Below are 288,358 nucleotides of genomic sequence, written 5' to 3' on the forward strand. Positions count from 1 at the left end.
CGGTGTTGCGGCCGCAGCCTAGATGTTAGCCCCTCCGTGGGTAGGGGCAGTGTGTCCCGGGGCCCGGTGGGGCGAGCGCTGGTGACGGTGTTGTTGTCGGGGTGCAGGGTGCCGGGCTGCGGTAAACCAAAGTTCGGGTATGGTCGGGTCCCGCAGCCGGCTGCTTGTGTCCCCTGTCCAGCCAGCAATCAGTCAATTTGCCTAAACAGTGGCTTCTAAGCTAGGACGGGGTTTGAGTACCCGGTTTCTGGTGCTCTGGTACACAGTTGACTCCCCGGTTCAGGGCCGGCGAGCTCCAACCCTGGTCCGGTCCCTACGGTTCCGCCGGTTGCTGTACCGATACTCCTGCAGGCGACCACCACCGTCTGCCTGCCTGACGTTTCAAGGGTCCCAGGCTCCTACCCGGGTCCCTGACAGCTCTGCTCCTCTACAACTCCTGTCACTGTCACACTCTACACTCTTCTGTTTGTGTTTTCCTGCCTCAAGACAGTAGTCTCCTTGGTGGGCGTGCCTTTCCGCCTGACTCTGCCCACCTGGTGTGCCCTACTGGCCCTGAGGAAGGCATCAGGTCTCCCTTTCAGGTGACGGGTATGTCCTCACAAGGGGTGAGGGTGTATGTGTGATGTGGTAGATGTTGTTACCTGTGACCCCTGGGGTCCAGGGCGTCACATACCCCCTTGGTTTAATGCAGACCGTCCGAGAGCTGCCCGACCAACTCCGGTTTATTTTTGTTTTCTTTTTCTTTTAACTGTAAAACGGTAAAACGGGAAACATTTACAATTATAATAACATTTGTACACAATATGGTTTCTGCAGGTCTTCGGGAGGCATTTTGCTTTAACGTTGCATAACTTTTATTAAACGGAACGGGTTCATGTCCTCCCGCCTTTCCCACCCAAACAACCTAGCCTTGATGCTGCCCCTAGGAAATGGGCAGCACCCCTTTTCTCCAGTCCGGAAACAGGAACATGGCCAGGTCACCCAGGCGGGAACGTGAACAGTGCGGCGCACCCAGCAGTTGCTCAAGGGCTCCCCGGAGGATGGTCACCGGTCCCGGTGGTGACCGGACCCCAGCCTGCTCTGCTGCGGGTCTTACCTCCAATCTGCCTCTCCGGAGGTTAACGGAACGGGAAGACATGTAAAGGGGGCAGATAGGGCAATATTTACAAGCCCAAAAGTTTTTGGGTGGCCGGCAAGTCCACGGCCTTGTCCATGAGCAGTCACTCACGCAACAGGGTTTTATTAACGGGGTTTCAAACACAAGTCCCAACGGGGACGGGTCCTTTTGTAGCTAATCAGGTGACTACTGTAGGTCCCAACGGGGACTGTCTTTCGTGACAACTGGGGGTCCACTGCCTACTCTTCATCGTGAGTCGGCGCGCGAATCTCACTGCAATCGGGTCCGGCATAATGCCGGGCCGGCGGGTCTGGGGAGGCTGGATCTTGCAGGGGCACGTTCTCTGAGGCGGGCCTCTCATTCGCCCACACCACGGTTGCCATCTCCCATATCTCCTGCTTCTAGCTCACAGCCTGCCGCATTGATTCGACCCGCACCTGGATACAGAACTGCACCAACTTTCTTTCCAGCCACGCTTCCGTCCCTGGCAGCCACTGGCCCTGGGCCGCCTCAGCTTCCGCATCTTGGGCGGGCACTATTCCTGAGGCCCACGTGGGAACTGTAGCTTCTCCTTGTCCGCTGGCGGTCCTCTCCGCGGGTGGATCTCCTTGAGCCGGGACCACGGCCTCCGTTGTCGGTGGAGGCGCCAGCGGGCCGGGCGGAGGGAGGCCGGCAGCCGACACGGGCAGCAGGGGATACTGGATAGGGGCCAGGGGCAGACCGGGTCCCTCAGCCGCAGCGGCCGGTCCCTCAGGGACATAGGGTCATGGGTCACCTACCCGCTCCTCAAGAATAGCCTCCACCTCGTACAACCGCGCGGCTGTAACCAGCACCTCCACCTCGGCCGTCCACCGGGCCATCAGGCGGCGTAACTTGGCTGCGCCGGCACAGCAACATCGCCTGGGCCTCTAGCCACGCCGATGTTCCGGGCGCGGGCTCCAAACCCTCGGGCTGCGCGGACGGGGCGGACATGCTGCTTCTGCACCGACGGGGTCCAGGAACGGAACAGATGCAGGGTCCTGGAGTCCCTGCCTTTTTATCTTCTCGGTTATATCAGGCAGTCTTCTCGCCCGCCTCCCCTTTGGTTTTCTCTTAGCACTTCTCCTTCGGGGGTGGGGCTTCACTTTCGCGCATTCACTGCTCGGAGAAGACGACTCGAGCGGGAAACTTTCACGCCAAGATGGCGGAACTTCAACTTTTTTGGCAGGACACCGCGGACGGGTACTTCTAAGGCGCACTTCCACAAGTAAGTGGACTATCCGAATCCTGTTCGTGACGCCAGAATAGTCGATGTGTACCGCCCTGAGAGGGGTCCGAATCCTGTTCGACCACTGTTCTCACAAGCAGAAATAGTTGCACTGGGCCCAGACATAACTGAAGACTAATTTTCAAACAGTCTTGTTTACTGCTGAGTGTCGAGCAACCCTGGATGGTCCAGATGGATGGAGCGGTGGATGGTTGGTGGATGGCCACCGTGTACCAACAAGGCTGTGACGTCAGCAAGGAGGTGGAGGAGTCATGTTTTGGGCCGGAATCATGGGGAGACATCTGGTAGGCCCCTTTAGGGTTCCTGAAGGTGTGAAAATGACCTCTGCAAAGTATATAGTTTCTGACTGACAACTTTCTTCGATGGTACAAAAAGCAGAAATGTGCCTTCAGGAGCAAAATCATCTTCATGCATGACAATGCACCATCTCATGCTGCAAAGAATACCTCTGTGTCATTGGCTGCTATGGGCATAAGAGGAGATAGACTCATGGTGTGGCCACCACCTTCACCTGACCTCAACCCTATAGAGAACCTTTGGAGTATCATGAAGCAAAAGATCTATGAGGGTGGGATGCAGTTCACATCAAAACAGCAGCACTGGGAGGCTATTCTGACATCATGGAAAGAAATTCAACCAGAAACGCTCCAAAAACTCACAAGTTCAAAGGATGCAAGAATTGTGAAGGTGATATCAAAGAAGGGCTCCTATGTTAACATGTAACTTGGCCTGTTAGGATGTTTTGGATTTAAATAGCTTTTTATTTCGGTGAATGTGACCTCCTAATGCTGCAAATTCCACAAGTGAGCATTTTCAGTTCTTTAAAACATATAAAATGTTTAGAAACTCTGCTATGCCTAATAATTTGGAACAGTGCATTTTGAGGTTTGTTTGTTTTTTTTTAAAAAAATTGAAGAATATACTGTTATCATTGGGAGGTTTTTTCAATAAAATTAGATGTATACTCTAACGCAGGGGTGGGGAACCATTTTTCAGCCGGGGGCCATTTGGAAATTTTTACCAACCTTTGGGGGCTGCACAAAATTATCAATGTGAAAATGACCCTGCTATATTTGGTCAAACAATTAATTAACTTACCTCTACTGTGGCGGCTGGAGTGGCTTATCTTTGGTGTGACTGTGATGTTTGGTGATACCAATCATGATTCTTCTCACAACTTCTTTTTCATTTTTGTCTGGGTCTGGAGCACAGTCAACTCTTTGTGATAAGATTGGTAAATCGTATACATCACATAACAAATGCTCTATATACATCACAGGAGACACTGGAGGTACATATATCACATAGGAGACCCTGGGACTGCTGTATATACATCACAGGAGACACTGGGGGCACATACATCACACAAGGGGCTGGGAACATGTATATGCCCCCAGCCCCTCCTGTGATGTATATGCCCCCCAGCCCCTCCTGTGATGTATATTCCCCCAGTCCCTCCTGTGATGTATGTGCCCCTAGCCTTCCTGTGATGTATGTGCCCCCAGCCTTCCTGTGATGTATGTGCCCCCAGCCCCTCCTGTGATGTATATGCCCCCAGCCCCTCCTGTGATGTATATGCCCCCAGCCTTCCTGTGATGTATGTGCCCCCAGCTCCTCTTGTGATGTATATGCCCCCAGCCCCTCTTGTGATGTATGTGCCCCCAGCCCCTCTTGTGATGTATATGCCCCCAGCCCCTCCTGTGATGTATAAGTCACAGGAAACGCTGAGGACATGCACATCACAGGAGGGACTGGGGACATGCACATCACAAGAGGGGCTGGGGACATGCACATCACAAGAGGGGTTGGAGACATGCACCACACAAGAGGGGCTGGGGCACAGGCACCACACAAGAGGGGATGGGGCGCAGGCACAACACAAGAGGGGCTGGGGTGCAGGCACCACACAAGAGGGGCTGGGGCGCAGGCACCATACAAGGGGGCTAGGGCGCAGGCATCACACGAAGGGGTGGGGCGCAGGCACCACACAAGAGGGGCTGGGGCGCAGGCACCACACAAGAGGGGCTGGGGCGCAGGCATCACTGGGGGGCACAGATATCACTTGCGGAGCCCTGACATCAGTGGGGGGAGGAGGGACACACAAACCTGGGGTGATAAACAGCATTGGGGGCACACAGCACTGAGGGGAGGGAGGCCACAAAGCACTGGACATTACAAATATACACAGGCACACAAATATACACAGACACACAGCAGCAGAGGGCTGCCGCTGAACACACAGCAGCGCCGGACACAGCAGCGCTGGACTCACTGCACCGGAGAGCAGGTACCGGACACGCAGCCTAGGGGGTGGGCACGCAGCTCCGAGGGCTAAGAGGCGGGCACGTAGCTCCGAGGGCCGGGGGGCGGGCGCACAGCTCAGAAGGCCGGGGGGCGTGCATGGAGCTCAGAGGGCCGGGAGACGGGCACGGAGCTCAGAGGGCCGGGGAGCGGGCACGAGCTCAGAGGGCCGGGGGGCGGGCACGCAGCTTAGAGGGCCGGGGAGCGGGTACACAGCTCAGAGGGCTGGAGGGCGGGCATGGAGCTCAGAGGGCCGGGGGGTGGGCAACGCAGAGCACTAAACCCGCCTACAAAGTAAGTCCTCTCTCACTGGCACTGGCCAGCGGGAGAACGCATTGGTAAGCACAGCAGCACATGTGTGGATTTAAAGGGCCGGCGGCCCACAAGATGGCGGTAGCGGCTCGAGCACTGCCGTCCCCGGGAATCTGCCCGGGGGCCGCAAAAAAGGGCATGGCGGGCCGTATACGGCCCGCTGGCCGGAGGTTCCCCACCCCTGCTCTAACGGGTGATGACTTTTATTAGACTGACTGTCATTTGCACCGACCATTTAGGAAAATCAGAGAAAAATATAATTTGCATAATAATTTGGAACATGGTGTAATACAAAGCAATATAAAAATGATATTGCTGTGTGTTGTGCACATGCTCAGTCTTTTCTTAATTTTAGCTTTCTTTTTACTTTCAAGGTTCAAAAATCATGACGTGGATAAAAAAGTATTAATTATCTTGTGATTTGTATTGCTATCAAGAAATTGAGAGATTAGTTCTAGATAATAGTATTGCACATCAGAAGTAACATCTATAGTTAAGATTTATGTATTACTAACTGTAGTGCCCGGCATTGCCTGGGATAGTAAGTATGTGTCTCTCTGTCTCTCTCGCTCTCCTTCTCAGTTTGTTTGCCACCATCTCAGTCTGTCTGTCTCCCTCTTTGTCTGTCTCCTTCTTTGTCTGTCTCACTGTCTATCTGTCTTTCTCTTTGTCTTTGTCTCCATCTGTGTGTGTGTGTGTGTGTGTCTCTCTCTCTCTCTGTGTGTGTCTCTGTCTCTGTGTATCTCTGTGTCTATGTGTCTTTGTGTCTGTCTCTTTGTGTCTACCTCTGTGTCTGTCACTTTGTGTCTGCCTCTGCGCGTGTCTGTCTCTGTGTGTGTCTGTCTCTGTGTGTGTCTGTCTCGTCTGTCTGTCTCTGTGTGTCTCGGTCTCTGTGTGTCTCTGTTTGTGTGTCTCTGTCTCTGTGTATGTGTCTCTGTCTCTGTATATGTTTGTGTGATGCCCTGGCAAAACCTTCAACTAGGTTACACACAGCCGACCTGAAACCCTAGTCACCCCCCCTTAGGGAAAGACAGGCACATCAGTGGGCGGGACCAGGTGATTAGGGAACGCCCACCTAGGGGTCTAGGCAGCCCGTGGCGGGAAAATAGTGAGTCTGAAGTAAAGTCCTGTAGTTCAAGTTGAGAGGAGTGTGGGCTGGAGCTAGGTGTAGCTCCAGCAGAGGAAGTTCAAGTTGAGCGGTGCCAGGGTCGGAGCCCTGGTACCTTGGCTAGGTGGCAGACGGTGGTCTCCGTCAGCAGGAGACGGGAAGACGTCTCGGCAGATCCGAGGAGGACCAGAGAAGGGTTGGAGCCCACCGGTACCGACACCGGAGACCCAAACGGAAACCGTGCACAGAGGAAGTACTCGGACCCTGAAGCCAGGACTGAAACCAGCGGCCTAGCTAATTAACTGATTGAGGGCAGGATTACAGGTGCTGTCCAAACCTAAGTCCCAAAAAGTAGACAACCACCCACAGAGAGGGATAGGGCAACCGCCAGGGCCCATAGATCCCACGGGTTAGCGTCAGACGGGCACGGCTCCTCAGGCACTCAAACAGCCGGGAGCGGACTCCTGAATTCCACACCAGGCAGTCCACATTACACAAAACAGTGCAGAGGAAAGGACAGCGACCATCAGCCCAGGTGAGCGGACCAGAGTACAACCGGCCGCGGCGACCGGCCACCAGCACCTTGGTTTACAAAAAGACTTGTGTGATTCATTCAATACTGAGTAACCAACTATCCCCTGGTCCATCCGGGCGTGCAAGCCCCTGCCATCACCAAACCAGGCACAGAGACACTGGGCCCCGGGGCAACCATCCCTACCCACGGAGGGGTTAACATCCGGCTGCCATTACATCTCCCCCGGGTATCCCACAACAGCAGCGGTGGTGTCCCACCCCACCACACAGCGTGGGCGGCGTCACAGACAATCTACAATCAATCCCGTACAAACACGTCCCCTCTTTTATTTGGAATGTCCGCGTGACCCCCGGGTCCGGGGAACCCCTCAAGCCGTATCGTAGGCCCCGGATCCGAGCAGCGCCGGCTGCTGGCACGGGGGAGGCACATTTGTCTCTGTGTGTCAATTTCTCTGTGTGTCTGTGTGTTACTGTTTTTGTGTGTCTCTATCTCTGTATCAGTATCTGTGTCTCTTTGTCTTTGAATATATCTCTGTGTGTCTGTGTCTCTGTGTGTCTCTGTGTGTTTCTCTGTGCCTCTGTCTGTGTGTGTGTGTGTCTCTCTCTCTGTGTCTCTGTCAGTGTGTCTGTGTCTCTGTGTGTCTGGCTCTGTCTTATGCGGGCGTCACACGGTACGATCTATCGTGCGATCGCACAAGCGATCGTACCCGCCTCCTTCGTTTGTGCGTCACGGGCAATTAGTTGCCCGTGGCACACAAAGTCGTTAAACCGCCGTCACATGTTCTTACCTGTTGAGCGACCTCGCTGTGGGCGGCATACATCCTCTTCCTGAAGGGGGGAAGGACGTTCGGCGTCATAGCGACGTTACGCAGCGACCGCCCAATAGAAGCGGAGTGGCGGAGATGAGCGGGACGTAACATCCCGCCCACCTCCTTCCTTCCGCATAGCCAGAAGGTGCCGCGGGATGCAAGTAAGCTGTGTGCATCGTTCCCGGGGTGTCACATGGAGTGATGTGTGCTGCCCCGGGTACGATTAACAACCGGCCCCATTTCAATTAAAAGATTTTTTGAAATAAAACGACGAGTACACGACTCACGATTTGTGAACGAGTCAGCGTCGCTCGGAGGTGTCACACGAGACGACGTCACAAGCGATGCCGGATGTGCGTCAGGAAAATCGTGACCCCGACGATGCATCGCACAATAGATCGTCTCGTGTGACGCCCCCATTAGTGTCTCTGTGTACCATTTTCTCTGTCTGTCTCTATCTCTATGTGTGTGTCTTTGTGTGTCTACAGTTAGGTCCAGAAATATTTGGACAGTGACACAATTTTCGCGAGTTGGGCTCTGCATGCCACCACATTGGATTTGAAATGAAACCTCTACAACAGAATTCAAGTGCAGATTGTAACGTTTAATTTGAAGGTTTGAACAAAAATATCTGATAGAAATTGTAGGAATTGTACACATTTCTTTACAAATACTCCACATTTTAGGAGGTCAAAAGTAATTGGACAAATAAACCAAACCCAAACAAAATATTTTTATTTTCAATATTTTGTTGCGAATCCTTTGGAGGCAATCACTGCCTTAAGTCTGGAACCCATGGACATCACCAAACGCTGGGTTTCCTCCTTCTTAATGCTTTGCCAGGCCTTTACAGCCGCAGCCTTCAGGTCTTGCTTGTTTGTGGGTCTTTCTGTCTTAAGTCTGGATTTGAGCAAGTGAAATGCATGCTCAATTGGGTTAAGATCTGGTGATTGACTTGGCCATTGCAGAATGTTCCACTTTTTTGCACTCATGAACTCCTGGGTAGCTTTGGCTGTATGCTTGGGGTTATTGTCCATCTGTACTATGAAGCGCCGTCCGATCAACTTTGCGGCATTTGGCTGAATCTGGGCTGAAAGTATATCCCGGTACAATTCAGAATTCATCCGGCTACTCTTGTCTGCTGTTATGTCATCAATAAACACAAGTGACCCAGTGCCATTGAAAGCCATGCATGCCCATGCCATCACGTTGCCTCCACCATGTTTTACAGAGGATGTGGTGTGCCTTGGATCATGTGCCGTTCCCTTTCTTCTCCAAACTTTTTTCTTCCCATCATTCTGGTACAGGTTGATCTTTGTCTCATCTGTCCATAGAATACTTTTCCAGAACTGAGCTGGCTTCATGAGGTGTTTTTCAGCAAATTTAACTCTGGCCTGTCTATTTTTGGAATTGATGAATGGTTTGCATCTAGATGTGAACCCTTTGTATTTACTTTCATGGAGTCTTCTCTTTACTGTTGACTTAGAGACAGATACACCTACTTCACTGAGAGTGTTCTGGACTTCAGTTGATGTTGTGAACGGGTTCTTCTTCACCAAAGAAAGTATGCGGCGATCATCCACCACTGTTGTCATCCGTGGACGCCCAGGCCTTTTTGAGTTCCCAAGCTCACCAGTCAATTCCTTTTTTCTCAGAATGTACCCGACTGTTGATTTTGCTACTCCAAGCATGTCTGCTATCTCTCTGATGGATTTTTTCTTTTTTTTCAGCCTCAGGATGTTCTGCTTAACCTCAATTGAGAGTTCCTTAGACCGCATGTTGTCTGGTCACAGCAACAGCTTCCAAATGCAAAACCACACACCTGTAATCAACCCCAGACCTTTTAACTACTTCATTGATTACAGGTTAACGAGGGAGACGCCTTCAGAGTTAATTGCAGCTCTTAGAGTCCCTTGTCCAATTACTTTTGGTCCCTTTAAAAAGAGGAGGCTATGCATTACAGAGCTATGATTCCTAAACCCTTTCTCCGATTTGGATGTGAAAACTCTCATATTGCAGCTGGGAGTGTGCACTTTCAGCCCATATTATATATATAATTGTATTTCTGAACATGTTTTTGTAAACAGCTAAAATAACAAAACTTGTGTCCAAATATTTCTGGACCTAACTGTATATCTGTGTGTGTCTCTGTATGTGCCTTTGTGTCTCTTTGTGTGTGTCTGTGTGTTTCTGTCTCTGTGTTTCTCTTTCTGTGTATCTCTGTCTCTGTGTGTCTCTGTCTCTGTGTGCGTGTGTTTGTGTCTCTGTGTCTTCCTATCTCTGTTAATTTATCTTTGTGTTTCTGTGTGTATCTGTCTCTGTGTGTCTTTTTCTGTGTCTCTGTATCAGTCTCTGTGTCTCTCTCTCTATCTTTGTGCGTCTGTGTTTGTCTGTGTGTCTCTGTTTGTCTGTGTCTGTCTCTGTGTGTCTGTGTGTGTGTGTGTCTCTGTGTATGTCTCTCTCTCGGTCTCTGTCAGTGTTTCTGTGTGTCTCAGTGTGTCTCTCTGTGTGTTTATGTATCTGTGTATCTGTGTGTGTGTCTGTCTCTGTCTGCCTCTGTCTCTGTGTGTGTCTCTCTCTCTGTGTGTTTATGTGTCTGTGTATCTGTGTGTGTGTCTGTCTCTGTCTGTGTGGCTCTGTCTCTGTTTCGGTGTGTCTGTCTATGTGTGTGTATGTGTTTGTGTGTCTTTGTCTCTGTGCGTCTCTGTGTGTGTCTGTCTGTGTGTGTGTGTCTATCTCTGTGTGATAAGGGGGCATAATTTAGGATGATGCAATTCAAATTATGCATCCATGTCTTAAACCCGTCTGCATTCCAAATCATGTCAGTTGCATGCATGCTATTCATTCACACAGACCAGAGATGAACACGGATCTGGGTAGAAAAGATGACTGGTTTTATCACGGAAGTTCAGATACATTTACAGAAATAGGTTGGCTAGGAGCCAAGAATATGTAACACTTCTCCTATTGGGTAAATGGCAAAAAGAGCTTATTCTGAGATATACTGTACAGACCAAAAGTTTGGACACACCTTCTCATTCAAAGCGTTTTCTTCATTTTCATGACTCTAAAAATTGTAGATTCCCATTGAAGACATCAAAACTATGAATGAAAACATGTGGAATGAAATACTTAAAGTGTGAAACAACTGAAAATATGTCTTATATTCTAGGTTCTTCAAAGTAGCCACCTTTTGCTTTGATTACTGCTTTGCAAACTCTTGGCATTCTCTTGATGAGCTTCAAGAGGTAGTCACCGGAAATGGTTTTCCAACAGTCTTGAAGGAGTTCCCAGAGATGCTTAGCCCTTTTGCCTTCACTCTGCGATCCAGCTCACCCCAAACCATCTCGATTGGGTTCAGGTCTGGTGACTGTGGAGGCCAGGTCATCTGGCGTAGCATCCCATCACTCTCCTTCTTAGTCAAATAGCCCTTACACAGCCTGGAGGTGTGTTTGGGGTCATTGTCCTGTTGAAAAATAAATGATGGTCCAACTAAACGCAAACCGGATGGAATAGCACGCTGATGCAAGATGCTGTAGAGCCATGCTGGTTCAGTATGCCTTCAATTTTGAACAAATCCCCAACAGTGTCACCAGCAAAGCACTCCCACACAGTCACACCTCCTCCTCCATGCCTACGGAATAAGAGACAGGCTCAAGGATTATTATGGTCTCTAAATGTTCTTCTTATCTTCTTCTTATCTCATATGCATGACTCTACATTTTTGTTTTGCTAAAACTTAAAGGTCATATGAGCAACTAGTAAAGTCCAGCCAGAAGTTTTTTTCTTTTTTTTTTGCAATATCACATTGATCCGTAAATGGTATAAATAAACTGTACTTTGATTAAATAAATAGAAGAAATTGATCATGCCCACATGGATGCTGGTCTTTTCTCTCCGAGCGCTCGATCTTGATTAGGTCTGAAGAGGCCTAATTGAGAGGACCTCACTGGTGATCCCATAAGCTGACTTGTGACAAAACAGAACAGCTACAACAGTGGGAACGAGGCATGTAGAGTCTATCCGTTCACCGTTTCTACAAAGACACGGTGGTTGGACCCAAAAATCTCAAATTTGGACTCATCAGACCAAAGCACAGATTTCCACTGGCATAATGTCCATTCCTTGTGTTCTTTAGCCCAAACAAGTCTCTTCTGCTTGTTGCCTGTCCTTAACAGTGGTTTCCTAGCAGCTATTTTACCATGAAGTCCTGCTGCACAAAGTCTCCTCTTAATAGTTGTTCTAGAGATGAGAAGGTGTGTCCAAACTTTTGGTCTGTACTGTATATGTATACTGTACTAGCTGTAGCACCAAGCATTGCCTGGGATAGTAAATGTCTCTCTGTTTCTCTCCCAGTCTCTGTCTGTCTCCCTCTCTGTCTGTCTCTCTCTTTGTCTGCTTCTATCTGTCTCTCTGTCTCTTTCCCTGTCTGTCTCTCTGTCTCTTTCCCTGTCTCTCTCTCTCTATCTCTTTTCCTGCTTGTCTGTCTGTTTCCCTGTTTGTCTGTCTTTCTATCTCTTTCCCTCTCTGTCTTTTCGTCTGTGTCTGTCTCTTTGTCTGTCTCTTTGTCTGTCTGTTCTTCTCCTTCCCTGTCTGTTTCTTTCCCTGTCTTTTTCCCTGTCTGTCTGTCTGTCTCTTTCTCTGTCTGTCTGTCTCTTTCCCTGTCTCTGTCTTTCCCTGTCTTTGTCTCTGCCTGTCTCTGTCTCTGCCTGTCTCTGTCTCTCTCCCTGGCTGCATTGTGACTAGAGATGAGTGAACCGGTCGCGGTTCAGCTCGAGTTCGGTTCGCCGAATAGAGGTCTCGTTCGAGTTTGGTTCGGCGAACCGCTCGAACCGCATAGGAAACAATGGGAGGCAATCACAAACACATAAAAACACCTAGAAAACACCCTCAAAGGTGTCCAAAAGGTGACAAACAACTCACAACACAACACAAACACATGGGAAAGTGACAAGAACAAATTCTCATGTGAAAACAAAACAGCGTTACGAGGAAAAAGAGGACAAGACACAGATATAGGCATGGCATGCCCTTCTAAAATCATCTAAAACACCGCAAAGTGACTCCAAGTGGAGTCTCCCTTTTTTCCCAAAAATTGGGCCACACAGACACCCCATCAGTGGCAGCACTTGTACCCTAGTTGTACACTTTACAGGTAGATTTGCATCAAGCACATTCAAAAATACGACATCCTTAACTGTCCCCAGGATGGCACAGGGGTAGGTAGCAAAGTCTTTGCTGATCCCAGCTCTGTTCATCTTGGATCATTTTTAAAAACACATCAAGCAAGGGTTACTCCAAGCGGAGTCTCCCTTTTTTCCAAAAATTGGGCCACACACACACCCACCCCTTCAGTGGCAGCACTTGTGCCCCAGTTGTACACTTCATAGCTAGATTTGCATCAAGCACATTCAAAAATACGCCATCCTTAACCGTCTCCAGGATGACACCGGGGTAGGTAGCAAAGTCTTTCCTGATCCCAGCTCTGTTCATCTTGGATCATTTTTAAAAACACAGCAAGCAAGGGTTACTCCAAGCGGAGTCTCCCTTTTTTCCAAAAATTGGGCCACACACACACCCACCCCTTCAGTGGCAGCACTTGTGCCCCAGTTGTACACTTCACAGCTAGATTTGCATCAAGCACATTCAAAATCCACAAGCATTTACTCACCCCAGGATGACACAGGGGTAGTAAATTCCTTGTGGATCCATGACTTGTTCATTTTGATGAACGTTAGTCTGTCCACATTGTCACTGGACAGACGCGTGCGCTTATCTGTCAGCACACACCCAGCAGCACTGAAGACACGTTCAGAGACAACGCTGGCAGCTGGACACGACAAAATCTCCAAGGCGTAAGTGGAGAGCTCTGGCCATTTTTCAAGATTTGAAGCCCAAAAATGAGCAAGGCTCCATTTGCAAAGTCATGGCATTGATGTTCATTTGGAGATACTCCTGTATCATACTCAACAGCCGTTGACTATGTGTCAGACTTGTTGTCTCAGGTGGCCTTGCAAAGGATGGTCTAAAAAAATTATGAAAAGATTCAATAAAATTGCTGTTACCAGCACCAGATACGGTGCTACTGGTACGGGTAGACTGTTGAAGATGACGAGACCGTCCCATATTTGTCAAGTAACAACTGGGAGATTCACTCCCTGCACCACGGTTATTTGGTGGAAAAGCCGAGCTAAAATCGAGCAACAGCTTCTGCAGATACTCCTGCATATGTGCGTCCCTTTCTATGGCTGGCATTATGTCACAAAATTTGTTCTTGCACCAGGGATCTAATAGTGTGGCAAGCCAGTAGTCATCATCACTTCTAATTTTGACAATACGAGGGTCATGTTGGAGGTAGTGCAGCAAGAAGGCGCTCATGTGTCTTGCGCAGCCATGCGGACCAAGTCCATGCTGTGTTTGTGGCATAGAGGTGCTAACCGTTCTTTCTTCCTCTGACATCTCCCCCCAACCCAACAGAAATGTGACCAAGGTCTCCCTCATCTGCTGAGTCTTCCATGTCCATGGACAGTTCGTCCTCCATTTCTTCATGTTCTCCTACACCTTCCTCAACATTTCGCCTGCTACTATGCGCCCTTGTTGATCCCTGTCCCCCATGGTCCCATGCCTGCCGCCTTGGTGATGATGAACGTCTGGACCTTGGTGATGTTGTTGTGTATTGCGCATATGAATCCTCCTGTAGTTCCTCCCCTTCCTGTTGTCCCACCCCCTGACTCCGAATAGTGTTTAGCATGTGCTCCAGCATGTAAATGACTGGAATTGTCATGCTGATAATGGCATTGTCAGCGCTCAACATATTCGTCGCCATGTCGAAACTGTGCAGAATGGTGCATAGGTCCTTGATCTGAAACCACTCCATCAGGGTGATCTGCCCCACCTCTGCATCTCGTTGGCCTAGGCTATATGTCATGACGTATTGCACCAGGGCTCGACGGTGCTGCCACAGTCGCTGTAACATGTGGAGAGTCGAATTCCAGCGTTTTTTTTTTTCTGAATGTGAACACAGCTCCGCCCCTTTCGGCCATGTTTTTTCCATCTCCTATATAAGAAAGTCCTTAGTTACCCCTCTCCACCCATAGCAGTTTTTAATTGCAATGAGATGACACACAGTTAGGGTCACAGAGCTAGGGACCCCAATATAGAGATATGCCTTGACGAGGCCTTGGGGCTCAGTTACATTGATCAATGCGATTGCTAAATATCTCCTTTTTCCTAATATTCATGGCAGGTATGCAATTCATTATTCACATGTTCAAATTAGCAAGTAGCATTTTTCATTGTATATTCCAATATTTGTCCATATGCTTGAGGCATTATACTATTATCTAAATTTGATGTGCAGCTTTATCCGTATATAGTATGTAATTTTTGGCTTGCACTCATAATATATATATTAGTGCTCACTTCAGTTATCCTATTCAGAATTCCAGCGTATCGGCACATCGCATTTCAGGCGATGAACCAGCAGGCCGAAAGACTTCTGGAGCGATGCAAGTCGCTCAACAGTGGTGGTTGAACGGCGGAAGTGAGCAGACAGTTTTAGTGCCCTGTTCAGAAGGCCATCTAGGCCGGGATAGTGTGTTAAAAATTGCTGGACAACAAGGTTCAACACGTGAGCCATACAATGCACGTGTGTCACCTTGCCCAGGCAATGGGCCGCACCCAGGTTTGCAGCATTGTCGCACATGGCCTTACCAGGCTGCAGGTTGAGTGGCGGCAACCATTTATTAAACTCAGTCTCCAGAGCTGCCCACAACTCAGCCGCTGTGTGACTCTTATTTCCAAGACATTTCAAGCTAAAGACCGCCTGATACCGTTGCGCTCTGCTGCCAGCATTGTAATGAGGGGTGCGTGATTCCTTCTGCGCAGTCAGAACGCTGGTGGCCTGAGCAGGCAGGCTTGGGGCGGAGGTGGAGGACCCAGACGAGATGGAGGAGGCAGAAGCAGTGGCGGAACTTGGACAGACAGAGGATTGACACACAAGTCATGGGGACGGCAAGACTTGTGCAGCAGACCCTTCACCATCTATCACCATAGTTACCCGGTGCCCAGTCAGCGACATGTAACGTCCCTGTCCATGCTTACTGGTTCAAGTATCGGTGGTGAAATGCACCCGTTCACACACAGAGTTTCTCAAGGAAGCGGTGATGTTGTGTGCAACATGCTGGTGTAGCGCAGGCACACCTTTCTTAGAGAAGTAGTGGCGACTGGGCATCTGGTACTGGGGCACAGCGACAGACATAAGGTCTCGAAAATCCTGTGTGTCCACCAGGTGGAAAAGCAGCATTTCGGTAGCCAAGAGCTTACAGAGGGATAAAGTCAACCTCTTAGCTTTGTCATGGGTTTCAGGAAATGGTCTTTTATTTGTCCACATCTGAGGGACAGAGATCTGGCTGCTGTGTGTAGATGGTGGTGAGTAGGGTGTCCCTGGAAAAATGCAGGTTTGTGAGGAAAGTGCAGGCGTAGACATGATGTTGCCTTCATCAAACGTTGGTGCTATCGATGTCTGAGAGAGCTGTACACACGCACTTGTTTCCCCTTCCAAACCAACTGACGACCTACCAAGCAAACTGCCTCTTGCGGTTACAGTGGTGGAAGTTGTGCATGGAAAACCAGGTGTGACAGCTGTCCCCTCAGTCCTAGAAGATAATGAGCGTGCGGATGCATTGGAAGGGACAGGCGGTGGAAAGCTTGCTCCGCTAGGCCGCATTGCAGCACGGTGAGCTTCCCACTGGGACATATGATATTTATTCATGTGACGATTCATGGAAGAAGTTGTCAAACTGCTGAGGTTTTGCCCTCTACTAACAGAATCACGACAAATTTTACAGATCACATAATTTGGGCGATCTTTTGCTATGTCAAAAAAAGACCAGGCTAGGCAAGGCTTAGAGGGCATGCGACCTGCTGATCCACCCCGACTAGTGCTCAGAGGCACAGTGGTGGCTGAGGATGCAGTTGTAGACATGCTACCAGTACTCCGAGTCTGTCCAGGAAGGCGCAAGGTAACTTCGTCGTCAGTTGCATCCTCCTCCACCGCCTCTGTTGACCTCCTCGAGTGCCTGACTGTGGGTTGACAGTAGGTGGGATCTAGAACTTCCTCATCAATTGTTGTGTTTGCACTCCCCTCACCCTCAGACCGAGCCTCTTCTTGCCCTGACTGAATATTTAAGTTGTCATCCCAATCTGGTATCTGCGTCTCATCGTCATCAGTATGTTCCTCATTGTCTATTACAACAGGTGTTTCAGTTTGTGAATAAGGGTCAACATTATGCTCAGAAACTTGTTCATCACGGCCTGAATCTGAGTTACAAAAGTTCTGGGCATCACTGCAGACCATTTCCTGGTCTGTATTCACTGTAGCTTGGAAGCAGACCTCTGATTCCCAGGCTATAGTGTGACTGAACAGCTCTGCAGACTCAGCCATCTCAGTTCCACCATACTGTGCAGGGCGGATGGAGACTTCAGAGCTGGGAGAAATCAAGTGTGATTGGGATGACAACTCAGAGGACTGGTGTTTCTTGGATGCGGTAGTTGAGGTGGCGGAAATGGCACTTGTTGGACCACTTGAGATCCATTCAGGCATTTTCTTTTTTTGGCCATCATCTGCCTTTGTTCCAGTTGTTCGTGTCCGTAAAAAATGGAGCACATCAGATTGTCCACGGTAAGTAGTAGACATCTTACTTTTGCTGGAAGATAGTCTATCTTCAGCATATATTAATGGAGCTTTGCCACCTTCCCCATGGACAAACCCTTTTTTTTCCTTATCCAACACGCCTCTTCCCCTTTCCACCAGCATCTGTCATTTTGCCACTCATTTTGATTGCGACAAGATTGTGCACTTAAAATGTGGTCGTAAAAATTGAGAGGTGGTGTAGATTGCAGCGGTGGTCTAGCTTTATTAACAGCAGAAAAAACAACAATAACTATCCCTGACAATGCAACTATGGCCCTTAAAATTGCAGTACAGTTTGCTAGTATAATAGCTTAGTAAAAATGAGCTTAAGTGTGCAATGCATTGGTGCTGCAAATAGCTTTGCACCAGTGGGACACTAATGGAAGTCCAACAGCCACTTTTAGGATGCCACTAAGTTTACTCAGTGTTTGCTAGTATAATGGCTTAGTAACAATGAGTTTGAGTGTGCAATGCAGAAGTGCTGCAAATAGCTTTGCACTAGTGCAGGGTTCCCCAACTCCAGTCCTCGAGGGCCGCCAACAGTGCATGTTTTCAGGATTTCCTTAGCATTGCATGGGTTTTGGAATCATCAACTGTGCAGGTGATTAAATTATCACATGTGCAATACTAAGGAAATCCTGAAAACATGCACTGTTGGCGGCCCTCGAGGACTGGAGTTGGGGACCCATGCACTAGTGGGACACTAATAGAAGTCCAAAAGCCACTTTTAGGATGCCACTAAGTTTACTCAGTGTTTTCTAGTATAATGGCTTAGTAACAATGAGTTTGAGTGTGTAATGCAGTGGTGCTGCAAATAGCTTTGCACCAGTGGAACACTAATGGAAGTCCAACAGCCACTTTTAGGATGCCACTAAGTTTACTCAGTGTTTGCTATTATAATGGCTTAGTAAAAATGAGTTTGAGGGTGCAATGCAGAGGTGCTGCAAATAGCTTTGCACCAGTGGGACAATAATGGAAGTCCAACAGCCACTTTTAGGATGCCACTAAGTTTACTCAGTGTTTGCTATTATAATGGCTTAGTAAAAATGAGTTTGAGGGTGCAATGCAGTGGTGCTGCAAATAGCTTTGCACCAGTGGGACACTAATGGAAGTCCAACAGCCACTTTTAGGATGCGACTAAGTTTACTCAGTGTTTGCTAGTATACTGGCTTAGTAACAATGAGTTTGAGTGTGCAATGCAGTGGTGCTGCAAATAGCTTTGCACCAGTGGGACACTAATGGAAGTCCAAAAGCCACTTTTAGGATGCCACTAAGTTTACTCAGTGTTTGCTAGTATACTGGCTTAGTAACAATGAGTTTGAGTGTGTAATGCAGTGGTGCTGCAAATAGCTTTGCACTTGTGGAACACTAATGGAAGTCCAACAGCCACTTTTAGGATGCCACTAAGTTTACTCAGTGTTTGCTAGTATACTGGCTTAGTAAAAATGAGTTTGAGGGTGCAATGCAGTGGTGCTGCAAATAGCTTTGCACCAGTGGGACACTAATGGAAGTCCAACAGCCACTTTTAGGATGCCACTAAGTTTACTCAGTGTTTGCTATTATACTGGCTTAGTAACAATGAGTTTGAGTGTGCAATGCAGTGGTGCTGCAAATAGCTTTGCACCAGTGGGACACTAATGGAAGTCCAAAAGGCACTTTTAGGATGCCACTAAGTTTACTCAGTGTTTGCTAGTATAATGGCTTAGTAACGATGAGCTTGAGTGTGCAAAGGGCAGGAGGGTACAGTGGCAGGGTTGTGGGTCAGTGTACAGGAAAGGAAGCCTCCCTTTCTATCCCTCATAATGGGGAAATGCAGCGAGGAAGTCCCTGACCTTAGCTACACAGTCGCTGTTATCTTCTGTAGCTGTTAAAATCTGTTTCCACAGACCTGACTGTCACCTATGGCTCTGAGCCTGCTGTTATTAGCCCTTAGAAGGGCTGAAAGAAACTTCTATCCCTATTCTGTATAGCGCTGTGTGTAGAGCGTACACAGCAGTATCAGAGACAGGAGCTGTGCCGGCGGTAACTGACACCCAGACGCAGAAGGCAGATAATGGCGTGCTGGAGAAAAATGTCCGTTTTTATAATGCAGGGACATGTGACATGGACATCCTATCACTAGTGATGAGCGAGTACCAAAAAGCTCGGGTGCTCGAGGCTCGGGCCTAGCATCCCAAGATACTCGTGTACTTGGCCCGAGCACCGAGCCCAATGTTATCCTATGGGAGACCCGAGTATTTTTATGAAATGACCTTCCGGCAGCATGTAGAAACCCTAAAAATGTCACAAAAGTCTCAGAAGAGTGCTCAAATGACATGGCAACAGCATGGGGAAGACTCCTTGAAGCATTTATCACTCAAAAGTCACAGCTGTGAACAATTTTGTCCGAGTTTTACTCCATTTTTACGGACTCACCAGAAAACCTTCCAAAATGACACCAAAATGAATTTTCATGGCGGAAATGTTAAGGGCACATACCCAATAGTGAGATAGAGCTGGTGTATGTTACTTTTTGAGATTACATGAAAGATTTTACGTGAAAACATTGTGTGGCACTCCGATGTACCTGAGAAGAGATGTACATGAAGGCCTCTTTAGTCTAATGTGCCCATTTTGAGGAAGTGAGTCTTTGTAGTATTTTCCTTTGGCAGGGCAGTCCAAAATTGTGAGGTTCACCAATGCCCCTGCATACAGACGTGCTTGATGGCCTGTAAACCTGAAGTGCCCATTGTAAAGAAGTGGGTCTATTGTAGTATAGCCCTTTGGCAGGGCAGCCAAAAATTGGGAGGCTCCACATTTTCCCTGGATAGAGACGTGCATGAGGGCCTCAAAACATTGTTCCCATTGCAAAGGAGTGGGTCTTCTGTCGTTGTAATGAAAAAATTTACCACTGGGGGTATACCTGAAACAACGGCCTAACTATTGTAACGGTCATCATGGTGGCGCATGAGGAGAAGGAGGAACAGTCCAGCGATTAGCCAAAGTCCAGAAGTGTGTACCCATGGGTGAGTGGAGGTACATGGCAAATTCCCGTTACAAAATTTAAATTCCGTTCTCATTTGCTGTTGGTGTGGTGAAGCCTTGCCCAATCCAACACTTGTTCATCTTGATCAGAGTCAGCTTGTCAGCATTTTCAGTTGACAGGCGGGTTGGTGCGTTTATCTGTAATGATTCCACCTGCGGCACTAAAAACACTCTCTGACAAAACGCTAGCGGCAGAGCAGGCCAGGACTTCCAAGGCGTAGAGAGCCAATTCATGCCACGTGTCCAGCTTGGATACCAAATAATTGTAAGGCACAGAGGAATGTCGGAGTACAGTTGTTCGATCTGCAAGTTACTCCTTGAGCATCTGGGCAAACTTAGGATTTTTTGTGGCACTACCCCGCACCTCAGGGGCTGTGGTACGTGAGGGGCTGAGAAAACTGTCCCACATCTTAAAGACTGTTCCCCTACCTCTGGCGGATTGGACTTGTGCCCCTCTCGGCTGTACGCCTTGGTTGTCCACTGATTCCTGACCTATGCCGCTAGCGTTTTGTGAGGGGAATGCTTTGCCTACTTCCGTGACTATGGCCTTCCGGAACTGCTGCATTTTGGCTGACCTCTCCGCCTCGGGAATAAGAGACATAAAGTTCTCCTTGTAGCGTGGGTCTAACAGTGTTACCAACCAGTAATGATTGTCGGCCAAGATGTTCTTAACGCGAAGGTCACGAGACAGGCAGCTTACCATAAAGTCAGCCATGTGCGCCAGACTCTTAACAGCCATCGCTTCAGTATCCTGACTACAGTTGAGCGCGGTTCGAGGTTCTCCAGTTCGCGGCTCGAGTGATTTTGGGGGCTGTTCTAGATCGAACTAGAACTCGAGCTTTTTGCTAAAGCTCGATAGTTCTAGATGCGTTCGAGAACGGTTCTAGCCGCAAAAAGACCAGCTAATTACTAGCTGGCTTTCCGCTGTAATAGTGTAAGTCACTCTGTGACTCACACTATTATGAAATTTCAGTGTATGGTGTGCGGGAACAGCGCATTCAGATCACTGCTGTATGGATAATGGCGATCGCCATTTTTTTTTTTTTCCTTGTCTTCCTTCCCTAAGCGCGCGCGTGTAGTGGGGCGGGCCAGCATGTCAGCCAATCCCAGACACACACACAGCTAAGTGGACTTTTAGCCAGAGAAGCAACGGCATGTGTGATAGGATGTCCATGTCACATGTCCCTGCATTATAAAAACGGGCATTTTCCTCCAGCACGCCATTATCTGCCTTCTGTGTCCTTGGTGTCAGTCACCGCTGGCGCAGCTCCTATCTAAGATACTGCTGTGTACGCTCTATACACAGCGCTGTACAGAATAGGGATAGAAGTTTCTATTAGTCCTTTTAAGGGCTAATACCGGCAGGGTCAGAGCCATAAGTGACAGTCAGGGCCGTGAAAACAGAGTTTAACAGCTACACAAGATGACAGCGTCTGTGTAGCTAAGGTCAGGGATTTCCTCGCTGCATTTCCCCATTAGGAGGGATAGAAAGGCAGGCTTCCTTTCCTCTACCCAGAGACCCACAACCTTGCCACTGTACCCTCCTGCCCTTTGCACACTCAAGCTCATTGTAACAAAGCCATTATACTAGCAAACACTGAGTGAACTTAGTGGCATCCTAAACGTGGCTGTTGGACTTCTGTATTGTCCCACTAGTGCAAAGATATTTGCAGCACGTCTGCCTGCATTGCACACTCAAACTCATTGTTACAAAGCCATTATACTAGCAAACATTGAGTGAACTTAGTGGCATCCTAAGCGTGGCTGTTGGACTTCTGTATTGTCCCACTAGTGCAAAGATATTTGCAGCACGTCTGCCTGCATTGCACACTCAAACTCATTGTTACTAAGCCATTATACTAGCAAACACTGAGTGAACTTAGTGGCATCCTAAAAGTGGCTGTTGGACTTCCGTATTGTCCCACTAGTGCAAAGATATTTGCAGCACGTCTGCCTGCATTGCACACTCAAACTCATTGTTACTAAGCCATTATACTAGCAAACACTGAGTGAACTTAGTGGCATCCTAAAAGTGGCTGTTGGACTACTGTATTGTCCCACTAGTGCAAAGACACCCTCCTGCTCTGTTTTTAATAAGCTATAATGATAGCAAAAAATGCTGCCATTTAGTGGCATACAAGAACTGGCTGTTGTATTTCTTTATTGTCCCACTGGTGCCAAGCTATTTCTAGCACCTGTGCAGGACACCCTCCTGCTCTGTTTTTAATAAGCTATAATGATAGCAAAAAATGCTGCCATTTAGTGGCATACAAGAAGTAACTGTTGGACTTCCATTAGTGTCCCACTGGTGCAAATCTATTTGCAGCACCTCTGCATGACACCCTCATGCACATTTTGCTACGCTAATTTTATAGCAAACTCAGGGAATTCCTTGCTGCATTTGATCATTCGGAGGGATAGAAAGTGAACTGCCTTTAGCTTTTCCTTCTGTTCATAGACAGCATCTCCAAGTCCACACCCGAAGAGCAATTTCTCCTCCACGTCTAAGTGTGGAGAGGCAGCTAGTGCGCATGCGTGTGCCGATTTACCCCAGCCACAGCCTAACTACAGTGTTTCGCCTAGTGAGTATGCTCAGCCTGACTGTGCCATTCCTGAGGCTAAGTCTTCATTTTGGGATACAGCGCATGCTCCCACACTTAGTGCGAAAATCCTCTTTGCACAGGTACTTGCATTCCGTGCCGGGTCTAAGTCCTGTTTTGTGCCTAGACACCATGCTAAAGCTGATAGTCTTTTATCAGAGACTGTATTTCATGCTACTGAGCATGCTCAGGCAATTACTGCATCAGAGACTAGGTCCGGTAATGAACTCTTTGGCCCTGCCCCTGATGTGGGGGGCCCATATAGACCACAGGGCATCAGGTGTCCTGACGATGTGGCCAGGCCACTCCCAAATGGCTTGCAGAAGCCAGCCCCTATGACTTGTCACCTCATTATTGATGGTCAGACGATGACTGGTGAGGTGTTTGTGTCGTGGCAGCCATGAGGTCATTATTGAAGTTGCGGTTCCAAATAGGACGCTAGATATGCCACTCATGACGTGTCACTCTGCTTTTGTCTCCAGGAGGTGCATTGTGGTCCACCCTGGTTTGGGGTGGACCCAGGTTATAAAACGGGCTGGAGCCAACAAGGAGGTGTGCAGTCTTCTATTATGCTCCGAAAGAGCATACCTCCATGTGTTGAACACATTGCGGCTTTAGGCCAGAGGTAGGCAGGGATAGGGCGTCGATGCAGGCCGCCACCACAGTTGGTAACGCAGAACGGTTAAGACCAGCTCCTGTACTACAAGTCCTGCTTGTGCAGCCCAGTGGCATTAACAGGCCTGCTGCTGCTGATGCGCCTGCTGTCCACAGGTGTGGCCCCAATGCACACGCTCAGCATACTCAACGGCCCCTGTGATGTTAACAGGGAGTTCCTGGGCTGGGTGGCCGTGTGGACCCTGTGACGCTAACAGGGCTGCCAGTCTCCAGATTCGAGTGGCGTCTAAGTCGGTTCAGGCAACTATTAGTTTCATAGCCACACAGCTCTGTATCCTCCACCTAACCTTCCAGTCGCCAACCTCTCCTTTTCCATCTGGGAGCACGGTGGACACTGACTGCTGATGGGGATATATACCTTTCTCTTTCTTTTCTTATTAATTTTCGTTATATAGCGGTAACATAGTATATACCACCTTATCCAAATCTGCCAGTCCCACCGTAACAGATGGTGTTTCTTCATCAAATGTTACTTTTGCTTAACCACCAAACCCACGGATAAAAACTTTTTTACCCTTTCCAACACACCTGTTCCCCTTTCCACCAGCATCTGTCCTTTTTCAACTCATTTGGTATATAACCAAAAGTGCAACTCTGCAGGGACACCGTACTCAATGCCATCTCAGCACAGCAGCCAGCCCTCGGTCCCTCAGATGTGGACAAGTAAAAGACCATTTCCTCTTATCCATGACAAAGCGTTGAGATTCACTCTGTGCAGCACTGGTGTTTACTGGAAAAGCAGATCTAAGAATCCGTACCACCTTCTGCAGATACTCCTGTATACGTGCATCCCTTTCTATGGCAGGAATTATTTCACCAAATTTTGTCTTGTACCGGGGATCTAACAGTGTGGCAACCCAGTAGTTAGCATTACTTCAAATTCGTACAATCCGAGGGTCATGTTGTAGGTAGTGCAGCAAGAAGGCGCTCATGTGTCTTGTGCATCCAGGAGGACCAAGTCCTTGGTGTGTTGGTGGCAGAGAGGTGAGAATCGTGCCTCCTTCCTTTGCCCTCTCCCCCCAACCACACACAACCGAAATGTGAGCAAGCTTTCACTCATCTGCTGAGTCTTCCATGCCCATCGCCAGTCCGTCCTCCATTTCTTCATGGGCTCCTGCACCTTCCTCAACAATTTTTGCTGATACTAGTGTGGCGCCCCTGAGGCTTCCGTCGCCACAGGTCATTGCACCCCATCAGCGGTGTGATGCCCCAATTTGGGTGAGGAAGGGAGTGAACACCGGTCCCCTGGTAAATCCACACTACACCCATTGCTAGGAACACACTGGGACCAGGGATAGTGGCAGAAAACCTCCCATGCTGCATGCTGGGAGGGGCCGTAAGACCCATCCCTGCTCCTATAGGGTAGATCAGAGCTACTGGGGAGGTGGGAGGAGCCCTCAAAGAGCAGACAAAGAAAGGAAGGTCTAGTTTAGTCAGAAGGAGATCGAGAGAGAGTGGGGAAGGAGGAGGAGGCCTGCCGGAGGCAGGCAAGGAGGAGAAGTGAAAGGAAAAAGAGCTCCAAGTCAGTCAGGAGCTAAGGAAAGAAAGAGACGCTTCCTGGTGAAGATCCTGGGACTCAGAGGGTCCAGGTGACACCAAGCAGAGAACAGAAGGGGTCCCAGGGCCACGGGTAGCTGTAGAGCTGCGGTGGCCTGTTCCACAGGAACATCGGTGGAGGGATCAAGCTGCAACAGGGGACGGTCCCTAGAAACCGGAGGAGTGCAAAATCATCTCCAAACAGTAAAAACCGAGGCCCAGGGAATGTTGTAAACTCCCCGGGCCACAGCCCACAGCAGAACTTCTAGAAAAGGGGTAATCAGCCGACAGGTGACCCCCCAGCCTGGAGGCTGTTGTGGAGGCCGAGCCAGGTTTATCCTACAAAGGCAAGGTTTAAGGAGACAGCTGAAGACAGAGACACTTAAGAGAAGGGTACCGGGTTTCGCTCCAAGAATCATCCAGAAACGGCGGAGGTCCCTGACAGTGGTCCCAGCAGTCCAAGGGTTCCTGCCGGCCTTGACAAGAATTGTGAGTAAAGAACTTGAAACTGCACCCTTGGAGTTGCCTCTGTTATTTCACCTGCATAGACACTCACAAGCACCAACTGTGCCCCGGGGCATTGCTCCACCTGTGGGGAGTAGTACCACCATTGCTGCCATATCATCCCCCGGAGGCCTCATACAGCAGCGGCGGCTTACTAGCCGCATACCACAGGTGGCGTCACGAACACAAACTTTATTCATCAAGTCAGCCATATTAAACTGACACCCCCCAGGGCCACGGAGTCGGGCCCCGCCACCACTGACTACCTCCGGACTAGTCCGGCCCGGCACCGGGTGTCCCACAGCCCTGGGGTGGGCGAGTCAATTTTGGCGTAACGAACAGGATTTCGTGCCCGGTCACACCGGTCACTGTGCGCCTGAAGAATTGTGTTTTACTGTGAGAAACTGCCGCCATTGAAGCCACTGAGCGCGGGAAGAAGGGGGGCGTGCCAGAAGAAAGGGCGCGAAGAGAAGCCCCGCCCCCTTGTCCAAGAAAAGAGCGCGAAGCAGTGCCCACCATGGAAGGCGGAAGAAGAAGAAATGGCGCCTAGAAAAGCTGGCCGACTGGCAGAACAAGTCAAAATGCCAGACCAGCAGAGAGAGAAAATGGCTCCTGCAAGCGGAGGCCAGGAGGAGCTTACCTGGATCAGGCCGGTGACCGCCGCTGGGCTGGAGGCTGAGATCGGAAGGATGGCTGACGGGATGAAGAAGCAGAGCGGACGGGAGACAGCCGCGTGGGGGAAGGAGATGGTGCTGGCCATGAGGAGTCTGCAGAAGTCTGTGCAGCGAGGCCTGCGTGGGGGTGATGCCCACGTCCATCCAGAGTCCACACCAGCGATGCCGATCCTGCTGCAGAGCATCTCAGGCCTAGATCTGGGTGAGTCCAATGCTGCCCCTGCCGGCGCGAGTGCCCCAACCCCCGCTGCCATTCCCGCGGTCCCTGGAGAGACGCCCGGCATGGCGATGCCGATCCAGGACGCAGCCACGCCAGGTGCGGCCCACCAAGATTTCGCCGCCGTAGCGGCGCCCATCCACACCGCAGCAGCGACGCCAAGCCCGGCCCGTCCAGCTCAGGCCCCAGCAGCGATACCCCGCTCGGACAAGCAAGATCCCGCCGCAGCGGCGACGTTAATCCACGCCGCAGATGCGGCCCGCCAAGCCCAGGCCGCAGCCACGCCAGGTGCGGCCCGTCAAGAATCGGTCACAGCAGCGACTCCAATACAGGCCGCCACCATGCCAGGCGCGGCCCGCCAAGACCAGCAGATGCAGACTGTGCTGACCGCTGTCTACCTGCTGCCAGGTGGGGAGCCGGAGAAGAATCCCTGCATGTAAAGAAGTAAGAAGATGCTGAACTGTATATAGCCCCTGTCTGCCCCTTATTCTTTGTGAAGATGTCCCTTTTGTGCTGCCCTAATGTGCTTTTTGAAGATGTCACCCCCCATGTGTATGTGGTACCGGGCCACGGAACTGGAATGTGGGCCCCGGTGAATGTGATGTCTTATGTGTCCTGTGTAACCAGGCCACTGGACTTAGTGGCTGGTTGAGTTTTTTTTTGCACTTTTGTTGTTTGAAAAGAAACGAACTGCCAGGCTACTGGACTTGCTGTAGCCAAGAATGTATATAGTTGCACCTGTTGTGCCCCCTACCAGAATTATGGGGGAAGTGCCCAAACTGTGCAATGAACTGAAAGTGCACATTTAGATGTTTCTTTATAAGAAAGTTTGCAACGTTCAAGAATTTGTGCCTCCCATAAAGGGAAGAAATGTTTTATTGTTTTATGTTATGCATAACAAAAATGTTTCTGCAGTTTTCCCACATGTTTTGTTGTCTTTTCAGCCCGAGGACATGCTGGGATTCGCTGTGGGGGAGTGTGGCGCCCCTGAGGCTTCCGTCGCCACAGGTCATTGCACCCCATCAGCGGTGTGATGCCCCATTCTGGGTGAGGAAGGGAGTGAACACCGGTCCCCTGGTAAATCCACACTACACCCATTGCTAGGAACACACTGGGACCAGGGATAGTGGCAGAAAACCTCCCATGCTGCATGCTGGGAGGGGCCGTAAGACCCATCCCTGCTCCTATAGGGTAGATCAGAGCTACTGGGGAGGTGGGAGGAGCCCTCAAAGAGCAGACAAAGAAAGGAAGGTCTAGTTTAGTCAGAAGGAGATCGAGAGAGAGTGGGGAAGGAGGAGGAGGCCTGCCGGAGGCAGGCAAGGAGGAGAAGTGAAAGGGAAAAGAGCTACAAGTCAGTCAGGAGCTAAGGAAAGAAAGAGACGCTTCCTGGTGAAGATCCTGGGACTCAGAGGGTCCAGGTGACACCAAGCAGAGAACAGAAGGGGTCCCAGGGCCACGGGTAGCTGTAGAGCTGCAGTGGCCTGTTCCACAGGAACATCGGTGGAGGGATCAAGCTGCAACAGGGGACGGTCCCTAGAAACCGGAGGAGTGCAAAATCATCTCCAAACAGTAAAAACCGAGGCCCAGGGAATGTTGTAAACTCCCCGGGCCACAGCCCACAGCAGAACTTCTAGAAAAGGGGTAATCAGCCGACAGGTGACCCCCCAGCCTGGAGGCTGTTGTGGAGGCCGAGCCAGGTTTATCCTACAAAGGCAAGGTTTAAGGAGACAGCTGAAGACAGAGACACTTAAGAGAAGGGTACCGGGTTTCGCTCCAAGAATCATCCAGAAACGGCGGAGGTCCCTGACAGTGGTCCCAGCAGTCCAAGGGTTCCTGCCGGCCTTGACAAGAATTGTGAGTAAAGAACTTGAAACTGCACCCTTGGAGTTGCCTCTGTTATTTCACCTGCATAGACACTCACAAGCACCAACTGTGCCCCGGGGCATTGCTCCACCTGTGGGGAGTAGTACCACCATTGCTGCCATATCATCCCCCGGAGGCCTCATACAGCAGCGGCGGCTTACTAGCCGCATACCACAGGTGGCGTCACGAACACAAACTTTATTCATCAAGTCAGCCATATTAAACTGACACCCCCCAGGGCCACGGAGTCGGGCCCCGCCACCACTGACTACCTCCGGACTAGTCCGGCCCGGCACCGGGTGTCCCACAGCCCTGGGGTGGGCGAGTCAATTTTGGCGTCACGAACAGGATTTCGTGCCCGGTCACACCGGGTACTGTGCGCCTGAAGAATTGTGTTTTACTGTGAGAAACTGCCGCCATTGAAGCCACTGAGCGCGGGAAGAAGGGGGGCGTGCCAGAAGAAAGGGCGCGAAGAGAAGCCCCGCCCCCTTGTCCAAGAAAAGAGCGCGAAGCAGTGCCCACCATGGAAGGCGGAAGAAGAAGAAATGGCGCCTAGAAAAGCTGGCCGGCTGGCAGAACAAGTCAAAATGCCAGACCAGCAGAGAGAGAAAATGGCTCCTGCAAGCGGAGGCCAGGGGGAGCTTACCTGGATCAGGCCGGTGACCGCCGCTGGGCTGGAGGCTGAGATCGGAAGGATGGCTGACGGGATGAAGAAGCAGAGCGGACGGGAGACAGCCGCGTGGGGGAAGGAGATGGTGCTGGCCATGAGGAGTCTGCAGAAGTCTGTGCAGCGAGGCCTGCGTGGGGGTGATGCCCACGTCCATCCAGAGTCCACACCAGCGATGCCGATCCTGCTGCAGAGCATCTCCGGCCTAGATCTGGGTGAGTCCCATGCTGCCCCTGCCGGCGCGAGTGCCCCAACCCCCGCTGCCATTCCCGCGGTCCCTGGAGAGACGCCCGGCATGGCGATGCCGATCCAGGACGCAGCCACACCAGGTGCGGCCCACCAAGATTTCGCCGCCGTAGCGGCGCCCATCCACACCGCAGCAGCGACGCCAAGCCCGGCCCGTCCAGCTCAGGCCCCAGCAGCGATACCCCGCTCAGACAAGCAAGATCCCGCCGCAGCGGCGACGTTAATCCACGCTGCAGATGCGGCCCGCCAAGCCCAGGCCGCAGCCACGCCAGGTGCGGCCCGTCAAGAATCGGTCACAGCAGCGACTCCAATACAGGCCGCCGCCATGCCAGGCGCGGCCCTCCAAGACCAGCAGATGCAGACTGTGCTGACCGCTGTCTACCTGCTGCCAGGTGGGGAGCCGGAGAAGAATCCCTGCATGTAAAGAAGTAAGAAGATGCTGAACTGTATATAGCCCCTGTCTGCCCCTTATTCTTTGTGAAGATGTCCCTTTTGTGCTGCCCTAATGTGCTTTTTGAAGATGTCACCCCCCATGTGTATGTGTTACCGGGCCACGGAACTGGAATGTGGGCCCCGGTGAATGTGATGTCTTATGTGTCCTGTGTAACCAGGCCACTGGACTTAGTGGCTGGTTGAGGTTTTTTTTGCACTTTTGTTGTTTGAAAAGAAACGAACTGCCAGGCTACTGGACTTGCTGTAGCCAAGAATGTATATAGTTGCACCTGTTGTGCCCCCTACCAGAATTATGGGGGAAGTGCCCAAACTGTGCAATGAACTGAAAGTGCACATTTAGATGTTTCTTTATAAGAAAGTTTGCAACGTTCAAGAATTTGTGCCTCCCATAAAGGGAAGAAATGTTTTATTGTTTTATGTTATGCATAACAAAAATGTTTCTGCAGTTTTCCCACATGTTTTGTTGTCTTTTCAGCCCGAGGACATGCTGGGATTCGCTGTGGGGGAGTGTGGCGCCCCTGAGGCTTCCGTCGCCACAGGTCATTGCACCCCATCAGCGGTGTGATGCCCCATTCTGGGTGAGGAAGGGAGTGAACACCGGTCCCCTGGTAAATCCACACTACACCCATTGCTAGGAACACACTGGGACCAGGGATAGTGGCAGAAAACCTCCCATGCTGCATGCTGGGAGGGGCCGTAAGACCCATCCCTGCTCCTATAGGGTAGATCAGAGCTACTGGGGAGGTGGGAGGAGCCCTCAAAGAGCAGACAAAGAAAGGAAGGTCTAGTTTAGTCAGAAGGAGATCGAGAGAGAGTGGGGAAGGAGGAGGAGGCCTGCAGGAGGCAGGCAAGGAGGAGAAGTGAAAGGAAAAAGAGCTCCAAGTCAGTCAGGAGCTAAGGAAAGAAAGAGACGCTTCATGGTGAAGATCCTGGGACTCAGAGGGTCCAGGTGACACCAAGCAGAGAACAGAAGGGGTCCCAGGGCCACGGGTAGCTGTAGAGCTGCGGTGGCCTGTTCCACAGGAACATCGGTGGAGGGATCAAGCTGCAACAGGGGACGGTCCCTAGAAACCGGAGGAGTGCAAAATCATCTCCAAACAGTAAAAACCGAGGCCCAGGGAACCTTGTAAACTCCCCGGGCCACAGCCCACAGCAGAACTTCTAGAAAAGGGGTAATCAGCCGACAGGTGACCCCCCAGCCTGGAGGCTGTTGTGGAGGCCGAGCCAGGTTTATCCTACAAAGGCAAGGTTTAAGGAGACAGCTGAAGACAGAGACACTTAAGAGAAGGGTAACGGGTTTCGCTCCAAGAATCATCCAGAAACGGCGGAGGTCCCTGACAGTGGTCCCAGCAGTCCAAGGGTTCCTGCCGGCCTTGACAAGAATTGTGAGTAAAGAACTTGAAACTGCACCCTTGGAGTTGCCTCTGTTATTTCACCTGCATAGACACTCACAAGCACCAACTGTGCCCCGGGGCATTGCTCCACCTGTGGGGAGTAGTACCACCATTGCTGCCATATCATCCCCCGGAGGCCTCATACAGCAGCGGCGGCTTACTAGCCGCATACCACAGGTGGCGTCACGAACACAAACTTTATTCATCAAATCAGCCATATTAAACTGACACCCACCAGGGCCACGGAGTCGGGCCCCGCCACCACTGACTACCTCCGGACTAGTCCGGCCCGGCACCGGGTGTCCCACAGCCCTGGGGTGGGCGAGTCAATTTTGGCGTCACGAACAGGATTTCGTGCCCGGTCACACCGGGTACTGTGCGCCTGAAGAATTGTGTTTTACTGTGAGAAACTGCCGCCATTGAAGCCACTGAGCGCGGGAAGAAGGGGGGCGTGCCAGAAGAAAGGGCGCGAAGAGAAGCCCCGCCCCCTTGTCCAAGAAAAGAGCGCGAAGCAGTGCCCACCATGGAAGGCGGAAGAAGAAGAAATGGCGCCTAGAAAAGCTGGCCGGCTGGCAGAACAAGTCAAAATGCCAGACCAGCAGAGAGAGAAAATGGCTCCTGCAAGCGGAGGCCAGGAGGAGCTTACCTGGATCAGGCCGGTGACCGCCGCTGGGCTGGAGGCTTAGATCGGAAGGATGGCTGACGGGATGAAGAAGCAGAGCGGACGGGAGACAGCCGCGTGGGGGAAGGAGATGGTGCTGGCCATGAGGAGTCTGCAGAAGTCTGTGCAGCGAGGCCTGCATGGGGGTGATGCCCACGTCCATCCAGAGTCCACACCAGCGATGCCGATCCTGCTGCAGAGCATCTCCGGCCTAGATCTGGGTGAGTCCCATGCTGCCCCTGCCGGCGCGAGTGCCCCAACCCCCGCTGCCATTCCCGCGGTCCCTGGAGAGACGCCCGGCATGGCGACGCCGATCCAGGACGCAGCCACGCCAGGTGCGGCCCACCAAGATTTCGCCGCCGTAGCGGCGCCCATCCACACCGCAGCAGCGACGCCAAGCCCGGCCCGTCCAGCTCAGGCTCCAGCAGCGATACCCCGCTCGGACAAGCAAGATCCCGCCGCAGCGGCGACGTTAATCCACGCCGCAGATGCGGCCCGCCAAGCCCAGGCCGCAGCCACGCCAGGTGCGGCCCGTCAAGAATCGGTCACAGCAGCGACTCCAATACAGGCCGCCGCCATGCCAGGCGCGGCCCGCCAAGACCAGCAGATGCAGACTGTGCTGACCGCTGTCTACCTGCTGCCAGGTGGGGAGCCGGAGAAGAATCCCTGCATGTAAAGAAGTAAGAAGATGCTGAACTGTATATAGCCCCTGTCTGCCCCTTATTCTTTGTGAAGATGTCCCTTTTGTGCTGCCCTAATGTGCTTTTTGAAGATGTCACCCCCCATGTGTATGTGTTACCGGGCCACGGAACTGGAATGTGGGCCCCGGTGAATGTGATGTCTTATGTGTCCTGTGTAACCAGGCCACTGGACTTAGTGGCTGGTTGAGGTTTTTTTTGCACTTTTGTTGTTTGAAAAGAAACGAACTGCCAGGCTACTGGACTTGCTGTAGCCAAGAATGTATATAGTTGCACCTGTTGTGCCCCCTACCAGAATTATGGGGGAAGTGCCCAAACTGTGCAATGAACTGAAAGTGCACATTTAGATGTTTCTTTATAAGAAAGTTTGCAACGTTCAAGAATTTGTGCCTCCCATAAAGGGAAGAAATGTTTTATTGTTTTATGTTATGCATAACAAAAATGTTTCTGCAGTTTTCCCACATGTTTTGTTGTCTTTTCAGCCCGAGGACATGCTGGGATTCGCTGTGGGGGAGTGTGGCGCCCCTGAGGCTTCCGTCGCCACAGGTCATTGCACCCCATCAGCGGTGTGATGCCCCATTCTGGGTGAGGAAGGGAGTGAACACCGGTCCCCTGGTAAATCCACACTACACCCATTGCTAGGAACACACTGGGACCAGGGATAGTGGCAGAAAACCTCCCATGCTGCATGCTGGGAGGGGCCGTAAGACCCATCCCTGCTCCTATAGGGTAGATCAGAGCTACTGGGGAGGTGGGAGGAGCCCTCAAAGAGCAGACAAAGAAAGGAAGGTCTAGTTTAGTCAGAAGGAGATCGAGAGAGAGTGGGGAAGGAGGAGGAGGCCTGCCGGAGGCAGGCAAGGAGGAGAAGTGAAAGGAAAAAGAGCTCCAAGTCAGTCAGGAGCTAAGGAAAGAAAGAGACGCTTCATGGTGAAGATCCTGGGACTCAGAGGGTCCAGGTGACACCAAGCAGAGAACAGAAGGGGTCCCAGGGCCACGGGTAGCTGTAGAGCTGCGGTGGCCTGTTCCACAGGAACATCGGTGGAGGGATCAAGCTGCAACAGGGGACGGTCCCTAGAAACCGGAGGAGTGCAAAATCATCTCCAAACAGTAAAAACCGAGGCCCAGGGAACCTTGTAAACTCCCCGGGCCACAGCCCACAGCAGAACTTCTAGAAAAGGGGTAATCAGCCGACAGGTGACCCCCCAGCCTGGAGGCTGTTGTGGAGGCCGAGCCAGGTTTATCCTACAAAGGCAAGGTTTAAGGAGACAGCTGAAGACAGAGACACTTAAGAGAAGGGTACCGGGTTTCGCTCCAAGAATCATCCAGAAACGGCGGAGGTCCCTGACAGTGGTCCCAGCAGTCCAAGGGTTCCTGCCGGCCTTGACAAGAATTGTGAGTAAAGAACTTGAAACTGCACCCTTGGAGTTGCCTCTGTTATTTCACCTGCATAGACACTCACAAGCACCAACTGTGCCCCGGGGCATTGCTCCACCTGTGGGGAGTAGTACCACCATTGCTGCCATATCATCCCCCGGAGGCCTCATACAGCAGCGGCGGCTTACTAGCCGCATACCACAGGTGGCGTCACGAACACAAACTTTATTCATCAAATCAGCCATATTAAACTGACACCCACCAGGGCCACGGAGTCGGGCCCCGCCACCACTGACTACCTCCGGACTAGTCCGGCCCGGCACCGGGTGTCCCACAGCCCTGGGGTGGGCGAGTCACTATGCGCCCTTGTTAAGCCCTCTCCCCCACCATGACTGCCGCCTAGGTGCCGCTCACCGTCTGGACCTTGTAGATCTTATTATCCATTCTGCATATGACTCCTCCTGTACTTCCTCCCCATCCTCTTGGACCAACACCTGACTCCGAATAATGCTTACAGTGTGCTCCATCTTGTGGATGACCAGAATTGTCACGCTGAGAATGGCATCGCCAGTCCTAAACATCTTTGTCGACATTTGTAAACTGTGTAGAAGGGTGCATAGGTCCTTGATCTGACACCACTCCAGCAGCGTGATCTGCACCACCTCTGGTTCAAGTTAGCCCAGGGTATACGTCATACCGTATTTCAGCAGGGCTCTGCGGTGCTGCCACAGACGCTGCAACATGTGCAGATTCCAATTCCTGCATGTCGGAACATCGCATTTCCGGCGTTTAACTGCCAGACCCTAAGACTTCAGGAGCGATGAAAGTTGTTGAGCTGCTGGGTGCGAAGGATGAAAGTGAGCATATAGCAGCATGCCCGCTGCACAAGGCCATGTAGGCCGGGATGGTATTTTAAAAATTGCTGGAGAATCAGATTCAACACGTGAGCCATACAAGGCACGTGTGTCACATTGCCCTGACGAAGGGCCGCAGACAGGTTTACATCATTGCCGCACACGGCTGTTAACTCACCAACGTAGTCCACTCAATCAATTTGTACTCCGGTCGCCAGGTGACAACCTGTTCCTTTCGTGCATAGTGCTGATGACGGGAAAGGAGTCAATGCCAGCGGCGCAGGTGGACGCAGGTTATGCTCACCCACTGGGCTGCGTTACCTTGACAGATGCAGAACCACAGGCTGAATGTAGGTGGTGAGTATCTCACAGATGAAATACCATCATTCAGCTACAACCAATGGGAAGACACCACACCCTTTTTTAGGCCCCTCCTGTCTGCAGACCACTGCCAGACAAAGCTATGAACCTCTTGTTACTGTTACCCCCAGTTCAGTTTTATGATTTTGTGTGCTTGTTACCTGACTACTTTTCCTGCTTGCTGTTTATGTACCTCGTTGGCCGATCCGCATTTCACCTCTGCTTGTTTTCTGATTAAATCCTGGCCATCCCATTCTGTTCCTCTTCCTCAATTAATGTTTTTGACCCTGCATGACTACTATTTTCTGGAACTGCAGCCTTCCACAGGTATTGATCAACTTGGGCCCTGTGTAATTCCAAATCACTGTATAGGGGTTAAAGGGTTTCAGGGTTCTGGGTGTCAAGGTTGGTGAGTGGCTTGCCTCTAGCCTATCCTTTACAGCCCATCTGAGTGTGTCGATCCAGGCAGGCGTTACACCGTGCCCTCTGCAGAAGGCCATGTAGGCCGGGATAGGGTTTTAAAAATTCCTGGACAACCAGGTTCAACACGTGAGCCATACAAGGCACGTGTGTCACATTGCCCTGAAGAAGGGTTGCAGACTGGTTTGCATCATTGTCGCACCCGACCTTCCCTGGCTGCTGGTTGAGCGGAGACAACCATTGATGAAACTCGGTCTCACTCTCCAGAGCTTACCGTCCACAACTCCTCAGCGGTGTGACTCACATTTCCCAGACATTTCTAAGTAAAGAGTCGACCGCATCATGCTGTTGAGCTGTGCTGCCAGCATAGTAAGGAGGTGTGTGGGATTCCTTGGGCGCAGTTACAAGGAAGGGTGGCCTGACCACACAGGGTTTGGGCCGAGGTGGAGGACCCACACGAGGTTGAGGAGGCAGAAGCAGTGGAGGAACTTGTACATACAGAGGAAGGATTGACGCACAACTCGTGGGGACGGCAAGACTTGTACAGCAAACCCTTCTCCATCTCTCACCATAGTTACCCAGTGCCCAGTCAGCAACATGTAACTCCCCTGTCCATGCTTACTGGTCCAAGTATCTGTGGTGAAATGCACCCTGTCACACACAGAGTTTCTCAAGGAATCGGTGATGTTGTGTGCGACCTGCTGTGGTAGCGCGGGCACGCCTTTCTTGGAGAAGGAGTGACGACTGGCACTGCAATGGGCATAAGGTCTCGAAAATCCTCAGTCTCAAAAGGGTGTAAAGGCAGCCTTTCTGTAGCCAACAAGTTGCAGATGATGAAACTCAACCTCTTAGGCATGTCATGCCCTTCGAAAATCATGTAAAACACAGCGAGGGGACTCCAACCACAGTCTCCCTCATTTCCACTAATTGGGCCACACACACCCCACTTGACTGGCATCAGTTGACCCCCCTTTTCAAAATGAAAAAGATGCTTTGCATGAAGCACTCTCAAAAATACGCGTGCCTTTCGCCTCCCCTGGCTGACCCAGGGGAAGAAAAGTCCTCTGAGAGCCATGACTTGTTCATCTTGGTTCTTTTACAAACACAGCGAGGGGACTCCAACCACAGTCTCCCTCGTTTCCACTAATTGGGCCACACACACCCCACTTGACTGGCATCAGTTGACCCCCCTTTTGAAAAAGAAAAAGATGCTTTGCATGAAGCACTCTCAAAAATACGCGTGCCTTTCGCCTCCCCTGGCTGACCCAGGGGAAGAAAAGTCCTCTGAGAGCCATGTCCACATTTTCAGTGGACAGACACGTGTGCTTATCTGCCAGCAGACCCCTAGCAGCAATGAAGACAGGTTCCGAGAGAACGCTGGCTGCAGGACACGACAAGATCCCCAAGGCGTACGTGGCAAGCTCAGGCAATTTATCCAGATTGGAAGCCTAAAATGAGCAGGGCTCAAGTTGCACAGTAATGGCATCGACGTTTACTTGCATATACTCATATATCTGTGTGTCCTCCTCTTTTTCCTTGTCCAGCTCTTTTGTTTTCGCATGAGTATATGTCCTTTTCACTTTCCCATGTGTTTGTGTTGTGTTGTGAGTTGTTTGTCACCTTTTGGACACCTTTGAGGGTGTTTTCTAGGTGTTTTTATGTGTTTGTGATTGCCTGCCATTGTTTCCTATGCGGTTCGAGTTCGGTTCGTCGAACGTTCGACGAACCGAACTCGAACGAGACCTCCGTTCGGTGAACCGAACTCGAGCCGAACCGGGACCGGTTCGCTCATCTCTAATCCTGACCAACACGATGACTGAATATGCTGTCCTCCTCCTCCTCCTCCTCATCTACCCTGTCCTCTGGCCAGCCACGCTGAACCGAGGATATGACTGGTGTGCATGTCATATCCTTAATTTGGCCGGAGAGTTGCTCCATGTCTTCATCCTCCTCCTCGTCATAGTCCTCCACTGCACGTTGTGATGAGACGAGGCTAGGCTGTGTGTTATCACCCACACCCACTACTGTTTCTTGCTCCAACTCATCGTGCTCCACCTGCAAAGCATCATGTTTGTTTTTGAGCAGAGACCGTTTTAGAAGGCAGAGAAGTGGTATGGTGATGTTAATAATGGCGTCATCGCCGCTCACCATCTTGGTGGAGTCCTCAAAGTTTTGGAGGATGGTACATAGGTCGGACATCCATCTCCACTCCTCAGGTGTTATGTGTGGAGTTTGACCCATTTCCCGACGGTTTAGGTGATGCAGGTACTCAACAACTGCCCTCTTCTGCTCACATATCCTGACCAACATGTGCAGAGTTGAATTCCAACGCGTGGGGACATCACACACCAGTCACACAGTTCCAACTGTACTATAATGCAATTGAGATTTTTGGCAAATAATTGATCAATAATTTGAGCCTCCCCTGACAACGTCAAGGCAAATCTCTATAGGGGGTCCTACTCTATATTCATTTTTTCATTGTGCCATACAGCTACCACGCCCCTTTTCCACAGGCATTGTTATTTAAGCACCATATGCTTGGGCCTGTTCCGCCTTCATTCATGGCTGCTGGGTGGGCACTGTGAGGGCTAGTTCTGACATTGTCCCAGTGTGTGCAGCACACGGCTGCCCGTGCTGGGATGTGGACTGCCTTTTTTCGCAGTTTAGCCTGTTTTGCAGATGGGAGCGGTTCTGACATGTATCAGGTATATGTGTTGCTTTAATATGGTTCTGCTTTTAATTTAATTAGCTAGCTGTGGCACAATGAAAATATTAATATAGAGTAGGACCCCCCTATAGAGATTTGCCTTGACGTTGGCAGGGGTGGCTCAAATTATTGATCAATTATTTGCTAAAAATCTCAATTTACATTTGCAACATCATGTCTGCTCTCTATCTAAAACTTAACCTTTCCAAAACTGAACTTCTTTTTCCTCCGTCTTCCAACCTGACATCTCCCTCTCTGTGTGTGGCACAACGATGAGTCCTAGGCAGTAAGTCCGCTGTCTGGGTGTTATACTTGACACTGATCTCTCCTTCACCTCCTACATACAATCTCTTGCCCGCTCCTGCCGCTTGCACCTCAAGAACATCTCTAGAATACGCCCCTTTCTCACAATGGAAACGACAAAAACCCTCACCGTGGCCCTGATCCACTCTCGTCTTGACTACTGTAACTCTCTATTAATTGGTCTCCCCCTAACTAAACTCTCTCCTCTACAGTCCATCTTTAATACAGCAGCCAGGGTCACCTATCTGGCTAACGGCTACTCGGATGCCTCTGCTCTGTGCCAGTCATTGCACTGGCTGCCCATATATCACAGGATCCAATTCAAACTGCTTGTTCTCACCTTCAAAACTCTCCACAGTGTGGCACCCCCCACCCACATATCCCCCCTCCTCTCTTTCTATCTCCCCACCCGTTCTCTACGCTATGCAAATGACTTTCGAACTAACATCCACACTAATTCGAACCTCCCACTTCCGGATCCAAGACTTTTTCCAAGCTGCACCAATCCTCTGGAACGCTCTACCCCAAGAAGTTAGGATGAATCACAACTTACTCAGCTTCAGATGCACCCTAAAAACGCATCTTTTTAGGGCGGCTTATCACACTCCCTAATCAAATTAAATTCACATAGTCCCTCTACTACTTCTCACAACATAACCCCACGTCAAACTCCACGGCACCCAAATGCATCTCAAAGTTTTGGCCAACTGGTCCAGGAAGCCATTATCTATCCCCCATTTCCTTGAGATGGCTGGATTGTCATTGTAAATAAACACTTGTACCTTGCTCCCCCCCATCTCATTGTAGATTGTAAGCTCTCACGAGCAGGGTTGTCTTTTTTTCCCTCTAAATATTGTATTTTCTATAACTGTTACTTGTTTGTATATGATCCTCCTGAATTGTAAAGCGCTGCGGAATATGTTGGCGCTATAGAAATAAAGATTATTATTATTATTATAGTACAGTTGGAATATTTGTGAATTTGTGAATATTTGTGAATTTACACTAAAAAGAAAAAAATATATATATTTTTTTGCATGCCATTCTCATGCAGTGCTGACTCCCCCCCTCTTTGTTGTGTATCAGTGTGTATGTGGGTAGCATATAGTGTATATCAGTGTGTATTTGGGTAGTGTATAGTGTATAGAAATGGCCATATAATGTATATAATAGTTTGTATTGTACATAAGTATATATATGGCATATGTGACGCCCTGGACCAGCCAGGTAGTCACAGATAAGGCCCCGTACACTACCAGTCCCCTCACTAGGTAACACCAGCCAATCACATAACACCCTAGTCACCTCCCTCAGGGCTGGATAGACACACCAGGGGGCGGAGCCAGGCAGTTGGACACACCCACCGAGGAGTTCAGAGAGCCTGAGGCAGGAAAGCCCAGGCACCTTTGGCTAGGAGGCATAAGGAGGCCTCTGTCTGCAGGAGCCGGGAAGACGGCTTGGTGGAACTGTGGTAGACCGGGACAGGGTAGTGGCCCGCCGGTACCAACCTGGGGAACCGACTCGGAAACCGGAGCACAAGAGGGGGTACTCAGACCCTGAAACGAGGTCTAGAAACTACTGGACTAAGTTAATTAACTGATTGCGGTCTGGACTTTAGGTCCTTTCCCACCCAAAAGTCCCTCATAGAAGACAACAGCCCAACGAGGGGGATAGAAAGCCACCGCCAAGGCTCAGAGATCCCACGGGCCAGCGTCTGCGGGTAAATGAGCTCTTCCGACATCCACAAAGCCGGGGAGCGGACTCCTGACTCTGCAAGCGCAGGCAGTCCAACAACTCAAACAGGTGCAGGAGAAAGGCAGAGACCACCAACCGGGTGGGGGAAGCCGACTGCAACCGGATGCGGGCACTGACCACCAGCATCTTGGTTTACCAGAGACTCGAGTGTTTCATTCCAATAGTGAGTACACCAGTGCCCTCCGGCCGCCCATCTCCCTGCACCACCAAAGCACCCCCAACGGGTCCCGGGGCCACCATCCCTGCCACGAAGGGGTTAACAACTTGCTGCATACCATCTCCCCCAGGTGCCCCGTAACTGCAGCGGTGGTGTCCACCTTCATCACATCCCGTGGGTGGCATCACGAACTTAAAACACGGTTCCGGCTGTACACCTACGTCCCCAAACCGCCTACTCCTTTTTGGTCGGAGTGACCGCAGGACCTCTGGGTCCGGAGACCCTCGAGCCACCCACTGAAGGTCCGGACCCGAGCGGCTCGGTTGCAGCCGAGCACGGGGTGGCACACATACAGTAAATGTAATATTTTGCACAGTATACTATGCATGTAATATTGTGTATGTACAGTATACATTGTGTTTTTCTGTAGGGGTATGTGAGTACTTGTGGAAAAACTGTGTCAGAAGAAAACACCATGCACTTGGATAGTGAGTATAATCATTACATTTTTTTTACTGTGTGCGGCATGATTGAGTTCATATGTACCAGGATGGGGACATATATACAAGGGTGAGTGACAAAGATACAAGCATGGGATGGTAAAAACTTACTGATGGTAAAAACAGACACACAGGCCATATTCTGATGACACACTGATAGGAACAACAAACACACACCATACACTGATGGCACACGGATGATAAAAACCGACACACTCTATATACTGATGGCACACTGATAGTAAACGCAGACCATAAATTGAGGGCACACTGATGGTAAAAACTGACACAGACCACATACTAATGACACACTGATGACACACTGATGGTAAAAACAGACAAACACCATACACTGATGGCATACTGATGATAACAACAGACACGCACCATACACTACTGTAATGGCACACTGATGGTAACAACAGACATAGACAATACACTGATGACACACTGATGGTAAATATGCAAATCAAAAAGGTCCGTGGAGCCTCTGTTAGGAGTCTCAACACAGAAACCAGCCAGATATCCCTCCGGGAAGGGCCCAGCCAAGGGGTGACTCTTTTTAGGCGACCACCATAACCACCATATTAAGTGGCCCTTTTAGTCAATATCCAACTTTTTGACAAGCTTAAAGATATGACAAGGGAAATACCAAGGCCAGGTATCCATCCACAGACAGCTGTTTTGGGGTATTGCCCCTCATCAGTGTGGAGTAGGATTCTGGCAGGGTGGGAGAAATGCCTAGTAGACCAACAAAACAATCACTGATCTCGGGGAGACCAGCCAGAGAAAACACTGCCGGCAGCCAGCGAGGGCGCTCAAGACAGTGAAATCCTAGGTACATTGCCCCCTGGGAACTATGCAAATCAAAAAGTTCTGTGGAGCCTCTGTTAGGAGTCTCAACACAGAAACCAGCCGGATGTCCCTCCGGGAAGGGCCCAGCCAAGGGGTGACTCTTTTTAGGAGACCACCATAACCACCATATTAAGTGGCCCTTTTAGTCAATATCCAACTTTTTGACAAGTTTAAAGATATGACAAGGGAAATACCAAGGCCAGGTATGGTATTTACTGATGGTAAAAACAGATACACCCTAAACTGATGGCACACTGCTAGTAAACACACACACCATAAACTGATGTCACAATGATGGTAAAAAATAGACACACACCATAAACTGATTGCACACTGATGGTAAAAATAGACACATACAATACACTGATGGCACAATGTTGGTAACAAAAGACACAGACCATACACTGATGACACTCTGATGGGAGCAACAGACACAGACCATACACTAATGAAACATTGTAAAGAAAAAGACAGGGGCAAATCCAGCGGTATTCGTCAATAACCAGAAGGTATGTATAAAACCATAAAGTCTTTATTCGGATAATATTAAAAATCCAGCCGTAGTAGCAGTCGCAAGTCGAGAAATTAGTCAAAGACTAGTTTCGGCACTCAAGCCTTCATCCTGTCTGAATAGCATTGCTCTCCAAGATGGCATACTAATGAACCCCACCGCGTTTAGCATAATTAATGCAATTAGTATAGGAAGTATATCACTAGGTTTGCGGGGTTAAAAAAAAAACAAGAAAAAAAAGGAGAACTACCGTGTTTTTCTAAAAATAAGACACTGTCTTATATTTTTTTTGCCCTCCAAAAAAGCGCTAGGGCTTATTTTTGGAGGAGGTCTTATTCTTGGAGAAACAAGGTTGGGGGTAAGTTTACCCCCCAAAAATCAGACCCCCCCACTACCCAAGAGACTCATAATCACCAGACCAGGACGTCTGCGTGGTTCCCTGGTCCTCCTGTAATCTCCGGTCGGTGCTGCACGCCGTCCTACCTTGCTGCTAGCTGACACACACAGCAGATCACACACAGCAGATCACACACACAAACACAACAGATCACAGATATACACAGCAGAACACACACAGCCGATCACAGATACACACAGCAGATCGCAGGCACACACAGCCGATCACAGATACACGCATCCGATCACAGGCACACACAGCCGATCACACATACACACATCCGAGCGCAGGCACACACAGCCCATGACAGATACACACATCCGATCACAGGCACACACAGCCGATCACACATACACACATCCGAGCGCAGGCACACACAGCCGATCACAGATACACACATCCGATCACAGGCACACACAGCCGATCACAGATACACACAGCCGAACTCAGACACACACAGCCGATCGCAGAAAAACACAGCCGATCGCAGACAAACAGCAGATCACACACACACACACACACACACACATACATCATATCCAGCACTTACGGCCTCAGGGAATGAGAGCAAGTCACGTGTCCGGCCGCAGGTCCTGTTCGTCACGCTGCACTGCACTGCCTCTCAGGATTCTCCCGACGAGAAGAGATCGGTGTCGCTGGATGAGGTGAGTGTGTATGCTATCAGATGTGTGTGCGATCCGATGTTTGTGTGTGTGATTTGATGTTTGCGTGTGATCCGATGTTTGTGTGTGCGATCTGATTATGTGTGCGATCTGACTGTGTGTGCGATCCGATGTTTGTGTGTGAGATCTGGTGTGTCAGTGAGATCTGATTTTGTGTGTGTGTGTGTGTGTGTGTGTGTGTGTGTGTGTGTGTGTGTGTGAGCTGATGTGTGCGGGTGTGTGATCACTGCAGGTCCCGCCGCTCAGTGTCGGGTGAGTGTAATTGCCGGGTGCCGCTGTCTATAATGAAGTGTCCTGCAGTATCTGTAACTTTTTTAGCTGCACGGACACTTCATTATAGATCCGCGCCTAGGGCTTATTTTCGGGGGAGGGCTTATATTTAAGCCTTGCTCCGAAAATGCTGAAAATCCCTGCTAGGGCTTATTTTTGGGGGAAGTCTTATTTTTGGAAAAACACAGTATTTTAAAACACAATTTCTCGAATAGTCACTGAATACATAAATATATACAAGGAGAAAAATGAAATGCATAGATAAATGAATACAACTATATATATATATATATATATATATATATATATATAAATGTTTACATATTATTATTAAAGAATCTTTTTTCTAGATGTAATGTATAATCTGCATATATAAAATAAACATGCAATTTTATCTAATAACAGATAATAAGATCATATCTGAAATGTAACCCTTTAGGGTCTGTGTACTTGTGGTATGAACACTGTTCAATTGAATTGACCATCTGAATTTCCTGCACAGATCTTAATCTGCTCTCCTGTTCTGTCTTCACACTTTAAGCTGTTTCTGATATTGGTATGTTAAACTGACCTATCTCTGCTGTGTAATTAGTTATGTGTTGTCTTCTCTTCTGTGAGTTGTTTCCATACATGTTGTAACTCTTTGATCTGCTTCCTTCTCTCTTGCTCACCTGCTGTTCATCTTGTGTAATGAGACTGGTATAAATTTAGGGCACTAGGTCTGTGTACTTCTACTAAGTGCTTCATAAGTGCTCAGAAATATACCAGAAAACAGAAATGTAAATCTATGGAATAACTTCTCCATGGTCATCATTCATCTACGATATTGACAATCCATCTGTCTCATTCACAGGTATGAACACTGTTCAATTGAATTGACCATCTGAATTTCCTGCACAGATCTTAATCTGCTCTCCTGTTCTGTCTTCACACTTAAAGCTGTTTCTGTTATTGGTATGAACACTGTTCAATTGAATTGACCATCTGAATTTCCTGCACAGATCTTAATCTGCTCTCCTGTTCTGTCTTCACACTTAAAGCTGTTTCTGATATTGGTATGAACACTGTGCTTCATAAGTGCTCAGAAATATACCAGAAATGTCCAAGAAGTGACCAGATGGTGAATTCTACTTCTTTAACTGTGTGTCTTTCACTTGCATTTTGTTCCTTCCCCCTTATTCCCACTTGAAAACCTAATTCGCACCATGTTCACTTATGCCCTCACAGTCTTTGCTCCACTCCTCCTCACTCTCCTTCGCTATCCCCAAACCCCAGCACTATCCAAACAAATATTCATCTCCCCTTCCCTCTTACCTCCCCACCTGTCCTCATCTGCTGACCTGCTCCTAAACCTCAGATCGCTTCTAGTATCGCGCAGACCAGGCCGTCCACTCTCCTTCTCCCACCTGCTCTCCCTTTCTCTACTTCTCCTCACTGCTGGCGACATATCTCCCAATCCTGGACCCCCACAGATGGGACACTCCTCTTTATCACCCCCCTATCGCTCCCCATCTAGTAGTAACTACCGCAACCTCTCCAACATAAAATCCATTCCCCTCTCTGCCACTCCGCAGCCACCTCTCTCTGGAGCGCTTTGGAATGCCCGTTCTGTCTGTAATAAACTGCACTTCATTCACGACCTCTTTACCTCTAGCAATCTATCCTTTCTGGCCCTCACCGAAACATGGCTGACACCCACCAACACTGCCTCCCCTGCTGCGCTGTGCTACGGCGGCCTCCACTTCACCCACACTCCTTGCCCTGGCAATAGACAGGGTGGAGGAGTGGGCCTCCTCCTTTCTAACAACTGCAGCTTCACCCCAACGCCACCTCTTCCCTCCCTTGTCCTGCCTTCCTTTGAAGTGCACTCTGTCCGCATCTATTCTCCCTCCAACCTCTAAGTGGCCGTCATATACAGACCCCCGGGCCCAACCACTGCCTTTATCGACCAGTTCTCTGCCTGGCTTCTACACTTTCTCTCTGCTGACATCCCCACTATCATCATGGGTGACTTCAACATTCCCACTGACACCCGCCAGTCAGCGGCCTCCAAACTCCTCTCCCTCGCCTCATCTTTTGGTCTAACTCAGTTGTCCGCCTCTGCCACCCACAAAGATGGCCACACACTAGACCTTATCTTCACCCGTCTCTGCTCTCTATCTAACCTCACTACCTCCCCTCTCCCCTTATCTGACCACCATCTGCTGACCTTTTCAGCCCTGTCCTCCTCACCTGCCCCCCCTGTCCAGCACCTAACACACCCCCGCAGAAACCTTGCACACATCAACATACACACCCTTTCTGACTCTATCCTACCGCTGTCCTCCATATCTTCACTCCACGACACAAACAGTGCCACCATTTTCTACAACGCCACTCTCACATCAGCTATTGATTCAGTCGCTCCTCTTGTGAACGGCAGAGCAAGACGAATCAATAGACAACCCTGGCACAACAGCCTCACTAAAAAACTACGGCAAGTGTCTAGAGCTGCAGAGCGGCGCTGGAAGAAAACGCACTCCCAGGAAGACTTCACCACATTCAAAAATACAATTCACACATTTCGCTTGGCCCTTACCTCTGCTAAACAGAATTACTTCAAAAACCTCATATCCTCTTTAACACACAACCCCAAACAGCTATTTAATACTTTTACCTCCCTCCTTCGCCCACCACTGCCCCCTCCAACCTCCCACATTTCCGCAGAAGAATTTGCCACATATTTCAAAGAAAAGATCGACCAAACCAGACAAGTCTTTTCTGCTGAACCACCACAACCCCTTCATATAACAGACCACTGCTCCTCCCCCATAAACTTCCTCCCCACCATCACCGAAGGAGAGCTTGCACATCTTCTCTCAAAAGCACACCTCACCACATGCGCACTTGACCCCATCCCATCCCACCTCCTCCCCAACCTCACCATTATCCTTATTCCAGCCTTAACCCATCTCTTCAACCTATCTTTAACAACTGGTACCTTCCCTTCTGCCTTTAAGCATGCAACAGTCACACCTATCCTAAAGAAACCTTCCCTCGACCCAACCTCTACTACCAGCTATCAACCCATATCACTACTCCCACTTGCCTCAAAACTCCTGGAACAGCACGTCCATGCTGAACTTTCCTCCCACCTCTCCTCTAACTCTCTCTTTGACAACCTACAGTCCGGCTTCCGTCCACATCATTCCACTGAAACTGCCCTGACTAAAATCACAAATGACTTACTTACCGCCAAAGCTAACAACCACTTCTCTGTACTCCTACTTCTAGACCTATCCTCAGCCTTTGACACTGTTGACCACTCCCTGCTACTACAGATCCTCTCTTCCCTTGGCGTCAGAGACCTTGCCCTCTCTTGGATCTCTTCATACCTCTCCAACCGCACTTTTAGTGTCTCCCATTCCCACACAACCTCTTCATCCCGTTCTCTCTCTGTTGGTGTCCCTCAAGGCTCTGTCCTGGGACCCTTACTTTTTTCTATCTATACATTTGGCCTGGGACAACTCATAAAGTCCCATGGCTTTCAGTACTACCTATATGCCGATGACACTCAGATCTACCTCTCTGGTCCAGATGTCACATCTCTGCTGTCCAGAATCCCAGAGTGCCTATCGACTATATCTTCCTTCTTTTCCTCTCGCTTCCTAAAACTCAATGTGGCCAAAACTGAACTGATCATCTTTCCTCCATCTCCCCTGCACTCTCCACCTGATCTATCCATTACAATTAATAGCATCACGCTCTCCCCAGCACCCAAAGTTCGGTGCCTCGGAGTGACCTTTGACTCTGCCCTGTCCTTCATACCACACATCCAATCCCTCACCACCTCCTGCCGTTTTCAACTCAAAAATATTTCCAGAATCCGCCCTTTCCTCAATCCCCAATCTACAAAAATGCTAGTGCATGCCCTCATAATCTCCCGCATCGACTACTGCAACATCCTCCTCTGTGGTCTCCCTGCTAACACACTCGCCCCTCTCCAGTCCATTCTTAATTCTGCTGCCCGAATGATCCACCTCTCTCCTCAATACCACCCCGCTTCTCCTCTCTGCAAGTCCCTCCATTGGCTCCCAATCTTCTATCGTATCCAATTCAAACTACTAACCCTGACCTACAAAGCTATCCATAATCTGTCTCCTCCATATATCTCTGAACTAATCTCTCGCTACACTCCAAAACGTAACCTCCGGTCCTCCCAAGATCTCCTTCTCTCCTCCTCTCTCATTCGCTCCTCATGCAACCGACTCCAAGACTTCTCCCGAGCATCCCCAAACTCTTGGAACTCACTGCATCAACACGTCAGACTATCTACTACACTTGCAAACTTCAAACGGACCCTGAAAACTCATCTGTTCAGAAATGCCTATAATCTACAATGACCTCACTGCCCCACCACCGTGCGGAGCTGCCGCCCCACCACCGTGCGGAGCTGCCGCCCCACCACCGTGCGGAGCTGCCGCCCCACCACCGTGCGGAGCTGCCTCCCCACCACCGTGCGGAGCTGCCGCCCCACCACCGTGCGGAGCTGCCGCCCCACCACCGTGCGGAGCTGCCGCCCCACCACCGTGCGGAGCTGCCGCCCCACCACCGTGCGGAGCTGCCGCCCCACCACCGTGCGTAGCTGCCGCCCCACCACCATGCGGAGCTGCCGCCCAACCTACACCCCACCTACTGTCTCCTCCCCAAAATCCTTTAGGATGTAAGCCCGCAAGGGCAGGGCCCTCTTCCCTCTGTGATAGTCTGTCTATTGTAACGTGTATATGTATTCTGTATGTAACCCCCTCATGTACAGCACCATGGAATCAATGGTGCTCTATAAATAAACAATAATAATAATAATAGGGAAACTTGTTTCTAATGTAAAAATCCATTTTGATTTTCTATTTAATAAAAGTCTTTTTTTGTGTCTGCTACGAGTTGAAGCAATTACCTTTTCAATACCATAAAAAGTGAATACATCTATATTTCTATTATGTTGTTGGATGAAATGTTTAGAAGCAGCGGAGATTTTCAAGGCATTTAAATTTGCAATGTCGGATAAATGTTTTCTTATACGGACTTTCAGTACACAAGAAGTACAACCTATGTACTGTAAATCACATATACTGCAATGAATGCAGTATATGACATAATCCGAATTGCAATTGTTGAAGCTGTGAATATTATAAGTAGAGATGAGCGAACCGGTCCCGGTTCGGCTCGAGTTCGGTTCGCCGAACGGAGGTCTCGTTCGAGTTCGGTTCGTCGAACGTTCGACGAACCGAACTCGAACCGCATAGGAAACAATGGCGGGCAATCACAAACACATAAAAACACCTAGAAAACACCCTCAAAGGTGTCCAAAAGGTGACAAACAACTCACAACACAACACAAACACATGGGAAAGTGACAAGGACATATACTCATGCGAAAAAAAAAGAGCTGGACAAGGAAAAAGAGGAGGAGACACAGATATAGGCATGGCACGCCCTTCTAAAATCATGTAAAACACCGCAAGGTGACTCCAAGCGGAGTCTCCCTTTTTTCCAAAAATTGGGCCACACACACACCCACCCCTTCAGTGGCATCACTTGTGCCCCAGTTGTACACTTCACAGCTAGATTTGCATCAAGCACATTCAAAAATACGCCATACTTAACCGTCCCCAGGATGACACAGGGGTAAGTAGCAAAGTCTTTGCTGAACCATGACTTGTTCATCTTTTATCATTTTTAAAAAACACAGCAAGGGTTACTCCAAGCGGAGTCTCCCTTTTTTTCCAAAAATTGTGCCCCACACAGCCACCCATTCAGTGGCAGCACTTGTGCCCTAGTTGTACACTTCACAGCTAGATTTGCATCAAGCACATTCCAAAATACGCCATACTTAACCGTCCCCAGGATGACACCGGGGTAGGTAGCAAAGTCTTTGCTGAACCATGACTTGTTCATCTTGGATCATTTTTAAAAAACACAGCAAGCAAGGGTTACTCCAAGCGGAGTCTCCCTTTTTTCCAAAAATTGTGCCCCACACACACCCACCCATTCAGTGGCAGCACTTGTGCCCTAGTTGTACACTTCACAGCTAGATTTGCATCAAGCACATTCAAAAATACGCCATACTTAACCGTCCCCAGGATGACACAGGGGTAGGTAGCAAAGTCTTTCCTGATCCCAGCTCTGTTCATCTTGGATCATTTTTAAAAAAACACAGCAAGCAAGGGTTACTCCAAGCGGAGTCTCCCTTTTTTTCCAAAAATTGTGCCCCACACACACCCACCCATTCAGTGGCAGCACTTGTGCCCCAGTTGTACACTTCACAGCTAGATTTGCATCAAGCACATTCAAAAATATGCCATACTTAACCGTCCCCAGAATGACACCGGGGTAGGTAGCAAAGTCTTTGCTGAACCATGACTTGTTCATCTTGGATCATTTTTAAAAAACACAGCAAGCAAGGGTTACTCCAGCGGAGTCTCCCTTTTTTTCCAAAAATTGTGCCCCACACACCCACCCCTTCAGTGGCAGCACTTGTGCCCTAGTTGCAAACAGGATGTTTTGATTTGCATCAAGCACATTCCAAATCCACAAGCATTTACTCTCCCCAGGATGACACAGGGGTAGTAAATTCCTTGTGGATCCATGACTTGTTCATTTTGATGAACGTTAGTCTGTCCACATTGTCACTGGACAGACGCGTGCTCTTATCTGTCAGCACACACCCAGCAGCACTGAAGACACGTTCAGAGACAACGCTGGCAGCTGGACATGACAAAATCTCCAAGGCGTAAGTGGAGAGCTCTGGCCATTTTTCAAGATTTGAAGCCCAAAATGAGCAAGGCTCCATTTGCAAAGTCATGGCATCGATGTTCATTTGGAGATACTCCTGTATCATCCTCTCCAGCCGTTGACTATGTGTCAGACTTGTTGTCTCTGGTGGCCTTGCAAACGAGGGTCTAAAAAAATTATGAAAAGATTCAATAAAATTGCTGTTACCAGCACCAGATACGGTGCTACTGGTACGGGTAGACTGTTGGAGATGACGAGACCGTCCCATGTTTGTCAAGTTACAACTGGGAGATTCACTCCCTGCACCTGCATGGTTGTTTGGTGGAAAAGCCAAGCTAAGATCGAGTAACAGCTTCTGCTGATACTCCTGCATACGTGCGTCCCTTTCTATGGCTGGAATTATGTCACAAAATTTGGACTTGTACCGGGGATCTAATAGTGTGGCAAGCCAGTAGTCATCATCACTTCTAATTTTGACAATACGAGGGTCATGTTGGAGGTAGTGCAGCAAGAAGGCACTCATGTGTCTTGCGCAGCCATGCGGACCAAGTCCACGCTGTGTTTGTGGCATAGAGGTGCTAACCGTTCTTTCTTCCTCTGACATCTCCCCCAAACCTCTTTCAAGTGAAATTTGACCAAGGTCTCCCTCATCCGCTGAGTCTTCCATGTCCATGGACAGTTCGTCCTCCATTTCTTCATGTTCTCCTGCACCTTCCTCAACATTTCGCCTGCTACCATGCGCCATTGTTGATCCTTGTCCCCCATGGTCCCATGCCTGCCGCGTTGGTGATGATGAACGTCTGGACCTTGGTGATGTTGTTGTGTCTTGCGCATATGAATCCTCCTGTAGTTCCTCCCCTTCCTGTTGTCCCACCACCTGATTCCGAATAGTGTTTAGCGTGTGCTCCAGCATGTAAATGACTGGAATTGTCATGCTGATAATGGCATTGTCAGCGCTAAACATATTCGTCGCCATGTCGAAACTGTGCTGTGCAGAAGGGTGCATAGGTCCTTGATCTGAGACCACTCCATCAGGGTGATCTGCCCCACCTCTGCATCTCGTTGGCCCAGGCTATACGTCATGACGTATTGCACCAGGGCTCGGCGGTGCTGCCACAGTCGCTGTAACATGTGGAGAGTCGAATTCCAGCGTGTCGGCACATCGCATTTCAGGTGATGAACCGTCAGGCTGAAAGACTTCTGGAGCGATGCAAGTCGCTCAGCTGCGGCGGTTGAACGGCGGAAGTGAGCAGACAGTTTTCGTGCCCTGGTCAGAAGGCCATCTATGCTGGGATAGTGTGTTAAAAATTGCTGGACAACAAGGTTCAACACGTGAGCCATACAAGGCACGTGTGTCACCTTGCCCAGGCGAAGGGCCGCACCCAGGTTTGCAGCATTGTCGCACACGGCCTTACCAGGCTGCAGGTTGAGTGGAGACAACCATTTATTAAACTCAGACCGCAGAGCTGACCACAACTCCTCAGCTGTGTGACTCCTATTCCCAAGACATGTCAAGCTAAAGACCGCCTGATGCCATTGCGCTCTGCTGCCAGCATAGTAATGAGGGGTGCGTGATTCCTTCTGCGCAGTGAGAACGCTGGTGGCCTGACCAGGCAGGCTTGGGGCGGAGGTGGAGGACCCAGATGAGGTGGAGGAGGCAGAAGCAGTGGCGGAACTTGGGCACACAAAAAATTGACACACAAGTTGTGGGGACGGCAAGACTTGGGCAGCAGACCCTTCACCATCTATCACCATAGTTACCCAGTGCCCAGTCAGCGACATGTAACGTCCCTGTCTATGCTTACTGGTCCAAGTATCGGTAGTGAAATGCACCCGTTCACACACAGAGTTTCTCAAGGAAGCGGTGATGTTGTGTGCGACATGCTGGTGTAGCGCGGGCACACCTTTCTTAGAGAAGTAGTGGCGACTGGGCATCTGGTACTGGGGCACAGCGACAGACATAAGGTCTCTAAAATCCTGTGTGTCCACCAGCCGGAAAGGCAGCATTTCGGTAGCCAAGAGCTTACAGAGGGATAAAGTCAACCTCTTAGCTTTGTCATGGGTCGCAGGAAATGGTCTTTTATTTGTCCACATCTGAGGGACAGAGATCTGGCTGCTGTGTGTAGACAGTGTTGAGTAGGGTGTCCCTGGAAAAATGCAGGTTTGTGAGGAAAGTGCAGGCGTAGACATGATGTTGCCTTCATCCAACGTTGGTGCTATCGATGTCTGAGAGAGCTGTACACATGCACTTGTTTCCCCTTCCAAACCAACTGACGACCTACCAAGCAAACTGCCTGTTGCGGTTACAGTGGTGGAAATTGTGCGTGGAAAACCAGGTGTGACAGCGGTCCCCACAGTCCTAGAAGATGAAGAGCGCGCGGATGAACTGGAAGGGGCAGGCGGTGGATGGTTCGCTCCGTTAGGCCGCATTGCAGCACGGTGAGCTTCCCACTAGGACATATGATATTTATTCATGTGACGATTCATGGAAGAAGTTGTCAAACTGCTGAGGTTTTGCCCTCTACTAACAGACTCACGACAAATTTTACAGATCACATAATTTGGGCGATCTTTTGCTATGTCAAAAAAGGACCAGGCTAGGCAAGGCTTAGAGGGCATGCGACCTGCTGAGCCCCCCCGACTAGTGCTCAGAGGCAGAGTGGTGGTTGAGGATGCAGTTGTAGACGTGCTACTAGTGCTCCGACTCTGTCCAGGAAGGTGCAAGGTAACTTCGTCGTCGGTTGCATCCTCCTCCACCGCCTCTGTTGACCTCCTCGAGTGCCTGACTGTGGGTTGACAGTAGGTTGGATCTAGAACTTCCTCATCAATTGTTGTGTTTGCACTCCCCTCACCCTCAGACCGAGCCTCTTCTTGCCCTGACCGAATATTTAAGTTGTCATCCCAATCTGGTATCTGCGTCTCATCGTCATCAGTATGTTCCTCATTGTCTATAACAACAGGTGTTACAGTTTGTGAAAAAGGGTCAACATTATGCTCAGAAACTTTGTCCTCACGGCCTGAATCAGAGTCACAAAGGTTCTGGGCGTCACTGCAGACCATTTCCTGGTCTGTACTCACTGTAGCTTGGGAGCAGACCTCTGATTCCCAGGCTATAGTGTGACTGAACAGCTCTGCAGACTCAGCCATCTCAGTTCCACCATACTGTGCAGGGCGGATGGAGACTTCAGAGCTGGGAGAAAGCAAGTTTGATTGGGATGACAACTCAGAGGACTGGTGTTTTTTGGATGCGGTAGTTGAGGTGGCGGAGAGGGCACTTGTTGGACCACTTGAGATCCATTCAAGCATTTTCCTTTTTTGGCCATCATCTACCTTTGTTCCAGTTGTTCGTGTCCGTAAAAAAGGGAGCACATCGGATTGTCCACGGTAAGTAGTAGACATCTTACTTTTGCTGGTAGATGGTCTATCTTCAGCAGATGTTAATGGAGCTTTGCCACCTTCCCCACGGACAAACCCTTTTTATCCTTTTCCAACACGCCTCTTCCCCTTTCCACCAGCATCTGTCATTTTGCCACTCATTTTGATTGCGACAAGATTGTGCACTTAAAATGTGGTAGTAAAAATTGAGAGGTAGTGTAGATTGCAGCGGTGGTCTAGCTTTATTAACAGCAGAATAAACAACAATAATTATCCCTGACAATGCAACTACGGCCCTTAAACTGCCAGCATAAATTGCTAGTATAATAGGTTTGTGATAATGAGCTTGGATGTTCAATGCAGACGTGCTGCAAATATCTTTGCAATAGTGGGACAATACAGAAGTCCAACAGCTACGTTTAGGATGCCACTAAGTTCACTCAGTGTTTGCTAGTATAATGGCTTATTAACAATGATTTTGAGTGTGCAATGCAGGCAGACGTGCTGCAAATATCTTTGCACTAGTGGGACAATACAGAAGTCCAACAGCCACTTTTAGGATGCCACTAAGTTCACTCAGTGTTTGCTAGTATAATGGCTTAGTAACAATGATTTTGAGTGTGCAATGCAGGCAGACATGCTGCAAATATCTTTGCACTAGTGGGACAATACAGAACTCCAACAGCCACGTTTAAGATGCCACTAAGTTCACTCAGTGTTTGCTAGTATAATGGCTTAGTAACAATGAGTTTGAGTGTGCAATGCAGGCAGACGTGCTACAAATATCTTTGCACTAGTGGGACAATACAGAAGTCCAACAGCCACGTTTAGGATGCCACTAAGTTCACTCAGTGTTTGCTAGTATAATGGCTTAGTAACAATGAGTCTGAGTGTGCAAAGGGCAGGAGGGTACAGTGGCAGGGTTGTGGGTCTCTGGGTAGAGGAAAGGAAGCCTGCCTTTCTATCCCTCCTAATGGGGAAATGCAGCGAGGAAATCCCTGACCTTAGCTACACAGACGCTGTTATCTTGTGTAGCTGTTAAACTCTGTTTTCACGGACCTGTCACCTATGGCTCTGACCCTGCCGGTATTAGCCCTTAAAAGGACTGATAGAAACTTCTATCCCTATTCTGTACAGCACTGTGTATGGAGCATACACAGCAGTATCGGAGATAGGAGCTGTGCCAGTGATGACTGACACCAAGGACGCAGAAGGCAGATAATGGCGTGCTGGAGGAAAATGTCCGTTTTTATAATGCAGGGACATGTGACATGGACATCCTATCACACATGCCGTTGCTTCTCTGGCTAAAAGTCCACTTAGCTGTGTGTGTGTCTGGGATTGGCTGACATGCTGGCCCGCCCCACTACACGCGCGCGCTTAGGGAAGGAAGACAAGGAAAAAAAAAAAAAAATGGCGATCGCCATTATCCATACAGCAGTGATCTGAATGCGCTGTTCCCGCACACTATACACTGAAATTTCATAATAGTGTGACTTACACTATTACAGCGGAAAGCCAGCTAGGAATTAGCTGGTCTTTTTGCTGCTAGAACCGTTCTCGAACGTATCTAGAACTATCGAGCTTTAGCAAAAAGCTTGAGTTCTAGTTCGATCTAGAAAAGCCCCAAAAATCACTCGAGCCGCGAACTGGAGAACCTCGAACCACGAACCGCGCTCAACTCTAATTATAAGACTTATTGTTAATGGTAGAATGGAAGGTGCTTTTTTTATTTACCACAAAATTACAACATTTGCTAATGTTTGCTCCACATTTATGAAAACCCAGAAACTGGTGAGGGGCTAGGGTTGGACCCAATGAGTGGCCACTTAGGAGTGGAACAGATCCAGTCCACTAGACTACAACCAGGGAGGCGGGGTCAGACAGTCAATAAATGGAAGTGGAAGGAGACGGACGTGACAGTAGTGACTGGGAGAGTGTAACAGTGAGCTATCAGGCGGAGGCGTGTGGTTGCCAAAGGATTACTCTCAGTACCATAGCACCGACTGGGTACAGAGCCCTAGGTCAGGAAAACGCTTGGTGAAGGGACTATCCAGGACCCCACCGATTGTAAAGTCCGGAGCAGCAGCAGTGACGGGTGAACCAGGGACCGGAACAGAGCACCAACCCTTCAGGGTATACACTGCCTGCCGACAAGACAAGACCCGTTTACACCGGGTGATGTGCGCCTTATGGACTGTTTTATTTGTGAAACCGCTGCCATTTTGTGTAAAAACTGATTGTGCAACAGCAGTGGTGAAAAAGGCGTGAAACGAGACCCTGCTCTCTGGGAGTGACAAGGATGTAAAAAACGAAACGGGAAGCAGGAAGCCCGCAGGCCCTGCTGCAAAATGCCTCCAGGGGGCGTCCCCTTTTGATAAAGGGAGTGACGAAACGTATGTCAGGGGTGGTGGGACGCATGGCCAGACAATTCATTCCTTAATGTAAGTATTTTTCATTTTCTTCTAGTGCTAATCATTGAATAATTGGCGGTATTTCCTGCTGTGTTATTTTATATGGATAGTCATGCATCTGTTCAGCTAGACGATTGATATTTTGTTGCAAAATCGGTGTGACATGCTGAGAGGATTTACATAAGGCTGGTAGGAGGTAGCGCGGCATATATGATGGCGGTGTCGGCTTTTACTGTATAAAAGGTTAGCTTGTGCTGAGGATTCACAAGTGATAGGTGAACCGATCCAGCCGTATATGTGGCCTGCTGCCCTATATCACTGTTTTGGGATGAAAATTAACTATGGTTTTTCTGTTGCCTTAGTATCTGTCACACTGAAGCAGCAAAACAGTAGATGGTGATATATTCAGTGATGGCAGAGATATGCCTCAGGATGCATATGAATTAATGTTCAATGTCAATTGGTACTTTGATATCTGTATACCTGGATGACCAATGAACACATAAAACTTAGTGAATCTGTGTATTTGGGGCATGCATCTCAGGCCGTATATTGATATAGAACCTATAATAAGGATATAACTGTGATTTGTAATATCAGATTTAGGTCAGGCATGGCTGTTGTAGGCTATAATCTATAATAATATATTTTGCACAGGATAGAAATGATGTTTAGATATTTTGGAACCATGTGCCCCCCAGGTGGCTCTCTTGTTTAGTTGATATTTTAATGAATTTATTGAGAATAAAATAAGATTTCATAGCAAATTGTATTGATTCACTTCTTTCTTGGTCGGTATTCCGGTGCCAAGCTGTGGTAGTTAGGTCTAATTGAAGTGTATATAGGTAATTGGCACCAACACCAGCCTCAGTAGTGAGAACTGGGCGGCGGCTCCACTAAATAGCCGCAACCCGCAAGTGGCGTCACGACAAAAACTCTTATTTCATCACCCTGTAAATATTCCCTCTTTTAACCTCTCGAGCCCCCGGGCACTTTCCGTTTTTGCGTTTTTGTTTTTTGCTCCCCTTCTTCCGAGAGGCGTAACTTTTTTAATTTTCCATCAATCTTACCATATGAGGGCTTGTTTTTTGCGGGACGAGTTGTACCTTTAAATGAAACCATAAGTTTTACCATATAGTGTACTGGAAAATGGCAAAATAATTCCAAGTGCGCAAAAATTGCAAAAAAAGTGGGATCATACAATAGTTTTTGGGATATTTTATTCACCGTGTTCACTATATGGTAAAACTGAGGTATCTATGTGATGCCTCAGGTCGGTGCGAGTTTGTAGACACCAAAAATGTATAGGTTTACTTGTATCTAAGGGGTTAAAAAAAATTCACAAGCTTGTCCAAAAAACGTGGCGCACGTTTTGCGCCATTTTCCAAAACCCGTAGCGTTCTCATTTTTCAGGATCTGAGACTCAGTGATGGCTTATTTTTTGCGTCTCGACCTGACGTTCTTAACGGTACCATTTTTGCGCAGATGCTACGTTTTGATCGCCTGTTATTGCATTTTGCGCAAAATTTGCGGCGACCAAAAAAATGTGAGTTTAGCGTTTGGAATTTTTTTGCTGCTACGCCGTTTACTGATCAGATTCATTGATTTTATATTTTGATAGATCGAGCATTTCTGAACGTGGCGATACCAAATATGTGTGTATTTTTTATTTTTTTAACCCTTTAATTTTCAATGGGGTGAAAGGGAGGTGATTTGAACTTTTAGGGGTTTTTTTTATTTTTTTTTAATTTTTTAAAACTTTTTTTTTTACTTTTTTTTATTTTATTTTATTTTTATTTTATTTTATTTAGCCCCTAGGGGGCTATAGCGATCAGCAATCCGATCGCTCTGCACTATCTGCAGATCTCAGCTACAGAGCTGAGAACTGCAGATTTGCTGCTTCACTTTCAATGTCGGCTGTATTCCGGCATTGAGAGGAAGCGAGTCATGTTAGCTACAGGCGTCATCACATGACCCTGTGCTACCATGGCAACCGCCGAAAGTCACGTGATCATGTCACGTGACTTCCGGTGGGGGCGGGGTAAGTCACTGTCATGGCGGCGCCCATATACATATCGCTGCCAAGATTTTGGCAGCGAAATGTAAGGAGTTAATGGCCACGGGTGGAAGCGATTCCACCCACGGCTAGCAGGCACACATGTCAGCTGTTGATAACAGCTGATATGTGCGCGAATCGCAGGGGGCGGGGCTTACTGGCACACGATCCATGACGTACCCAGTATGTCATGGGTTGTTAAGGGGTTAAAAGTGACCCCCAGGGTCATGGAACCGGCAACCGCCACCCAGCAACATCTCCATACAAGTTAAAATAGACAGGGTCCTCTTCCCTCTGTACTAGTCTGTCTATTGTAACTTGTATATGTATTCTGTATGTAACCCCCTTCTCATGTACAGCACCATGGAATCAATGGTGCTCTATAAATAAATATTATTAATAATAATAATCTCCCCAGTAATACATCACCCGGGACCGAGTACCCCATAGCCCTGGGGCGACACACAGGCCATACACTGGTAACACATTGCTGATAAAAACAGACACACACCATAAACTGATGATACACTGATGGTAACAACAGGCACACAAACCATATACTGATGACACACTGATGGTAAAAACAGACACAGATCATAAATTGAGGGCACACTGTTGGTAAAAACTGACACAAACCATACACTGATGACACACTAATGGTAAAAACAGACACAAAATATACACTTGTGACGCCCCGGCCTATCAGGTCGTCACAGGACATTGTGCAATCTGCCCTTCTGCATGGTGTCCATTTCCTCCTTGGTTACGGGTCCCTGGCCTTTGGTGTTGCTAAGAACAAGCTAATCAAAATCCTAGAAACACTCTGCACCACACCCACCAGACACATCAATGGGTAGCCTGAAGGGAATAGGGCCGCCCACTTGGGGGGTTACTTAGGGAGGGTCAGGAGTGTCAGGAGTAGTCAGTTGAGTGGTGACTCTTGAGAGGAGAGGTCACAAGTTAGTCGAAGGAGGATAGGAGCTGGGCTCCTCAGTTACTAGGTGGCAGACGTTGGTCTAGGCCTGGTAGGAGCTGGAACCCCGGTCGCAGGGGATTGTGTCAAGGGGCACAGAACTGCCGAGCAGGGCAGCCAGCGGCCTTGAGCCATCTCCGGGCAGTGGCCAGGGCACGGCGGGGTACGTGGACCCTAGGCCGGTAAGTAGCTTCAAACGTCCGGGTAATTTACCTGATGAGGGCGAAGACTTCATGATTCGTCCTCCATCCCCGCTCCAAAATCTAGGGTACTAGCGCAACGAGGGGGATAGGACTTTCCCAATACATAGTCCATAAAATCCCAAGCGTGAACCCTGAGAGCAAGCTCACTCCGTTAGCCATATGGGTGAGCGGGACCCGACTAGTTCCATACTACAGGGGCCAACCAGTAAAGAAAGTGCCAAGGAAAAGGTCACAGGCTAACAAGCAACACCATCGGGCACGGGATCCCAATGTACTCCCTCCCTGCTACAGCGGTGCTAAGAATTCCGGTTTACAAGTTGTCGGTGTCAGTGTTTTTGGACTGAGTGAGTATGCAGTGACCCTTTCCTCCCCAATGGTGCTCCTATCTCACCACCACCAAGCCCCGGGGCACTTCCCCCCTACCCATGGAGGAATTAAACACCTGGCTGCCATTCCATCGCCACCGGGCGCTCCCAACAGTAGCAGTGGTATTCCACCTTACCACACACCGTGGGTGGCGTCACGAAGTCTAACTACAAAATCCCCTGTAAATAACCCCTTTTATTTTGAGTGTCCACGCGACCCCTCCCGGGTCTGGAGACACCTCGAGCCACCGCGGATCCGAATCCAAGCAGCAGCCCGGCTGCTGGCGATGGGGCGGTACACACTGATGGCACACTGATGGTAAAAACAGACACACACTATAAACTGATGGCATAGTGATGGTAAAAACAGACACGGACCATACACTGATGACACACTGATGGTAAGAACAGATACAGACCATACACTGATGACACACTAAGGCTAAAAACAGATACGCACCATACACTGATGACACAGTGATGATAAAAACCGACACACACCATACACTGATGGCACACTGATGGTAAAAAGAGACACAGACCATAAACTGATGGCACATTGATGACACACTGATGGTATAAAGAGACACACAGACCATACCATGATAACACACTGATGGGAACAACAAACACACCATAAACTTATGGCACACTGATGGTAAAAACAGACACACACACCATAAATTGAGGGCAAACTGATGGTAAAAACCGACACAGACCATACACTAATGACACACTAATGACACACTGATAGTAAAAACAGACAAACACCATACACTGATGACACATTGATGCAGGGCCACATTAAGGTTGGTGGGGGCCCCTGGGCAGAAAATCTGGTGGGGGCCCCATAAACGTTAACATTTTTAGCCATAACAGTAGAGCACGAACTGTAGCATTTAGATATAAATCCAATGAACATTTATCCTATCCTGATCTGCCACATTCAGATTTACAGGACTACAATACAGATACAGTCCAGGATCACTCACAGCCGTCACTTATACACACAGCACAATACAGATACAGTCCAGGATCACTCACAGCCGTCACTTATACACAGTACAATACAGACACAGTCCAGGATCACTCACAGCTGTCACTTATACACAGTACAATACAGACACAGTCCAGGATCACTCAAAGCCGTCATTTATACACACAGTACAATACAGACACAGTCCAGGATCACTCACAACTGTCACTTATACACAGAAAGTAGAGTTACTCACATATTTTTTTATTCATCCCAATGTTAAGGCAGCCAGGGCCGGCTCCAGGTTTTTGTGGTCCCCGGTTGAGTCTCAGTGGGCCCCATCCATATGCAGACACGCACATACAGGCATACATACATATACATATTTGAAGACAAATTCACAAAAATACATTTAAACAGACAAATATATGCACAGTCATATACACTGACATACAGTTAGGTCCAGAAATATTTGGACAGTGACACAAGTTTTGTTATTTTAGCTGTTTACAAAAACATGTTCAGAAATACAATTATATATATAATATGGGCTGAAAGTGCACACTCCCAGCTACAATATGAGAGTTTTCACATCCAAATCGGAGAAAGGGTTTAGGAATCATAGCTCTGTAATGCATAGCCTCCTCTTTTTCAAGGGACCAAAAGTAATTGGACAAGGGACTCTAAGGGCTGCAATTAACTCTGAAGGCGTCTCCCTCGTTAACCTGTAATCAATGAAGTAGTTAAAAGGTCTGGGGTTGATTACAGGTGTGTGGTTTTGCATTTGGAAGCTGTTGCTGTGACCAGACAACATGCGGTCTAAGGAACTCTCAATTGAGGTGAAGTAGAACATCCTGAGGCTGAAAAAAAAGAAAAAATCCATCAGAGAGATAGCAGACATGCTTGGAGTAGCAAAATCAACAGTCGGGTACATTCTGAGAAAAAAGGAATTGACTGGTGAGCTTGGGAACTCAAAAGGCCTGGGCGTCCACGGATGACAACAGTGGTGGATGATCGCAGCATACTTTCTTTGGTGAAGAAGAACCCGTTCACAACATCAACTGAAGTCCAGAACACTCTCAGTGAAGTAGGTGTATCTGTCTCTAAGTCAACAGTAAAGAGAAGACTCCATGAAAGTAAATACAAAGGGTTCACATCTAGATGCAAACCATTCATCAATTCCAAAAATAGACAGGCCAGAGTTAAATTTGCTGAAAAACACCTCATGAAGCCAGCTCAGTTCTGGAAAAGTATTCTATGGACAGATGAGACAAAGATCAACCTGTACCAGAATGATGGGAAGAAAAAAGTTTGGAAAAGAAAGGGAACGGCACATGATCCAAGGCACACCACATCCTCTGTAAAACATGGTGGAGGCAACGTGATGGGATGGGCATGCATGGCTTTCAATGGCACAGGGTCACTTGTGTTTATTGATGACATAACAGCAGACAAGAGTAGCCGGATGAATTCTGAAGTGTAACGGGATATACTTTCAGCCCAGATTCAGCCAAATGCCGCAAAGTTGATCGGACGGCGCTTCATAGTACAGATGGACAATGACCCCAAGCATACAGCCAAAGCTACCCAGGAGTTCATGATTGCAAAAAAGTGGAACCTTCTGCAATGGCCAAGTCAATCACCAGATCTTAACCCAATTGAGCATGCATTTCACTTGCTCAAATCCAGACTTAAGACGGAAAGACCCACAAACAAGCAAGACCTGAAGGCTGCGGCTGTAAAGGCCTGGCAAAGCATTAAGAAGGAGGAAACCCAGCGTTTGGTGATGTCCATGGGTGCCAGACTTAAGGCAGTGATTGCCTCTGTCACGCTCCCCGGGTCCCCTGCCCTGCTCCCCGGCTCACCTGCCACGCTCCTCGGCTTCCCTGCCTCGCTCTCCGGTTCTTCGGTCCGGTCTCCGCGGCTCCCCGCTCTCCAGCCTCCATTGCCTGCGCTTCCCAGGCGTCCTGGTCCCCGCTCCCGGCGCCCGTCGGCTTCTCAGCCCCAGCCCGGCTCTGCTGCTTCCTCCTCACAGCTTCCTGCTCTGGCTTCTGGCACCTGGGCCGCGCACATGCGCATTAGGGCGCGCGCGTGGTCATTGACTCTTTCTTAAAGGGCCAGCGTCCACTGACAGGAAATGAAGCACACAGGTACAGGGTATAAAGGGGTTTAGTGTCCAAGTAGGCGGGGCCTGTTCTTCGTGGTTCCCAAGCTAGGAGTCAGGTCTCCTTGTGTTCCAGTGAGATACTCACCTCTCTCTCTTCTAGAGCCGATCCTGCCTTGCCATCCGGTCCTGCCGAATCCTGCACCCCGAACGCTGCCTATCTGCCATCCTGACAGTCTGTACCATCTCTGATCCCTGTGGTGACCCGTCATCTCGCTCCAACGGTTCCGGACTCTGCCTGACATCATCTCGGCTTCCGAACCTGAGCTCCGTCACCCGGACTACCATCAGTGACTCCGTGGTCCCAGGGACTTCTCCATTATACTCTTGTGCACGGACTGTTCCGCTACCTGTAGTGCTCCAGCTACCGGACCCCTTACCATCACCAAGGAGTTCGGCCCAGTGGATCCACCTCCTGGGTCTGCCCGTCCACCTGGCCCTAACAGTAAGAACAGGCCATGGATCCCGCTGAAGCACTAGCGGCCTTGCAGGAGGAACTCCAACGCCAGCGTGAGACCCAGACCCGCATGCTGACCTTCATGACTTCGGTGGACGCCCGACTGAACACGCTACAAGCGTCAATTACATCTTCAGCATCTCGGGCTTCCACTAGCCAATCCACGGCTCCAGTCCCCGTGGCAGTCTCTTCGGATGCTTCCAGACTTCGTTTGGCCTCACCACCCCGGTACGCCGGAGATCCCAAGACCTGCAGGGGTTTCATAAACCAATGCTCCCTCCATTTCACGCAGCTGCCGCATTTGTTTGCCTCCGACCAAGCCAAGGTCGCGTTCATCATGTCCCATCTAGAGGGTGAGGCACTGGCGTGGATGAACCCCTTGTGGGAAAAGGAGGATCCTGTGACCACAAACATCCAGGAGTTCCTGCAGGCATTTCGTGGTACCTTTGACGAGCCCGGACGCGCCTCCGCGTCTGCCTCCTCTCTTCTCCGGTTACGTCAGGGGACTCTGACGGTGGGTAAATACGCCATCCGTTTTCGCACCTTGGCTTCGGAACTCGGGTGGAACAACGAGGCTCTAACCGCCGCCTTCTGGGAAGGACTCTCGGGTCGCATTAAAGATGAGCTGGCTGGCCGTGACGTACCGTCCACCCTGGATGCCCTGATTACCCTAGCGACTCGAGTGGACATTCGCTTTCAGGAGCGATCCAAAGAAGTGTCCCGTGAGAGACGTCCGGTACGGCATTCCTCTCCTCCGCAGAAGCCCGCCGTACTTCAGTCAACGGCATCTGGTGTCTCCGTCCACGAGCCCATGCAGATCGACCGTGTGCGGCAGTCTGAACAACGCCGAGCAGAGCAGCTTGCCAAGGGTCTCTGCTTCTACTGCGGAGAGGGCACACACCTGCTACGCTCCTGTCCAGAAAGGCCGGGAAACTCCAAAGCCTAGGGTTGGTAGGAGAGGCCACCCTAGGTGCTGGGACTCTCTCAGACCCGGTTATGTGGACTGTACAAGTGACAACGGGAGAGACGCGGTTCACGGCTGAGGCGTACCTCGATTCTGGGGCAGCAGGCAATTTCATCCAGCAAGCCACGGTGGACAAGTACCAGGTGCCTGTTACTCCACTCGACAAACCCCTAGTGATTGCCTCTGTGGATGGGAGACCCCTCTCTGACACCATCTCATGGATCACCAAGCCGGTCGAACTGCGTATCGGTGCCCTGCACACCGAGACCATCGCTCTCTACGTCCTTCCCCACATGTCCCATCAAATCCTGCTGGGACTTCCCTGGTTACGGACACACGAGCCATCAGTCAGCTGGGGCACTGGTGAAATCACCCGATGGGGCTCTTCTTGCCATGAAAACTGTCTGAAGACCATACAACCCATCCGACGACCTCCGGTTCCAGAGTCCCTACCGGGACTGCCCTCGGCCTATTGGTCCTTCGCGGATGTCTTCGATAAAAAGGAATCAGAGGTACTTCCGCCACATCGTCCATATGATTGTGCCATCGACCTGCTCCCGGGAACTACACCTCCTCGAGGACGGATATATCCGCTGTCTCCAGCCGAGACAAGGGCCATATCTACCTACATCACAGAGAGCCTGGCAAGGGGATTCATTCGGAGATCCTCCTCTCCTGCGGGAGCAGGCTTCTTCTTCGTTAAGAAGAAAGAAGGCGACTTACGCCCATTCATAGACTACCGGGGATTGAACCAAATCACCGTGAAGAACAAGTATCCCCTGCCGCTCATCCCCGAATTGTTTGATCGGCTTAGAGGAGCTCATGTGTTCACCAAGTTGGATCTTCGGGGTGCCTACAACCTGGTCCGTATCCGCTCTGGGGACGAATGGAAGACCGCGTTCAATACTCGCGATGGGCACTATGAATACTGCGTGATGCCCTTCGGCCTGTGTAACGCACCAGCAGTCTTTCAAGAATTGGTGAACGACGTTTTCCGGGACCTTCTCTACGTCTGTGTGGTGGTATATCTGGATGATATCCTTGTCTTCTCTCCGGACCTCCAGACCCACAGAGAGAACGTGCAGCTGGTTCTACAAAGACTGAGAGAGAATCGTCTGTACGCCAAGTACGAGAAGTGTGTCTTTGAGCAGTCTTCTCTCCCCTTCCTGGGTTACATCATCTCCGATACCGGACTGCAGATGGATCCAAAGAAGGTCTCCTCCATTCTCAACTGGCCTCCTCCTTCTGGACTGAAGGCAATCCAACGCTTTCTGGGATTCACCAACTACTACCGCCAGTTCATCCCTCACTTCTCTGCTCTGACTGCTCCTCTCTCCGCCTTGACCAAGAAGGGGGCTAATCCAAAGGACTGGTCACCTGCGGCCGACGCCGCGTTTGGCTCTCTGAAGCGGGCGTTTGCCTCCTCTCCTGTACTCCACCGTCTGGAGTTAAACCGCCAGTTCACCTTGGAGGCGGATGCCTCCTCCTCGGGAGCCAGAGCAGTGCTCATGCAGAAGTCCTCCTCCGGGAAGATGGTCACTTGCGGTTTTTTCTCCAAGAGCTTCTCAGCGCCTGAACGCAATTACACCATCGGTGACCGAGAACTATTGGCAGTCAAACTGGCTCTGGAGGAATGGTGCTACCTTCTGGAAGGAGCAGTGTACCCCGTTATTATTTACACGGACCACAAGAACCTGGAATACCTGCGGTCTGCTCAGCGACTGAACCCACGGCAAGCCAGGTGGTCCTTGTTCTTTGCCAGATTCGATTTCCAGCTCCATTTCCGACCCGCGGACAAGAATGTACGCGCTGATGCCTTGTCCAGGTCTTTCATGCCCATGGAGCAGGAGGAGGAGACATCTCAACCCATCATCTGTCCTAGTAAAATCATTCCGGTGGCTCCTGTCACCCTGGCCCAGATACCGCCCGGGAAGACCTATGTCTCTGAGACTGACAGGCAAAAAGTGTTACACTGGGGCCATGCCTCGAAAACAGCCGGTCATGCTGGTCAGAAGAGAACATGGAGTGCGATTGTACGTCATTACTGGTGGCCATCCCTTCGCACGGACGTCGCTTCTTTTGTCTCTGCCTGCTCCTCTTGTGCCAGGAACAAGACGCCCAAACACCTGCCATATGGCCGTCTTCTGCCTCTACCTATACCCTCAGTACCGTGGCAACACATTGCGATGGACTTTATTACGGACTTGCCATTGTCCTCCGGACACACAGTCATATGGGTTGTGGTGGATCGATTCTCTAAAATGGCTCATTTCGTCCCTATGACTGGACTGCCCTCTGCCCAAGAACTCGCGGACGCCTATATACTTCACATCTTCCGCTTGCATGGTTTTCCATCACACATTGTGTCCGACAGAGGAACTCAGTTCACCTCCCGCTTCTGGAGGGCTCTCTGCAAACATCTGGGAGTGACTCTGGACTTTTCTTCTGCTTACCATCCTCAGTCGAACGACCAAGTGGAACGGGTCAATCAGATCTTGACCTCCTTCTTACGTCACTACGTCAACGCCCATCATGACGACTGGTCCACGCTTCTTCCTTGGGCTGAATTCTCCCATAACCACCACGTCAGTGAGTCCTCCTCCAGCTCTCCCTTCCATGTCGTTTACGGACTTCAGCCTTCCGTCCCTTTACCTGTATCCTCTTCCTCGGATGTTCCTGCTGCTGATGCTGTAGTCCGTGACTTTTCTACGATTTGGGACTCTGTCAAGACGTCCCTTGAACGTGCTTCCCTGCGGATGAAGAGACACGCGGACAAGAGACGTCTGGACCCTCCGTGTTTCTCTCCTGGAGATCTCGTCTGGCTTGCCTCCAAGTACGTCCGATTGAAGCTACCATCCTACAAGCTGGGTCCTCGCTACATCGGGCCGTTTAAAGTCCTCAGTAAGATCAATGAGGTCTCCTACAAGCTACAGCTCCCGACCACGATGAGGATACCCAACTCCTTCCACGTCTCCCTGCTCAAGCCGGTTGTCCTTGGTCCCTTCTCCGCTGCTGCCAGTTCGGCTCCTCCTCCTATTGCCGATGACGACATCTATGCGGTAAGGGATATCGTGGCCATGAAGACCGTACGGGGTCGACAGTTCTTCCTGGTGGACTGGGCTGGGTATGGTCCTGAGGATAGGTCCTGGGAGCCTCGGGAGAATGTGGGCACTCCTCTTATCCGTGCCTTCCTGTCCCGGTTGCGGGGAGGGGGGCATGGGGGGGGGGTACTGTCACGCTCCCCGGGTCCCCTGCCCTGCTCCCCGGCTCACCTGCCACGCTCCTCGGCTCCCCTGCCTCGCTCTCCGGTTCTTCGGTCCGGTCTCCGTGGCTCCCCGCTCTCCAGCCTCCATTGCCTGCGCTTCCCAGGCGTCCTGGTCCCCGCTCCCGGCGCCCGTCGGCTTCTCAGCCCCAGCCCGGCTCTGCTGCTTCCTCCTCACAGCTTCCTGCTCTGGCTTCTGGCACCCGGGCCGCGCGCATGCGCATTAGGGCGCGCGCGCGGTCATTGACCCTTTCTTAAAGGGCCAGCGTCCACTGACAGGAAATGAAGCACACAGGTACAGGGTATAAAGGGGTTTAGTGTCCAAGTGGGCGGGGCCTGTTCTTCGTGTTTCCCAAGCTAGGAGTCAGGTCTCCTTGTGTTCCTGTGAGATACTCACCTCTCTCTCTTCTAGAGCCGATCCTGCCTTGCCATCCGGTCCTGCCGAATCCCGCACCCCGAACGCTGCCTATCTGCCATCCTGACAGTCTGTACCATCTCTGATCCCTGTGGTGACCCGTCATCTCGCTCCAACGGTTCCGGACTCCGCCTGACATCATCTCGGCTTCCGAACCTGAGCTCCGTCACCCGGACTACCATCAGTGACTCCGTGGTCCCAGGGACTTCTCCATTATACTCTTGTGCACGGACTGTTCCGCTACCTGTAGTGCTCCAGCTACCGGACCCCTTACCATCACCAAGGAGTTCGGCCCAGTGGATCCACCTCCTGGGTCTGCCCGTCCACCTGGCCCTAACAGCCTCCAAAGGATTCACAACAAAATATTGAAAATAAAAATATTTTGTTTGGGTTTGGTTTATTTGTCCAATTACTTTTGACCTCTTAAAATGTGGAGTGTTTGTAAAGAAATGTGTACAACACCTACAATTTCTATCAGATATTTTTGTTCAAACCTTCAAATTAAACGTTACAATCTGCATTTGAATTCTGTTGTAGAGATTTCATTTCAAATCCAATGTGGTGGCATGCAGAGCCCAACTCGCGAAAATTGTGTCACTGTCCAAATATTTCTGGACCTAACTGTACATGCAGACACAGACGCATTACAGGTATTAATATGGAGAAGTCACAAGCAGCATCACTCACCTCCCCCCTTGTTTCCGTCCAGCTCCTCCAGGACATATGGCTGTGTTGCATGATGGCTATCACTAACAGACATGACTGCACACCGTTCACACTGACACAGCACTGCTGTATATACATGACAGGAGGGGCTGGGGCCTACAATATATACATTACAGGAGGGGCAGGGGGCATAGACGTTACTGGGGGGCATAGATGTTACTGGAGTGGCAAACAGCTCTGGTGGCGTACACATTACTGGGATGGGTGGCTTAGCGCTCTGGGGTGCCGCACAGACTGCTCTGATTCATATATACACACACACAGCCCTGCTTCACACACACACACACACACACACACACAGCTCTGCTTCACACACACACACACACACTCACACTCACAGCTCTGCTTCACACACACATACAGCTCTGCTTCACACACACACACACACACACACACAGCTGCTTCACACACACACACAGCTCTGCTTCACACACACACACAGCTCTGCTTCACACCACACATCTTTCTTCAGCTCTGCTTCACACACACAGCTCTGCTTCACACACAGCTCTGCTTCACACACACACACATCTTTCTTCAGCTCTGCTTCACACACACACACAGACACACACACACACAGCTCTGCTTCACACACGCACAGATCTGCTTCACACACACACACACACCACACATCTTTCTTCAGCTCTGCTTCACACACACACACAGCTCTGCATCACACACACAGCTCTGCTTCACACACACACACACACACACACAGCTCTGCTTCACACACACAGCTCTGCTTCACACACACACATACAGCTCTGTTTCACACACAACTCTGCTGCACACCACACATCTTTCTTCAGCTCTGCTTCACACACACAGCTCTGCTTCACACACACACACACACACAGCTCTGTTTCACTCTCACACACACACACAGCTCTGCTTCACACACACACAGCTCTGTTTCTCACACACACACACACACACACACACACACACACACACCACACATCTTTCTTCAGCTCTGCCCTTACCTGCTCTGATGCCATCCTCCTGCTGCTCCGGTATAGGCCACCGTCCTCCTGCTGCTGTTCCGGTGTCGCGGCCATCCTCCTGCTCCGGTGAGTCTCCTCTCCTGGCCGCGGCGTTGGTCTTCTCCTCCGCGGCGCCGGTCTTCTCCTCCGCGCCCCGGCATCGGTCTTCTCCTCTGCGGCCGCGGCGTCCTGCTGTGACGTCCGCAGCATTGGACGCTGCAGCAGAGCAGGGAGCAGGCACACCTCTGACTCCGGAAGTACAAACGCTGGTACTTTTGGGGTCAATCAGCGTCCTGCGCCCGCAGTTTATTTTTGCGTCTTAAAGACGCAGATACAAATAAATGTAGGTGCGCGCCCCCTCCCCCCCCGAAAACACAGCTGATTTATTAGACTGTCTTTACGGAGGGGGAGAGGGTGTGAAGAAAAAAAAATTGCTGACGGGTGGCAAGTATGGCCCTGGTGGTGGGGGCCCCCTTGGAAGCTCTTTTGGTGGGGGCCCCGGGGCTGAAGCCCCGCCTGTCCCGCCTATAATCCGGCCCTGCATTGATGGGGGAGAGGGTGTGATCATTTGCTGGCTCCACATCTTCTCCTCTCCCTCTCACTGTTGGGGTCCCTCAAGGTTCAGTCCTTGGCCCTCTTCTGTTCTCCCTCTACACTGCCCCAATTGGACAGACCATCAGCAGATTTGGCTTTCAGTACCATCTTTATGCTGATGACACACAGCTATACACCTCATCCCCTGAGCTCACCCCCGCTGTACTACAGAACACAAGTGACTGCCTGACTGCAGTTTGCAACACTATGTCTGCTCTCTATCTGAAACTTAACCTTTCCAAAACTGAACTTCTGCTTTTCCCTCCATCTCCCAACTTTCCTAAACCTGACATCTCCCTCTCTGTGTGTGGCACAACGATAAGTCCTAGGCCGCAAGCCCGCTGCCTGGGGGTTATACTTGACACTGATCTCTCCTTCACCTCCCACATACAATCTCTTGCCCGCACCTGCCGCTTGCACCTCAAGAACATCGCTAGAATCCGCCCCTTTCTCACAATGGAAACGACAAAAACCCTCACCGTGGCCCTGATCCACTCTCGCCTTGACTACTGTAACTCTCTATTAATTGGTCTCCCCCTAACTAGACTCTCCCCTCTACAGTCCATCCTTAATGCAGCAGCCAGGGTCACCCATCTGGCCAACCGCTACTCGGATGCCTCTGCTCTGTGCCAGTCATTGCACTGGCTGCCCATATATCACAGGATCCAATTCAAACTGCTTGTTCTCACCCACAAAGCTCTCCACAGTGCAGCACCCTCCTACATCTCCACCCTCCTCTCTGTCTATCATCCCACCCGTTCTCTACGCTCTGCAAATGACTTTCGACTAACATCCACACTAATTCGAACCTCCCACTCCCGAATCCAAGACTTCTTCCGAGCTGCACCAAACCTCTGGAATGCTCTACCCCAAGAAGTTAGGACAAATCACAACTTACTCAGCTTCAGACGCTCCCTAAAAACGCATCTTTTTAGGGTGGCCTATCACACTCCCTAGCCAAACTAATTTCACCTAATCCCTCTACAACTTCTCAGAACATAACCCCACGTCAAACTCCATGGCACTCAAATGCATCTCAAGGCTCTGGCCAACTGGTCCAGGAAGCCATCATCTATCCCCCTGAGCTGGCTGGATTGTCATTTTAAATAAACACTTGTACCTTGCCCCTCCCCCCATCTCATTGTAGATTGTAAGCTCTCACGAGCAGGGTTGCCATTTTTCCTTTTAAATATTGCATCCTCTATAATTGTTACTTGTTTGTATATGTTTATGTATATGATATGTATATGTTCCTCCTGAATTGTAAAGCACTGCGGAATATGTTGGCGCTATAGAAATAAAGATTATTATTATTATTATGGTAACAACAGACACAGACCATACACTGATGACACCGTGATGCTAACAAATTCAGTGCCACCATATAGATATTAACATCACATGTAAATTCCAGGATATCTACATCAAGAGGGAATGTAGTCTTGACATTGGTGAGAGAATTCATGATTTGAGGGTAATAGACATAGGATAAGGAGAGATGTAGATATACTGAAACTTACACTTAATGTTAATATCTATATGGTGTAATTAATTTTTAGCTTTATTCCAGTATCACATTGTAATCTTGATGTCAGATAGTGATAAACTCTTTTCTGCCTTTTTTTGATTGCATATATAGGGACCTATTGCAATTTTTCTAGAAGTTACCTGGGTATAATTTGGGCTGGCTATTAGAATCTTCAACAATGTAGACCTCTTTAACTGGAAATCTGTGAAACAAATATGATGTGTATTTATATGAGCTAAAAGATTTTTTTTTTTTCCTGAAGCATTCATTGCATATTTCTGCCACCTTGTGGTTATTTCAAAAACGTGTATTGCTAACTTCATTGAACAGCACTCTGGCAGGAATTTCTGTGTGGTAGAATATTACGAGATGTACTGTATATCTTTTGAAAATAATAAAATGTTTGATGATAATAATCAAATACTTAAAAATATGTGAACAAATTAGCAATAACAACAAAGTACTTATGGTTTTTCATGCAAATTAAAACTACTAGCAATTTTTCATTTATTTTTTTTTTTTGCACAGACAAATCTATAGTATTTTTTTCATAATATGATTCTTTGGCAGTTTCCCCTAAAGAATTGCAATTGGGATACTGGCCCAATACAAAGGAATTTCTCTTGTTGTTTCCAAACGAAATGAACTGCTTTATTCCAATCAATATGGACTATTTGAATTATCCATTCATAAATAACATATACAAGAAATTGCATTTGCCACAATGTCTGAAGAATTTGTATTTAATTTAATTTTCATGTTTTCTGCACAAATATGACTAATGGGAATAACTAACTAATTTTACATAAATTGGTGGTTTTCCAGTTTTGTGAAAAATCTTTATGGAAATTTTAAAATCACTCACTGTCCACTTCAAAGCATATTTTCCACCTTAATCCTTTCACGACCGGCCGATTTTTCGCTTTCCGTTTTTTTTTTTCGCCATTCTTTTTCTGAGAGACGTAACTTTTTTATTTTTCAGTCAATATGGTCATGTGAGGGCTCATTTTTTGCGGAACGAGCTGTACTTTTAAATGAAACCATCAGTTTTACCATATTGTGTACTAGAAAATGGCAAAAAAATTCCAAATGCTGAAAAATTGCAAAAAAAGTGCGATAGCACTATGGTTTTTGAGATATTTTATTCACTGTGTTCACTATATGGTAAAACTGATGTGTGGGTGTGATGCCTCAGGTCAGTGCGAGTTCGTAGACACCAAACATGTATAGGTTTACTTTTATATAAGGGGTTAAAAAAAAATCGGAAGTTTGTCCGAAAAAAGTGGCGCACGTTTTACGCCATATTCCGTGACCCGTAGCGTTCTCATTTTTCGGGATCTTAGGCTCAATGACGGCTTATTTTTTGCGTCTCGAGCTGACGTTTTTAACGGTACCATTTTTGCGCAGATGCTACGTTTTGATCGCCTCTTATTGCATTTTGCGCAAAAGTTGTGGCGACAAAAAAACGTCGTTTTGGCGTTTGGAATTTTTTTGCCGCTACGCCGTTTACTGATCAGATTAATTGATTTTATATTTTGATAGATCGGGCGTTTCTGAACGCGGCGATACCAAATGTGTGTATATTTTTTATTTTTTTAACCCTTTAATTTTCAATGGGGCGAATGGGGGGTGATTTGAACTTTTAGGTTTTTTTGTTTTTTTTTAATTTTTTAAAACTTATTTTTTTACTTTTTTTTTTTATTTTACTAGTCCCCCTAGGGGGCTATTGCGATCAGCATTCCGATCGCTCTGCAGTATCTGCTGATCACAGCTGGAAGGCTGTAAACAGCAGATACGCTGTCTTTCTCTTTTGCTGTGCCCCGGGCACAGCGAAAGTGAAACCAATTCATGTGTAGTACAGGAGTCATCACATGACCCTGTACTACCATGACAACTATCGGGAGTCACGTGATCGCGTCACGTGACTTCCGGTTTCGGCGGTAAGTAAAACTTTACCGCGATTGCGCTTATAATGGCGCTGTCATGTATTGACAGCGCCATTATAAGGGGTTAATCGGCACGAGCAGATAACGATTCTGCTCGTGCCTAGCAGGCACACATCTCAGCTGTGAAAATCAGCTGAGATGTGTGCCGATCGCGGCATGCTGCCGCCGGAGGACCGCGGGCAGTAAGATTATGTCATTTAGGACGTAATTTTACGGCCCGCGGTCGTTAAGGGGTTAATATAACAATGTAATACTGTATCATATTGATATTATAGTTGTGAAACCTCATATGATTGCTCTATATTTTCATTCATACATTCTTATATTTTAATGTAAATTGATAATGCATAAATGCAATGCACAATGGGCAATACAAACAAAGAAAAAGAAGAGTCATGTAGATAATAAAATATAGATATATGATTCTTTCTTGTTATTGCAAATGTGTATTATAGATGGTATGAATGTATGATACATTGATTCGTTATTTAGTATCATTTATATAAGAGACTTCTGTTCTTGATTATCAGGGACATTTATAACAAAAATAACAGAGCATTCATATGTGGTTCTGATAAAAGTATTTTGTTCCACACACATATACATATGTTTTTTTCTTTTTTCACTTGTTCACTTTTTCTCATTCAGTTTTGTCTGCTGACACATTTGTTTCCATTTCCGCTTGATTGCCCCAGAGGGAGAGGGGAGTATATAGCGGCACTGGCAACATTCACTAGTTGTTATGATTAAGGGCGTTAAGCCAGAAACGCGTTAACCACGACTATGCCATGTCTGTATTACACTGAATAAATCACCTGGTCACTCAGCTGGATCGCTTTTCTTCCTTTCTCATTCTTTGGCAGTATATATAAATCTATTACAATATATAATTGTTCTTGGAAAATTATTATTCTGATTGACCCCCCTCCTTTTCCATGGACTTGCTCTTTTAGGCTGGACTCACACAAACGTATGAAAAAATGGTCCCATTCTCGTTTGCGAGAGTAGGACGATTTTTTCTCACTTGTCATCCGTGTGCTCTCAGTGTGCTCTCAGTGTGCTGTCAGTGTGCAATCCATTTTTTTCCTCAGCAGCTGCTACTCATTTATGGTCATGTACAGGAGCAATTACAGTGTTCTGTGCTATAAGATAGGATTGTATTTATAAAAACGGATGTCACTAGGATGGTCCGTGTGCCATCTGTGTGACATCCGTTTTTTCCTCGCACCCATTGACTTGTATTGACGAGTCTCGGATGTATTCTGGATCAAATCTCAGCATGCTGCTACTTTTCTCGCATCCAGAATCTGGATGCGAGAAAAGCTGACCAACAGCTCTCCCTCAATGACTAGTATTGGTCAGAGTGCAATGCAAGAATTTCTCGCATTGCTCTCATCCGTTTTTGTCGCTTGTGTGAGCGTACCCTTATTATGTTTGCCTTGTACATATTGTATTTTGATTTTCTATAAAAAAAAATAAAGAGACACAAAACATTTTTGAAGAAAAATTTATGTAGAGTCTATGTTTTGTAGGAGTTTTTACTTACTATTTAGACTCTGTATATCAGGGTAACTATTGGATTGTAAACACGTGTGTAGTCTAAATGCAAACAAATTCTTACTGAATGCCACAGTGTCAGACTGAACTAAAGATAGGAGAGAGAAGGCGCAATAGGGTATTACCCGATTTACTGGGTAAGAGGTATAAAGAAATGGTGCACTCACCTGGTCGGGTTGTGCCAGTCACAACCCCTATAATGGCATAGGCGAGTGCTAAGGTGGTCCAGCAGCAGCCCTGTTGTACAAGCAAGACATCAAATCCGGGACTGGAGAAAAACAGGTTTAACACCGCGCTTGAAGACCACGGACATCAGTGTTGAACACACAATTCTTTTATTTTACTTCATTCCTACGCGTTTCGGAGACCACAACTGCCTCCTTCTTCAGGGAAAAGAATTCTTTTCCCTGAAGAAGGAGGCAGTTGTGGTCTCCGAAACGCGTAGGAATGAAGTAAAATAAAAGAATTGTGTGTTCAACACTGATGTCCGTGGTCTTCAAGCGCAGTGTTAAACCTGTTTTTCTCCAGTCCCGGATTTGATGTCTTACAGTGTCAGACTGAGCAGCCAAGGGACTGCTCTCACTGTAGTGCAAAACTATGGGGCAGTGTCCATCTGCAATTTATATCTCATGCCTTATCGGCCTGAGAAATGATTTGCAGCATGCTGCTTTTGACAGAGATTCTCAGCTCACAGACCCATACAAGTCTATGGGAGTGTGTGAAACATCGCACTGCACTTGCATGTCATCCGACTGCAGCGGAGGAGATGTGGAGAAAGTGCTCCCTCCCCTTTCTCCGCAGCTGTGATACGATCACAAAATCATATCACAATCGCATGACCCTTGGTTGACACCCGCAGCAGAGGGTCATTAGCATATCACTTCCAATGCTCTTGCTTCACAAGCTATGTGCAAGTGGAAAATAGCCCTTAACACTGAATCTGGGTATCAACTGTTAAGATACACGCAAATATTACATTAGCCTCATTCACACATTTATCTGTACATCTATGTGATAATGCATGGGGTAGTTTGTTGGGTGAATGATCAGATGCTGCTTTTTTTCTCTACATAAAGAATAATGTAATGTAGTCAAATACTGCTCATATTGGGTGGTGAGTGGCTCATTCCAGCACAGGGGCTCACTGGGGGATTCCCGTGTGGGTCAGTCCAAGTCTGGAATGCCATCGTTCCTTGTTTTTAGCGCCAACCTGATCCTTTTCTGACTTATGTAACAAGTGTCAGCTTCATAGATTTACATTGGAAAAGCGAAATCAGGTTCATACATAAGCCCCTGTGTGATCCGGTGAATCAAAACTTCAGTCACATGAGTCAAAAGAGGAACAGAGCTGTGCTGAAAACCAAGGAAGACAGTGGTAGATGCTAATTTTAATGGAATTACACGAAATACATACTTAGGGCTCATTCAGATGTTTGTGACAGCTTGATAAAACTATATGAAGTTGTCATGCTTTGGTCTGGAGGCCTACTGCCAGTCCATGCACTATTGCCCAAGATTGGACCCATGTGCACGAATGTCTGAGTCTTTAGATTATGATCCTGCAATGAGCTTTTGGTGAGTGCTTCTTTTTTGCTCTGGGTAAACTTACCAGTGGTGCATTTTTCAAATCTGTAGCAAGCCAATTTCGACACAAAACATCTTTATTTAAAGCAAGCTACGTCAAACAGATAAAAAAAAAAAAAACTGTCAAAAAACATAACAAACAGGCATATTTAAAAAACGCACACAAAAACGCAATGAAGAACACCTGCAAGTAAGCAATCTTACATAGTAGGCGCATAAAAAGTGCAGAAATTCAGCAAAATCGAATATGCAACAAAAGCTCATTGTGGCAAAGTAGCTCAATGAGCACCAAGCCGAATATTATTCATACATTAAATATATCTGTCTTAATAAAACAAGAAATATCATATATACCTTGAATAAATCAAAAATGTTGTTGTATTCTGCTGGAGGCGTAATTATATATTAATTCAGGCGGAATGCTTGATAATTCTGTAAAATCTTCAATATTATTTCCATTGTGATATGCAAAAGTGAAGAAAACAAGATAAACTATAGCCATTGTATATATTTTAAAACAAATGATATTTCCGTTCTTGTCAGTATTTCCACTACAATGCTCCAATTAATCATGGTTCCAAGAATATATTATTTTGGGCCAATTGGAAATGAAACTTTGAATCCATAATTCAGTAAACAATTGTAGAACTCCCTTTCCAAACAATCCTTCCATGGTTGAAGAGAAATGAGAACAATCTGGTACAAGGCATTATATATGCCCATTGAGCTCTACAAAAGTAGAGAAATTCAAATTATATTTTACAATATAATATTATCATTGTCAACATTAAGCTTCTATTTACTACTAAGAAAAGAAAATATTCAGAACAGTGTCATTTGTTTCTGTAGATTTACAAAAGTTTCAACAACTAACATGATTTGTTTCTTTGCAAAATATGCCATCACCAGTTATAAAAGCAAAAAGTGTTTGTGCCCACTTCTTTCTGTTCTGACAAACAAACCTGCAGCTTCATAGACAAGGTCAGCAGTACCTGAGAAGATGTTTATCTGTTAATCATTGTGGGAATGAGCAGTAGAGAATTTAAAAGCTTAAAGTACACCCCTGGTTTCTAACTACATTTACAATATTTTATTATTTAACATTTCATCATAATAGTTGAAACCTACAATGGGTAGACTATAATAAAAGGCTCTTGCTCTCATTTCACTAGTAAAAATATGTTTTGCGCCCTGGTATGAAGGGTTCTTTAAATTACAAAATAATGCAATATAAAGGGAGAAAACGGGATGAGATATACTATTTTGGTTGACACATTATATATTTCCTAAGGTAGGTTTCACAAATTCGTGTTTCGTAGTCCAAGTAACGATAAACCAGCTAGAGGCTGTCACGCTCCCGGTGTCCCGGCACCGCCCCTTACCCAATGATCCGGTCACACCATCACAGCACCGCTCCTTACCCACTGATCCAGTCTCACCGTCACGGCATCACTCCTTACCCACTGATCCGGTCCACGTGCCCACCGGTCACGGCTGCTGCTCCCGCTCGTGCTCTCCTGCGTCCTGTTCCTGGTCTCTTGAGTCTGACTCTGATTCTTAGGCACATGCAGGTGTATAGGGCGGGGCCGCGCCCACTCACCTTGTCTTATAGGCCCAGCACTCCTGAAACAGGATATGGCTGAGACAGGTGCAAAGTATATGACTCCCCTTTCCATGTGGGCGTGGCCTGTTCAACGTGTTCTGTAAGCTAGGTGTTCAGGTCTCCTAGTGCCTTGCCGCTCTCTAATCCTGTGTCTTCCACAGAGCCAGCCCTGCTACCTTAACCTGGTCCTGACTGCAGATTGCCCAGGAAGTCCTTCGGTGACTGTCGGCTGTGACTCCCATCATCTGCCTTCAGCCTGAACCTGTCTCCGATCCCCGACGTCACCTTGTGATCTCGGCCCTTATGTCAAGCAGGATCCAGATCTCGCCTGATGTTCCTATCCAGTACCTGAACCTGGTCTACGTCATCTGCATTGCCTCCAGGAACTCTGTGACTCTAGAGACATCTTGCTACCAGTCCCCTGAAGGACACTGACCTTGTACCACTAGTGCTCTGGCTACCGTGCATCTAGGCCCTCTGGTGGGGTGACTGGACAGTCCTGTACAGGGGTTAGCTCCGGGTTGCCTCACTGGTGGAGTCCGGTTCACGGCCCAGAGGATCCACCACCAGGACCTAACAGATTGAACAAGCCCTGGATTCCGCCAGAGCACAAACGTCTGAACTGGCTGAACTGCGCCAGGAACTGGTGCGACAGCGCGAGACCCTCACCCGCATACTGAATTTCCTGACGTCTTTGGGCAGCCATTTGTATACATTACAGACTGCAGCTGCGTCCTCTTCGACGCAAACAGTGACTACATCCGCATCCGTTTCCTCCTCGGTGTCGAAACTTTGCCTAGCTGCTCCGCCTCGATATGCTGGGGACTCCAAGACCAGTAGAGGTTTCCTGAATCAATGCTCCCTGCATTTTGAATTGCTTCCACACCTCTTTGCCTCTTACAGAGCAAAGGTGGCTTTTGTGATGTCCCACCTGGAAGGGGAAGCATTGGCCTGGATAAATCCTTTGTGGGAGAATGAAGACTACTACCAATATCTCGGAATTTCTTCTGACCTTTTGTAGCACCTTCGATGAACCGGGACATACCACCGCGGTTACCTTTTCATTACTCCGGCTTCGCCAAGGATCCCTAACGGTGGGCCAGTACGCCATTCAATTCCGCACGCTTGCTTCTGAACTAGGATGGAACAATGAGGCATTGACGGCAGCCTTTTGGGAGGACCTCTCTGGCAGCATCAAGAATGAACTAGCCGGTCGCGACGTTCCTCGTACCCTGGATGCTCTGATCTCTCTAGCTATCTGGATTGATCTACGTTTTCAGGAACGATCCATGGAAGTACCTCGGGATAGGCGACTAATCCGTCATACCTCCATTCCGCAGAAGTTGACCGTTTCCCCGCCACCGCCATCCCGCGATTTTACTTCCGAACCCATGCAAGTAGACCGACTGAGACAATCCGAGCAACGCCAAGCAGAATGGCTCGCTAAAGACCTGTGTTTCTACTGTGGAGATGGCACACACCTGCTCCGCTCTTGTCCTGAGAGACCAGGAAGACCCCAAGTCCAAGGGTTGGTGGGAACCGCCACCCTTTGTACCGGAACCCTCTCAGTTCCAGTTACCCAGACTGTCCAGGTGACAACCAAGAAGACCCGGTTCACGGCAGAAGCTTACATTGATTCGGGGGCAGCGGGCAATTTCATTCAACGGGCTACTGTGGATCGATATAGCATACCCGTCATCCCGCTTGCTATACCCCTCAGGTTTGCCTCTGTGGACGGAAGACCTTTACATGAACCTGTCTTGTTTATAACCGAACCTGTGAGACTCCGTGTGGGCGCTCAGCATACCAAGACAATTGCTCTATATGTAATCCCAAGAATGGCCCATGAGCTCTTGCTGGGTCTGCCCTGGTTACAACTCCATAATCCTGTCATCACTTGGCGCTCTGGCGCTATCACTCGATGGGGTCTGTTGTGCCACGATAACTGTCTGCAGCTCGTTCCTCTGTCTCTGGCACCGGATTCTTTCATGCCACAAGAGCGAGAAGAAGAGACGACGCAGTCCAGCGTCGTTCCACAGTCTCTGGCACCGGAGCCTTTCATGCCGTGAGAACGAGAAGAAGAGACGACGCAGCCTAGCGTCGTTCCACGGTCTTTGGCCCTAGAGTCTTTTATGCCCCTGTATCCAGAAGATGAGACAACTCAGTCCGGCACCGGTCCTGATGAAGTTGTTCCGGTGACTACGTCCCCCCTGGCACAGGTTCCTCCTTGGAAGTCCTTCGTCGCAAAGTCCGACAGACTTGAGGTCCTTCAGTGGGGGCATTCTTCGGAAGCGACTGACCACGCCTGTCGGGAGGACACCCTGAGCGCTATTGGTCAGGCCCATTGGTGGCCGTCTCTTCGTCAGGATGTTGCCTCCTTTGTGTCTGCCTGTTCGTCCTGTGTCCAGACTGCGATAACTGAGCCGGTGGTTCTTGGTTCCCTCTCTCCTGCTGCCGGTACTCTCCCTCTCCCCGTTGCTGCTGACAAGGGGTGTCCGGTAAGAGGTGTGGTGGCCAAGAGGAGAGTGCGGGGTCGGCGGTCCTTCCCTGTTGATGGGGTGATTCGCGGCCCGGTGGCCCGGTCCGAGTTACCCGGGGGGTACTTTACGCGCCGGGTGGGGCTGTAAAGGGGGGGTACTGTCACACTCCCGGTGTCCCGGCACCGCCCCTTACGCACTGATCCGGTCACGCCATCACGGCATTGCTCCTTACCCACTGATCCTGTCTCACCGTCACGGCATCACTCCTTACCCACTGATCCGGTCCACGTGCCCACCGGTCACGGCTGCCGCTCCCGCTCGTGCTCTTGCGTCCTGTTCCTGGTCTCTTGAGTCTGATTCTGATTCTTAGGCACATGCATGTGTATAGGGCGGGGCCGCGCCCACTCACCTTGTCTTATAGGCCCAGCACTCCTGAAACAGGATATGGCTGAGACAGGTGCAGAGTATATAAGACTCCCCTTTCCATGTGGGCGTGGCCTGTTCAACGTGTTCTGTAAGCTAGGTGTTCAGGTCTCCTCGTGCCTTGCCTCTCTCTAATCCTGTCTTCCACAGACCCAGCCCTGCTACCTTAACCTGGTCCTGACTGCAGATTGCCCAGGAAGTCCTCCGGTGTCTGTCGGCTGTGACTCCCATCATCTGCCTTCAGCCTGAACCTGTCTCCGATCCCCGACTTCACCTTGTGATCTCGGCCCTTACGTCAAGCAGGATCCAGATCTCGCCTGATGTTCCTATCCAGTACCTGAACCTGGTCTACGTCATCTGCATTGCCTCCAGGAACTCTGTGACTCTAGAGACATCTTGCTACCAGTCCCCTGAAGGACGCTGACCTTGTACCACTAGTGCTCCGGCTACCGTGCGTCTAGGCCCTCTGGTAGGGTGACCGGACAGTCCCTGTACAGGGGTTAGCTCCGGGTTGCCTCACTGGAGGAGTCCGGTACATGGCCCAGAGGATCCACCACCAGGACCTAACAGAAGCCTCATTGAAAGAGTGAAAAATGTATTGAACACGTCCCTAGAGATGGGCAAACTCGTGGAAGTTTGGTTTAGTGGGTTCAGCTGAACTTTAGATAACATTCGGTTTGGGACCTGGACTTGACCTGAGCCCAAATGGAAGTCACTAATTGGGTAGTTCAGCTCTCCTCCCACATGCCCTAAACAGATTATTTCCTGGGCGGGTGGGGATAGTTTTTAATTTTTTTTGTTTGGGGCACAATGCATCTGATCATAATGTTGTTACCCCCAGTGCGAGCCGTTCAAATGCTGCAAGCATCTCATACTAGACTGAGCACCGAGCGTACCTGAGCACAGTGATGCTTCCATCCATAAAGCCCCCGAACTCTGTTTAATTTGTAAAGTCGGTTTTTGGTATAAACACTGAACTTCAGGTTCACTCATCTCTGAGAAATGACACAGGAAAAAACATATCGAACACGGATTACTGAAATTCATTTTAAACTTTATGCAAAATGCTTTGTTGGTCATGACAACCAGTTATGGACAAATGTGCTAGGTACTGCTTTGTGCTCGATCGAGCGTCAGTATGCTCGAAGTGCTTGGTACCCAACTGAGTATTCTGGAACTCGAGCACCATGCTCGATTCCCCATCCCGCGTATATTCCTGTTTTTGTATCAGCATGTAAACATGCAGGGATTGCCTGTCAATCACGGTAATGCCATAGTCATCTTGACTATTGGCATTACTGTGATTGGTAGGCTGCATAGTGTCATGGGGTCTTTATTTTTATTATTATTATTATTATTATTTATTTTTATAGCACCATTTATTCCATGGCACTTTACAGTGAAAGAAGGTATACGTACAACAATCATTAACAGTACATAACAGACTGGTATAGGAGGAGAGAGGACCCTGCCCGTGAGGGCTCACAGTCTATAGGGAATGGGTGATGGTACAATAGGTAAGGACAGAGCTGGTTGCGCAGGGGTGTACTGGACTGAGGGTTATTGTAGGTTGTAGGCTTGTTGGAAGAGGTGGTCTTGAGTTTCCTCTTGAAGCTTTCCACGGTAGGGGAGAGTCTGACATGCTGTGGTAGAGCGTTCCAGAGTATGGGGGAGGCACGGGAGAAATCTTGGACGCGATTGTGGGAAGAGGAGATAAGAGAGGAGTAGAGAAGGAGATCTTGTGAGGATCTGAGGTTGCGTGCGGGTAGGTACCAGGAGACTAGGTCACAGATGTAAGGAGGAGACAGGTTGTGGATGGCTTTGTATGTCATAGTTAATGTTTTGAACTGGAGTCGTTGGGCGATGGGAAGCCAGTGAAGGGATTGGCAGAGTGGTGAGGCTGGGGAATAGCGAGGGTAGAGGTGGATTAAGCGGGCCGCAGAGTTTAGGATAGATTGGAGGGGTGCAAGAGTGTTGGAAGGGAGACCAGAGAGCAGGAGGTTGCAGTAATCGAGGCGGGAGATGATGAGGGCATGCACTAATGTTTTTGCTGAATCTTGGTTAAGGAAAGCACGGATCCGGGAGATATTTTTGAGTTGTAGTCTGGATGAGGTGAAGAGGGCTTGGATGTGTGGCTTGAAGGATAGAGCAGAGTCGAGGGTTACTCCAAGGCAACGAGCTTGTGAGACTGGGGAGAGCGAGCAACCATCAAGTTTGATGGAAAGGCTTCTTGGAGGGGATGAGTGAGGAGGAGGAAAGACAATGAATTCTGTTTTGTCCATGTTAAGCTTTAGGAATCGCACAGAGTAGAAGGATGAAATAGCAGACAGACATTGTGGGATTTTGGTTAGTAGAGAGGTAATGTCAGGTTCAGAGAGGTAGATCTGCGTATCATCAGCGTAGAGATGATACTGAAAGCCGTGGGACTCTATGAGCTGTCCCAGGCCGAAGGTGTAGATGGAGAACAGCAGGGGTCCAAGAACTGACCCTTAAAGGACACCGACAGATAGGGGGCGAGATGAGGAAGTGGTGTGAGAATGGGAGACACTGAAAGTTTGGTCGGTTAGTTATGAGGAGATCCAAGATAGGGCCAAGTCTGTGATGCCCAGAGATGAGAGAATCTGCAGTAGGAGGGAATGGTCTACTGTGTCGAAGGCAGAGGACAGGTCCAGGAGGAGGAGGACAGAGTAGTGTCGCTTGGCTTTGGCGGTTAGTAGATTATTTGTGACTTTGGTTAGGGCAGTTTCAGTAGAGTGTGGAGGTCGGAAGCCAGATTGTAGCCAGTCAAAGAGGGAGAAGGAGGAGAGGTATGAGGACAATTCAAGATGGACATGCTGTTCCAGTAGTTTTGAGGCATAGGGGAGAAGGGATATGTGGCGATAGTTTGACACAGAGGATGGGTCAAGGGAGGGCTTTTTGAGGATGGGTGTAATGGAGGCATGTTTAAAGCATGAGGGGAATACACCACTTGTTAGTGATAGGTTGAAGAGATGGGTTAGGGCTAGGATGAGGACTGCGGTGATGTTGGGGATGAAGTGCGATGGGAGCTGGTCAAGTGCACAGGTGGTTAGATGTGATTTTGAGTGGAAAGATGGTTTTCTGTTATGGTGGAGAAGCTGGATTTGGAGGATGAGGGCTGAGTAGCGATGATGAGGGGCTGTGGTGATTGTGGGCCAAAGCTTGCTCTGATGTTGTCAATCTTCTGCTTGAAGAAAGAGGCAAAGTCTTCAGCTGAGATGAGAGGAGAGGGAGGTGGTGCTGGAGGATGGAGGAGAGAATTGAAAGTGTTGAATAGCTGTTTAGGGTTGTGAGAGAGAGAGGATATGAGGGATGAGAAGTAGGTTTGTTTTGCAGCAGTAAGTGTGGACTTGAAGGTGGTGAGGGACTCTATATGCAATGAAGTGCTCAGTGGAATGAGACTTCTTCCATCTGCGCTCAGCAGTTCTGGAAGCCCGTCTCAGTTGTTTAGTCTGACTTGTGTGCCAGGGTTTCCTGTTGATTGTGCGGGTTTTGGTGTGTGTGAGGGAGGCAGCTGATTCAAGAGCTGCAGAGATTGAAGTGTTGTATAAAGTTGCAGCAGCATCTACGTCATGTAAAAAAGCAATGTCTGTGAGAGGAAGAAGGGACTGTGAAAGTGCGTGTAAATCAAGGTGTTTGATATTTCTGCGAGGGTGTGAAAGTTTGTGGAGGGGGGGTTGCGTACTTGGCAAAGAGAGGGAAGAGAATGTGAGTAGGTTGTGGTCAGACAGGGGGAGAGGTGAGTTCGAGAGGTTAGATAGGGAACAGAGGCAAGTGAAGATGAGGTCCAGCGTGTGGGCATCTTTGTGAGTAGCTGCAGAGGACCATTGAGTGAGGCCGAAGGAGGAAGCGAGTGTTAGAAGTTTGGAGACAGATGAGTGGGAAGTGTCAATGGGGATATTGAAATCACCCATGATGATGGTGGGGATGTCAGTGGAAAGGAAGTGTAGTAGCCAGGTGGTGAAATGGTCAAAAAAGGCAGTGGCTGGCCCTGGAGGGCGGTAAATGACAGCCAGTTGAAGGTTGGAGGGGGCGTATATGCGTACGGAGTGCACCTCAAAAGAGGGAAGAGTAACAGAGGGTGGTAGTGGAATTGGTGTAAAGCAGCATTGGTCGGACAGGAGCAAACCAACTCCTCCACCATGCTTGTTAGTGGGGCGGGATGTGTGAGAGAGTTGGAGACCACCATAAGAAAGTGCCGCAGGAGAGGCAGTGTCAGAGGGGGTGAGCCAGGTTTCTGTGATGGCAAGAATGGAAAGCTTATTAGTGATGAAAAGATCATGAATGTAGGATAGTTTGTTGCAGACAGAGCGAGCGTTCCATAGAGCTCCTGTTAGTGGGACTGGGGGAGCGGGGGCTGGGTGAATGGGTATGAGGTTAGAGAGGTTGCGGAAATTTGTGATGGGTTGTGGATGAGGTTTTGAAGTGACAATAGGGATGTGGTGAGGGGGACCAGGATTTGGAGAGATATCTCCAGCAGTGAGGAGAAGCAGTAAGAGTGTTAGTAGGTGAGAGCAGGAGAGGCCATGAGATGGACGTGTGTGTCTGGAGACACAGGGTGAAATGTGGAGGAAAATGTCTGAGGGGAAGGTGAGATGGGTGGGGAGGATGGTGGGAGAGATGAAAAGTTCATTACTGGGTTTAGGGATCAGAGGGGGCAGTAGAAAGTGAAGTATTATAGAGGAGAAAGTAAAGAAAAACACAAACATTGTTTACAGTGACTATGTTTCCAGTTACCTTCCGGTCACTTCCGGCTCAATTCTGGCTTAATTCAATGCAGCATACTTATATGGTGCATACTTATATGGTGCATACTTATATGGTGCATACTTGTATTGGTGCAGACTTTAAGTTGCCCCAGTATATACAGAGACAAGTGCAATCAGCTGTGAAGGGGTGGGGTGCAACAAAAACCCCTTGATCACTCAGTCAGATTGCCAGATGCAGCTTCACATAGGCAAAATAAACAAAGGTCATAAAAGTAAGGTGGGGAACAGGGGGTGAGAGATCACAGTGAGAAGTTGAAGCATGCCAGGGAGATATTGAAGCAAAGAGGGAACAGGTCAGATATATTGGAAATGTTGGATGGATGAACTTACATACCATGAATTAAAAACACACAGCAGACAGAAGGGGGGAACAGATCAGTTGATGGGAAAGTTGAATGGATGAATTGACATACCTGTGGGAGGATAAACATGGTGCTTAGATGATGGCAGAGAAGTGATGGAAGATTGCCAAGTGCATCATCCTTTATTTGCTGCAGTCTACCAGGTAGTAATGTAAGGACAAAACACACAAAGTCATATAAATGTGCCCTATAGCAATTAAAAAAAAGGAAGCGTGATACAGGGGGACGTGCAATAGAAAGGGTCACAGAAGATAAGAGTCAATAGCCCACAAGATAGAGGGGTGGATACTTTCCCTCAAGACAACACACCCCTGCCTAACAGCAGAAGTACGCACTAGGGATGAGCGAATACCAAAATATCCATTTCGACAAATATCCGATGAATAGGTCGCCGAAATTCGTCTATCGACGAATTCGAATATTCGACGCCCAATGTAAATCTATGGGAAACCCGAATAATTTCACGTTGGACCTAACGGTGAGCTGTGGTGACTGAGGAAAAGGCTGAAATGAAATGGAAAAGGCAGAAACAGTATGGGCACAGCCTGTAGAAGGTGCATGAGTGCATTTCTGCCCACCCCGACCCACAACCCCCTCCCAATCATCCAAGATGGCAGCGTGCACACCACAGCACCGCCCACATTCACCCTCTTCCTGTGCCATGATACATGCAACAGAAAACTCCTCCCGGGGTCCAGGTAAGTCACCCCCATACCCCCTGGGTGTTCCCTGGTTTTCCACGGTGTCTCTGTACCTGGCGCAGCATTAATCCCCCACGAATCCTCCTCCTTCACAATAAACGCTGGGCGCATGCGCAGAGAGCAGCTGGCAGCTTAGCTTCCTGCTTTGAGAACGGCTGTGCTGGAATCATGCCTGGTCTCTCTCTCTCTCTCTTTGTAATAGTGTGTCCCTCCCCAGCCTGCACCATAATCTAATCAAGCCTCCAGCATTATTGTAACAGCATGTCCCTCCCCCGCCTGTGCTCCTGTATGTACTACTTCTGGTGGGAGATTTTTTGTTCTTCTCAGCATGGGACTCATCCAATCCACAACTTGGTAGACAGAATAGAGCCAGGACTTCTAGAATCTTTTCATGTATCAAATGTCAAGGGGGGAGGTGGGCCCTTCTGCCCACCTAAGGGGCTGATCTGAGAAGAAGAGAACAATGAGACACATGTTAGTCAGTTAGTTGGATCTCGGCTGGAGAAGGATTAGGAGCTATAGCTGAGGCTAGATCCTAGTGCCTGTGTATGGACTGTTACAGATTGGAGATCAGTGGCCACGTGGGATTGTGATTTGTTGTTCACCCTGTTGAACTCAAGGAACTCACATAAGGACTATTGCCATATATTCCGTGGCGTCGGAATACCGGGAGGTGCCCACGGATCTGTTGCTTTGTTCTGGACTCCTTGCAGACTTTAAGGATTTATATTCATGTTTGATGCTTTATCTTTGTGGTTCCAATAAAGCCCATTGGATTGGTCCTCAGTCTGGCGTCCCTTACTGCTCTGTCGCATACCCCATCACAAACTGGTTGGCAGCGGAAAGGTCAGAGCAGAAATAATGGAGGACAACAGCCCGTCAACATCTGGAACCAGAACCTCAGAGTACAAGAACTGGATTAGGAGTAGAGTTGAGCGCGGTTAGTGGTTCTCCAGTTCGCGGTTCGAGTGATTTTGGGGGTGTTCTAGATCGAACTAGAACTCAAGCTTTTTGCTAAAAGTTCATTAGCTCGAGTTACGTTCGGGAACGGTTCTTACTAGCTGGCTTTTCGCTGTAATAGTGTAAGTCACTCTGTGACTCACACTATTATGAAATTTCAGTGTATAGTGTGCGGGGACTGCGCGTTCAGATCACTGCTGCTGGGATAATGGCGATCGCCATTTTTTTTTTCTTTTCTTCCTTCCCTAAGCGCGCGTGTAGTGGGGCGGGCCAGCATGTCAGCCAATCCCAGACACACACACAGCTAAGTGGACTTTTTGCCAGAGAAGCAAGGGCATGTGTCATAGGCTGTCCATATCACATGTCCTAGCATTATAAAAATGGACATTTTGTTCCAGCACGGCATTATCTGCCTTCTGCGTCTGGGTGTCAGTCACCGCTGACGCAGCTCCTGCCGCCGATCCTGCTGTGTACGCTCTACACATAGTGCTATACAGAATAGGGATAGAAGTTTCTTTCAGCCCTTTTAAGGGCTAATTACAGCTGGCTCAGAGCCATAGGTGACAGTCAGGTCCGTGGAAACAGTTTTTAACAGCTACAGATAACAGCGTCTGTGTAGCTAAGCTCAGGGACTTCCTTGCTGCATTTCACCATTAGGAGGGATAGAAAGTGAGGTTTCCTTTCCTCTACACTGACCCACAACCCGGCTACTGTACCCTCCTGCCCTTTTTAGCAAAGCCATTTTAATTGCAGAGTGCTGCCAGTTAGTGGCATCCTAAAAGTGGCTGTTGGACTTCATTAGTGTCCCACTGGTGCCAAGCTACTTCCAGCACCTCTGCATTGCACCCTGAAGCTCATTTTTACTAAGCCATTATAATAGCAAACACTGAGCAAACTTACTGGCATCCTAAAAGTGGCTGTTGGACTTCATTAGTGTCCCACTCGTGCCAAGCTATTTCCAGCACCTCTGCATTGCACCCTCAAGCTCATTTTTACTAAGCCATTATAATAGCAAACACTGAGCAAACTTACTGGCATCCTAAAAGTGTCTGTTGGACTTCATTAGTGTCCCACTGGTGCCAAGCTATTTCCAGCACCTCTGCATTGCATCCTCAAGCTCATTTTTACTAAGCCATTATAATAGCAAACACTGAGCAAACTTAGTAGCATCCTAAAAGTGGCTGTTGGACTTCATTAGTGTCCCACTAGTGCCAAGCTATTTCCAGCACCTCTGCATTGCACCTTCAAGCTCATTTTTACTAAGCCATTATAATAGCAAACACTGAGCAAACTTAGTGGCATCCTAAAAGTGGCTGTTGGACTTCATTAGTGTCCCACTGGTGCCAAGCTATTTCCAGCACCTCTGCATTGCACCCTCAAGCTCATTTTTACTAAGCCATTATAATAGCAAACTGTGCTGCCAGTTTAAGGGCCATAGTTGCATTGTCAGGGATAGTCAGTGTTGTTTCTTATGCTGTCAATAAAGCTAGACCACCTCTGCAATCTACACCACCTCTCAATTTTAACTACCACATTTTAAGTGGACAATCTTGTCGCAATCAAAATGAGTGGTAAAATGACAGATGCGGGTGGAAAGGGGAACAGGCGTGTTGGAAAAGGAAAAAAAGTTTGTGTCCGTGGGGAAGGTGGCAAAGCTACATTAACATCTGCTGAAGATAGGCCATCTTCCAGCAAAAGTAAGATGTCTACTACTTTCCGTGGACAATCCGATGTGCTCCCTTTTTTACAGACACGAACAACTGGAACAAAGGTAGATGATGCCCAAAAAAAGAACATGGTTGAATGGATCTCAAGTGCTCCAACAAGTGCCCTCTCCTCCACCTCAACTACCGCATCCAAAAAAAAACAGTCCTCGGAGTTGTCATCCCAATCACACTTGCTTTCTCCCAGCTCTCAAGTCTCCACACGCCCTGCACAGTATGGTGTAACAGAGATGACTGAGTCTGCAGATCTGTTCAGTCACACTATAGCCTGGGAATCAGAGGTCTGCTCCCAAGCTACAGTGAGTACAGACCAGGAAATGGTCTGTAGTGATGCCAAGAACCTTTGTGACTCTGATTCAGGCCGTGATGACCAAGTTTCTGAGCATAATGTTGACCGTTATTCACATACTGTAACACCTGTTGTTATAGACAATGAGGAACATAACGATGACGATGAGATGCAAATACCAGATTGGGATGACAACTTAAATATTCAGTCAGGGTAGGAAGAGGCTCGGTCTGAGGATGAGGGGAGTGCAAACACAATGCTTGATGAGGAAGTTCTAGATCCCACCTACTGTCAACCCACATTCAGACACTCGAGGAGGTCAACAGAGGCGGTGGAGGAGGATGCAACTGACAACGAAGTTACCTTGCGCCTTCCTGGACAGAGGAGGAGTACTGGTAGCACGTCTACAACTGCATCCTCAGCCACCACTCTGCCTCTGAGCACTAGTCGGGGTGGCTCAACAGTTCGCATGTCCTCTAAGCCTTGCCTAGCCTGGTCCTTTTTTGACCTTGCAAAGGATCGCCCAAATCATGTGATCTGTAAAATTTGTCGGGAATCTGTTAGTAGAGGCAAAAACCTCAGCAGTTTGACAACTTCTTCCAAGAATCGTCACATGAATAAATATCATATGTCCCAGTGGGAAGCTCAACGTGCTGCAATGCGGCCTATCGGAGCGGACCATCTACCGCCTGTCCCTTCCAGTGCATCCGCGCGCTATTCATCTTCTAGGACTGTGGGGACAGCTGTCACACCTGGTTTTCCATGCAAAACTTCCCCCACTGTAACCGCAACAAGCAGTTTGCTTGGTAGGTCGTCAGTTGGTTTGGAAGGGGAAACAAGTGCGTGTGTACAGCTCTCTCAGACGTCGATAGCACCAACGTTGGATGAAGGCAACATCATGTCTACACCTGCACTTTCCTCACAAACCTGCATTTTTCCAGGGACACCCTACTCACCACCGCCTACACACAGCAGCCAGATCTCTGTCCCTCAGATGTGGACAAACAAAAGGCCATTTCCTGCGACCCATGACAAAGCTAAGAGGTTGACTTTATCCTTCTGTAAGCTCTTGGCGACCGAAATGCTGCTTTTCCGCCTGGTGGAGACACAGGATTTTCGAGACCTTATGTCTGTCGCTGTGCCCCAGTACCAGATGCCCAGTCGCTACTACTTCTCTAAGAAAGGTGTGCCTGCGTTACACCAGCATGTCACACACAACATCACCGCTTCCTTGAGAAACTCTATGTGTGAACGGGTGCATTTAACCACCGATACTTGGACCAGTAAGCATGGACAGGGACGTTACATGTTGCTGACTGGGCACTGGGTAACTATGGTGATAGATGGTGAAGGGTCTGCTGCACAAGTCTTGCCATCACCACGACTTGGGCGTCAATCCTCTGTCTGTCCAAGTTCCTCCACTGCTTCTGCCTCCTCAACCTCGTCTGGGTCCTCCACCTCCGCCCCAAGCATGCCTGGTCAGGCCACCAGCGTTGTAACTGCACAGAAGGAATCAGTCACCCCTCATTACTATGCTGGCAGCAGAGCGCAACGGCATCAGGCGGTCTTTATCTTGAAATGTCTTGGAAATAAGAGTCACACAGCGTCTGAGTTGTGGGCAGCTCTGGAGACTGAGTTTGGTAAATGGTTGTCTCCACTCAACCTGCAGCCTGGTAAGGCTGTGTGCGACAATGCTGCAAACCTTGGTGCGGACCTTCGCCTGGGCAAGGTGACACACATGCCTTGTATGGCTCACGTGTTGAACCTTGTTGTCCAGCAATTTTTAACACACTATCCTGGCCTAGATGGCCTTCTGAACAGGGCATGAAAACTGTCTGCTCACTTCCGACGTTCAACCGCCGCAGCTGAGCAACTTGCCTCGCTCCAGAAGTCTTTCGGTCTGCAGTTTCATCGCCTGAAATGCGATGTGCCGACACGCTGGAATTCTACTCTCCACATGTTACAGCGACTGTGGCAGCACCGCCGAGCACTGGTGCAATAAGTCATGACGTATAGCCTGGGCCAACGAGATGCAGAGGTGGGGCAGATCACCCTCATGGAGTGGTCTCAGATCAAGGACCTATGCACTCTTCTGCACAGTTTCAACATGGCGACGAATATGTTTATCGCTGACAAAGCTATTATCAGCATGACAATTCCAGTCATTTACATGCTGGAGCACACGCTAAACACTATTCGGAGTCATGGCGTGGGAGAAAAGGAAGGGGAGGAACTACAAGAGGATTCATATGCACAAGGGACAACAACATCACCAAGGTCCAGACGTTTATCATCACCAAGGCGGCAGGCATGGGACCATGGGGGACAGGGTTCAACAAGGGCGCATGGTAGCAGGCGAAATGTTGAGGAAGGTGCAGGAAAACATGAAGAAATGGAGGACGAACTGTGAATGGACATGGAAGACTCAGCGGATGAGGGAGACCTTGGTCAAATTTCAGTTGAAAGAGGTTGGGGGGAGATCTCAGAGGAAGAAAGAACGGTTAGCACCTCTATGCCACAAACACAGCGTGGACTTGGTCCACATGGCTGCGCAAGACACATGAGCGCCTTCTTCCTGCACTACCTCCAACATGACCCTCGTATTGTCAAAATTAGATGTGATGATGACTACTGGCTTGCCACACTATTAGATCCCCGGTACAAGTCGAAATTTTGTGACATAATTCCAGCCATAGAAAGGGACGCACGTATGCAGGAGTATCAGCAAAAGCTGTTATTCGATCTTAGCTTGGCTTTTCCACCAAACAACCGTGGTGCAGGGAGTGAATCTACCAGTTGTAACTTGACAAACATGGGACGATCTCGTCAACTTCAACAGTCTACCCGTACCAGCAGCACCGTATCTGGTGCTGGTAACAGCAATTTTATTGAATCTTTTCATAATTTTTTTAGACCATCCTTTGCAAGGCCACCAGAGACAACAAGTCTGACACATAGTCGACGGCTGGAGAGGATGATACAGGAGTATCTCCAAATGAACATCGATGCCATGACTTTGCAAATGGAGCCTTGCTCATTTTGGGCTTCAAATCTTGAAAAATGGCCAGAGCTCTCCACTTTCGCCTTGGAGATCTTGTCGTGTCCAGCTGCCAGCGTTGTCTCTGAACGTGTCTTCAGTGCTGCTTGGTGTGTGCTGACAGATAAGCGCACACGTCTGTCCAGTGACAATGTGGATAGACTAACGTTCATCAAAATGAACAAGTCATGGATCCACAAGGAATTTACTACCCCTGTGTCATCCTGGGGAGAGTAAATGCTTGTGGATTTGGAATGTGCTTGATGCATATCTACCTGTGAAGTGTACAAATAGGGCCCAAGTGCTGCCACTGATGGGGTGTCTGTGTGGCCCAATTTTTGAAAAAAACTGAGACTCCGCTTGTAGTAACCCTTGCTTGCAGTGTTTCTAAAAAGGAGCCAAGATGAACAGCTCTGGAATCAGCAAAGACTTTGCTACCTACCCCTGTGTCATCCTGGGGATGGTTAAGGATGGCGTATTTTTGAATGTGCTTGATGCAAATCTACCTGTGAAGTGTACAACTGGGGCATAAGTGCTGCCACTGAAGGGGTGTCTGTGTAGCCCAACTTTTGGAAAAAAGGGAGACTCCGCTTGGAGTAACCCTTGCTTGAAGTGTTTTTAAAAAGGAGCCAAGATGAACAAGTCATGGTTCAGCAAAGACTTTGCTACCTACCCTGGTGTCATCATGTGAACTCGACAGGAGGAGAGATTGGGGGAGTGAGAGTGATGGATGTGGCCCCTTTGATTGTGCCTCCCAGGAGCGAGATGATGATTTGGTGTAGGGCAGCGGTAGGGCCCCAAGGGCGAGACTATCCCGCCATGATAGAGCCCATGCCCTCCGAACACTGGCCCACAGTAATGGCCGCCCGAGGGGTGGTAGACGTCAAGAAAGGGAGAGTGCCCGTGAGGGTGCTGAATTGTGGGGAGGAAGAGGTTAGGCTTCCCCGGTACACTACCCTTGCCAAGTTGCTCACTCTAGATCCCCACACCATCCACGAGGCCGTTCCCCCGATCTCACCGCCTACTGCCAGTCCTCACCCATCCCTGGGGGAGTTAGACGAGTGGTGTCGAGAGCTACACGTAGGCACTGACGATACCCCTACACATCATAAAGTGATGGCCACCAATAGTGATGGCTAATAGCACTCCACGTTTTCTTCTGACCGTCATGTCCGGTTACCTTCGAAGAATGCCCCCATTGAAGGACTCACAGTCTGTCATTCTCCATAACGAAAGTCTTACCAGGGAGTATCTGTGCCAGAGTAACGGGGGCCAGCGGGATGACCATACGGGGGCAGATGATGGACTGGGCTGATGGACACCCCCCTATTAAAGAGAGGTACAGGCCTATTCCCCCTGCACACTACCAATGCGCCAAAGACATGTTGAGAAACATGAAGGAGGCGGGGGTTATTAGGGACAGCTGTAGTCCCTTGGCTGCCCCGTTGGTGCTGGTTAAGAAGAAGGACGGCACCATGCGGATGTGTGTGGATTACCGGAAGATTAACCAGATAACGCATAAGGATGCTTACCCTCTGCCCCGTATTGAAGAGTCCCTGGCCACGTTGAGAACCGCTAACTAATTCTCTACCCTTGACCTCACCAGCGGGTACTGGCAGGTGGCCGTGGCACCTGAAGACCGAGAGAAGACTGCCTTCGCCACTCCTATGGGACTCTGTGAATTCAACAGCATGCCGTTCGGGCTGTGCAACGCCCCCGGAACCTTCCAGCGGCTGATGGAATGTTGTCTTGGACACCTAAATTTCGAGACCGTCTTGCTGTACTTAGATGATGTGATTGTGTACTCACAGACGTATGAGGCCCACCTGGAGCACCTGGCCGAGGTGTTCGCGTCCCTTGCCAAGTATGGGATGAAGTTGAAGCCCTCAAAGTGTCATCTGCTGAAGCCCAGAGTGCAGTACCTTGGACATGTGGTGGGTGCGGAAGGTGTCGCCCCCGACCCCGAGAAGATCACTGCCATCCAAGACTGGCCGAGACCGACCACAGTGAGGGAAGTGAGGCAGTTCCTGGGCCTGGTGGGATATTACCGTTGCTTCATTAAGGGGTACACGAAAATGGCTGCCCCCATGCAAGACCTCCTCGTGGGACAGACCAAGGGTGGTAAACCCCTAGGAGCCCAATTGGTGTGGGAAGAAAAGCATGAGGAATCCTTCCGCCAGCTGAGAGCAGCTCTAACCGGAGAGGAAATCCTAGCGTACCCCGACTACAGCCGCCCATTCAACCTCTACACTGATGCCAGCAATGTGGGCTTGGGGGCTGTTTTATCCCAGGTCCAAGACGGAAGGGAGAAGGTGATTGCTTATGCGAGCCGAAAACTCCGACCGACTGAGAGGAATCCTGAGAATTACAGCTCTTTCAAGCTTGAGCTCTTAGCGCTGGTGTGGGCTATCACCGAGCGGTTCCGCCATTACCTGGCAGCAGCCAAGTTCACTGCCTACACGGACAATAACCCGCTAACCCATCTAGTTACAGCCAAGCTGGGCACGTTGGAGCAGCGGTGGGTGGTCAGGTTAGCTAACTACGATTTCACCATCAAGTACCGGGCCGGCCATACCAATGTTAATGCCGATGCACTCTCCCGGATGCCCCACCTGTCAGAAGAGGGGCTGGAGGATGCCGACCTCGAAGAAATCGAGTTGCCTGCGTTTCATCGCCCGCTAACTGAGAAGGTGCATGTCCATCAACAACGGGTGAACCTGGACCCGCTGCCCAGTCAGGAGTGGCAAGAAGCTCAGGACCAGGCACCTGCTGTCCGCTTGGTCAAGACTCTGGTGGAACAGGGTTCTGCTGGGATAGACCCTGCCGCCCCTGCTGAAGCCCAACATCTGTGGCGGGAACGGACCCGGCTGTACCTGCACTAGGGGAAGTTGTATTGTGAGTTGATTAACCCGAAGACCCACGAGAAGGTTCGCCAGCTAGTGATCCCCCAGGCTAACGTGCCCACCGTCCTGCAAGCATACCATGATGGTGCTGGACACTTCGGGTGGAAGAAGCTGGAAATGCTGTTGAGAGAGCGGTTCTATTGGAGTGGAATGCGGGAATCTGTGGAGGCCTGGTGCCGAGAATGCGGCCCCTGCGCATTGAGAAGGAATAACGAGGCCAGCCAGAAGCACCCCTACACCCGATCATTACTCATCAACCGCTGGAGCTGGTTGCCCTCGACCATGTAAAGCTCACCCCCAGCCGAAGTGGGTACACGTACGCTTTGACTATTGTAGACCACTATTCAAGGTTCATGGTGGTTGTCCCAGTTAAGGATCTAACCGGCCGTACCGCCGCTAGAGCATTCCAGGCTTATTTCTGTCGGCCACATGGGTACCCCGAGAGGGTGCTTACCGACCAGGGTCCGGCCTTTGAAGCGGAGGTATTTCAAGAATTCTGCAAGTTGTACAGCTGCAAGAAAATCCGGACCACGCCTTACACATGCCCAAACCAATAGCATGTGTGAAAAGATGAACCACCTGGTCCTGGACCTCCTCAAGACGTTACCGCAGGAAGAGTGGAACCTGTGGCCGGAGAAGCTACCTGACCTGGTCGATATGTATAACAACATCTTTTCCAGCTCTACAAAATGCACACCAGCATACCTAATGAGGGCTCGCCCAGGCCGGCTACCAGTGGATTTAGAAATGGGGTTGGAAGCCCCAGAAGCACTCCCGTCGACAGCGGGATGGGACACTCGGCAGAGGGCACGGTACCGACAGGTCCAGGAATATGTTGAAAAGAACTTGTGCCGGAGTCGGGGACAGCAGGAGCAGTGCTTCAACAAGAAGGCGCCTGCCGGTCCCTTCCAGCCTGGGTATGTAGTGCTGAAGCGAAAAAGAAGGACCCACAAGCTGGATGATCAATGGGAAAAGACCCCGTATGTAGTACAGCCCACCGGATGGGAGAATGGGAAAGCCTATCAGATCAGCCGTGACCAGGGGAAGACTTTGGCCACGGTTTCCCGAGACCATCTAAAGAGATGCCCACCACCATTGAGGGTAGCAGCTGAAGCTCCAGTTACCAGGCCGGCGGAGGAGAAAGAAAAAGATGTAATCCATACCGTGATGGGTGATTTCCCGGCAGACTGGCCTACGCAGAACGGCGCGGTGATTCTTCCAGTGATACTGTTCCCACAACCCGTGGATGAGGAAGTGATGGAAGTGATCGACCATGAGCCAATGCCCAGGGATGTACCTGTACCCAGCTCCCCTACGCCTCTGCCTGCCCCACACAATAGCAGGGAGGAGGAACTAGTTGTTCCCTCTGCCCCACTGCCTGCCACCACTGACACTGGGCCTCGAAGGTCCACACGTCCCAACCTAGGTAGACCCCCACTTAGGTACAGTGAAACTACTCTTTAAAGGGGGCTTTGTGTGTTGAGCATAGAGTTAAGAAAGTTTGAATGATAAGAATGATAAGTGTAAAATGAATCAACCGAAGAGGTCATCTGATTGAAAACTTTGATTAAACCGGCCGTTGCCGGCAACTGGTCCCCATAGGGACCTCCTGCAACCTTGCGTAAGGGACTTCTTACGGACAAGCCCGAGAACTGGCAGGGCAACCACAAACTTGTGGGATGTATATATTTGTTGGCATATTCCGTGACCGCCTCCGGAGAGGCTGATTTGGGAGGATGGGCCTGGAGGAAAGAGATGGCCCAGGCCCGCCACTACCGTAACCGGTGGCGATCCTACAGGGGTTCAGGGGTCCCCATGGACGCGGGTCCCCTGAAAGAGACCGTACCCGCTCGGGCAACTTGATTCTGGACTGGGGTCAAGGGGTGTTGCCCACTTCTTAGGGGCAGCATCAGGGCCAGGTTGTTTGGGTGGGAGAAGAGCGGAAGCCGAACCGTTTTAATAAAGACAACCATTAAGTAACGTTTAAGAATGTGCCTCCCGTTGTGGGAAGATTGAAAAATGCTTGTTTTTACATGTTTTACTCTTTTGCAGTTAACAAAAATAAAACCGGTGATGGACGGGCAGCCCGCGGACGGTCTGCATTTTACTAAGGGGGAATGTGGCGCCCTGGACAAGCCAGGTCGTCACAGGTACTGCAACAACACACCCCACACCCCGGCTAGGCACACCGAAGTCAAACAAAAATCCTTGTTGCCTCCCTCCAGGGGCTGATGTCCACACCAGGGGGTGGAGCCAGGCGGTTGGCCCCACCCGCCGAGAAGTACACAGTCCTGGAGGTGGGAAAAGGAAGTGAGTTCAGTTTCAGAGTGAAGGAGTGAAGTGGTAGAGGAGCAGACTGACCGTGTCCGGGTACGTGGCCCGGGCACATACAGCAAGGTTGGCAGACGGTGGTGACCGTCTGCAGGAGAGGCCGATTGGAGTGAACCGTAAGGACCGGGGACGGGCGGTGGCCCGCCGGTACCGGACCGGGGAACGAAGAGAAGCCAGCACCATTCGTCAGGGCCTACGGACCCCGACCAGGCTTGGAGTCGCCGTAAAACCGGTCAAATCCGTCAGCGAAGGGAACCTCCTGGGTTTCCCACCAGTCAAGACCCGATAGAAGGCAACAGCTCACACCGTGAAGGGAAACAGTCACCGCCAAGGCTATAGTTCCCAGGGCCAGAGCCTGCAGGCAAAAGGGGCTCCCTCAGCATCCATCCAAGCTGGGGAGCGGGTTACCGGTGGGAAGCCATCAGTACCAAGAACATACTAAAGGTGCAGGGAAAGACAGTTACCGCCAACCTACCGGGAGCAGAAACCACCACAGCCGTCAGTGGGACCCGTCCATCCAGCCGTGTGTTTTACCAAGGACTTTGCATTCATCATTGGCTGAGTGAGTACCACTGTGCCGTGCGGCACCGCACTGCCACCCTGCACCTCACCAGGTCCCGTAACCCACCTTCCACACATCCCTCCCTCACCGGGCCCCGGGACAACCAACCCCCCTACCCATGGAGGGGAAAACAACAACTGCGCTGCTCCCTGTCATCGCTCCCGGGATCCCCGTCCAGAGCAGCGGTGGTGTCACAACCTCACCACAACTGTGGGTGGCGTCATGGACAATAAATCCCCAAAACCATTCCCCTTTTCACTCACGGGCAAGGAGCGCCGCTCGAGTCCCCGGATCCGGCCCACCGCTCGAGCCACCGAGCAGCAAGCAGCAGCAGCAGCAGTGCCGGACCCGAGCGTGGTGAGCGCAGCGTCCTCCTCCCCGCCCACGACAACTCTCGCTCCTGTGGCTTCACACACAGCGATGTGTGCTGCGCAGGAACGAGGAACAACATTGTACCTGTCGCTGCAGCGAAATTATGGAAATGACCGACACTACACAGATCACCGATTTACAACGCTTTTGCGATCGTTTATCGGTGCATCTAGGCTTTGCACGTTGCGACATCGTTACCGGCGTCGGATGTGAGTCACTTTCGATTTGACCCCAACGATATCGCAGTAGCGATGTCGCAGTGTGCAAAGTACCCCTTAGGGTTGTGAAAAGCTGGTTAAAAGAGGGGAAATGTACCGTATATCCTTATTTCCCCTTGCATCACAGCTCTCCAACCAGCCAAATGACTATGAGGAATCACAGATGGGCAAGTCTTTAGAACTTTTCACAAATTCTATTCCATTAGGATCAGAGGACTGCTTCAAAGATTCACAGACTCAAGAGAAGAAAAGCATCTGCAATGATGTCCGAAATCTTTGTCAGTTGAATCAGGGGTCAGATCAAATAGGTTCGGAGCAGAATCCAGGTCCTCATCACCAGATGTTAACCCTAGAGGGTGGAGATGAAGATGATACTGATATATCTAATGCACATGTGGCGCCCTGGACAAGCCAGGGGCCACAGGTAACAACACACACCCCCACCCCCACCCCCAGCAGTTCACAGCAGACATCCCCAGTGAGACTTGATTTCTTCCTCGGGTTCAGACAGACACACCAGGTGGGCGGAGTCAGGAAGATGGACACGCCCACCGAGGAGTTTAGCTGGCCTGAGGCAGGAAACAAGTTCAGACAAGTCCAGGCAGAGGAAGAGAGAGGAGGTCTGCAGAGAGGCAGATGACTCGCCCACCCCAGGGCTATGGGACACCCAGTGCCGGGCCGGACTAGTCCGGAGGTAGTCAGTGGTGGCTGGGCCCGGCTCCGTGGCCCTGGTGGGTGTCAGTAGAATATGTGGCTTGAATTAAAGTTTGTGTTCGTGACGCCACCTGTGGTATGCGGCTAATAAGCCGCCGCTGCTGTATGAGGCCTCCGGGGGATGATATGGCAGCAATGGTGGTACTACTCCCCACAGGTGGAGCAGTGCCCCGGGGCACAGTTGGTGCTTATGAGTGTCTATGCAGATGAAATAACAGAGGCAACTCCAAGGGTGCAGTTTCAAGTTCTTTACTCACAGTTCTTGTCAAGGCCGGCAGGAACCCTTGGACTGCTGGGACCACTGTCAGGGACCTCTGCCGTTTCTGGGTGATTCTTGGAGCAAAACCCGGTACCCTTCTCTTAAGTGTCTCTGTCTTCAGCTGTCTCCTTAAACCTTGCCTTTGTAGGATAAACCTGGCTCGGCCTCCACAACAGCCTCCAGGCTGGGGGGTCACCTGTCGGCTGATTACCCCTTTTCCAGAAGTTCTGCTGTGGGCTGTGGCCCGGGGAGTTTACAACATTCCCTGGGCCTCAGTTTTTACTGTTTGGAGATGATTTTGTACTCCTCCGGTTTCTAGGGACCGTCCCCTGCTGCAGCTTGATCCCTCCACCGATGTTCCTGTGGAACAGGCCACCGCAGCTCTACAGCTACCCGTGGCCCTGGGATCCCTTCTGTTCTCTGCTTGGTGTCACCTGGACCCTCTGAGTCCCAGGATCTTCACCAGGAAGCGTCTCTTTCTTTCCTTAGCTCCTGACTGACTTGGAGCTCTTTTTCCTTTCACTTCTCCTCCTTGCCTGCCTCCTGCAGGCCTCCTCCTCCTTCCCCACTCTCTTTCTATCTGCTCTCACTAGACTTTCCTTTCTGTGTCTCCACTCTTGTGGCTCCTCCCACCTCCCCAGTTGCTCTGTTCTACCCTATAGGAGCAGGGATGGGTCTTACGGCCCCTCCCAGCATGCAGCATGGGAGGTTTTCTGCCACTATCCCTGGTCCCAGTGTGTTCCTAGCAATGGGTGTAGTGTGGATTTACCAGGGGACCGGTGTTCACTCCCTTCCTCACCCAGAATGGGGCATCAGACCTCTGATAGGGTGCAATGACCTGTGGCGACGGAAGCCTCAGGGGCGCCACACAGACGCAGACTGGGGCCTAGGTTGGAGCCTAGGTCCCTCGTGTAGCCAGTGAGGCAGACGGTAGTGGCCGTCTGCGGGAGCTGGGAAGACAGTCTGGTGGAACCGTAGGTAGCCGGGGCTGGGCGGTGGCCCACCGGTACTGAATCGGGGAGCCAGCTGGAAACCGGAGCGCAGGAGGAGCGTACACGAAGGGGCAGGAAAGGACTTACACCACCAACCTGGGGTCAGGGGAAAAACACCGCAGCTGCCTGTGGGACCCGTCCATCCAGCCGTTTGTTTGACCAGAGACTCTGTGTGAATTACTGGCTGAGTGAGTACCACCGTGCCGTGCGGCACAGCGCTGCCCCCGCGACCCTGCACCTCACCAGGCCCCGCAACCCACCTGCCATCCATCCCTACCCATCACCGGGCCCCGGGACAACCAACCCCCTACCCACAGAGGGGAGAACCAACATCCAAGCTGCTCCCTGTCATCGCTCCCAGGAACCCCGTCCAGAGCAGCGGTGGTGTCACAACCTCACCACAACTGTGGGTGGCATCACGGACAATATCCAATCCCCAAAATCAATCCCCTTTTCACTCACGGGCGAGGAGCACCGCTCGAGGCCCCGGGATCCGGCCCACCGCTCGAGCCACCACCGAGCAGCAGCAGCAGCCGGACCCGAGCAGTGGATGAGCGCAGCGCACCTCCTCCGCCCGCGACACACACACATACTGTACTGTGCTGTCAGGGCAGGAAGAGGAGGAGGGTGACTGTCAGGGTGAGGAGTGAGACAACAGAGAGCATGACGATGATGTTGGGGATCTCACATGGTGTGAACCCAGTAGAAAGCAACTGAATAGCTCAGCAAAGGAGGTGGAGGAGGAGGAAGATAAGGAGGTTATGTTGCCATTTCCAGCACAAACAAGTAGTAATGCAACCAAAATAAGCACTACATCCGCAGCCACAACTCTTGCTGTGGCCAGCATCAGCCGCGGGTCTATAGTGCACATGAGTTGCAAGGGTTGCCTGGCCTGGGCCTTTTTTGAGATCGCAAAGAATGACTCAACTTACGTTATCTGCCAACAAAAAAAGACTCAGTAGAGGCAGAAATTCCACTGTTACTACTACATGCATGAACCAGTGTGCCGCCCCCGTGCCAGCAGCCGGTGCTGCTCGGATCCGGATCTACGGTGCGGTTTGAGGGGTTCTCCGGACCCGGGGGTCACACGGACACTCCAAATAAAAGGGGACGTATTTATATGGGATTGGTTGGAAAATGTCTGTGACTCCACCCACGGTGTGTGGTGAGATGTAGCACCACCGCTGCCTTTGCGGGGCCCCCGGGAACATTGGGCTGGCAGCTGTATGTTAACCTCTTCGTGGGCAGGGATGCATGTCCCGTGGCTAAGTGTCTCTATGTTGAGGATGGTGAGTGCAGGGGCCGGCGCACCCGGCCAGGCCGGTGGTGTTACTCGCGGTCGAATAAAGCACACAAGTCCTGTGGTAAACCAAGGTGATGGTGGCCGGCTTCTGCAGACGGGTGTATCTGATCCCACACCCGGGTTGGTAGTCAAAGTCTCTCTCCTCCACACTCAGTGTTTTGTAGATTGGACTTCCCAGTTTGAAACACAGGAGTCCTCTCCCGGTCCTTTTGTTGGGAGCCATCTTACCGTCTCCTGCAGACTCTGGCTACCGTCTGCCACCTAGCCAAGGTGTCAGGGCTCCGACCCTGGCACTTGTCAGCTAAGCACCTCCACTCCAAACTTTAACTATCACTTAACTCATCTGATTGTTTTCCCGCCCCGGGCTCTCCAGACCCCTAGGTGGGCGTTCCCTATCCGCCTGGTCCCGCCCACTGGTGTGTCCGTCCTTCCCTGAGGGGGGTGACTAGGGTTTAAGGTCAGCTGATTTAACCCTTCGTGGAATGGGTGTTGTGCGGGTGCTTGCATGTTCAACTACCTGGTTTTCCAGGGCGCTACACCAGCACATGCGCAACCTGTCATGCCCTTGCTCGCAGTCTGTCTCCCCTGGGCAGGGAGATAGATATTCTCCCCGCACCTCCATTCCTCTGGCTCTGCCTCTGCAGCACAGCGTGTCACTCACCTTGTCCGCCGTGCTGAGCGTTCCCCTGCCTCTTTCTCGTCCCAGAACCTTAGTTCCCTCAGCATGTCCTTTTAGCACACATAGGTGGCACGCTGCACTCTGCTGTAATTTAAAGGCACAGTACACCTGTTCCTTGTTGTGCTGTTTCTGATTGCAGGATTGCTTCCTGCTTATAACTCATAATGTGAGGCCATATGGCACATTTTATAAAAATATTTTAGTGTAGGACTGCTTCAAATGAGATTTGCCGTGACGTGGCGAAGCAGCTCAAGAAATTGCAATTTTTTGCCAAAAATCTCAAAAAAATTTTTTATAATAAGTACAGTTTGGAATGTTTAGTGCTATAGTGCACATTTGGTGCTGGCTTTTTGTTTTTTCTTCATTGAATTGGTCGGTGGTTGACCTCCACCTTGCTATGCACCCCAATTTGGGATGTATTCCATCTGTCTGGATTTTGGCGGTTGGTGACTGTTCACATTAAGTCATCAGGCTTTGTCCACAGGCTATTTACTTCATGCAGCATTTGCTTGGACCTGTCCCGCCCACAGCCATGACTCAGTCATGGGTACGGGATTGAAATAGACCAGGTGAGTGCTGCTAAGAGCAGTTCTACTATTCATATGTGAGGCCGTATGGCACATTTTATAAAAATATTTTAGTGTAGGACTGCTTCAAATGAGATTTGCCGTGACGTGGCGAAGCAGCTCAAGAAATTGCAATTTTTTGCCAAAAATCTCAAAAAAATTTTTTATAATAAGTACAGTTTGGAATGTTTAGTGCTATAGTGCACATTTGGTGCTGGCTTTTTGTTTTTTCTTCATTGAATTGGTCGGTGGTTGACCTCCACCTTGCTATGCACCCCAATTTGGGATGTATTCCATCTGTCTGGATTTTGGCGGTTGGTGACTGTTCACATTAAGTCATCAGGCTTTGTCCACAGGCTATTTACTTCATGCAGCATTTGCTTGGACCTATCCCGCCCACAGCCATGACTCAGTCATGGGTACGGGATTGAAATAGACCAGGTGAGTGCTGCTAAGAGCAGTTCTACTATTCATATGTGAGGCCGTATGGCACATTTTATAAAAATATTTTAGTGTAGGACTGCTTCAAATGAGATTTGCCGTGACGTGGCGAAGCAGCTCAAGAAATTGCAATTTTTTGCCAAAAATCTCAAAAAAATTTTTTATAATAAGTACAGTTTGGAATGTTTAGTGCTATAGTGCACATTTGGTGCTGGCTTTTTGTTTTTTCATCATTGAATTGGTCGGTGGTTGACCTCCACCTTGCTATGCACCCCAATTTGGGATGTATTCCATCTGTCTGGATTTTGGCGGTTGGTGACTGTTCACATTAAGTCATCAGGCTTTGTCCACAGGCTATTTACTTCATGCAGCATTTGCTTGGACCTGTCCCGCCCACAGCCATGACTCAGTCATGGGTACGGGATTGAAATAGACCAGGTGAGTGCTGCTAAGAGCAGTTCTACTATTCATATGTGAGGCCGTATGGCACATTTTATAAAAATATTTTAGTGTAGGACTGCTTCAAATGAGATTTGCCGTGACGTGGCGAAGCAGCTCAAGAAATTGCAATTTTTTGCCAAAAATCTCAAAAAAATTTTTTATAATAAGTACAGTTTGGAATGTTTAGTGCTATAGTGCACATTTGGTGCTGGCTTTTTGTTTTTTCTGCTTATAACTCACCTGTACCCTATGGGTGGTGCCTGGGTAACGTGCTCATTCATATAGAATGTTGCTAGGGTTCAGGCCCTTTCTGCTGTGGTTTGCGCTTGCTGACTGTGCTGCGTTCTGCTCTGCAAATGTCGCAGGCGGCGAGGCGCTGCGCTCGCTAATGCTCGGGTCCGGCACTGCTGCTGTTGCTCGGTGGCTCGAGCGGTGGGCCGGATCCGGGGACTCGAGCGGCGCTCCTCGCCCGTGAGTGAAAGGGGGAGTTTGGGTTTGGGGATTTAGTCCGTGACGCCACCCACGGGTTGTGGGGAGGTTGGGGGACCACCGCTGCTGGTGACGGGGATCCCGGGAGCGATGGTAGGGAGCAGCTGGGATGTTGTTTTCCCCCTCCGTGGGTAGGGGTTGGTGGTCCCGGGGCCCGGTGAGGTGACGGGGAGGCAGGGTTGGCAAGGTGCAGGGTCGCCTGGACTGCGCAGTGCGGTGCCGGATGGCACGGTTGTACTCACTCAGCCACAAATGTACGCAAATCTCTGGTAAACCAAACGGCTGGATGGACGGGTCCTCCAGCCAGCTGCTGTAGCTTCTCCCGGATGGTTGGTGGTAGTTGCCTTTCCCTGCACCTGTGTGTATGTTCAGTCCCGATGGATTCCCACCAGTAACCCGCTCCCCTGCGTATAGATGCGCCGGAGGAGCCCCTTTTGCCTGCAAGCTCTGGCCCTTGGAACTCTAGCTGTGGCGGTAGCTGTGTTTCCTTTTTCTGGTTGGACGGTTGCCTTCAAACGGGTCTTGGCTGTTAAGAAACCCCTGGGGTTCCGGTCACTGACGGATTTGACCTCTAATGGTGGCTCCAAGCCTGGTCGAGGTCCGCAGGCCCTGCCTGTGTGTGCTGGCTTCACTTCGCTCCCCGGTTCGGTACCGGCGGGCCACCGCCTGATCCCAGTCCTACGGTTCCGCGTTGATCCGCCTCTCCTGCAGATGGCCACCACCGTCTGCCAACCTTGCTCTAAGGGCCACACACCCGGACACGGTCAGTTTGCTCCTCACTCCTTCACTGCTCAACACTCTCTCCCCTTCCTTTTCCCTCCTCCAGGACCGTGAACTCCTCAGTGGGTGGGGCCAACCACCTGGCTCCACCCCACCTGGTGTGGACATGAGCCCCTGGAGGGAGGCAACAAGGATTTTATGTCTGGCTGATGTGCCTGTCCCAGGGTGGGGGTGCGTGTTGTAGTACCTGTGACGACCTGGCTGGTCCAGGGCGCCACACAAATATACTTCATTCTCTGCACAGAACCTTCAGCAGCTTGTACTTTATACCGGGTCTCACCGTATGGTCCAGATCCCTCCACTGCCGTCTGAACCTTCAGGTCCTTCTGGAACTCTCCTGACCCCTACAATGGCTGGATCCGCTTGTTCAGGAAAAGTGCAGAGCATTCCAGATTCCTGCTACTACAGGTTCCGCTTCTCTTGGCTGTAATAGAGCATTTCGGATTCTACTCTCTTAATGATCTGTCAATCTCATTAAGACCCTCCGGGGCTGTACCAGGATAATCCCTGTATAATGGTTCCCTCGCCGGTTTCTCCTCCGGCAGTGCTCTGTATCTTGACCCTTTGGGCCCCCTCACCATCTGTTCTGTTAACCAATTCTTTAATAAACCATTTTCTGTTTTCTCCAAGTTCTCTTGTGTATTGGGTAATCTGCTACAACCGGACCCCCGGTAGTCTAGCGGGTCCACAGTACATCTCCATGCCTCTGCAGCATAACATAACCAACATGCATTATTCTGGGAATCTTAAGGGTGCTTTACATGCTGCAACATTGCGATTGCTAGCGATGTCAAGCGCGATAGCACCCACCCCTGTCGCTCGTGCGACATTTGGTGCTCGCTGCCGTTGCGAAAATTATCGCTAAGGCAGCGTCACACGAACATACATTTTCAGCGACGTTGCTGTGACCGCTGAACAATCCCTCCTTCAAGGGGGAGGTGCGTTCGGCGTCATAGCAACGTCACTAAGCGGCCGGCCAATGGAGGGGCAGAGATGAGCTGGACGTAACATCCCGCCCACCTACTTCCTTCCACATTGCCGGTGGACGTGTACCGCCTCGCGGGCTCGACTGTGACCGCCAAGCCGCTCGGATCCGTGCTCATACTGCGGGTGGTGGCTCGAGCCTCTCACGGACCCGGGGATCACGTCGCTCTGCAATGGAGTTGGCGCTACACGCGGGGACTTGGGTGAGGAGTTCCACGGCCAGGGGCCACGGTGGTTTGGTTTGGGATGTAAGTTCGTGATGCCACCCATGGGTTGTGGTGATTGTAGACACCACCGCTGCGGTGAAGGTATGGGGACTCCCGGGAGCGGTGTAATAGCGCAGCTAGGTGTTGACCCCTCCGTGGGTAGGGGGTGTTGGTCCCGGGGGCCCGGTTGGCGAGGGCCGGGGTGCAGGGTGAAGTGTTGCGGTGCGGTGTGCGGCCCGAAGGCACTGGAGTACTCACTATGACACAAGACACCGGAGTCTCTGGTAAACCAAATGGAGTGATGAACGAGGCCCGCAGCCGGCTGCAGCTTCTCCCAGAATAGGTTGGTGGTTTCCGCCTTTCTCCTGCACCTCTGTGTGTAAATGTTTGACTCCTATGCCTAGACATCGGTAGTCCGCTCCCCGACTTGTATATGCCGTAGGAGCCCGTTTGCCCGCAGACGCTGGTCTTTTGGGTCTCTATGCCTTGGCGGTGGCTTTACCCTGTATGGTTGGGCTGTTGTCTTCTAACGGGACTTGTGTGGGATAGGTCCTAAAGTCCAGTCCGCAATCAGTTGATTTGACTCAGCCCTGTCGATTCAGGGCTTTGTACTGGGTCTGAGTACCTTTCCTAGTGCTCCGGTTTCCAATCAGTTCCCCGGTTTGGTACCGGCGGGCCACCGCCCGACCCTGGTCCCTACGATTCCACCGGCTGTAATCCCAGCTCCTGCAGGTGGCCACCACTATCTGCCTCCTTGCTAATGGTGACTGGGCTCCGACCCAGCCACCTGGTAGTCTCTTGGCAGGTCTGGACACAGGACTGCCCGTGAACTTGACTGCTATCTACCTCCTCTAGACTAATCTCCTCTTCAACTTGAACCTGACTCCCTGTTTTCCTGAATCCAGGCCTGTGAACTCCTGATGTCACCTAATCAGGAGGGGGTGTGGTGTTGTGTGTGACTACCTGGGACGACCTGACTAGTCCAGGGCATCACAGACGCAGGTAAGGAGATGTTCGTCATTCCTGCAATGTCACACATAGCGATGTGTGCTTCCGCAGGAACGACGAACAACATTGTACCTGCAGCAGCAGCGATATTAAGGAAAGGAACGATGTGTCAACGATCACCGTTTTTGGACGATTTTGTGATCGTTGATCATCGCTCCTTGGTGTCACACGCTGTGATGCCACTACTGGCGCCGGATGTGCGTCACTAACAACGTGACCCCGACGATATATCGGTAGCGATGTCGCAGCATGTAAAGTACCCTTTACTGTGCTAAAATGCAGCCTAGCGAGCCTTGCCAAAGACTTCCTCCTCTGTCACGGTAGCATGTGTTCTCACACAAGTGTCTGGCTACAGAACCTCCACTTGTTTTCCCACAACAGTTGGGATGACAGAGAGTCTATCAGCTGTTACGAAAGTGGATATACCTGGTATTTTTTAACGATCTCAGACACAGAGCACACCACATCTTTTTCAATCCACCATAACATCTCCGCCTACACCTCCCTCACAGTCCAACAGCATGTCTTGTACACCCTACTCCACCCTCAATCGGCACAGTAGCCAGCCACCGGTCCCACAGTTGTGGTCATGTAAAAAATTATTTCCTCCCACACATGCCAAAGCTAATAACATGAACTCAACCATATCTAAACTGTTGGCCACAAAAAATACTGCCATTCCGCCTGGTGCATATGTGATGCCCTGGCCTATCAGGTCGTCACAAGGATGCCGTGCAATCTGCCCTTCTGCATGGTACCCGCTCCTCCTTGGTTATGGGTCCTGTCCCTTTGGTGTTGCTAAGAACAGGTGTACACAAATCCTGAGGAACACACTGCACCACACCCACCAGACACCCATTGGGTGGCCTGAGGGGAATAGGGACACACAGATGGGGGGATGGTAGAAGGAGGGCCAGAAGTGTCAGAGTAGTCAGAGAGTGTCAGTGAGCCGTGACAGGACAAGGTCACGCTGCGATGCTGGGCTCCGGCACCCGTCCCAGGTGCCAGGCGTTGGCCTGGCCTGGAAGGAGCTGCAACCCCGGTCGCAGGGGGTAGTGACAGGGGGCACGGAACTGCCACGGAGGGCAGACCAGCGGCCTTGTGCTACAACTGGGCAGGGCTCTAGGCTGGGAAGGAGCTTTATACAGCCTAGTAACTCACCCGACGAGGACGGAATCTTCACGAACCGTTCTCCACCTGCTCCAAAATCAGGGTACTAGTGCAACGAGGGGGATAGGACTTCCCAAATCCGTCCAGAAAATCCCAAGCGTGAACCCTGAGAGCAAGCTCACCCTGCTAGCCACGCAGGTGAGCGGGACCCGAGTAGTTTCAGGCGATAGGGATCCACACAGAGGAAACATAGTGCCAAGGGACAAGGCTTCTGACCAACCAGCAATGCCAAAAGGGTACGGACCCAGTGTGCTCACCCAAAGGTTGCAAGGCATTCATGACTTTGGTTTACCCGGTGTCAGTGTCAGCATCTCTGGACTGTGTGAGTACATTGTGCCCCTCTACTCCCGACGGGTCACCACCATCCATCACTGAGCCCAAGGACACTATTCCCCTGCCCATGGAGGGGTTAACATCACAAGCTGCCTTCCCATCGCTCCCGAGCACTCTCCCCCAAACGCAGCAGCGGTGGTATCCCGCCTTACCACGACCCGTGGGTGGCGTTACGAACACTATCCAATCTTTTCACCCCCTTTTGTAAATATCTTTTCCCCTTTTTTCATTTCGAGCGGCCGCGCGATCCCACCTCGGGTCCGGAGACCCCTCGAGCCACTGTGCATCCGGATCGGGGTGTGCCGCCCCCGTGCCAGCAGCCGGTGCTGCTCGGATCTGGGGTCTACGGTATGGCTCAAGGGGCTCCCCGGACCCGGGGGTCTCGCGGACACTCTGAATAAAAAGGGGGGACGTATATGTACAGGATTGATTGTAGATTGTCTGTGACGCCACCCATGATGTGTGGTGAGGTGGGACACCACCGCTGCTGTAGTGGGATACCCGGCGGGATGGAATGGCAGCCGGATGTTAACCCCTCCATGGGTAGGGATGGTTGCCCCAGGGCCCAGTGTCTCTGTGCAGGGTTTGGTGACAGCAGGGGCTCGCACGCCCAGATGTACCAGGGGACAGTTGGTTACTCACTATTGAATGAATCACACGAGTCTTTTGGTAAACCAAGGTGCTGGTGGCCGGCCACCGCGGCTGGTTGTACTCTGGTCTGCTCACCAGGGGTGGTGGTCGCTGTCCTTTCCTCTGCACTGTTTTTGTGTATTGTGGATTGTCTGGTGTGGAACTCAGTATTCCGCTTCCGGCTTTCTGTGGGCCTGAGGAGCCCTGCCCGTCTGACGCTGACCCGTGAGATCTATGGGCCCTGGCGGTTGCCATATCCCTCTCTGTGGGTGGTTGTCTACTTTTCGGGACTTAGGTTGGAACAGGACCTGTAATCCTGCCCTCAATCGGTTATTTAGCTAGGCCGCTGGTTTCGGTCCTGGCTTCAGGGTCCGAGTACCCCCTCTGTGCACGGTTTCCGGTCGGGTCTCTGGTGTCGGTACTGGTGGGCTCCAACCCTTCTCCGGTCCTTTTCGGATCTGCCGAGCCGTCTTCCCACCTCCTGCTGATGGAGACTACCGTATGCCACCTAGCCAAGGTACCAGGGCTCCGACCCTGGCACCGTTGAACTTCCTCTGCTGGAGCTACACCTAGCTCCAGCCCACACTCTTCCCAACTTGAACTACAGACTTATTCTGCTTGTTTTCCCACCCCGGGCTGTCTAGACTCCTAGGTGGGCGTTCCCTAACCATCTGGTCCCACCCACTGGTGTGCCTGTCTTGCCCTAAGGGGGGGTGACTAGGATTTCAGGTCGGCTGTGTGTTATCTAGGTGAGGGAAGGTGTTATGCGGGGGCCTATGTGTGACTACCTGGTTTTGCCAAGGCGTCACATTCCCCCTTGGTTTAAAACAAACCGTCCACGGGCTGTCCGACCACCAACATTTATTTAACAGGAACTGTAGAAAAAGGTAAAAACATAATTATAAGTATAATAACATATGTACATCGAAGTATATTCTCATTTTTCCTTACGGGAGGCACTTTTCTTAAACGTTGCACACTTAAAACCGGGACGGGACGGATCGGGTCCTTCTCACCTCACCCACCCAAAACAACCTAGCCCTGATGCCACCTCTAAAACACAGGTTGGCACCCCTTGCCAAAGTCCAGGTTAGGTCCGGGTGTCGCCCGTACGGGCCGGGTAAAAGGTTCCTTACCTGGCAGTCTTTTTCAAGGGCCCCACGTCCAGGGGACCCCTGACCCGGAGGGTAGTCACCGGTTTTGATGGTGACTGGGCCTCGGCCGACTCTACCGCAGGCACTTCCTCCAATCAGCCTCTCCAGAGACTACGGCAGGTGAGAAGGTTGGTCAGGGACTATTTACAAAGCCCAAAAGTTTTTGGGTTGGCTTTCCAGTGCAAAGCCATGGTCCATGAACTGTAAACGGGACTTTAACTGTAAATGGTCCCAACGGGGACTTGCATAACTGGGGTAGCTGGGATTTCGCTACCACTGCTGCATGGGGCCGTATGGCTCACTTGGCCCCCGGGGTCAGCATTCCGGGACCAGCTGCAATGCATCCCGGAGCTTTGAACTTCCATCGGGAACGGCGGAGGTATAGCAGGTGATGCCGCTTGTTACGGTTGCTGCGAGCACTGGAGACTATGTCCAAATTTCTTGCTACTGCACATGTGCGAGCGCTGGAGACTAAGTCCAGATTTCTTGCTACTGCACATGTGCGAGCGCTGGAGACTAAGTCCAGATTTCTTGCTACTGCACATGTGCGAGCGCCGGAGACTAAGTCCAATCTTGGAGCCATTGCACATGTGCGGGTGACATCATCGCTGACACGAGGTCACATGTCTCTGACACCTTCTATGCCGATTGGTCGCTGGTCATGTGCTTGTGACGTCTTGCTCGGTGATAGGCCAGCATGACGTCACTCCTGTCGTTCTGGCAGCGGATTGGCTCTGGTGTCCTCCATCTTGGATGAGGCACAGAGTCTATATAAGACCCTGACACACGCCGCATGGTGCTCAGTCCTCTTGGTTCATGCATATGAGTAGACGCTCTGTGCGCGTTCCTCTAGGCATTCCTCTGTCTATGCTAGGTGAGCGCTACCGGCAGGGTAGCGTTCTTATACCTTACAGCTTCGGCTGCTGTCCGTATCCTTACCTCTTAGGGGAGCGGACATAGGCAGGTGCCTGAGGCACATGGTCTGGCTGGGCCTTGTGATTCTACTCGTAGGTGGACGTTGCCGCTAGGGTAACGTTCCTTATACTGCGTCTGGCAGTTGTTCGTATCCTCGCACACTAGGGGAGCGAACAGAGGTAGGAGCTTTGTGCGGCTTACGCTGCTGTTCGTCTCTTTTGCACCACTAGAAGAGCGGACCTAGGCAGGTGCCATATCTAGTGGTTCGTGTCCTCGCACACTAGTGGAGCGAACGCAGGTAGGAGCTTTGTGCGGCTTACGCTGCTGTTCGTCTCTTTTGCACCACTAGAAGAGCGGACCTAGGTAGGTGCCATTTCGCACACATTGCCTTTGTCTCTGTGATTATTAACAGAGATCATTCCACACACCCTCCAAGTAAGGGAGGAATTGCTTTACTTACTTATTATATCCTTCTGTGAGTTAACAGAGGTATTGCACTCTGCCATAGTCTGCAGCAAAGTCTTTGCACGGTGGACCCTGACTGTCTGATACTCCTTTCGGTTATTATCAGACAGCCCCCCGTAACATTAGGACTGAGCCAAGGGTCTGGCAGTTATGGCAGAATATCAGCAGTTACACCGTTACATACAAGTACTTGAGTCACGGCTCAAGAGTATAGAGGATAAACCTCAGACCATGGTGACATCTGCACATGATCCTCGACTTGCTCTGCCAAACAGATATTCTGGCGATGCCAGATCATGTCGTGGTTTCATTAGTCAGTGTCAGATACACCTAGAGGTCAACTCTTCTCGCTTCTCTACGGAGAGGTCCAGAGTAGGCTTTATCATCTCCTTACTTCAGGACAAAGCCTTAGAATGGGCGACTCCCCTATGGGAGCGCTCTGATGTGGTTACTCTGAGACATCAAGACTTTCTTGATGCTCTTAAGGCGGTATTCATGGGTCCGCAGGTTACCCATGATGCGGCCCTGAGACTGTTAGATCTATCTCAGGGTTCGTTATCCACTAGTTCTTATGCCATTGCTTTTAGAACTCTGGTGGCAGAACTAGATTGGCCAGAGAAGGTGTTGATTCCTATCTTCTGGAGAGGGTTGGCAGGCTATGTCAAGGATGCCCTTGCTACTCGTGAGGTCCCTGCTTCTCTGGAGGACTTGATCACAGTAGCAACGAGGATCGATGTACGCCATAAGGAACGTAGACTCGAGGTCTCTTCCTCACGCCCTAAGCATCGGGCTATTCCAGTTGTTGAGGGTCCACTACCATCTTCCTCAGCATCTGAAACATCTCCCACTCCTATGGAGTTAGGTCATACGTTCTCCAGACTACGCAAGTCTGGTCCTCCTATATGTTACGTATGTCGTCAGGCTGGGCACTATGCCAACAAGTATCCTAGTCGTCAGGGAAACTGCCTGGCCTAGTAACCATTAGAGGGGGGTTACTAGAGACGTCTTCTGCACCCTCTAAGTGTTGTATCCCAGGTCAGCTCTCGTTATCTGAGAATACATGGCCTATTATGGCTTTTGTGGATTCCGGAGCTGACGGGATTTTTGTGTCCTCAGGATTTGTAAAGGGACACAATATTCCCTCTATCATGTTAGAGGCGCCTATTCCTGTCCGTGTTGTTAATGGAACTATGTTGTCTGACTCCATTACATTGAGGACAGTTCCCTTGCGCCTTTCCCTGTCTCAGGGTCACATAGAGGAGATTTCTTTTCTTGTTTTGCCTGAGGGTATAGATGACGTCCTTCTGGGTCTTCCATGGCTTCGGACTCATGCTCCTCACATTGACTGGGAGTCTGACAGCATTATTAGTTGGGGTTCGAAATGTCAGTCCCGATGTCTTCCCTTACCACCTAAGGTCGTTGCAGTTGCATCAACTGATCTCTCTCCCATACCTACACCCTATTTGGATTTCGCTGACGTGTTCTCCAAACAGGGTGCTGAGGTTCTTCCACCCCATAGGCCGTATGACTGTGCCATAGACCTTATCCCAGGTTCGGTTCCACCTAAAGGCAGGGTTTACCCCCTGTCGATACCTGAGTCGGAGGCCATGTCGACCTATATAAGAGAGAGCTTAGAGAAGGGGTTCATTCGTAAGTCTGTCTCTCCCGCGGGAGCTGGGTTTTTCTTTGTTCGGAAGAAAGAGGGTGATTTGCGTCCCTGCATAGATTACAGGGGTCTCAACGCAATCACAATAAAGAACAAATACCCATTACCTTTAATTTCGGAGCTCTTTGACAGACTGAGAGGAGCTCAAGTTTTTACGAAGTTGGATCTGCGGGGTGCGTATAACTTGGTACGAATTCGAGAGGGTGACGAATGGAAGACCGCTTTTAACACCCGAGACGGTCACTATGAATACCTCGTCATGCCTTTTGGGTTATGTAATGCACCCGCAGTATTTCAGGACTTCGTAAATGATGTGTTCAGGGATTTACTGTTATCCTCAGTAGTGGTGTATCTGGACGACATCCTGATTTTTTCTCCTGATCTGGAGACTCATCGTCAGGATGTCGTTCGTGTCCTTTCCCGTTTAAGGGAGCACTCATTGTTTGCTAAACTCGAGAAATGTGTATTCGAGCAGTCCTCATTGCCTTTTTTGGGTTACATTATCTCACAAGAGGGTCTGGCTATGGATCCTGCGAAGCTCTCTGCTGTCCTGCAATGGTCCGAACCTCATTCCTTGAAGGCGGTGCAACGCTTCTTAGGATTTATAAATTATTACAGGCAGTTCATACCCCATTTTTCTACTTTGGTGGCCCCTTTGGTGGCCTTGACTAAGAAAGGTGCTAATCCCAAAGCCTGGTCTACTGAGACATCTCAGGCTTTTGAGGCAGTAAAAAGACACTTTTCAACTGCTCCCGTTCTTCAAAGACCCGATGAGAGTAAGCCCTTCCTCTTAGAGGTTGATGCCTCTTCAGTGGGTGCTGGTGCGGTCTTGTATCAAAAGAACGGTGCAGGTAGAAAAAGGCCGTGTTTCTTCTTTGCTAAAACCTTTTCACCGGCAGAGAGAAACTATACAATTGGGGATAGGGAACTGCTCGCCTTGAGATTAGCCTTGGAGGAGTGGCGTCACTTGCTGGAAGGAGCGAAACATCCTTTCCAGGTCTATACAGACCATAAGAATCTGACGTACTTACAAACTGCTCAGCGTCTGAATCCTCGCCAAGCCCGCTGGTCCTTGTTTTTCTCCCGCTTTCACTTCTCCATCAACTATTTGTCTGGGAGTAAGAATAACAAGGCAGACGCCCTGTCTCGCTCTATGCTTTCTACCCAGGAAGAGATTGACGAACCTCGTCTTATCCTTCCCTCCAGGGTTTTTCATACGCTCTCCCCTGTGACGTTAGACCAAATCCCACCGGGCAAGACATTTGTTCCGCCTGATCGACAGAATGATATACTGTCATGGGCCCACACCTCAAAGGTGGGTGGGCATTTTGGTATTAGGCGGACACGAGAGTTACTGGAGAGGTGGTATTGGTGGCCACACTTAGCCAGCCACGTCAAGAGATATGTCGGTTCCTGCTACGCGTGTGCTCGCAACCGTCCATTACGGCAGAGACCGGCTGGGCTCTTGCATCCTTTACCAGTACCAGATAGACCATGGGAGGTGGTAGGCATGGACTTTGTGGGTGATCTTCCATGTTCACAGGGACATAGATTTGTGTGGGTCATTACGGACCATTTCTCCCGGATGGTTCATCTCGTACCGTTATCGAGAATCCCATCTTCCAGGGTACTAGCCAAACTATTCCTCAAGCATGTCTTTAGGCTTCACGGGATGCCAGATCGTATCATTTGTGATAGAGGCCCGCAATTTACTTCCCGTTTCTGGCGAGATCTTTGTAGCCTTCTGCAAATTGAGTTGAATCTCTCTTCGGCATACCATCCGGAGACTAATGGTTTGGTTGAACGTACCAATCAATCTATGATTATATACCTTCGACACTTTGTTGCTGAGAACCACGATAACTGGTCCTCCCTCCTACCCTGGGCAGAATTTGCCCTTAACAATTCGCTGGCTGAGGCCACTGGGCAGACACCGTTCGTACTCAATAATGGGCAACACCCTAGGGTACCGGTACCGTTTCCCGCTGCTGCACCTCCTCCTCTTGTGGCCGACTGGGCAACTAATGCCAGAGAGGTTTGGGATCGGACTCAAGAGTCGATCCAAGCAGCTAAGGACCGTATGAAGACGGTGTCCGATCGGTTTCGTCGCCCGGCTCCTGTCTTTTCTCCAGGGGACTTTGTGTGGCTCTCTGCAAAACACGTGAGACTTAGAGTGAGCTCTGTCAAATTTGCTCCCCGCTTCCTGGGTCCTTATGAGGTTCTTCGACAGGTAAATCCTGTAGTCTATCAATTGAAGTTACCTGTCCATCTTAGGATTCATGACAAATTCCATGTCTCACTGCTAAAGCCGGCTATTTTACCTCACGCTCGTGAAGTGCACTCTCCTGCCTCTGATTCCTCTCGCTCTAGCTATGAGGTACGAGCCATAGTTGGTTCTAAGATGGTTAGAGGGCGCAGGTTCTTCTTGATAGATTGGGAGGGCTATGGCCCGGAACATCGCTCTTGGGAGCCTGAGGAGGCTGTCCATGCTCCCGACTTAGTTGCCGATTATCTGCGTCGCCGGGAGGGGGGCCCTTGAGGGGGAGGTACTGTTACGGTTGCTGCGAGCACTGGAGACTATGTCCAGATTTCTTGCTACTGCACATGTGCGAGCGCTGGAGACTAAGTCAAGATTTCTTGCTACTGCACATGTGCGAGCGCTGGAGACTAAGTCCAGATTTCTTGCTACTGCACATGTGCGAGCGCTGGAGACTAAGTCCAGATTTCTTGCTACTGCACATGTGCGAGCGCCGGAGACTAAGTCCAATCTTGGAGCCATTGCACATGTGCGGGTGACATCATCGCTGACACGAGGTCACATGTCTCTGACACCTTCTATGCCGATTGGTCGCTGGTCATGTGCTTGTGACGTCTTGCTCGGTGATAGGCCAGCATGACGTCACTCCTGTCGTTCTGGAAGCGGATTGGCTCTGGTGTCCTCCATCTTGGATGAGGCACAGAGTCTATATAAGACCCTGACACACGCCGCATGGTGCTCAGTCCTCTTGGTTCATGCATATGAGTAGACGCTCTGTGCGCGTTCCTCTAGGCATTCCTCTGTCTATGCTAGGTGAGCGCTACCGGCAGGGTAGCGTTCTTATACCTTACAGCTTCGGCTGCTGTCCGTATCCTTACCTCTTAGGGGAGCGGACATAGGCAGGTGCCTGAGGCACATGGTCTGGCTGGGCCTTGTGATTGTACTCGTAGGTGGACGTTGCCGCTAGGGTAACGTTCCTTATACTGCGTCTGGCAGTTGTTCGTATCCTCGCACACTAGGGGAGCGAACAGAGGTAGGAGCTTTGTGCGGCTTACGCTGCTGTTCGTCTCTTTTGCACCACTAGAAGAGCGGACCTAGGCAGGTGCCATATCTAGTGGTTCGTGTCCTCGCACACTAGTGGAGCGAACGCAGGTAGGAGCTTTGTGCGGCTTACGCTGCTGTTCGTCTCTTTTGCACCACTAGAAGAGCGGACCTAGGTAGGTGCCATTTCGCACACATTGCCTTTGTCTCTGTGATTATTAACAGAGATCATTCCACACACCCTCCAAGTAAGGGAGGAATTGCTTTACTTTCTTATTATATCCTTCTGTGAGTTAACAGAGGTATCGCACTCTGCCATAGTCTGCAGCAAAGTCTTTGCACGGTGGACCCTGACTGTCTGATACTCCTTTCGGTTATTATCAGACAGCCCCCCGTAACACCGCTGCTCCAGGGAGCGGTGCCGGAAGTCACTCTCCCATTACATAAGAAACAGGCTCCAGGTCCGGGCAGGTCAACGAGGTTGAAATCGTCTGGGTACCTTTCTCCCGACGCCGTGCGGGTAGCTCGGCTCTCACAGGCCCACACCACGGCCACCATTCTCCGGACCTCCGCTTTCCACTCCAGCACCTGTGGCAGTGACTGCGACCGCACCCGGACACAGAATCTCACCAGCTCCTGCTCCAGCCAGGCAGCGGTTCCCATCGTTAAGCGATCTGATTCGTGTCCCTCTGCGGGGATCACCACTCCGCCTCGGGGCGCCGCCGCTCCAGCGGTCAGGGCAGCTCCAGCATCAGGTTTAGGAGCAGACATCTTCCCGCTTCTCCCCATCGGTCTTTTGCAAGCACTCCTTCATGCAGCTGGTTAGTTTTGTTTTTACGACCTCAGGGATTACCTTCCGGCCGTGTTCCCAGGCGACGGGGCTTCAGCTTCGCGCCCTTTCCCGGGGGAGAAGACGCTGGGCTGTAGTTTTTCACGCCCAAAAATGGCGGCAAAAATGGCGACTTCTGAAAATGTAGCAACGGATCACCCCTGACTGTCCAATTTAAGGCGCACTTCCACCAGGTAGGTGGATGGGTTTGAATCCTGTTGTGACGCCAGGTTTCTCGGATCCGGGGCCTAAGGTACGGCTCGAGGGGCTGCCCGGACCCGGGGGTCTCACGGACACTCCGAATAAAAAAGGAGGGATATATTTGTACGGCATTGATTGTAGATTGTCTGTGACGCCACCCACGGTGTGTGGCGAGGTGAGACACCCTGGGGGAAGGGGTGTCTGTCCTTCTGCACTGGTGTGGAATCAGGTTGCCAAGGAGGAGAATGGCCTGCACTTTGCTGGATTTCTGCAGGCTCTGTGACACCCTGGTTTTGCCAGGGCGTCACACACCCCCTTGGTAAAACACAGCCCGTCCTCGGGCTGTCTGGGTACCGACATTTATTGTAACGGGAAAAAGAAAGTGCACACATTACAACTATACATCTTCCCACATCGGGAGGTACGTTTACTAAAACTTTAAACTGTTCTGCCACCCCACACCTGCAGTGCAGATGGCCTCCTCCTGAACTTGAGGACGTTCAACAGGGGTGACAGTCCATAAAACAGTCAACTTTTTTTTTTTTAACTTGCAGGTAGCCGTCTATGTTCCGCTACCATCGCTGCTGCCGCCGCCGCTCCCAGTACGGGACACGGGTCCCGTGCTCCGCCTCCTGCGTACGAGCCAGGCCTACTCGGATGCCCTCGGCACTGGCTACAACCGGCTTTGCTAACTGCCGAGGGCTCCATCTCTCACTGGCCTGCTCCTTTCTGCAGGTGCACTCCAGCTGATCCACAGCCGGGACGGGGTACCTGGGTGCGGCTGGCACCGCATCTGGGGCACACTTCCAATTGGATGTCGCCTCTGCTGTGGCCGGGCGGACTGCTAGAGCCGACGTCATCACCGTTGCGGCCGGGCGGACTGCCAGGGCCGACGTCATCACCGTTGCGGCCGGGTGGACTGCCGGAGACGGGTGAGATGTCATCGGGGTTGCGGCTACTGCTTCCAGGAACCAGACGGGTGCAGAGTGCTGGCGTCCCTGCTATTTATCCCCGTTGTCACATGGGGCACGATCTTCACCCGCCCCCCCTTGGTTCTCTCCGGCACCTCCTTCTTCAGGGGGCGGGGCTTCACTTTCGCACCTTCCCTTCTCGGGGAAGACGGCTCGAGCGGGAACTTTTCGCGCCCAAGATGGCGGAATTTCAAAATTTTCGGCCGGACACCGCCAGCGGTGACTGCAAGGCGCACTTCTACTGGTAAGTAGATGGGTAGGATCCTGTTTTTGACAACAAGTTGTCACGGGCGGAGAGGGGTTTTTGGGGAACGCTGCTCGCCTGGGGGAATCTCTGGCGCTCGGGTCCGGTGCTTCTGCTCCTCGGTGGCTCGAGCACGGGGCCGGACCCGGGGCTCGAGCAGCGCCTCCTCGCCCACGAGTGAAAAGGGGGAGATTTGGTGGTGGGATATCGGTTGTGACACCACCCACAGGGTTGTGGTGATGGTGGGCACCACCGCTGCTGGTGACGGGGGTTCCCGGGAGCGATGGCAGAGAGCAGCTGAGGTGTTGGCCCCTCCGTGGGTAGGGGCTGGTGTCCTGGGGCCCGGTAGGAGGGAGCGTGCTGCAGGGCGCAGTGCTGCGGTGCGGTGCCTGATGGCACTGGTGTACTCACAATTGAACCACACAGAGTCACTGGTAAACTAGAAACTGCCGGAGTCAGCAGCCTTCGGTATGGAGGGTGTTTAAGTCCCACACACGGTGCAGCAGACCCCTGTTCTTTCCCTGCAGTCAGGTGCCTCTTTCTCCACTCTTTCTCTTTCTTTCCTCCTCGGCCGGGAACGGGGAGTCCACTCCCCTGAAGTGATCCGGGATCTCTTTCGATACCGGCGGGCCACTACCCTGCCCCGGTCACCTCAAGTCCCTTCCTCACTAACAACAGGGTAATGCAAAAAGTGATTTTTATTATAATTATGCTAGCAGAAAGAGAATGCCACTACCGAAAAAGCAAAGACAAGGTCAAGCCAACGTTTCGGCCTTCACAAGGCCTTTGTCAAGGACTTGCCTGTAAAAAAATAATAAAGATTATATACACACCAATGAGTGAACAAAATATACATATTTACAAGGAGTATATATACACACATACGTGTATCAAGGGATGACGGGTATAGACGGATTAGACGTCAAATGGGTGAACAACTGGTAGGGCGTTTTGCTTTCAAAGAACAACTTGCTGGATGGATAGAGGGATACAACAATAGTAAGCACCATGGGAAAGATAGCAAGCAAAACGTACAGTAACAACAAGCACGTGCTGGTACATTAATCGATCAAATGATAGTGCCGGCGGGCAATGAAATCATAAAATGAACCCAATACGTTCAGAGCCATCAGAGATGGGTAACATAGTAGACAATGCAGGACATACTGTATTAGTGATACAGATATAAGCATAGCACTTATTACCGGACGGGCAGAACCAGGAGGAGACAGCAGATTAAACAGTGCAACTGCTATCTTAATGGCCAGGCGCCTAAGATTTAAACTAAATATAGCATGTATAGAAAACGCTAGCAATGGTATACAGATAAACAGTACACAGTACATAAGCGCAGTAGACAATATGGGGTTAAAAACATACCCAGAATCAAGGAGGCATGAAGGGTGAATGGGTAGATGGAGGAAGTGCCTATGGAGAGACAGGATACATTAATACAAATTGCTATGTATGTGGAAACCAGGCAAATAGAGGTGCGGAGTATAGATAGTGTGATTACCTTACAGGGCACAGGGGCAGGGGGACAGGGTCCCAGAGGTGCAGGCAGCAGGCATGTGGCAATGGGGTCTGTGGAATAGCGGCTATTTGTAGCCCGGGCAGTGCTTCCTGGTGTGACTCATTGGGGGCAGTTGCGCAGGCGCCCGTGACGTCAGTGATGACGTGGGCTTGCTATTGCGCATGCGTCCGACGTCAGTGGGGAGCAGGTGAGGTGCTGTGAGAGGGTGTTGTGCATTCCTAAGTGCGCATGCGCGCAGGACGTCACAGAGGGGGCAGACTCCAGGGACGGGATCCCTGTCAGCATGGGTCACAAGACTCAGCGCACGTGTGTGCATCGCGTCACAGAGGGGGCGGGGTAAGGGGAGTATCAGTCTGTGAACGAGGGTATGGGTGCTTGTTAGAGTGTAACGTCATATAGGGGGCCGGATGTAATTAAGAGGTACGAGTCCCTGTATGTAGTTATTGACGCTGGTGTGTACCAGCGCATTACATTCATGGAACCGGGATATGTGCGGTGGGGAAACATATTATGAGTGACTGTGTGTAAAATGTATGTGTGGTATGCAGATGAGGAGTCAGTATTTAGGATGTAAAGGGGGGGATTGTACGTGACTGTAGAGAGGGGCTAGGAAAAATAGATGGGACGAGTATACAGCTATATACTACTGATATATAGCTGCTTGTATATAGCTGGTATAGACTGGTAAATACTGCTGGTATATAGCTGGAATAGACAAATAGTTGGTATATGGCTGATATGTACTGCTAGTATATAGCTGGTATGGGCAAAAAGTCCTATGGTAGAAGTGTATACATGAAGGAGAGGAGGGAGATAATCAAGGCAGGGTGGAGGATGGATGGAATTGAATGTAATGGTTTACTTGGGTGTAAAGAAGATATGTAGTATATGTATGTCAATGTTGTGTGTTGGGAGAGCACATGTACCCCAGTGTGTGACGTGGGTGGGGGGGGGGAATTGTTGGAAAGGGAGGGAATAGTGATGGGGTAAGGATGCTACCTGGTGAAGAGGAGGTGCCAGTCGTGGAGAAAGTGCATGGGTGGGATCCGATCAGTGAAGCAGGTGATCAGTATCTCTAAAAGAAAAATGAGATAGGTTAGGAAAAATTGTTATATAGGCAACAAATTTATGCATAAAACACAATACATGGCAATGGTCTACGTAGGTACACAGGCAAGGTTAATAATTCGTTTCATATTCTCTATTCATGCCCCATGGTTCGAGGGTTTGTAAAGTATGTATCCAGTATGCCTCACGGTCCCGGAGGATTTGTACCCTATTGCCACCCCTTCTGGGTAGTGGGATATGTTCTAATATTTGAAACCTTAATTGGGAGACTGAGTGACCTCTGGCCGCAAAGTGAGCCTGAATGGGGAGTACAGTCTGGCCGCACCGTGTAGTCGATTTGTGTTTACTAATACGGTCTCGGATATGTTGGGTCGTTTCCCCAACATATCCGAGACCGCAGGGGCATTTGATTAGGTAAACAACAAAGTTCGTGTCACATGTGTAGAAACCTCGAATGGGATATTGTTTGCCAGTTCTGGGGTGTGTAATGAACTCTCCTCTGGTGACGTTCGAGCACTGTACACAATGCAGACACGGGAATGTTCCCTTACGTGGCGTGGCCAAAAAACTCTGTCTGTCCCGGTTTAGGGATGAACCAATGTCTGCTCGGACCAAAGTGTCTTTGATATTGCGAGGGCGTTTGTGACAAATCAAAGGTGGAGATTGAAATTCCTCAACGTCAGGGTATGCACTGCCGAGAATTGGCCAATGTTTTTTAATAACCTGGCTAAACGAAGGGGAGAACGGGTGATACGTATTCACGAACGGTATGCGTTGTTTTTTGTTGGGTTCTGGACTGCGTCTGGGGGAAGTATTGGTTGCAATATGGTGCGGATAGTCTCTGGCTTGAAATTTCCTACTCATTTCTTGATGTCTGAGTGTGCGCGTTGTGGGATTGGAAACGATCCTTTCAACTCTGCAATGCTGGGAGATAGGCAGAGATTTCTTGGTATGTTTCGGGTGACAGCTACTGTAGAGAAGAAGACTGTTTTTGTCTGTGGGTTTTGAGTATATGTCGGTAGCTAGTTTACTGTTGGGGTCCCGGATGACCAGGGTGTCGAGGAAGTTGATGGAGTCGTGATCGTAGTGAAGGGTAAAAGAGATGTTGGGAGAGATGGTATTGATGTCATTGAAGAAGCTAGTAAGTGATTCTTCACTACCGGTCCAGATGAAGAATATGTCATCTATATAGCGTTTCCAAAGGGGGATTTTGATGGGAAAAAAGGGGTGTGGGTAAATGAAATCTTCCTCAAATTTGGCCATATATATGTTTGCATATGGAGGTGCTACGTTCGAACCCATTGCGGTCCCTTTCCGCTGCATGTAGAACGTGTCTTCGAACAGGAAGAAGTTATTTTCCAAGACCACCCTAAGGGTGTCCAGGCAAAATTGTTTTTTCAGATGGTCAAAGTCGGTGTGGGTATTAAGAAACCACTCAACCGCCCGGAGACCTCCTTGATGGTCAATGCTAGTGTACAAGCTGGTCACGTCCATGGTGACCAGGAGATCATTGTTGGTGATTTGGTTGATACTGGATATGGTTTCCAGAAAGTGAGTGGTGTCCTTGAGGTAAGAGGGGGTTTTTGGGATGAGGGTTGTGAGTATCTTTTCCAGGGTACGGGCAAGTGGGGACAAAATGGAATCGGTGGAAGCGACGATTGGTCGGCCGGGGGGGGAGGTGATATTTTTGTGTATTTTGGGGAGGGTGTAAAATACGGGTGTGATGGGATGGTTGTTGATGAGAAAACTAGAGAGTTTGCTATCTATTGTGGCGTTGCTGGTGTAGAAGTCGACCAAATTTTTAATGGTAGAGTGGATGGTCGCAGTGGGGTCCCGTGGAATAGGGGTATAGGTTGTGGAGTCACTGAGTTGGCTCCTAATTTCAGACACGTAGTAAGATTTATCCAGGACAACGGTGGCACCACCTTTATCGGCAGGTTTTATAACCAGATGGGGATTGTTTTTAAGTGCGAGGAGGGCCTTAGATTCCTCATTTGTCATATTATGACGGAGGTGTAGCTGTCCATGTCCTATATTGATTTTAATCTTGTCAATGTCACGTGTGACTAGTGATACGTATGTCTCTACTGGATGGTAGCGCCTAGGTGGCTGAAAGGTGCTTGGATTGGAAAGGCCTAATTCACGTAATGACAGAGAGGTTGCCGGACAAGAGTCCAATGTGGGGACTACAGGGTTAGAGCCTGGAGGATTCTGAGGGGTGGCAAAATGGGCCTTTAGCCGGAGATTCCTAAAGAATCTATTTAATTCTTGCTCCAGGGTGAAGGTGTTGAGTGGGGGCGTGGGACAAAAGCTAAGGCCTTTTTGTAGGACCCGGGTTTCTGTGGGTGTAAGAGTGAGCGAGAAGATGTGTTACGAACCGGCGCCGCCATAGCCGCAAGCAGCCTGCTGCGGTTCCTGTTGCGCCCAGGCGCCGGCTGCCGTTCTTGGCCATGCCTCGGGTCGTCCAGTTGGCTGTTCCTTCCACCACGTCTAAGTGTGGAGATGCGGCTAGTGCGCATGCGTGCGCCGATTTACCCCAGCCAGAGTTTAAGCCCGGTGTTTTGCCTAGTGAGCATGCTCAGCCTGATTGTGTTATGTCTGAGACTAAGCCCTCAGTTCAGGCTACTGAGCATGCTCCCACAATTAACCCTAACAGCCTCTTTGCACAGGTACTTGGACTTCGTGCTGTGTCTAAGTTCTGGGATGTGCCTACTGAGCATGCTCAAACTGATAGTCTGCTTTCTGAGCCTGTTGCTCAGGCTACTGGGCATGCTCAGGCACTTGATGCACCAGAGGCTAGGTCCGGTAAGGACCTCACTGAGCATGTCCGTGAGGTGGCAGGCCCTGATAGGGCAGAGGGTGTCAGGTGTCCTGATGACGTGGCAACTCCGGACTGGCTCGCAGAGGCCCGCCCCTATGATCTGGCACCTCAGTATTGGTCGTCAGACGATGACTGGTGAAGTGTTTGGGGCGTGGCTGCCATGAGGTCATCAATGACGTGGCGGTTCCGGATAGGTTGCATGTGACGTCACTGATGAGATGGCACTCTGCTATTGGACCTTGGTGGTTCCACCCTGGGTTTGGGGCGGACCCAGGTTATAAAAGGGGCTGGAGACAACATGGAGGTGCGCAGTCTTCACTTTTGCTCAGTCAGAGCACACCTCCATGTTAGAGCCTCATTGCGGCATAAGCCTATGTTGGGAAGCGGTAGGTAGGGTTAGGCGAACGGTGCCTGTCACGCCAAGATTCGTGGCTCGGCACATCAGGGTCAGGCGCCGTGCTTCCCTCCTGCCGTTCCAGTCTTGCTATAGCAGCCCAGTGGCGTTAACTGGGCTGCGGCTGCTGTGCTTTCTTTCCGATTGTGCTCCCTACGCACACGGACAACGCACCTGCTGCGCCACCTGTCCGATTGTGTCCCCTACGCACACGGACAACGCACCTGCTGCGCCACCTGTCCGATTGTGCCCCCTACGCACACGGACAACACACCTGCTGCGCCACCTGTCCGGTTGTGCCCCCTACGCGCACGGACAGCGTACCCCAGGACCCCTGTGGAGTTAACAGGGTGTTCCTTATCCTCCTCGGCTTCCCGGTCAACGCTACTGGTGTACCCATCTGGCCTGACGTGTCCTACACACGTGGCCAGTCGAGAGGTGGCCAGAAACGCTAATCGGAAGACCGCTTGGCCTGACGTGTCCTACACACGTGGCCGACAGGGCGCTTTCGTGGCGGTCTTCCGGTCAACGCTACCTGGTTACCACCCGGCCTGACGTGTTTCCTGCACACGTGGTTGGTGTAGCGCTAGGTGCACCAAAACGCTAATCGGGTTGTCGTCCGGTCTGACGTGTCCCAACACACGTGACCGGTTCCCAGAATTCCTGGGTTATCTCAGAGCCATCCAGCTCTATAGTCTCCGCCTAACCCTCAGGTGCCAGCAGCTCCTTTGTCATCTGGAGCACGGTGGGCCCCGACTGGCGATTAGGATATATACCCCTGGTCCTAATCTGCCGGTCCCCCCGTAACAAGATGTTATACACGATATTCTCCCTACCTGGGACCGTGTGTTGATCCTGTGCGGGGGAGCCCTGTTTCTTGCCCCTCCTGGTTTGCCTCTTGTCTGGGGATCGGTACCTAAAAAAGAAGAAGAATTGGGACCGGAATAACTCTGGTCGCTGTCCGAGCTGTAGGTGCTTGTGTAGTTCCCTCGATGGGAGGGCCTTCGTTCTGATGGAAATGAGGAGGTGCGCCATTTGTAGACTCGATTTCTCAAGTAGTCGTCTTGATCACGAATGAATTTTGAACATTTTCGGGTTTGCAGGGTCTGTTGGAATTCCGTAATGGACTCTTGGTTCTTAGTTTTCAAAGAGGAGAAGTCAGCAGCAGGGAGGGTCTGGGACAGTTGTTCCTCGATGGTCTTTATGCTAGCATCAACAGTGGCAATCTCTTTCTGCAGGTAATCAAGTGTCAATATGATAATATCGAGAGAACACTTATTGAGGATACCCTCGAATTGATCGCAGTACGAGGGATTATCAGCAAAGAGAGTTGGCCTTAGAGGAACTCTAAGTCCTCTGGGGATGCGTTGAGCCCGGTGATACTCCACGAGGGTCACTGCGTGGAGTTCAAGCGACGTGTGTCGCTTCAACTCTTTGAGATAATCCCTGGTGCGGAGCTCCTCCGTGGGTACAGTGAGAAAACGATTAGTCGCGGATATCCCAGCCAGGACAGTCGCCGCTTGATCGTTACTGTACGAAAGTGTTGGGAGAGACATTAAGGGTGCTGTGCAGGAGCACCAGCATAAAAAAATAGTAAGCTAAGTTCAGAGTAGTGGTGAACCAGTTGTTCACCCATTTGACGTCTAATCCGTCTATACCCGTCATCCCTTGATACACGTATGTGTGTATATATACTCCTTGTAAATATGTATATTTTGTTCACTCATTGGTGTGTATATAATCTTTTTTATTTTTTTACAGGCAAGTCCTTGACAAAGGCCTTGTGAAGGCCGAAACGTTGGCTAGACCTTGTCTTTGCTTTTTCGGTAGTGGCATTCTCTTTCTGCTTGCATAATTATAATAAAAATCACTTTTTGCCTTACCCTGTTGCAATTGATTGTGTGCTTGGGATTAGTTTAACTACTGTAACGTTTTTCCCTTTAAGCACCTCCCCCATACCCGCAGTTGAGCCCAGCTCTACTCTGAACTTAGCTTACTATTTTTTTATGCTGGTGCTCCTGCACAGCACCCTTAATGTCTCTCCCAACACTTTCGTACAGTAACGATCAAGCGGAGATTGTCCTGGCTGGGATATCCGCGACTAATCGTTTTCTCACTGTACCCACGGAGGAGCTCCGCACCAGGGATTATCTCAAAGAGTTGAAGCGACACACGTCGCTTGAACTCCACGCAGTGACCCTCGCGGAGTATCACCGGGCTCAACGCATCCCCAGAGGACTTAGAGTTCCTCTAAGGCCAACTCTCTTTGCTGATAATCCCTCGTACTGCGATCAATTCGAGGGTATCCTCAATAAGTGTTCTCTCGATATTATCATATTGACACTTGATTACCTGCAGAAAGAGATTGCCACTGTTGATGCTAGCATAAAGACCATCGAGGAACAACTGTCCCAGACCCTCCCTGCTGCTGACTTCTCCTCTTTGAAAACTAAGAACCAAGAGTCCATTACGGAATTCCAACAGACCCTGCAAACCCGAAAACGTTCAAAATTCATTCATGATCAAGACGACTACTTGAGAAATCGAGTCTACAAATGGCGCACCTCCTCATTTCCATCAGAACGAAGGCCCTCCCATCGAGGGAACTACACAAGCACCTACAGCTCGGACAGCGACCAGAGTTATTCCGGTCCCAATTCTTCTTCTTTTTTAGGTACCGGTCCCCAGACAAGAGGCAAACCAGGAGGGGCAAGAAACAGGGCTCCCCCGCACAGGATCAACACACAGTCCCAGGTAGGGAGAATATCGTGTATAACATCTCCTCGCTCACTCTTACACCCACAGAAACCCGGGTCCTACAAAAAGGCCTTAGCTTTTGTCCCACGCCCCCACTCAACACCTTCACCCTGGAGCAAGAATTAAATAGATTCTTTAGGAATCTCCGGCTAAAGGCCCATTTTGCCACCCCTCAGAATCCTCCAGGCTCTAACCCTGTAGTCCCCACATTGGACTCTTGTCCGGCAACCTCTCTGTCATTACGTGAATTAGGCCTTTCCAATCCAAGCACCTTTCAGCCACCTAGGCGCTACCATCCAGTAGAGACATACGTATCACTAGTCACACGTGACATTGACAAGATTAAAATCAATATAGGACATGGACAGCTACACCTCCGTCATAATATGACAAATGAGGAATCTAAGGCCCTCCTCGCACTTAAAAACAATCCCCATCTGGTTATAAAACCTGCCGATAAAGGTGGTGCCATCGTTGTCCTGGATAAATCTTACTACGTGTCTGAAATTAGGAGCCAACTCAGTGACTCCACAACCTATACCCCAATTCCACGGGACCCCACTGCGACCATCCGCTCTACCATTAAAAATTTGGTCGACTTCTACACCAGCAACGCCACAATAGATAGCAAACTCTCTAGTTTTCTCATCAACAACCATCCCATCACACCCGTATTTTACACCCTCCCCAAAATACACAAAAATATCACCTCCCCCCCCGGCCGACCAATCGTCGCTTCCACCGATTCCATTTTGTCCCCACTTGCCCGTACCCTGGAAAAGATACTCACACCCCTCATCCCAAAAACCCCCTCTTACCTCAAGGACACCACTCACTTTCTGGAAACCATATCCAGTATCAACCAAATCACCAACAATGATCTCCTGGTCACCATGGACGTGACCAGCTTGTACACTAGCATTGACCATCAAGGAGGTCTCCGGGCGGTTGAGTGGTTTCTCAATACCCACACCGACTTTGACCATCTGAAAAAACAATTTTGCCTGGACACCCTTAGGGTGGTCTTGGAAAATAACTTCTTCCTGTTCGAAGACACGTTCTACATGCAGCGGAAAGGGACCGCAATGGGTTCGAACATAGCACCTCCATATGCAAACATATATATGGCCAAATTTGAGGAAGATTTCATTTACCCACACCCCTTTTTTCCCATCAATATCCCCCTTTGGAAACGCTATATAGATGACATATTCTTCATCTGGACCGGTAGTGAAGAATCACTTACTAGCTTCTTCAATGACATCAATACCATCTCTCCCAACATCTCTTTTACCCTTCACTACGATCACGACTCCATCAACTTCCTCGACACCCTGGTCATCCGGGACCCCAACAGTAAACTAGCTACCGACATATACTCAAAACCCACAGACAAAAACAGTCTTCTTCTCTACAGTAGCTGTCACCCGAAACATACCAAGAAATCTCTGCCTATCTCCCAGCATTGCAGAGTTGAAAGGATCGTTTCCAATCCCACAACGCGCACACTCAGACATCAAGAAATGAGTAGGAAATTTCAAGCCAGAGACTATCCGCACCATATTGCAACCAATACTTCCCCCAGACGCAGTCCAGAACCCAACAAAAAACAACGCATACCGTTCGTGAATACGTATCACCCGTTCTCCCCTTCGTTTAGCCAGGTTATTAAAAAACATTGGCCAATTCTCGGCAGTGCATACCCTGACGTTGAGGAATTTCAATCTCCACCTTTGATTTGTCACAAACGCCCTCGCAATATCAAAGACACTTTGGTCCGAGCAGACATTGGTTCATCCCTAAACCGGGACAGACAGAGTTTTTTGGCCACGCCACGTAAGGGAACATTCCCGTGTCTCCATTGTGTACAGTGCTCGAACGTCACCAGAGGAGAGTTCGTTACACACCCCAGAACTGGCAAACAATATCCCATTCGGATTTCTACACATGTGACACGAACTTTGTTGTTTACCTAATCAAATGCCCCTGCGGTCTCGGATATGTTGGGGAAACGACCCAACATATCCGAGACCGTATTAGTAAACACAAATCGACTATACGGTGCGGCCAGACTGTACTCCCCATTCCGGCTCACTTTGCGGCCAGAGGTCACTCAGTCTCCCAATTAAGGTTTCAAATATTAGAACATATCCCACTACCCAGAAGGGGTGGCAATAGGGTACAAATCCTCCGGGACCGTGAGGCATACTGGATACATACTTTACAAACCCTCGAACCATGGGGCATGAATAGAGAATATGAAACGAATTATTAACCTTGCCTGTGTACCTACGTAGACCATTGCCATGTATTGTGTTTTATGCATTTATTTGTTGCCTATATAACAATTTTTCCTAACCTATCTCATTTTTCTTTTAGAGATACTGATCACCTGCTTCACTGATCGGATTCCACCCATGCACTTTCTCCACGACTGGCACCTCCTCTTCACCAGGTAGCATCCTTACCCCATCACTATTCCCTCCCTTTCCAACAATTCCCCCCCCCCACCCACGTCACACACTGGGGTACACGTGCTCTCCCAACACACAACATTGACATACATATACTACATATCTTCTTTACACCCAAGTAAACCATTACATTCATTTCCATCCATCCTCCACCCTGCCTTGATTATCTCCCTCCTCTCCTTCATGTATACACTTCTACCATAGGACTTTTTGCCCATACCAGCTATATACTAGCAGTACATATCAGCCATATACCAGCTATTTGTCTATTCCAGCTATATACCAGCAGTATTTACCAGTCTATACCAGCTATATACAAGCAGCTATATATCAGTAGTATATAGCTGTATACTCGTCCCACCCATTTTTCCTAGCCCCTCTCTACAGTCACATACAATCCCCCCCTTTACATCCTAAATACTGACTCCTCATCTGCATACCACACATAAATTTTACACACAGTCACTCATAATATGTTTCCCCACCGCACATATCCCGGTTCCATGAATGTAATGCGCTGGTACACACCGGCGTCAATAACTACATACAGGGACTCGTACCTCTTAATTACATCCGGCCCCCTATATGACGTTACGCTCTAACAAGCTGTTACGGTTGCTGCGAGCACTGGAGACTATGTCCAGATTTCTTGCTACTGCACATGTGCGAGCGCTGGAGACTAAGTCCAGATTTCTTGCTACTGCACATGTGCGAGCGCTGGAGACTAAGTCCAGATTTCTTGCTACTGCACATGTGCGAGCGCTGGAGACTAAGTCCAGATTTCTTGCTACTGCACATGTGCGAGCGCCGGATACTAAGTCCTATCTTGGAGCCATTGCACATGTGCGGGTGACATCATCGCTGACACGAGGTCACATGTCTCTGACACCTTCTATGCCGATTGGTCGCTGGTCATGTGCTTGTGACGCCTTGCTCGGTGATAGGCCAGCATGACGTCACTCCTGTCGTTCTGGCAGCGGATTGGCTCTGGTGTCCTCCATCTTGGATGAGGCACAGAGTCTATATAAGACCCTGACACACGCCGCATGGTGCTCAGTCCTCTTGGTTCATGCATGAGAGTAGACGCTCTGTGCACGTTCCTCTAGGCATCTCTCTGTCTATGCTAGGTGAGCGCTACCGGCAGGGTAGCGTTCTTATACCTTACAGCTTCGGCTGCTGTCCGTATCCTTACCTCTTAGGGGAGCGGACATAGGCAGGTGCCTGAGGCACATGGTCTGGCTGGGCCTTGTGATTCGACTCGTAGGTGGACGTTGCCGCTAGGGTAACGTTCCTTATACTGCGTCTGGCAGTTGTTCGTATCCTCGCACACTAGGGGAGCGAACAGAGGTAGGAGCTTTGTGCGGCTTACGCTGCTGTTCGTCTCTTTTGCACCACTAGAAGAGCGGACCTAGGCAGGTGCCATATCTAGTGGTTCGTTTCCTCGCACACTAGTGGAGCGAACGCAGGTAGGAGCTTTGTGCGGCTTACGCTGCTGTTCGTCTCTTTTGCACCACTAGAAGAGCGGACCTAGGTAGGTGCCATTTCGCACACATTGCCTTTGTCTCTGTGATTATTAACAGAGATCATTCCACACACCCTCCAAGTAAGGGAGGAATTGCTTTACTTACTTATTATATCCTTCTGTGAGTTAACAGAGGTATTGCACTCTGCCATAGTCTGCAGCAGAGTCTCTGCACGGTGGACCCTGACTGTCTGATATCTCTTTGGTTTTTATAATCAGACAGCCCCCGTAACATTAGGACTGAGCCAAGGGTCTGGCAGTTATGGCAGAATATCAGCAGTTACATCGTTACATACAAGTACTTGAGTCACGGCTCAAGAGTATAGAGGATAAACCTCAGACCATGGTGACATCTGCACATGATCCTCGACTTGCTCTGCCAAACAGATATTCTGGCGATGCCAGATCATGTCGTGGTTTCATTAGTCAGTGTCAGATACACCTAGAGGTCAACTCTTCTCGCTTCTCTACGGAGAGGTCCAGAGTAGGCTTTATCATCTCCTTACTTCAGGACAAAGCCTTAGAATGGGCGACTCCCTTATGGGAGCGCTCTGATGTGGTTACTCTGAGACATCAAGACTTTCTTGATGCTCTTAAGGCGGTATTCATGGGTCCGCAGGTTACCCATGATGCGGCCCTGAGACTGTTAGATCTATCTCAGGGTTCGTTATCCACTAGTTCTTATGCCATTGCTTTTAGAACTCTGGTGGCAGAACTAGATTGGCCAGGGAAGGTGTTGATTCCTATCTTCTGGAGAGGGTTGGCAGGCTATGTCAAGGATGCTCTTGCTACTCGTGAGGTCCCTGCTTCTCTGGAGGACTTGATCACAGTAGAAACGAGGATCGATGTACGCCATAAGAAACGTAGACTCGAGGTCTCTTCCTCACGCCCTAAGCATCGGGTTATTCCAGTTGTTGAGGGTCCACTACCATCTTCCTCAGCATCTGAAACATCTCCCACTCCTATGGAGTTAGGTCATACGTTCTCCAGACTACGCAAGTCTGGTCCTCCTATATGTTACGTATGTCGTCAGGCTGGGCACTATGCCAACAAGTGTCCTAGTCGTCAGGGAAACTCCCTGGTCTAGTAACCATTAGAGGGGGGTTACTAGAGACGTCTTCTGCACCCTCTAAGTGTTGTATCCCAGGTCAGCTCTCGTTATCTGAGAATACATGGCCTATTATGGCTTTTGTGGATTCCGGAGCTGACGGGACTTTTGTGTCCTCAGGATTTGTAAAGGGACACAATATTCCCTCTATCATGTTAGAGGCGCCTATTCCTGTCCGTGTTGTTAATGGAACTATGTTGTCTGACTCCATTACATTGAGGACAGTTCCCTTGCGCCTTTCCCTGTCTCAGGGTCACATAGAGGAGATTTCTTTTCTTGTTTTGCCTGAGGGTATAGACGACATCCTTCTGGGTCTTCCATGGCTTCGGACTCATGCTCCTCACATTGACTGGGAGTCTGACAGCATTATTAGTTGGGGTTCGAAATGTCAGTCCCGATGTCTTCCCTTACCACCTAAGGTCGTTGCGGTTGCATCAACTGATCTCTCTCCCATACCTACACCCTATTTGGATTTCGCTGACGTGTTCTCCAAACAGGGTGCTGAGGTTCTTCCACCCCATAGGCCGTATGACTGTGCCATAGACCTTATCCCAGGTTCGGTTCCACCTAAAGGCAGGGTTTACCCCCTGTCGATACCTGAGTCGGAGGCCATGTCGACCTATATAAGAGAGAGTTTAGAGAAGGGGTTCATTCGTAAGTCTGTCTCTCCCGCGGGAGCTGGGTTTTTCTTTGTTCGGAAGAAAGAGGGTGATTTGCGTCCCTGCATAGATTACAGGGGTCTCAACGCAATCACAATAAAGAACAAATACCCATTACCTTTAATTTCGGAGCTCTTTGACAGACTGAGAGGAGCTCAAGTTTTTACAAAGTTGGATCTGCGGGGTGCGTATAACTTGGTACGAATTCGAAAGGGTGACGAATGGAAGACCGCTTTTAACACCCGAGACGGTCACTATGAATACCTCGTCATGCCTTTTGGGTTATGTAATGCACCCGCAGTATTTCAGGACTTCGTAAATGATGTGTTCAGGGATTTACTGTTATCCTCAGTAGTGGTGTATCTGGACGACATCCTGATTTTTTCTCCTGATCTGGAGACTCATCGTCAGGATGTCGTTCGTGTCCTTTCCCGTTTAAGGGAGCACTCATTGTTTGCTAAACTCGAGAAATGTGTATTCGAGCAGTCCTCATTGCCTTTTTTGGGTTACATTATCTCACAAGAGGGCCTGGCTATGGATCCTGCGAAGCTCTCTGCTGTCCTGCAATGGTCCGAACCTCATTCCTTGAAGGCGGTGCAACGCTTCTTAGGATTCATAAATTATTACAGGCAGTTCATACCCCATTTTTCTACTTTGGTGGCCCCTTTGGTGGCCTTGACTAAGAAAGGTGCTAATCCCAAAGCCTGGTCTACTAAGACATCTCAGGCTTTTGAGGCAGTAAAAAGACACTTTTCAACTGCTCCCGTTCTTCAAAGACCCGATGAGAGTAAGCCCTTCCTCTTAGAGGTTGATGCCTCTTCAGTGGGTGCTGGTGCGGTCTTGTATCAAAAGAACGGTGCAGGTAGAAAAAGGCCGTGTTTCTTCTTTGCTAAAACCTTTTCACCGGCAGAGAGAAACTATACCATTGGGGATAGGGAACTGCTCGCCTTGAGATTAGCCTTGGAGGAGTGGCGTCACTTGCTGGAAGGAGCGAAACATCCTTTCCAGGTCTATACAGACCATAAGAATCTGACGTACTTACAAACCGCTCAGCGTCTGAATCCTCGCCAAGCCCGCTGGTCCTTGTTTTTCTCCCGCTTTCACTTCTCCATCAACTATCTGTCTGGGAGTAAGAATAACAAGGCAGACGCCCTGTCTCGCTCTATGCTTTCTACCCAGGAAGAGATTGACGAACCTCGTCTTATCCTTCCCTCCAGGGTTTTTCATACGCTCTCCCCTGTGACGTTAGACCAAATCCCACCGGGCAAGACCTTTGTTCCGCCTGATCGACAGAATGATATACTGTCATGGGCCCACACCTCAAAGGTGGGTGGGCATTTTGGTATTAGGCGGACACGAGAGTTACTGGAGAGGTGGTATTGGTGGCCACACTTAGCCAGCCACGTCAAGAGATATGTCGGTTCCTGCTACTCGTGTGCTCGCAACCGTCCATTACGGCAGAGACCGGCTGGGCTCTTGCATCCTTTACCAGTGCCAGATAGACCATGGGAGGTGGTAGGCATGGACTTTGTGGGTGATCTTCCATGTTCACAGGGACATAGATTTGTGTGGGTCATTACGGACCATTTCTCCCGGATGGTTCATCTCGTACCGTTATCGAGAATCCCATCTTCCAGGGTACTAGCCAAACTATTCCTCAAGCATGTCTTTAGGCTTCACGGGATGCCAGATCGTATCATTTGTGATAGAGGCCCGCAATTTACTTCCCGTTTCTGGCGAGATCTTTGTAGCCTTCTGCAAATTGAGTTGAATCTCTCTTCGGCATACCATCCGGAGACCAATGGTTTGGTTGAACGTACCAATCAATCTATGATTATATACCTTCGACACTTTGTTGCTGAGAATCACGATAACTGGTCCTCCCTTCTACCCTGGGCAGAATTTGCCCTTAACAATTCGCTGGCTGAGGCCACTGGGCAGACACCGTTCGTACTCAATAATGGGCAACACCCTAGGGTACCGGTACCGTTTCCCGCTGCTGCACCTCCTCCTCTTGTGGCCGACTGGGCAACTAATGCCAGAGAGGTTTGGGATCGGACTCAAGAGTCGATCCAAGCAGCTAAGGACCGTATGAAGACGGTGTCCGATCGGTTTCGTCGCCCGGCTCCTGTCTTTTCTCCAGGGGACTTTGTGTGGCTCTCTGCAAAACACGTGAGACTTAGAGTGAGCTCTGTCAAATTTGCTCCTCGCTTCCTGGGTCCTTATGAGGTTCTTCGACAGGTAAATCCTGTAGTCTACCAATTGAAGTTACCCGTCCATCTTAGGATTCATGACAAATTCCATGTCTCACTGCTAAAGCCGGCTATTTTACCTCACGCTCGTGAAGTGCACTCTCCTGCCTCTGATTCCTCTCGCTCTAGCTATGAGGTACGAGCCATAGTTGGTTCTAAGATGGTTAGAGGGCGCAGGTTCTTCTTGATAGATTGGGAGGGCTATGGCCCGGAACATCGCTCTTGGGAGCCTGAGGAGGCTGTCCATGCTCCCGACTTAGTTGCCGATTACCTGCGTCGCCGGGAGGGGGGCCCTTGAGGGGGAGGTACTGTTACGGTTGCTGCGAGCACTGGAGACTATGTCCAGATTTCTTGCTACTGCACATGTGCGAGCGCTGGAGACTAAGTCCAGATTTCTTGCTACTGCACATGTGCGAGCGCTGGAGACTAAGTCCAGATTTCTTGCTACTGCACATGTGCGAGCGCTGGAGACTAAGTCCAGATTTCTTGCTACTGCACATGTGCGAGCGCCGGATACTAAGTCCTATCTTGGAGCCATTGCACATGTGCGGGTGACATCATCGCTGACACGAGGTCACATGTCTCTGACACCTTCTATGCCGATTGGTCGCTGGTCATGTGCTTGTGACGCCTTGCTCGGTGATAGGCCAGCATGACGTCACTCCTGTCGTTCTGGCAGCGGATTGGCTCTGGTGTCCTCCATCTTGGATGAGGCACAGAGTCTATATAAGACCCTGACACACGCCGCATGGTGCTCAGTCCTCTTGGTTCATGCATGAGAGTAGACGCTCTGTGCACGTTCCTCTAGGCATCTCTCTGTCTATGCTAGGTGAGCGCTACCGGCAGGGTAGCGTTCTTATACCTTACAGCTTCGGCTGCTGTCCGTATCCTTACCTCTTAGGGGAGCGGACATAGGCAGGTGCCTGAGGCACATGGTCTGGCTGGGCCTTGTGATTCGACTCGTAGGTGGACGTTGCCGCTAGGGTAACGTTCCTTATACTGCGTCTGGCAGTTGTTCGTATCCTCGCACACTAGGGGAGCGAACAGAGGTGGGAGCTTTGTGCGGCTTACGCTGCTGTTCGTCTCTTTTGCACCACTAGAAGAGCGGACCTAGGCAGGTGCCATATCTAGTGGTTCGTTTCCTCGCACACTAGTGGAGCGAACGCAGGTAGGAGCTTTGTGCGGCTTACGCTGCTGTTCGTCTCTTTTGCACCACTAGAAGAGCGGACCTAGGTAGGTGCCATTTCGCACACATTGCCTTTGTCTCTGTGATTATTAACAGAGATCATTCCACACACCCTCCAAGTAAGGGAGGAATTGCTTTACTTACTTATTATATCCTTCTGTGAGTTAACAGAGGTATTGCACTCTGCCATAGTCTGCAGCAGAGTCTCTGCACGGTGGACCCTGACTGTCTGATATCTCTTTGGTTTTTATAATCAGACAGCCCCCGTAACACAAGCACCCATACCCCCGTTCACAGACTGATACTCCCCTTACCCCGCCCCCTCTGTGACGCGACGCACACACGCGCGCTGAGTCTTGTGACCCATGCTGACAGGGATCCCGTCCCTGGAGTCTGCCCCCTCTGTGACGTCCTGCGCGCATGCGCACTTAGGAATGCACAACACCCTCTCACAGCACCTCACCTGCTCCCCACTGACGTCGGACGCATGCGCAATAGCAAGCCCACGTCATCACTGACGTCACGGGCGCCTGCGCAACTGCCCCCAATGAGTCACACCAGGAAGCACTGCCCGGGCTACAAATAGCCACTATTCCACAGACCCCATTGCCACATGCCTGCTGCCTGCACCTCTGGGACCCTGTCCCCCTGCCCCTGTGCCCTGTAAGGTAATCACACTATCTATACTCCGCACCTCTATTTGCCTGGTTTCCACATGCATAGCAATTTGTATTAATGTATCCTGTCTCTCCATAGGCACTTCCTCCATCTACCCATTCACCCTTCATGCCTCCTTGATTCTGGGTATGTTTTTAACCCCATATTGTCTACTGCGCTTATGTACTGTGTACTGTTTATCTGTATACCATTGCTAGCGTTTTCTATACATGCTATATTTAGTTTAAATCTTAGGCGCCTGACCATTAAGATAGCAGTTGCACTGTTTAATCTGCTGCCTCCTCCTGGTTCTGCCCGTCCGGTAATAAGTGCTATGCTTATATCTGTATCACTAATACAGTATGTCCTGCATTGTCTACTATGTTACCCATCTCTGATGGCTCTGAACGTATTGGGTTCATTTTGTGATTTCATTGCCCGCCGGCACTATCATTTCATCGATTAATGTACCAGCACGTGCTTGTTGTTACTGTACGTTTTGCTTGCTATCTTTCCCATGGTGCTTATTATTGTTGTATCCCTCTCTCCATCCAGCAAGTTGTTCTTTGAAAGCAAAACGCCCTACCAGTTGTTCACCCATTTGACGTCTAATCCGTCTATACCCGTCATCCCTTGATACACGTATGTGTGTATATATACTCCTTGTAAATATGTATATTTTGTTCACTCATTGGTGTGTATATAATCTTTATTATTTTTTTACAGGCAAGTCCTTGACAAAGGCCTTGTGAAGGCCGAAACGTTGGCTTGACCTTGTCTTTGCTTTTTCGGTACTGGCATTCTCTTTCTGCTTGCATAATTATAATAAAAATCACTTTTTGCATTACCCTGTTGCAATTCATTGTGTGCTTGGGATTAGTTTAACTACTGTAACTTTTTTCCCTTTAAGCACCTCCCCCATACCCGCAGTTGAGCCCAGCTCTACTCTGAACTTACCTTCCTCACTAACAGCCTGTCCCGGCCCTTTTGGAGCATGCTTCTGTAGCAGCTCGGGAGCTACAACTCCGGACTCCTCTCCTCCCCCTCTCCCCACACACTCTGCTCCAGCCCCTCCCTTGCTGCTCTGTTTTGCTCTTACCCTGGGGGGGGGTGTCTGTCCTGCTGCACTGGTGTGGGATCAGGTTACCAAGTAGGAGAATGGCCTGCACTTTGCTGGATTTCTGCAGGCTCTGTGACACCCTTGTTTTTCCAGGGCGTCACATTAGCACTCCGGGGGTGACATTTCACTGGTCAGGTAAACCAGGAACTTTCAACAGTGAGTAAAATCTTGAGATTGCATTCCTGCTTTGCACAGTTATTTGTCTGTGCCTCCGGCCCCGCACCCTGCTATTACAGACCACTACTCCCAACAGCCCTGGGGTCCAGCTCTAAATGTGGAGAGCTATTCCAACTCTGCTGCATCACCAGCTACCCCCAGTGAACTAAATAGCAATGGTGGCATCTATCTTGCCGCATACCACAGGTGGCGTCACGACAAATCCCCTGTAAATAATCCCCACCACCATTTATTAAAATGACACCACCGGGGTCACGGAACCACGTCCTGTCACCGTGACATTCTCCGAAAAGCACAAAGCTGGCCCGGTAACGAGTAACCCCGAGGCCCCAGTGCGGGTGTGTCAGTATCATTGCTGAAAACTTTGCTGAACTTCTACCTGAGTCACTTGTAGATAAGTAGTCCATGCATTTTCACCTAGGTGTCCTCCTTGTGTCTTCTGTAATGTTTAATAAGGTTGATGAAGAGCTCATCCCATTCGTTCCCAATCTAGCGACCAGCTCTAGGGACATCCTAGAGTCAGGTATCCGGCTCAGCGCATAGGTTCAGAACCTATCTAGAGTGGTGAGGGACCCCAGGGGACAGCAGTAGGTTTGGTCAGAGACCATCTTCCCCTTCCCTAGACACAGGGTTTCCCTTCCCTTTCACCAGTCACTTGGTACTTCCCCACTTCTAGAGTGACATTATCACCGACCACACAAAAAAACTAAAAGTATTTTCCTTCAAAAAAAGAAAAAAGAATTAGGGCTTTTAATTATATTTTTTCCCCCTATGGATCACGTTGCTGCTCAGTTGCTGTAAGGTCTGTCCCTGGAAATTGAAGACCTTAATTTAGCTGTGCATCAGCAGCAGCAGTGGTCACAGACTCCTAATGTTGGGGATTCTGCGGGTAGGCAGGTTGAGTTGGAGCTCAAAATTGCTCTCCCAGGTTTGCAAGAGGTAGAGATATATATTTTGTCTTTAAGGAAGCTTGTAAACTGTACTTTAGGCTTCAGCCTTACTCCTCTGGAGATGAGGAATAGTGGGTGGAGAATATGATCTCACTGTTGCAAAGGGTTCCATATTCCTGGGCTTTGTCTTTGCCACATAGCTCCGGTTATATCCAGTCGGAGGATGATTTTTTTGAGGCCTTGGGTTTCATCTAAGATGATTCTGACCGAGTCTCCTTGATTAAGTCCAGGCTGCATGGTCTTCAGCAAGGAGATCAGTCTTATTGTTCAGAATTTCGTAGATGGACCTTTCAGGGAAATGGAAAGATGCCTTCATGATTTATGAAAATCCTGAGTCCTTGGAGGCTGCCATGTCTTTGGCTATACGTGTGGACAGATGCCTCCAAGGTAGACTAGTTAGACCATTCTCCCTGTAGATCCTCTCTTGGGGCAGTACCCCATTGCTTAAGGGGCAATCTGGGGGTGAACCATCACTCATGGGTTTGGAGGAATCCATGCAGCTAGAAGGAGCTACTACTTGGCATGTTTTCACTAAAATCTGCAAAAAGAAGGGAGATTGTTTTTTGTGGTAAAGAGAGTCATTTTATCACAGTCTCTCCCTCAATTCCAAAGCAAAAAGGAACATCTGGAGTTTGGCTTACCCTTGGTGGTGTGGTGATGGAGAATCAGGGTGTGTATTTGTTGCGCCCAGGGAAGGGGGTACTCGGTTCCGGGCGGTTGCAAATGGGAATGTCACTCTGGTGGCTGTTGCCCGGTCCCGTGCCCTGGGGCTTCTTTTGTAAAAGGGGGGTATTAACAGGGGAGATAAGAGTTAATGTTCATGTGACGCCACCTGCGGGTTGCGGTTAAAGATGGAGAACCGCTGCTGCTGAATGTGGGTACTCCCAGAGCTGGTGGTGATTGCAGCAATGGTGTTAGGCCCTCTGTAGGTAAGCCTGTGCCTGGGAGATGTAACGGGGTAATAACGGAGACCACACCAGGTTGTCTTTAACAGTCTCTACTCACTCGGACCCAGCAGTTGCTGGTTCAGGTCCCATGGAGTATTAGTGCCAATGTAGTGACCCAGGTTGCTCTGTCCCCGGCACTCTCTGTTGGTTGGGTCCCCGTAGCGTGGAGCGTTTGGGGCCCGACTGTCCCTTTTGGGGTACAGTCTCCTTCTCTGTACGGCGGGTAGGGCGGACCCTGTGGGGACGTACCCCTATTTTTCTGCTGATGCCCCTGGATTATTTGGTTCGGTGAAGTCCGTGAAGGTGTCCTCACCGGGCAGGTATTTATCAAGCCGTGTAGAACTGGCACCTGATCTAGGGCCCTGTGCCCTGTGCGTGCTCTGGTTCCAGTGGTTTCTCCTGTACCCGACATGGCGACCTCTCTCCCATGCCCCCGGGGTCACTGTTGTATGGACCCAGCTCAGGCACGTCTGCACACCTCTCTGTGTGCCACACTTCTCTAGACTCTAAACTGACTGCTGACCCCTCCCACCAGGCTGTCTAATCCTGGGACTCGTTCCTTTCCATGGTGACTAGTGCCCTTACATGGTTAACCTTTTATGCCCAGTGTGGAGTGGAGAACTAGGATTTTGGTTGTGCTTTGGTGGTATCGGCACTGGTACTCCAGGTCCCAGGGGGTAGGTCCTGCATCCCCAAGAGGATGCAGTTCCCTGTAGTGCCCTGAGTGACTCAGGGGCACTACATTCCCCCTTGGTTAAACACAGCACATCCTCGGGCTGTAAGTGAAATTGAGTTTTTATTGTAACCGGAATAGAAAAAGTAGTTAATTAATGCATAACGTTCTTCACACACAGGGGAGGCTCATTTCTTAAATGTTGCAGTGAGTATCCCCCCATCAACCCACCACCCAAAAGGTTCTGGTCCTCAGAACCCTCTGAGGAGGCCGGTGGTGACCAGGTCTGGGCCTTCTCTATCCTAGACCTTTCCTCCAACCTTCCTCTCCTTGGTGGCGGTATCAATGTCCTGATGGCAAAAAGGATTACTCTGGGAGGCACACTTGGTGCAACTATTTACAATGTGAGAGTTCGGGTCATTCCCAGTCCCATGACGAGAGGTCCATGTTTAAATTAACTTTTCAAAATTATTGGGTTTCCGCATTAGGCAAACAGGTAAATCAGGTTACTGTTCCATAGATTATAAACATTTTTCAGATTTTTGCAGATTTTTAAAGAAAATAACAACCACAACATTTCAACATTTCAACATTTTAACTGCTGGGGTAGCCTGGTTCCGCTACCACAGCATGGAGGACCTTGGAAATGGTGGGGGAGTGGGAGGAGCTGGCAGGGACAGATCACGGATCTTCTGCACGTCAAGAGCATACCAGCCCCTCTCTCCATGATGCCTGGTGTACGCGACCACGTCACCCAGGTGCAGGTCACGGTCTGGATGTCACTGTTTCAGGTGGTCCAGTACATCCCTGCGGGACACGAATATGCCAGCATGCATTCCGGGCTCCTTTAGCAACCCCCAATCTTTTTGTAAATGGAAAAGAGTTCCAGCTCACCCCTCTTCACTCCATGGAGAGCCGGCGGCGCGCAGGAAAACGCCCGGACTTAGGCAGGAACATGCGGTGCAAAAACAAAAGCAAATCCAGCGCCTTGGCAAGGAGACTCGAGTGATAAAACTCCAAACTTTATTGTATCAAAATTAAAAAAATACAGACCACTATGTGGGGAGACAAGAAAAAGTAATCCACAGACAGAGGAAAAATTCCTACATGTTTCGACCAGTAGAGGTCTTAGTCATGGAATGAAGGAAGGTCTCCAGTGGAGGTGATTTAAAACCACATGCACACCATGTCATCAGAGCAGGTGCTCTAATTAAGAAATATGTGTTACCAGTCCATTCAAAGTGAATGTGTGCAAACATATGTAACAAGACATAATAGAGACAAAAAATAAAATAAAAAAAACTACACAATGTGGCAGTCTATGAGAAAAATTAAAATAATTTTTTTTTTTTTCTCTCCTCATGTATCGTGTGACTACATCCCCTCCTTATCACAATTTTTTGCATACATGGGTTTTTGCTTTTGTATTTTCTGGATCATCCTCCTCTGTATCCATTTTTATTTTAATTTTTCTCATAGACTGCCACATTGTGTAGTTTTTTTTATTTTATTTTTTGTCTCTATTATGTCTTGTTACATATGTTTGCACACATTCACTTTGAATGGACTGGTAACACATATTTCTTAATTAGAGCACCTGCTCTGATGACATGGTGTGCATGTGGTTTTAAATCACCTCCACTGGAGACCTTCCTTCATTCCATGACTATGACCTCTACTGGTCGAAACATGTAGGAATTTTTCCTCTGTCTGTGGATTACTTTTTCTTGTCCCCCCACATAGTGGTCTGTATTTTTTTAATTTTGATACAATAAAGTTTGGAGTTTTATCACTCGAGTCTCCTTGCCAAGGCGCTGGATTTGCTTTTGTTTTTGCACCAATCTTTTTGTGGGTCAAACTTATCAACGGTGCCCTGGTACCGGACCCGCGGGCACTCCAGGTACCTCTGCACAGGCTTTGTTTCTCCTGAAAATCTCTGGCGACCACTTACCTTTTATTGGCAGCCCGAGCCTGTCGCTCCTGGTTCAGCTGCTGGATGGTGGCTTGGCAGGTCTCCTCATTCACGACAGCCCTCTATACCGCAGCAGCCATACCGGACTCCTTCTCGAACCTCACACTCCCCGAACCCGAATAACCCACATCCGGATCACCGTTAGCAAATTTCAGGTCAGGCTGGTCACCGGCGCCTTCTCTTGTGGTCGTCGGGTCTTCTAGGGTTGCGTCCTGCAGCCTAGCCGTGTACGGTCTGGTCGTGGACGGTGGCGTTGCAGCCTGGTCTGGTCTGGCCATGGACGGAGGTGTTGCGGCCCAGTCTGGTCTGGCCATGGTGGGAGGATCCGGTGTTACCGGCCGGTCAGCGGGCATGGGTGTTACTGGTTCCGCGACCATGGGGACGAGCAGGGCAGAGGAGGTTCCCACGCTTACCGGCTCCTGGTGCCGCTCCTCGTGCAGAGCCCATTCTGCTTAGATCTGCACCGCCACCACCATCCCCATCATTTTCCGGCGCCAGTCCTCGATCTGCTGAATCATCTGTAGCCGCATCCGGAGACACAGCCGATCCAGCTCCACTTCAAGTCAGGGTATGGTTCCGCAGGCCGGAGGGACAGACATCTTGTCTTTTGCAGGTTTGCCGCTTTAGTGCTGCAGAGCTGGTGTCGCTTCCGCATGCCAGGGTGCATTCTGCCAGCGCCCCTTCCGGCTTCCTGTGATTAGTTTCACTTTTGCATGTTGCCACTCCCAGGGAGCAGAGTCGGCTTTTCGCGCTGTTTTGGGCACAGTGATGGACCAGCCAATTTTTCAGAATTAAAGATGGCGACAGTCTTTGCACAAACAGTCTATTAAATACAGTTCTTAAGGCACATGTCACCCGTGTTAACGGTCCTTGTCGGTATCCTGTTTGTGACGCGAGAAAAGAAGCTGTCGCGCCCAGGGAAGGGGGTACTCTGTCCCAGGAGGTTGCAAATGGGAATATCACTCTGGAGGCCGTTGCCCACCCCGCGTCCTGTGGTTTCTTTTGTAAAAGGGGGGTATTTACAGGGGAGGTAACAGTTAATGTTCATGTGACGCCACCTGTGGGTTGCGGTTAAAGATGGAGAACCGCTGCTGCTGAATGTGGGTACTCCCAGAGCTGGTGGTGATTGCAACAATAGTGTTAGGCCCTCCGCAGGTAGGGCTGTGCCTGGGAGATGTAACGGGGTAATAATGGAGACCACACCAGGTTGTCTTTAACAGTCTCTCCTCACTCGGACCCAGCAGTTGCTGGTTAAGGTCCCATGGAGTATCAGTGTCAATGTAGTGACCCAGGTTGCTCTGTCCCCGGAACTCTCTGTTGGTTGGGTCCCCGTAGCGTGGAGCATATGGGGGGCCCGACTTTCCCTTTTAAGGTACAGTATCCTTCTCTGTACAGCGGGCAGTGAGGACCCTGTGGGGAGGTAAGTGTCCAAACCCCGATCCTAGTTTACTGCTAATGCCCCCGGATTATTTGGTTCAGTGAAGTCCGTGAAGGTGTCATCACCGGGCAGGTATTTATCAAGCCGTGTAGAACTGGCGCCTGATCTAGGGCCCTGTGCCCCGTGTGTGCTCTGGTCCTAGCAGTATTTCCTGTACCCAACCTGACGACCTCTCTCCCATGCCCCCGGGGCCACTGTTGTATGGACCCAGCTCAGGCACGTCCGCACACCTCTCTGTGTGCCACACTTCTCTAGACTGACTGCTAACCCCTCCCACCAGGCTGGCTAATCCCATGACTCATTCCTTTTCATGGTGACTAGTGCCCTGAGTGGCTCAGGGACGCTACATATTTGTCTTCCACATGTGATTCTCGCTTTGCCCTGAGAAGAGATATGGTGCTAGAGAGCAGGACTGAAAAAAATTCTGTTTGTGGACAGTGGAGCATGAGTCAGTGTAGCGCCCCTGAGACTGGTCACTACAGGGTATATCAATATATCCTTCCCGAGCAGGAGAGAGGTTGGCTCGGTAAGTTTACACACCTCACACCACCATACAGTAGGGAGAAGCAGTCACTAGGAAAGGCTTAACAATGTTTCTAAACACTGTCAGGAAGTGACTCAGCCAGTTCCTACCAGACCCAGGTCACCATAACAACTTGCAAAGGTGGGGGCATTGGCAGTTAGAAGTAGAGAACATTGCAGTTTCACTTTTAGCCGGAGAGAACAGCTTGGACACGAGTCAGAGCAGACGCACAGTGTGTAGCACCCTGAGGGTTGCTGTCAGGCCCTCAGGGAGGCAGAACAGAGCTGTCTGGATGTAACACCATAGAGACAGCACAACCAAGTTGGGGCCAGTAACACCTAGAGAGACGAGACCCGGCACTTGTAATCGTGGACTAAAAGAGAGCAGTCACCAGAGCATGGGGCTGAGCACAAGAGAGGTACAGAGCCCTAGTTCGGGTAGCCGAGGTGTGGCAGCAGAGAGGGAGCCTGGGAGACGGGAAAGAGGTAAATTCCTGGTAAATGTTCCTCCATCCTAGTAAATGTACCCCCATCCTGGTAAATGTTCCCCCATCCTGGTAAATGTTCCCCCATCCAGGTAAATGTTCCCCTTCCTAGCATGTTCTCCCATCCTGGTAAAGGTCCCCCTTCCTGGCATTTTCCACTATCCTGGTAAATGTCCCCCTTCCTGGCATGTTCTCCATCCTGGTAAATGTTCCACCATCCTGGTAAATGTCCCCCTTCCTAGCATGTTGCCCCATCCTGGTAAATGTCCCCCTTCCTTTCATGTTCCCCATCTTGGTAAATATTCCCCATCCTGACATGTACCCCATCCCGACATGTTATCCATCCTGGTAAATGTTCCCCATCCTGGTAAATGTCCCCCTTCCTTTCATGTTCCCCATCCTGGTAAATATTCCCCATCCTGACATGTTTACCCATCCTGGTAAATGTTCCCCATCCTGACATGTTCCCCCATCCTGGTAAATATACCCCATCCTGACATGTTCCCCATCCTGGTAAATGTACCCTATCCCGACATGTTTCCCCATCCCAATATGTTCCCCATCCTGGTAAATGTTCCCGTTCCTGGTAAATGTACCCCATCCTGTCATGCATGTTTTCCCCATCCTGGCATGTATGTTTTCCCCATCCTGGCATGCATGTTTCCCCATCCTGGCATGCATGTTTCCCCATCCTGGCATGCATGTTTCCCCCATCCTGGCATGCATGTTTTCCCCATCCTGGCATGAATGTTTCCCCCATCCTGGCATGCATGTTTTCCCCATCCTGGCGTGCATGTTTTCCCATGCTGGCACTGCCCCCCCATCCTGGCATGCATGTTTTCCCCTGCTGGCACTGCAACCCCCATCCTGGCATATATGTTTCCCCATGCTGGCACTGCCCCCCCCCATCCTGGCATGCATATTTCCCAATGCTAGCACTGCCCCCCCCATCCTGGCATGCATGTTTCACCATGCTGGCACCGCCCCCCCCCCCATCCTGGCATGCATGTTTCCCCATGCTGGCACTGCACCCTCATCCTGGCATACATGTTTCCCCATGCTAGCACTGCCCCCGCATCCTGGCATGCATGTTTTCGCATGCTGGCGCTGCCCCCCCCCCCCCACCTTGGCCCAGCAGCACACAAGTTAAAAAAAGAACAAAACACACACAACTCACCTTTCAGCACCTGCTCCACCACTGCGCGCCGCTGGGTTCTCAGTTCCCGCGCGGCCAGAAGACGTCATTACGCAGGCGCGGCTTACTGACACTCCTCCGTCTCCTAGGCAATAGACCTGCGGCCCAGGAGAGAAGGAGTGTCAGAGCGAGGAGGAATATTCCTCCGCTCCAACACAACTTTGAACTGCTGTCGCGACCGCACCAGCAGTTCAAAGCTGCAGGATCAGGCGACAGCGCGCGTGCCAGCAGAATGGGCTCTGCGTGCCCAGTCTGGCACATGTCTCATAGGTTCGCCATCACTGCCCTAGACCAACCCTACAGTGACCCTGCCCAAACTGAAGCACCTATCACCAGAGGTAATATAAATCAAATGTACTTATCTGAAAAGTCATTTTTCAATCCCATAATGTCCCGATGCGTTTCTCCCCAGTTACCAAAACACCAGAGTTCATCAGGGGACAAAGAGCACCGATACTCAGGAATCCCAAATCCAGAGACTCCAAGAAAGACAGCTGTGTGCCAGAATCTGGGGATGAGGATGATACCTGAATGTGCAAGGTCCACAGCCATCTTTATACCATGGTGAAGATTGAAATTGAGGCTTGGTGCATAATGAAAGTCTATGCGCGCCGAATCCGGTGGCATGCATCAAACGCCGGAAGCATGTACAGAATTCGGTTTTTACTTCTGAGCATGCCCAGAAGTGTTATAAATTCACTGCTTGTCAGAAAATCAATCACTCACTCTCTCTCTCTGTCTCACTCACTCAATCACTCACTGACTCATTCACTCTCTCTTTCCTACTCACCGATCACGGGCACGGCGCTGCACGGCTGTCACACTGCTGGCGGCTTCTCCTGAGTTGAAAATGCCGGCCGCCCATTATTCAATCTCGTATTCACTGCTTTCCCCGCCACCGGCGCCTATGATTGGTTGCAGGCAGACACGCCCCCACGCTGAGTGACAGCTGTCTCACTGCAACCAATCACAGCCGCCGGTGGGTGGGTCTATATCGTGCAGTAAAATAAATAAATAAATAATTAAAAAAAAACGACGTGTGGTTCCCCCTAATTTTGATATCAGCCAAGATAAAGCCACATGGCTGGAGGCTGTTATTCTCAGGATGGGATGCTCCATGTTATGGGGAGCCCCCCAGTCTAACAATATCAGCCAGCAGTTGCCCGGAATTGCCGCATCCATTAGATGCGACAGTCCTGGGACTCTACCCGTCTCATACCGAATTGCCCTGGTGCGGTGGCAATCGGGGTAATAAAGGGGTTAATCATGGCAGGCGTCTATGAGACACCCCCAATGATTAACCTGTAAGTGAAAGTAAATAAACACATACACCCAAAAAAATACTTTATTTGGAATAAAAGACAAAAAAACACCCTCTTTCACCATTTTATTAAAATCCTCAAATACCCCTCCAGGTCTGACGTAATTCACAGAGGTCCCATGACGATTTCAGCTCTGCTACATGAAGCTGACAGGAGCGGCAGTAGAACACCACCGCTCTCTATCAGCTCCACGCAGCAACTGATGGGAGTCACGCAGTCAGCAGGGACGTCACTGAGGTAGTGTACAGTGATGATGGGGGCTGTAGTGCCTGCGTGTGCAGAGATAATGCATGCGGTAGTGCCTGCATGTGCAGTGATAATGCGTGGGGTAGTGCCTGCGTATGCGGTGATGATGGGGGCGATAGTGCTGGTGTTTATGCGGGGATGAGGGGGGCAATAGTGCCGGTGTTTGTGCGGGGATGAGGGGGACGATAGTGCCGGTGTTTGTGCGGGGATGAGGGGGACGATAGTGCCGGTGTTTGTGCGGGGATGAGGGGGGCGATAGTGCCGGTGTTTGTGCGGGAATGATGGGGGCGATAGTGCCGGTGTATGTGCGGGGATGATGGGGGCGATAGTGCCGGTGTTTGTGCAGGGATGAGGGGGGGCGATAGTGCCGGTGTTTGTGCGGGGATGAGGGGTGCGATAGTGCCGCTGTTTGTGCGGGGATGAAAGGGATGAGGGGGGCGATAGTGCCGGTGTTTGTGCCGGGAAGATGGGGGCGATAGTGCCGGTGTTTGTGCGGGGATGATGGGGGCGATAGTGACGGTGTTTGTGTGGGGATGATGGGGTCTCTCGCAGCATAAAATAACAAAAAAAAAAAAAAACGGATCAGTTTTTTACCGGATCCGTCGCATCAGTATTTACACAATCGCAGACGGATCCGTGGCATCAGGCACAGACCGGATTGTGCCTGATTGCAAAAAACTGATGTGTGAAAGCAGCCTAAGCGTTATGATAATTACCAGGCCATGTGCTAATGTACCGCCGTGTAGAAAAGCACGAACGTGCCCCAGATCTCAGAAGGTAAAAAGGTAAAAGCATGATCTGGCATGCCGAGATCACGCATGCGCAGTACAACCAGAGTAATACACTGTATGAGACAGGTCACTGAGACCCGTGCATGCGTGCTGACATTGTTGCTGGCGGGGGCCGCTGCCACTTCCCTAGGGCCCGCTCGGATCCGGGTTCGCTGCTGTGGCTCGAGTGGTGACCGGATCCGGGCTCGCACGGCTGTCCGTCCTTACAATCGTCGGAAAAGGGGGTTATGTACAGGGGGAATTGTCTGTGACGCCACCCGTGGGTTGCGATGAGGGATGGTGGCACCGCCGCTGCCTAGTGATGGGGTGCCCGGGGCTGGTGGAACGGGGCAGCTAGATGGGATCCCCTCCACTGGTAGGGGAGGTGTAGTCCCGGGTCCCTGTGTCTGTACACGGGAGTGATGGCTGCTGGAGGTGGCACGCCAGATTGGACCAGGGGTCAATGGTGTACTCACAGTTCGGTAATTTCACACCAGTCCAGTGGTAAACAAAGTTGCCAGTGACCGGCTGCCATTGGGGGGTGTATTCGGGTCCCACACCCTGGTTAGTGAACAGGTGTCCCTTCCTCCTGCATGCTTTGTTTGTCTCTCCTTTTGGACGACTTCGCATGGAACAGAGAAGTCCACTCCCGGTTTTGTATGTATTTGGGAGCTGTGGCCCACGAAATCTGACCCTTGGGATCTCTGTGGGTTCTGACAGACACCCTATCCCCCACGTTGGGCTTCCGTTTCGCTCTCTGGGCTTCTACAGAATAAGGCCTGAAACCTTGTGCCCGGCTGGTCAATTGACAAGGGGGCTTGCAACTTTCCTCGCCCTAGGGTCCAGGTACCCCGACTGTGCACGGCCTCCGGACTGGATTCCCGCTGTCAGCACCAGCGGGCTACAACCCTGACCCGGTCCACTTTAGATCTCCCGCGACCGGATCTCTGTCGCCTGTGGCCCTGTTCACTCTCTGCCACCTAGCCGGATAGTCCAAGGGCCCCTACCCCTGACTACACTGCACAGTCTCCGCTTCACTTCCACTTCAACTCCACTCCGACTGTCAGCTTCAACTGTCAGTACTCAACCGTTGTCTGTCCCAGACTTCACTGTTGTGTTCCCGCCCCTGACACCTCAGGACCCCTAGGTGGGCATTCTCATCTGCCTGATCCCATCCACTGGTGTGTCCCTATTATCACGAGGGGGTAGCTAGGCTTTAAAAGGAACCGGTCACCAGAATTTTCGTAATTAAACTAAAAGAATCCCCTTCTGTAGCTCCTGGGTTGCATTCTAGAAAGGTTCATTCTAGAAAGGTTCATCTTCCTTTCAGACCTAAAGAAACACTTTATAAAATCTTACCTTTTGGTATGCTAATGATGTTTTCTGGCCACGGGGGCGGGCTCTTTTTCGTCCGTTATTCCCCCTCCTGCCGCTGTTCGCTGTCCCCCATGGTTCATTTACATACACGAGGGCGATGTCCTCATGTAACACAGTGCTCCTGAGTTCTCACGCATGCCCAGTGGCACTATCACGGAACTGAGCATTGTGCAAATTGCGAACGCTGGTGAGGTTATTGCGCAGGCGCGAGATTATGGGCGGCACTGTGAATGTCATCACCAGTGTTATCCAAGTACCCGCCCATAACATCGTGCTCCTGAGTTCTCGCGCATGTGTGATGCCCTGGACTAGCCAGGTAGTCACAGACAGGCCCATGCACAAACACCAGTCCCCTAAAAAGGTAACAGCAGCCAACCTAAAAACCCTGAGTCACCCCTCTCAGGCTTTGATGTTCACACCTGGGGCGGAGCCAGGCAGTTGGCCACGCCCACCGAGGAGTTCGTAGGGCCTGAGGCGGGAAAAAGCAGAGAGTTGAGTGCAGTTCGGTGGAGTTGAGTGAAAGGAGAGGAGTTAGAGGAGAAACGTGTGCCAGGGATCTGGGTCGTAGCCCGGATACCCTGTGGCCAGGAAGCAGACGGTGGTTGCTGCCTGCAGGAGTCGGGAAGACGGCTGGTGGAACCGTAAGGGACCGGGACAGGGTAGTGGCCCGCCGGTACCGAACCAGGGAACCAACTGGAAACCGGAGCACCAGGAGGGGTACTCAGACCCAGAACAAGGTCCAGAAGCCACTGGACCATGTCGAATTTCCTGATTGAGCTCTGGACCTTAGGTCATTTCCCGTCCCAAGACCCAAAAGACGGCAACAGCCCAACAAGGGGGATAGAAAGCCACAGGCAGAGAGATCCCACAAGCCAGCGTCTGCGGGCAAACGGACTCCTCCGGCAAATACACGTCGGGGAGTGGACTCCCGTCACTGAAGCGCGGCAGTCAAAATCTACAAAAGAGGTGCAGGAGAAAGGCGGGGACCACCAAACCGGGTGGAGGACCAGACGCAGCCGGCTGCAGGCACCGACCACCATCCTTTTGGTTTACCAGAGACTCCGGTGTATCTGTCATAGTGAGTACAACAGTGCCATCCGGCCGCGCGCCGCCCTGCACCGCACAGCCGCCACAACACACACTTCTCCAAACGAGTCCCGGGGCCACCATCCCTGCCCACGAAGGGGTTAACATCTTCCTGCACGACCATCTCCCCCGGGTGCCCCGTAACGGCAGCGGTGGTGTCTGCACCTTCACCACGTTCCGTGGGTAGCGTCACGAACTCAAAACACGGCTCCGGCCGTACACCTACCTAACCACCACCCCCATCGAGACCGCCAGCAACCCCTTGCAGAGCAACGTGACCCCTGGGTCCGGAGGCGCTCGAGCCACCCACCAAACGAGCCCGGACCTGAGCGGCTCGGCTGCGGCCGAGCGCGGGGCGGTACACATGCCCAGTGGCACTATTGCGGGACTGAGCATTGTGCAAATTGCGAGCGTTGGTGAGGTTATTGCGCAGGAGCGAGATTATGGGTGGCGCTGTGAATGTCATCATGCGGCCGAGCGCGGGGCGGTACACATCGACTCTTCTGGCGTCACGAACAGGATTGAACCCATCCACTTACCGGTGGAAGTGCGCCTTGAAGTAGAAGTCAGCGGTGATCCGTTGCGAAATTTGGAGAATCCGCCATCTTGCCGCCATCTTTTGGCGCAAAGATTCCTGCCAGAGTCGTCTTTCCCGCGAAAAGAGCGCGAGAGTGAATCCCCGCCCCCTGGGAACAGAGCAGTGCAGAAAAGCGCACGGCTGGAAAGTGAAGCTGTGCAGAAAGAGCGCCGAGTGCTGCGAAAAGACCAAGGGGGAGAAGCTGGAAGAGCTGATGTAACCACGGCTGATAAGTGCAGGGACGCCAGGACTCTGCAGAAACCCATTCCCGGACACCAACGTGGCAGGATGTGTCGCAAGATCCAGGCCCAAGCTCACTTCATGCTAGCGAAGTGAGCGTCGGAGATGAAGGGCAAGGCTGCAGCTGTCCGGGCACGCGAAGTGGAGATGATCTCGAAGGAGCGGGTAAGCAGTGACCCACGCCCCTATGTTCCCCAGGAACCGGCCGTCGCGGCTGAGGGACCCGGCCTGCTCCCGTCCACCACACCGTCTCCCTCGTCGCCCGTGTCCGCCCCGACCTACCCGCTGCCTCAGTCCGTGGCAGCGGAGCCCGTACCACCTACGGGGGACGACCCAGCCACTGGGCCCTCCGGCCTTACCGTCACCATCACTCCAGCACCGCCGACGGCATCCCATCCAGCCCCGAGCATGGCCGCAACAGAGATGATGACGGCTCCAGTAGTCCGCCCGGCCGCAACGGAGGCGATCCTCGCCCAGAAGTCGATCCGCAGCAGCGACGCTAGTCGCTCCCAAGTACCCAGTCCTGGCTGTGGAGCAGCCGGAGTGCCCCTGCAGAGAGGAGGAGCAGGCCACTGAGCAGTGGGGCCCACAGCAGAATGTGAGTCCGGTTGTAGCCGGCGCCGGGAGTATCCGAGTGAGCCTGGCTCCTGGGCAGGAAGGGGAGCACGGAGTCTGTGCCCTATGCTGGGAGAGGCAGCAACGGCAGCTGCGCCACGAGATTGCTGTTGAAAGGAGAAGAATGTGAAAGGCAGTGGATCCCGGCTGCCATGTTTAAAGTCCCCGTTGGGACCCTGTTGAACCCTGTTTGTCCTGTTTTACCATAGACAAGGCCAAGAACTTGCAGGCCACCCAATAACTTTTGGGTTTGTAAATAAGTCCCGGACCACCCTTTCAGTCCCACAGCCTCCGGAGAGGCAGACTGGAGGAAGGGCCTGCGGGAATGTGATGGCCGAGGCCCTGTCACCAATGCCACCGGTGGACGTGGGGCCTTTGCAGAAACTGCCGGGTAAGCAACTTTTTACCCAGCCCGTATGGGCAATACCTGGACCCAATCCTGTTCCTGGACTGGAGAAAAGGGGTGCTGCCTGTTTCTTAGGGGCAGCATCAAGGGGCAGGTTTGTTTGAGTGGGCAACTGGAAGGACCCGGTCCCGTTTCCTGCTAATAAAAATGTCTTTTTATATATGTGCAACGTTTAAGAATGTGCCTCCCGTAAGAGATGATTTAACCAGCTTACTTGAATGTAAAAAGTTTATTATACATGTACATGTTTTTATCTTTTACAGTTGAAAAACAAGCAAAAATAAACAGGTGGTGGTCGGGCAGCCCGCTGACGGTCTGCATTAAACCATGGGGGAATGTGACGCCCTGGACTAGCCAGGTAGTCACAGACAGGCCCATGCACAAACACCAGTCCCCTAAAAGGTAACAGCAGCCAACCTAAAAACCCTGAGTCACCCCTCTCAGGCTTTGACGTTCACACCCGGGGGCGGAGCCAAGGGGTTGGCCACGCCCACCGAGGAGTTCGGAGGGCCTGAGGCGGGAAAAAGCAGACAGTTGAGTGGAGTTCGGTGGAGTTGAGTGAAAGGAGAGGAGTTAGAGGAGGAACGTCTGCCAGGGATCTGAGTCATAGCCCGGATACCCTGTGGCCAGGAGGCAGATGGTGGGTGCCGCCTGCAGAAGCCAGGAAGACGGCTGGTGGAACCGTAAGGGACCAGGACAGGGTAGTGCCCCACCGGTACCGAACCGGGGAACCGGCTGGCAACCGGAGCACCAGGAGGGGTACTCAGACCCAGAGCGAGGTCCAGAAGCCACTGGACCACGTCGAATTTACTGATTGAGATCTGAACCTTAGGTCCTTTCCCGTCCCAAGACCCGAAAGACGGCAACAGCCCACCAAGGGAGATAGAAAGCCAACGCACAGGCAGAGAGATCCCACGGGCCAGCGCCTGCAGGCAAACGGACTCCTCCGGCACATACACGTCGGGGAGCAGACTCCTGTCGCTGAAGCGCGGCAGTCAAAATCTACAAAAGAGGTGCAGGAGAAAGGTGGGGACCAACAAACCAGGTGGGGGACCAGACGCAGCCGGCTGCGGGCACCGACCACCATCCTTTTGGTTTACCAGAGACTCCGGTGTATCTGTCATAGTGAGTACAACAGTGCCATCCGGCCATGCGCCGCCCTGCACCGCACAGCCGCCACAACACACACTTCCCCAAACGGGTCCCGGGGCCACCATCCCTGCCCATGGAGGGGTTAACATCTTGCTGCACGACCATCTCCCCTGGGTGCCCCGTAACTGCAGCGATGGTGTCTATACCTTCACCACGTCCCATGGGTGGCGTCACGAACTCAAAACATGGCTCCGACCGTGCACCTACCTAACCACCACCCCCATCGAGATCGCCAGCAACCCCTTGCAGAGCGACGTGACCCCTGGGTCCGGAGGCACTCGAACCACCCACCAAACGAGCCCGGACCTGAGCGGCTCGGCTGCGGCCGAGCGCGGGGCGGTACACATGCCCAGTGGCACTATTGCGGGACTGAGCATTGTGCAAATTGCGAGCGTTGGTGAGGTTATTTCGCAGGCGCTAGATTATGGGCGGTGCTGTGAATGTCATCACCAGCGTCATCCAAGTAACCACCCATAATCTCATGCCCGCGGTAATAGTTAACGTGGATGATATGGCCAGCGCTAGCTCATAATGGTGGAGGCAGAGGGTAAAGTGTGATGCCCTGGACCCCAGAGGTCACAGGTAATAACACCAGCCACTAGAGATGAGCGAACCGGTCGCGGTTCGGCTCGAGTTCGGTTCGCCGAATGGGGGTCTCGTTTAAGTTCGGTTCGGCGAACGTTCGACGAACCGAACTCGAACCGCATAGGAAACAATGGCAGGCAATCACAAACACATAAAAACACCTAGAAAACACCATCAAAGGTGTCCAAAAGGTGACAAACAACTCACAACACAACACAAACACATGGGAAAGTGACAAGGACATATACTCATGCGAAAGCAAAAGAGCTGGACAAGAAAAAAGAGGAGGAGACACAGATATAGGCATGGCACGCCCTTCTAAAATCATGTAAAACACCGCAAGGTGACTCCAAGCGGAGTCTCCCTTTTTCCAAAAATTGGGCCACACAGACACTCACCCCTTCAGTGGCAGCAGTTGTGCCCTAGTTGCAAACAGGATGTTTTGATTTGCATAAAGCACATTCCAAATCCACAAGCATTTACTCTCCCCAGGATGACACAGGGGTAGTAAATTCCTTGTGGATCCATGACTTGTTCATTTTGATGAACGTTAGTCTGTCCACATTGTCACTGGACAGACGTGTGCGCTTATCTGTCAGCACACACCCAGCAGCACTGAAGACACGTTCAGAGACAACGCTGGCAGCTGGACACGACAAAATCTCCAAGGTGTAAGTGGAGAGCTCTGGCCATTTTTCAAGATTTGAAGCCCAAAATGAGCAAGACTCCATTTGCAAAGTCATGGCATCGATGTTCATTTGGAGATACTCCTGTATCATCCTCTCCAGCCGTTGACTATGTGCCAGACTTGTTGTCTCTGGTGGCCTTGCAAAGGAGGGTCTAAAAAAATTATGAAAAGATTCAATAAAATTGCTGTTACCAGCACCAGATACGGTGCTCCTGGTACGGGTAGACTGTTGAAGATGACGAGACCGTCCCATGTTTGTCAAGTTACAACTGGGAGATTCACTCCCTGCACCTGCACGGTTGTTTGGTGGAAAAGCCGAGCTAAGATCGAGTAACAGCTTCTGCTGATACTCCTGCATACGTGCGTCCCTTTCTATGGCCGGAATTATGTCACAAAATTTGGACTTGTACCGGGGATCTAATAGTGTGGCAAGGCAGTAGTCATCATCACTTCTAATTTTCACAATACGAGGGTCATGTTGGAGGTAGTGCAGCAAGAAGGCACTCATGTGTCTTGCGCAGCCATGCGGACCAAGTCCATGCTGTGTTTGTGGCATAGAGGTGCTAACCGTTCTTTCTTCCTCTGACATCTCCCCCCAACCTCTTTCAACTGAAATTTGACCAAGGTCTCCCTCATCCGCTGAGTCTTCCATGTCCATGGACAGTTCGTCCTCCATTTCTTCATGTTCTCCTGCACCTTCCTCAACATTTCGCCTGCTACCATGCGCCCTTGTTGATCCCTGTCCTCCATGGTCCTATGCCTGCCACGTTGGTGATGATGAACGTCTGGACCTTGGTGATGTTGTTGTGTCTTGCGCATATGAATCCTCCTGTAGTTCCTCCCCTTCCTGTTGTCCCACCCCCTGACTCCGAATAGTGTTTAGCGTGTGCTCCAGCATGTAAATGACTGGAATTGTCATGCTGATAATGGCATTGTCAGCACTAAACATATTCGTCGCCATGTCGAAACTGTGCAGAAGGGTGCATAGGTCCTTGATCTGAGACCACTCCATCAGGGTGATCTGCCCCACCTCTGCATCTCGTTGGCCCCGGCTATACATCATGACGTATTGCACCAGGGCTCGGCGGTACTGCCACAGTCGCTGTAACATGTGGAGAGACGAATTCCAGCGTGTCGCCACATCGCATTTCAGGCGATGAACCGGCAGGCCGAAAGACTTCTGGAGCGATGCAAGTCGCTCAGCTGCGGCGGTTGAACGGCGGAAGTGAGCAGACAGTTTTCGTGCCCTGGTCAGAAGGCCATCTAGGCCGGGATAGTGTGTTAAAAATTGCTGGACAACAAGGTTCAACACGTGAGCCATACAAGGCATGTGTGTCACCTTGCCCAGGCGAAGGGCCGCACCCAGGTTTGCAGCATTGTCGCACACGGCCTTACCAGGCTGTAGGTTGAGTGGAGACAACCATTTATTAAACTCAGTCTCCAGAGCTGCCCACAACTCAGCCGCTGTGTGACTCCTATTTCCAAGACATGTCAAGCTAAAGACCGCCTGATGCCGTTGCGCTCTGCTGCCAGCATAGTAATGAGGGGTGCGTGATTCCTTCTGCGCAGTGAGAACGCTGGTGGCCTGACCAGGCAGGCTTGGGGCGGAGGTGGAGGACCCAGATGAGGTGGAGGAGGCAGAAGCAGTGGCGGAACTTGGACAGACAGAGGATTGACACACAAGTCGTGGGGACGGCAAGACTTGTGCAGCAGACCCTTCACCATCTATCACCATAGTTACCCAGTGCCCAGTCAGCGACATGTAACGTCCCTGTCCATGCTTACTGGTCCAAGTATCGGTGGTGAAATGCACCCGTTCAAACACAGAGTTTCTCAAGGAAGCGGTGATGTTGTGTGCGACATGCTGGTGTAGCGCGGGCACACCTTTCTTAGAGAAGTAGTGGCGACTGGACATCTGGTACTGGGGCACAGCGACAGACATAAGGTCTCTAAAATCCTGTGTGTCCACCAGGCGGAAAGGCAGCATTTCAGTAGCCAAGAGCTTACAGAGGGATAAAGTCAACCTCTTAGCTTTGTCATGGGTCGCAGGAAATGGCCTTTTATTTGTCCACATCTGAGGGACAGAGATCTGGCTGCTGTGTGTAGACGGTGTTGAGTAGGGTGTCCCTGGAAAAATGCAGGTTTGTGAGGAAAGTGCAGGCATAGACATGATGTTGCCTTCATCCAACGTTGGTGCTATTGATGTCTGAGAGAGCTGTACACACGCACTTGTTTCCCCTTCCAAACCAACTGATGACCTACCAAGCAAACTTCCTGTTGCGGTTACAGTGGTGGAAGTTGTGCGTGGAAAACCAGGTGTGACAGCTGTCCCCACAGTCCTAGAAGATGAAGAGCGCGCGGATGCACTGGAAGGGGCAGGCGGTGGATGGTTCGCTCCGCTAGGCCGCATTGCAGCACGGTGAGCTTCCCACTGGGACATATGATATTTATTCATGTGACGATTCATGGAAGAAGTTGTCAAACTGCTGAGGTTTTGCCCTCTACTAACAGAATCACGACAAATTTTACAGATCACATAATTTGGGCGATCTTTTGCTATGTCAAAAAAGGACCAGGCTAGGCAAGGCTTAGAGGGCATGCAACCTGCTGATCCACCCCGACTAGTGCTCAGAGGCACAGTGGTGGCTGAGGATGCAGTTGTAGACGCGCTACCAGTACTCCGACTCTGTCCAGGAAGGCGCAAGGTAACTTCGTTGTCAGTTGCATCCTCCTCCACCGTCTCTGTTGACCTCCTCGAGGGCCTGACTGTGGGTTGACAGTAGATGGGATCTAGAACTTCCGCATCAAGTGTTGTGTTTGCACTCCCCTCACCCTCAGACCAAGCCTCTTCTTGCCCTGACCGAATATTTAAGTTGTCATCCCAATCTGGTATCTGCGTCTCATCGTCATCAGTATGTTCCTCATTGTCTAAAACAACAGGTGTTACAGTTTGTGAAAAAGGGTCAACATTATGCTCAGAAACTTGGTCCTCACGGCCTGAATCAGAGTCACAAAGGTTCTGGGCATCACTGCAGGCCATTTCCTGGTCTGTACTCACTGTAGCTTGGGAGCAGACCTCTGATTCCCAGGCTATAGTGTGACTGAACAGCTCTGCAGACTCAGCCATCTCAGTTCCACCATACTGTGCAGGGCGGATGGAGACTTCAGAGCTGGGAGAAAGCAAGTTTGATTGGGATGACAACTCAGAGGACTGGTGTTTTTTGGATGCGGTAGTTGAGGTGGCGGAGAGGGCACTTGTTGGACCACTTGAGATCCATTCAAGCATTTTCCTTTTTTGGCCATCATCTACCTTTGTTCCAGTTGTTCGTGTCCGTAAAAAAGGGAGCACATCGGATTGTCAATGGTAAGAAGTAGACATCTTACTTTTGCTGGAAGATGGTCTATCTTCAGCAGATGTTAATGGAGCTTTGCCACCTTCCCCACGGACAAACCCTTTTTTTCCTTTTCCAACACGCCTCTTCCCCTTTCCACCAGCATCTGTCATTTTGCCACTCATTTTGATTGCGACAAGATTGTGCACTTAAAATGTGGTAGTAAAAATTGAGAGGTGGTGTAGATTGCAGCGGTGGTCTATCTTTATTTACAGCAGAATAAACAACAATAACTATCCCTGACAATGCAACTACGGACCTTAAACTGGCAGCATAGTTTGCTAGTATAATGGCTTAGTAACAATGAGTTTGAGTGTGCAATGCAGAGGTGATGCACATAGATTTGCACCAGTGGGACACTAATGGAAGTCCAACAGCCACTTTTAGGATGCCACTAAGTTTACTCAGTGTTTGCTAATATAATGGCTTAGTAACAATGAGTTTGAGTGTGCAATGCAGAGGTGATGCACATAGATTTGCAACAGTGGGACACTAATGGAAGTCCAACAGCCACTTTTAGGATGCCACTAAGTTTACTCAGTGTTCGCTAATATAATGGCTTAGTAACAATGAGTTTGAGTGTGCAATGCAGAGGTGATGCACATAGATTTGCACCAGTGGGACACTAATGGAAGTCCAACAGCCACTTTTAGGATGCCACTAAGTTTACTCAGTGTTTGCTAGTATAATGGCTTTGTAACAATGAGTTTGAGTGTGCAATGCAAAGGTGATGCACATAGATTTGCACCAGTGGAACACTAATGGAAGTCTAACAGCCACTTTTAGGATGCCACTAAGTTTACTCAGTGTTTGCTAGTATAATGGCTTTGTAACAATGAGTTTGAGTGTGCAATGCAAAGGTGATGCACATAGATTTGCACCAGTGGAACACTAATGGAAGTCTAACAGCCACTTTTAGGATGCCACTAAGTTTACTCAGTGTTTGCTAGTATAATGGCTTAGTAACAATGAGTTTGAGTGTGCAATGCAGAGGTGATGCACATAGATTTGCACCAGTGGGACACTAATGGAAGTCCAACAGCCACTTTTAGGATGCCGCTAAGTTTACTCAGTGTTTGCTAGTATAATGGCTTAGTAACAATGAGTTTGAGTGTGCAATGCAGAGGTGATGCACATAGATTTGCACCAGTGGGACACTAATGGAAGTCCAACAGCCACTTTTAGGATGCCACTAAGTTTACTCAGTGTTTGCTAATATAATGGCTTAGTAACAATGAGTTTGAGTGTGCAATGCAGAGGTGATGCACATAGATTTGCACCAGTGGGACACTAATGGAAGTCCAACAGCCACTTTTAGGATGCCACTAAGTTTACTCAGTGTTTGCTAATATAATGGCTTAGTAACAATGAGTTTGAGTGTGCAATGCAGAGGTGATGCACATAGATTTGCACCAGTGGGACACTAATGGAAGTCCAACAGCCACATTTAGGATGCCACTAAGTTTACTCAGTGTTTGCTAGTATAATGGCTTAGTAACAATGAGTTTGAGTGTGCAATGCAGAGGTGATGCACATAGATTTGCACCAGTGGGACACTAATGGAAGTCCAACAGCCACTTTTAGGATGCCACTAAGTTTTTCTCAGTGTTTGCTAGTATAATGGCTTAGTAACAATGAGTTTGAGTGTGCAATGCCGAGGTGCTGCACATAGATTTGCACCAGTGGGACACCAATGGAAGTCCAACAGCCACTTTTAGGATGCCACTAAGTTTACTCAGTGTTTGCTAGTATAATGGCTTAGTAACAATGAGTTTGAGTGTGCAATGCAGAGGTGATGCACATAGATTTGCACCAGTGGGACACTAATGGAAGTCCAACAGCCTCTTTTAGGATGCCACTAAGTTTACTCAGTGTTTGCTAGTATAATGGCTTAGTAACAATGAGTTTGAGTGTGCAATGCAGAGGTGATGCACATAGATTTGCACCAGTGGGACACTAATGGAAGTCCAACAGCCACTTTTAGGATGCCACTAAGTTTACTCAGTGTTTGCTAGTATAATGGCTTAGCAACAATGAGGTTGAGTGTGCAAAGGGCAGGAGGGTACAGTGGCAGGGTTGTGGATCTGGGTAGAGGAAAGGAAGCCTCCCTTTCTATCCCTCCTAATGGGGAAATACAGCGAGGAACTCCCTGACCTTAGCTACACAGACGCTGTCATCTTGTGTAGCTGTTAAAATCTGTTTTCACGGACCTGACTGTCACCTATGGCTCTGACCCTGCCGGTATTAGCCCTTAAAAGGACTAATAGAAACTTCTATCCCTATTCTGTATAGCGCTGTGTATAGAGCGTACACAGCAGTATCGGAGACAAGAGCTACGCCAGCGGTGACTGACACCAAGACGCAGATGGCAGATAATGGCGTGCTGGAGGAAAATTTCCGTTTTTATAATGCATGGACATCCTATCACACATGCCGTTGCTTCTCTGGCTAAAAGTCCACTTAGCTGTGTGTGTGTCTGGGATTGGCTGACATGCTGGCCCGCCCCACTACACGCGCGCGCTTAGGGAAGGAAGACAAAGAAAACAAAAAAAAATGGCGATCGCCGTTATCCAAACAGCAGTGATCTGAATGCGCTGTTCCCGCACACTATACGCTGAAATTTCATAATAGTGTGAGTCACAGAGTGACTTACACTATTACAGCGGAAAGGCAGCTAGTAATTAGCTTTTTTTTTTTGCTGCTAGAACCGTTCTCGAACGTATCTAGAACTATCGAGCTTTAGCAAAAAGCTCGAGTTCTAGTTCGATCTAGAACAGCCCTCAAAATCACTCGAGCCGCGAACTGGAGAACCTTGAACCGCGCTCAACTCTACCAGCCACATACACACACCCCCACCCCCTGTCGGGTCACACACACGTCACCCGAAAAGGAGACCTGATGCCTCCCTCAGGGCAGTAGGGCACACCAGGTGGGCAGAGTCAGGCGGAAAGGCACACCCACCGAGGAGGCTACTGTCCTGAGGCAGGAAGTAAAAACAGTTAAGTTAAGTTCTGGAGTTTAGAGAGTGAAGTGGTAGAGGAGCAGAGCTGTTAGGGACCTGGGTAGGAGCCTGGGCCCCTTGGAAACGTCAGGCAGGCAGATGGTGGTGGCCATCTGCAGGAGTACCGGTACAGCAACCAGGGGAACCATACGGACCGGGCCTGGGTTGGAGCCCGCCGGTCCTGAACCGGGGAGTCAACCGTGTACCGGAGCACCAGAAACTGGGTACTCAGACCCCGTCCTAGCTTAGAAGCCACTGAGTATAGCCAAATTGACTGATTGCTGGCTGGACCTCACGGGTTCATCCACACCCAAAGTCCCGAAAGAAGGCAAAAGCCCACCGAGACCGGGTGAGCGCCACCGCCAAGGGCCAAACACCCGACGGGCCAGCGCCTGCGGGCAACCGAGGGCTCCTTCGGCAGCTCAACGCCGGGGAGCGGGCTACCACTGCTCAGGCAGGGGAGCCGAAACACAACAACCAGAGGTGCACGGGAAAGGGGCCACCATCAACCCCACAGGGGACATCAGCAGTCGGCCGCGGGCACCAACCACATCCGAACTTTGGTTTACCAGTGACTCTGAGTGTGAATTAATCGTGAGTACACCAGTGCCATCCGAGCATGACACCACACCGCGGCACGGCACCCTGCACTCCGACAACAACATCAGCACTCCAGTCCCCCACTGGGTCTCTGGGACACACTGCCCCTACCCATGGAGGGGCTAACATCTAGGCTGCGGCCGCAACACCGATCCCGGACGAGCCCCCACTTTCACTCCAGCCGCAGCGGTGGTGCATCCCGTCACCATGACCTGTGGGTGGCATCACGACCCGTGAGATGGCAACGCGGCCCTCCCGGCTGCGCGCTTCGTCCCGTACCACCACCACCACCCCTACTGCCTCTCCCCATTAACAGAGCGACATGGCCCCCGGTCCGGAGGCGCTCATGCCACCGACAACCCGAGCCCGGACCTCGAGCGGCTTGGCCCGAGCAACGGAGAAGAAGGCCAGGCCCCTCTCTGGGCGGTACACATCGACTCTTCTGGCATCATGAACAGGATTCGGACAGTCCACTTACCTGTGGAAAGTGCGTCTTAGAAGTTTCCGTCGGCGGCGTCCTGCCAAAAAAGTTGAAGTCCCGCCATCTTGGCGCGAAAATTTCCCGCTTAAGTCATCTTCCCCAAGCGGTGAAGGCGCGAAAGTGAAGCCCCGCCCCCGAAGGAGGAGTGCGAAGAGGGTGCACGAGATGAAGGCCGAGTTGGAGGAGCTGGTGAGTGACCCACGCCTCTATGTCCCGCGGGGACCGGCCGCTGTGGCTGGGAGCCACTGTCGCCCGTGGGACCCGCCACTGCTGATCTGCCCGGGCCACTGTCCCCTGCCATGGCGGCGGAGCCTGAAGCACCAATTCTGGAAGGCCCGAAGGTCGGGGTGGTGGAAGGAGCAGCCGGCCTGGAGGTGATGCACATAGATTTGCACCAGTGGAACACTAATGGAAGTCTAACAGCCACTTTTAGGATGCCACTAAGTTTACTCAGTGTTTGCTAGTATAATGGCTTTGTAACAATGAGTTTGAGTGTGCAATGCAAAGGTGATGCACATAGATTTGCACCAGTGGAACACTAATGGAAGTCTAACAGTCACTTTTAGGATGCCGCTAAGTTTACTCAGTGTTTGCTAGTATAATGGCTTAGTAACAATGAGTTTGAGTGTGCAATGCAGAGGTGATGCACATAGATTTGCACCAGTGGGACACTAATGGAAGTCCAACAGCCACTTTTAGGATGCCACTAAGTTTACTCAGTGTTTGCTAATATAATGGCTTAGTAACAATGAGTTTGAGTGTGCAATGCAGAGGTGATGCACATAGATTTGCACCAGTGGGACACTAATGGAAGTCCAACAGCCACTTTTAGGATGCCACTAAGTTTACTCAGTGTTTGCTAATATAATGGCTTAGTAACAATGAGTTTGAGTGTGCAATGCAGAGGTGATGCACATAGATTTGCACCAGTGGGACACTAATGGAAGTCCAACAGCCACATTTAGGATGCCACTAAGTTTACTCAGTGTTTGCTAGTATAATGGCTTAGTAACAATGAGTTTGAGTGTGCAATGCAGAGGTGATGCACATAGATTTGCACCAGTGGGACACTAATGGAAGTCCAACAGCCACTTTTAGGATGCCACTAAGTTTACTCAGTGTTTGCTAGTATAATGGCTTAGTAACAATGAGTTTGAGTGTGCAATGAAGAGGTGATGCACATAGATTTGCACCAGTGGGACACTAATGGAAGTCCAACAGCCACTTTTAGGATGCCACTAAGTTTTTCTCAGTGTTTGCTAGTATAATGGCTTAGTAACAGTGAGTTTGAGTGTGCAATGCCGAGGTGCTGCACATAGATTTGCACCAGTGGGACACTAGTGGAAGTCCAACAGCCACTTTTAGGATGCCACTAAGTTTACTCAGTGTTTGCTAGTATAATGGCTTAGTAACAATGAGTTTGAGTGTGCAATGGAGAGGTGATGCACATAGATTTGCACCAGTGGGACACTAATGGAAGTCCAACAGCCACTTTTAGGATGCCACTAAGTTTACTCAGTGTTTGCTAGTATAATGGCTTAGTAACAATGAGTTTGAGTGTGCAATGGAGAGGTGATGCACATAGATTTGCACCAGTGGGACACTAATGGAAGTCCAACAGCCACTTTTAGGATGCCACTAAGTTTTTCTCAGTGTTTGCTAGTATAATGGCTTAGTAACAATGAGTTTGAGTGTGCAATGCCGAGGTGCTGCACATAGATTTGCACCAGTGGGACACCAATGGAAGTCCAACAGCCACTTTTAGGATGCCACTAAGTTTACTCAGTGTTTGCTAGTATAATGGCTTAGTAACAATGAGTTTGAGTGTGCAATGCAGAGGTGATGCACATAGATTTGCACCAGTGGGACACTAATGGAAGTCCAACAGCCACTTTTAGGATGCCACTAAGTTTACTCAGTGTTTGCTAGTATAATGGCTTAGTAACAATGAGTTTGAGTGTGCAATGCAGAGGTGATGCACATAGATTTGCACCAGTGGGACACTAATGGAAGTCCAACAGCCACTTTTAGGATGCCACTAAGTTTACTCAGTGTTTGCTAGTATAATGGCTTAGCAACAATGAGGTTGAGTGTGCAAAGGGCAGGAGGGTACAGTGGCAGGGTTGTGGATCTGGGTAGAGGAAAGGAAGCCTCCCTTTCTATCCCTCCTAATGGGGAAATACAGCGAGGAACTCCCTGACCTTAGCTACACAGACGCTGTCATCTTGTGTAGCTGTTAAAATCTGTTTTCACGGACCTGACTGTCACCTATGGCTCTGACCCTGCCGGTATTAGCCCTTAAAAGGACTAATAGAAACTTCTATCTCTATTCTGTATAGCGCTGTGTATAGAGCGTACACAGCAGTATCGGAGACAAGAGCTACGCCAGCGGTGACTGACACCAAGACGCAGATGGCAGATAATGGCGTGCTGGAGGAAAATTTCCGTTTTTATAATGCATGGACATCCTATCACACATGCCGTTGCTTCTCTGGCTAAAAGTCCACTTAGCTGTGTGTGTGTCTGGGATTGGCTGACATGCTGGCCCGCCCCACTACACGCGCGCGCTTAGGGAAGGAAGACAAAGAAAACAAAAAAAAATGGCGATCGCCGTTATCCAAACAGCAGTGATCTGAATGCGCTGTTCCCGCACACTATACGCTGAAATTTCATAATAGTGTGAGTCACAGAGTGACTTACACTATTACAGCGAAAAGGCAGCTAGTAATTAGCTTTTTTTTTTTGCTGCTAGAACCGTTCTCGAACGTATCTAGAACTATCGAGCTTTAGCAAAAAGCTCGAGTTCTAGTTCGATCTAGAACAGCCCTCAAAATCACTCGAGCCGCGAACTGGAGAACCTTGAACCGCGCTCAACTCTACCAGCCACATACACACACCCCCACCCCCTGTCGGGTCACACACACGTCACCCGAAAAGGAGACCTGATGCCTCCCTCAGGGCAGTAGGGCACACCAGGTGGGCAGAGTCAGGCGGAAAGGCACACCCACCGAGGAGACTACTGTCCTGAGGCAGGAAGTAAAAACAGTTAAGTTAAGTTCTGGAGTTTAGAGAGTGAAGTGGTAGAGGAGCAGAGCTGTTAGGGACCTGGGTAGGAGCCTGGGCCCCTTGGAAACGTCAGGCAGGCAGATGGTGGTGGCCATCTGCAGGAGTACCGGTACAGCAACCAGGGGAACCATACGGACCGGGCCTGGGTTGGAGCCCGCCGGTCCTGAACCGGGGAGTCAACCGTGTACCGGAGCACCAGAAACTGGGTACTCAGACCCCGTCCTAGCTTAGAAGCCACTGAGTATAGCCAAATTGACTGATTGCTGGCTGGACCTCACGGGTTCATCCACACCCAAAGTCCCGAAAGAAGGCAAAAGCCCACCGAGACCGGGTGAGCGCCACCGCCAAGGGCCAAACACCCGATGGGCCAGCGCCTGCGGGCAACCGAGGGCTCCTTCGGCAGCTCAACGCCGGGGAGCGGGCTACCACTGCTCAGGCAGGGGAGCTGAAACACAACAACCAGAGGTGCACGAGAAAGGGGCCACCATCAACCCCACAGGGGACATCAGCAGTCGGCCGCGGGCACCAACCACATCCGAACTTTGGTTTACCAGTGACTCTGAGTGTGAATTAATCGTGAGTACACCAGTGCCATCCGAGCATGACACCACACCGCGGCACGGCACCCTACACTCCGACAACAACATCAGCACTCCAGTCCCCCACTGGGTCTCTGGGACACACTGCCCCTACCCATGGAGGGGCTAACATCTAGGCTGCGGCCGCAACACCGATCCCGGACGAGCCCCCACTTTCACTCCAGCCGCAGCGGTGGTGCATCCCGTCACCATGACCTGTGGGTGGCATCACGACCCGTGAGATGGCAACGCGGCCCTCCCGGCTGCGCGCTTCGTCCCGTACCACCACCACCACCCCTACTGCCTCTCCCCATTAACAGAGCGACATGGCCCCCGGTCCGGAGGCGCTCATGCCACCGACAACCCGAGCCGGACCTCGAGCGGCTTGGCCCGAGCAACGGAGAAGAAGGCCAGGCCCCTCTCTGGGCGGTACACATCGACTCTTCTGGCATCATGAACAGGATTCGGACAGTCCACTTACCTGTGGAAAGTGCGTCTTAGAAGTTTCCGTCGGCGGCGTCCTGCCAAAAAAGTTGAAGTCCCGCCATCTTGGCGCGAAAATTTCCCGCTTGAGTCATCTTCCCCAAGCGGTGAAGGCGCGAAAGTGAAGCCCCGCCCCCGAAGGAGGAGTGCGAAGAGGGTGCACGAGATGAAGGCCGAGTTGGAGGAGCTGGTGAGTGACCCACGCCTCTATGTCCCGCGGGGACCGGCCGCTGTGGCTGGGAGACCCGGTCTACCCCTGGCCCTTATACGGTCTCCATTGTCGCCCGTGGGACCCGCCACTGCTGATCTGCCCGGGCCACTGTCCCCTGCCATGGCGGCGGAGCCTGAAGCACCAATTCTGGAAGGCCCGAAGGTCGGGGTGGTGGAAGGAGCAGCCGGCCTGGAGGTTACGGCAGCTGACGGTGACCCTCCAGACGCCGAGAAAGAGATGGCCCCGACAGCACACCCGGCCCAGAGAGAAGTGAGGCCCAGCCGAGCAGAGGCCGATAGTAGCGATTACGGTCCCGATACAGAGCCAGTCTTAGGGTCGGAGGAGGCCGACGAAAGTCTCCTTGATGGTAGTGCTCTGACGGCCACGTACATCCCGTGATGCGGAGGAAATGGATTCCGGATGGCCCTTTCCCACCAGGCCTGTTGCGTGCTGGAGATGTTTGAGGTGAAGGCTGAATCCGCGTCAGAGAAAGAGTTGGAGTAAGCTGGTAGCCTGTTAGCTACAAAAAGGACCTGTCCCCATTGGGACTTGTGTTTTTGAAACCCCGTTGATAAAACCCTCTGTTGCATGAGTGACTGTTCATGGACAAGGCCGTGGACTTGCTGGCCACCCAAAAACTTTTGGGCTTGTAAATATTGCCCTACCTGCCCCCTTTTACATGCCTTCCCGTTCAGTTAGCCTCCAGAGAGGCAGATTGGAGGTAGGACCCGCAGCAAAGCAGGCTGGGGTTCGGTCACCACCGGGACCGGTGACCATCCTCCGGGGAGCCCTATGACAACTGCCGGGTCGCTGCACTGTACCCGTTTTCGTCTGGGTGATCTGCCGTGTCCCTGTTTCCGGACTGGGGAAAAGGGGTGCTGCCCATTTCTTAGGGGCAGCATCAAGGCTAGGTTGTTTGGGTGGGAAAGGCGGAAGGACATGAACCCGTTTCGTTTAATAAAGTTTTGAAACGTTAAAGCAAAATGCCTCCCGTTATGGGAAGACCTTCAGTAACCATAGTTTGTATAAATGTTATTATAATTGTGTTTCCCGTTTTTCCCGTTTTACAGTTAAAAATAAAAATAAAAATAAAATAAAAATAAACCGGAGTTGGTCGGGCAGCCCGCGGACGGTCTGCATTAAACCAAGGGGGTATGTGATGCCCTAGATCCCAGGGGTCACAGGTAATAACACCAGCCACATACACACACCCTCACCCCCTGTGGGGTCACACACACGTCACCCGAAAGGGAACCTGATGCCTCCCTCAGGGCGGTATGGCACACCAGGTGGGCGGAGTCAGGCGGAAAGGCACGCCCACCGAGGAGACTACTGTCCTGAGGCAGGAAGTAAAAACAGTTAAGTTCTAGAGTTTAGAGAGTGAAGTGGTAGAGGAGCAGAGCTGTTAGGGACCCGGGTAGGAGCCTGGGCCCCTTGGAAACGTCAGGCAGGCAGAGGGTGGTGGCCGTCTGCAGGAGTACCGGTACAGCAACCGGCGGAACCGTACGGACCGGGCCTGGGTTGGAGCCTGCCGGTCCTAAACCGGGGAGTCAACCGTGTACCGGAGAACCAGAAACCGGGTACTCAGACCCCGTCCTAGCTTAGAAGCCACTGAGTATAGGCAAATTGACTGATTGCTGGCTGGACCTCACGGGTTCATCCACACCCAAAGTTCCGAAAGAAGGCAAAAGCCCACCGAGACCGGGTGAGCGCCACCGCCAAGGGCCAAACACCCGACGGGCCAGCGCCTGCGGGCAACTGAGGGCTCCTCCGGCAGCTCAACGCCGGGGTGCGGGCTACCACTGCTCAGGCAGGGGAGCCGAAACACAACAACCAGAGGTGCACGGGAAAGGGGCCACCATCAACCCTACAGGGGACATTAGCAGCCGGCCGTGGGCACGACCACATCCGAACTTTGGTTTACCAGTGACTCTGAGTGTGACTTAATCGTGAGTACACCAGTGCCATCCGGGCACGACACCACACCGCGGCACGGCACCCTGCACCCCGACAACATCAGCGCTCCAGTCCCCCACTGGGGCCCCGGGACACACCGCCCCTACCCACGGAGGGGCTAATATCTAGGCTGCGGCCGCAACACCGATCCCGGACGAGCCCCCACCTTCACTCCAGCCGCAGCGGTGGTGCATCCCGTCACCACGACCCGTGAGACGACAACGCGGCCTTCCCGGCTGCGTGCTTCGTCCCGCACCACCACCACCACCCCCACTGCCTCTCCCCTTTAACAGAGCGACGTGGCCCCCGGTCCGGAGGCACTCATGCCACCGACAACCCGAGCCCTGACCTCGAGCGTCTCAGCCCGAGCAGCGGAGAAGCAGGCCGGGCCCCTCTCAGGGCGGTATAAAAGCGCCAGCACGATGTTATGGGCGGGTACTTGGATGACACTGGTGATGACATTCACAGTGCTGCCCATAATCTCGTGCCTGCGCAATAACTTCACCAGCGCTCGCAATTTGCACAATGCTCAGTTCCGCGATAGTGCCACTGGGCATGCGTGAGAACTCAGGAGCACTGTGTTACATGAGGGCGGCGTCCTCATGTATGTAAATGAACAATAAGGGACGGTGAACAGCGGCAGGAGGGGGAATAACGGAAGAAATACAGCCCGCCCCCATGGCCAGAAAACATCATTAGCATACCAAAAGGTAAGATTTTATAAAGTGTTTATTTAGGTCTGAAAGGGGGGCCAGTAGCAAGAGGAACCTTTCTAGAATGCAGCCCAGGAGTTGCAGAAGGGGATTCTTTTAGTTTATTTGCAAAAATTCTGGTGACAGGTTCCCTTTAATTATGGAATATGGAGGTATCCAATGCTGGTCAGTATAACGATTGTGACTAATTCATACTTTTCTATGAGGGTTATTATTGTACTCCAAGGTAACAATGATTCTCTGCTATCTTCATATAGATTGGAATGAATTAAAGAACTCTTCCAGAATCTAGTTGAGACGCCCCTGATGAGCCCTGGGATTGTTAGTACCAGACAGGGCGAAACGCGTTGGGTGATTCTTGGACAGCAATTCTTTGTTTCTATTTACTATTCATTTACTATCTGCTACTGAGCACATGTGGCGCCCCTGACCTGGTCAGGCACCACTGAGTACTGCACCTATGCTGGGTGAGTGCAAACAGGTCATCCTAAAGGGTGAGAAGGGTGTGTACGCACAGACTCATAGTGACCAGGCCTCACACACACCTTAGAGAAGACCCCTGGGCAGATCCAGGAGGGGGCGTGGCCTCCACATCTCAGCTAGTGGTGCGGTGGAAAGGCTGGAAGCGAGTTGTTGCAGTGGCAGTTAGAAAGAAAGGAGGAAAGAAAGGAGCAGAGGAGCAAGCCGAGTCTGAAGCGGGGAGCGGGCATGCAGACACGCTAGTCAGACCCTGCAAGCGTAGTATAAAAAGAGATTTGGACCTTGCTTCACCTTCTAGGTGCTCAGGAGAAAAACAGTCAATAAGAGGAGGAGAACTCTGGCACACTACCCCAAAAAATAAATTGTCAAGACAAAGGATCAGAATCAAACAATGGTTCTTTATTACATGAAAGTCCAAAGCCAGAAAAAGTCCACACAGAAACGTTTTGACCAATTTAGGTCTTCGTCAAAGGACTATCTAGATACAAGTAAAGAACACTGATTATTATAGAACCAAAAATCACAAAATAGATCATATATAGATAAGGAAGAAAAATATCTCTAAGAGGAGAAAAAATTTTTTTTCTTTTTTTCTTTTTTCTTTCAACAGTGAACAACAGTTTAATATAGTGTTTGGTGATGTCTGTCGCCATAGTGTTCTATAGACGACAGGCTCAGATGTGCCACTAATTAATCAAAAAAAGGAGTGCCGGTAATGGTAGTGTGGCGCCCCTGAGGCTTGCGTCGCCACAGGGATATTGCACCTCAGCCAGAGGTGTGATGTCCCATCCTGGGAAAGAATGAGGTCATATGCCGGTCCACAGACTAAACTCGCACACACCAATTGGTAGGCATACACTGGGTCAGGGATAGTGGCAGCAACCCCCATAGATGTATTCATGGGGTCATAAGTCCCATTTCTGGTACCAATAGTGTGAGTGGGGCCTAGTCAGTGGGTGTGTGGGAGGAGTCAGAAAGTGTGGGTAGATGAGGGAACCAGGAAGTTCAAGTTCAGTCAGTCTGTCAGAAGGAGCAGAGGAGTGAGGAGGGTGTGAGAGGGAGGTAGTTACCTCAGGAGAGAGTGACAAAAAGACGTTCGTGGTGGAGATCCTGGGGTCTAGGTAGGCCAAGGTGACACCTAAAGAAAGAAAGAAAGGATTCCAGGGCCACGGAAGGGCATATTGGCTCGTGGCCTGTTCCACAGGAAGATCGGGTGGAGGGATCTGGCTGCATTCGGGGATGGTCCCCAGACAGAGGGAAGAAAGACAATTCCTCATAAAGTAACGCCGAGGGTGATTGCAAGCGCCCCGGGCCACAACCCACCACAGATCCCTGGTGAAGGGAGCAAGATACAACTGCGGTTAGCTCCCTTTGTACAGGCCCTGTGGTGGAGGCTGAGACCAGTTCAACTAATAGAGTCAAGGCTAAGAAGACAGTCAGGAGAGAGACACAGGAACGGTGCACCGGTATTGACCTCTGAACTACCCGGGATCGGCAGAGGTCCCTGACAGTGGATCCCAGCATACTGTCGGGCAACTGGTTTGTCAACACATGGACTCAGAAACACTGAGTAAAAGACCCAAACTGCAAGCCCTGTGTCGTCTGATTCATTCTGCACCTCGTGCACAAACACCATAGACTTTACCAAGCACCAAAGGTTGTACCTGCTCTACCTGTGGAGAGCAAGAAACACCTTAGCTGCCATAACATCAGCCCCGGGGGTCCCTTCCAGCAGCTGTGGCTCCATAGCTGCAAATTACCACAGGGGGCGTCACGAATCTTATATAAACTTTAACACTATCATCACCTTCCCAATACCGCCACATTAACTGACCCCACCAGGGTCACGGAATCGGGCCCCGCCACCGCTGACTACCCCGGACTTGTCCGGCCCGACACCGAGTCACCTAAGGCCCTGGGGTGGGTGAGTCAGTAGATTACCTTTGTGAGACAGGAGGCGGTGAGATAAAAGTCGGAGGCGCGACCCAATGAATCCCTAAGGGATTGGTATCCAGGACATGTCATAACATTCAACTAGACCTACCAAAGTAGAAAGATAATGAGTTATAACTGTAAAAGTACATTTATTGAGAGGAAAATAACCATATGTACAACCGTGTATGTATACTAGAAAACAGAACCACTGTAGATAACATAGTGTCAAAGATCAATAGAGGGGAGGGAGGCATTTACCTGAGACACATGTACCAATGTATGTCGCTACGTGAGTCCTCACATAGGGAAAGGTTGCTGAGCAACCATATATCCTAATGGAATAAATGCAGAGATTAACATATATAGCGTTGAAAGGAGAAGGAGGCTAATGGCCATAGAAGGAAGAGAAAGTCACCCTGGACAACTATATGAACACAAGGGTCAGTGGAATGACAGATAGGGTAGCAAAAATGGGTCAAATAATCAATAAGGGTGATCATGTGTCCATAATAAAGAGATAAATGGCATAAAAGAATGTCTATGTGGGTTATGTATCACCAATCATAGTTTTCATATAGGTTACTGAAAATGGTAAGTATAACAGGGTTATAATAGGCTATGAAAGGGAGGGATAGTCACCCTGGACAACTATATGAACACAGGGACCAGTGGAATAATTGGTAGGGTAGCCAATATGGGTCAAGCAATCCATAAGGGTGATCATGTGCCCATAATATGAAGGTAGATGGTCCACGTGGGTTATGTGCCGCCAATCGCAGTCTTCGTACAGGTTACTAAAGATGATAAGTATAACAGGGATATGATTAAGATGACATACCTGTGGGTCAAATAGTGGTAGAGGTTCATAAGAACAGAGAAGCTAATCTGCAAATACCCATATCAAAGTAAGTAGTAAATGGTGGTGGAAATACCCTGGTAGGTAATCTATAAAAGACAGAAGGGCAGACATTACCTTGAAAGGCATAGGAACAGACAGGTAATATGTCATCAGTAATTAGTGGATATCTTTATTATATCAGGTGCTATGCAGGGGAGCGAGCATCCACTTTATGAGGACAATGAATATCCGTGCAGGGATGCATGTATGGAGTGAGGTCCAGGTGCAGGTCTAACGTGGTATAAACAAATTAGTAAGGATACCCAATTGTGAACATAAGGATCAAGTATACGTGACCAGAACATACCTTATTCAAGATACTGAAGGACTGGGAAGGTACACCCGTAGCAGGTAATGGCTGCATAGAAAAAGAGAGGCACAGTGAGACCCAGCGGTAAATCACTGTGCTGCGCCTCCAAGTTACTCAACAGAGTCCTGTGTGTGTAGCAAAGACCGGCTCCCTGCGTGTCGCGGTGGGTGTGAGCAAATGCCAGTGGGGTTCTTATATAGAAGCAGTCCACATCACTTCCGGTAATCGTATACCAGGAAGTGAGGTGGTGAAGCACAAGTGACGTTTGCGTTCCATAAGTCACCTGATACCCCTCGTTCCGTAACGTCACTTCCGGCATGCGGCTAAAGTGACTAAGGTTTAGTGCGGAGAGGGGGAGGTGTATCAAGGGAGTGACGATTGTAAGAAGGGGCATTCCTGCTCCAACATAGGAGTGAACTAATGGTGAAGGACTCCTATTGTTGCGGTGACTCCGGTACACAGGGATTCGTGTGACAGGGGATAGTGCTTGGAAAGTGCAGAATCAGTAATTCCGAAAAGAGAAAAAGGGGATATATTGTAGTATCGATAATGACAAGTATAGTATATTCATAATAAAGAAACAGTTACTGTTATAACATCTCATGTTATGCTAGCAGGACATCAAAAGGAAAACATCACCAATCATGATGATATGACAACAGTAATATCTAGAAAAAAATAAAAGTATACATTGAGTACATGGAATAGTACAACTGTATTCACCTGAGGTAATTCATACCTGAGGGTTAAAGGGAAGAAACCGTCATATGAAATAGGTAGAGTAACAGTAACATATCATCATATGGAAAATCCATACGATCGATAAGGACAGCTGCAATGGTCTCATCAGTGCTACTAAAGGGGAGGGGGGGAGGGCGGGGAAAAAAATTCCCTACGGAGGGGGATAAAAAATTTTTGTTAACATGCCCTATTCATCAGAGCCCTGATTCGTGTCGGCGGTTCAGTCCATGGGGTTCCATAGTATCAAGAGTATGGATCCACCTAGCTTCTACCTCACGTAATCGTTTGATCCTATTGCCCCCCCTACGAATGACATCCACATTATCTATCACCTGAAAACGTAACTGTGATATGGTGTGACCCTTAGTAATAAAATGGTGTGGAATGGGCAGCAGCATACGGCCACAATGGATGTCAGATTTGTGCTTGCTTATGCGGTCTCGGATATGTTGGGTAGCCTCACCAATATACCCGAGACCACACGGGCACTTGACGAGGTATACTACATAGGTACTGTTACAAGTAAAAAAGCCTCTAATGGTAAAAACTTTACCTTTTCTTGGGGGGTGAATGTCCCACCTCTAGTGACGTTCGAGCATTGTGCACACCCCAAACATGGAAATGTGCCATGTTGTTGCGTCTTAAGAAAATTTTGCCGTGGTTTCTGAATGTTGGAACCTACATCCGCATGAATCAATTGATTTTTGAGGTTATCAGAACGTCTGAAGCAAAAAATGGGAGGATTCTTAAACTCCACTACTTGCAGGTATGCCATTGCCAATAAGGACCAATGTTTCAATACTATGTGTTTGAGTAGGGGGAAAAAGGGTGGTAAGTATTAATGAAAGGTACTCGATTACTTGGTTCACATGACCCTGTGGATCTCAGTTGCGTGTTGGTAGCTACTGTGGGTGGATACCCTCTGTCCAAGAACTTGTCGCTCATTTCCTGGTGTCGTGTGATTCTTGTCTCTTTATTGGAGACCAGATGATCAACCCGCAGATGTTGGGATAAGGTAGTGATCTTTTCATGTGCTTAGGATGGTTACTGCTATATAGTAAAAGGCTATTTCTATCAGTCGGTTTTATGTAAATGTCCGTCATTAAAGACCCATCTTCCTGTTTAATGATCATGCAGTCTAGAAAATTAATCTGCCTAGTGTCATGATGTATAGTAAATGATAGTCCCTCCATATAGGAATTAATGTCATTGAAGAATTCTAACAGAGAATCATGACTACCATCCGAAACCATGAAAATGTCATCAATGTACCGACGCCAGATCAGGGCGTGATTCATGATCAAGGGATGGGAGTGGATGAATTTATCCTCAAAAAAAGTCATGAAGATATTGGCATAGGGGGGTGCCATGTTAGACCCCATGGCAGTCCCCCTATGCTGAAAGTAAAAATGATCATGAAAAAGAATATAATTATTTTCTAGAATAATTCTAAGCAGATTAATACAGAGTTCTTTATTAATCATGGGTAAAGTGGTGTATTGATCAAGAAACCAACTAACTGCTTGTATCCCCTCTTCATGATTAATACTGGTATATAGACTGTTAACGTCGAGACTGACCAAAATGGATGACAAGGGAATGTTATGTAAGTCCGAAATGATCTCCAAGAAGTGTGACGTATCCTTAATGAAGGATGGTGTGAATGTGATAAATTGAGACAAGATCTTCTCGACTGTCCTAGCCAATGGTGATAAAACCAAGTCGGTGGGCGTCACAATGGGTCTACCTGGGGGATGTGTAAGGTTTTTATGTACTTTTGGGAGAGTGTAAAATACTGGGATTACAGGATGTGGATTGTCAAGGAATTCGAATTGTTTTCGATCTATAGTCCCCAAGTCGAAATATCGTTTTGTGACTCTCCTAATTAACTCAGCTATTTGTGTGGTAGGGTCATGATCCACAAACTCATACGTGTCCCTGTCTGCTAGTTGTCCTAATATCTCCGAAACATAATAATGCTTGTCCACAATCACAATGGCTCCACCCTTGTCTGCTGGTTATATAATGATGGAGGGATTCTGTTTGAGACTCATGACAGCCCTGCTCTCATCGATCGAAAGATTATTTCTGACTTGAAAATCACCTGCATTTATTTTTCTATTTAGTTCCCTAACCTCATTAGACACCAGATCAACATATGTTTCTATGGGATGATAATGTCTAGGAGGTACGTATGTGCTGGGAACATGAAGGTTAAGTTCCTTTAAAGAGAAACAGACCTCCCCCTCAGCGGGTGTAGGAGTAGTGTCTCTTGTACTAGAAGAAATGCTCTGAGTAAACAGGTTACTCTGAGAAAAATCAGCCTTGAGGCGAATAGACCTGAAAAAACGTTGAAGTTCCTTTTCAACGGTAAAGGTGTCGTATGCCGGGGTGGGACAGAAACTAAAGAGGGCTTTACACGCTACGACATCGCTAATACGAACTCGTTGGCATCACGAAATTGGTGACGCACATCCAGCCGCATTAGCGATGCCGTTGCGCGTGACACCGATGAGCGATTTTGCATCGTTGCAAAAACGTGCAAAATCGCTCATCGGTGACATGGGGGTCCATTCTTAAAAATCGTTACTGCAGCAGTAACGAGGTTGTTCCTCGTTCCTGCGGCAGCACACATCGCTCCGTGTGACGCCGCAGGAACGAGGAAGCTCACCTTACCTGCCTCCCGGCCACAATGAGGAAGGAAGGAGGTGGGCGGGATGTTACGTCCTGCTCATCTCCGCCCCTCCGCTGCTATTGGGCGGCCGCTCAGTGACGTCGCTGTGACGCTGCACGGACTGCCCCCTTAGAAAGGAGGCGGTTTGCCTGTCACAGCGACGTCGCCGGGCAGGTAAGTATGTGTGACGGGTCTGGGCGATGTTGTGCGGCACGGGCAGCGATTTGCCCGTGTCGCGCAACAGATGGGGGCGGGTACCCACACTAGCGATATCAGGACCGATATCGCAGTGTGTAAAGCGGCCTTAAGACCCTTCTGTAGTACTAGGTATTCTGATGGAGAGAGGACATAGGATGAAATATTGAAGACCAGATTGGATTTACCTGCGATTTGGTCCAGACTCTGTCCCCCCGTTGATAACGGTTGGGGTCTCAAGCAAGTGTAGTGGCTGTTGGCGGGAGAACGGTCACGAGACGTTAGACAGAAAGACGCTGAGGAAATCAGTTGGTCTGGAGGACACTGAGGGAACCAGCTAGTTGTGTACGGAGATTTCTGGAGGGCTAGGCATGCACGGGGAACAGGTCCCTAGAGCCAGACATCCATTTAGTGGTCTGCTAAACCTGCTGGTGGGGTGGACAACAAGTCCCACACCAACCAACACAGAGTCCGAGCATCAGCAGCAACGAGGGGGCCCATAAGGAGGATCGAGCCTGCAGCTTTCCACCTTGGTCCACGCTGCCAGCAAACGGGCCAGAAAGGGGAGAAAAGGCAGTTGCGACTTCCCTGGATGAATCCCACGGTACTTTAAGTCAGGGGTTGTCCAAAACAAGAAGTAACTGAGCAGCGAGCGAGGCAAGATGGCGTCCGTGGGGAGCGACCACGAGGAGCTGGGATGGACCAGGCCAATGACCGCCACTGAGCTGGAGGCTGAAGTTGGGAGAACGGATGACCGTATGAAGGAGCGGAGCAGGCGGGAGATAGCCGTGTGGAGGAAAGAGATGGTGCTGGCCATAAGGAACCTGCAGAGATTGGTGCAGCGAGGCCTGTGTGGAGGTGCCGCCCATGCCCATCTGGAGTCCCCACCGGCGATAGCGACCCTGCTGCGGGATATCTCCGGCCTAACCCTGGGTGAGTCCCACACTGACCCTGCCCGACCGGTTATGCTGACCCTGCCGGCGTTGTTACCAGAGGCTGATGCGATCCCTGCTGCGATCTCTGATGCGATCCCTGATACGATCCCTGATGCGATCTCGGATGCAGTCTCTGATGCGACGTCCAGAGCGGTGCCTACGGCCAGACCAGACCAGGCCGCAACGCCTCCTGTCCCAGCAAGACCAGACCAGGCCGCAACATCTCCTGTCCCGGCCAGACCAGACCAGGCCGCAACACCTCCTGTCCCGGCAAGACCAGACCATGCCACAACGCCTCCTGTCCCGGCCAGACCAGGCCGCAACGCCTCCTGTCCCGGCCAGACCAGACCAGGCCGCAACGCCTCCTGTCCCGGCCAGACCAGACCAGGCCGCAGCACCTCCTATCACGGCCAGACCAGACCAGGCCGCAACGTCTCTTATCCCTGTGCCCCAGCATGAAGCGGACAGAGAAATGATGCGGATAAGGAGAGAGCTGGAGGCTCAGTTCCCCGCGCACCTTGGAAACATGTACCTGGTGCCTAAGCTGCCATGCCGACCTGAAGTGATCCCAGCACCCTCTCCACTGGAGAGGGGTTCACCGTCCTGCCAGAGTGATGAGAGCTCGTCCCCGAAGACGCTGCCAGACCCACCGGAGGAAGATACAGCACCCTCAAAGAGAAGGGGAGGTCTGGAGGCCGAGCCAACGTTCCCCAAGCAACCAGTGGAGGTTAGAGCATTGTAAACCGTAGAAAAACCCTTTAAAAATTCACTTTTAATTAATTTAGATTAAAATAGATATCCCATATGACAAAAAACACACACACATATATATACATATAAATAAATAGAAAAGTGCTGCAGTGCAGAATGGGAATGGTCAAACACCCTCACACTTCTCCCTACCTAGCCTGCGGAGGTCGGCACCCTAGGTTACGTAATGGCGCCCCCGCTCAAACGTCGGCATGCCCTCCTCTCCCTGCACTAAGTTACAAGTGCAGCTAGTCTGGGAGTATAGGAGTGCTCAAAAAGATTTTTTCTGCACTGTCAAAAAAAACACAAAGGTGCAAAGAATTAACTGTCAGGGGTAGAGCCTGTTATCAGTTAGCACATATGTGAGTATGACTCTACGGAAACAGGGTTTTATATCAAAACAGGCTCTATCATGGAAGATGTTGAGGAGGGTTCAAACAAAATCAGTAACCAATTTATGATCCCTTAATTTTTTATGACGTTTTTTTCCTGATACAAATGATATTATGGCTTGTTTTCTTGCTGGGTCTATGAATGCTAATACCTGGTTGGATGATGCTAGAGAAGCTTTTTCTGAACTGTCTATAAATAACAGTTCTACGACAGGCCCCTTTCTTAGGAATATCTTTGCTGATCTAACCGCAGCATATAAAGAGAATATTAAATCTTGGTGGGAGGTCCAATCATTGGATAATTACATCAAACAAAGGATTGTCCCTAGGGGTTTGCGGATCACTATTGTACCTGCAAACAGGTCCAGGTCTACAGCCTTACTGGCTAAGTGGGAGGAAGAGTCAGTTTCATCATCACTACGTTTTATGGGCATTCTATTAGAAGAAGAAAAGATCACTCTAGAAAGATCCTCTAGTGTTCTGCAGAAATTAATTGAGGAGGCCTTAAAACATAAAACAGATTCTGAATTTGCTAATAAAGAGACCACACTCCAAGCAACAATAGAGAAATACAGACTTAGTATTAAAGACAGAAAACATAAGAGGTTCATTAGGGATTTCCTTGAATTCAGGGATAAACAGGCGTATTCTTTCTTGACAAAAGAACCACAACCTAGTGAGATCTCTTCAACTGATCCAGAATCATCTGATACCGAGTCTAGAAGGGTTAGGAATAAAGGCTTTGTAAAAAAGAGATGGAGAGGAAATACAAACAGGGGAGGAAGACATTTTACACCCAGAGATGTCACCTCTGGACCATCAGTATCCTCCTCTCTTTCTGTTTTGCCCTCAACCACTACACCTTCTTTTTTAGAAATGAGACATCTGGGGCCATACTACCTCAGACAAAGAGCTCCCCTACAGAACAGAAAAGTAAATTAGATCCTAATGACTTACGTATCATAAATCTCTCAACGTATACACCGACCGATACTGAACGTTCAGTTTTACAGACAGGCTTATCCTTTGTGCCCACTGTTAAGTTTGATGCCTTTACGTGGGTGAAGGACATCAATTTATTCATAAGAAAACTAAAATGGAAGAAGTTCTTCGCCAATCATGATCGGATAAAGTGCACACAATTAGGAATACCTATAGATCTGATGTCTGATTTCAATACTTTAATGAGTCTGGAGGAGGTGTAATACTATTGTATGTTTTGAGGATTTCGATAGCGTTAGGGCAATGACAGCCAGAGACGAGTTTGTGGTACAAGATGTTTATGATATGTAACCACGGTAGATACACAACGGAAATACACAGTATAACAAACACATGAAAATACCTTTCCGAAACGGAGCGAAGGGGATTCCCGGGGCCACGCACCGGACTCCCCCAGGGAGACCACCAGAGCGAACCCCTATACAGGGACTGTCCGGCAATCAACCCCGGAAGGCCTAAATGCGCCGCAGCCGGGACACAAGGGGCAAGCGGTAAAGTCCAGAAGTGTCCGTACGGGATGAAAGTCCAGAATGGTTATGAACCGGAAGAAACCGGGCAGACGTGCTGACCAAAGACGGCAGACGGAGTCCGGGCACAGTTTGAAGAAACCGGGTGTGGTCCAGAGTCGGTCGGTAGATTTTCAGGAGGATCCAAAGGTAATCAAGTAGCAGCAGCAGCAAAGCAGGAGCACACAGCAAGCAGTATACTCAGGCACTGGACTAGGCTTAGAGGCGGCCTTTTAAGCAGCTGGACAGGAAGTAGGGCAACAGAACATAAAACTCCATGTTAACCGAGGGCAAGCTCTTTCGAAAGAGGACTGGAAAACCCGGAAACCTGACAGGAGGAGAGTAATAGGTCTGAGGGGGAGGGACCTTTTTCAGGTTTGAAACTCAAAAGCAAAAGAATGCCTCCTGTGAGTGAGTTTAACAGTACCGATATTTTCTGTAAACTGGTCTGTGATGACATAAAAAAGATTAATCCAAGGTCAACACCAACTAGACCGAATTTGACGACTGAACAAAGAATGGCCATCCAGAGTCTGGGTAGTAAATCAGAAATAGTAATAAAGCCCTCCGATAAGGGGGGCAATGTTGTTAAAATGAATCAAAAGGAATATCTGATGATGTGCCAGGTCATTTTGTCGGATCGCTCAACATATGAGATTCTGAAATCAGACCCGACTCTATGCTATCTGAAAGATCTAAAGAGTATTCTGTGTGAGGCGAAAACAATGAGATTGATATCCTCAGAGGAATTTGATTTTCTGTTACCCAAAACACCAATGGTGGCGACCTTTTACGCCCTCCCGAAAATTCACAAGGGAGTATCTCCAGTGAAGGGTCGCCCCATTGTATCCGGTATAGAGGCACTATCCCAGAACTGTAGTATTTACGTGGATGAAATCCTTCGCCCATCTGTAACATCTTTGCCATCATATCTAAGGGACACAATGGATTTGTTGAACAAGATTGAGGGATTGGTGGTTGATTCAGAAGCCCTACTAGTGTCTATTGACGTAGAATCCTTATATAGTTGTATTCCCCACAATATTGGTATAAAAGCGGTGAAACACTATCTTAATTCCAGAGGAACCTACATGTCCCAACATAATGACTTCATCTTACAATTGATCAGGTTCATCCTGACGCACAACTATTTTATCTTTAACGCGAAGTATTACCACCAACTCAGGGGCACTGCAATGGGGAGCCCTTGTGCTCCCACATATGCAAACTTGCTCCTGGGTTGGTGGGAGGATACTGTTGTGTTTTTGGATGATGATGTGTGGGGTCCCCAGATTCAGTTCTGGGGACGCTACATAGATGATATTCTAGTGGTATGGCGAGGGTCAGCAGAGTCCTTTGTTGATTTTGTGAACCAGTTGAACATCAACGATTTAGGCTTGAGGTTCACGTATGAGATAGGGGGTGACAAACTCCCTTTCTTGGATGTTCTAATAACAAAGGAAACAGATGGTACCCTAAGTACCTCTATCTTCAGGAAACCGAATGCCACAAACAGTTTGCTCAACTGGGAAAGTCATCACCCAGTGAGCCTTAAAACTGGGATTCCGAAGGGGCAATTCTTGAGACTGAGGAGGAATTGCTCTTCAGTTTCAGAATATGAAAAACAGGCTTTTTATCTTAAAAAGAGATTTAGGGAAAGGGGGTACCCTGAGAACACCATAGATAAAGCGTATAAAAATGCTTTTCAGAGCAATCGAAGGGACTTGCTGGCCACCTCCCCAAAAAAAGATGATAATCAGATTACACGGCTGATAGGGATGTACGATGACCAGCACATGAAGGTAATGGCCATACTGAGGAGACATTGGGGCATTTTAAAAAGTGACCCTGACATTTGCGGGAACATATCGGCATACCCCTCGGTAACATTTAAAAGAGGGAAGACAATAAAGGATGAGGTTGTCCATAGCCTTTATGTTCCTCCAAAAAGAAGTGGTACCTGGTTGGACAGGAGAGATGTTGGAACTTTCAAATGTGGGTCTTGCATGTATTGCAAACACATTATACCCTCTAAAGAGTTTAGTAGTGCAGTAACTGGGCGGATCTATAAAAATCGCAATTTTGCGAATTGTAAAACGGAGGGAGTGATTTACCTTTGTACATGTACATGTCCGAAGGATTATGTAGGAAAGACCAGAAGACAACTGAAAGTGCGGATAGGAGAACATCTGGGGGATGTGAGAAACAAGCGGGACACGCCCTTAGCCCGACATGTGAATACATATCACAATGGCGACTTGGGGTCTTTCTCCTTTAGGACCATTGAAGTAATTCCCCCATCGATTCGCCTGGGAGACTGGGATAAGAAACTGCTTCAGAGGGAAAGCATTTTCTGCAATTAGGATATTTATCCTCTCCTGGACACATGGGAGTTTTTTGTTAATCAGCCATCCTGTATAGGTCTTTTTGACTACGGGTTTTTTTTTTCTGATCTGTGTACTTAAGGTTCACGGATTCTTTAGTATATATATGGGTATACTGGTCCATATGTGCATCTATTGATATCCCCATTGAGTTGTAACTAAAATATATAGGGCGTTCTATGAGGTATGGAGAGCCGAAGGAAGGAGTATAGTGCCTGTGTATAATGTGAGAGCCCGATGGATGTGGGTATTTTGTCTCTGATCAACATTGGTGGACGGATGAATTTTTAATAACCAGACTTTTGTTAGTCTGTTCCTCCTCTTCGGCTTATAGAAGGTCTGTGGAGTGGTGCTGTGGAGCGCATGAAGCGTTCCACTATCATGTGACCTACAGCTGACGTCACACTGAGGGACGTCCTTGCTGTCGGGCAAGCGGTTCCTGAATTGAGCCTTCATATAGGCCTCCAGTGACTATACTTAAGTATCTTTGGTCTGGCGATTAGTCCAAGTCTGCGCTAAAGCTAAGTATTCCTTTAGCTTGAGGAAATATAATTTCATTATATTGGCGTTACATTACCTACGGTGATTTGGTTTTAGTGGGATATTCTTTCCGCTCTGATATCTTAATTCATGTCTCTATCATTGTTGGGCTGGTTTGAGGACTGTTATTGCCAGTGTAGTGTAATCTGACACTGCTGGGAGCAGTTTGATGCTTGGCCTGTTATTGAAATAAACCTTAGTGCATTATCAGTAGTCTCCGGGGGAGTCGGTTTGAAAAGGAGCTGTTCCCTTCGTGTATGTCTAGCCCGCAGGTAACTTTTTTTGATGTTCCGTCTACTGTACCCCCTCTGTAGAAAGCGCTCCCCAAGGTCCTCAGCCTGCGTCTCAAATCTCTGGTCAGTGGAACACACTCTCCTGACCCTCAGAAACTGTCCAGTAGGGACAGCCCTGATCGTGGATCGAGTGTGGGCTGATGATGCGTGCAGAAGGGAATTCACAGAAGTGTCCTTTCTGTGAATATCCGTCTGCAACACACCACCACTATCCACTTCAAATAGTATATCTAAGAACTCCATCCGCTTCTGATGCGCACAATGTGTCAGTCTGATGTTCAAATTATTGACATTAATAGCTCTCATAAAGTCCTCCAGCTCTGACCTGGCCCCCTGCCACAGGAACAGCACGTCATCTATATACCTCAACCAGAGAACAACATGTTTACAAAACATGCTGTTCTCATGGAAGAGTTGGCGCTCCCACATGCCCAAAAATAGATTCGCATAAGATGGTGCGCATGCTGCCCCCATGGCGGTGCCACGTCGCTGGAGGTAATATCTGTCTTTAAAAACGAACACATTGTGCGTCAGAGCGAATTCAAGGAGCTCCACTATCAAACCACGAACAGCGCTACCCCATCCACTACTCCTCAGGAACAGTTGAGCAGCCTCCAGTCCATCCTTGTGCAAAATGCACGTATAAAGGGACTCCACATCGGCCGTCACAATCCACATATCCTCATCGATGTGAAGTCCCTCCATTTTGGTTAGTACGTCAGAGGTATCTCTGACGTAAGATGGCAAATCCTGGACCAGAGGTTTTAAATAATGATCCACGAACCTACAGATAGGATCGCAGATGCCACCAATCCCCGAGACGATGGGACGTCCAGGGGGATTGGTGGCATCCTTGTGGACCTTGGGGAGTAGATAAAACGTTGGGGTCTTTGGATGTTTTACAATCAAACCATCCATAACTTTTTGGGGGATAACTCCATTGCGACATGCTCTATCTAGTATCTCCTGCAATTCCACATTAAAAGCTGGAATTGGATTTTTATCCAGTCGTAGGTATGTAGTCCTATCATTCAACTGGCGGAAGGCTTCACGTTCGTATTTATTAGTTGGCCATACCACCACATTCCCGCCCTTGTCGGCGCTCTTAATTGCAATGTCCTTCATGTCCCTCAGTTCACTTATTGCCGTTCTCTGGGCTCTAGACAAATTATCACCCTTTGGAAACCTTTGAATGGCCCTAAAATCTTCCAGAACCAATTTCGTGAAAATTTCCACCTGAGGGCACAAGGACAAGGGGGGGAATGTGGTCGATTTTGGAAGAAGCCTACCGGGGAATCCGCTCAGGGAATCAGTTTCCTGCTCCCTGAGCAAATCCTCCAAATCCCTAAGGGCTTCTTGTTCAATTGTGGACAAAGATACCTCTGGAGTGTCACGTTTATGATGCAGCTTCCCCAAAATCAATTTACGTGAAAATAGATGTAGATCTTTCACAGATGTGAAATAATCAAATCTATTATTGGGGACAAAGGTCAGGCCCAATTTCAATACCTGACATTGTGCATCAGACAGCTTATATGGTGATAAATTAATTACCTCCAAGTTATTCTGTTTTCTTTTGGTGTCCTGGGCGCCATTTGGGGAGATTTCCTTCCGTTTATTCCCGTTTTTTCCTTTATAACTTCGAAGTACTCCCGGTTTATCCCATTTCTGGCGGTATGATGAACCAGGCCCACCCTTGGCACCATCAGCTTCTGACTCCTACCCAGAGGTAACAGAGGAAATAGAGAAGGATCTTGATCTATTTAGACCACGTAGGGGAAATTTCTTTTTATTCCACCTATAGACTTGATTTAATTGAAGATCAGAAAGATCCCTTTGGAATTTTTTGCTTTTAGTAATTTTTAATTCGTTTTCCCACTTGATGAAGTCAGCTTCCAATTCAGCATTAAATTTTTGTAACTCACTTGCTGGGAGTTCTTTATAAACGAATTCTTGTAGGGTCTCAATCTCCTTCTCAATTTCTTTCAGATTTTCACCATTTAATTTAATTAGCAGTTCCATAAATTTTAATGAACATTGGTTGGCACTTTCCTCCCATTTATCTTTAAACCATTCCTTATCAATTAGAAATGATGGGAACACCTGTATGCGCAGGCCCCGTGGGATTAATCCCTTGGTAACATATTGTTCTAAGAACCCTTTGTTCCACCAAATTCGTGTTCTGCGGTGAAGTAACTGTTTAAGATTACGAATATGCAGTGTAAGATCCTTGCGACTCTCACCACCACTCCCCAGGGAATCCTCCTTGAAAACCTCATTTAATAAATTAAGCCACGAACTGTCTCGGGCCTTATAATCCATGTCCTTGCCACCACAAGCTGTGAAAAACACAGAAATAATCACTACAAAATATAGCATAGACGAATAGGGGAAAATCTCATAATATGATTTCATCCTAGTGGATTAAATATAAAACCCCAATCAAAAGGATGTCATATAGGATGATTGTTTGATGTGATTATCCGTTCACATTATGTGCTTTTAGCACTATTGCACTTGCTGTTTATCTATGGTCCCTATACTATGATGGGCTGACCTGGGTGGTTCATTGATGGGTGGGTGAATATTAGAATCCACTTACCTCATACTTGTTTGCATGTATAATGATTTTATCTTCTTTGGTTATATTGATATTAATAAAATTTGATATTTTTGAATAAGTCTCCTATACGTGTTTTTTACACGATTTTTTGAGTCGATTTTGGAGTATATTCTATGACATCCTTTTGATTGGGGTTTTATATTTAATCCACTAGGATGAAATCATATTATGAGATTTTCCCCTATTCGTCTATGCTATATTTTGTAGTGATTATTTCTGTGTTTTTCACAGCTTGTGGTGGCAAGGACATGGATTATAAGGCCCGAGACAGTTCGTGGCTTAATTTATTAAATGAGGTTTTCAAGGAGGATTCCCTGGGGAGTGGTGGTGAGAGTCCCAAGGATCTTACACTGCATATTCGTAATCTTAAACAGTTACTTCACCGCAGAACACGAATTTGGTGGAACAAAGGGTTCTTAGAACAATATGTTACCAAGGGATTAATCCCACGGGGCCTGTGCATACAGGTGTTCCCATCATTTCTAATTGATAAGGAATGGTTTAAAGATAAATGGGAGGAAAGTGCCAACCAATGTTCATTAAAATTTATGGAACTGCTAATTAAATTAAATGGTGAAAATCTGAAAGAAATTGAGAAGGAGATTGAGACCCTACAAGAATTCGTTTATAAAGAACTCCCAGCAAGTGAGTTACAAAAATTTAATGCTGAATTGGAAGCTGACTTCATCAAGTGGGAAAACGAATTAAAAATTACTAAAAGCAAAAAATTCCAAAGGGATCTTTCTGATCTTCAATTAAATCAAGTCTATAGGTGGAATAAAAAGAAATTTCCCCTACGTGGTCTAAATAGATCAAGATCCTTCTCTATTTCCTCTGTTACCTCTGGGGAGGAGTCAGAAGCTGATGGTGCCAAGGGTGGGCCTGGTTCATCATACCGCCAGAAATGGGATAAACCGGGAGTACTTCGAAGTTATAAAGGAAAAAACGGGAATAAACGGAAGGAAATCTCCCCAAATGGCGCCCAGGACACCAAAAGAAAACAGAATAACTTGGAGGTAATTAATTTATCACCATATAAGCTGTCTGATGCACAATGTCAGGTATTGAAATTGGGCCTGACCTTTGTCCCCAATAATAGATTTGATTATTTCACATCTGTGAAAGATCTACATCTATTTTCACGTAAATTGATTTTGGGGAAGCTGCATCATAAACGTGACACTCCAGAGGTATCTTTGTCCACAATTGAACAAGAAGCCCTTAGGGATTTGGAGGATTTGCTCAGGGAGCAGGAAACTGATTCCCTGAGCGGATTCCCCGGTAGGCTTCTTCCAAAATCGACCACATTCCCCCCCTTGTCCTTGTGCCCTCAGGTGGAAATTTTCACGAAATTGGTTCTGGAAGATTTTAGGGCCATTCAAAGGTTTCCAAAGGGTGATAATTTGTCTAGAGCCCAGAGAACGGCAATAAGTGAACTGAGGGACATGAAGGACATTGCAATTAAGAGCGCCGACAAGGGCGGGAATGTGGTGGTATGGCCAACTAATAAATACGAACGTGAAGCCTTCCGCCAGTTGAATGATAGGACTACATACCTACGACTGGATAAAAATCCAATTCCAGCTTTTAATGTGGAATTGCAGGAGATACTAGATAGAGCATGTCGCAATGGAGTTATCCCCCAAAAAGTTATGGATGGTTTGATTGTAAAACATCCAAAGACCCCAACGTTTTATCTACTCCCCAAGGTCCACAAGGATGCCACCAATCCCCCTGGACGTCCCATCGTCTCGGGGATTGGTGGCATCTGCGATCCTATCTGTAGGTTCGTGGATCATTATTTAAAACCTCTGGTCCAGGATTTGCCATCTTACGTCAGAGATACCTCTGACGTACTAACCAAAATGGAGGGACTTCACATCGATGAGGATATGTGGATTGTGACGGCCGATGTGGAGTCCCTTTATACGTGCATTTTGCACAAGGATGGACTGGAGGCTGCTCAACTGTTCCTGAGGAGTAGTGGATGGGGTAGCGCTGTTCGTGGTTTGATAGTGGAGCTCCTTGAATTCGCTCTGACGCACAATGTGTTCGTTTTTAAAGACAGATATTACCTCCAGCGACGTGGCACCGCCATGGGGGCAGCATGCGCACCATCTTATGCGAATCTATTTTTGGGCATGTGGGAGCGCCAACTCTTCCATGAGAACAGCATGTTTTGTAAACATGTTGTTCTCTGGTTGAGGTATATAGATGACGTGCTGTTCCTGTGGCAGGGGGCCAGGTCAGAGCTGGAGGACTTTATGAGAGCTATTAATGTCAATAATTTGAACATCAGACTGACACATTGTGCGCATCAGAAGCGGATGGAGTTCTTAGATATACTATTTGAAGTGGATAGTGGTGGTGTGTTGCAGACGGATATTCACAGAAAGGACACTTCTGTGAATTCCCTTCTGCACGCATCATCAGCCCACACTCGATCCACGATCAGGGCTGTCCCTACTGGACAGTTTCTGAGGGTCAGGAGAGTGTGTTCCACTGACCAGAGATTTGAGACGCAGGCTGAGGACCTTGGGGAGCGCTTTCTACAGAGGGGGTACAGTAGACGGAACATCAAAAAAAGTTACCTGCGGGCTAGACATACACGAAGGGAACAGCTCCTTTTCAAACCGACTCCCCCGGAGACTACTGATAATGCACTAAGGTTTATTTCAACCTTTAATTGTAGATGGGGTGAGATGAGAGACTCTTTGTCCAAGCACTGGTCGGTTTTACAAACTGACCCGGTCTTGGCGGGTCTTATCCCAAAATTGCCCCTTATGACTTCTCGGAGGGGAAGAAACCTTAAGGACATGCTGGTGGAAAGCCACTATGTGGCTAAGCCAGGTAATCTCTTCGGTATCTCTGAGAGACTTTCGAGGAGAGAGGGTGGCTGTTTTCCGTGCGGGGATTGCCTGGCCTGTAGGGAGAGAAATATCATTAGGGGTCTTGATTTTTGCTCTGCTAATGGTAAAAAAACATTCAAAATCTTGAAACGTATCTCCTGTAGTAGCACATACGTCATCTACCTGGCAACGTGTCCGTGCCAAAAGTTATATGTTGGACTTACATCACGGCAGCTGCGGACAAGAATTAGAGAGCATGTTCGTGACATTTTGAATTCAAAACAGTGTCTAGATTTATCACTTCTTAGAACCCTTCCACGACACTTCCATGTTCACCATAATTGCGACCCCTCAGGGTTAAAGGTCAGAGGGATTGATATTCTACACTGTGGCATTAGGGGGGGCGATCTAAAAAAGCGGCTGGCCCAAATGGAGTGCCGTTGGATTGTTACTCTAGGCACTATGGCCCCTATGGGGCTTAATGAGAAACTAAGTTTCTCCTCCTTTTTATGAGTTTTCAGCCATGGGTTTGCCCCTCCTGAATGCCTCTTAGACATGTTGATTGCATGTGGAAATATTTATGGTTCTGTCACATGGAGGTGTCTCTGTGAGTAAAATCTTTGATGTATCTGATTGAGATGTATGGGATTAATCTTTATGCAGTGTTTTTCCTGGACTCTTTTTTAATTTGTGTTGTCTTTATGTATTATTTTAACAGTAAATTCCATATACATTCTCCTCATTGTTACTCTGGATGTTTGATGATGAATAAGGAAAATGACCAACTGACAGGAAGGATGGATGGACCATCTTGACTACAGTATAAATTGCCATTCCATCGTGGAACCTTGATTTAAATGCACGCAGCAGCAAACATATGACATGAACTTCGGATTGGATATATTTACGTGGCTCGTTATTGATGCTCTATCTATTTTCATGCAATGATGTGTAACTGCTGGTTAATTATGTATGGTACATTTTTATATGGATGGCAATCTATTTATTTATATAGTGGGGAGACATTTGGGATGTATAATATGATGGCAACTTGGTTTGAGTTATTAGGTATATATTGATAGAATACTCTCATATTCAATGTATATATTGTTTTGTCATTATATTTCCTCTCCCTTTTCCCCTTTGTCTTTCTTTCTATCTCTCTAATTATTGTTAGTATTTATCCCCCTGTCATGTTTCTATGAGTCAGACCCCTTGTATATACCTGTTATCGGTTACTATACCAAACATTCCCTGAGTGTGGATGCTGCTGCTGCGCGTGCGCGCGGGACGCGGCCCCCGGATGTCGCCGCGCGGCGGCCTCATTATTCCCGATGCGCATGTCTGGTGACGTCACTGAGGGGATTCCCTCTGACGTGCGCGTCGGGGATGAGTGCTGCCGTGTGGTGACGCTACTTCCGGGTGCCCCGTCCTGCGCGCATGCGCTGTATCATCGGCGGTCCACACACATGGAGAATGGCACCTGTAATCAGGGCAGCTACGGATATAAATGAGGAGCGTACTGTGTTATTATCCATTCGCCTGCACCCCGCTGATGAAGCTTTGGCGACACGCGCGTCCAGGTTGAAGGGTATTTGCCTGTCCACCTCTGAACCACCCCTGTCTGGCCTACTCTCTTTACACCATGGGTAAGTTCATATAGGATGATTGTTTGATGTGATTATCCGTTCACATTATGTGCTTTTAGCACTATTGCACTTGCTGTTTATCTATGGTCCCTATACTATGATGGGCTGACCTGGGTGGTTCATTGATGGGTGGGTGAATATTAGAATCCACTTACCTCATACTTGTTTGCATGTATAATGATTTTATCTTCTTTGGTTATATTGATATTAATAAAATTTGATATTTTTGAATAAGTCTCCTATACGTGTTTTTTACACGATTTTTTGAGTCGATTTTGGAGTATATTCTATGACATCCTTTTGATTGGGGTTTTATATTTAATCCACTAGGATGAAATCATATTATGAGATTTTCCCCTATTCGTCTATGCTATATTTTGACAGCAGGAGGTTGCTGCCCGCACCCAAACAGAGAAGGAGCACTTGAGAAAAGCCACCTACAGAGTCAGAGGGCCACGGTACCGGGGCCTGGTGCAGCCTTTTGACCCTGTTCAGAGCTGGGGGTTCATCAACGAGGCGGGCCTCCAGGCTGGGGTGTTTGTGTCCAGAAGAGATGTGGAACAGCACCTCCCCACAGGCCACCTGGGCCACAACCTGGACCCGGGAGATGTAGTGTCCTACACGCGGCATTGTGGCGAGTGGGGCTGGTATGCCCTAGATGTGAAGAGGCTATGGTCAAAGAGGAGGTCAGGCCAGCCCCTGCAGTAAATTATGAGCGGTAAAGATAGCGGAATTTCGGCTATCTATTTATGCATAAATGTTGATTTATATGCTTTCTTTTGTTATTTTTCTAAGTTTGTTATTTTTCTTGAAAAATGATAAGTAATGTTTATGTGAAAAATGATCATTTCCGTGCCCTAATTAACCGAGTACCTCACCTGATTTAAAAGTTTATAATGTTTGCACCCGGTGCATGGATTCCGTCGTAGTTTCCCGTATTTTAGTATTAGAAACGGACCATGGCTGCGGGACTGGTAGCGGCCAGCACGGACTTGTGCTTTTGTATACAGTTGCACCTCCTCTGCCTACCAGAGTCGTCCTTTTAAATCCGGGACTTTAACCCTGTCAAGGACCCAAGTAGTAATGCGGCAGGTCAGGTTTGTTTGGGTGGCAGGTTAATGGGATCCGGGACATTGGAACTGGACTGTCGCAGGAAGGGGCTGTAACGGAGCAGGTTGAGTCCCCGCTATCACTACAACCGGTAGCGTTCCATAGGTTTTCTAAAGATGAACTCTAAAGGCCCCATCACACGCTACGATATATCTAACGATATGTCGTCGGGGTCACGGAATTCGTGACGCACATCCGGCATCGTTAGAGATGTCCTAGCGTGTGACAGGTCCGAACGACTGTTAACGAGCAAAAATACTCACCTTATCGTTGTTCGTTGACACGTCGTTCATTTTCATAATGTCGTTTCTCCTTCTGTGCACTGGATGTTCGTCATTCCCGAGGCCGCACACATCGCTACGTGTGAAACCCCAGGAATGACGAACACAGCTTACCTACGTCCCGCCGGCAATGAGGAAGGAAGGAGGTGGGCGGGATGTTCCGGCCGCTCATCTCCACCCCTCTGCTTCTATTGGGCGGCCACTGTGTAACATCGCTGTGACGCCGAACGTCCCTCCCCCTTCAGGAAGAGTATGTTCGCCGCCCACAGTCGTTAGGGAGGTAAGTACGTGTGACGGGGTTTAACGACATTGTGCACCACAGGCAATGAATTGCCTGTGACGCACAACCGACGGGGGTGTGTGCGATCGCCCATGTGATCGCACGATATATCGGAGCGTGTGACGGGGCCTTTAAGAGTTTAGTTTGAAACGTTTAAGTATGTGCCTCCCTTATGAGGGATGAAACTGTAAATTATAGTGTTATCTTATTCTTCTATTACAGAACCAGTTAAAATAAAAACCTCTGTGTACTGTAACTCGGGGACGAGCTACGTTTAACCAAGGGGGAATATGACGCCCCTGGACTATTCAGGGCATCACAGGGTACTGCACACTCTTTATCCTCAGTGCAGGACTCAACCCCCCATTGTTCTGGGTTCCCATCTTGCAGTACTGCCTCCACCAGCACTCAAATCCTAGCCACACCTCACACTGCACCCTGTCAGGCACAGTGGGTTGCTAAGCTGCAATATAACCACCCACCTAGGGATCAGGCAGGCTGGTGGGAGGGAACAAGTTAGTGGGCTCCAGGGGAGCAAAGTGAGAGGTAGTAGAAAGTGAGCTCCAGGGGAGCATAGTGAAAGAAGGTAGAGAGTTAGCTCCAGGGTAGCGAAGCAAGAGGAGTCTAGGAGAGGCCCTCAGTGAGTGAGGAGCCGAGGGAGATGGAGCTCCATTCAGTGACCGAGTTTAGGTCACAGACTGTGGTCCAGGACCAGAGGAGTTGGAGACCCGGTCGCAGGGTACTGGAAAAGGGTGCCCGGCCTAGTTTAGGAGAACAGGCGGCACAGGAGTACTTAGTAACCGGTCCGGGACCGAAGGCACATTGGGGTACATAGACCCTAGGTCGGGGAGAGGCTTCAAGCAACTCGGCAATTAACCTGCGGAGACAGGGCCAATATGGACTGTTCCCAGGAAGATCAGAGATCGGGGGCACTGGCGCAACGAGGGGGATAGGGCTTTCCATGCAAAGCAGCCCACTGAAATCCCAAGCGTGAGCTCTTGAGAGCAAGCTCCTCTGCTACTCTTAGCAAGGAGCGGGGCCCGGAAAGCTCCAAGCTGACGGGCCATTTGGACACTCTAAAATTACTGTGCCAAGAGGCAGGCCACAGACCACCAGGCAGTGCTGCAGGGGACGGGACCCGGACGAGCTCCCCAAGAGGACAGCGGCACCCAGAGACTTGGTTTACTACGTTGTCAGCGTCTGCCTTCTTCCTGAGTGAGTACCTGGTTGCCCCCTGCCCTTAGCCAGCCTGCACTCCTCCACAACCCCACCTTGCAGAGTCCCCGGGGTCTTCCCTACAAATGGAGGGAACTCCATCTAGCTGCCCTTGCTCCATCGCCCCAGGTACTCCCATCGGCAGTGGCGGTACTCCCTTACAGCACACCATGGGTGGCGTCACGAACTCTAAATTCCCTGTAAATACCCCCTTCACATTTGAGTTTCCGCAGGACCCCGAGTCTGGAGACCCTCGAGCCACAGCGAACCCGGAACCAAGCAGCTTGGCTGCTTTTCAGGGGCGGTACAATACCACTCTTATCTGTGTGGCGCCCCTGAGGCTTCAGTCGCCACAGAGATACTGCATCTCAGCCAGAGATGTGGTGCCCCATCCCTGTGTAAGGAAGAGGTCATCTTCCGGTATGCACACAAAACACACAACATTATCATCAGCAACACTCCATCAGGCCAGGGTTGGTGACCAGTTGGAGGGTGGAGTCTAGTTAGTGGGAGCAGCCTGTTGAAAGTTAGACAGTCAGAAGGAGCAGTGGAGGAGCGAAGACCTGTGATCTGGAGCTGGTGCAGCTCGGCCCAGGCACAAGAGAAAAGGGGTCCTAGAGCCCATGCCAAGTGCGCCATACACCCGTGGTCTTGTTCCACATGCGACATATTGGAGTGGAGCGACTTGACGAGGCTCCGGTCCCTATACTAGAGGAGAAGAACCAACGTGCTCATCTAGTAAAACCGGAATTTAAGGATACAGCTAGGACCGAAGCCAACCCCACATATGAATCTGCTGGAAGGTGACCACATAGGGCCAAGGGATAGAGCTTCAAACCACCCGACAGGGTCCACGGACACCGGCTCAGGGCACTGTGTGCGTAGGCTTGGGACAGGCGGGCGAGAAGTCAGCGCAGGAAGATGAACGGGGATGGAACAATTGAATTTATTTCTGTTTCTGTTGTCATTATATTTTTTCACCACACTGATGAAAGTCCATGTTGGGCCAAAACGTCTGTGCTGTTTCTAGTCTGAATTTTCTTAATTAAATCAGTTCTTTCCTCAATTTGAGTGGCAAGTATTACTCTTTGTAACCTAGGCTCTTCTAACATGTACCTTTGGTACACAATATTTTTAATTGGAGGAGATTGTGTTTGTCCATTGTCTAAATTTTTGGACTTTTTAAGGGTTTTAAAAAAAAAATTATGCACCTTTAGTCTTTTGAATAATTACAAGATTTCACAGCAATTTGCACTTCATACACCTTTTACATAGTATTGCAGACTTTCGGTTCTTTTGGTGCCTTCTATATACCACTGTTTCATCAGTTTGTATATCTTCAGTGTTGTCTTATGAAAAGATATAATAAAATATTTACAAAAATGTGAGGGATATATTCACTTTTGTGATATACCGTATTTGGAGGCACACTCAGGGAGTGTGATAATAATAATAATAGTAATAATAATGCCTCTTGAGCTTCCACTATAAATGTCAAAAGTGTGGCAAGGTCTGAAGTTAAGTGAAAGCCAAAAGGTCACAGAGCATTGTGGATTGCAGATCCGCTTTAGTGCCTGCTCACCATTTTTCCTGAGTTGGAGCATATTTAATGCCATCCAGCTCTGAAGAGGTTAAGGTTTATTTCTATCCTGCAGTGTTCTAACAGGTAGTTGTAATCTCTGCTGCAGCCACTCCCTTCTGCTATAAACATCTGCTCCTCACTCCTTCCTATGCTGGCTGTAAGTGATACTTATCCTGACCATGTTAAATGAGCTCATCGCTGTATAGCAGTGGTGTCATTTATATTGCAGCTGTGAAGTTACTTAGTGAATAAACCTTGGAGAGCTTGTTGTTATGTCTTTTCCCACTTGTTTGTCTTACCCAGCTTGTGTTGTCTTATTGTAGTGGCAAAAACAGCGTCTCACTGGCCTTCACTAGCCAAGATGAGTATAGGGTCAGTGAGGGCCAAGGCACATGATCAGCACATGGGGGGGAGGAACCCTTTAGGTATGTTAGGGACTGCACGGTTCAGCCTCAGGTAAGTGCTAGGAGCTGACCCTGCTATCCTCTTCCTAGTGTGAGGGCCTACCATTGTACTGTTTTCCAGGTGTACCCTGTGTGTTGCATCACTTGCCAGGGGTCCTCACCTCGCCAGTGTGGCACTTCCCTGGTGATCCCACGGTGTCGTGCCACTCGGCAGGAATACTCCCATGACCAGGCAAGAAACTTGCAGTCACATCATGACAATAATGATAAGAAAACACATGGAGTATTTTTACTATTGGAGGGACATTATTATAAGGGATGAAGGGGGATTATCGATGCACAAGGGAATTATTATAAGGCAGTGCAGGGGGACATCATTACTGTATGGTGCTGTATAGCTGTAATGAGAAAAAGAGGAGCATTATTACTAAGAGAAAGTAGAGAGAGTATTATTACTGTGTGTTACGGCCAGAGCTGCTGTGACCATTATGGCAGAGATGGCTGTGTGAGGACCACACAGTACAGGCTTAACCTTAAGGGATGGGACTAAGTGGATATCTGGTCTTCTCTAGAGCCTCAGATGGTGAGGCTTGTGCTGCAGGTAGCAGCCAGGTATCTGCAGCACAAACCAGGTGCCAGGTGCAAGCAGCCAGGGCGGTCAACGAATCCGAAGTAGCCTGACCTGAATAGCAGCTGGTGAGACTGAGTCAGAGCTCCAGGCAGGAGTTTGTATTTGTGTGGCGGGCGGAGGGGCCGCGCTCGCTACGCTCAGGTCCGGGGCTTCTGCTGCTGCTCGGTGGCTCGAGCGGTGGGGCCGGACCCGGGTACTCAAGCAGCGCTCCTGCGCCCACGAGTGAAAAGGGGGTGGTTTGTTTGGGGAGATAGTTCGTGACGCCACCCATGGGTCGTGGTGATAATGGGCACCACCGCTGCTGGTGACGGGGATCCCGGGAGCGATGGCAGGGAGCAGCTAGGATGTTGGTTCCCCCTCCGTGGGTAGGGGTTGGTGATCCCGGGGCCCGGTGGTGATACGGGGAGGCAGGGTATCTGGGGTGCACTGGCACTGTTGTACTCACTCAGGCACAGATTCACAGAGTCTCTGGTAAACCAAACGGCTGGATGGACGGTCCCGCAGCCGGCTGCAGTGTCTTTGCTCTCCCCGGACCGGTTGTTGGTGGCTGTCTTTCCCTGCACCTTTAGATTGCATCAACCTAAATTACGGCCTTATCAGTAGAATGTTTTGACTCCGATGGTTTCCCACTGGTAGTCCGCTCCCCGGCGTATATGTACCGAAGGAGCCCGTTTTGCCCACAGGCGCTGGCCCTTGGATCTCTAGCCTATGGCGGTGGCTTTTTATCCTCACTGTGTGGACGGTTGCCTTCTGTCAGGTCTTGGGTGTTAGGGAACCCCTGGGGTTCTGGTCACTATCGGATTTGACCGTTGTCGGCGGCTCCTAGCCTGGTCGGGGTCTGATGGCCCTGCCTTTTTGTGCTTGGTACAACTCTGCTCCCCGGCTTGGTAACAGCGGGCCACCGCCCGTCCCCGGTCCTATGGTTTTGCTGACTTGCACCACCTTCTGCAGACGGCCACCACCGTCTGCCGACCTTGCTGACAGTGCCTGGGCTCCTACCCAGACACTCACAGTTTCTGTCCTCTCACTTCCAACTCCAAACTGAACTCTCTTCACTCCTGAACTCAACTGCACTGAACTGAACTAACTGCTTTTCCCGCCTCCAGGCCTGTGAATTCCTCGGTTGGTGGGGCCAACCACCTGGCTCCGCGCCACCTGGTGTGGACTTCAGACCCTGGAGGGAGGCAACAAGGATTTTGTTTGACTGATGTAGACTATCCAGGGGAGGGTGTGTGTGTGGTGTTGTGTCTGTGACTACCTGGCTAGTCCAGGACGTCATATTCCCCGTTGGTGAAATGCAGACCGTCCGCAGGCTGCCTGTCCATCACCGGTTTTATTTCTGAAAAATATAAGTTAACAGGGGAAAAACATAGAACAATAGGCATATTTTTAATTCTTCCCTTGCAGGAGGCTTTCCTCTTTAACGTTGCAAACAATATATAAAACACTTTTATTAATAACAGACGAGTCCATGTTCCTCCGCTTTCCCACCCAAGCAACCTACACCTTGATGCTGCCCCTAAGAAACGGGCAGCACCCCTCTTCCCCAATCCGGAAGCAGGAACTCGGTTCCAGGTCACCCAAGCGGGAACGGGTACGGTGTCTCGGAGGATGGTCACCGGTCCTGGTGGTGACCGGACCCCAGCCTGCTCTGCTGCGTGTCCTTCCTCCAATCCACCTCTCCGGAGGCAGTGACGGAAAACAGCCCACAAATTATTTACAAGACCACAAGTTCGTGGTTGGCCTGCAAGTTCTCGGCCTTGTCTCTGGAAGAGGGTTAGTGGAAACACATAAAGTCCCCACGGGGACAACTTTCTTTTTAACGGACGGTAATCAGGTGAGGTATTCGGATTATTGGTGTTCATTCAGATAAAACTTAAAACAAGAACAAGGTGCTGATGGTCCCAACGGGGACAACTGGGTTGCAACGGAGGACCGCTGCCTTACTTGAGGTCGCCTTCCTCATACGCCTCCTCCAACTATACATCCGGATGGTACGGTAGGGGAGGGGACTGGGACCGCATCTGGACACCGCGGCCTTCCCTCTGCTTCACATCTAGGGCAAACCAGCCCCTCTCCCCGCAGTGTCGGGTGTAGATCACCAGGTCGCCCGGTTGCAGGTCACGACCCGGGTGGCCCGTTGGAAGGTGGGAGTTTACATCACGGCGAGCCACAAATATTTCGGCCTCCAGGCCCAGCTTGTAGATGAAGTCATATCCACGTTGAGGGTCAAACAGTCTGACCTGGCCCTTGTGAATCGGGCCCCGCACCCAGAAAGTGGCATTGCGGAGATTGTCCTTCTCCCTTATGGTGCGTGCCAGCACTTTGGCCCTCTGCTGCTCCCTGGCGGCAATCTCACGGCCCAGCTGGCTCAGCTCTCTGTCCCAGTAAGGGGCGTCTGCATGCCCCTGCGCGCGGGTCGGGCCCCGCTGGACCTACCCCACATCGGCCACGACCGGTATCCTCTTTGGGGGGTCCTGCGGTGACGCAGCCTTGGATGCTGCCTTGCAGCGGCGACCCGGCGCAGCCTCAGCCGAGGCGTGGGGTTTAGGGACAACAGGCCTCACCTGCTGGGACTTCCTGCTCACGGCTTCCACTTCTTCCGTAGCCGGACGGACTGCCGGAGCCGGCACTGTCTTGGGTGCGGCCACTTCCGGGGCCGACGGCTTCTTTTCGTCGATGGGCACCTCCCGAGGGACCTTCCACGGTAGCGGGATCAGTGCGAGTCGCTCACGGGCAACGCCTACAGGCTGGTCCTCTAGGGCGGACGGGTTGAACTCCGCTACCGGTATTGGGGGCAGCGGACCTAGTGGCGGGGCAGCAAGAACCGATGCGGATGGCGGGGGAGGCAGCAGGGTGAACGGATGCAGACCGGGCCCCTCAGCCTCAGTGACCAGTCCCTTCAAGGACACAGGGACGTGGGTCGCTTACCCGCCCCTCCAGCACTGTCTCCACCTCGCGTCTCCGCACGGCTGCCGCTACTTCCTCCATTTCGGCCACCCATTGCTCCATTAGGAATCGGACTTGGGCCTGCAGGCGGCAGCCCATCTGCGCGGTCCGGGCCTCCACCCACACCGCTGTTCCTGGGGTGGGCTCCGGGATCTTAGCATTGCCGGACGGGACGGAAATACTGGCGCTTGTGCTTCCAGGAACCGGATGTGTAGCAGAGTCCTGGCGTCCCTGCTCTTTATACCTTCGGTTACATCAGGTACACCTGCACCCAACCCCCTTGGTTCTTTCCAGCACTTCCTTCTGCTGGGGGCGGGGCTTCACTTTCGCACCTTCCCTGCTCGGGGAAGACGCTCGAGCGGGAAATCTTCGCGCCAAAGATGGCGGAACTTCAAATTTTTCGGCCGGACGCCACCGGCGGGAACTGCAAGGCGTACTTCTACCAGTAGGTAGATCGGTTCTATCCTATTCATGACACCAAGTTGTCGCGGGCGGAGGGGCCGCGCTCGCTACGCTCGGGTCTGGGGCTTCTGCTGCTGCTCGGTGGCTCGAGCGGTGGGGCCGGACCTGGGGACTCGAGCAGCGCTCCTCGCCCAAGAGTGAAAAGGGGGTGGTTTGTTTGGGGAGATAGTCTGTGACTCCAATGTCGCGGGCGGAGGAGGTGACGCTGCGCTCTCCCACTGCTCGGGTCCGGCTGCTACTGCTGCTGCTGCTCGGTGGTGGCTCGAGCGGTGGGCCGGATCCCGGGGACTCGAGCGGCGTTCCTCGTCCGTGAGTGAAAAGGGGGGTTGATTGTGGGGATTTTAGATATTGTCCGTCACGCCACCCACGGTTGTGGTGATATTGGTGACACCACCGCTGCTCTGGACGGGGATCCCGGGAGCGGTGACAGGGAGCAGCTTTGATGTTAGTTCTCCCCTCCGTGGGTAGGGGGTTGGTTGTCCCGGGGCCCAGTGATGGGGTAGGTAGGGATGGATGGCAGGCGGGTTGCGGGGCCTGGTGAAATGCAGGGTCACAGGGGCAGCGCTGTGCCGCACGGCACGGTGGTACTCACTCAGCCAATGATGAGGACACAGTTCTCAGTTAAACACACGGCCGGATGGACGGGTCCCACCGATGGCTGCGGTGTTGTTTCTCCCGGCAGGTTGATGGTGTCTGCCTTTCCCTGCACCTATGTAGTGTAACGGTTCCAATGGGTTCCCACCGGTAACCCGCTCCCCGACTTGGATATGGGCCGGAGGAGCCCCTTTTGCCCATAGGCTCTGGCCCTGGGAACGGTAGCCTTGGTGGTGGCTGTGTTTCCCTCTTTTGGTTGGACTGTTGCCTTCTGTCGGGACTTGGCTGCTGGGAAACCCAGGAGGTTCCCTTCGCTAACGAATTTGGCAAATTCACGGCGACTCCTAGCCTTGCCGGGGTCCGTAAGCCCCTGCCAGATGGTGCTGACTTCTCTTTGTGTACCGGTCCGGTACCGCCGGGCCACCGCCCATCCACGGTCCTTGCGGTAAACTCCGATAGGCCACTCCTGCAGACGGTCACCACCGTCTGCCAACCTTGCTGCTTCGTCCGGGCCACACACCCGGACCAACTTCTCCTCTCAAACTAAACTCTCCTCTCCTCCAAACTAAACTGAACTCACTGTTTTCCCGCCTCCAGGACTGTGAACTCCTCGGTGGGTGGAGACCAACTGCCTGGCTCCACCCCCTGGTGTGGACATCAGCCCCTGGAGGAAGGCAACAAGGGTTTTGTCTGACTTCGGTGTGCCTGACCGGAAGTGTGGGGTGTGTTGGTGTTGTTCTCTGTGGCCCCTGGCTTGTCCAGGGCGCCACACCACCCACGGGTCGTGGTGATAATGGGCACCACCGCTGCTGGTGACGGGGATCCCGGGAGCGATGGCAGGGAGCAGCTAGGATGTTGGTTCCCCCTCCGTGAGTAGGGGTTGGTGATCCCGGGGCCCGGTGGTGATACGGGGAGGCAGGGTATCTGGGGTGCAGGGTTGCGGAGGCAGCGCGGCGCGGTGCCGGATGGCACTGTTGTACTCACTCAGGCACAGATTCACAGAGTCTCTGGTAAACCAAACGGCTGGATGGATGGGTCCCGCAGCCGGCTGCAGTGTCTTTTCTCTCCCTGGACAGGTTGGTGGTGGCTGTCTTTCCCTGCACCTTTGTAGAATGTTTTGACTCCGATGGTTTCCCACTGGTAGTCCACTCCCCGGCGTATATGTACCGAAGGAGCCTGTTTTGCCCGCAGGCGCTGGCCCTTGGATCTCTAGCCTATGGCGGTGGCTTTTTATCCTCACTGTGTGGATGGTTGCCTTCTGTCGGGTCTTGGGTGTTAGGGAACCCCTGGGGTTCCGGTCACTATCGGATTTGACCGTTGTTGGCAGCTCCTAGCCTGGTCGGGGTCTGATGGTCCTGCCTTTTTGTGCTTGGTACAACTCTGCTCCCCGGCTCGGTAATGGCGGGCCACCGCCCGTCCCCGGTCCTACGGTTTTGCTGACTTGCACCACCTCCTGCAGACGGCCACCACCGTCTGCCGACCTTGCTGAGAGTGCCTAGGCTCCTGCCCAGACACTCACAGTTTCTGTCCTCTCACTTCCAACTCCAAACTGAACTCTCTTCACTCATGAACTCAACTGCACTGAACTGAACTAACTGCTTTTCCTGCCTCCAGGCCTGTGAAATCCTCGGTTGGTGGGGCCAACCGCCTGGCTCCGCCCCACCTGGTGTGGACATCAGACCCTGGATGGAGGCAACAAGGATTTTGTTTGACTGATGTAGACTATCCAGGGAAGGGGGTGTGTGTGGTGTTGTGTCTGTGACTACCTGGCTAGTCCAGGGCGTCACATTTGCATAGGTAAAAAGGAGGTGGAGCCACAGGCCAGATAGGAACAGGTGCAAGTTCAGACAGGTACAGGAACAAAGGCTGAACAGGTACAGGAGCACAGGCTGGATTGGCACAGGAGCACAGGCTGGACGTAGACAGTAGTCAGTATCACAGACTGGTTGGGTACAGCAGCACATGCTGGATGGGTACAGGAGCACAGACAGGACAGGTATAGGAACACAGATAGGACGGGTATAGGAACATAGGCTGGAAAGGTACAGGAACACAGGCAAACAGGCTGAACATGTACAAAAAAACAGGCTAGACATGTACAAAAACACAGGCTGGGCGGGTACAGGAACACAAGCTGGACGGGTGCTGGAACACTGACTGGAAAAAATATAGTAGGTTACAGACACTGTAGACCCTGAAAACAAATGTTTTCCCAGTGCCTTTTAGTGATATGCTGGGGACACTCAAGGAGTGTGGAGCGCGTGCACACCCTTGGTGCATTACTAGGAGATCTGTGTGGGAGGCACAGGCTCTGGCAGCAGAGAGCCACAACAGAGACAAGAGCAGAAGTAAGACAAGAGAGAACACTTGGATGGCCGTGGTGTTCAGTGCGTCGGCGACTCTGCCATGTGGGAGCAATGGGACAAAGCAGATACACCAGGATTACAGTGTCCCCATTCGGCCCCCTCTTCAACAGGCCTGAAATAATTCTTTTTTTCCTCAAAGACATCTTCAGAACTGGCAGGCATATGAACAGGGTGGAAAGAGAAGGCTGGATGGCCATTGCTTAGGAGCTGTGTTCTGTACACATGAGGGACAAGTGGAAACAAACTCCAGAATATTTCCCTGCATGGAGTGCCATGAGTACTGCTGCGAGATGAGTTGAATGGTCTTTCTATGCCCTGGCATGGTTGGTTAATTTGGAAGAGTTTGCACTCTATCACCCTCTGACATGAAAGTCCTTCCTGGGAGAACTTGGGTAGAATCCGCTGGAGCTTTAGCCACCATCTTGATGGAAATCATGACAAATTGGGGTTCCTTATTCTTTTTGACAAAGACATCAGCATGTGACCAACAAGCAGGATCGAAAGGCAAGGTGGTGAATCAGAAGAGCCAGGATGGAAGAGAATTTACCAGCCACCCCTCATGTCAATACTGACCCCAACAGAGCACCTGTCAAGATCTTCAGTCAAGGACAGATTCATGGGTATGGAACCAAGGCAGTCACAGGAGGAGTGTTTCCCATTTGTGTGACGCCCTGGTGCCGCCAGGTGGTCACAGAAAAAATACACCCCACAAAACACCTTCCCACACCAGGTCCCATCAGCCACAAAAACCTAGCCACCCCCCCTCAGGGTAAGAAGGACACACCAGTGGGCAGGACCAGGCAGATTGGGAGCGCCCACCTTGGGGTCTTGAGGATCCGGGGGAGGGAACAAGTCAGTTTCTAGTTGGAGTCTAAGTTTGGAGGTCGTGTGGAGAGGAGTGACAGTGACAGACTGTCAAAGGGAAAGCTGAGCTTAGTGAAGGGTGGACAGGGTAGTGGCCCTGGTTTAATGGCTAGGTGGCAAGCAGTGGATCGTGTCCAAAGGCGACGGGAGTCCGGTCGCAGGAAATCCAAAGTGGACCAGGACAGGGTTGGAGCCCGCTGGTACCGACAGCGGAGATCCGGTCCGCAAACCGTGCACAGGCGGGGTACCTGGACCCTAATTAGAAGACGGTTGCAAGCCCCTTCTCTAATTCACTAGGCCGGGAGCAAGGTTACAGACATTGCTTCAGAAGTGTGAGCCCAGATAGAGCGAAACGGCAGCCCACCAAGGGGGATAGGGTATCCGCAAACACCCACTGAAATCCCAAGGGTCAGTTTTCGCGGGCACGTCTCCCAACCAGAACATACCGGGACCGGACTTCCCCATTCCATATGGAGTTGTCCAGAATTGAGGAAAATTACAGAGTGTCGGAGGAAGGGACATCGATACACCAGCCGGGTGTGGGACCTGAGTACACCTGAACGCGGCAGCCGGCCACTGACACCTTGGTTTACCAACAGACTTGTGTGTAATTATTCAACAGTGAGTACACAAACATCTTCCGGTCCAGCCCGGCGCGCCACCTCCAGCCTACATCACTCCCTGTGTCCTGGACACTGAGCCTTGGGGCATCCACCTCTACCTACCTTTTTATTTTATTTTTTTAGTTGGTTAAGCTGTATTACAATGCTGGCCAAAAGTATTGGCACCCCTGCAATTCTGTCAGATAATACTCAGTTTCTTCTTGAATGATTGCAATCACAAATTCTTTGGTATTATTATCTTCATTTAATTTGTCTTCAATGAAAGAAATAAAAAAAAATTGACAAAGCCAAATTGGATGTAATTCCACACCAAACATAAAAAAAGGGGGTGGACAAAAGTATTGGCACTGTTTGAAAAACCATGTGATGCTTCTCTAATTTGTGTAATTAACAGCACCTGTAACTTACCTATGGCACCTAACAGGTGTTGACAATAACTAAATCACACTTGCAGCCAGTTGACATGGATTAAAGTTGACTCAACCTCTGTCCTGTGTCCTTGTGTGTACCACATTGAGCATGGAGAAAAGAAAGAACTGTCTGAGGACTTGAGAATCCAAATTGTGAGGAAGCATGAGCAATCTCAAGGCTACAAGTCCATCTCCAAAGACCTGAAAGTTCCTGTGTCTACGGTGCGCAGTGTCATCAAGAAGTTTAAAGCCCATGGCACTGTGGCTAACCTCCCTAGATGTGGAAGGAAAAGAAAAATTGACAAGAGATTTCAACGCAAGATTGTGCGGATGGTGGATAAAGAACCTCGACTAACATCCAAACAAGTTCAAGCTGCCCTGCAGTCCGAGAGTACAACAGTGTCAACCCGTACTATCCGTCGGCGTCTGAATAAAAAGGGACGGTATGGTAGGATACCCAGGAAGACCCCACTTCTTACCCCGAGACATAAAAAAGCCAGGCTGGAGTTTGCCAAAACCTACCTGATAAAGCCTAAAACGTTTTGGAAGAATGTTCTCTGGTCAGATGAGACAAAAGTAGAGCTTTTTGGGAAAAGCCATCAACAAAGAGTTTACAGGAAAAAAAAGAGGCATTCAAAGAAAAGAACATGGACCCTACAGTCAAACATGGCGGAGGTTCCCTGATGTTTTGGGGTTGCTTTGCTGCCTCTGGCACTGGACTGCTTTGACCGTGTGCATGGTATTATGAAGTCTGAAGACTACCAACAAATTTTGTAGCATAATGTAGGGCCCAGTGTGAGAAAGCTGGGTCTCCCTCAGAGGTCAAGGATCTTCCAGCAGGACAATGACCCAAAACACACTTCAAAAAGCACTAGAAAATGGTTTGAGAGAAAGCACTGGAGACTACTAAAGTGGCCAGCAATGAGTCCAGACCTGAATCCCATAGAACACCTGTGGAGAGATCTCAAAATGGCAGTTTGGAGAAGGCACCCTTCAAATCTTAGAGACCTGGAGCAGTTTGCCAAAGAAGAATGGTCTAAAATTATAGGAGAGCATTGTAAGAAACTCATTGATGGTTACCGGAAGCGGTTGTTCGCAGTTATTTTGGCTAAAGGTTGTGCAATCAAGTATTAAGGGGGCTTTACACGCTACGATATCGTTAATATTTTATCGTCAGGGTCACGCCGTTAGTGACGCACATCCGGCGTCATTAACGATATCGCAGCGTGTGACACTTTTGTGCTACCTAAAACGATCGCAAAAGTGGCACAAATCGTTTGCCATGGAGAGGTCGTCCTGAAACCAAAAATTGGTCACCTCTCATTAGCGATGTTGCTCCTCGTTCCTGCGGCAGCACACATGGCTGTGTATGACACCGCAGGAGCGAGGAACATCTCCTTACCTGCATCCACCGCCAATGCGGAAGGAAGAAGGTGGGCGGGATGTTTACATCCCGCTCATCTCTGCCCCTCCGCTTCTATTGGCCGCCTGCCGTGTGACGTCGCTGTGACGTCGCAAGACCCGCCCCCTTAGAAAGGAGGCGGATCGCCAGCCACAGCGACGTCGCAGGGCAGGTAAGCCGTGTGACGGAGGAGCGCGATTTTGTGCGTGACAGGCAGCGATATGCCCGTGTCGCACAAACGAGGGGGCGGGTATGCACGATAGTGATATCGTTACCGATATCACTACCGTGTAAAGCCCCCTTTAGGCTAAGGGTTCCAATACTTTTGTCTGGCCCATTTTTGGAGTTGTGTGTGAAATGATCAATGATTTGATTTTTGTTTCATTCTCCTTTGTGTTTTTTCATTGCAAGCAAAATAAATGAAGATAATAATACCAAAGAATTTGTGATTGCAATCATCTTCAAGAAGAAACTGAGTATTATCTGACAGAATTGCAGGGGTGCCAATACTTTTGGCCAGCACTGTATATATGTGTGTCTTTCTAAAAGTTAGCTATGCTATGATTAACAGCACACTACATTCTCGAAAAAAAGTCATTGTACATTCTCCTGTCCCTGATGCTGGATTTTTATTAAATTTTGAATAAAGAAGTACAGTATCTTCTACAATTTTACTGGATGCCACAAGAGTACTAAATTTATTTCCCTTGTTTGTAATCAGCGATACCGTGTCGAGTCCATGCACCTGCTTCCTAGCTGAGCTGGCTACTTTTCTTGCATTAGCATAAAGTTTTACTGCCACCTATTGTTCATTATTTGCATGTGTACTCATTATCTAAACTGTTCCACTTGGATGGGCATGTAATCCTGCTGCCACCTATTGTTCATTATCTGAAGCTATTCTTCCCAGCTGCATATTGTACACATTATTCATATTTTGCTATTTTTGTACTTATTTTATGGATAGTCATATGCAAATGGTTTGCAGAAATTATATTTAAATTCAATCTTGTATTCTACATATGTATTACCAATTAGGGTTTTTGTTCTGTTTTATTGCTTTTTAATGATGTTTTATTGTACATAAATAAAAATATATTTTTTATGGAATTGTTACATGGAGTTTTTTTGTATATAGATGTCTGTGACAACGGTGACTTGGTTGAACTCGCTGCCGGATTGCCAGACAGTCGGATTGCGTTACATGGCCTGAGAGCAGTCCAGCAATCTGGCAGTGAGTTCAGCTGAGGTCACAGTGGGAGGTTCCCATGCTACCCTAGCCTGTGACCTCAGCTAAACTCATTGCTGGACTGCTGTGCTGTCATGTCACAGAATCTGACATTCCGGCAATGCGTCAGCGAGTTTAACTAAGGTCACAGTTGTAGTCTCACAAAGCAGAGATGGTACCGCAGGAACCAGCAGCTGTTACCTCAGTTGAACTCGCTGCTGGATTGCCGGCCTGTAGGATTGCATGACATAGTGGGAGAGCAGTCCGGCAAGTTGGCAGTGAGTTCAACCTGAGGTCAGAGCGTGGGAACCTCCAGTTGTGAACTCTGGTGAACTCACTGACGGCATCACTTCCCCACTGTCCGTAGTGTGTCCCTTAGGCTGTAGTGACTGGTAACATTTTCTGTCATGACAATGTGACGCCCTGGCGCCGCCAGGTGGTCACAGAAGAACACTACACCCCACAACACCTTCCCACACCAGGTTCCATCTGCCATAAAACCCTAGCCACCCCCCTCAGGGTAGGAAGGACACACCAGTGGGCAGGACCAGGTGGATTGGGAGCACCCACCTAGGAATCTTGAGGATCCGGGGGAGGGAATCAAGTAGTTGGAAAGTTGGAGAGTGACAGTGTCAGACTGTGGTGGAGAGTTGGAGTCTCTGCCTAGTGCAGGTAGCCAGGGTAGTGGCCCTGGTCTACTGGCTAGGTAGCAAGCAAAGGCGACGGGAGTCCGGTCGCGGGAAATCCAAAGTGGACCGGGACAGGGTTGGAGCCCGCCGGTACCGACAGCGGAGATCCGATCCAGAAACTGTGCACAGGCGGGGTACCTGGACCCTAGTTAGAAGACGGTTGCAAGCCCCTTCTCTAATTAACCAGGCCGGGAACAAGGTTCCAGACGTTGTTCCAAAGTGCTAGAGCAAAACGGCAGCCTACCGCGGGGAATAGGGTATCCGCAAACACCCACTGAGATCCCAAGGGACAGTTTTCGTGGGCATGTCTCCCAACCAAAACCAAACCGGGAGTGGACTTCCCCGTTCCATACGAGGTCGTCTCAAATAGAAGGAAAATACAAAGTGCCGGAGGAAGGGACATTGGTACACCAGCGGGTGTGGGAACTGTATACACCCTGAAGCGGCAGCCGGCCACTGACACCCTGGTTTACCAGCAGACTCGTGTGCATTTATTCAACCGTGAGTATACCAACACCCTCCGGTCCGGCCCGGTGCATCACCACCAACAGCCATCACCTCCCGTGTTTTGGACACTGAGCCCCGGGGCATCCACCCCTACCCACGGAGGGGTTAACATCCAGCTGCCATTCCATCACCCCCGGGTGCTCCCCAATAGCAGCGGTGGTACTCCACCTTACCACACACCGTGGGTGGCGTCACGAAGTATCTACAATAAATCCCCTGCACATATTACGCCCTTTTTATTTGAGTGTCCGCACGACCCCCGGGTCCGGAGACCCCTCGAGCCACTGCAGATCCAGATCCGAGCAGCTCGGCTGCTGGCATGGGGGCGGCACACCTCAAAACCTGGTGTCATGAATAGGATTGTAACCCATCCACCTACCTGGTGGAAATGTGCCTTGTTTTGGACTGTAAAGGGTACTTTACATGCTGCGATATCGGTATCGATATCGCTAGCGAGCGTTCCCGCCCCCGACGGTTGTATGTCACGGGCAAATCGCTGCCCGTGGCGCACAACATCGCTTACACCTGTCACACTACTTACCTTCCTAGCAACGTCGCTGTGACCGGCGAACAGCCTCCTTTCTAAGGGAGTGGTTCGTTCGGCATCATAGCGACGTCACTAAGCGGCCGCCCAATAGCAGCGGAGTAGGAGAGATAAGCGGGACATAACATCCCGCCCACCCCCTTCCTTCCTCATTGCCGGTGGGACGCAGGTAAGGAGATATTCCTCGTTCCTGCGGTGTCACTCATAGCGATGTGTGCTGCCGCAGGAACGACAAACAACAACGCTACTTACCAGACAACGATATTTGGTGTTTGAACGACCTCTCCAAAAGCAATGATTTGTACCACTTTTGCGATCGTTGAAGGTCGCTCGTACGTGTCACACACTGCGATGTCACTAATGGCGCCGGATGTGCGTCACAAACACCATGACCCCGACGATAAATTGTTAGCAATGTCACAGCGTGTAAAGCACCCTTAAACGGTGCTCTGTTTCAAAATTTTTCGACAGCCACCATTTTGCTGCCATTTTTGGGCGCGAAAAAAACAACAAGCCAGGCGTCTTCTTCCCCGGAAAACGGTGCAAATTTGAAGCCCCGCCCCCTGGGAACGCGGGCAGAAGTTGGTGACTCCCCAGACAGGAAGCGCAAAGGACAGTGGGTCCCGCGAGACTGCTGTCGAAAACCAAGGGGAGGACAGAAAAAGTGGCATGTGACACAAGAAGATAAAAGGCAGGGACAACAGGGCTTTGCCAAATCCCGTTCCTGGACAAGCAAGCGGCAGGATGTCTCAGGGGTCCGACAACCAGCAAGTGGAGAGGCCCGTTCCCGGGACCGTCGACTGGATGAAGTGCAGACAGAGAGGATGTGTCAGAGGATCCAGGCCCAGGCGCATTTTCTCATGACGCGGTGGACCATCGAAATGAAGGGCCTGGTTGCAGCTGTCCGGGCGTGCGAGATGGAAATGGCCTCGGAGGAGCGGGTAAGCGGTGACCCACACCCCTATGTTCCCCAGGAACTGGCCATACCGGCTGAGGGGCCCGGCCTGCACCCATCCGCCATGTCGCCTCCCTCGCCACCCATGTCTGCGGCCAGCACCCCGATCGGCCTGCTACCCCAAATAACAGCAGCGGAACCCGTCATGTCTAACAAAGAGGACCCAGCAATGGGGACCTCGGGCCCTAACTGCAACCCCGCCCCAACACTCGTCCCGGCCCCGTGCCAGACCGCAGTCCGAAAGACATCTCCTCCAGCCCCGAGCCTGGCCGCAGCATCAGTGACATCACCCCCGGCTCCGGCAGTCCGCTCAGCCGCAACTGTAATGACGTCGGCTCCGGCAGTCCGCCCGGCCGCCACTGCGATGACGTCGGCTACGGCAGTCCACCCAGCTGCAACTGTGATGACATCAGCTCCGGCAGTCCACACGGCCGCAACGGAGGCGGTGCCTGACCAGAAGCCACCCGCGGCAGGTTGCTACCCAGTACCCGGTCCCGGCTGTGGAGCAGCCGGGATGTATCTGCAGGGAAGCAGAGAAGGCCAGTGAAGCATGGGACCCTCGGCAGAGTAAAAGGCTGGTTGTAGCCGGCACCGAGGGCATCCGTGTGGGCCAAGTCCCCGAGCAGGAGGAGGAACATGGAACTCGTGCCCCGTACTGTGAGCGACAACAGCGGCAGCTGAAACAAGAGATTGCTGCCCGGGAGAAGCGAAAAGCCGAGGTGCTGGCGCGCACCTATCGAGAAAAGGACAATCTACAGCAGGCTACCTTCCGGGTGCGGGGCTCGACCTACCGAGAGCAAGTATGTAATTTTAACCCCCAAAAGGGATGGGGGTTTATCTACGAGCCGAGACTGGATTCCGAGATCTTCGTGTCGTGGCCCCTCACCTACCGACTGGCCATCAAGACAGGAATCTGTAACCCGGGGACATGGTCAGTTACACCCAACACTGTGGGGAGTGAGGGTGGATTGCCCTTGATATAAAGACGTGGGTGGTAGGGAATGAAACCCCCTGCCTCGCCTCCCACAGCTTCTTGCATGAAGATAAAGAGTAAAAGGTAGCGGTTCCCCGGCTACCCGTTAAGTGTTAAAGTTTACACCGTTTCCGGTTTATAATCATGAACCAAGACCTCAGGACTGGTGAGGTCACCCCAAAAACTTTCTTGGGTCCTGTAAATACCCATACCTACCTTCTTGTTACTCCTCACCTGCACAGCCTCTGGAAACGTAGATTGGAGGAAGGGCCTGCGGTAGAGTAGGCCGAGGCCCAGCCACTAATGAACCGGTGGCTAACCTCCGGGCCAAGGGTCTCCGGACTAAGGGCCCTTGAGATGGACTGCCGGGTAAGGAACTTTTTACCCGGACCGTGCAGGCGTTACCTGGAACAGCTTGGACTGGGGAAAAGGGGTGCCCACCATGATTAGAGGTGGCACCATGGTACCATGTTGACTGGGTAACGGACGGAGGAGGGGAATGTCAAGTTAATCCTGTTTTTGCAATGTTGAAGTAATGTGCCTCCCATAAAGAGAAGAAATCTTTTTACCTGTTATTTACCTTTTCTGTTCATTTTCAGAAAAAAATAAATAAATAAACGTTAGTGGTTGGACAGCCCGCAGACGGGCTGTATTAAACCAAGGGGGAATGTGACGTCTGGCGCCACCAGGTGGTCACAGAAGAACACTACACCCCACACAACACCATTCCACACCAGGTTCCATCTCCCATAAAATCCTAGCCACCTCCCTCAGGGTAGGAAGGACACACCAGTGGGCAGGACCAAGCAGATTGGGAGCGCCCACCTACGGATCTTGAGTATCCGGGGGAGGGAACCAAGTAGTTGGAAAGTTGGAGAGTGACAGTGTCAGACTGTGGTGGAGAGTTGGAGTCTCTGCCTAGTGCAGGTAGCCAGATAGCAGAGAGTAATGAGTTTTCAACACCGCGCCAATTAGCAAAGACGGTTGGAATATAAGATTAATGTTGCTTTATTTTCATGCCCAGGTCAACGTGTTTCAGGAGACTCAGCTCCCTTCATCAGGACTAACAAGCAAAAGAACATCAAATCTGCTGTAACAGAGACTTAAGCGGGCTTTACACGCTGCGATATCGGTACCGATATCGCTAGCGTGGGTACCCGCCCCCGTCTGTTGCGCGACACGGGCAAATCGCTGCCCATGGCGCACAACATCGCCCAGACCCGTCACACATACTTACCTTCCTAGAGACGTCGCTGTGACCGGCGAACCGCCTCCTTTCTAAGGGGTCGGTTCGTTCAGCGTCACAGCGACGTCACAGCAGCGTCACTGAACCACCGCCCAATAGAAGCGGAGGGGCGGAGTTGAGCGGGACGTAACATCCCGCCCACCTCCTTCCTTCGCATTGCAGCTGGGAGGCAGGTAAGGAGAGGTTCCCCGTTCCTGCGGAGCGATGTGTGCTGCCGCAGGAACGAGGAACAACTTTGTTACTTGTGCAGTAACGATATTTGAGAATGGACCCCCATGTCACCGATGAGCAATTTTGCACGTTTTTGCGACGATGCAAAATCGCTCATCGGTGTCACACGCAACGGCATCGCTAATGCGGCCGGGTGTGTGTCACAAATTCCGTGACCCCACCGACTCCGCATTAGCGATGTCGTAGCGTGTAAAGCCCCCTTAAGTCAGCATTATATACCACTGCATTGACATCATAGAACCACCCACATTGAAAAATACTTGGCGGGAGCATATACATTTAAAAGTAAACATGACGTATAACACCCAATTTACTGAATTTCAAAACATATCTCCATTATGTCATTTTCCTAAATTCAATGTGTATAATATAAAGTAGTAAAATTTATTATAAAAAGAATAAATATAAATATATGTGTTCACCAAAAATTTAAATCTATATAGATAATTGCCTTATTCTGTCTGTCTGTCTGTCTTGCTCCAAAATTGTGTCACTGTTACATTGTGTCACCATGACAGTGTCCTTACAGTGACAACCGTCGGATTGGCCGTTCGTCTCGGCCTGGCCCCGCCCCCCGCATGGATTAATTGTTTGGCCAGGTCCGCCCTCCGCACACGATGCCCACTAGGCCACGCCCCCCGCACGCAATTCCCGCTAGGCCACGCCCCCCGCACGCGATGCTCGCTAGGCCACGTCTCCGCACGCGATGCCCGCTAGGCCACGCCCCCCGCACACGATGCCCGCTAGGCCACGCCCCCGCACGCGATGCACGCTAGGCCACACCCCCGCACGCGATGCCCGCTAGGTCATGCCCCCCGCACGCAATTCCCGCTAGGCCACGCCCCCCACACGCGATGCTCGCTAGGCCACGTCTCCGCACGCGATGCCCGCTAGGCCATGCCCCCCGCACACGATGCCCGCTAGGCCACGCCCCCGCACGCGATGCACGCTAGGCCACACCCCCGCACGCGATGCCCGCTAGGCCACGCCCCCTCACACTATGCCCACTAGGCCACACCCCCCTCACACTATGCCCGCTCGTCCACGCCCCCTCACACTATGCCCGCTCGGCCACGCCCCCTCACACTATGCCCGCTCGGCCACGCCCCCCGCACATGTTGGGCACCTGTACACCTCCCCCCCAGGACAACTCATCCCATTATACTCCTCTTTCCCCAGGACTACTCCTCTCATTATACTCCTATTATAATCCTCCTATTATACTCCTCTCTGAGGGGTTCGCAGCATGGGGGATGGAGCACGATGGGGAGTACAGCATGGGGGATGGAGCACGATGGGGAGTGCAGCATGGGGGATGGAGCACGATAGGGGGTGCAGCATGAGGGATGGAGCACGATGGGGGGTGCAGCATGGGGGATGGAGCACGATGGGGGCTGCTTAGAATGGGGAGATGAAACACGATGGGGGGTGTGCAGCATGGGGGATGGAGCACGATGGGGGGTGCGCATCATGGGGGATGGAGCACGATATGGGGAGTGCAGCATGGGGGATGGAGCACGATGGGGGGTGCAGCATGAGGGATGGAGCACGATGGGGGGTGCAGCATGGGGGATGGAGCACGATGGGGGGTGCAGCATGGGGGATGGAGCACGATGGGGGGTGCAGCATGGGGGATGGCACACGATGGGGGGTGCAGCATGGGGGGTGGACCACGATGGGGGGTGCCCAGAATGGGAGGATGAAACACGATGGGGGGTGCGCAGCATGGGGGATGGAGCACGATGGGGGGTGCGCAGCATGGGGGATGGAGCACAATGGGGAGTGCAACATGGGGGATGGAGCACGATGGGGGTGCAGCATGGGGGACGGAGCACGATGGGGGATGGCGCACGATGGGGCGTGCAGCATGGGGGGTGGACCACGTTGGGTGGTGCCCAGAATGGGGGGATGAAACACGATGGGGGGTGCGCAGCATGGGGGATGGAGCACGATGGGGGGTGCAGCATGGGGAATGGAGCACGATGGGGGGTGCAGCATGGGGGATGGAGCACGATTGGGGGTGCAGCATGGGGGATGGAGCACGATGGGGGGTGCAGCATGGGGGATGGAGCACGATGGGGGATGGCGCACGATGGGGGGTGCAGCATGGGGGGTGGACCATGATGTGGGGTGCCCAGAATGGGGGGATGAAACACGATGGGGGGTGCGCAGCATGGGGGATAGAGCATGATGGGGGGTGCGCAGCATGGGGGATGGAGCACAATGGGGAGTGCAGCATGGGGGATGGAGCACGATGGGGGGTGCAGCATGGGGGATGGAGCACGATGGGGGGGGGCAGCATGGGGGATGGAGCACGATGGGGGATGGTGCATGATGGGGGGTGCAGCATGGGGGGTGGACCACGATGGGGAGTGCCCAGAATGGGGGGATGAAACACGATGGAGGGTGCGCAGCATGGGGGATGGAGCACGATGGGGGGTGCAGCATGGGGGGATGGAGCACGATGGGGAGTGCGCAGCATGGGGGATGGAGCACGATGGAGAGTGCAGCATGGGGGATGGAGTACGATGGGGGGTGGACCACGATGGGGGGTGCCCAGAATGGGGGGATGAAAGACGATGGGGGGTGCGCAGCATGGGGGATGGAGCACGATGGGGGTGCGCAGCATGGGGTATGGAGCACGATGGGGGGTGCGCAGCATGGGGGATGGAGCACGATGGGGGGTGCGCAGCATGGGGGATGGAGCACGATGGGGGATGCGCAGCATGGGGGAAGGAGCACGGTGGGGGGTGCAGCATGGGGGGTGGACCACGATGGGGGTGCACAAAAACACACACACACCGCCACACACGCACCGCAGAACACACCACACACACACTGGGAACCACAAACACTGCCCTACACAGACACCCACACACACACAGACAACGCCGCACACACACAACACACAAACACCGAGGCACACACAAATATATGCACATACCGCACAACACACACACTGCACAAAACATACCTCCCCCCAAAGCACACACACGCACCCCACACACACACACACACCCACATGCCTACACACACACACACCCACACAAACCGTGCAACACACACAGCACCACACACACAACGCTAGAGACACACAGTGCTCCACAAACAATGCAACACACAACGCAAGACACAAACAACACTGCTTTCACACACCCCCCACACCCAGACAACACTCAGAACATTTACAGCGCCCTACACAAACACTGGCAACTACACACAACAACATCTATATATATAACCAAAATCATACATTAACTACACAATACGTAAATTCTAGAATACCCGATGCGTTAGAATCGGGCCACCTTCTAGTAAATAAATAATTGTGTAAGATTCACTTAGAACTTCATTTATGTGTCAGAGAATGCTATTACCGAGAATATAGGAAGAATGTGTGCAGACGTGCTAACCACTGTACTATCCACCCGTGTGAGTATTGTTACAAAAAATTGGTATTGCAAGTAAAAAATGTGTATATTATCGTAAACTAACTTGAAGAAAAATGAGGGCTAAACCTTCCGCACATTTATCGCAAAAAGGAAGAAGCGGGTGCCAGATCACCGCTCGTGTTCTGAATGCCTCCCCTATGGCCTGCTAGGTATGCTTATGTGCCTCCCTGGTTGTTCAGCCCTGGACGGTAATCATGAACACCAGTCCTCTGTAGCTCCCCTGGATAAACCAGGCTGAGTAGTATCCCACCGCTGCCACCAATTGTGGAGACACGGGGGTCAGTGGGTGCTCTCGTCCGCTGGCCCGGCCGCCTTTAGAAAGACAGCATGGCCCAGGGCTCATCCCAACTGAACGCCCCAACCTCCTTAACCGTGAGCGGAACACTAATCAGACAACAGAGGGTGAGGGAATCACAATATTAAGACTTTATTGGATCCCCAAACAATTAACGCCACATAACCAGTAAAACACACAAATGTAACAGGCAACACAGTCTCACCCTTCCGCTGGCTCTCCAGGGATTTGAAGGTCCGTGCCTCAGAGCATCCAGGGCTACTTACTCCAATCCAGCAGCACCCAGCTTCCGGCGGGCACCCACCGAGACTGGAATAACGCCAGATTTAGGAAGCTGGCTGAAGTCTGCAATGTCTGTAGTCAGGTGACTGGATTGTCCCAACCTGGGTTTCTTCCTTAAGTAGTCTCAGGTATGATAATATAATCCTGGCAGCCGGAGTCGAAATCCCTAGACTGCGGTTATGGTCTCCAATCGGAATCGGAGTCCCTTGATTGAAGCCATGTAGCCAAGTGATCCTCTAGTCGGAGCCAAAGTCCCTAGGCCGAGTCCATAAGGCATCCTGGTTCTGATCCCCTAGCCAGCTCCTAAGAGCTTAGACTGGATCATGCAACATCCATCAACCCTGGTGACTCCAAGAAGTCCCGTTTTATAGCCATAGCCTTCCCTTAGGATATACTGTGCCCTTATCGGATTGGTTGTACAAGGTTGCTTCTCTTAATGGATGAATTTCAAGCTATATTCAAATATCCAGAGACAAGAGCAAGACAGATAAGTTACATCACATCTAGCAATTCACTTAGTAATACAATGGGAAGTTCGCATAATCGATTTATCTGTGTGTCTGGCCTTCATTAGCCAAGGCAATTAAATGAGTCAACAAGAGTCTTGTAAAAACAATGAGGGCTTATTCCCCGTCTATAAACAAACTATCTTCATGTCTGGCTGAATTTTAAGAAATTTAACCCCTGCTTGTCACACTCCCGACAAGTTTTTTTCAATGTGGGTGGTTCTATGACGTCAATGGAGTGGTATATAATGCTGACTTATGCAGGCGTCACACGAGACGATCTATCGTGCGATGCTTCGTCGGGCTCACGGTTTTCGTGACGCACATTCGGCATTGCTTGCGACGTCGTCTCATGTGACACCTCCGGGTGACGCTGACTCGTTCAGAAATCGTGAGTCGTGTACTCGTCATTTAATTTCATAAAATCTTTTAATTTTAATGGCGCCGGTTGTTCATCGTTCCCGGGGCAGCACACGTTGCTCTGTGTGACACCCCGGGAACGATGAACTGCAGCTTACCTGCGTCCCGCGGCACCCACCGGCTATGCGGAAGGAGGGAGGTGGGCAGGATGTTTACGTCCCGCTCATCTCTGCCCCTCCGCTTCTATTGGCCGGCCGCTGTGTGACGTCGCTGTGACGCCAAACGTCCCTCCCCCTTCAGGAAGTGGATGTTCGCCGCCCACAGCGAGGTCGCTCATCAGATAAGTATGTGTGACAGCGGTTTAACGACTTTGTGCGACACGGGCAGCGATTTGCCCGTGACGCACAAACGACAGGGGCAGGTACTATCGCTCGTGTAATCGCACGATAGATCGTACCGTGTGAAGCCCGCATTAGTCTCTGTTACAGCAGATTTGATGTTCTTTTGCCTGTTTGTCCTGATGTAGGGTGCTGAGTCTCCTGAAACACGTTGACCTGAGCATGAAAATAAAGCAACATTAATCTTATATTCCAACCGTCTTTGGTCATTGGCGCGGTGTTGAAAACCCATCTCTATTACTCTCTGCTATCAGCCAATTCGGGGACTGCAGCCTTGACCTGGAGTTTACATGCTTTTATAGGAGTTGTGACTGTCACAACTTCTATAGGTGATTTCAACCATATTATTTAACCCCTTCCCTATTGGGGTAAGACCCTATTGCGCTTCTTTTTCCACAATCATCTAATCTCTAGTGCAGGTAGCCAAGGTAGTGGCCCTGGTCTACTGGCTAGGTGGCAAGCAGTGGACCGTGTCCAAAGGCAACGGGAGTCTGATCGCGGGAAATCCAGAGTGGACTGGGACAGGGTTGGAGCCCACCGGTACCGACAGCGGAGATCCGGTCCGGAAACCGTGCACAGGCGGGGTACCTGGACCCTAGTTAGAAGACGGTTGCAAGCCCCTTCTCTAATTAACCAGGCCGGGAACAAGGTTCCAGACGTTGTTCCCAAGGGTTAGCCCAGATAGAGCGAAATGGCAGCCCACCGCCGGAGATAGGGTATCCGCAAACACCCACTGAGATCCCAAGGGTCAGTTTTCGCGGGCACGTCTCCCAACCAAAACTCTATTACTAACCTAGGGTTTGATGGCAGCTGTGATTTTTGACAAATAATAGCTGACAACAACCCTATATATTACCTCGATTGACACCACACCAGGGAAATCTGGATGAGCTGGATGATGTGCCACTTCTGGGGAGTCTGTTATTTTTAGGATCGAGTAGGCCAATAACCATGGCTCTTCCAACCCTGATAATACCATCCCCCAGGGGTCAGCTTTACATTGGCTGGTTATAAAAAAAAATATGAGGGACCTCATGTTTTTTTTAATTATTTATTTACTTATTTTTAATGGATTGGGATCCCTTCTATTTCTGATAAACATCCAAGGTAAAGCTGACAGCTGAGGGTTGCAGCCTGTAGGTGTTGGTTTTACCAACGCTGGTTATCACAAGTAGGGTGGAAGCCCAAGGCATTTTTTAAATTATTTATTTACATCTTTTAACACTACAATACAGCAAACTGGTCTGCAACCAATCACAGACGCTGGAAAAGAGGGTGGGTGGAGGAAGCAGTGAATATTCATGAAGTTTAATGAGCGGGCCCAGAAAAGAGTCTGACTGCTGTGTTATCTTCCGGGAAACACAAGATAACTGTCCTGTTCTTACCCCATTTTTGGTACTTCTGCAGCTCCTAGATCTTACTACAACCATTTCACAGCCATTTTTCAACACAGAAATTTGGGTCTCCATTGACTTGACAGACATGGACCGGGTTTGGACCATGCTGGAGTATTCAAGCGGACATTCACCATCCATAAGTGGGTCAGAATTTGTCCTTGCTGTTCCCACATGTGAAATATCTCATGGTAAAGTTCTGACAGAGGCAGAGTGACAGAGTCAGCGGGGTCCATGGCCTCAGCAAACTGTCCAAAGTGGCTGTGTCCGTTACGGCCGAGATAGGGGTGTGGACCCACTGGACCACAGAGCATGGGCCTACTTTGGAGGGGTGTGACTAAGCAGCTACTTGATGTTCTCTAGAGCCTCTAGGGGTGAGGTTAGGTTTGTGTTGCAGGTAGACTCCAGGTACCACTCCAAGGCAGTCCCCGAGTTTGCAGTAGTTGACCCGAACAGCAGAAGTCAAGATGCAGGCGGAGTCACAGACAGAAGTCTGGACTGGCAGCAGACAAAACAGAGGTGGAGCCACAGGTCAGACAAGAGCAGGAACAGACAACAGGTAAAGAAAATAATCCAGCATCCAGTCCGATTGTAGAATAAAAAAGATTTTTTTGTGTCTTTATTGACACATCAATAAAAAATCCATAAATATGGCATGGTGCAAACCACACAGAAGACGCGTGTCGGACATCACAGCGTCCTTGATCACATAACATCACTGAATGCACACACAATTTAAAAAGGGAAAAAACTGGATCTGACAGAATTACATCAACATGTGGACTGATAAATTAGCATAATTGAATTAACATAATGATAACCTGAAGAATTACACAAATGGTAGTGTCTACCCTCAAAAAAACTGCATGACTAAAGCATTCAATTTATTCTATACATATCATTATCTAAGGATATACATTCCATGGAGGTTAATCTCTGATATCCTCAAAGCTATTGCAAGAAAAGGGAGAGAAAAAAAATATTCTGTCCCTATTCCTATCTTTAGTAAATGTTATATAATTCATTTCTGAGATTTAGCCCAAACGGAGCTCTAGTTTTGAGGATGATGATCCACTTTGCTTCTTTAATATGTAATATTTTATTAGGATCTCCACCTCTTTTAGTAACAGAAATTTTTTCAATAGCTTTAACCGAAAAGGACTTTAAATTGCCTCCATGTATGTTGGTGAAATATTGTGAGGCTCCCGAAGGGCTCCTGCTACTATCGATATATATAATTGCCTTATTCTGTCTGTCTGTCTGTCTGTCTGTCTTGCTCCAAAATTGTGTCCTTACGGTGACACAAAGCTGATTGGCCGCTGGGCTCGCCATGGCCCCGCCCCCAGCACGGATTGGCCGCTCGCCCAGGCAACTCGCCCACGCCCCGCCCCCTCACGCAATGCACGCTCGCTCTGGCCCCGCCCCCCGCACGCATTCCCCGAACCGACCGACACAGAGCCACGACTCCCCGGTGAGTACTGTACCCCCGGGAGCCCACATCAGCGTACGCCGCCAACCCAGCCGACACATACCCTCGCATTGCTGGGGTTGCCGCCGTATGCTGGTGTGGGCTCCCGTGCGAGCGGGGGACGGGATACGCTGGTAACCATGGTAGCATAGTTACCAGCGCATCAAGGTCCTGCAGCGGCGGAACATACACACACGCACGCACACACACACACATCAGATCACACTCACTCTCACACACACCTCACACACACATCACATCGCATCCACACACTCACAACATCCTGGGATATCGCTTGCTTCTCGGCGGCGATACTGTGCAGTGAACTTCCAGGACCTGCCGGAGGATCACATGGCCAGAAGCATGTGGTATCTCCGGATGTTGTGAGTGTGAGCGCGCATTGTGCAATATCGTCAATGTGTGTGTGCGTGAGTGTATGCGATCGGGTGTGTGTGAGTGTATGCGATCGGGTGTGTGTGAGTGTATGCGATCGGGTGTGTGTGAGTGTATGCGATCGGGTGTGTGTGAGTGTATGCGATCGGGTGTGTGTGTGTGTGTTTTTGCGATCGGATCTGTGTCGGCAGAGGAGCACGGCGTGCTGGAGGAGGCTGGGAGGAGAGAGGCTGATCCTGGGGAAGGCTGGGAGGGGGAGGCTGAGAGAAGAGAGGCTGATGCTGGGGGAGGCTGAGGCTGGGGTAGGCTGGGAGGAGAGAGGCTGATGCTGGGGACAGAAAAGGCTGATGCTGGGAGGAGAGAGGTTGATGCTGGGAGGAGAGAGGCTGATGCTGGGAGGAGAGAGGCTGATGCTGGGGACAGAAAAGGCTGATGCTGGGAGGAGAGAGGCTGATGCTGGGAGGAGAGAGGCTGATGCTGGGAGGAGAGAGGCTGATGCTGGGAGGAGAGAGGCTGATCCTGGGGAAGGCTGGGAGGGGGAGGCTGAGAGAAGAGAGGCTGATGCTGGGGGAGGCTGAGGCTGGGGTAGGCTGGGAGGAGAGAGGCTGATGCTAGGGACAGAAAAGGCTGATGCTAGGGACAGAAAAGGCTGATGCTGGGAGGAGAGAGGCTGATGCTGGGAGGAGAGAGGCTGATGCTGCGGGCAGAGAGGCTGATGCTGGTGCAGCATGGGGGATGGAGCACGATGGGGGGTGCGCAGCATGGGGGATGGAGCACGATGGGGAGTGCAAAGCATGGGGGATGGAGCACGTTTGGGAGTGCGCAGCATGGCGGATGGACCACGTTTGGGAGTGCGCAGCATGGGGGATGGAGCACGTTTGGGAGTGCGCAGCATGGCGGATGGACCACGTTTGGGAGTGCGCAGCATGGCGGATTGAGCACGTTTGGGAGTGCGCAGCATGGCGGATGGACCACGTTTGGGAGTGCGCAGCATAGCGGATGGACCACGTTTGGGAGTGTGCAGCATGGCGGATGGAGCACGTTTGGGACTGCGCAGTATGGCGGATGGTGCACGATGGGGAGTGCGCAGTATGGCGGATGGAGCACGTTTGGGAGTGCGCAGTATGGCGGATGGAGCACGTTGGGGAGTGCGCAGCATGGCGGATTGAGCACGTTTGGGAGTGCGCAGCATGGCGGATGGACCACGTTTGGGAGTGCGCAGCATGGCGGATGGAGCACGTTTGGGAGTGCGCAGCATGGCGGATGGAGCACGTTTGGGAGTGCGCAGCATGGCGGATGGAGCACGTTTGGGAGTGCGCAGCATGGCGGATGGACCACGTTTGGGAGTGCGCAGCATAGCGGATGGACCACGTTTGGGAGTGCGCAGCATGGCGGATGGAGCACGTTTGGGAGTGCGCAGTATGGCGGATGGTGCACGATGGGGAGTGCGCAGTATGGCGGATGGAGCACGTTTGGGAGTGCGCAGTATGGCGGATGGAGCACGTTGGGGAGTGTGCAGCATGGCGGATTGAGCACGTTTGGGAGTGCGCAGCATGGCGGATGGACCACGTTTGGGAGTGCGCAGCATGGCGGATGGAGCACGTTTGGGAGTGCGCAGCATGGCGGATGGAGCACGTTTGGGAGTGCGCAGCATGGCGGATGGCGCATGTTTGGGAGTGCGCAGCATGGCGGATGGAGCATGTTTGGGAGTGCGCAGCATGGCGAATGGAGCACGATGGGGGGTGCGCAGCATGGCGGATGGAGCACGTTTGGGAGTGCGCAGCATGGCGGATGGAGCACGTTTGAGAGTGCGCAGCATGGCGGATGGAGCACGATGGGGAGTGCGCAGCATGGCGGATGGAGCACGTTTGGGAGTGCGCAGCATGGCGGATGGAGCACGTTTGGGAGTGCGCAGCATGAGGATGCAGCACGATGGGGAGTGCGCAGTATGGCGGATGGAGCACGTTTGGGAGTGCGCAGCATGGCGGATGGACCACGTTTGGGAGTGCGCAGCATGGCGGATGGACCACGTTTGGGAGTGCGCAGCATGGCAGATGGAGTACGATGGGGAGTGCGCAGCATGGGGGATGGAGCACAATGGGGGTGCGCAGCATGGGGGATGGAGCACGATGGGAGGTGCACACCTCCCCCCAACACACACACGCGCACTGCACAACACACACACACACTGGGAACCACAAACACCGCCCTACACAGACACCCACACACACAGACAACGCTGCACACACACAACACCCAACACACAAACACCGCAGCATACATAAATATACGCACATACCGCACAACACACACATTGCACAAAACATACCTCCCCCCAAAACACACCACACACACACAAACCGCGCAACACACACACACAACGCTACAGACACACAGCGCTCCACAAACAACGCAACACACGCAACACACATACAACACCGCTCTCACCCCCCGCCACACCCAGACAACACCCAGAACATGTACAGCGCCCTACACAAACACTTGGTAAGTACACACAACAACATCTATATATATAACAAAAATCATACATGAACTACACAATACGTAAATTCTAGAATACCCGATGCATAGAATCGGGCCACCTTCTAGTTCACATCATAAACATGTTCTGAAATACGCCTCCTAAGTGCGCGATTCGTACCCCAACATACTGAATCCTGCATGAAGTGCAGGTGATAAGATAAATCACACCGCATGTTACGCAATTGAGAAAAGAACAAATGTCATAAATTTTGTTAGTAGCACAGGAATCAAAGTTCTTGCCATTAATCATGAATTTACAAAGACCGCAGAGCTTTTTACCGCATTTAAAACAACCTACCGTAAAAAGCCAATTGCACTGACCTGCGGTCTCAATACAATACAATAGATCCGATGGTGCGATTTTTCTTAGAAACAAATTTTACTCCATTTTGTAGAATTTTCTTGGTAATTTCATCTGTATTAAGTATAGGTAGATGTTTTTTTAATAATATCCACAATGGAGTAAAAATCCATGTTGTATTTAGTAGAAAATACAACCGAATCCTTACATTAACCAATGTTGGAAGGTTTATTCAGTAATAATTGATCTCTAGTTTTGTTCTGAATTTTTTGTTGAGCCTTTTGAATTATTGATTTAGAATAAGCTCTATTAACAAATCTATTCTTGATCACCCTACACTCATTGGTATAAGCAGTTTCAGTAGTGCAGCACCTTTTGGCTCTGACAAACTCCCCAGTCGGAATATTTTTGATGACGTGTCCAGGATGACAGCTCTTTGCATGGAGGAGGGAGTTGCCAGCAGTTTTTTTTGCGGAAGATAGTGCTGTCAATCTCACTGGTGGATGTATTAGCAGAAAAAATATATCCAAAAAGGAAATGCTTTTGTGCTAACTGTGACGCATAGAAGCTGTATTGTGATATAGAATCAGCTAGCAACTAGCAGTATTAATAATGTGAAAAGGAGAGGAAGTAGATGTGGAGCTCCAGGGAATGCTGGGAAAAAGGGAGTAGTGTCCAAGCAGGTTAGATCAGTGTTTTTCTTGAGAAACGGTTGATATAAATAAGAAGGCTCAGGACAGACAAGATTCTGTATTATCTCAAGATAGGAGTAGAGGGACAGCACAAACTCTTTTCTTCCTGCCACACCTCCATTGTATGAGGAGAGTAGAGACTGCACAGTTCTAGACACACTTTGAAGAGGACTGATCTGTGAGGAGAAACACTTTGTATAGAGTTGTTGATGAGTTATCGTATGAAGAGAAGTAATGTCATGTATTGGAAAGAAGTTGAATAAAATCCCAATAATTACCTTCACTTTTGAATTGTGTGATAACTGTGCCTGAAGATCCGGCCCTCCCTTTACTGTACAGAAGAATAATAGTTGCCCTGTGTAAGATTTCCCTGGGATTCCAGAAGAACTCATGTTAAGTATAAGCCTTCACATACTGAGGGTCGTACTTGCAACATTGGTGGCCCGTATGGGGAATCCTGAGAGGGAATAAGGCTGTAATTGTGCAGAGTCACAGCTATTGTAATACACAGCACCACAACTCAGCTCTGCTACACCATTTAAAGGGGACCAGCATTGTTAAAGCACAATAACAGAATTAGCAACGATGGATGTGGAAACACAGAGCAATAGTGTCAGTGAGCTGCTCCTGCAGTTATATTTTGAGGAATTGAGTACAGTAACACGACATGTAAAGATGGCAGAAGAACAGATCACCAATGCACGCAACCGCCAACATCTCTTTAACAGCCATTAACAAATATATGGATGAGTTAGGAGAGAGAGAAGATGAGCACGTCATGGGGACATTCCTTCAGGAATTAACACAATTCATAACCGGGTTGAGGATGAAGGATGCAGAGGAGCTGACAATCACCAAGAGTAAAGGCCCCGTCACACTAAGCAACATCGCTAGCAACATCGCTGCTAACGAACAACTTTTGTGACGTTGCTAGCGATGTTGCTGTGTGTGACATCCAGCAACAACCTGGCCCCTGCTGTGAGGTCGTTGGTTGTTGCTGAATGTCCTGGGCCATTTTTTAGTTGTTGCTCTCCCGCTGTGAAGCACAGATCGCTGTGTGTGACAGCGAGACAGCAACAACTAAATGTGCAGGCAGCAGGAGCCGGCTTCTGCAGAGGCTGGTAACCAATGTAAACATCGGGTAACCAAGAAGCCCTGTCCTTGGTTACCCGATATTTACCTTTGATACCAGCCTCCTCCGCTCTCACTGTCAGTGCCGCTCTCACTGTCAGTGCCGGCTCCTGCTCTGTGCACATGTAGCTGCAGCACACATCGGGTTAATTAACCCGATGTGTGCTGTAACTAGGAGAGCAAAGAGCCAGCGCTAAGCATTGTGCGCTGCTCCCTGCACATTTAGCTGCAGCACACATCGGGTTAATTAACCCGATGTGTGCTGTAACTAGGAGAGCAAGGAGCCAGCGCTAAGCATTGTGCGCTCCTCCCTGCTCTGTGCACATTTAGCTGCAGCACACATCGGGTTAATTAACCCGATGTGTGCTGTAACTAGGAGAGCAAGGAGCCAGCGCTAAGCATTGTGCGCTGCTCCCTGCTCTGTGCACATGTAGCTGCAGCACACATCGGGTTAATTAACCCGATGTGTGCTGTAACTAGGAGAGCAAGGAGCCAGCGCTCAGTGTGTGCTGCTCCCTGCTCTCTGCATGTGTAGCTCCGTGCAGTGGTAACCAAGGTAAATATCGGGTTGGTTACCCGATATTTACCTTAGTTACCAAGCGCAGCATCTTCCACACGGCGCTGGGGGCTGGGACACTGGTTGCTGGTGAGCTCACCAGCAACTTGTGTAGCGACGCTCCAGCGATCCCTGCCAGGTCAGGTTGCTGGTGAGATCGCTGGAGCGTCGCAGTGTGACATCTCACCAGCAACCTCCTAGCAATTTACCAGCGATCCCTATCGTTGTTGGGATCGCTGGTAAGTTGCTTAGTGTGACTGGACCTTAAGATACTCCTTCCACAGACAGAACTACAGGAATTGAGAGAACAATTTATTGCTTTAAGGGGTGCTTCACACACAGCGAGCTCGCTGCCGAGATCGCTGCTGAGTCACGCTTTTTGTGACGCAGCAGTGACCTCATTAGCGATCTCGCTGTGTGTGACACTGAGCAGCGATCTGGCCCCTGCTGCGAGATTGCTGCTCGTTACATACAGCCCTGGTTCGTTTTCTTCAAAGGCGCTCTCCCACTGTGACACACAGATCGCTGTGTGTGACAGCGAGAGAGCGACAAATGAAGCAAGCAGGGAGCAGGAGCCGGCGTCTGACAGCTGAGGTAAGCTTGTAACCAAGATAAACATTGGGTAACCAAGGTGGTTACACGATATTTACCTTAGTTACCAGCCTCCGCAGCTCTCACGCTGCCTGTGCTGCCGGCTCCGGCTCTCTGCACATGTAGCTGCTGTACACATCGGGTTAATTAACCCGATGTGTACAGCAGCTAGGAGAGCAAGGAGCCAGCGCTAAGCAGTGTGCGCGGTTCCCTGCTCTCTGCACATGTAGCTGCATTACACATCGGGTTAATTAACCCGATGTGTACTGTAGCTAGGAGAGCAAGGAAGCGGTGTGCGCTGGTAACTAATGTAAACATCGGGTAAGCATACCCGATGTTTACCTTAGTTACCAGTGTCCACAGCTTCCAGACGCCGGCTCCGTGCAAGCGCAGCGTCGCTTGCACGTCGCTGCTGGCTGGGGGCTGGTCACTGGTCGCTGGTGAGATCTGCCTGTTCGACAGCTCACCTGCGACCATGTAGCGATGCAGCAGCGATCCTGACCAGGTCAGATCGCTGGTCGGATCGCTGCTGCATCGTTAAAGTGTGAAGGTACCCTAAGAACAGCTGTGCAACAATCTGCTGGAACTTCTGAACAAGGGAGGCAGACCTCCCTAAGGCTCCTTTCACACTGCATTTTGCCATACGTCCACAGGTCCCGTCGGAGCATCCGTCCGGACCGCCCCTCCCCCACTCTGCAAAGCGTGCTCCGGACGCATGCGCCCGACAGGGCCATTCACTGCTATGGAGCGCACTGCGTTAGCGTGTGCTCTGTTTTGTGCCATTTTGTGCAAATATACGTTTCTGCAGACGGACACCCGAACGTAGGGGGTCTACGTTCGGGTGTCCGTCTGCAGAAACGTATATTTGCACAAAATGGCACAAAACAGAGCACACGCTAACGCAGTGCGCTCCATAGCAGTGAATGGCCCTGTCGGGCGCATGCGTCCGGAGCACGCTTTGCAGAGTGGGGGAGGGGCGGTCCGGACGGATGCTCCGACGGGACCTGTGGACGTATGGCAAAACGCAGTGTGAAAGGGGCCTAACACAGCAAATCACCATAAGAAAAGCCTTTAAGATTCTTGGACAGATTGTGGAAAGAGAACAGAAGGAGAAACTTCCTTATACTAACTTGCTGCACCAGATTGATACAGGAGTGCAGAAAGTCTACCAGCCAGATGAGATCATCGAGGCAGTAGTGAAAGCTATCAGCCCAGGACTATATCTCAGAAATATGCTAGAAATGAAACATCACTTGACATTACCACAACTGAAGATGATCTTAAAGGGGCACTATAAAGAAGAAAGCACTTCAGAGCTGTTCCACCAACTCATTAACATCGCACAGGACCACAAGGAATCTCCTCAAGGTTTCTTGTTCAGAGCAATCGAATTGAAGGACAGACTGTTGTTTGCATCCCGTGATGTAGAGGCGGAGGAAAGGATTGATGCCGGGCTAGTCCAGAAGAAGTTTCTGAGATCTTTAGGAACAGGATTAATTAGCAAAGATATCAAGCTACAGATGAAACAATATCTAGAAGATCCAGATATTTTGGATGAGGTCTTAATTGAAAAGATGAATGAGGCAGCCAGTTTGGAATCAGAGAGTGAACAGAAATTAAAGAAAGGCTCCGCTATCAAAACAACCAAAATGAACCAGATGCGTCCAGTCTGCAGATCATCCTGGAGACTCTCCAGTATCATGACAGAGAGAACACCAAATCGGCAGCGATAGAAAAGACAGCCAGTGCTGACTAGAAAGAAGTGATTGGAGTACTCCGAGCTGAGCTGATAGAGGTAAAGAAGTTGATTTGCACCTGAGCCTCGAACATTCAGATTTAGGAGTAGGTTTCAACAGGGAAGACGTCCTGCTTGTGAGAGTTGCCGATCGTCAAGTCAAAATACTGTCTGTTGCCATTGTCTAAGATGTGGTGAAGAAGGGCATTATGCCAGAGAATGTCAAGCACCACGACACTTAGGGTTAAATGACAGAAAGGTTGCCAGTGCGGGGCGACTGGTAACTGCAACATGCATGAAGCCCCAGGCACAAATATCACCAACATCGAGAACTGCTTATGAGTTACAACGGCTGCATCAGCACTATCCCCAGATGTGTGACCGTCTTCGACAGCTCCAAGAGGGAAAGGACCATCAGCTTCTTAATGCCCAGTGTGGAAGTCAGGCCATGCATTTCTGGGAGGAAGAGGATTGTTCGATCAGTAAGGATAGCCTCATCAACTTAATTGGTGAAAGGTGCTTCATACAGTGCAAGTTAGATGGACTCCTGGTGAAAGCACTATGGGATACAGGTGCGCAAGCGAGCCTCCTAAATGAAGAATGGAGAAGGTGTCATATGCCCCACACCTGCCTTCGTCCACTAAAAGAACTGTTAGGACTGGTGGAACTCCACGGCAAGGCCGTCAATAAGACCGAGATCCCTTTTATAGGCTGGGTGGAAGTGACATTTCAACTCAGTGCCATAAAGAACAGCGATGCTATTGAGTTGGTACCCCTTCTTGTCACCAGTGATCCCAATGTGGCAGAAGAACCTATACTGGGTTAGAATGTTATCAGTGAGGTTATCAAGAAATACAAATCAGGGACCCAAGTGTTGGAGGCGGTAGCCAAATCGCTGGCCATTCCTAGAGTCGTGGCAGAAAATGTGATTCGTGGAATAAGTAGAGCACAAAACACAATGGACATAAAAGAAGTAAAGGTATGCCTGCGTTCAACCATCATCACAGGAAATCAAATGGTGGAAGCAGGGGCATACATAGAAATCATGGGGCCCCATAGCAAAAGTCTGAATGGGGCCCCCCTCCCCCGAAAAAAAAAATACAATAAAATACTAACATAATAATCATCATACATGTTACTGGGGGCAGTTTATAGTCAGAAATAACACATACTACTACATAGTGTTACTGAACAACACCCACCATACCAAGGCCATTAATACATTTCAAAATAATTCCGCCACACCATGACCAAATATCCCCACATAGAGTCTGAATATAACCACCATCCTGTTACTGAGCAAAGTCCACTGCACTAAGACCAGTGGGTTCACACTGCAAATCCCCCCCAAAATCTGCAACATGTGAACTTGGCCTAAAGTAGTGATGTCCTTCTTCGTGCCCCTCACCGCACACACAATATACATTTTCACATCTGTCTCCCCCATATAATGGTAACCATTATGACCTTCTTCATAGCCTTAGGATCTACAGTAAAACTCCGCACAGTCCAGGCACAATACACACACATACACAGACACACACACTGATGGCACAGCACATGGGCAAAACACACACACACACAGACACATAGCACATGGGCAACACACACACACTGATGGCACAGCACAGGGGCAACAGACACACACAGAATGATGGCACAGCACAGGGGCAACAGACACACACGGTGATGGCACAGCACAGAAGCAACAGACACATACAGTGATGGCACAGCACAGGAGCAACAGACACACAGTGATGGCAAAGCACAGGAGCAACAGACACACATGCACACAGTGATGGCACAGCACAGGAGCAACAGACACACACATAGTGATGGCACAGCACAGGAGCAACAGACACACATAGTGATGGCACAGCACAGGAGCAACAGACACACACAGTGATGGCACAGCACAGGAGAAACGGACACACACATAGTGATGGCACAGCACAGGAGCAACAGACACACACAGTGATGGCACAGCACAGGAGCAACAGACACACACACACACACACACAGTGATGGCACAGCACAGTAGCAACAGACACACACAGTGATGGCAAAGCACAGGAGCAACAGACACACATGCAAACAGTGATGGCATAGCACAGGAGCAACAGACACACACACAGTGATGGCACAGCACAGTAGCAACAGACACACACAGTGATGGCACAGCACAGGAGCAACAGACACACACAGTGATGACAAAGCACAGGAGCAACAGACACACATGTACACAGTGATGGCACAGTACAGGAGCAACAGACACACACAGTGATGGCACAGCACAGGAGCAACAGACACACACACACAGTGATGGCACAGCACAGTAGCAACAGACACACACAGTGATTGCAAAGCACAGGAGCAACAGACACACATGCACACAGTGATGGCATAGCACAGGAGCAACAGACACACACACAGTGATGGCACAGCACAGGAGCAACAGACACACACAGTGATGGCAAAGCACAGGAGCAACAGACACACATGTACACAGTGATGGCACAGTACAGGAGCAACAGACACACACAGTGATGGCACAGCACAGGAGCAACAGACACACACACACAGTGATGGCACAGCACAGTAGCAACAGACACACACAGTGATTGCAAAGCACAGGAGCAACAAACACACACACAGTGATGGCACAGCACAGTAGCAACAGACACACACAGTGATGGCACAGCACAGGAGCAACAGACACACACAGTGATGACAAAGCACAGGAGCAACAGACACACATGTACACAGTGATGGCACAGTACAGGAGCAACAGACACACACAGTGATGGCACAGCACAGGAGCAACAGACACACACACACAGTGATGGCACAGCACAGTAGCAACAGACACACACAGTGATTGCAAAGCACAGGAGCAACAGACACACATGCACACAGTGATGGCATAGCACAGGAGCAACAGACACACACACAGTGATGGCACAGCACAGGAGCAACAGACACACACAGTGATGGCAAAGCACAGGAGCAACAGACACACATGTACACAGTGATGGCACAGTACAGGAGCAACAGACACACACAGTGATGGCACAGCACAGGAGCAACAGACACACACACACAGTGATGGCACAGCACAGTAGCAACAGACACACACAGTGATTGCAAAGCACAGGAGCAACAGACACACATGCACACAGTGATAGCATAGCACAGGAGCAACAGACACACACACAGTGATGGCACAGCACAGGAGCAACAGACACACACAGTGATGGCAAAGCACAGGAGCAACAGACACACATGTACACAGTGATGGCACAGTACAGGAGCAACAGACACACACAGTGATGGCACAGTACAGGGGCGACACACACACACAGTCATGGCACAGCACAGGAGAAACAGACACACACACAGTGATGGCACAGCACAGTAGCAACAGACACACACAGACACAGTGAGGGCACAGGAGCAACAGACATACACACACACAGTGATGGCACAGCACAGGAGAAACAGACACACACACAGTGATGGCACAGCACAGGAGCAACAGACACACACAGTGATGGCAAAGCACAGGAGCAACAGACACACATGTACACAGTGATGGCACAGTACAGGAGCAACAGACACACACAGTGATGGCACAGTACAGGGGCGACACACCCACACACAGTCATGGCACAGCACAGGAGAAACAGACACACACACACAGTGATGGCACAGCACAGGAGCAACAGACACACACAGACACACAGTGATGGCACAGCACAGGAGCAACAGACACACACACAGTGATGGCACAGCACAGTAGCAACAGACACACACAGACACAGTGATGGCACAGGAGCAACAGACATACACACACACACACACAGTGATGGCACAGCACAGTAGCAACAGACACACTCAGTGATGGCAAAGCATGGGAGCAACAGACACACACACACACACACACACACACACACAGTGATGGCACAGGAGCAACAGACACACACACAGTGATGGCACAGCACAGGCGCAACACACACAGCGATGGCACAGCATAAGGGAAACAGACACACACACAGTGATGGCACAGCACAGTAGCAAAAGACACACTCAGTGATGGCACAGCACAGAAGCAACAGACACACACAGTGATGGCACAGCACAGGAGCAACAGACACACACACAGTGATGGCACAGCACAGGAGCAACAGACACACATGCACACAGTGATGGCACAGGACAGAAGCAACAGACAGACACACACACACACACACACAGTAATGGCACAGCACAGGGGCAATAGACACACACACACAGTGATGGCACAGAACAGGAGCAACAGACACACACAGTGATAGCACAGCACAGGAGCAACAGACACACACAGTGATGACAAAGCACAGGAGCAACAGACACACATGTACACAGTGATGGCACAGTACAGGAGCAACAGACACACACAGTGATGGCACAGCACAGGAGCAACAGACACACACACACAGTGATGGCACAGCACAGTAGCAACAGACACACACAGTGATTGCAAAGCACAGGAGCAACAGACACACATGCACACAGTGATGGCATAGCACAGGAGCAACAGACACACACACAGTGATGGCACAGCACAGTAGCAACAGACACACACAGACACAGTGATGGCACAGGAGCAACAGACATACACACACACAGTGATGGCACAGCACAGGAGAAACAGACACACACACAGTGATGGCACAGCACAGGAGCAACAGACACACACAGTGATGGCAAAGCACAGGAGCAACAGACACACATGTACACAGTGATGGCACATTACAGGAGCAACAGACACACACAGTGATGGCACAGTACAGGGGCGACACACACACACACAGTCATGGCACAGCACAGGAGAAACAGACACACACACACAGTGATGGCACAGCACAGGAGCAACAGACACACACAGACACACAGTGATGGCACAGCACAGGAGCAACAGACACACACACAGTGATGGCACAGCACAGTAGCAACAGACACACACAGACACAGTGATGGCACAGGAGCAACAGACATACACACACACAGTGATGTCACAGCACAGTAGCAACAGACACACACAGACACAGTGAGGGCACAGGAGCAACAAACATACACACACACAGTGATGGCACAGCACAGGAGAAACAGACACACACACAGTGATGGCACAGCACAGGAGCAACAGACACACACAGTGATGGCAAAGCACAGGAGCAACAGACACACATGTACGCAGTGATGGCACAGTACAGGAACAACAGACACACACAGTGATGGCACAGTACAGGGGCGACACACACACACACAGTCATGGCACAGCACAGGAGAAACAGACACACACACACAGTGATGGCACAGCACAGGAGCAACAGACACACACAGACACACAGTGATGGCACAGCACAGGAGCAACAGACACACACACAGTGATGGCACAGCACAGTAGCAACAGACACACACAGACACAGTGATGGCACAGGAGCAACAGACATACACACACACACACAGTGATGGCACAGCACAGTAGCAACAGACACACTCAGTGATGGCAAAGCACAGGAGCAACAGACACACACACACACACACACACAGTGATGGCACAGGAGCAACAGACACACACACAGTGATGGCACAGCACAGGCGCAACACACACAGTGATGGCACAGCATAAGGGCAACAGACACACAGTGATGGCACAGAACAGTAGCAAAAGACACACTCAGTGATGGCACAGCACAGAAGCAACAGACACACACAGTGATGGTACAGCACAGGCGCAACACACACAGTGATGGCACAGCACAGGAGAAACAGACACACACACAGTGATGGCACAGCACAGGAGCAACAGACACACACAGTGATGGCAAAGCACAGGAGCAACAGACACACATGTACACAGTGATGGCACAGTACAGGAGCAACAGACACACACAGTGATGGCACAGTACAGGGGCGACACACACACACACAGTCATGGCACAGCACAGGAGAAACAGACACACACACACAGTGATGGCACAGCACAGGAGCAACAGACACACACAGACACACAGTGATGGCACAGCACAGGAGCAACAGACACACACACAGTGATGGCACAGCACAGTAGCAACAGACACACACAGACACAGTGATGGCACAGGAGCAACAGACATAAACACACAGTGATGGCACAGCACAGGAGAAACAGACACACACACAGTGATGGCACAGCACAGGAGCAACAGACACACACAGAGATGGCAAAGCACAGGAGTAACAGACACACATGTACACAGTGATGGCACAGTACAGGAGCAACAGACACACACAGTGATGGCACATTACAGGGGCGACACACACACACAGTCATGGCACAGCACAGGAGAAACAGACACACACACAGTGATGGCACAGCACAGGAGCAACAGACACACACAGACACACAGTGATGGCACAGCACAGGAGCAACAGACACACACACAGTGATGGCACAGCACAGTAGCAACAGACACACACAGACACAGTGATGGCACAGGAGCAACAGACATAAACACACAGTGATGGCACAGCACAGGAGAAACAGACACACACACAGTGATGGCACAGCACAGGAGCAACAGACACACACAGTGATGGCAAAGCACAGGAGTAACAGACACACATGTACACAGTGATGGCACAGTACAGGAGCAACAGACACACACAGACACACAGTGATGGCACAGCACAGGAGAAACAGACACACACACAGTGATGGCACAGGAGCAACAGACACACACAGACACACAGTGATGGCACAGCACAGGAGCAACAGACACACACACAGTGATGGCACAGCACAGTAGCAACAGACACACACAGACACAGTGAGGGCACAGGAGCAACAGACATACACACACACAGTGATGGCACAGCACAGGAGAAACAGACACACACACAGTGATGGCACAGCACAGGAGCAACAGACACACACAGTGATGGCAAAGCACAGGAGCAACAGACACACATGTACACAGTGATGGCACAGTACAGGAGCAACAGACACACACAGTGATGGCACAGTACAGGGGCGACACACACACACAGTCATGGCACAGCACAGGAGAAACAGACACACACACACACAGTGATGGCACAGCACAGGAGCAACAGACACACACAGACACACAGTGATGGCACAGCACAGGAGCAACAGACACACACACAGTGATGGCACAGCACAGTAGCAACAGACACACACAGACACAGTGATGGCACAGGAGCAACAGACATACACACACACACAGTGATGGCACAGCACAGTAGCAACAGACACACTCAGTGATGGCAAAGCACAGGAGCAACAGACACACACACACACACAGTGATGGCACAGGAGCAACAGACACACACACAGTGATGGCACAGCACAGGCGCAACACACACAGTGATGGCACAGCATAAGGGCAACAGACACACACACAGTGATGGCACAGCACAGTAGCAAAAGACACACTCAGTGATGGCACAGCACAGAAGCAACAGACACACACAGTGATGGCACAGCACAGGAGCAACAGACACACACACAGTGATGCCACAGCACAGGGGCAACAGACACACATGCACACAGTGATGGCACAGGACAGAAGCAACAGACAGACACACACACACAGTAATGGCACAGCACAGGGGCAATAGACACACACACACACAGTGATGGCACAGAACAGGAGCAACAGACACACACAGTGATAGCACAGCACAGGAGCAACAGACACACACAGTGATGACAAAGCACAGGAGCAACAGACACACATGTACACAGTGATGGCACAGTACAGGAGCAACAGACACACACAGTGATGGCACAGCACAGGAGCAACAGACACACACACAGTGATGGCACAGCACAGTAGCAACAGACACACACAGTGATTGCAAAGCACAGGAGCAACAGACACACATGCACACAGTGATGGCATAGCACAGGAGCAACAGACACACACACAGTGATGGCACAGCACAGGAGAAACAGACACACACACAGTGATGGCACAGCACAGGAGCAACAGACACACACAGTGATGGCAAAGCACAGGAGTAACAGACACACATGTACACAGTGATGGCACAGTACAGGAGCAACAGACACACACAGTGATGGCACAGTACAGGGGCGACACACACACACACAGTCATGACACAGCACAGGAGAAACAGACACACACACACAGTGATGGCACAGCACAGGAGCAACAGACACACACAGACACACAGTGATGGCACAGCACAGGAGCAACAGACACACACACAGTGATGGCACAGCACAGTAGCAACAGACACACACAGACACAGTGATGGCACAGGAGCAACAGACATACACACAGACAGTGATGGCACAGCACAGTAGCAACAGACACACTCAGTGATGGCAAAGCACAGGAGCAACAGACACACACACACACACACACAGTGATGGCACAGGAGCAACAGACACACACACAGTGATGGCACAGCACATGCGCAACACACACAGTGATGGCACAGCATAAGGGCAACAGACACACAGTGATGGCACAGCACAGTAGCAAAAGACACACTCAGTGATGGCACAGCACAGAAGCAACAGACACACACAGTGATGGCACAGCACAGGAGCAACAGACACACACACAGTGATGGCACAGCACAGGAGCAACCGACACACATGCACACAGTGATGGCACAGGACAGAAGCAACAGACAGACACACACACACACACACAGTAATGGCACAGCACAGGGGCAATAGACACACACACACAGTGATGGCACAGAACAGGAGCAACAGACACACACAGTGATAGCACAGCAGAGGAGCAACAGACACACACACAGTGATGGCACAGCACAGGAGCAACAGACACACAGTGATGGCACAGGAGCAACAGACAAACACACAGTGATGGCACAGGAGCAACAGACACACAGTGATGGCACAGCACAGGGGAGACACACACACACACACACAAAGTAATGGCACAGCACATGGGCAACCGACACACACACAAAGTGATGGCACAGCACAGGGGCAACAGACACACACACAGTGATAGCACAGGAGCAACAGACACACACAGTGATGGCACAGCACAGTAGCAACAGACACACAGTGATGGCACAGCACAGGAGCAACAGACACACACACAGTGATGGCAAAGCACAGAAGCAACAGACACACATGCACACAGTGATGGCACAGCACAGGAGCAACAGACACACACATAGTGATGGCACAGCACAGGAGCAACAGACAGACACAGTGATGGCACAGCACAGGAGCAACAGACACACACAGTGATGGCACAGCACAGGAGCAACAGACACACACACAGTGATGGCACAGCACAGAAGCAACAGACACACACACAGTGATGGCAAAGCACAGTAGCAATAGACACACATGCACACAGTGATGGCACAGCACAGAAGAAACAGACACACACACACACACACACACACAGTGATGGCACAGCACAGGGGCAATAGACACACACAAACACACACACACAGTGATGGCACAGAACAGGAGCAACAGACACACACAGTGATGGCACAGCACAGGAGCAACAGACACACACACAGTGATGGCAAAGCACAGGAGCAACAGACACACATGCACACAGTGATGGCACAGCACAGAAGAAAAAGACACACACACACACACACAGTGATGGCACAGCACAGGAGCAACAGACACACACAGTGATGGCACAGCACAGGAGCAACAGACACACACACAGTGATGGCACAGCACAGAAGCAACAGACACACACACAGTGATGGCAAAGCACAGTAGCAATAGACACACATGCACACAGTGATGGCACAGCACAGAAGAAACAGACACACACACACACACACACACAGTGATGGCACAGCACAGGGGCAATAGACACACACAAACACACACACACACACAGTGATGGCACAGAACAGGAGCAACAGACACACACACAGTGATGGCAAAGCACAGGAGCAACAGACACACATGCACACAGTGATGGCACAGCACAGAAGCAAAAGACACACACACACACACAGTGATGGCACAGCACAGGGGCAATAGACCCACACACACACAGTGATGGCACAGAACAGGAGCAACAGACACACACAGTGATGGCACAGCACAGGAGCAACAGACACACACACACTGATGGCAAAGCACAGGAGCAACAGACACACATGCACACAGTGATGGCACAGCACAGGAGCAACAGACACACACAGTGATGGTACAGGAGCAACAGACACACACACAGTGATGGCAAAGCACAGAAGCAACAGACACACATGCACACAGTGATGGCACAGTACAGGAGCAACAGACACACACATAGTGATGGCACAGCACAGGAGCAACAGACATACACAGTGATGGCACAGCACAGGAGCAACAGACACACACAGTGATGGCACAGCACAGGAGCAACAGACACACACACAGTGATGGCAAAGCACAGGAGCAACAGACACACATGCACACAGTGATGGCACAGCACAGGGGCAATAGACACACACACACACACACACACACACACAGTGATGGCACAGAACAGGAGCAACAGACGCACACAGTGATGGCACAGCACAGGAGCAACAGACACACACACAGTGATGGCAAAGCACAGGAGCAACAGACACACATGCACACAGTGATGGCACAACACAGGAACAACAGACACACACGGTGATGGCACAGGAGCAACAGACAAACACACAGTGATGGCACAGGAGCAACAGACACACAGTGATGGCACAGCACAGGGGCGACACACACACACACACAAAGTAATGGCACAGCACATGGGCAACCGACACACAAAGTGATAGCACAGCACAGGGGCAACAGACACAAACACACAGTGATGGCACAGCACAGGGCCGACACATACACACAGAATGATGGCAGAGCACAGGGGCAAAACACACACACAGACACATAGCACAGCGGCAACACACACACCCACACTGATGGCACTGCACAGGGGCAACAGACACACACACACACAGTGATGGCACAGCACAGGAACAACAGACACACACACAGTCATGGCACAGCAGAGGCGCAACAGACACACACACACAGTAATGGCACATCACAGGGGCGACACACACACACAGAGTGATGGCACAGACCAGGGGCAACACACACAGAGTGATGGCACAGCACAGGGGCAACAGACACACACGCACTGATAAAACACACACACAAACACTGATAGCACAGCACATGGGCAAAAATATACACACAGACACTAATGGCACAGCACATGGGTAACTCAAACACACTGATGGCACAGCACAGGGGCAACAGACACACACACACACACACACACAGAATGATGGCACAGCACAGGGGCAACAGAGACACACACACAGTGAAGGCACACCACAGGGGTAACAGACACACACACACACACTTATGGCACAGCACATGGGCAAAACTCACACATTGATGGCACAGCACAGGGGCAACAGACGCACACACATACACACACACAGTGATGGCACAGCACATGGGCAACAGGCACACACACAGTGATGGCACAGAACAGGGCTGACATATACACACAGAATGATGGCACAGCACACGGGCAACAGACGTACACACACAACGATGGCACAGCACAGGGCAGTTTTTCTGTAGTGTTACAGGCAGACATTTGTACATCATAATACTCACCTGCTCCTGTGCTGTGAGAGATGATGATAGTGGCTCCGGCCTTCCTGTTGCATGCACTTCCTGTCACTCCTCCTGGCTGCTCCTCCTCTCCTCTGCTTTTTCTTTCTATTCCTTCTGTTATCCTCTGCTCACTCACTGTTTTTCTGCTCTCTGTTTGCTTTTCTCTCTTTTCTGTGGTCTCTACCCCTACTCCACTCCAGTAATGTTTTCCTTTTCATCATTTCATTTTCCCGCGCTGTACTGAACATGTTTAACCCCCTTTCCTGCTTGGCTGTTCTTCTCCTGGCATCTCTAACAGATCTCTGATTGGAGGAAGAAGCTGTCTGGCCACTCCCTCCTCTTCAGCACAGGCCGCGCACAGTGTGCAGTGTGGCGTGGTCTGCCTCTATTGACGGTATGTCACTGGGCGGCACACCTGTTACTGAGGGGCACCACACGTGTTACTGAGGGCGGCACACAAGTTACTGAGAGGCGGCACATGTGTTACTGAGGGGCGGCACACAAGTTACTGAGAGGTGGCACACGTGTTACTGAGGACGGCACACAAGTTACTGAGGGGCCAGCATACAAGTTACTAGGAGCCAGTGGGGGACATACAAGTTACTGAGGGTAGCTTACATGTTTAATGGGAGGTACAAGTTACTAGGGGGGACATACACATTACTGGGGGCCATCATACAAGTTACTAGGGGCCAGTGGGGGCTTACAAGTGATTGGGGCCACATACAAGTTACTGGGGAACTGATTGGACCTGGGGGCACATACAAATTACTGGGGGGGCTTACTTGTTCCTGGGGGGATACAAGTTACTGGGGGGGGGGCCATACACATTACTGGTGGCCAGCATTAGTTACTGGGGCCTGGGGAGGGACATACAAGTTACTGGGGGGCTTACATGTATCTGGGTGGGGATACAAGTTACTGGGGGGAACATACATATTACTGGGGGCCAGGCCAGCATACAAGTTACTGTCTGGGGCCCTGAGGGGACATACAAGTTACTGGGGGGCCCTGGAGGGGACATACACATTACTGGGGGCCGGCATACAAGTTACTGGGGCCCTGGTGGGACATACACATTACGGGGTGTGACGAAATGGACTCTCATGGGTTAAAGTTTCTTAAAATTCAGCCAGACAGCATGATAGATTGTTTATAGACGGGGGAGAAGTCCCTCATTGTTTTTACAAGACTCTTGTTGACTCAATGTAATTGTGTTGGCCACTGAAAGCCAGACGTATTGTTCTCCAGACTTTTCCAGTAACCATTGTATTGTAGTTGTGTATTGCTAATGTGATTACCTTAGTAGCCATTGTTGAGTCTGTGACTTGCAGACCCCATGTAGAAATCTTCAGTGTTGCTGTAGACATCATTTGGATGAACATTGTCCATGCAGCTTGAGATTCATCCAATGGGAGAGGCGCTCTTGTCCAACCAATTGATGAGGACGCAGTGTATCTAAGTGGAAGGCTGTGGCTATAAAAAGGGACTTCTTTAAGCCACCAGGTTGTTGGATGCTGATGGATCCAGTCTAAGCTTTTTGGAGCTGACTAGAGGATCAGGATATCTTATGGCTTCAATCTAGGGACTCCGGTTCCAGTTGGAGACCATATCCACAGCCTAGGGATTTCGACTCTGGCTGCCAGGATTGGAACATCAAACCAGGACTACCTAAGGAGGACACTCAGGTTGGGACAGTTCAGTCACCTGTTACAGACTTTGCAGACCTCAGACAGCTTTCTAAATCTGGCATTATTCCATTCTCGGTGGGTGCCCGCCAAAAGCGGGGTGCTGCTGGATTGGAGTAAGCGGCCCTGGAACCTCTGAGGCAAGGACATTCTAAATCCCTGGTGAGCCAGCGGAAGGGTGAGACTCTGTTGCCTGTTACTTTTGTGTTTTGCTGGTTATGTGTTATGTGCCGTTAATTGTTTGGGGATCCAATAAAGTCTAATTATTGTGGGTCCCTCACCCTGTGTTGTCTGAGTAGTGTTACGCCCACGGTTAAGGAGGCCGGCGTTCAGTTGGGATGAGCCCTGAGCCACGCTGTCTTTCTAAAGGCGGCGGGTTTTAGTGGACGAGAGCACCCACTGAGCCCCGTGTCTCCAAATGGGGGGCCAGCATACAAGTTACTAGGGGCTAGTGGGGGGCATAGAAAAGTTACTGGGGGGCCAAACAAGTTACTTGGGGCCCGGGGGGTCATATAAGTTACTTAGGGGGGTGGTATATATGCATTATGAATTTATCTTTGCTCTAGCCAGGCGCTATACATCTACCAGGACTCCGGGAGTTCAGTAAATAGACTATTACTGGAGTGTCTGCTGAAGAACAGTAGGCACTCACTGCAGTTTGCTGTCTGTGTTCGGAGATCCTGTCCTGATTTTGTGTGTGGCAATCTGAGTCTCTCTGGTGCTGGATGGGTGCTGTGTGACGCTGCAGAGCCCCCCCCCCTTTCCCTTCCCCCCCCCCCCCCCCCCGAACAGTACAAGCAAACACCAATGGCTGCTGCCTGCATCTCTGAAGCTCCCTTCTCTGGCTGCAAAGCTACATCAGCCGGGGGGGGGGGGGGGGGGGGCGTGTCATCGACATACAAGTTCAGCCAGAGAAGCAATAGAGCAGGAGGGGTTTCTGCGACTGCCGGCGCTGAAGTGACACTCAGCCTGGCTGACTACCTGTGCCTGGATTGAATAATCATCATGAAAGTAAAATGAGTGCCCCCCACAGCTCACGGGCCCCCTAGTGTCTTGGGCCCCGTAGCAGTGGCGTGGTCTGCCTCTATTGACGGTGCGCCACAGGGTGGAAGTGAGGTGTGGAGTTAGGGTCGAACCGGGAAGAAAAATCTAGAAGAGACTGTTTGTGCCGAGAGACTCATCAGAACTTCTCGAGGGTCTCATCCTAGGAGAGATTGTGCTTACGATTCCTACTGGTGGTATTGTCAGAGTAACAGTGCTGGTAATATTGAACATTGAAACCATTAAGACGGTGTATCCGGCCAGTGTTAGACCAGTCCAGATTTCTACAGTGAATTTAGTTTCTGAACCACGAAGCAAAATGTGCCCAGAGGAGAGGACTTCACAAATTACCTTAGCAGCTTGGGACCTTCCAGTACCCCTGGAACATCTAAGTACTGAAGAGCTAGCAGTAGCGAAACAGATGTTAAGAGAAGAGTGTCGCGCATTCTCAAAAGGATAACTCTGATATCAAGTGTATTCCGTCATTACAGCTTAAGATCAGCTTGAAAGACTCTACCCCAGTAAACAGAAGTTACGTGTCCGTACCCAAACCATTGCACCGTGAAGTAAAGGAATATCTGCAAGATCTAATTAACAGAGGTTGGATACAAAAATCAAAGTCTTCCTACTCCTTTCCTATTGTCTGTGTAAGGAAGAAGGATGGCACACTGAGGCTCTGTTGTGATTACCAGGAACTAAATCGGAAGTCAATCCCGGACCGGCACCCAATACCAAAGATTCATGATATGCTAGATAGCTTGTCAGGAAGTACCTGGTTTTCAGTTCTGGACCAGGGCAAGGTGTACCACCAAGGGTTCGTGGAAGAATCCAGTACATCACTAACAGCCTTTATCACACCTTGGGGATTGTATGAATGCATCCGCATACCATTTGGGCTCAGCTCTGCCCCGGCAGAATTTCAGAAGAGCATGGAAGCCTGTCTAGAGGGGTTAAGAAATGATATCTGCCAGCCTTACCTAGATGACAATGTGGTACACAGCAAGACCTTCACCGAGCATGTGGCGCATGTGAGGACTGTACTCCAATGTTATCAGCAACATGGAGTCAAGCTAACCCCCAAAAAATGTGAACTGTTCAGAAGACAAGTTTGATTTCAGGGAAAAATTGTGTCCGGGGATGGATACACCATGGACCCAGCAGAAATTGCTCTGGTAATGGCCCTGAAAGACAAGCATCCATCAAATGTGGGAGAATTGAAGAAGATCTTGGGATTCCTCTCCTATTATAGGACTTACATACAGAACTTTTCCTGGATTGCTGCTCCGTTATACCACCTCTTAGGAGGGACAACAAAGTCAGCCACATTAGTGGGAAAAGAAAAGAACACCGGCTGGACTCAACCTAAAGGAAAAAACACAGTTTATGCTCAGCAACCAATTAGCTGGATTTCAGATCACCAAGAGATATTGGAAGAATTAGTAGATTACCTTGTAAAACCAACTATAATGGCATATTCTGATTTCAACCAACCATTTGTTCTTCATTGTGATGCCTCTCAAATGGGACATGGAGCTGCCCTTTATCAGCATCAAAATGGTAGATTGAGAGTCATCGGCTATGGTTCCAGAACGTTGACAGATGCCGAGAAAAAGTACCATCTTCATTCTGGAAAACTGGAATTCCTGGCAATGAAGTGGGCTGTCTGTGAACGATTTAGAGATTACCTCTATTACACTTAAGGCCCAGTCACACTAAACAACTTACCAGCGATCCCAACAATGATACAACCTGATAGGGATCGCTGGTAAGTTGCTAGGAGGTCGCTGGTGAGATGTCACACTAAGTGATGCTCCAGCAATCCCACCAGCAACCTGACCTGGCAGGGATCGCTGGAGCGTCGCAACACGTGGAAGCATGCTGCGCTTGGTAACTAAGGTAAATATCGGGTAACCAACCCGATATTTACCTTGGTTACCAGCGCACACTGCTTAGCGCTGGCTCCCTGCACTCCTAGCCACAGTACACATCGGGTTAATTACCCGATGTGTACTCCAGCTACGTGTGCAGGGAGCAGGGAGCCGGCACTGACAGCGTGAGAGCGGCGGACGCTGGTGACGAAGGTAAATATCGGGTAACCAAAGGAAAGGGCTTCTTGGTTACCCGATATTTACATTGGTTACCAGCGTCCACAGAAGCCGGCTCCCTGCTCACTGCACATTTAGTTGTTGCTCTGTCGTTGTCACACACAGCGATGTGTGCTTCACAGCGGGAGAGCAACAACTAAAAAATGGTCCAGGACATTCAGCAACAACCAACGACCTTATAGCAGGGGCCAGGTTGTTGCTGGATGTCACACACAGCAACATCGCTAGCAAGTTGTGCCTCAGCAGCGATGTTGCTAGCGATGTTGCTTAGTGTGATGGTACCTTAAGGAGTTTGAGGTATACACTGATAACAACCCTTTGACCTATGTCCTCACTACAGCTAAATTGAATGCTACAGGTCAAAGATGGGTGGCTGAACTTGCTGACTTCAACTTTAGTATCAAGTATAGTCCAGGAAAATGCAATACGGATGCAGATGGATTATCAAGAATGCCAATAGAGCCTGAACAGCTCATGCAAGAATGCTCTGAAGAAGTCAGTCTAGAAGCTATTGTGAGCACCACTCAAGCAGTACAAGTTCAGCATGAGGAATGCACACCGTTGTGGTGTACGTTGACTGTAGCAACTACCGTGAAAGCACCAGAACAAGATCACCCTATGTAAATCTAAGGGGTACTTTGCACGCTGCGACATCGCAGGCTGATGCTGCGATGTCGCACGCGATAGTCCCCGCCCCCGTCGCAGGTACGATATATTGTGATAGCTGGCGTAGCTAAAATTATCGCTAAGCCAGCTTCACATGCACTCACCTGCCCTGCAACTGTCGCTCTGGCCGGCGACCCGCCTCCTTGTTAAGGGGGCGGGTCGTGCGGCGTCACTGCGACGTCACACGGCAGGCGGCCATTCGGAGCGGAGGGGTGGAGATGAGTGGGATGTAAACATCCCGCCCACCTCCTTCCTTCCGCATATCCTACGGAAGCCGCAGTGACGCCGGTAGGAGATGTTCCTCGCTCCTGCGGCTTCACACACAGCGATGTGTGCTGCCGCAGGAGCGAGGAACAACATCGGACTGTCGCGTCAGCGTAATTATGGATTACGCCGACGCTGCAGCGATGATACGATTACGACGCTTTTGCGCTCGTTAATCGTATCATCTAGGCTTTACACACTACGATGTCGCCTGCGATGCCGGAAGTGCGTCACTTTTAATTTGACCCCACCGACATCGCAGCTGCGATGTCGTAGTGTGCAAAGTACCCCTAACAGTTATCAAAAGTAACAATCCGGAAAGCTCAATGGGAAGATCAGATAATTAGCAGAATTCTACCTTATGTGGAACAAAACCGGTTTCCAAGGAAGCGAGAGAGAGATACGGAGTCACCAGCAGTAGCTGTGTTATGTAGAGAACAGGCGAAGCTCTACCTCAGCACAGACACGGTATCCTGTATAGAAAAAGAGGACAGAAGCAACAGCGAGTACTACCAGCAAGATACCATCAACTGGTCTTCAAAGAACTACATGAAGACATGGGACATCTAGGAGTAGAAAGGACTACAAATTTGGTTCGGGAAAGGTTCTTCTGGCCGTACATGGAGAGAGATAGAGAAGTTTGTGACCAGAGAGTGTGGTTGTTTGAAAGATAAGCATCCTAACACACCAACCCGAGCACCTAAGGGCAACATCCAAACGACCTACCCATTTGAGCTGGTTTCAGTTAACCTTTTGCATCTGGAGACGTGTAAAAGGTGGATATGAATACATCTTAGTAGTGATGGACCATTTTACTCGATTTGCTCAAGCATATTCAACCACCAATAAGTCTGGCAAGATGGCGGCAGAGAATATTTTCAATGACTTTGCTCTGAATTTTGGGTTCCCAACCAGACTACATCATGACGAAGGAAGAAAATTTGAGAATCAGCTCTTTGCCAAGTTAGGAAAATTCTGTAGGATCCAGAGATCTCACACTACACCCTATCATCCTGAGGGTAATGGGCAAGTGGAACGCTTCAACCGTACATTATTGTCAATGTTGAAAACATTAACAGCTGACCAGAAAAAGGATTGGAAGAATTCTGTATCGAACGTGGTGCATGCCTACAATTGTACCAAGAGTGAAGCAACAGGTTATTCACCATTCTTTCTGTTGTTTGGTAGATCTTCAAGAATACCCATTGCTATAATGTTTGATAATCCAGTTTCAGAGACTTATAAGACATACCCTGACTATGTTCGGAAATGGAAAGAACGAATGGCAGAAGCTTACAACATAGCATCGAAAATAGTTACAGAAGAGCAAAACAAGAGCAAAGAATACTATGATCGGAAATGTCATGGAGCGGAATTGATACCTGGAAGTCGGATGCTAGTCAGAAACATACAGTACAGACAAAAAGTTTGGACACATCTTCTCATTCAAAGAGTTTTCTTTATTTTCATGACTCTAAAAATTGTAGATTCACATTAAAGACATCAAAACTATGAATGAAAACACGTGGAATGAAATACTTAAAAAAGTGTTAAACAACTGAAAATATGTCTTATATTCTGTCACGCTCCCCGGGTCCCGTCACCACCTGTCACTCACCGCTCCGGTCTCCGGTTCTCCTGCCCTCGGCGGTCCCTCTCGCTCCCACTCCTGTGCGTCTCCTGTGCCGTCCGTCCGTCGGTCTCGGCGTCCCTCTGCATCTCCAGATCCTCTGCCTGGCTCCTCTGCATCTCCTGCATCTTTTCCACCGCTTCCTGCTCTGGCCTCCGGCACTCGGGCCTCGTGCATGCGCATTAGGGCGAGCGCGCGCTCGCTCACCTCCTCTTAAAGGGCCAGCATCCCAGGAACAGGAGATGGCTAATAAAGGTACAGGGTATATAAGACTTCCTCTTCCAGGTGGGCGTTGCCTGTTCAACATGTTCCCATAGCTAGGTGTTCAGGTCCCTTTGTACTTTGTCTCCAGATTAACTCTGTCTCTTCCTCAGAGCCTGTCTGCCGCCCTGACATTGTTCCGATTGCGGAGCCCCCAGGAAGTGTCCTGTGACTGTCTGCTGTGGATCCCGCCATAATCCGTCAGTCTGATCCGGTCACCGGTTCCTGGTAACCTCGCTCTGCACATCTTGTCTGGATCCGGATCCTGTCTGCTGTTCCTCCTCGGCACCTGTACCCGGTTCCAGTCATCCATCCTGCCTACGGTTCCCTTTGGACTCTAGCAGACTTCTGTAGGACTTGGACTCCGTCCCTCCCATGTTCCGGCTACCGTCCATCTAGGCCCTCTGGCGGGGTGACCGGACAGTCCCTGTATAGGGGTTAGCTCCGGGTTGCATTGGCCTGGCTAAATCCCTTGTGGGAGAACGAGGATCCGGTGACTACCAACATCCGGCAATTCCTTCAGGCCTTCCGTAACACCTTTGATGAACCAGGACACACCACCGCGGCCACCTATTCGTTCCTCCAGCTACGCCAAGGAACCCTAACGGTTGGCCAGTACGCCCTCCAGTTCCGTACACTTGCCTCTGAGTTAGGATGGAACAACGAGGCATTGACAGCAGCCTTCTGGGAGGGCCTCTCCGCCCGCATCAAGGATGAATTAGCCGGTCGTGATGTTTCTCATACCTTGGATGGTCTGGTCTCTCTAGCAACCCGGATTGATCTTCGTTTTCAGAAACGATCAAAGGAAGTATCCAGGGAGAAGGGACCTATCCATCCCACCTCCACTCCGCAGATGTCCACCGTCCCTCAGTCAGTGCCGTCCGGTAACTCTACTCCCGAACCAATGCAAATAGACCGTCTGGGACTAGCCGAGCAACGCCGAGCAGAACGGCTTGCCAATGGTCTGTGCTTCTACTGTGGAAGCGGTACGCACCTGCTTCACTCTTGCCCCGAAAAGCTGGGAAAGCCCCAAATCCTAGGATTGGTGGGAGATGCCACCCTTGGTACTGGAACCCCCTCATCCCTGGTTACGCTGACTGTCCAAGTAACGACGGAGGAAACCCGGTTCACGGCAGAGGCACACCTTGATTTGGGGGCAGCGGGTAATTTCATCCAACAGGCCATGGTGGACAAATACCTAGTACCTGTCATCCCGCTTTCTAAACCCCTCATACTCGCCTCCGTGGATGGAAAACCCTTATTCGAACCCGTGTGGTTTATTACCAAACCCGTGGAACTCCGTGTTGGCGCTCTGCATACCGAAAAGATCGCTCTATATGTAATCCCGAAAATGGCACACCCGCTTCTGCTGGGTTTGCCCTGGTTACGAGTACATGAACCTGTCGTCAGTTGGCGCTCTGGAGCGATCTCTCATTGGGGCCCATTTTACCACGAGAACTGTCTACAGTCTGTATATCCAGTCCCTCAGTCACCGGCACCGGAGTCCTTCATTCCGGAGGGACAGGAAGAAGAGACGAACCAGTCCATCATCTGCCCTCGTATGGTCATCCCGCTGGCCCCCGTTACTCTGGCACAGATACTCCCTGGGAAGACTTTCGTTATGGAGAATGACAGACTGTGAGTCCTACAATGGGGGCATTCTTCGAAGGTAACCGGACATGACGGTCAGAAGAAAACGTGGAGTGCTATTAGCCATCACTATTGGTGGCCATCTGTCCGTAAGGATGTCAACTCTTTCGTCTCAACTTGTCTGTCCTGTGCCCGGAAAAAGACACCCAGACACCTGCCCTATGGCCGTCGCCTGCCTCTGCCGATTCCCTCCGTTCCATGGCAACATATTGCCATGGATTTTATCACGGACTTGCCTTTGTCCTCTGGATGTACGGTCATTTGGGTCGTGGTGGACCGATTCTCAAAGATGGCCCATTTCGTCTCCATGGTCGGCCTACCCTCTGCCCAGGAACTTGCCGATGCCTTCATTCAGCATGTCTTCCGGCTGCATGGCTTTCCATTGCATATAGTGTCCGACAGGGGAACTCAGTTCCCCTCACGTTTCTGGAGGGCGCTCTGTAAACATCTGGGAGTGTCTTTGGACTTTTCCTCGGCCTACCATCCCCAGTCTAATGGCCAAGTGGAACGTGTCAACCAGGTCCTGACTTCCTTCCTTCGACACTCAGTCAATGTCCATCATGACGACTGGTCCACGCTTCTTCCTTGGGCTGAGTTCTCCCATAATCATCACGTCAGTGAATCCTCCTCCAGCTCTCCCTTCTGTGTTGTCTACGGTCTTCAGCCTTCCGTTCCATTGCCGGTATCCTCGACTTCCGATGTTCCCACTGCTGATGCCCGGTCCAGAGACTTCTCTAATATATGGAGTTCTGTTAAGACCTCCCTTGAACAGGCTTCCGCCCGGATGAAGGAACATGCGGACTCGAGACGCCTTGACCCTCCTCGCTTCTCTCCAGGAGATTTGGTGTGGCTTGCCTCCAAATACGTCCGGTTGAGGATTCCTTCGTACAAGTTGGGTCCACGGTACATCGGTCCTTTCAAGGTCGTCGAACGGATCGACGAGGTCTCGTACAAACTGCAGCTCCCTGCCACGATGCGGATCCCGAACTCCTTCCACGTCTCCTTGCTCAAGCCAGTCGTCCTTGGTCCCTTCTCCTCTGATGCCGGTACTCCTCCTCCTATTGCTGACGGCAATGTGCATGCGGTAAGGGACATAGTGGCCATGAAGACTGTGTGGCGTAAGCAGTTCTTCCTTATTGATTGGGAGGGCTACGGTCCCGAGGACCGGTCCTGGGAACCCCGGGAGAACGTTGGCATGCCTCTGCTGCGCGACTTCTTGTCCCGGTTGTGAGGAGAGGGGTGTAAGGGGGGGTACTGTCATGCTCCCCGGGTCTTGTGGCCACCTGTCACTCACCGCTCCAGTCTCCGGTTCTCCTGCCCGCGGCGGTCCCTCTCGCTCCCCCTCCTGTACATCTCCTGTGCCGTCCGTCCGTCGGTCTCGGCGTCCCCCTACGTCTCCGTATCCTCTGCATGGCTCCCCTGCATCTCCTGCATCTTCCCTGCCGCTTCCTGCTCTGGCCTCTGGCACTCGGGCCTCGCGCATGCGCATCAGGGCGCACGCTCACCTCCTCTTAAAGGGCCAGCGTCCCAGGAACAGGATATGGCTAATACAGGTACAGGGTTTATAAGACTTCCTCTTCCAAGTGGGCGTTGCCTGTTCAACATGTTCCCATAGCTAGGTGTTCAGGTCCCTTTGTACTTTGTCTCCAGATTAACTCTGTCTCTTCCTCAGAGCCTGTCTGCCACCCTGACATTGGCCCGATTGCGGAGCCCCCAGGAAGTGTCCTGTGACTGTCTGCTGTGGATCCCGTCATCATCCGTCAGTCTAATCTGGTCACCGGTTCCTGGTAACCTCGCTCTGCACATCTCGTCTGGATCCAGATCCTGTCTGCTGTTCCTCCTCGGCACCTGTACTTGGTTCCAGTCATCCGTCCTGCCTACGGTTCCCTTTGGACTCTAGCAGACTTCTGTAGGACTTGGACTCCGTCCCTCCCATGTTCCGGCTACCGTCCATCTAGGCCCTCTGGTGGGGTGACCGGACAGTCCCTGTATAGGGGCTAGCTCCGGGTTGTCTCTCTGGGGGAGTCCGGTGCACGGCCCAGTGAATCCACATTCAGAACGTTACATATTCTAGGTTCTTCAAAGTAGCCACCCTTTGCTTTGATTACTGCTTTGCACACTTTTGGCATTCTCTTGATGAGCTTCAAGAGGTAGTCACCGGAAATGGTTTTCCAACAGTCTTGAAGGAGTTGCCAGAGATGCTTAGCACTTGTTGGCCCTTTTGCCTTCACTCTGCGGTCCAGCTCAACCCAAACCATCTCGATTGGGTTCAGGTCTGATGACTGTGGAGGCCAGATCATCTGACGTAGCACCCCATCACCTACTTCTTAGTCAAATAGCCCTTACACAGCCTGGATGTGTGTTTGGGGTCATTGTCCTGTTGAAAAATAAATGATGGTCAAACTAAACGCACACTGGATGGAATAGCATGCCGCTGCAAGATGCTGTGGTAGCCATGCTGGTTCAGTATGCCTTCAATTTTGAATAAATCCCCAACAGTGTCACCAGCAAAGCACCCGCACACCATCACACCTCCTCCTCCATGCTTCACGGTGGGAACCAGGCATGTAGAGTCCATCCGTTCACCTTTTCTACAAAGGCACGGTGGTTTTATCCAAAGATCTCAAATTTGGACTCATCAGACCAAAGCACAGATTTCCACTGGTCTAAAGCCTGCTTTACACGTTGCAATTTCGCATACGATATCGTATATGATTTGCAACGCCCCCATCGTATGTATGGCATGTTCAATTTGTTGAACGTGCCACACAAACGATTAACCCCCGTCACACGTACTTACCCGTCCATACGACCTCGATGTGGGCGGCGAACGTCCACTTCCTGGAGTGGGAGGGACGTTTGGCGTCACATCGACGTCACGCGGCAGCCGGCCAATAGAAGCAGAGGGACGGAGATGAGCGGGACGTAAACATCCCGCCCACCTCCTTCCTTCTGCATTATCGGCGGGAGCCGTGGATGGAGGTAAGCTGTCGTTCAATGTTCCCGGGGTGTCACACACTGCGATGTGTGCTGCCTCGGGAACATTGCACAACCGCACGTTCAATCTTTGAGGAATGAACGACGTGCATGCGATGAACGGATTTTCGTTCAATCGCAATTGCACGGAGGTTTTACACGCTACAATCATACTTACGATGCCGGATGTGCGTCACTTACGACGTGACCCCGCCGACACATCGTAAGATTTATTGTAGCATGTAAAGCGGCCTTTATGTCCATTCCTTGTGTTCTTTAGCCCAAACAAGTCCCTTCTGCTTGTTGCCTGTCCTTAGCAATGGCTTCCTAGCAGCTATTATACCATGAAGGCCTGCTGCACAAAGTCTCCTCTTAATAGTTGTTCTAGAGATGAAAAGGTGTGTCCAAACGTTTGGTCTGTACTGTACGTGGGAAAGGAGGTCCAGGAAAGCTTTGTTCGTACTGGGAAGAGAAGGTATATGTGATCAGCAAGAGAATATCAGACTCCAGCCCAGTTTATGAGATCAGAATGGAAACGGGATACAACAAAACTAGAATAGTGCATTGGAACTTGCTACTACCCTGTGATTACCTCCCACCACAACAAGACATTCCAGAAATGAATCAACGCCGACCAAAAACAACAGAGAAAATACCACAGATTGAAGATTCTGAGGTGGATAGTGACCTTGAAAGTTCAGATGAAAATCAGACTTTTGTACTTGAAAGTAAACTAAATCGGGAAGCTCCAGTATTTGTACCAAGAAACTCAACGGAGGTCCATTTCCAATGTGATGATCAAACACCACTTGCTGGAGACATAGATAGGAATCTAAAATCAGAGGCATCATGGGAACATACAGAAATTGATAATCCGACAGAAGATTCAGAACCTACAGATATAGATCAAAGAGCAGGAGGACTTCAACTTGAGAAGTTAGAAGACCAATGATGCTGAGCTATGATACACTAGGTGAACCTAGCAGAGTACCAAGGACTGTTGAGTTGAAACAGGTATCACTGCTTACGGATCAGGTAAGCCAACCTGAGTGGAATCTCAGTGATGTACTTTACCCAACATTTTACCTGAGTGAATAGACTCTTTGCCTGAACTTAAATTAAAAGACTTTGCAACCACAAAGAATGATAACCGTAGGTGAAACTAGTTAGCCTTAGCTGGTTGAAGATGGACGGAAATCTCCAGCTGAAGAGATGTTGATTGTTAAGTTGTTTTATGTTTTGCAGGAGATCTACAAGCAAGAAGTAGTTAGAATCAGATTGTTGTTAATATTGAACATACAATGTTTTGTTTTTCCACACACAGATAAGGGACAATAACTCCTAGGATGGGCTAGACCATCGAGAAAGAATATGAATGTCGGGACGACATTAAATTAGGAGGGAAGAGTGTGACCCATAGAAGCTGTATTGTGATATAGAATCAGCTAGCAACTAGCAGGATTAATAATGTGAAGGATTAATAATGTGAAAAGGAGACAGGAAGTAATTGTGGCGCTCCAGGGAATGCTGGGAAAAAGGGAGTGGTGATCATGACAAGTGTGACGCCCTGGCAGAACCAGGTAGTCATACAGTGTAGCCCCCCACACAACACCGCTCCCACGCAGGGTTAAAACAGCCGACCTGAAACCCTAGTCACCCCCTCAGGGAAGGACAGACACACCAGTGGGCGGGACCAGGCGGAAGGAAAATGCCCACCTAGGAGTCTGGAGAGCCCGGGGCAGGAAAATAGTTCAGTGCAGTTTTGAGTCAAGTTCAGAGTGGAGTGGAGGAGGCGAGCTCAGGCAGTCAAGGCCTGATGCTCAAGCTGACAGGTGCCAGGGTCGGAGCCCTGACACCTTGGCTAGGTGGCAGACAGTAGCCAGTGCCAGTAGGAGTCAGGAAGATGGCTGCCGGAGATCCGAGGAGGAGCAGGACAGGGTTGTAGCCTGTCGGCGCCGACACCGGAGAACCGACCCGGAAACCATGCACAGAGGGGGTACTTGGACCCTGAAGCAAGGACCGGCACCAACGGCCTAGCTAATTAACCAATTGAGGGCAGGATTTTAGGTCCTGTCCCAACCTAAGTCCCAAAAAGTAGACAACCACCCACAGAGAGAGATAGGGCATCCGCCAGGGCCCGGTAGATCCCACGGGTCAGCGTCTGACGGGCACGGCTCCCAACCAGAGGATCGGGAGCAGACTCCTCGTGTTACACACCGGGAAGTCTACCTTGGAGCAACACAAAGTGCAGAGGAGAAAGGCATTGACTGCTAGCCCGGGTGTGGGACCTGATACACCCTTCTGCGGAGGCCGGCCACCATCACCTTGGTTTACCAAAAGAACTGTGTGTTTACTGACTCCACACCTGAGTGTAACCTCATCCAGCACCAGGACCACCAAACTGTACGTGTGCTGATCCCTGCAACCCTGCACAACACTGGGCCCCGGGGCATCCAACCCTACCCACGGAGGGGTTAACATCCAGCTGCCAACACATCTTCCCCGAGTATCCCATCACAGCAGCGGTGGTGCTACATCTCACCACACACCGTGGGTGGCGTCACAGACAGTTTACAACAAATCCTGTACAATTACGAACCCTTTTTATTCGATGTGTCCGCGCAACCCCCGGGTCCTGAGAACCCCTCGAGCCACACCGTAGATCTGGATCCAAGCAAAACCGGCAGCTGGCACAGGGGCGGCACACCTCGAAAACTTGGCGTCACGAACAGGATTCTTACCCATCCACCTACCCGGTGGAAGTGCACCTTGGTCTGGACAGTCAGCGGTGCTCCGCTGCCAAATTTTGACAAACCACCATTTTACCGCCATTTTTAGACGCGAAAAACAACAACCCAGCGTCTTCTTCACCGAGAAAGGGCGCGAAGACGAAGCCCCGCCCCCTGGGAACAAGGCCGGAAGGAAGACCCTGAGGCCAAAATCGAAACTAGCAAGCCACGTTTAGAGACTGCTACCGAAAAACCAAGGGGGAGAGGCGGAAGATGTCGGAGCCAAATGTGGACGGCGGAGTAGCGCCCGCCACCGTAGCGGCGGCACCCGCGAACGAGGCGGTTGGCGACGATGCAGCGGTTCCCGCTCCGGTCGCAGGAGCGGGGGGGCCTGTGGTTCCGGCAGTCACCAAAGTTATGCCAATTACCTTACCTTACGTGCTCGGTGGTGCCTGGTTGCCGCAGTATGATGGATGGCCCGATGCCCTGCAGAAATTCAAGAAGAAGATATGCACTGTTCTTGATATGTACGCCATGCCCGGCAAGCAGCGCGCATCGGTGGTGTTGGGACAGCTGACCGGCGCCACTGAACAGGAGGTAGAGACTTGGGCCGACGACGACAGGGCCTCGGTAGCCGCCATTTTTTACAAATTACAAGTTGCTTTTGAAACCCGCACAGAAGCGGAATTACAGATGCAGTTTTACCACTGCCGACAGCGTCCTCAGGACAGCATCCGGGACTACGCCTTGAGGTTGCGGAACGCTTTGCGTACGCTGAGACAGATGGACTCCATCACCAAAGTTGAGAGCAATAAGATGCTGGTGGAGCAGTTCTTGCAGGGGCTGGCGTCTGCTGAAGCATCCGGACTTGGACTTTGCGGTCCTAAAGGACCGAGCCATTAAGGCCTTACAAACATCTAAAGCCGGTGGCCCCGAACCGCCATCTTGGCCAGCTGATACTGCTCCCGTCTCAGTGGCGCCCCCTTTATTAGCCTTGCCAGCACCTGCAGCGACGCCCAGGGCTCCCGAGGACTTATCATCACAAGTACAGCGCCTGAGCCAGGACGTCGCTAGGAACCTCGCAACCCTCCAGCTCCCGCCGAAGGCCAAGCTAGCAGAGAAGATCCAGCTCACCGACAGCCCCGAGGACGTCCCCTGGATGCAAAGGAGAAGGAACAGCAACAACAATAACCGGTATGGACAGCCCGTTTGCTACAAGTGCAACAAGGCTGGTCATTATTCCCGCCGGTGTCCTTTAAACGAGCAACCCCTGAGGCCAAGGGCCAATCCTCAGGAATAGATTCTCAAGGCCCAGCTGATTGGCGTGATCAGTATGTCGGGGGGAGCCCCATCATCTCCCTTGCTGTGGACGGTATCCCGACGTTTTCCCTTCTGGACACTGGCTCGCAGGTAACGACTATGCCTTATGTATTATACAAACGTTACTGGTCTGATAGTGAACTCACCCCACTGGATGCCAGCTTGACCATCATTGCGGCCAACGGACTCCCTATGACCCAAGTCGGGTTTAAGGAAGTGTCTTTAAAGGTGGGGCGAGTGGAGCTGAAGCATCAAGGACTCATTGTGGTGCAGAATGACGCTAGTGATCGTAACCCGAAAATGGTCTTAGGGACGAATGTGATTGAGAACTGCATGGGAGAAGTCTTGTATTTGTTACAACAACTGTCTGCCACGGCAGGAGCGGGCCGGCAGAGGGCTCTGCAACGGGAAATTCGGGCCCTCCTGCAGCAGCAACAGGTGAACATGTCAGGTGGAGAGATTGGTAGTGTGCGGGTGATGGATGTAGCACCTCTAGTGGTGCCTCCGCGGAGTGAAATGATGATTTGGTGCAGGGCAGCAGTAGGTCCCAGGGGACAGGATTACCCGGCAGTGGTAGAGCCTCTGCCTTCGGAGCACTGGCCCACAGTAATGGCAGCCAGAGGGGTGATTGATATCCGGAAGGGAAGAGTGCCCCTGAGAGTGATGAATTGCGGAGAGGAAGAGGTTAGGCTACCCCGCTACGCCACCATTGCTAAACTCTTTACAGTAGACACTGATGCCTTCCAGGTAGAAACCTCTACAGTTACCGAATCACAATCAGACAGTGACAGTTCACCGAAGCAGTTAGAGGAGTGGTGTCAAGAGCTACACGTAGCCACTGACTCCACGCCCGCACATCACAAGGGAGGAGTGTACAGGGTAGTGCAGGAGTACGAGCAGGTATTCAGCAAACACCCGCTAGATTTCGGGAGAATTAATGGGGTCCAACACCACATACCTACTGGTACACACCCACCCATCAAGGAGAGATATAGGCCGATTCCACCTGCACATTACCAGTGTGCCAAAGATATGTTGAGGAACATGAAGGAGGCAGGGGTCATCCGTGATAGTTGTAGTCCCTGGGCAGCTCCGTTGTTCCTGGTAAAGAAGAAAGACGGCACTATGAGGATGTGTGTGGATTACTGCAAGATTAACCAGATAATGCACAAGGATGCCTACCTACTCCCCCGTATTGAAGAATCGTTGGCTGCACTAAAAACAGCAAATTTTTTCTCTACCCTTGACCTCACTAGTGGCTACTGGCAGGTGTCTGTCGCGGAAGAGGAACCAGGAGAAAACTGCTTTCACCACCCCGATGGGTCTCTGCGAGTTCAAAAATTACAGCCATCCAGAACTGGCCAAGGCCTACCACAATCAAGGAGGTGAGACAGTTCCTGGGCCTGGTAGGTTATTACCGTCGCTTCATCAAGAGCTACACCAAGATGGCTGCCCCCATGCAGGACCTTATGGTGGGACAAACCAGGAATGGCAAGACTCCTGGCCCCCCGTTCACCTGGGGTGAAGAACAGGAAGAGTCCTTTCAGCAGCTGAAGTCGGTTTTGACCGAAGAGGAGATCCTGGCCTACCCAGACTACGGCCTCCCGTTCATTCTATACACTGACGCCAGTAAAGTAGGCCTGAGGGCTGTCCTGTCCCAGAAGCAGAAAAGGTGATTGCTTATGCCAGCAGAAAGCTCCAGCCGACGGAGAGGAACCCCGCGAGTTATAGCTCCTTCAAGCTAGAGTTCCTGGCACTCATCTGGGCGATAACTGAGAGATTTAAGCATTATCTGGCTTCTGCAAAGTTCACTGTCTACACAGATAATAACCCTTTAACTCACCTGGATACAGCAAAACTGGGGGCCCTAGAACAGCGCTGAGTGGCTCGGTTGGCGAACTATGACTTTACCATCAAGTACCGGGCCGGCCGCAAAAACACCAATGCAGATGTGTTGTCTCGGATCCCACACCTACCTGATGGAGGGGCGGATGAAGATGAGTTGGAAGAACTTGAGCTGCCTGCGTTTCATCAACCTGACAGTGTGAAAGACACAAGGCCATATAGTGGCCAGCAAAAAGCGGCCTTCAACCCCTTGCCCCACCATGGTTGGCAGGAAGCCCAAGACAAGGACCCTGCAGTCCGGCTAGTCAAGACGCTAATCTCCCAGGCCCATTCCAGGATGGAACCCAATACCCGCGCAAAAGCACAGCGACTGTGGAGAGAAAGGGACCGTTTGTACTTACGCCACGGCAAATTATACAGAGGGCTGACTAATCCTAAGACGCATGAAGAGGTCCGCCAGATTATAGTGCCGCAAGCGTATGTGCCCATGGTCTTGAAAGCTTACCATGATGGAGCTGGCCACTTTGGCTAGAAAAAGTTAGAGATGCTGCTGAGGGAGCGCTTTTACTGGATTGGGATGAGAGAGTCCATTGAGTCATGGTGTCGGGATTGTGGTGGTCCCTGTGTGCTAAGAAGAAAGGATGGAACCAGCCAGAAAGCCCCGTTGCAGCGGATTGTCACTCACCAGTCACTGGAACTTGTCGCTTTGGACCACGTCAAGCTCACACCAAGCCGGAGCGGCTACACCTACGCCCTCACCATCGTAGATCACTACTCCAGGTTCATGGTAGTGGTACCCGTCAAGGACCTAACAGCTCGCACTGCGGCCAGTACCTTTCAAGCATACTTCTGCCGGTTGCATGGTTACCCGGAGAGGGTGCTCACTCACCAAGGCCCTGCCTTTGAAGCGGAAATCTTTCAGGAGTTCTGCAACCTGTACGGGTGCAAGAAGATCGGTACCATCCCGTATCACGCGCAGACCAACGGAATGTGCAAGAAGATGAACCACTTGGTCCTCAACCTTCTCAAGACCTTACACCTGATGAGGAATTTCCCTTATCATATAAGCTTTCCTTTATATACCCTTTAATTTAGATATAATTGCTTGCCATTTAGTTGGATTTCAATAATCCCTTTAATAACCTAGTCCCTTTAAGGCCTGCGACACACATCCGTGCCGCCGGTACGTGTTTGCCATTTTTTTTCTCGTCCCAGTGGCACGGATACACGTACACCAATGCTACCCTATGGTAGCAGGCACAAACATGTAAAACTGCACGGAACGTGTGTCCGTGTGCGTTTGTACGTGTGTGTGTTTTTCTACATGCTGACATGTCAGTGTTTTCTCCGGCAGCACGGGTGTCAGGCGGCCCGCTCCCGTACCACACAGGTGTAGTGTGGATGCGGTCCCGTGTGACACGCGCCGGAGAAAACACACGTGTCAGTGAAAAAAAAACAAAACATTTACTCACCTTCTCCAGCCCTCCTGCCTCTGCCGCTGCTGCCACTTGCTGCCGACCGCCGCTCATTATTCTCATTTAATATTCACTTCACTGCCTAGCAGCAGCGGGGAGACGGCAGGGCTGGAGACCGAAGATCAGCACCACGGACAGCAGGAAGGACCACGTGGGTATGTAAATTACCGTTTCTACGTGTGCTATCGCGGATAGCACACGTAGAACACACGTGGCCCGCACGTACCAGAGACACATACTTACCTGCACGCAACACGCAGGGGAAATACGTGTCTCTCGGCACGTGGGTGATTTTCATGTGAGTGTGTCGGAGGCCTAAGACATAGCTAGTAAATCTAAAATTCTCTTTTTAGGGGATTTTCAATGTTCTCAGAATGCGCAACCTAATTAATAAGTAGACTCTAAACAAAAATGGCTTATCTACACTACAGGCCACTACAGCCCTGATCCGTACCACGCGGGTCACTCTGCCTCCGGACACAGGGCATGAAATTGCGTGAGTCAGCTTTGGCACAGATATACTTTAGTAATCCTTTAACTAAGTACTTATATGTGATTGGTTATATGTTAATATGTATTACTGTATTGGCTATGTCATATGTAACTCCCTTTTTCAATTCTGTATAATAAGGCTGCTCCGGCAATATAGAGTCAGTTCTGTGATCTAATCAGAGCTCTTGCATATGCAATAAATCTTTCTTTCTCGCACCAAAAGAAAGTCTGACGTGTGATCCATGGGAGACTGAGATCGTTATTTTTATATCATTTGGTGTTTCCGCCCGGTTCCCCTCCACCTGCCAGATGGGAGACAAGCCAAGCGAAGGACCTGTGGAGGAAAGTGGATTCGGTACCTACAAACAGCGCTGTACGGGTGAGCTTTATCCCTGTCAAGGGTAGCAATCCACTTTCTCTACCAGTAATTCACTTAAAGTCCTGTCTTGAGGTGGCAAGGTACTCTTTTTGTTTATATAGTTATCCACTCTCCCAATGGATATTTGTGTTATTATAAAGTATTAAGAACACATATATGTAATACTGTGTGTAGGGAATAAGTATATATTATAGAGTGTTAAGTGTAAGTTTACTAATAGTAGAATTACTATCTGTTGCTTGCAAAACTCTTTTGGTAACATCCTTATGTTCTGCACTGTGCTTTGAAAAATCAATAACTGACAGTTAGAGCGTTTTCATAGACCTTTGAACCGTCTGTTTAGAGCCAAGGTAAACAGAACTCACACAGCTTTCCTGAGCCTCTGAAAAGGTTGTATTTCATTGTATGGTATAGTGCATAAGTAAATAGATACTTGTCTACATATAATTTCTGCTGTATAATAATACAAATTATAAGGTACCATAAAGGTTTATATAGAATTAGTAGAGTTATATGCTGATAAGTTTAAGAATATCTTAAGATAAGTATCTGATAATTGTTGAACTCATAAAGGAGTGAGTTGGTCTGACGAGACCCACATTTTGTGTTTCAATAGAGACTACCACGGGATTATGGGGAACACCGTAGGCAACTGTGCCAAGTGTGGCAAGGTACCCATAAAGGAAACCAAGTGTGTACAATTTTCAGAAGGGAGTCCGATGATTCATATGTTAGATACATATGGTCAGCCTGCCTATGCTATATGGAATAGGTGGAGGTCTGTGGTTCCAGACCTACCAATGAAGGGCACGTTAGATGTAACTTAATTAAAATCTACAGTATATACCCTTGTTGTATAAATGAAGAAGAAAAAGATATACACCATGCCTGTTTAGAAAAAGCTACATCAATGTCCCCTATTACAACATCATCATATGCCAATTCAAAACCTAATATGTTAAATATGTTGAATTGTGATGATGATGGATCAATGATAGCTTGTATAGCTCAAGGTTTGTTAGAACAAGCCCATAGAGCCTGCATACAACAGCCTGAGTCCTGAGGTACAGAGGCCACTGCACCTCTGAGTGAGGCTGACAGGGAGGTGGTAAAAACCAGCCCCCAGTCGTATTCTGTGGATAAGACAGGAGAAGGGGCTCTGGTTAGTGTGGCTCCTCAGGCTGCATCAGCCCCTCCTCCTCAATATCCCGATCTGACGGCTAGTATACGGAGCCCAGACTTAAGCCCTGACTACAAAAGTTAATATTGATTGATCAGGGGTACACAAACCTCTGCCCCACCAATATCATAGATTTACTCAATTGGTAAAGGATCAAAGTACAGATGCAAATTTATTCGAGATACCTGAAGTAAAAATAATTTTGGATTTGTACAAGTGTTGCATGATGTATTGAAAACCAGGTTAATGACTAAAACACCTGCCTGGAAACACCAGGCTTTTCCAGCATTACTAGATGAATTATATTTTCCTTTCCAATACATCCTGATTCGCAGTATCTTTTTGCTTTCACTTAAAGAGGACAACAGTACACAAGGCTTCCCCAGGGGTTCCTCAATTCTCCCACCATTTTCAGTCAGGCACTCAGTAACAATTTGGCAGATTTGTAGTTCCCATGCGGGTCAGTTCTGATCCAGTATGTGGATGACCTTTTGTTGTGCTCTTCCTCGAAAGAGGACAGCTTGAAAGACACAGAAACCCTCTTGTGCTTCCTTGCTGAGAATGGACACAAAGCCGCAAAAGCCAAATTGCAATTCTGTCAGCCTAGGGTAACATACATTGGACATTGTCTCACAGCAGGTCAAAGACACCTTTTGTCTGACAGAATGGAAGCTATACAGAAACTCTCCATTCCTGAACAAGAAACAAATGAGACGATTTTTGGGAATGGTAGGATATTGTAGGCAGTGGATCCCATGTTTTTCTCTGTATGCCACTCCACTCTACACACTCTCACAAAAGACACTGTGACAGAACCTTTTCAACACACAGAGGAAACCCAAACAGCCTTCTCAGAACTCAAACACGCACTACAAACAGCCCCTGCACTTCGGTTACCTAACTACAGACTACCCTTTCAACTCTTTTGTCATGAAGTGCAGGGTCATGCACAAGCTGTTTTAGCCCAGCAACACAACAATGCAACAAGATCCATTGCATACTACAGCACTGAGTTAGACCCTGTGGCCTGTGGAATGTATGCGCGTCTTAAGGCTGTTGCAGCAGCAGCATATGCTGTGGACAGGTCAGCAGATCTAGTGCTCATGTGTTGAGGAGGACCTTTAAATCAAATACTTAATTAACCTTTTGACAAGGGATTGTGGGAAATTTGCCTTACATAATTCAGGTTTCAGATCATATACATGACACAGATATAAAGATGGCCACCATTTCCTGTTATCCACACCTTGCTTGGAATGCAAGGAATGTCCAGATGAAAGAAGACCACCATATAAGGGAAGACCCCTGGTCAAGCTAGAAGACCAACCCACAGATCAGATGACACCACAGACCAAACCATCAGCATGGATCCACTAAATGACGTCCCTCCAATCGTCATGGTTTCATCCACTGGAGTCAGACCTGCCCATCAACAGCAACACGGATCTCCCCATTCGCTAGCCCATGAACTGTCCCACTAAATGGGCATATCTGAACTTGTGTACGCCCCTAGCCTATATCAAGAGGATGCATGAGTCTCCTCTGTCTGTTTGGTGCCATTTCTACTGTGACCAAGAAGAGATTACACATCCGACTGTGTCTGGTGTGGATTCTTTTATGCATGCACTTGGCCCATATCAATTCGGCCAGGCAGTAGGCAACTAGTGATCTCTGGTTAAGAGTTCACCTTAACATTATTGGCACCCAACGTGGGGCCAATAGACGGAGACACCTGAAATCCTGATGAACCGGCAACTGGAATGGCATGACGTGCTGGAAACCCCAGGAAATTGATCACTTCCGAACGAGAGTACGGTAGGTCTGCTGATTTTTCATAATCTGTAGTCTTCCCGTGGTCTCGGTGGGGTGTGTGGCACTAATTGCCTGACTGTGTCCGGTTTGTTGGGGTATCTGTTGACGGGCAGACGGGTCTCACGGCTATTGGCCATATTAATCTCGGAAGAACCGTCATGTATTCAGTTATTATTATTATTATTATTATTATTTATTTATAGAGCACCATTAATTCCATGGTGCTGTACATGAGAAGGGGGTTACATACAAAATACGTATACAAGTTACAGTAGACAGACTAGTACAGAGGGAAGAGGGCCCTACCCTTGCGGGCTTACATTCTATAGGATTATGGGGAGGAGACAATAGGTGGGGTGTAAAGGTCAGGCGGCAGCTCCGCACGGTGGTCGGGCGGCAGCTCCGCACGGTGGTCGGGCGGCAGCTCCGCACGGTGGTCGGGCGGCAGCTCCGCACGGTGGTCGGGCGGCAGCTCCGCACGGTGGTCGGGCGGCAGCTCCGCACGGTGGTCGGGCGGCAGCTCCGCACGGTGGTCGGGCGGCAGCGAGTTCATTGTAGATTGTAGGCATTTCGGAACAGGTGCGTTTTCAGGTTCCGTTTGAAGTTTGCAAGGGTAGGGGATAGTCTGACGTGTTGAGGCAGCGAGTTCCAGGAGACTGGGGATGCTCGGGAGAAGTCTTGGAGTCGGTTGTGTGAGGAGCGAATGAGAGAGGAGGAGAGGAGGAGATCTTGGGAGGACCGGAGGTGACGTGTTGGAGTGTAGTGGGAGAGTAGTTCGGAGATGTACGGAGGGGAAAGATTATGCACAGCTTTGTAGGTCAGTGTTAGAAGTTTGAATTGGATACGGTGGAAGATTGGAAGCCAGTGGAGGGACATGCAGAGAGGAGAAGCGGGGTGGTATTGAGGAGAGAGGTGGATAAGTCGGGCAGCAGAGTTAAGGATGGACTGGAGAGGGGCAAGCGTGTTGGCAGGGAGGCCACAGAGGAGGATGTTACAGTAGTCGAGGCGGGAGATTATGAGGGCATGCACTAGCATTTTAGTAGATTGCAAATTGAGGAAAGGGCGGATTCTGGAAATATTTTTGAGTTGAAGACGGCAGGAGGTGGTGAGGGATTGGATGTGTGGTATGAAGGATAAGGCAGAGTCAAAGGTCACTCCGAGGCAGCGAACTTTGGGTACTGGCGAGAGCGTGGTGTTATTTATTGTAATAGATAGATCAGGTGGAGAGTGTAGGTGAGACGGAGGAAAGATGATTAGTTCAGTTTTGGCCACATTGAGCTTTAGGAAGCGAGAGGAGAAGAAGGAGGATATAGCAGATAGACATTTCGGGATTTTGGACAGCAGAGATGTGGCATCTGGGCCAGAGAGGTAGATCTGGGTGTCGTCGGCATATAGGTGGTATTGGAAGCCATGGGACTTTATGAGTTGTCCCAGGCCAAATGTGTAGATAGAGAAAAGTAGGGGTCCTAGGACAGAGCCTTGAGGGACGCCAACAGAGAGATGGTGGGATGAAGAGGTTGTGTGGGAGTGGGAGACACTAAAAGTGCGATTTGAGAGGTATGAAGAGATCCAAGAGAGGGCAAGATCTCTGACACCAAGGGAAGAGAGGGTCTGTAATAGGAGGGAGTGGTCAACGGTATCGAAGGCTGAGGACAGGTCTAGGAGTAGGAGTATAGAGAAGTGCTTGTTCGCTTTGGCAGTAAGCAAGTCATTTGTGATTTTAGTCAGGGCAGTTTCGGTGGAGTGATGTGGACGGAAGCCGGACTGTAGGTTGTCAAAGAGAGCGTTAGAGGAGAGGTGGGAGGAAAGTTCAGCATGGACATGCTGTTCCAGGAGTTTTGAGGCAAGTGGGAGTAGTGATATGGGGCGGTAGCTGGTAGTAGAGGTTGGATCGAGGGAAGGTTTCTTTAGGATAGGTGTGACTGTTGCATGTTTAAAGGCAGAGGGGAAGGTTCCAGTCGTTAAAGACAGGTTGAAGAGATGGGATAAGGCTGGAATAAGGATAGTGGTGAGGTTGGGGAGGAGGTGGGATGGCATGGGGTCAAGTGCGCAGGTGGTGAGGTGCGCTTTTGAGAGCAGACGTGCAAGCTCTCCTTCGGTGATGGTGGGGAGGAAGTTTATGGGGGAGGGGCAGTGGTCAGCTACATGAAGGGGTTGTGGTGGCTGAGCAGAGAAGACTTGCCTTATTAGGTCGATTTTTTCTTGGAAATAGGTGGCAAAGTCTTCTGCAGAAATGAGGGAGGTTGGAGGGGGCAGTGGTGGGCGAAGGAGGGAGTTGAAAGTGTTGAATAACTGTTTGGGGTTGTGTGTTAGAGAGGATATGAGGTTTCTGAAGTAATCGTGTTTAGCGGAGGTGAGGACTGAACGAAATGTGTGAATTGCATTTTTGAATGTGGTGAAGTCTTCCTGGGAGTGCGTTTTCTTCCACCGCCGCTCTGCAGCCCTAGACCTTTGCCTAAGTTTTTTAGTGAGGCTGTTGTGCCAGGGCTGTCTATTGATTCGTCTCACTCTGCCATGCACAAGGGGAGCGACTGAATCAATGGCTGATGTGAGGGTGGTGTTGTAGAAAGTGGTGGCGCTGTCTGTGTCGTGGAGGGACGATATGGAGGACAGTGGGAGGATAGAGTCGGCGAGGGTGTGCATGTTGAGGTGTGCAAGGTTTCTGTGGGGATGTGCTAGGTGCTGGACAGGGGGGGTAGGTGAGGAGGACAGGGCTGAAAAGGTCAGAAGATGGTGGTCAGATAGGGGGAGGGGGGAAGTTGTGAAGTCAGAAAGGGGACAGAGGCGGGTGAAGATGAGGTCTAGTGTGTTTCCATCTTTGTGGGTGGCAGAGGTGGACCACTGAGTTAAGCCAAAAGACGAAGCAAGGGAGAAGAGTTTGGAAGCAGCTTGTTGGCGAGTGTCAGTGGGGATGTTGAAGTCACCCATGATGATGGTGGGAATGTCAGCAGAGAGAAAGTGTAGAAGCCAGGCAGAGAAGTGGTCGAGGAAGGCAGTGGTTGCGCCCGGGGGTCTGTATATGACAGCCACTTGGAGGTTGGAGGGAGAATAGATTCGGACAGAGTGCACTTCAAAGGAAGGCAGGTCGAGCGAGGGTAGAGGTGGGATTGTGGTGAAGTTGTAGTTGTTAGAAAGAAGGAGGCCCACTCCTCCACCTTGTCTATTGCCAGGGCGAGGAGTGTGGGAGAAGTGTAGGCCACCGTAGCATAGTGCAGCTGGGGAGGCAGAGTTGGATGGTGTCAGCCATGTTTCGGTGATGCCTAGAAAGGATAGATTGCTGGAGGTAAAGAGATCATGAATGATGTGCAGTTTATTACACACTGAACGGGCATTACAGAGCGCTCCTGAGAGAGGGGGCGGCAGAGTGGGTGAGAGGGGAATAGTTTTTATGTTGCATAGATTGCGGTAGTTACTATTATGTGGAGAGTGGTGGGTGGGTGATAAAGAGGGGTGTACCATCCACGGGGGGCCAGGATTGGGGGCTATGTCACCAGCAGTGAGAAGGAGTAGAGAAAGGGAGAGCAGGTGGGAGAAGGAGAGTGGACGGCATGGTCTGCGCGATATTAGGAGCGATCTGAGGTTCAGGAGTAGGTCAGCAGATGAGGACAGATGAGAAGGCAGGAGGGAGGGGGAGATGAATATTTCTTTAGAGGGAGCTGGGGTGTGCGGATAGTGAAGGAGAGTGAGGAGGAGAGGGGCAAAGACTGTGAGGGCATAGGTGAACATGGTGGGGGTAGTGTGGTAATTATATGATTTAACAGGTAAGTTGTGTCAGTGGGAAGGTTGGTTAGAAAGAGCTGAAGTTTACCTTCTGGTTATGTCTGGGTCATTTCTGGTATATTTCTGACACTTATGAGGCACTTATCCAGAGGCACGCACACAGACCACGGTCATAGACCTAGTGCAGTACTTATATACATGTCTCATTGACCCAGATGAACATCAGCTGACCAGCAGGGGTGAGGCACATGAAAGAATTACAAACAGGTAGGAAGCACTCAAAGAAGAGAAAAAAAAAAAAAAAAACAAATTTGTGAAGAGAGCATGTGGGTTTGTGAGTGGTGTCTGTAAAACGTGTAAAGTATATGGTTTGTGGTTGCATGTGATACGGTTTGTGGTTTTTGTAGTGCCAAGCTCAAACTAAGTGCAGAGCCAGATGTAAGTGCCAAGATCAGCTAGACTTAAGTGCAGAGCCATATGTAAGGGCCCAGCTTTGGCTAGACTGAGTGCAGAGGCTTACGTTATACATAAATCTAACCTTTTTAAAGTGTTTTCCTGGAGTGAATCGGACGGTATAGACACCTTGTAGTCAGGGGTGATACTAGGTATTTTTTGTATATTACGGAACGCAGAAATCAGACAGGGACCACGTGGCAGTATAAGGAAGGATTTGGAAGTGTGTGCTGCAAACTGCAGGTTTTCTTTAGTATTTCAGTTATTTGTCATCTCCCCCGTCTTTTTGTTTGTCTGTTTTTATCTGGTATGCATAGAGAAAGATCGCTTGTTTGGTGTTGTTTATCTTGAGAGAAAGATGGAGAAATTGATGAAGTTGTGTGTAGTTGTGGTCGGAAAAATCCGGATGAGTGGACTGTGTTGAGATGTGAGGACTCTAGGCCGCAATCCTGTGATAAAGCATGTGCTAGTCATGGAGGCAGACACTTTAGGTAAGATTTTAAAATGGTGGACGAAGCACATGGCTACAGCATGATTGAGACAAAGAAAACAAAGTGAGTCAGGGGTTTGTGTGAAGAATACCATGTGCTCTGTAAATGTTTGAGCAATGGATTGGATGGAGTACTATATACTTAGACAGAAAAATAAGTTGTCACAAACCACCGGGGGGGTCACTCAGAAATCCCCCGCGCTGGCTACCAGTACGTCACAATCGGGGGGTAACAAGTGGGGGTCACCCCTACTTTATACCTCCCGACCGACAGACAGAGCACGTGACGCGCTCTCTAGCGCCCCTCTTATAGTCAGGCCAATTATGGAATTGCCCGACAATAAGCAAGGAGGCCGCTATACTACTTATGCCGATTATTGAAGGGTCCCCGGTGAGAGTAAGGTATATATTCCCCCGACCTCCGCGGGCGGAATATATAATATCTTCCCGAATCTCACTGGCCTCCCCACAATAATCCTTGGCACAACTCGCTGCCACCAACCGCTTCACGGTAACTATTAGCCGAACACACAGACGTGGGATTCAAGATCGAGATAACAGAACAGCCCAAGATTAATTATATAATTTAATCGCCTAAAGCACACTAGAAACTACAATATATACAATAGGGAATCTACAGAATATACAGTTATGTCAGAGTACAGTTACAGATAAAGCATGGTTTACAAACAGGTATGCAAATTCAATCAGTTACCTTGTGCGTCTGGCCACAGGGGGGCGCTGTAGACCAGGTTTCTAGGATCCTTCCCACAGATGTTTCCTGCACGTGCCCCCAGCGAGAAGAACCTTGGAAAATGGCCGAAGCAGGGTTATCAACCTGGGCAAATCCAGGTCCCCTCCTACCTTAGTGACCTCACAGGGAGCACTGCTCCACCCCTGGCTGGAGTTATGGACAAATTCACAACATGGAATATGGGCCATAACTTTGCCTGGGAGCGTCGTAGGCGGACGCCAATGCTCTCATTGTGACAGTTATGAATTTAGCTACAGAACGAGGGGACTCATGACCTGTCTACGAGTTCCCATATGGCTGATATCACGCCTGGGGTATTTCCCAAGCTCCCCCTTCCATAAAAAAGGTGTGCCAGCATCGTCCGCCTGCGCAAACACCATTTTTATGGTTGCCATATTTATCGGAGATATGGCTTGCGAGATATGAACCATTTTTTACTGGAGTCGTTCTGTCTGGCTACTTCCAAGCCTTGCTAATGAGATACAACTCTGGTTACAGGGTGACGGCAGGGAGTCATCCTGGGTCCATTGTCCTCACATCATCTCATCTCCATATCAGAGGAGATGGCTGTTGGAGGTGGAAGTGGGATGTGACACCTTCACAGATGCTGGACATTTGAGCACAAGAAGGGAGGGGGGCACTGCCAGGGAGTGATGAGAGCAATTATGACTTCTAGTCATAATTCCTCTTCATATCCCAGGATTTACCTCACACCTCCCCCCTTTTGAGGGCGCTAGGGGGCAGCACACTCCGGTGTTCCCCCGTGCGCCCGTCCGCGACCTCTCCTTGTCGGGACAGCCCGTCTGCGTTACCGTGGTCACGGCCCCTTTTGTGGCGAATGGTGAAGTCGTATTGCTGGAGCGCAAGGCTCCATCGCAACAATCGCCCATTCGTCCCAGAGACGGTGTGCAACCAGCTGAGGGGATTGTGGTCCGTCTCCACGATGAAGTGGCGCCCGTATAGATAGGGTTGCAGACGCTGCAGGGCCCACACTATGGCCAGGCACTCCTTCTCCATTGTAGAATAGGCCACTTCCCTTGGTAACAGCTTCCTGCTCAGGTACAAGACTGGGTGCTCTTGGCTCGCAGAGTCCACCTGGCTGAGCACCGCACCGAGGCCGAAGTCACTGGCGTCGGTCTGTACTACAAACGGCCGCGTGAAGTCGGCTGCCTGTAGCACGGGCGGGCTGGACAGGGCGTCCTTTAGGGCCCGGAAGGCTGTCTCGCAGTCCATTGTCCAATCGACTGCAGAGGGCAGCTTCTTCTTGGTGAGGTCCGTCAAGGGCTTGGCCAGGCTACTATAGCGTGGAACAAACCTCCTATAGTACCCAGCGGTCCCCAAGAAGGACATCACCTGCTTCTTGGTCCTGGGGGTGGGCCAGGATGCGATGGCCTCCACTTTCTCAGGCTCGGGCTTCAGCGTTCCCCCACCTACCCGGTGACCGAGGTACTGGACCTCGCTCATGGCCAGCTGACACTTTCCCGGCTTGATGGTCAAACCTGCCCGGTGGATCCGCCTGAGCACCTGTGCTAGATGCTCTAGGTGGTCCTCCCAGGTGGGACTGAAGACGGCAATGTCATCCAGGTACGCGGCCGCGTACCCTTCAAGTCCCTTGAGCAGGGTGTTGACCATCCGCTGGAAAGTGGCAGGGGCATTCCTCATCCCGAATGGCATCACCGTGGACTCGTACAGTCCAAATGGGGTAATAAAGGCAGAGCGTTCCCTGGCCTTGCGAGTCAGGGGGATCTGCCAATATCCCCGGCTCAGATCCATGATGGTCAGGTACTGAGCCCCGGCCAACTGATCGAGCAGGTCATCGATGCGTGGCATTGGGTACGCATCGGCGACAGTGACAGCATTGAGCCCCCTGTAGTCCACGCAGAACCGAGTGGTTCGGTCCTTCTTAGGGACGAGGACTACAGGCGAGGCCCAAGCGCTGTTGGATGCCTGGATCACCCCCAGGTTCAGCATCTCGTCAATCTCCTGGCGCATGTGTTGCTGCACCTCCAGGGAGACCCGATATGCTGAACGCCGGATCGGGGGATGATCCCCAGTGTCCACGTGATGGACAGCCAAGTCAGTCCTTCCGGGCTGGTTGGTAAACAACCCCCGGAAGGGGTGTAGGGTGGCCCACAGCTGGGACCGTTGGTCCTCCAAGAGCTGGTGGCCAACCTCCACATCCTCAATGGATCCGCCTGCCCTAACCTGGGCTAGCATATCCAAGAGGGTTTCCGCTTCTCCCTCCTCGGGCAGGTTGCACACAGGGAGTGCACATGCCTCCCGCTCATGATGTGCCTTCATCATGTTCACATGGAAGGGCTTCCGCCTTCCACGGGCAGGGTCCAGGGTGACCAGGTACGTCACAGGGTTGAGCTGCTGGTACACGAGGTATGGGCCTTCCCAGGCTGCCTGAAGCTTGTCCTGTGGTACGGGGACCAGTACCCACACCTCTTGACCCACTTGGTAGGTCCTCTCACAAGCGTTCTGGTCGTACCAACGCTTCTGATCGGCCTGGGCTTGAGCCATATTGTCGTGTACCAGTTGCGTCAAGGCCTGCATTTTGTCCCGGAAGCGCATGACATACTCGATAACCGACACTCCAGGGGTGGCCAAATCCCCTTCCCAAGCCTCTTTCACCAGAGCCAGGGGGCCCCGCACACGTCGCCCGTACAGGAGCTCAAACGGTGAGAATCCTGTTGAGGCCTGTGGAACCTCCCGGTAAGCAAATAACAGGTGTGGGAGATACCGCTCCCAGTCACGCCCATGGGAGTCGACCAACATCTTAAGCATCTGCTTTAAGGTGCCATTGAACCGCTCGCACAGGCCATTAGTCTGTGGATGGTACGGGCTGGCCACCAGATGTCGCACCTGGACTTGCTTACAGAGGGTCTCCATCAGCTGGGACATGAATTGGGTCCCCCGGTCGGTGAGCATTTCCTGGGGAAAACCCACTCGGGAGAAAATCTCCAGCAATGCGGTGGCCACCTTGTCAGCCCGAATGGACGACAAGGCCACTGCTTCTGGGTACCGGGTGGCATAGTCCACTACCGTCAGTATGAAGCGTTTCCCGGAGCTGCTGGGGATGGCCAGCGGGCCGACCAGATCCACAGCCACCCTCCTGAAAGGCTCATCGATGATTGGCAGAGATACCAGTGGGGCTTTGGGGCGTGGCCCCGCCTTCCCCACTCTCTGACAGGTTTCACACGAACGGCAGTAGGCAGCCACATCGGCCCCCATTTTTGGCCAGTAGAAATGCTGGTTTAACCTGGCCTTGGTCTTAGCGATCCCTAGGTGTCCGGCCATCGGAATCTCATGTGCGATCCGCAACAACTTCGTCCGGAACGGATAGGGTACCACCAACTGTCGGTCCCTGGGCCACGCCTCCGGTGAACCCTGCTGGACCGTGGCCCGGTACAGCCGTCCTTGGTCCCAGACCACTCGCTCCGGGTCCGAGTCCGAGGGAGGCTGTGCCGCCTGCTCCTTTAGAGCTTTCAGGCTGTCGTCAGCTTCTAACGCTGCCTGAAACTCCTGACTAGATGTGGCCAGAATCGACGAGACTGTCACATCTTCAGTCAGTACCCCGGGACCTGTGTCCTGGCCTCCACCTGACTCGGCTGCCACTTGGTCAGAAGGGGAAGAGCTATCGGACCTCCGGGAGGCCCCTTGGCTTCCAGCACTCCCACTGCGGGTGACAGCGGCCACAGCCGCTGCGACCGTGGGTCGTGCCTGCTCCTCCTCCGTTCCTGACCAAGTCGCCGGTTCAGGCAGACCTACCTGGCTTCCTGACACCCCGGTTGTGGGGGAACCATGCACCGAGATCTTACCTGGGAGCACTTCCGCTCCTGGACCGGCCCCAATCTCACCTGCCTGTTCCCCTCCTGCAGCAACAGAACCCCGGTGTGAAATCTCTGGGGACCCCACATTTGCTGTGGTAGCCCCCACCCCACACACTGGTCCTCCCCCTGCAGCACCCTGCTCTCTGCTTATCCCTGCAGAGGGCAACAGATCCCAGCTCACAGGCTGGTTACTTGTAGAGGCATTGTCACACCTTTCTCTGACCCCCTCCCCTGTCACAGCTGCAGCTGTGTGTGTGTCTATGGTGTCTGTGCAAGCAGAAATATCAGAGTTCACTCCCTCCTCCCTTACATCATTCATAGATAACACATTAACATTGTCAGGAGTCATGTCAGCACTGGCTGAAGGTTCAGCCTTTGGGGCGGGGCCAAACTGGGAGGTTATTTGCCCCAAATCTGTCCCAAGTAGCACGTTTGCAGGGATCCGATCAGTTACCCCCACCTCCCTCACCCCTCGCCCTGCGCCCCAGTCCACATAAATGTCAGCAACAGGCAGCGCCGGGTCAATGCCTCCAATCCCGGAGACAGCGAGGGTTTTTCCAGGGATCAAGTCTTGGGGGGACACCATCTCAGGCCGCACCAGAGTCACCTCCGAGGCGCTGTCTCGCAGTCCTATGGTCACAGACTGGCCGACGGTGACAGGTTGGAAGCTGTCCAGGGACCTACCACCACCCCCACCCACACAATACACCTTGGGCGGCCCTTGGGACGGGGACGGAGCCGGGGCCTTGGGACGCTGAGGGCACATGGCCTTGAAGTGTCCAGGTAGGTTGCACTGGTGGCACCGTCTTGGTTCTGCCACGGGCCTGGAGAGGGGAGTTGAGGGGGACACCCCCTGCAGTCTAGGGGCAGGTGGGGCAGTCGCAGAGTTCATCTTACCCCCTCTCCAGGTGCTGCTGGTGGCTGCTCTCCTGGCTTCAGGAGCCCGATTGTTGGTGTAGTCATCTGCCAGGGCAGCTGTAGCCGTGGATCCCTTTGGCTTCTGGTCTCGGATGAACTGGCGGAGATCCTCAGGGCAGTTCCACAAGAGTTGCTCCGTGATGAACAAGTCCAGGATCTCCGGTCCGGTGGAAAGCTGCAGGCCTTGGGTCCAGTGGTCGGCAGCTCGGGCAAGTGCCCGCCGGTGGTCAGCCCAGGAGTCCTTTGGTCCCTTCTGTAGGCTCCGGAACTTCTTGCGGTAGGACTCTGGAGTGAGGTTGTACTGTTGGATCAGGGCCCGCTTGATGGTGTCGTAGCCCTGATCTGCCTCAGCAGGCAAGTCCCCAAGGACATCCAGGGCCTTACCCCTTAAACGGGGGGTCAGGTATTTGGCCCACTGGTCCTTGTTCAGATGATGCTGCAAGCAAGTCCGTTCAAAAGCAGTCAAGAAAGAGTCCAAGTCTCCATCCTTCTCCAGCACTGGGAAGTCCTCAACACGGACCTTTGGAAGTTTGGTGTCTGGAAGGTCACGGGTGGCTGATGAGGGCCGGAGCTGAGCTAGCTGCAGCTGGTAGTTACGCTCTGCCTGGCGCTCTTCACGCGCTGCTTGCCGCTCACGCTCGGCCATGAGTTCCTTGTAGCCCTCCCGGTCTCCAGCCTGGCGTAGGGCCATAGCCATTTGAAGAAGGCTATCCGAGCCTCCCAGGCTCGGTGGAATGGCACGTGGTGATCTGCGGCCCGCTGCGGAGCCTGGTGATTCACTGTCCATTGCAGAGCGGAGGGCTGGCATCTGGCTCGTTGAGGACCCTTGGGCGAGCTGCTCCTCATCTTGTCCAGCAGTGCCCGGTTGTGCAATGTCCTCTGCAGAGCTGTTTTCTGGCGTCGGGCTCCTGGAGGACTCGTGGACAACCTCCTCATCGTCTCTGGCCTGAGCATCGGCCATTCCTTTGGCTTTGCTCCTGGTGCTCTCAGCCATTGTTGCAGACTTTGGTCACTGACACAGAACTGACACCTGATGCACCCACACACCTTACAGTATCTGCACTCTGACACTCTAGTGTTGAGCTAGTCTGAAGACCCCAGCAGCCACAGCTGCTGCAGGCAGTCTTTAGTGTCTGGGAGTATGGGTCTCACACTCACACACACTATTATCTCGATCCCACCGCTTGCCACCAATATGTCACAAACCACCGGGGGGGTCACTCAGAAATCCCCCGCGCTGGCTACCAGTACGTCACAATCGGGGGGTAACAAGTGGGGGTCACCCCTACTTTATACCTCCCGACCGACAGACAGAGCACGTGACGCGCTCTCTAGCGCCCCTCTTATAGTCAGGCCAATTATGGAATTGCCCGACAATAAGCAAGGAGGCCGCTATACTACTTATGCCGATTATTGAAGGGTCCCCGGTGAGAGTAAGGTATATATTCCCCCGACCTCCGCGGGCGGAATATATAATATCTTCCCGAATCTCACTGGCCTCCCCACAATAATCCTTGGCACAACTCGCTGCCACCAACCGCTTCACGGTAACTATTAGCCGAACACACAGACGTGGGATTCAAGATCGAGATAACAGAACAGCCCAAGATTAATTATATAATTTAATCGCCTAAAGCACACTAGAAACTACAATATATACAATAGGGAATCTACAGAATATACAGTTATGTCAGAGTACAGTTACAGATAAAGCATGGTTTACAAACAGGTATGCAAATTCAATCAGTTACCTTGTGCGTCTGGCCACAGGGGGGCGCTGTAGACCAGGTTTCTAGGATCCTTCCCACAGATGTTTCCTGCACGTGCCCCCAGCGAGAAGAACCTTGGAAAATGGCCGAAGCAGGGTTATCAACCTGGGCAAATCCAGGTCCCCTCCTACCTTAGTGACCTCACAGGGAGCACTGCTCCACCCCTGGCTGGAGTTATGGACAAATTCACAACATGGAATATGGGCCATAACTTTGCCTGGGAGCGTCGTAGGCGGACGCCAATGCTCTCATTGTGACAGTTATGAATTTAGCTACAGAACGAGGGGACTCATGACCTGTCTACGAGTTCCCATATGGCTGATATCACGCCTGGGGTATTTCCCAAGCTCCCCCTTCCATAAAAAAGGTGTGCCAGCATCGTCCGCCTGCGCAAACACCATTTTTATGGTTGCCATATTTATCGGAGATATGGCTTGCGAGATATGAACCATTTTTTACTGGAGTCGTTCTGTCTGGCTACTTCCAAGCCTTGCTAATGAGATACAACTCTGGTTACAGGGTGACGGCAGGGAGTCATCCTGGGTCCATTGTCCTCACATCATCTCATCTCCATATCAGAGGAGATGGCTGTTGGAGGTGGAAGTGGGATGTGACACCTTCACAGATGCTGGACATTTGAGCACAAGAAGGGAGGGGGGCACTGCCAGGGAGTGATGAGAGCAATTATGACTTCTAGTCATAATTCCTCTTCATATCCCAGGATTTACCTCACACCTCCCCCCTTTTGAGGGCGCTAGGGGGCAGCACACTCCGGTGTTCCCCCGTGCGCCCGTCCGCGACCTCTCCTTGTCGGGACAGCCCGTCTGCGTTACCGTGGTCACGGCCCCTTTTGTGGCGAATGGTGAAGTCGTATTGCTGGAGCGCAAGGCTCCATCGCAACAATCGCCCATTCGTCCCAGAGACGGTGTGCAACCAGCTGAGGGGATTGTGGTCCGTCTCCACGATGAAGTGGCGCCCGTATAGATAGGGTTGCAGACGCTGCAGGGCCCACACTATGGCCAGGCACTCCTTCTCCATTGTAGAATAGGCCACTTCCCTTGGTAACAGCTTCCTGCTCAGGTACAAGACTGGGTGCTCTTGGCTCGCAGAGTCCACCTGGCTGAGCACCGCACCGAGGCCGAAGTCACTGGCGTCGGTCTGTACTACAAACGGCCGCGTGAAGTCGGCTGCCTGTAGCACGGGCGGGCTGGACAGGGCGTCCTTTAGGGCCCGGAAGGCTGTCTCGCAGTCCATTGTCCAATCGACTGCAGAGGGCAGCTTCTTCTTGGTGAGGTCCGTCAAGGGCTTGGCCAGGCTACTATAGCGTGGAACAAACCTCCTATAGTACCCAGCGGTCCCCAAGAAGGACATCACCTGCTTCTTGGTCCTGGGGGTGGGCCAGGATGCGATGGCCTCCACTTTCTCAGGCTCGGGCTTCAGCGTTCCCCCACCTACCCGGTGACCGAGGTACTGGACCTCGCTCATGGCCAGCTGACACTTTCCCGGCTTGATGGTCAAACCTGCCCGGTGGATCCGCCTGAGCACCTGTGCTAGATGCTCTAGGTGGTCCTCCCAGGTGGGACTGAAGACGGCAATGTCATCCAGGTACGCGGCCGCGTACCCTTCAAGTCCCTTGAGCAGGGTGTTGACCATCCGCTGGAAAGTGGCAGGGGCATTCCTCATCCCGAATGGCATCACCGTGGACTCGTACAGTCCAAATGGGGTAATAAAGGCAGAGCGTTCCCTGGCCTTGCGAGTCAGGGGGATCTGCCAATATCCCCGGCTCAGATCCATGATGGTCAGGTACTGAGCCCCGGCCAACTGATCGAGCAGGTCATCGATGCGTGGCATTGGGTACGCATCGGCGTGAGTGACAGCATTGAGCCCCCTGTAGTCCACGCAGAACCGAGTGGTTCGGTCCTTCTTAGGGACGAGGACTACAGGCGAGGCCCAAGCGCTGTTGGATGCCTGGATCACCCCCAGGTTCAGCATCTCGTCAATCTCCTGGCGCATGTGTTGCTGCACCTCCAGGGAGACCCGATATGCTGAACGCCGGATCGGGGGATGATCCCCAGTGTCCACGTGATGGACAGCCAAGTCAGTCCTTCCGGGCTGGTTGGTAAACAACCCCCGGAAGGGGTGTAGGGTGGCCCACAGCTGGGACCGTTGGTCCTCCAAGAGCTGGTGGCCAACCTCCACATCCTCAATGGATCCGCCTGCCCTAACCTGGGCTAGCATATCCAAGAGGGTTTCCGCTTCTCCCTCCTCGGGCAGGTTGCACACAGGGAGTGCACATGCCTCCCGCTCATGATGTGCCTTCATCATGTTCACATGGAAGGGCTTCCGCCTTCCACGGGCAGGGTCCAGGGTGACCAGGTACGTCACAGGGTTGAGCTGCTGGTACACGAGGTATGGGCCTTCCCAGGCTGCCTGAAGCTTGTCCTGTGGTACGGGGACCAGTACCCACACCTCTTGACCCACTTGGTAGGTCCTCTCACAAGCGTTCTGGTCGTACCAACGCTTCTGATCGGCCTGGGCTTGAGCCATATTGTCGTGTACCAGTTGCGTCAAGGCCTGCATTTTGTCCCGGAAGCGCATGACATACTCGATAACCGACACTCCAGGGGTGGCCAAATCCCCTTCCCAAGCCTCTTTCACCAGAGCCAGGGGGCCCCGCACACGTCGCCCGTACAGGAGCTCAAACGGTGAGAATCCTGTTGAGGCCTGTGGAACCTCCCGGTAAGCAAATAACAGGTGTGGGAGATACCGCTCCCAGTCACGCCCATGGGAGTCGACCAACATCTTAAGCATCTGCTTTAAGGTGCCATTGAACCGCTCGCACAGGCCATTAGTCTGTGGATGGTACGGGCTGGCCACCAGATGTCGCACCTGGACTTGCTTACAGAGGGTCTCCATCAGCTGGGACATGAATTGGGTCCCCCGGTCGGTGAGCATTTCCTGGGGAAAACCCACTCGGGAGAAAATCTCCAGCAATGCGGTGGCCACCTTGTCAGCCCGAATGGACGACAAGGCCACTGCTTCTGGGTACCGGGTGGCATAGTCCACTACCGTCAGTATGAAGCGTTTCCCGGAGCTGCTGGGGATGGCCAGCGGGCCGACCAGATCCACAGCCACCCTCCTGAAAGGCTCATCGATGATTGGCAGAGATACCAGTGGGGCTTTGGGGCGTGGCCCCGCCTTCCCCACTCTCTGACAGGTTTCACACGAACGGCAGTAGGCAGCCACATCGGCCCCCATTTTTGGCCAGTAGAAATGCTGGTTTAACCTGGCCTTGGTCTTAGCGATCCCTAGGTGTCCGGCCATCGGAATCTCATGTGCGATCCGCAACAACTCCGTCCGGAACGGATAGGGTACCACCAACTGTCGGTCCCTGGGCCACGCCTCCGGTGAACCCTGCTGGACCGTGGCCCGGTACAGCCGTCCTTGGTCCCAGACCACTCGCTCCGGGTCCGAGTCCGAGGGAGGCTGTGCCGCCTGCTCCTTTAGAGCTTTCAGGCTGTCGTCAGCTTCTAACGCTGCCTGAAACTCCTGACTAGATGTGGCCAGAATCGACGAGACTGTCACATCTTCAGTCAGTACCCCGGGACCTGTGTCCTGGCCTCCACCTGACTCGGCTGCCACTTGGTCAGAAGGGGAAGAGCTATCGGACCTCCGGGAGGCCCCTTGGCTTCCAGCACTCCCACTGCGGGTGACAGCGGCCACAGCCGCTGCGACCGTGGGTCGTGCCTGCTCCTCCTCCGTTCCTGACCAAGTCGCCGGTTCAGGCAGACCTACCTGGCTTCCTGACACCCCGGTTGTGGGGGAACCATGCACCGAGATCTTACCTGGGAGCACTTCCGCTCCTGGACCGGCCCCAATCTCACCTGCCTGTTCCCCTCCTGCAGCAACAGAACCCCGGTGTGAAATCTCTGGGGACCCCACATTTGCTGTGGTAGCCCCCACCCCACACACTGGTCCTCCCCCTGCAGCACCCTGCTCTCTGCTTATCCCTGCAGAGGGCAACAGATCCCAGCTCACAGGCTGGTTACTTGTAGAGGCATTGTCACACCTTTCTCTGACCCCCTCCCCTGTCACAGCTGCAGCTGTGTGTGTGTCTATGGTGTCTGTGCAAGCAGAAATATCAGAGTTCACTCCCTCCTCCCTTACATCATTCATAGATAACACATTAACATTGTCAGGAGTCATGTCAGCACTGGCTGAAGGTTCAGCCTTTGGGGCGGGGCCAAACTGGGAGGTTATTTGCCCCAAATCTGTCCCAAGTAGCACGTTTGCAGGGATCCGATCAGTTACCCCCACCTCCCTCACCCCTCGCCCTGCGCCCCAGTCCACATAAATGTCAGCAACAGGCAGCGCCGGGTCAATGCCTCCAATCCCGGAGACAGCGAGGGTTTTTCCAGGGATCAAGTCTTGGGGGGACACCATCTCAGGCCGCACCAGAGTCACCTCCGAGGCGCTGTCTCGCAGTCCTATGGTCACAGACTGGCCGACGGTGACAGGTTGGAAGCTGTCCAGGGACCTACCACCACCCCCACCCACACAATACACCTTGGGCGGCCCTTGGGACGGGGACGGAGCCGGGGCCTTGGGACGCTGAGGGCACATGGCCTTGAAGTGTCCAGGTAGGTTGCACTGGTGGCACCGTCTTGGTTCTGCCACGGGCCTGGAGAGGGGAGTTGAGGGGGACACCCCCTGCAGTCTAGGGGCAGGTGGGGCAGTCGCAGAGTTCATCTTACCCCCTCTCCAGGTGCTGCTGGTGGCTGCTCTCCTGGCTTCAGGAGCCCGATTGTTGGTGTAGTCATCTGCCAGGGCAGCTGTAGCCGTGGATCCCTTTGGCTTCTGGTCTCGGATGAACTGGCGGAGATCCTCAGGGCAGTTCCACAAGAGTTGCTCCGTGATGAACAAGTCCAGGATCTCCGGTCCGGTGGAAAGCTGCAGGCCTTGGGTCCAGTGGTCGGCAGCTCGGGCAAGTGCCCGCCGGTGGTCAGCCCAGGAGTCCTTTGGTCCCTTCTGTAGGCTCCGGAACTTCTTGCGGTAGGACTCTGGAGTGAGGTTGTACTGTTGGATCAGGGCCCGCTTGATGGTGTCGTAGCCCTGATCTGCCTCAGCAGGCAAGTCCCCAAGGACATCCAGGGCCTTACCCCTTAAACGGGGGGTCAGGTATTTGGCCCACTGGTCCTTGTTCAGATGATGCTGCAAGCAAGTCCGTTCAAAAGCAGTCAAGAAAGAGTCCAAGTCTCCATCCTTCTCCAGCACTGGGAAGTCCTCAACACGGACCTTTGGAAGTTTGGTGTCTGGAAGGTCACGGGTGGCTGATGAGGGCCGGAGCTGAGCTAGCTGCAGCTGGTAGTTACGCTCTGCCTGGCGCTCTTCACGCGCTGCTTGCCGCTCACGCTCGGCCATGAGTTCCTTGTAGCCCTCCCGGTCTCCAGCCTGGCGTAGGGCCATAGCCATTTGAAGAAGGCTATCCGAGCCTCCCAGGCTCGGTGGAATGGCACGTGGTGATCTGCGGCCCGCTGCGGAGCCTGGTGATTCACTGTCCATTGCAGAGCGGAGGGCTGGCATCTGGCTCGTTGAGGACCCTTGGGCGAGCTGCTCCTCATCTTGTCCAGCAGTGCCCGGTTGTGCAATGTCCTCTGCAGAGCTGTTTTCTGGCGTCGGGCTCCTGGAGGACTCGTGGACAACCTCCTCATCGTCTCTGGCCTGAGCATCGGCCATTCCTTTGGCTTTGCTCCTGGTGCTCTCAGCCATTGTTGCAGACTTTGGTCACTGACACAGAACTGACACCTGATGCACCCACACACCTTACAGTATCTGCACTCTGACACTCTAGTGTTGAGCTAGTCTGAAGACCCCAGCAGCCACAGCTGCTGCAGGCAGTCTTTAGTGTCTGGGAGTATGGGTCTCACACTCACACACACTATTATCTCGATCCCACCGCTTGCCACCAATATGTCACAAACCACCGGGGGGGTCACTCAGAAATCCCCCGCGCTGGCTACCAGTACGTCACAATCGGGGGGTAACAAGTGGGGGTCACCCCTACTTTATACCTCCCGACCGACAGACAGAGCACGTGACGCGCTCTCTAGCGCCCCTCTTATAGTCAGGCCAATTATGGAATTGCCCGACAATAAGCAAGGAGGCCGCTATACTACTTATGCCGATTATTGAAGGGTCCCCGGTGAGAGTAAGGTATATATTCCCCCGACCTCCGCGGGCGGAATATATAATATCTTCCCGAATCTCACTGGCCTCCCCACAATAATCCTTGGCACAACTCGCTGCCACCAACCGCTTCACGGTAACTATTAGCCGAACACACAGACGTGGGATTCAAGATCGAGATAACAGAACAGCCCAAGATTAATTATATAATTTAATCGCCTAAAGCACACTAGAAACTACAATATATACAATAGGGAATCTACAGAATATACAGTTATGTCAGAGTACAGTTACAGATAAAGCATGGTTTACAAACAGGTATGCAAATTCAATCAGTTACCTTGTGCGTCTGGCCACAGGGGGGCGCTGTAGACCAGGTTTCTAGGATCCTTCCCACAGATGTTTCCTGCACGTGCCCCCAGCGAGAAGAACCTTGGAAAATGGCCGAAGCAGGGTTATCAACCTGGGCAAATCCAGGTCCCCTCCTACCTTAGTGACCTCACAGGGAGCACTGCTCCACCCCTGGCTGGAGTTATGGACAAATTCACAACATGGAATATGGGCCATAACTTTGCCTGGGAGCGTCGTAGGCGGACGCCAATGCTCTCATTGTGACAGTTATGAATTTAGCTACAGAACGAGGGGACTCATGACCTGTCTACGAGTTCCCATATGGCTGATATCACGCCTGGGGTATTTCCCAAGCTCCCCCTTCCATAAAAAAGGTGTGCCAGCATCGTCCGCCTGCGCAAACACCATTTTTATGGTTGCCATATTTATCGGAGATATGGCTTGCGAGATATGAACCATTTTTTACTGGAGTCGTTCTGTCTGGCTACTTCCAAGCCTTGCTAATGAGATACAACTCTGGTTACAGGGTGACGGCAGGGAGTCATCCTGGGTCCATTGTCCTCACATCATCTCATCTCCATATCAGAGGAGATGGCTGTTGGAGGTGGAAGTGGGATGTGACACCTTCACAGATGCTGGACATTTGAGCACAAGAAGGGAGGGGGGCACTGCCAGGGAGTGATGAGAGCAATTATGACTTCTAGTCATAATTCCTCTTCATATCCCAGGATTTACCTCACACCTCCCCCCTTTTGAGGGCGCTAGGGGGCAGCACACTCCGGTGTTCCCCCGTGCGCCCGTCCGCGACCTCTCCTTGTCGGGACAGCCCGTCTGCGTTACCGTGGTCACGGCCCCTTTTGTGGCGAATGGTGAAGTCGTATTGCTGGAGCGCAAGGCTCCATCGCAACAATCGCCCATTCGTCCCAGAGACGGTGTGCAACCAGCTGAGGGGATTGTGGTCCGTCTCCACGATGAAGTGGCGCCCGTATAGATAGGGTTGCAGACGCTGCAGGGCCCACACTATGGCCAGGCACTCCTTCTCCATTGTAGAATAGGCCACTTCCCTTGGTAACAGCTTCCTGCTCAGGTACAAGACTGGGTGCTCTTGGCTCGCAGAGTCCACCTGGCTGAGCACCGCACCGAGGCCGAAGTCACTGGCGTCGGTCTGTACTACAAACGGCCGCGTGAAGTCGGCTGCCTGTAGCACGGGCGGGCTGGACAGGGCGTCCTTTAGGGCCCGGAAGGCTGTCTCGCAGTCCATTGTCCAATCGACTGCAGAGGGCAGCTTCTTCTTGGTGAGGTCCGTCAAGGGCTTGGCCAGGCTACTATAGCGTGGAACAAACCTCCTATAGTACCCAGCGGTCCCCAAGAAGGACATCACCTGCTTCTTGGTCCTGGGGGTGGGCCAGGATGCGATGGCCTCCACTTTCTCAGGCTCGGGCTTCAGCGTTCCCCCACCTACCCGGTGACCGAGGTACTGGACCTCGCTCATGGCCAGCTGACACTTTCCCGGCTTGATGGTCAAACCTGCCCGGTGGATCCGCCTGAGCACCTGTGCTAGATGCTCTAGGTGGTCCTCCCAGGTGGGACTGAAGACGGCAATGTCATCCAGGTACGCGGCCGCGTACCCTTCAAGTCCCTTGAGCAGGGTGTTGACCATCCGCTGGAAAGTGGCAGGGGCATTCCTCATCCCGAATGGCATCACCGTGGACTCGTACAGTCCAAATGGGGTAATAAAGGCAGAGCGTTCCCTGGCCTTGCGAGTCAGGGGGATCTGCCAATATCCCCGGCTCAGATCCATGATGGTCAGGTACTGAGCCCCGGCCAACTGATCGAGCAGGTCATCGATGCGTGGCATTGGGTACGCATCGGCGACAGTGACAGCATTGAGCCCCCTGTAGTCCACGCAGAACCGAGTGGTTCGGTCCTTCTTAGGGACGAGGACTACAGGCGAGGCCCAAGCGCTGTTGGATGCCTGGATCACCCCCAGGTTCAGCATCTCGTCAATCTCCTGGCGCATGTGTTGCTGCACCTCCAGGGAGACCCGATATGCTGAACGCCGGATCGGGGGATGATCCCCAGTGTCCACGTGATGGACAGCCAAGTCAGTCCTTCCGGGCTGGTTGGTAAACAACCCCCGGAAGGGGTGTAGGGTGGCCCACAGCTGGGACCGTTGGTCCTCCAAGAGCTGGTGGCCAACCTCCACATCCTCAATGGATCCGCCTGCCCTAACCTGGGCTAGCATATCCAAGAGGGTTTCCGCTTCTCCCTCCTCGGGCAGGTTGCACACAGGGAGTGCACATGCCTCCCGCTCATGATGTGCCTTCATCATGTTCACATGGAAGGGCTTCCGCCTTCCACGGGCAGGGTCCAGGGTGACCAGGTACGTCACAGGGTTGAGCTGCTGGTACACGAGGTATGGGCCTTCCCAGGCTGCCTGAAGCTTGTCCTGTGGTACGGGGACCAGTACCCACACCTCTTGACCCACTTGGTAGGTCCTCTCACAAGCGTTCTGGTCGTACCAACGCTTCTGATCGGCCTGGGCTTGAGCCATATTGTCGTGTACCAGTTGCGTCAAGGCCTGCATTTTGTCCCGGAAGCGCATGACATACTCGATAACCGACACTCCAGGGGTGGCCAAATCCCCTTCCCAAGCCTCTTTCACCAGAGCCAGGGGGCCCCGCACACGTCGCCCGTACAGGAGCTCAAACGGTGAGAATCCTGTTGAGGCCTGTGGAACCTCCCGGTAAGCAAATAACAGGTGTGGGAGATACCGCTCCCAGTCACGCCCATGGGAGTCGACCAACATCTTAAGCATCTGCTTTAAGGTGCCATTGAACCGCTCGCACAGGCCATTAGTCTGTGGATGGTACGGGCTGGCCACCAGATGTCGCACCTGGACTTGCTTACAGAGGGTCTCCATCAGCTGGGACATGAATTGGGTCCCCCGGTCGGTGAGCATTTCCTGGGGAAAACCCACTCGGGAGAAAATCTCCAGCAATGCGGTGGCCACCTTGTCAGCCCGAATGGACGACAAGGCCACTGCTTCTGGGTACCGGGTGGCATAGTCCACTACCGTCAGTATGAAGCGTTTCCCGGAGCTGCTGGGGATGGCCAGCGGGCCGACCAGATCCACAGCCACCCTCCTGAAAGGCTCATCGATGATTGGCAGAGATACCAGTGGGGCTTTGGGGCGTGGCCCCGCCTTCCCCACTCTCTGACAGGTTTCACACGAACGGCAGTAGGCAGCCACATCGGCCCCCATTTTTGGCCAGTAGAAATGCTGGTTTAACCTGGCCTTGGTCTTAGCGATCCCTAGGTGTCCGGCCATCGGAATCTCATGTGCGATCCGCAACAACTCCGTCCGGAACGGATAGGGTACCACCAACTGTCAGTCCCTGGGCCACGCCTCCGGTGAACCCTGCTGGACCGTGGCCCGGTACAGCCGTCCTTGGTCCCAGACCACTCGCTCCGGGTCCGAGTCCGAGGGAGGCTGTGCCGCCTGCTCCTTTAGAGCTTTCAGGCTGTCGTCAGCTTCTAACGCTGCCTGAAACTCCTGACTAGATGTGGCCAGAATCGACGAGACTGTCACATCTTCAGTCAGTACCCCGGGACCTGTGTCCTGGCCTCCACCTGACTCGGCTGCCACTTGGTCAGAAGGGGAAGAGCTATCGGACCTCCGGGAGGCCCCTTGGCTTCCAGCACTCCCACTGCGGGTGACAGCGGCCACAGCCGCTGCGACCGTGGGTCGTGCCTGCTCCTCCTCCGTTCCTGACCAAGTCGCCGGTTCAGGCAGACCTACCTGGCTTCCTGACACCCCGGTTGTGGGGGAACCATGCACCGAGATCTTACCTGGGAGCACTTCCGCTCCTGGACCGGCCCCAATCTCACCTGCCTGTTCCCCTCCTGCAGCAACAGAACCCCGGTGTGAAATCTCTGGGGACCCCACATTTGCTGTGGTAGCCCCCACCCCACACACTGGTCCTCCCCCTGCAGCACCCTGCTCTCTGCTTATCCCTGCAGAGGGCAACAGATCCCAGCTCACAGGCTGGTTACTTGTAGAGGCATTGTCACACCTTTCTCTGACCCCCTCCCCTGTCACAGCTGC

Source organism: Anomaloglossus baeobatrachus, chromosome 4 (genome assembly GCF_048569485.1).
Source record: "Anomaloglossus baeobatrachus isolate aAnoBae1 chromosome 4, aAnoBae1.hap1, whole genome shotgun sequence".
Classification (NCBI taxonomy): Eukaryota; Metazoa; Chordata; class Amphibia; order Anura; family Aromobatidae; genus Anomaloglossus; species Anomaloglossus baeobatrachus.